This window comes from Mya arenaria, chromosome 11 (assembly GCF_026914265.1).
Source record: "Mya arenaria isolate MELC-2E11 chromosome 11, ASM2691426v1".
In the NCBI taxonomy this organism is placed as follows: Eukaryota; Metazoa; Mollusca; class Bivalvia; order Myida; family Myidae; genus Mya; species Mya arenaria.
The window spans coordinates 43,011,013-43,286,717 of record NC_069132.1 but is presented as its reverse complement, the minus strand read 5'-3'; the positions used below and the strand labels follow the sequence as shown (position 1 = coordinate 43,286,717).

Sequence of the window (275,705 nt, the reverse complement as noted above, 5' to 3'; positions counted from 1 at the left end):
ATTCGACTTAGAAATTCTGGTTAAGGTTTTGCATATAAGCACACATAGGTTTATATCAGTAGTATAATAATTGGTATTTCGCGGCCATTTTGTTTGGTGGTTTGGTGGTTTTGTCGGTGGTTCCATTGTTTACGCATGCGCAAGTTTGAAATTGACTTTCGCGGCCATTTTGTTTGGTGGTTTGGTGGTTTTGTCGGTGGTTCCATTGTTTACGCATGCGCAAGTTTGAAATTGACTTTCGCGGCCATTTTGTTTGGTGGTTTGGTGGTTTTGTCGGTGGTTCCATTGTTTACGCATGCGCACGTATATGTTTTGGCGGACAATTTTCAAAGTTTAACTCAACCAACATTGAGCGGGAAGACAATGGTATCGATTTCGCGCGTTAGCGGTCATATTTGGCGATTTCCCGCTTTTAGCGGTTATGTTTAACCATTGTTTAAAATCCAAGACAAAGGGTCATTGTTAACAGTGAAAGACATTCAAATTTAATGAACGGTGATATGAACTTTTCACCTTGCAAAACCATACTCATTTTTCCGTTAACATAACATTAGCCAAGATGAGTTCCGTTATCACCATCAATACAATATTTTTATATATCAATTCAACTCCCAAAAGGAGCGATAGGGAGAACAATCTTAACATGTTAACAATAACATTTATCATAGAAATGGTCACGATTGTTATAATGATTGTACTTGATACCTTTTAAAAGGGGCTCATGATCATTTTACATAAAATATTGATAAAGGTTATATTGAGCTGACCTAACAGTTGAGAGGTTATGATAACAACTATTGTTTTCTACAATCATCAAATTTTTCAAAAGTTTTTGTTCAATCCCTTTTACAAGTAATAAACAAAATTTGATCTCACTAGTTAGGAAAATTACAACGTTTTTTTCCCTTTAATGATTTTATAAGATTTCTTTGTTTCAAAGAATAACGATTCATACACGAATGTTTTGGAAGAAAGTTTAAGACAAAGGTTTCAAAATGTTCATTTTAAAACTTTGAAAAGACGTTTGTTGTCCTTGTTCATCAGCAGATACAGTTTTTTCATTACCACAAAGATTTATAATGTCTCTGTTCAAAAAAAATAATAATGTTTTCCATTTTTACAAAGGAAAAAACCCATAGTTATCACTAGGTTATAGGGTAAAAGAAGGTAACTCGCGGTCATCTTTGACGAATCTGGCGGGTCCCATCACAGGCAGGTCCGCGGAATGTTGACGGGTGCATTGTTTGATTGAGAGTATTCATTTCAATGTAGTTTATGGTACGACACGAAGATAGCACTATCGTCTTTATCAGATCAGGGTTATGTATGCCAAAGGACAACGCTCCAAAGTTTCTAACAATGATTAACGCATCATTTGTTTAATAGTATTGCCTTTAATTGTTGTCCCCTTATCACACGATGTACTAATTATAACCCCCTCTATCTTTTTAAGTGATCAAACTTCTGATTATTTAAGGTGAAAAAGCACATGTCAGTGACGCATTGTAATACCATTAAAGTGAAAAGTCGGTTAAATGATGTGTTGAAAGTCCAAAAGACGGGACTGTCACTATTATCGTTATCATACATTTAGTTTATCATCCAGGCTAACTAAATCTAGTACAATGAGGTGATCTATCACAGTAGGTCACTAATTAAACCGTTGTCCAACGCTCGATTTATTACACACTCCTTTGTGTGAGAAGATAATGATAACTTTCCTCTTTAAAAATCTCTTTTTGAGATCAATATTAGTCATTACTGTGTTGTTTTAATCTTTGGTTAGAATCAGAAAGCCCCATGCGATATTTTGTTTTGTATGTTATTAAACTAGTTTGTAATTAATCATTGTTATTGTACATAGTTTAATTAACTGTCACCAAGCAATCCTGTACATATTGATATTAAACAGATTTATAACATCATCTTTTTCACGGGTTTGATTTCATGAAACTTTTGCAGTATTATATACTTTATATTAAATGTTTACTTGTAATCATGATTGGTTGATCCAATAATTTACAAAGAGGTACCTTAATAACCTTCGTATTACTAGTACTTGATTTGGTACCCTGGTTTTGACAGATTTATGACGAATGATATATTGGCTAAAGAGGAGAAAGGGGGAAATGACTTTCCTTCAGCAGGTGTTCAAATTGTTCGAGGTAATATTTGTTTCTTGAGAAAAACATTTAACAACTATGTTATTGTAATGTGAGTACCTATAGTCTTGTGCATTCAACGAACATTGAAAATTGTACTTATGCCCGTTCTAGAAAAAAAAAGCAATTATTCACTTGCAAATGATTTTATCCGCGATGGCATTAATGACAAATTCTAGTCCCTGAAATAGGTATAGCAAGACATACTCTAATTTAAAACATACAGCAGATATTTGATATGAAAGCTATACTTTCAGCAATTACAAGTCAAACTCATCTAATTTAACAACATTGTTATACATTTTAGCAAGTGTGGTGATAAAATTCAGTATTGCTACTGTACATTAGGTGGATAGGACAATTGGATCCTGTCAGATGTACGCTCCAGACAGACAAGAAGGTGGAGGACGAACTGATCACACATTAATATACATCATTAAACTTATAAATTTAGCATGTGTCTTTTAATTGGATATGCGTTTAAAATTGACTCTCGCGGCCATCTGTGGCGGTTTCCCGCGTTAGCGGCCATATTTAACCATTGTTTGAAATCCAAGACAAAGGGTCATTGTTTAACTGGGTCTCCATTGATTAACAGTATTCATTTCAATAGAAGGATATAAACAATAGCATTGTCACACTAACCACATCAGTGTATTGTATGTCAAAGGACAACTCATCCAACGTTTCTAACATAGGGTCATCGACCTAGGATCTATTTAATGGTATTGTTTTCCCTCATCAGACGATGGACTTATCATAACCTCCACCATCTTTATATGTGATCAAACGGATTCTTTTATATGTAAGATCACAGGTCATTAACAAACAAAAATTCATCAGAACCCAGCCATCGCGTGATCGAAAGTGATTTCAAGAAATTGAATGACTAAAACCTGACCGTTTAGTGTCAATTCGTACAACAACACCATATCTAATAGCCACTCAATTACTCTCCGACGTACCCATTGTAATAACTTAAAAGTGAAGACAGTTAAATGAGCTGCTGATGGCTCAAAAGACGAGATTGTCGTTATCATATATCTAGTTTATCATTCAGGGTGACTAAAGCTCTTCCACTGTGGTGAGCTATCACAATAAATCACTTATTAAACCATTGTCAAATGCCAGCGCTCGATTCACTGGACTCTGTTTATCATTATGAACACCTCCGTTGAACCTTACAATGACATGAAAGTTTTTCAAACAACTTACTAAATAATCTTTTATTTTGACCACCAAAAGTAGGTTTTGAAGATATAACAGTTTTGTCCTCTCTTAGCTTCTTTTGAGTTTCACTATTTTTATTAAATCGGTAAAGGATTCACACAATTTCTTTATCAAATAACCTCATACCTTAAAGGTATGATGTATCGTTTACATTTCATTAAATCAACCCTACAGAAATGTTAAGATGTGTTCGATCTTATTGTAATGAAAACGTGAATGTTTTTTATTATTTATTTTTGTGTATAACTATTTCATTCCATTAATACAATATTTTAAAATTTAACAAGACCAAATTGAGATTTATAAGTTGAGGACATGTCTGACGAGCTATTTTATACCATTCCGGTATGTTGTATCATTAAATAAAATATCAGACAAGATTTTAATATTTATTTTCTTATAAATCACTAGGCTGTGGTAAGTTTTTCGGTTTTTACCATATATGGAATATTAAAATAGTCACGTGGTGTGGGCATGCGCGGTGCTACACTACCGTGATGCTGACTGTAACAAAAATGGCTGCCTAGAAGAAGGAAATGTGTTGCCGGTAACGAGACTTACGCATACTTGGTTGCATGTTTGTATGAAATCATGAGAAGATAAGTGGTGTTAAATGTGTGTAATTTAAATACTTTGTTCAATTGAGTTTAGCGTCGTAGCCAACGGTGAAAATGGCATCGATCCAATTCCAAAATAATAATTGATGTTTTTTATTTCAATATTTGTTAGTTCTTTTTATGTTTTTACTTTGACTACATATAGGCTAAGGATACAAATCCGTACACTTTTTAAGTGTTTTTTCACACTTATCTTTTTTGTTGTAAGTTAAAATTTCGTATGAAACATCTTTGGTTAATGTGACAACAGATTCCCGTCCTAATATTTTTTTATGTAAAAAAATCGTTCATATTATGGAAAGAAAAACACCATTAAAATTATGCTATGGAGGGCACATATACTGTTTCCTTGCATGGTAATACAATTATAAATCATACCGATGCTATTTTGAATAAACACTACTGTAATGCACCAGTCAATTGTAACCACGGCCCCCCTAGGTCCGGGGGTGTGGGTGGGGTATATACCAGGGATAGCTGGAGAAGTGGGCCGTGTTTTTACCTTTCAGGTGGCCCCACAGTGCCGGGTGAATGAGGTGGTTTTGTCTTCGCTTTAAATATACCTAGGGTCCCTGGCGGACAGGGGCATTTGGCGGGGATCTTACCATCTGTTTGTGCCCGCAGGGCGGGGATTTTAGCTGGGGTTGGCTGGGCTGAAAGTCAAAATCCCCGCTATCCCCCAGAAAGGGAGGGGGGGGGGCATGGTTACAATTGACTGGTGCATAAGCCTCACTCAAGTTATTTATTGTTTCAAATGTTTTTTGGAACAATTGCAATTCAAATGTTAAGATTATTTATATTTATAAATATCTTGAAGTTAACATAACCACAAAACCTCAAAAATGCACATGAATCTTCTGAGGTCATTCCCGCGTGTGCTACATTATGATTTTTAAGCGTATTTACATTAAATGGCATTTTTTTTTTTTTAAAAGTACTCAACAAACAAGATGAAATTAATGAACTGTATTCATCAAATAATGCACCAGTCAATTGTAACCACGGTTCCCCCAGGTCTTTGGGTATACCGGGGAAAAGGTTCCATGGTTCCAATACCCAATTATGGGAACTATTATTGCTTTGTCTTTGGGTACAATTAGGTTTGGTGTTTCTATACAGTGTCAGCAGGTGCTCTAAAATGGCAGCCAAAGGAATGCTTTTTATCTATATAATTTTGCATATATTATATATATAAATATCACAGATTTGGTTAGTATACTGAAAGGCTAGTCACGACATAGACACAGTGAAGGTCAACTCTGCTGAAAGTCACAGCAAATAGTTGTAGCCCGGAATTATAGCTATTCTGGTTTACCCAACCTAATCCTCCGGTACAAACAAAATTAAACCGTTGTAATATATACACGTTACTTTGGAAACAATAGAGTCATTGGACTGTTACATGCATTTCAATAGCTTGAAATTCACCTTTTATTTGTACCGGCATGGGAAAACTCAGTTATGTTAATTCCGGGCTATATGTATTGCTACAATGCTTTAAAGTTGAGTTTAAGATATGAAATGATCACATGACTTGCAAGGTCATATCATTCCATGCTTTTTTTTAACTGGGAACCCATTATGTGCTATTTCTAAACAGGTAAACTGTGCTTATGTCAGTGATGTGACATAATTGTTGGGTTTATCTTCATTATAAATGATCTGCCTCATGGTAGCTCACAAGGAAATTTCTATGCTGTTTTTGAGAAGTTACTGGGTTTTTTGACCATCTGATGTCTGGACAATTATCGAATAGAATGTGTAACGCTTTGATATAAAAAAAAATGTGTCGGAGACTGGGTTCAAACCCGCGTGGCCAAATTTGAAACCCAGCATCTTACTTTTCTTACGTGAGAAAGCCCCTTGAAAGCCAAAGTTTAAGCCACTTTCACTGATACTCAGTACCTTGATAGTTTGTAAATTGACTTAAAGCTGCACTCTCACAGATTGAACGTTTTGACAACTTTTTTATTTTTGTCTTGGTTACGAGCAGTTTTTGGCGTAAATATCAGAAAACCAGTAATAAAAGACTGATGACAAAAGATCAGATGGCAGATTTTCATATTTCCTCTCCAAAATTGATGTTTATGCATTTTTTTAAATCGTCTAAGCCATAAAACATTAAATTTGGAATGGAAATATGAAAATCTGCGATGTGACATTTTGCCAACGGTCTTTCATCACTGGTTTGCAGATATTGACACAAAAGTTTGCTAATTCCAAGACAAATAATAAAAAAGTTGTAAAAACGGTAAATTTGTGAGAGTGCAGCTTTAAGTTGTAATATTTTTGAATTTGTAACTCCAGTTCCACGGACATTGAATGATGATTGTTAAAAAGTTTCTGATTTTATTCCCCCGCAACAGAGTGGGGAGAGGATTATAGGAATGCATTTCGTCTGTCTGTCCATAACATTTCGTGTCCGGGCTTTAACTTACTTATGCATTAATGGATTACCATTTTCCTTTGTACAAATGTTGTCCTTATTGAGACGATGTGCAGTGAACTTGATCCGGGTCCATATTTCAAATGCATTGATGGGTACCATATAACTTTTTACAAATGTTGTCATTGAGATGATGTGGAGTGACCTTGACCCAGGTCCAAACCTCAATGTTCAAGGTCACATCTGACATTTAAAGGCCATAGTACACATGCTCGTGTCTGGAGTATAACTTGCAGGAATGGATTACCATATTACCTGGTAGAAATGTGTCCTCATTGGGATGATTTGCAGTGACCTTGACCTGTGTCCATAACTCAATGGTCAAGGTCACATCTAACATTTAAAGGTCCTACACTTAGTACACACAATATGAATAACAAATATCGTTATGTTCAGATATCCGAGAATGTTATTTGCAGGGGATATAGCTGTCCTTTGGATTGCCTTGTTGTACATTCAGGCACTGATTTAATTGTGTCTTTGAACAGATCTTGAAATGATGCCCCACCCCAATTTAATATTATAGTTGTAAAATTTTGTTTTGAATTGTTACAGGCCCATTGTCCGCATTTCCAGAATGGTGAAAGCCAAAGTATGTTCAGGATGGAAAATCACAGGAAAGATCCAGGGATATGCTCACAAAGGCAAGGTTGATTTTTACAGAAGATTACATTTGGAGCCAATTATCAATATGAGTTCTTTTCAATTGATTATTTACTTGTTTAGGTACTTACTTTTGTGTTAAGGCAATGACTTATTTGCATCTATGATAACAATAAATAGTTGACATGGAAAGCCAAAATATTGAAAGCAATTCAATGGTATAGTTTCAAAACTATTTTATCCCATCAAGCCTTAAGTGAAAATGAATGGACACTGCAATTTTGTGAAGAATATGAGTTTCAAAATGACTTTCAAAATACAAACAATTTTTCTATGGTCATATAAATATTATTTATTTTCTCTTAATTGTGCTGAAATTGGCCCGTTTCAAGCCATGTTTCATGTAGTTAGTGATAACAATGATTAATAGACATGTATCATTCCTGTATACAGTGCATCAGAAGGGACAGTACACACCATCTTTCATTCCCACCATTCTTTGTGAAGAGGAATCCAAATGTTCTTTGGCCTGATCGAGTTCTTATGGGTAAGTTAAAGTAAAACCAATTTATCTCACTGATTTCTGAGGTGTATTTTTTATGCCCCCGAGAGTGAAAAAAATTAAAATCGCACTGTCCTTTCCTGTGTCTAGCTCAACTTCTCGTTTACAGTTATGTTCAAAGCTATCTGAAAGTGAGATTTCTATATTTGATTTGACAAAATCAAAGATGGTTGCTAACTTTATTGAATCACTCCTATGCATTTATATTCCTTGATGAGCATTGTCTCTTGTGAGGATAGTAACTGGCTTACTGCTATCCTAAGAATGCTTATCATTTATGTAAAGTACTTGTATGTTTTTCTCTTAAGTTTGCTTGTAAACTTTTGAAAAAAAATCTGCATGATAAACTAGGCACACTCTTTCTCCCGAATAAGATTTATCACAATTGGTACAATTGTTTTTATATACCAAATGTATGAAAAAATGTTTAAATCTATGGTTTTCATGTATAAAGTACCAAGTTTAATTAACAGAAAGGTGCAGAAATCACAGTATTTCAATGAGACCATAGTAGATCACAGTTAATCTTTAGCACTCACCATAAATGCATTATTTAGAAAGAAGATAAAGATTTATCACTTAGACTTTATTTTTGTTTATACATGCGTTTGTATTGATTTTGAATAAGAGTGTTACTTTAAACATTAAAATATATAGTAGTAACAGAATTAATCTCCATAGAATTTGAACTTAAATGGCTTGCATTAATTCAATCTTTCTTTTTTCATTTTTTGATGAATTGATCAGATTGTTGGATCAAAGAAGACAAAAATAAAAACCTAAAATTCTGATACAAACAATAATTGCACTCAGATGTAGTGCAAATCAACTGTTATTGACTGACCAACATATTTGCAAAATAGTACTGGTATATTGCCCTCAGTATACGATCAATGTATACAAGAGGATGTTTTCCGATGGGATTTAGATGCATTTGTAAAAACGTGGGAAATACAAGGGATTATGAATGAGATTCATACCACACAAAATTGAAAATGGTTTTACAGTAGGTGAAAATTATAACCTGTCAAAGCTGATAATATATTTGATTATTACTGGTAGCAAAAATGTTACAAGTAAACCACATGTATCTATTTAACAGCTAGAGTAGATGTGTCAAGCTAATTCAAATATTTTGTAATGATGTGTAATGTGCACTTAATTTTATTTTAAACTTTGTTGCATAAAGAAGAAAAGGAAAAAAAAGTTAATGACTGTTCTCAGCTTAAAGTCAAGAAGAGGTACTAGTATATAACACTGGCTGATCTTTAGGGGATGGGGTATAACTGGAGTTGCTTGAAATATAGCATATATTTTATCATTCTCGTACACTAGTGATAATGCAATGTTTAACATTGTCTTAGATTTATAATTATCAATCCTCTGATGAAAAAGAAGGTATTTCATTAAACAACAGTTAAGTACTTTGTATTTTTTCACAAGCAACAAGAAAAATCCCACCTGTTGTCTGATTGACAGAGTATTTTTATTCCATACATTTGTTTATTTCATTAATTGACAATGAGACTCTAACCAATGTGTCCAAATATTGCCAAATTAACTTTGTCTGCTTACAAACTTGAGGATTTCTTATCAAATCCTTAAGTTTCAGGTTGCCTTGTTTATGTGCTTTATATGGATAAATATATGTTGGAAGATCTTTAAAGATAAACCTAATGTTTATCATAAAACTATGGTATTATATCTGGTCCAAATAGTGAGATAAAAAAAGAGTGTATAAACCAATGTTTTATATGAATGCATATTCTATCTGACAAGTATTGTTTCTCTGCAGGTGCCTTGAGCCATCCTAGGAGGCATCCCAAGTAACAACATTAAGAACGTATAAATGTTTGAACTGTGCAGACTTCTTGTTGTGAGAAAAAAAGGTACACATACATGTAATGACTTACAAATATTTTTCAATTAGAATTGTGATTATCATTTTTGTCCTTTGAAGAGAACCTTTCATCAAAAGTAATAGAAGAACATTGGATAGTATACTGTCATAACTGCATATAATAATAACTGAAGTTAATATTAATTCATTCCACCTTCTGCCAAGTGGCTATGATGTGCTAAGCAGACTAAAAAATTTCAGCCTGCAGCCAATGAGATAGAAATGGAGAGAAGGGCAATAGCAGCTTGCACACGTCAAGGATCTGCAGCGCATGAAACCCCTTAAACTGAAGATGATGGTGGGTCCCTGATGCAATGTAAATTATATGGAATGTTTTGTATATAACCAGTTATTCAATCATCATCAGTGCTGTACACAGAGTATTAAGTATATAACATTTCGATTTCTGTATCTTTCTTTTTCTGATTTATATGAACCCGAGCCGATTTCATTGAAGTAGAAGTTACTTATAATTGCAACCTCCTTAAATGTATCGTATATTAGTTTAAAAACAAAAGTACAGGTCACAGCCTTTTCCCACATGCCTGAAAAATGTGTTGTTTACCAAATGATATGCATTGCGTGATTCTGGGCCTTGCAAAAGAATTACCGGTACTACAAATGAAATAATCATGTTTTTTCTATGTATATAAATTTCTTCCAAACTTCTTTCTTTTAAAGGATTGTCATAGGCACACAATTTTTTGAATGATTTATGTCCCATTACTTTTCTCATGTTTTCAATGCAACTACATACTTCAACCCTACATAATTTGACTACATTCATTGTAAGAAAGAACACTGGATTAAAAATTCAAAATGTATGAACACTACTTTCTTAATTTCTTTTTCATAAAGAACATGAAGAATCTGTGGTAGGAAAACAAGTAGTATTATAAACTTGTTGTAATGTTGATATGATAATTCTGTATGTCATTTCATTGATGTGTTCAATCATTTACTTACAAAAGGAAATTTTTTTTATTCAAAATGCCTTATACATGGCGCCGCTTGTAAACATGTATCTTGAACAAAAATGTGCGATGCACCTTTTGCATTGATATTGGGTGTGCTCCAAACAAGAACTGAAACAGGAATGTAGGGCATAGTTTTATTTTATTACATGGCATATGTGTTCAGTACATAATCTAGTCAAAATCTGATTACAATTTTTGTAATACAGTTAACTTCAGAAAGAACAAATATTATGTGCCCATTTTTCATGATGAATTCTACAAATGTGCAGATTAATGAAATTTGGACAGTCTCTCATATATATGCTTATTTATAGTATTTGTTTTTGCTGTCATGCTTATACTTTAAAAGCAATGAAATTATGTTTTTTTTTAAAATCATTAATGGGAAAAAACATAAATATACAAGAAGAATTAATTTCAATTAATTTTCTGAATCAGTTCCTGAAGCCTAGAGATGTCAGCACTCGCAGTCAGCCGCTTTATCATCCATTGCTCCATTAACCTCATCCACCTGGTCAACACAATTCAAACATACCAGGTAATGGTAAATTTAGAAATGGGCTGAATTGACCATTTGAACATGTTGCGTCATTTAATTTGAATAACAAACGTTACAGCAATTAAACCCAAAGAATAATATGTTTATTAACTGGATATTTAATTCCTAACAAGTTTAACATGTTAAACAACCATGAGCTTGTGCAATACATTAAATGTTGACTGAACATTACAAATCATATAATTTAATTATTCAACTAATGGACTGGTTTATTGTTTAGTCATTTAGTCTTATGCGATGGTAGTGTGTACGTAGTATGTGCCTCCGTGCGTCTGTAAACAATTCCTCTTTAACATGATACAGCCTTCAGTTTTGATTGTATCTTGATGAAACTTGTACAGTATTTACATATCCATAAGAGCTCAGTTCCTTTTGAAAACCAGCCAGATCCGCCCATGCATGCCTAGATTATGGGCCTTGATAGTATAAAAAATCAGTGTGTCAGTAAGCAGTTGCTCGTTAACATGATACAGCCTTCAGTTTTGATTGTATCTCGATGGAACTTGAACAGTATCTACATATCCATAAGAGCTTGGTTCCTTTTGAAAACCAGCCAGATCCGCCCATGCATGCCTAGATTATGGGCCTTGATAGTAAAAAAATCAGTGTGTCAGTAAGCAGTTGCTGGTTAACAAGATACAGTCTTCAGTTTTGATTGTATCTTGATGAAACTTGTACAGTATTTTGATATCCATTAGAGCTTGGTTCCTTTCAAAAAACCTTGAAATGATAAGATTATGGGCCTTTATGAAAAAATGAGTATTCAGAATCCATAAGGGGTTGGTTCTTTTCGAAAACAGTGATGTTGACCACACAAACCCAGCCAGTAGAACATAGGCCTCTAGTTTATTATAAGTGCATGTTTGTCTTCATAGCATCATTATATATTTCTTTATTACATGAAGCTAATTTGTATGTGAAGCTTTGATTTTATGCACTCTTTTCAGATACAGACTCAGTTAAAACAGATATGGGTGCAAGTCATGACACTTTTACAGGTAATGTTTATTAGACATTCAGTATTTATATATATATATATATATTTAAAAAAGATGTCAATTGTAAAAGGATAGTATAATGTAGATGGATTAGATGCAATGAAGATGACAGAAGTCAAAATCATCTTTATAATAATTTGATATTATTTGTACTATTATTTAATTGCCATAATGATGAAATACATAAAACTGAAAATGGAAATAATTTCTATGAAGGTCTTCTTTCTATTTCCAATAGATTAAAGATGTCCGAGATTCACGATGAATGCTGTTTGAAGAAGAATGAACAGAATCACATTTTAATTTAATCTCACTGCCAATGTGGACTTAAAGAGGACGGGCTCTGTTATGACAACTGTATTTTTAAGTAACAGAGATAAGGGTGTTATTGGAATCATTTCAATAAAATATGGGAGTACCGGTACATACCAGTTTGATATCTTGATTAGACTGGGACTTAAACTTAAACAAAAACGATAGATATTGGACCTCTCTAATACACATTATAAACATCTCATGTCTTAAGTCAATAACAAAGCTGTAATAAGGCGATATTTAGTGTAATTAACACTTAGGGCTATTCTCCTAAAACATATAACCACCGGGTTTGGCAGATTTTTAATAATATATGGTTGGGCTTTTTTGCTAATTTGCACCCCAAAAGGCACATTTGCTTTTGTATGGGGTTGGCATAAAAACTTAATAAATGCCTTCCCTCCAGTGGTTATATTTTTAAATGGACAAAATATCAAACTGGTATGTACCTTATCAACATTTTTAGCTGGACTATTTGAATAATAAGGAGGGTTATACCACTCGCCTCAGCATCTGCTTTGGCTTTAGTGTCCGGTTAAAGTTTAAGACCAAGTTGGGATTTTCACTCATAGGGATTTTCACTCATAACTGCAAAACCCTTCATTAAAGTCACTTAATACTCCATACAGTTGTTCAGGGTCATTACATAATGAGGTTAATACTTCAATAGCCTTCATTCAATGGACTTAATACCTTGCACAATTAATGATGAACATCTTACAATAAGGTGACATAACTCCATTTTAACTAAATACAAATTATTGCCCTTTTTTCATTTTTATTTCTTATGTCAGGCACATTTATATATTCTTAACAGGGTTTTTGAAAGCTAATTGTTTGGGCGGGCTGGTGGAAGGGTCTTCAAAGTCACCTTATGTGTAAAATAATTTTAGCTAGGTTTGACATATAGTGACCAAACTTCGTATGTAGGAAGCCTTTATGAAGACCTTTCATGAGATTGCGTTTTAGGCTTCTGGGATCAATATAAAGGTCAAAGTTACTATTAAAAGCAAAAGAACTGGTATTGATTAACTTAAAGGTCGACATATTGTGACCAAACTTGGTTTATATGAAAGTTCATACAGACTTTTTATGCCCCCGAAGGTGGGCATATTAAAATTGCACCGTCCGTCCGTCCGGCTCTGTAACTTTCCCTTGTATGGACAGATTTTAAAATAACTTGCCAAATGTGTTCCACATACCAAGACGACGTGTGGCGTGCAAGACCCGTGTCCCTACCTCAAAGGTCAAGGTCACACTTAGTGTTTATTCACAATGGAGTGCTGCATATAAGGACATAGAGTATAGGTTGTCGTGTCCGGGCTGTAACTTTCTCTTGTATGGACAGATTTTAAAATAACTTGCCACATGTGTACCACATACCAAGACGACGTGTCGCGTGCAAAACCCGTGTCCCTACCTCAAAGGACAAGGTCACACTTAGTGTTTATTCACCATAGAGTGCTGCATATAAGCATAGAGTATAGGTTGTCGTGTCCGGGCTGTAACTTTCCCTTGTATGGACAGATTTTAAAATAACTTGCCACATGTGTACCACATACCAAGACGACGTGTCGCGTGCAAAACCCGTGTCCCTACCTCAAAGGACAAGGTCACACTTAGTGTTTATTCACCATAGAGTGCTGCATACAAGGACATAGGGTATAGGTTGTCGTGTCCGGGCTGTAACTTTCCCTTGTATGGACAGATTTTAAAATAACTTGCCACATGTGTACCACATACCAAGACGACGTGTCGCGTGCAAGACCTGTGTCCCTACCTCAAAGGTCAAGGTCACACTTAGTGTTTATTCACAATGGAGTGCTGCATATAAGGACATAGAGTATAGGTTGTTGTGTCCGGGCTGTAACTTTCCCTTGTATGGATAGATTTTAAAATAACTTGCCAAATGTGTTCCACATACCAAGACGACGTGTCGCGTGCAAAACCCGTGTCCCTACCTCAAAGGTCAAGGTCACACTTAGTGTTTATTCACAATGGAGTGCTGCATATAAGGACATAGAGTATAGGTTGTCGTGTCCGGGCTGTTACTTTCTCTTGTATGGACAGATTTTAAAATAACTTGCCACACGTGTTCCACATACCAAGACGATGTGTCACGTGCAAGACCCGTGTCCCTACCTCAAAGGTCAAGGTCACACTTAGTGTTTATTTACAATGGAGTGCTGCATACAAGGACATAGGGTATAGGTTGTCGTGTCCGGGCTGTAACTTTCCCTTGTAAAGACAGATTTTAAAATAACTTGCTACATGTGTTCCACATACGAAGACGACGTGTCCTGTGCAAGACCCATGACCCTACCTCTAAGGTGAAAGATACACTAAGTGTTTATTCACAAGGGAATTCTGAATATAAGGACATAACAGTGTAGGTTGTCAAGTATGGGTGGTATTTTTTTATGTTCAGAGGAAATTTAAAATAACTTGCCATATGTATTTGACACATAAAGGCAAGATCAACTTTTCATGTACTGGCCTTGTTCGTAGGTCAATGTCACATTCGGGGGCATTCGTCACATACTGTGACAGCTCTTGTTTATTGTGTTTTGGGTTATGATCTAGGTCAAAGTCAGTATTGCTGAAAAGTACAATTATAGTTTGTACTGAATAAGTAAGGGGTGACAATGTGTGACCAAACTTGGTATATATGACAAGTTAATGAAGAGCTTTCATTCGAATGCCTTGGGCCCCATTCGGAACTCCTCGGCCATTTTTTCAAAAACAATCTCGGATGTATGCCGGTACATCTGTTGAAGTAGTCCGTATTTTTTTTAATAAAATCATTAATTAAATGTAGTGTTTAAGAGTTTTATTCATTGCTCTCATCTTTAAAAAATGTGTTTAATGTGGATATATTATGATCTATGTGTCTTTGCACGTATGCACTTGCTAGTATTGCCTAAGAATTTGACCTCTGATATTTTATGTAGTAGTTAGATGATATGAAGTAAATTCTGTCAGAGTTAGTGGAACTAATGATCCATTCTTAATCATTGAAATGTACTAACAAGGCATCTCACAGTCTTATGTCTTTGTATGCCTTTGAGGTTATGTCTCCACAAATCTTTATCATGGCCTGACAGTCTGCTTTCTTTAATTTGTGTCTTTGTATTAAAAATATGTATTATTTTTAATACATATTTTATTTATAGTACTGCATTTATCTCCTATCGATTTTCATGTTTTATGTAACTTGAAACTTTCATTAAGTTGTAAAAACATTAAATCTGTGAGAGTGTAGCTTTAAGAGAAACATTAGTGATTTTAGCATCAAACTTGTTTTATATGTTCTTTTTAAGTTCTAGGTTATTCTGTAATCATTAACCATCATTGTGCCATAGATAGACCTGTGAAAAATTATTATAATGTACTATGTTATATTATTGAATAAAATACTGAACATGTTACGGTATGTTTGAATTTGGCTGATCATTGAGTAGTTGAGGGATTTTTATAGTCATATTTAGATTCCCACTGAACCTGAAAAGGTATACCATGAGGTTTTTTCATATCTACATTGTATATAACAGCGAGTGCTTTCCAATGCTTTAAAAAGATATTTCCATGAAATAAAACAGATATCTGATCATCTCAAACAGTGCACATATAAAAGATAATTTTTCGAAAATTTCCTGTTCTCGCATTATATTGAACTTTAGTATGTACAGGGCTGGGACACAATATCATCGGTGCAATATCCTTAATAAAATCACTTTCATATAGAATGTACATTAAGTCATTTTATAGCCATCTTTTTGTGGATATAGTAAAAGAAAAATGTTTATTTCAATATCATGTTGCATGATGTTTCACCTTGTGAAAGAAGTGAATTTTGAGAATATCATTTGAATATGATATTTCATTGTTTGAGAAAGTGACAATATCAAAAAAATATTTCCATTTTTATGAAATTCAATCCCCTCAGTGACAATTAAACAGTGCAGTGATACCTATTAATTGGTGACACACTTTATTGAAAGAAGAAGAGAGGTAAGCACAGAGCTTAAACACAATGTCGATGACATAATTTCTGAAATGACACTACAGTTTCTGCATACGAATTGCTGCCTTTATATATAAAAGTGATTAAATGGCATTCAACTTAAACCCCCGTTTCAATGTAAGAAAACAATATTGTACCTATGGCTACATGAATTTGGCAGTCGAACGTTTTTACTTATAGGTACAAATTTGACTGACAAATAACAATTTGCAAATCATAGACTAATAGAATATTTTATTTAAAAAATAAGGTAATGTAATGTAACTTTGTGAAAAGTTGTGTATACAGAACCTCATTTTATAATTCTGTCGGCCAATTCATCATGCGAGTACGCTGAGGGTCGATCTAACGTGGAATTATACTTTGTATAATCTTTGCTTGACCGACCACAGCCTTTTTCATTGAAATTTCCAGCAGAACAGAATAAAACAGATTTTCATGATCTTTTTTGACACCGAAAAATACAGAGAATTTCCGGTAAATGTGTATAACCCGGTTCCCGGTAGCAGTTGTTACTCCAAGAGAAAGTGGCATTCATGGTAAAACTCATTGCACTTTTTTTCTGCAAAATCCATAACGGCGGATTTTCTAGCGTCCAAATGACCTTTCTGTCGGCATTGGATTATCATATCTATTAAGACCTGGCAGTTTGTCCAAATCCAGGTGTAAAATAGTGAACAATATTACAAAAAAGGGTTTTCACCAGCCGCAGTCAGCGTTGAAAGCCTATTTTACTCGTACAGACGGACGACCGCACTTCAATTAAGCAGACATGAACGTTTTTGTAACATGATGTTGTTTTTTCTCAGAGAAAATGCCAAATATTATAGCATTTAAGGCTATTTGGGCTTTCATCTTTTGTCCAATGTGTTCTTAACCGCTCTTGAATACGCACCGAGATGGTACATCGGTTTAAACCGTTTCTACTCTTTAGCTGGTGCCTAGGAAAAGCGGATAGCCCTCACTCAGTTGTTATTGCTGTAACCATTCCGATAGCATATGACTGATTAGCCTTAAACTTCTTTATGAGTTAAACGATACATTTCCAAAATGCCCATTCCCCCGTTTATTGGCCAGGTTTTAGAACCCGCTCTTGAACCTTTTCTGCACGATCCGGGTGTTCACGACTTTTAGCAATCTACCATTCGAAGCATCTTGTAAGACCATACTTTAGCCCATTTAATTCGTGTGCTTATCCCTCAAATTGGCCATAAAAGTTAAAAACCGTTATCGGGACTTTGCCGTGTATGTCAATTATACCGACACAAGACGTAAAAAACACCTTTTTCTCAATATTTTAAAGCGGCGGCACCTGAGATGACACGGATCAAGAGTGTGCGTCCGTCCACAAGTCTTGAGATCAAAATGGCCATATTTGAACAGTGCAAACCTTATAGGTGAACACATTTCCAACCAGCAGAATTTAGTTAGTACAAAATATACACTTGGATCGAAGTCTGATTTTTTTTTAACGTGGGATATTTAACATAAATATGGAAGTTGGTCAAGGTCACGAATGTTGTCATGGTCAAGTTATATTGACCTTCAAGCATGACCACAGCCATTACTTTATCTGATCGAGGGTCTAGTTTAATAAAAAAGGAGTTAGTCAAATATGACAAATCTACCACAAAGCGGGAAGTTTACTCGGATCGAAGTGATTTGCGTGACTTTAAGGGTCGAGAAACCCTAGATCTACCTCCCTATGGTAAGTTTCAAAACAATCTCTCGAGGGACCAGACTGATCAAAACGGACATTGGGATATCAATTTTCAGAATTTGTACCTTGCTAAAATCATATGTAGCTTGTGTCAATAACTTGTTGAATTAAGTTGATCCAGAATTAGGTATATTGTAAAATCACACTTTGCTTTCCTAGTTATTTCGTTTTTCGTACTAGCTTTGCATTCATGTGTGTAATTATACCTAGGATTAGAGGGCTGCTCTAAATCTAAATATTTCTTACCAATGCTTAATTTTGTTATCTTTCGAGAGTACTTGATATTTTATTCTGTTTGTCTACTTGTGTACATAATATGCATGTTTGGTTTACTCGTATTGTTTGAATATTATTGTGTTAAATGTAATTCATAATATGTGTCATTATTAGTATATATATCAATGTTTTGCTCTTCATTTCATGGAGGAATAAAAAGTATCTATCAGGCTTACCTTTTACCTTTTTGTGTATTAGCTTTTGACTTTGGCCAATGAGGCATTTATTACATTTTGTTCCATAAACGACTGAAAGTTTGTAATAATTAGCATTTCATTTACTTGCTCCAGTTTCTTTGCAGACTCCATATTCTACTATTGTGCTTTGCTGGCAATGTTAACAGACATTGCGATAATAAACAATGGTACATTCTAATTCTAAGGAAAGAATTCCGTCTGAAAGTCTCCAAACAGCAAATCTCATACATCACAAACATTACAGAAGGTTCCATACACATGTTCGTGTGAAATTCATTAATTATGAGGCAAAATCAGAGACGTTCACTCAACAATGCTACAACGAACAACTAGACCCGTAATAAAATTTTATTATAAGATCATAAAACATGACTTCAAGCATTTGATTTATAACAAATAATAACAAAACAGGAATTAAATGGGTTTTTTTTATAAAATGAGTCCAAATAAAACAGTGTAATATATGTACTGTAAACATGTGTTCTCAGTAGTTACATGAGATGTTGTGAAACAGCACGTGAATGTGTACTTATAAGTGTGTGTACAGCTTCCATTCAGTTTACTGCCGTCTTTTACTGCAATTATTTTAAAATCGTATATTATTCATACCTAGCTTTCATTATGTGCAAGGGGTACCCAGCATGTACACATACAAGTGGTATTTAACAATATCTTCAATTACTTATGCAATATAGATTGTTATATCATACTTAAGAAACAATTTAAGTTAACATTCCACATTGATAAAATGTGTATAAGCGAATGTATGACCTTAATTATTTGTACAGAATTGGGCAATTTCAGTTTCTTCTTCTAACATTTTTAGCTAAATCTTTCAAGTGACTCTTATTCAAAATCAAAATATACACATGTATGAAACATACATTTCGACTGATAAACCTTTAACTACTTACTAAATAATGCATTTATGGAAAATATTGATTCCTGATAACAATATTGTAACTGTGTATTTAATTCCTAAAATTAAAAATATTAAATGATTGGTGAGTGCTAAAAGATTGATTATGATCTTTATGTTTCCTGCAACCTTCTTTCAAATTCAACTCTGTATCCTTCATAAGAATCTTATTTTTTTATATAAAAAACAATCATATAAACTGTGGAATATCTAATTTGGGAGTAAAAGTGCATCTTTAAGCATAACAGAGATTGGATTCCTATTGTAATACTTTAATCAGAAATCATTCCTTACATTATCAAAATCTAGATATTGCAACAAATAATGGAATTCACCAGTTGAACATTTACAGTGTAAACATAGTCTCTGCCTTATCTTTTAAAATCCACAAATGTTTCTTTTGCTGTTCTACAATTAAATAACAAAACTTGATATAAAGGGTTATACGATAATTGTAAGACATTTATCAACACTTAATTGATTATTATACTACATATAATACAATACATACTGTTCACTACAGGCACTAAGAAGACTGATCAATCAAAATTATATTGTTTGACACCAACAGATTTATGAAAAGAATGTCTTTAGATCGATCCTTCTGGTTCCCTTTTGTTTATCCACATAAAGGATGAAGCACTGAGCTACAATTCCCTCCAAGCCTTCAGATTAAGTAGTTGCACATGCCGACACAAGTAGATTGGATGAAGACGCTGTGGAAAATCTGCCTCAAACCTGAAAGAGGGATATGAATTTCTATAACAAACATATTAATTCATAGCTTTATAAACAATCAACATTTTTCTTTATGTAATTATATATATAAGATATTTATGCTTTGAACTTTTAGTTTACAACCATGTAAATAATTATTAACATACATTAAAATCAAAGACGTGATGTATTTCTGGTGGAACTTCTGGTGGAACTTGTTGACCTTTCTCAACAGCAAAGCTGGAAGCCAAAGTTGGAGTCTGTTCGCTCAAACTGAAACATACTAACAAACACAGCAGAAACCGAAAACAATTGCAGATGCAGTGATAATTACTAGTCAAAAGTATACGCAAATGAGAAAGTCAAACAAATATATATAAGAAGTGAATGAAATATAAATTAAACATAGTTCATTTGATCATTTTATGATGCACAGCTCTCTGAAAATCAAAGTTGTTATACATTTCATAAAAGCCCAGCTAGTGCAGTGCTGATTTTCCTCTTGTAAGCAACTCTTTTTCTCCTGTTCCACTCATGAATAAAGAACTGAAGATAGAAACAGAAATGAGATTGTGTCATTTGTCTTGCTGATTTCTTCAGAATCTGGATGAAGCTGTTGAACTGTTCGCAGATTTCTGAGTTCACACTTTCAAATCCTTGAAGTCGAGAGCTTCTAAAAGAAGTAGAGCATTTGTGTGAATAACCATGAAAAATATCGTGAAAAAATCTAACATTCTTGTAGTACCCACTCTCTCTGTTGAGGCAATATTCCTGTAAGTTACAGGCAAAGTCATAAAACACTGCTTGTGGAGGTTTGGCTAGATGAGAGTATAATGAAGCTGATGGATCTTTTCTGCCTTCAGCCACTGTCATGTGGAATCCATAGCAATGACCGTGATCTGGACAAAACCAAAGAAACAAGTTAGATGTGCCGGGTGCTGATTGTTGTATTTTTGAGTAAATCTTTCTGCATCGCTCAAAGTCCATAGCTTCATCATCATGGTCATTGTTTCTGCCTGCTCGGTCCTCATCTATCTGAAATTTGCGTACATTCCTCAGTTTAACACCATGTTCATTGAAGTAATAAGCCCGGCCCAGCTTCTCAGGGTTGTATGTTCCGAATTGAAAAGTAGCATCCTCTGGGGCATAAACTGGTAAGTTTAGAGACTCATTAGTAAGATGAACTAGAAAAAGTTTAATGTCATCAGGTAGAATGTTGTTATTGTTCAACATCGATTCTGCAATCAAGTCCCGTATTTCTGGAGCAAATGATCTCATCTCATACATCTGTCTGTTAAACTCAAAATCTGAAAGATTTTCATTAGTTAGAAATTCCTGCAAGAAAAGTGCATATTCTGGTGACAAAATGCTTGTCACAGATGCTGTTGTAGCCAACATCTTAAGGACAGATGCATAAGCTACTCTTTCAAATTCTGACATCCCTCGAGTAAATCGCTGGAATGATTGATGAGCCTCCTCAGGTAGAGCCTGCATAAGTAAATTAATTCTATCATTATTTTCTGGAATATCTAACGGTTCAAATTCTGCAACTGTAGTTCGGGCTATATTATCCAATGCTTCACGATAAGCGATCATCTGTCTCTTTTCAACTCCAGGCTTATTCTTCAGGTAACATCTGTCCATCCGTCGATGCAATGTTTGCTGTGTCTGTAAAGAACTATCAGGTTTACTTATTTCTGTGAAATTTGAATGACGGAAACCTACGCCTACTCTGGTTCCATCACAGCACAGTCTATTAGGCTCATACCTACAAATGTCACATGGTTGTCTGAAATCAATGTTCATATTAGCTGCCCAACTAAACCACCATTTTAAAAAAACTGTTGCATCCATAAACTTGGCCTTTGGGTCACGAGTTCTGTAAAGTTCATCCTTCATCTGACAGTATGCTGAAAAAGTGCAACCAGTTTTCATTACTGATGATGTAAACTCCCATCCTATTTCGTCACCTGCAGCTGTTTTACTACTAAAAACATGAATTGATTCACTCTGGCCTTCATTCCATGCAAGTTCACAGCGACTGTCGTCTATCGGGTTGTAACAGACTCTTTTGTAAACATCACACTGCACAGGCGCAAACTGTGTGTAAACTGTAAGAACTCGACCTAAAGGAATCAATTTCCCGTTTTCAGAGTAATCTGGATCATCATCTCGCTTCAACCATCCAGATCCACAGCAGCATGTATTGTCTGGCATATCTGGATAGAAATTGGGACCCTTCAATGAACCATCAGCCTGCCTACTCAAGGTCAAATCATTCCATCCGTCACGTTTGATGATGTTACGCCTCAACATATCACTCTCTCTAGCTGCTGCTGGATGGCTGCTCTCACACTTATACTTCCATAGACCTGTTTCAGGATCAAAATTGTCATTAGTATCAACAGGATCACCATCACCAGCATCATCATTTGTTTCATCATCTAGTAGTTGGTCATCTAAAAAAGTTTCATTAGTGGCATTTCTTTCATGCAAATCAATCCAGGATTCTGGATTATGTTTCAGCACAAATAAATGTCTGCAAAGATTGGAAGAATTCAAGTTATTTAAATATCGTTTGTGTCCCTTCTTTGATTGACACTCGCCATTGTGACAGGTCACAGTATAATTTGCTTTGGCCTTGTTGTGACTCAGTGATAAAAAAACAGGTTTAGTCTCTCCTTCTGCCAAAACTGAAAATTTCCGTGTACCATTAAAGTCACTTAATTCAATCAAATCCTTGCCAGCACACTGCTTTCCCTCCTGAACAAATTTACGGGTTTTGGTTTCTGTAGCCCTTTCATCTATCTGTAGATTTGGAAGAACAATACACTTAAGGAATGTACAGTGCATGCAGCTATTCCTGTTTGAATAATTTAGAGTTTGGCTATGAGCTATATCAAATAAAGTTCTATATATACTGCAGGTACAATGGAAGTAGTCTCCAGATTCTTGCTTTAGCCAAGTGGTATAAACATACACTTCTTTTCTTAAAGAACCAGAATCATTATAATCATTCATACAACATATCATGGTGTCTTCCTCAGCTACCTGAATATATATCTTTCCATCCTCTATTAAATCAATAGAAAATTGTTCATACATAGATTTTTTTGATTCCTGCATAACACTCAATGGCTCCACATCTTTTGTCACCTTCACAGAGGCTGTGCTTTTCCTCTTCTTAGATGGCCTCTCTAGTGCAGGAATTTCTAAAACCTCACATTGAACCGCATTTAAATCTGGGTAATATGTTCTATACTTAGTGAAAATTGTATTAATTTCATTCTGCAGAAAGAGACTGAAAGTAAGATATCTAAGTGATGTTCTGAGTTGAGGTTTTTTCTTGTTTATGAAGTTGGATGCAAATTTTGGATCACCTTTGAATAGTTCGGTTTTTCTTTTGACATCACCTGGTAAACAATTTAATGCCTTTGACTGACTTAAAAGGGTTTCTTCTCCTTCATATTGCTGCTGAAATATTTCCCTCGAGTTTCGAGGAACCTGTTCCAATTTTGAGTGCCTAAAATCTAAAAGCAAAGCTTGAAGACGGTCTTCCTTTCCTGCAGTACAAGCATCCATAAACTTGGCAGTTGAGGTTGAAGAAAAGGGCAAAATTGATACTGCAAAGGATAAACAATTAATATTATCAGTGTCCTTCATTTGTCTTGTATCAGCAATACCTGGAATGAATTTTTGCTTAAAGAAATCATTAAGTCTGCTGCTGGGCTTATATGTATTCGGCTTTTCCTTTTTATCTTTTATATGATCAGATTCCATGTTCTGTATATCTTCCACTGTTAATGTATTATGCAAAAACATATTATTGTCAGTGTAATGAAATGTATCTTTGATTTCTTGCAAATATTTCTGTTCCATTAGGCCAGCATACACTCCAGACTCAACATAGCGGATGTACAGATATTCAGCATTGTCTACAATGATTTTAAATACATGACAAACAAAAACACCTTTGGTGCAGGTTTTGGCTGATGCTAATAGAGCAGTGTCATATTCTAACTTAAGAAAACTTAGTTTTTTGCAATCAACAATTCCTTCGTCTAAAATCAAATTCAGAAATAAGTTCTGCATAGTTATGGCATGAGAACAGAATCGTAAATTTGTCAGCAAGATACTTGACCATTCATTTGGAAATGTACAGGAAGCTTTTCTTTTTACAGGCTTTAACTTAGTTCCAGAATGAGAATTTGAACTTAATTCAGGACGTGAAGTTTGGACAAAGTGGAATTGATATTTTCCACCATGGAACTGCCTGTGCTTGCGGACTTTTGGATCTGGACTTAAAAGTGAATCAGTGTCATTTTCCTCAAATTTACCATTATAATCTGACCAGTCTTCACCTAACAAAAGTCTTTTTTCAATAAATTTTTTCTCAATATTTAAGAAATTTTTAGTATAATGATTACTTTCAAAATCCAGTGTACACAGGTGGTCGCTCATTGTGTATGATTTGTTTGTCGGCATGTCCAGGTAGTCCTCATCAAACAGTAACAACTTCAGCTTGCTTCTCTGTAAAAGACATTGAATATTTCTCATATTTGTGAGTGAAATATTGCTGAAAAAGACTCCTTTATTTCCACATTGAGTTCAAATATGGAAACTATTGAAAAGGTCTTACCAGGTGTTTTGGACAGAAGCGTAAATCAGTGGTTTCTGGGTCGATTCTTTTTTCTGGGAGATATTCCAGCCAATCATCTAGGGAAGGAAAGGTGATTCTGTCCTAAATAAAAAATCATTTGGGAAATAAAATTGACAGAAAGATGTCTAACAGTGTCATACATGAACACAAGGGAATGAAACAGCTAATTATTTATTGCTCAGTAGGTTAAGGAGATCATCATGGCTATTGATAAACCCTGTCATTACATTTTTAATTTTCTATTTAGTGTTATAAACATGCAAAAAAGTTAAACATTACAAAAAATTTTTTGCACCATACATCAAAGAAGTGGTCGTGTATAATGTGTAACTCCAGGTCTTCGTAGCTCGTTCGCTGAAATCCATTGCATTGCGCCCATTTGCATTCCTCTTCTCGTCCATGTTGTCGCAGGTGTTGTCCCATTCTGGTTGTTGTTAGCCCGATGAATCCACAATTATTCCATTCACAGTGATAGGTCTTGGGGACAAAAACAGAAGAAATTTGTTTATATGGTAAATAAATCATTTAATATTTTTCTGAATTATTACCTTCATTCAGACCATAGAAAATGCAAAATTTTTATTACAAATCTGTTATATTGCATGTTTCTTAATATTAGTCATTAAAGCAAGACCAGTTTAAACTGTTTTATTTTTTTAAATGTCATAAACAAACTTTAGGATAACATGCAGAAGATGAAGGTTGGCACTTAACTTAATAATAGTAACTTTATATTTCATAAATTTTGATCTCTTCGTTATTTTCATGTTAACATATTTTATAACTCACAGGTCCAGGATTTTGCTCAACATCATTTGATAAAAGTAATTTTAATTTGGAGAAATCGGCGTGATCTGCGATATCCAATTCATCTGTAAGAAAATCACAAATTTCTGAATTCATGTACACTTGAGCCTTAATAACTTTTATTTTTACACAGATATTAAGTTGATAAGTAAGTGTTGACAAAAAGAAGCATGAATAACATGAAAAAATTATATAAACAATGTTTGATTTAGTACCCAAGAAAGAAATTAAACCTTGATGGGGAGGTGAAGTTTTTTCTACAGGGTTCAGGCTGGATGTTGAAATGGTGCTCTTCGAGTTTGGCTGACTTCTGCTGCTCTTCGTTGATTTCTTGTTCGTTAATTGTAATAAAATAATTTCATTAAACATTAATATCCATTTTTATTATTTTAACATTAAAATTACCCTAATGGAAAGTTCATTATATATAGATGATGCTTGTTTTGTTTTTCAATGTAATATTGTAATTTATTTCACTGAACGAGCAAGATAAATGTCATTTCAGAAAGGATATCATAAATTTATAATTTGAGTTCCTGGACCCTGTTTGCACTAAAGTATGGTTTTGACATTAAAACTGACTAAAATTCAGAACAGTGTAAATAACCATTTTGTTTTACTGATAAATTTCTTTTATTAGACAGAAAGCACATAATGAATATTACATATTAATCTGTCATTTTTGGCATTAATTCAATTAAATTTGATTAACATTACAATGAATTGACAATTATTGACAAGCAAGAATCATTGATTATCTAATGAGCATTAAGATTCAGTAAATAAACAAAACTAATGCATATATACAATTATAAACATATCTTTCACTGGGGATGGGGGGAATGTCACATAGAGAAAGTAGACAATCCAATGTATCTTACGCCAATATAAATTTATTGCCACATTTTCATCAAATTCTTGTTTTAAATAGTGGTTTGGGTTGTGTGTTTTTTATAAATGACTGTATCACATTTGGATATGTGTTCATGCTCTGTCTTATTGCATAACACAATGTAACAATCCTCCCTTTTTACATGTAAATGTTTACATCAACACCAGCTGGTATCAATTTAAGCTGTTTCCAATGCCTGACAAATATGCAAGACGGTTAGACCCGTGTTGAGCATTTTTATATCAGTCAATAAATTTAAGGGGCCAGGGGGAAATTTCCGAAAAGGGGGTGGGGGATCAAAATATACCAATTTAATCATAGCCGACTTATTAAAACTTACAAAGTAGTCATGTAAGAAATGAAGATGCCAAGGACTATGAAAAATTTATTATAAAATGTATAATTATAAACTAAGAGGTAAAACTCATTCACTGATATAAAAAAAACTTGTTTACCGTACTACTCAGTAAATATCTAACATACCCGATGACAGAAAGAATTGTCAGTGTTCTTCTTGTATTTGGTCCCTCCAGGTACATGGCGTCGACAGAAATGGTCCAGTAGGAAATCTTCTCTAGAACACTTCACTGGGCAAAGGGGGGCAGTCAAACCATGTCTGCTATAGTTAACGGACACAATGCATTCAATATTTCTTGCTTCAAGTTATAAAATGAGGTTTTTACAATTCACTTCGACACTTTTCGTAATATTGCACGTTAAAACATTTCAACAGAAAGCATCAAAGCAATACACCAAAACATTCTTAGAAATAAATAGAAAAAAAAATATGATAATAATAATAATGCAAACTCAAGGGCTATAACTCTGGTTTTACTAAATGAAGCTGGGAATGAAATCCTCATAGATTAACAAAGGCATTGGTTTTGCATTTGCCTACCCTTTTTTTATTAAATTATTGGAAAACTGAATTGTATTTAATTTAAATGATGCTGCAATTTGTTACAAATTGCAATTTCATGTAGCATGTTCTTACCTTGTTTATCTTCTTAACTCCAGTCATTGTAGAGCAGACAGGTAGGCGCTTCTTTGTGGTAATGGCGTCTTCTTTCGGGCACTAAATATGCAAGATATCAAAGCATTTATTATCCATAACCACCATCAAAAGTGTTTCTTCTCTCTATTTCAAGAACACATCAGAACACTAGGACATTGTTATGGCTCAGAAAATGATTAGGATTAACTTTGATAGTTATGTTGATTTTAATCTTCTTTGAAGAAACTACATCACTACAGGAATATTGTAACTTACCATCCAGATGCTATGTACATTGTCTGCCTTCACCTTTACCGTTACATCAGATGTCAACAGAATTTCAACGTGATCTTTATACTGCTCAGATCTACAAATATACATGTGGAAACATAATTGTAACATCAATTAATTGATTTGACAAGTAAATTAAACAGAAGCTTTAACATCAGCAAATATATTTCATTTACCTTTGAACTTTCAGCTGTCTGTGTTGCGTAAATTTTCTTCGCCTTGCCCTTCGATGTTTGTTTGATCTGTGGTTACATGGTCTGGCTGATCTAGCACATTCATCAACCTAAATATTAATGACAAAAAACGTTGGCTACCTTCTGGGTATAAGTCAATCAGGATATATAAAAATATAGCAAAATATGGAAATGTTTCAGGTTGTTTAACCCTTGTCCCTACCAAAGGTAGACAAGAAACAGACATGCTTTAAATGTTTTCATCAATGAATGTATTTAAGTTTAGTTATGTAAATGCTCATTAAATTTTATTAAAATTGTTGCATTGCCCATCTGAAACAGCTTAACAGGCTTTCAAAAAGAACACCAGCACAGGAATCTCAGATTGACATAAGTTTTTTTTGCACTATTACCTATATTTATTAAATAATTATGTTATAATATATATTTTAAGTACAAAACAAACATAACAGAGACCTTCAATACATTGCGCCTTGGTAACTTCACATTATGCTGCACTGAGGTAACATCTGGAACTTCAGCTGCTTGCTGTAAGAATAAAACAAATGTTCCTTTTGCAGTCATAATATGAAGTTCAGTTCATCTGTTTTATGAAGTCACTATAATTAAGAATAACCTTTGTTATTTCCTCTGAATAGAGGCATTTTCAAAATAAAAAGAACAGTGGTACAAAATAGGAATTAAGGCAAAAAACACACAACATATTTAATTCTTCCATGCTAAGGTTAAAACACTTGACATTGACCACTTTTGCCTTAGTAAATAAGTGTTAATTTACTTTCGACACAAAATAGATAAAATATATATTAGCACAAGCCCCATCCCTGCACTGGTAAAATGTGTTTTGGCTTCCTCAATTTCTGGGTTTTATACTGCAGGGCTTGTTAAAAAAATCAAATGCCAAGCATTTATACATGAATTCGGGCTTGTTCATCCGAAAGACTAACTTGATGACTGACCAAATGTTACGAATATCAAATTAGAAAAGGTTCATAATTGTTTGAATTACCTGTTAATGGTAACTTATGAATGAACATCCTATATCTACCAACCAACACAAGCATCTTATCAGAGAATTCAATGCTTTTGATAAATTATAACTATTCATCTAGCAAATGACATCCATTTAGAGCAAGTGTTGTATTTACCAAACGGACTATTTCCGAGTACAGAGGCTGCTTGCTGGCCTGGACATTCTGGTCACTGACTGGTTCAACAGCAGCTGCCAGGCTTTGAAAATAGTCAGAGCTAAAAATAAGGCACCAGGAAAATATTGTTTTTAATATCTCAGACGTAGGGAGTTAGGAACACCATATGAACTATAATTAAATGGACATCCTTCTTTTAACTGACTAACATATTACAAACCGAACAAGAGTCATACTTAACCTTGCATCATACAACAAGCAATTAAGTGAGACAGTATCGAACAATGCCAACATTTAATATAATTCTTATCATTGTAAAATATTTCATGTTAATTCATCAACACGACATGTTCATCTTATACCCTTAAACAACACTGAGGTAATGACAATATTCGGATATTTTACACAGGCAAAAAACTAATTAACTCAGCTGAATTGTAATATATTTGAAACAAATACCACTGGTCAAAGCTTGATGCATCAATCTCTGCTGAATGTGGTTGGCGTATGTCTTCATTCCAATGTACATCCTGCTGATAGGCTATTTCACTCCAGGAATACACATCCTCCTCAATCACCTGACTACAATGTCTACCACCAACACGACTCAGATGAAGTCCATCACGACCCAACACATCAGCACATTCCTTAATTGTATATAAAAACAGAATGCATGGTTTAACAAACTTTTCAATCATTGGAATATTAAGTCTTCATCTTTGCTATCTTCAATATACTATCTTGTTAACGGAGATACAGAAACAAAAATAATGATATTGCTCATATACTGTTTTTGAAAAAGTTGGTGAATATTATATAAATATTGCATGCCTTCCAGTGTGACAGTACATATTGTTAACATGAGGGAAATACTGTTACCGAGGAGAAGCCGAGGGTAACAGTATTTACCCGAATGTTGACAATATGTACTGTCACACTGGAAGCCATGCAATATTTATTTTATTATACCGAACACAGTTACATTTATATACATGATATATAAGATTTTTACAATAACACAACTTTCAAGTTTAATCAATTTATTCTGTAATTATTGTTTGTTTACTTTAGCTGTCATTTTGTTGCAAATGTTGTTTAGAAATAAGGCAAACACCGGTTGTAACCAGATTCACAATACATTTTAATAAGCGCTTACCACCTCAGACTTGGGAAACCAAAAAATGCCTATTTTAAGACGTGCGTGCTATGTGACAGTATCATGTCAACCGGTCAAAACGATACTGTCAGTGTGTGACAGTACGAAATTGCCCATGATGGGTATATGAGAAATTAACATGGGCAGGTCACGTGACTTATAATAATGATATATGTATACCAATGAAATAAACAATATCATTATGACAACCCATATCCACAAAGGCATAAAAATGCATTACAGTTACATATTTCTACCTGTCTATATAAATAAGGATCATCTTAAATTTGCCAAATATCTACAACTTTTATTTCTGTATTGCATAAACTTATTTTGTTGATTTATACCTGAGCTCCATATCCAAGGAATCTGATGTATGGGATGGCCTCTGAAATGTCCATTAGCATGGTGTTAGCATTCTGGATCCATCTGTTGAAGACTCTCGCTAATGTTGAAGATACTCGTCTGTCATTCTTTTTTCGTGGCAGAATAGAACATAAAACAATCTCAGTTTCCGGACTCGTCTCGTGGATACTATCACATACCTCAGTGACTCTCCTTTGAAATAAACATACATTATTAGACTATTAATAAAGCCAAGGCAAACAAGTAGTGACTTCTTCAAATAAAGCATTATAAAGTCGTAATAACACTTTGTCATAACTTTCTTGAATCAGGCATATTTCATAACATTAAAACTTGAGGAAAAGGAGATTAAATAAAATTTCATAAATTGTTTTGTTACTTAGTAGACAAAATGTGTGTCATTGAAATAGAGTACGCCAAAGGGAGTTTTTAAAAACTGGTACCTTGACGAAGCTTATTGAAAAGACTGCTTCGTACGTAATAGAATCAAACATATTTAATGTGTACCTATAAAACACATCCTCTCTGGCTTGAACATCATTGGAGCCAAGATGAATATAGACACATGGGTAAAACTCCTTCTTCAATGAAAGCTGCAGAACTGCCACAAATCCCTTCTTGTCATTCACAAACTTGGCTCCTACAATTGAGGTAAACTGAACAATGGTAGCTTTTGTTTTTATGTTTTCTTTAACCACGACCCCCCCCCCCCCGGGTCCAGAATACCGGTGACTTTGACTCTCGGTCCAGCAAATCCCGGGTTTAACCCCAGCCCTGTGGGGACAAACTGCTAACCCTAACCCCGGTAAGGACCATTTCTTGGGGGGGGGGGGGGCGTGGTTACAATTGACTGATGTATTAATAATATTATTTTGGTATTGGATGGTTCAAATCAATCAAGAAACATTTGATTCAATAATTAATATGGAATGGAATATGCAGTACCATATCTTGTGATATGATTGGCGCATGGAATTTAATTGGTATTAAATAAAAAAACATTTTTCCTTTTCTTTTCACATAATACACTGTTTAAAAAGTGGTCGTGTGGAGTTCTTGTTTGTCCATATACGTAAAAAATTTATTCAGTTTAGCTTGACTGATATGTGGGATGTTTAAACAGGAAAAGTGAAAAGAAAGAAGGTCTTTAACTAGAAACTTAAGAAAAACATTTTGTATACACCAATCACTTTAACAAGTACTTTGAGCTAACAGGGACCTTTAGATGAAATGGCTGAGAAACAAGGCAATATATGACATTTTTACTTCTAGCAATATATTGGCCTACATGTATCTGTACCTTGTGTGGGTAAGAACCACCAGCCCAGCTCAATAGGTTAGAGAACTGTGCTAATGTTCCTGCCGCCATGGGTTTGAGTCCAAAAGAAGGCTATTATTCAAACAAACAATATTTCCTCCAAATTGTTTTCCTTACTTGTGTCAATAAAAGGTAAAAATGCCAGAATCAGCTTATAGGTTAATTGGGGCCAAGGAGTGTAAAATGTGTGAGCAAGAACAAGCTACAAAATAAATGGCGGAGTGGAGTAAACAGTGTGTGGGTAATGGTAAATAGACATGTTATCACTTCTTTATGCAAACATTATGCTGTGAACAAGTTTGTCATGTCAAGATTTTTTTTATAAAATTCACTGCAATTTGTATAAATCAACATAATTTGCAAATATGAAATTGGACAAAAAAATTTGGGAAAAATAAAATTTATGGTCCAGTGAAACAGCCTTGAGAAGCCTTTGCACAAAATTAATCACTGGAATGCCATGCTAGTGCAATCAAATCATGGGTTCAAGCCACACACAGGATGCACTCTTTCTCGCAGGACTACTTATATACTGATATATCAAAAGTAAAATGCAAGAATCTCTGGATCAGCCTAAAAGGTTATTGGTGGAAGGCATGAAGCGTGTGTATATGCGTGTGTGTGTGCATGTGTAAAAACCAGCTGCCCAGCTAGCCAATTGGTTAGAGGGCTGTGCTATTGTTCTGGTATTCATGTGTCCAGCCACCACACTGGGTACTTTCACTACCTCCACGGATGTCTTTATTGGTGTCAGAAAAGAAAGAACCGAGTGCCAGAATCACCCTTAAATGTAAATATGGGGAAAATTAGAGAGTGTTTGGATACGAAATCCTTCATGTCCGGAAAGCTCAGTTGGTTCGAGCAGTTCTGGGTTGAAAGCCAACACTGCATGGACACACTTTTCCTCACAGAATACCCTTGAGATAATAGTGCTACGCTAATTCACCAGTCAATATTGTAACCTTGGCCCCCAGGGTCAGGGGAATAGCCGGGACTTTGACTTTCGGTCCAGCCAACCCCGGGTAAAATCCCTGCCCTGCGGGAACGAACTGATGGTTAAACCCCGGCCAAATGCCCTCGCACCTCAGAGACTCTACATGAAGCCCAATCTCGGCTTAATTTGGCGCTATGACAAAAACACCGCAGTCACCCGGCCCTGTGGGGCCACCTGGAAAGTAGAAACATGGCCCTTTTCACCGGCTATCCCTGGTATTCCCCCGGACCTGGGGGGGGGGGGTGGTGGTTACAATTTACTGGTGCATAACATAGTGTTTACAGTAATAACCATCAAATATATCAGGGCAAATTGGATACTATAAGGCTAAGGTCTTCGGGTTGATGAAATATGTCGTCTGCAAAACTGAAGGAGACTATAAGTTGAATATTGTGGCAGATTATTTGGGTCATAATACATTCACTAACATCTTTATGCAATATTGAAGCAAAATAGTTCGCCATAATCATTTAAATAACATCCATTTGCCTTTTAAAAATGTGTGTACCTGATACTGGGAGGCATCGAATAGTGGACCAATTTGAATCGCTGCTTGGATACGATGTACGTTGGAATCACCTGCCACAAGCGCACTACCAAGACATCCACTTGAATCTGCAATGGAAGAAAACACACGCTCCTCGACCTGGATGTGCATCTCGACAGAAAAGAAAATATAGACAAATACTGCTGGGTTTTTTTTAAAAATAAAGTCGCGAAATCAAATGACGATTCACAATACAAGCGAAAACGCGATAAATAATTCTAGGAACTTAATTCAGTCACAATTATATTCAAAAAAAAGGCGCGAGTAGTATTTTGATTTAAAGTTTGGTCAGCGATGATATCTAAGCAAGCTTAAATCTCAGTTTCAATCTCAAGAAATTCGAATCGAATCTCTCTCGTGAGCTTTCCGTGACAGAAAGCATCAGTTTCCGGGTCATTTCTCCAGAAGTGTGCGTAGATCGTAACCTTTGCAATACGTCATGTGCTATTTTAAGCATTTTCCATATAAGGTAATCCTCTACTTCCGATACCGAAAAACTTACAACAGGCCTCTCAAATACAATACAATGCAATAAAAATAAAGTTGATTATAATTGAATTCAAACAATTTGTTTAACAAAGATCATACATTTTTATTTATTTATTTATTTTATTTATTTTAGGTTACATTTCAACAGTAGAGCAGTAGATAACATCACATGAAATTACATGAAATTAGATGTAATTTGGTATAAAACATAGAAATTATATCTCTTGTATCTTATAATGTCCATAAGCATATGATTTAATTCCATCTTCTAATAAAAATCTTTTGTCATCAAAACTAGATAATCCTACTTTGCTGATTGTTTCCAGATAAATTTTATGGTTATGACTTCTTAATGAATGCATTGTTGAGTGCATTTGAGAATTATTAAATAATACATGTTTATAATCATTAAGAGTCAATGATTTTTTAACAACCGCTTTTGATATCCCTTTTGCTCTTTTCTCGTCTATATCATCACACTTAAATGCATACATTTTCGATCGCAAACCGCAATATTCACTAATACATTTCTCATTTGTTTCACTTTTCATTTTTCCCATTACTTTTTTGTTGAAGTCACCATATAAAAAATGATCTTTAGGGAAATCTGAAGTGTCAAACAAATGTGAATAGGCCAACATATCTTGGAAAATGTCCGGTGTTGTACATGATACTAAAAATGAATCTGTGTCCGTTAATTCTAGCTCAACGTTGCTACCATACACATTTTTCAAATGATTATAATAAAAATCGTACATGGTATATTTTGACAAATCAAGGATACTCATTCCAACAAAAATTGGTTTATTTAATTTAATTTTTTTTGCGACTTAATTCAACACCAACAAGGTCTTCAGAAAAAATCCGGTGCATCTTATAAGTGGGTTTGGATGACACCTTCTGTAGTCGTTTTTCTGTATGAACAAGTTCTACGGACCGATGCTTCCGAAGATTTTCCATGGTTTTTTCCTGAAAGTAAACAAAATTTTTGGTAAGTAACTTTTCATCATGTTAATCTTTACTCTGAACTGCTCAATATATGTTTTTATGATGGTATCCGTCGTTATCTTAGATACCTGTGTTTTGGATGAGGGATATGAAAATGGGACCGAAAAATACACTTTTTACTTGCCGGTAGTTAGTTTTGGTCAGTTTTACTTTAGGTTCCTAATTGTACATGAGCACTTGTAAGCGTCTGATTGAAGATGAATGAAATACCAAAAAGTGAAACTACGCCTGACAATTATTGAACAGTTGTTTTTGTAGATAAGTATTAGTGGTATGGAAGTGACAATAAATAAATTGTATAAATTACATACGGGCAGATCATACAAAAATGATATCAATGTAATAATTAACACGAACCCCCAAAAAAACAAACAAAAAAAACAAAAAAACAACAACAACCTTACCGAAGACCGAGTTGTTCATGAGTTTGAAGAAGTTCTTCTCGTAAAGCAGTCTTGGCTTGTTGTCGCATTTTGGTGTTGAACTCAACGTAGGGTTTCATGAAAGCCTCTTGTTGGAACTCTAATACTTTATGTATTTTTTTCAATTTTAGACCGAGTTGGAGATACAGTTGCAGGTTGCGATAGTGAAGTACATAATTCTGTTTGTTTTCTAAAGTGGTGAGTAATTTTTCCACCTTTGCTCTGGGTGGAAGTTCCTCACTGTTGTGTAAATGTTTCAACACATGTTGAGCATAAGGAGATAATTTTTCATTGGGTGTGAATTTACGTTCCGGAGCTAATGGGTAGTCGTTATGACTGTCATGTAAATGTTTTGGATATTCTAGATCTACTTCTAGAATATACCCCTTAGATCCATCCTCTGGTATTTTTTCAGGTTCAAAAGTATCAATTTCTTCCTTCTGTAAAAACTTAAAGAATGTTACTAACTCGGAAACTCAATAGTAAATGAACTAGTTTGTCAAATGTTTTGGTGGGAAAATATTCCACCAAAATGTGAATTTGGCGGGAAAAAAGTTCGCCAAACATTTGAATTTTAAACATTTGAATTTCAAATACTATAGGGAATCCATTTCAATTTGTTAATTATCTTTGTTTTTCCCCTTTTGTTTTGTTTTGACTTTATTTCTTTGAGATTCTCATTTTTTTTCTTATTTTTTTTAGGTTTTTCAAAAAACTTGTTTAAACGTTTCACGACTAGTCTTTTCTGTAAATTTCCGTCATTTTGAATTGATTTTTTCTGTAACTTCCCGCCATTTTGAGTCAACCTTTTCTGTGAATTCTTACCATTTTGTTGTAATACCATGTTATTGTTTTTAGAAGGTTGACTGTTTTGTAAACTTCCATCACATTTAGAGAGTAAGTATTCATACTTTGATTTAGGAATTAACACTAATTCTTGAGCCATGATTCACTGGGTTTAATTAACGCTAAAAACTGTTTGAAATATTTTAACAGAATGGCTTTCCTCCTTTTTTGAGAGAGTCTTTTGGATATTACTTTACGTATGACATGTCTATATCGTTTCAAGTTCTTTTTATCCTTTTCTGGAATGACAAGATTTCCCCTGATAGCATTGTAAATCACCTCTATAAGTGCAGCCAATTGAGATTTTGTTAAGTTTTTTATCAACATTTTTTGTTGTTTTTCATTGGTGTTGATCATAAATTTTAAAAAATGTCTCTCCTTCTGTAGTTTATCTTCCATTTTTCTCCTTTTCAGGTAGAAATACAATGGGGGTTTGATGTGGAAAGATGTCTGTACGAAGTTTATATAACGGGTTAGAATGTGGACTTACATCCACCAGAAGGTAACTATATTTCTTGTTTGTGGCTTTTCTATAGGCATCCATAAAATAATGCGTTTCACCGGGAAACATTTGTTTGGCTAATGCTTGAATTTGTAATTTATCTCTCTGATTGTTAAACAACACAAAATAATGACTGTTTAGACTAATAGTTCGAAAATATTTTCCTCCTGTAAATAAATTTTGCACTACGAAAAAGACTGAAAAATTATGGTGATGACTATAAATGGTGAATAAGTTGACAATATCTACACTTTGTGAAGCTTTTTGTGCTAAATCATCAATCACTAATATTTTGAAGTCAGTTTCCATAGTCCACATGTCCATATCGTCTTTAGTTGGTAAACCTTCAAAAAATTCAATATTTTCCACATGTTCTTTCATATCATCAAATAAGGATTGATAGGTAGAATAACAATATATAATCTTTTTCGGAATCATGGTAAACATAGAGTTTGCATTTTTAAACAACTCAAATAGAAAGGTTGACTTTCCACTTCCACTTGTTCCTGCCACAATACAAGTGGCAGGGCATTCAAATTTAATTAATGCATCCAACATGATCTACACTTGTTGATAACAGAGAACACAATAAATAGAATACAAACAAAAACCATTTAAATACACTACTTTATTAGTGATCTACATGTTTGGTTTTTGAAACAACCATTTTGCGAACAATATGGAAACATATTTCTAACGAAGTTATATACAAGTAAATCATTACAGTCATAATCATTGAAAAAACTATGTACAATGTCATAAAAAGATACACCATTTGTTCGTTGTAGTAAGAAAAACAAACAATACATCCCACAAACATCACTGTAATTACTTTGTAGCTGTCTCGAATTTGTGATAACAGTTGAAAAATAAGAAGCATATTTCAGAAAATAAGTGTTAAAATAGTCAATTGGTTTCCCATAACTGTCAAAATATTCGATAGTGGTTGAATTTGGGAAGTAAAATGTACACCAATGTCTTCCTTCCATGAAATGATTGTCTGTATTGGCAATAAAACCACATGGAAATACCAAGTCGTTTGGTAGTTGATCAGCCGCAAACACCCCCAAAATTGTTTTTTGCAACATTGGATCACAGTCTATACAACACTGAAGCTGTGATGTATTCATTCTGTTATTATGTCTCTCTGAGCGTTAATTTGAAAAAATCCAGGAGAACTATTATACACAATACAGCTTGTTGCGGTAGATAAAGCCGTTCCAAATTGAACCTCTAATCGCACATTTCCTGTTTTTATTAGAGATAGAAATGCTTCATCAGAAAACTTTGGCTCTAATTGAAATGTAAAAATACAGGATGTGCGTGCAAAGTCTTCTCTGTTTATATCAAGTCCAGCATCTTTATTCCACATTCCATTTGTTAGAAACATATTTGCGTATACTCTCATAAAACTTTCTCCATTTAAATTATTAAAATTTGTTTTTAGTGGATTACCCCACACTGGAACCCCATCAGCATAAAGGCAAATACTCCTAATGTCACAGTTTAGGAAATGAAATGGATTTGATTTATAATCTCCCGAAATTGCTGCTGATCTAACAAAGGCTACGACAATTGTATTTGGTTTTTGTCCTTGAAATAAGTTATCCCACGTAAACACCGTACTTCCTGCAGCAATGGTTTGTAACCGACATTCAAGTCTATCAAATGGATACTTTGCTGTGTTGATCTTTAACATCTCAGAGTGAGCAACAATGAGAGCTGGATTGACTCTAACTTTTTTTACTAAAAGATAACTATCTGTAATGTTTACTTTATAGCTTGGGGATGTCTCGCCAGAACTTAGACAGAATGCTGGAGAACTACGATACAACTTCACATTAACATCCACTTGGTTTAACAGGTACCGTTTAATAGTAAATAAACTGTGATATATAGGCCCTTGCAACTCTAAAGTTTTTGATTCTGTTATATATTTTGCCCGTAAAAACAATCCATTGTTTGCTCCACTAGGATCACAGTCTTCTGGGTGATCATTGTCATCTTTTATGAATAGTTGAGAAGACAATTGAGAAAATGAAGCATCTTTTCCATTACATAGTAAAGTATTAAACATGGCTATATATGGATTGTAATTAGATGATATAACCGCCTTGTTTTGTAGAGTCACTTCTATAATTGAAAATAATGCCTGCAAGAACAAATTCACAGGTCCCACCTTCTCACCCGATTTTAAGTTAGATCCATCTGGATTAGTTACTTTTAGTTTCACACATAACTGTGTATCTTTCAGATCGAGATAGTCCATCGAATTCTGACCACTGATTTGAAACTCAATGGGAGTATCATCCGACACTTGGGATATTGGACGAATCTCTTGATAATGGACATCATTCACCGCAACTTGTGTAGGAGGTAAGTCAAATAGTAGTAATTCATTCGGAACACCTTCAGAAAATCCGTCTTTTGTGAAATAAGACATTTTATGAACCAAATATATCCCACGTTGTTATAGATTTCTTCGAATTATTTCTCGCTTTCTTATCAATTTTCCATTTATTGTCCACTTTTTTGCTTGCTTTTACACCTTTTCTTGATTTTTGATTGTTTTTTACAGGTTTATTTTCAGTTTGTTTATTTTTTCTTGTAGACTTCTGTCCTTTTTTCGGTTTAGTTTGTTTACTCCTGTTTCTGAACTGTTTTTTTCTCGCGCTGTTTACACGATGTGTTACTTCTGAAGGTTTGGATAATTTATGAACAAGGGTTGACATTTCTGAAGTATTTAAACCATCTCGTTTCAGCTCACTTTTCGCCTGGTTTACTGTCTGTTCCGATGGGGAAACTGTGCTGATTGTCATACCATTACTTCCCATCTTCGACTTGTGTGGAATGGCAAATCCCCTCCCAACTTGAGGTTTGTTATTTTTGAAATAGTCTATCCACATTTGTGGGTTCGGTACATACAACTTAGATTGATTCATATTTGGGGTAAAATGGATATCGCTTAAAATGAAGTGTGAGATGCACTGGTGAACTTACGAATGAAGCATACTCGTTTTCCACAGTTTTTATACTGAAATCAATCTCTTGGAATTCTGATCGGTTTAAGGGTAAATAAAAAGGAGATTCTAACACATAATTCCAACCATTTTCTTCGTTTTTCTCTATTCTTCTCAATAAGGGACGTTCACCTCCGTCAACAACGCTTTCTTTGCAAACGTTTGAGTAAATAAATAAGGTATTATCTACAGTTTTTCTTCTTGCTTTAGGATCAGTTTTTATACTTATTTCACACAAAGCAACCTTCCAGTAACCATTAAAAGATAGAGGTAATTTTAACTGCACTTTGAAGTTATAGGGTTTGTTCTCGGTGAAGATGTGATTACTTTCACTGTCTCTCACAAACACATATCGTTCCATTATTATTGTTCTTGAACTTGATCTGCATCAATCCAGCTATCAAATGATTTTGGAAATCCTTCCCATCGAACAAAATACTCTAATTTCCCTTTGACTTTTCTCTTTTTTAAAACTTTATCAACATACCAAAGACTGTCTGCATCTTTATCAACAGGAATTATTTCATTTTGATTCACATAACCTGATATTGGTTCTTTATTCAAGTCTATGATCTTATACAATGGAAAACCTTGTTTGAAAATCTTGCTCTTTATTTTAAAAACTTCTGTAGTATATTGTTGTTGATAAGCTCTTCTAAAGGGATGTTTCGTGTAACTTAATCTAACCAAATCACCAATTTTATATTTAAAGCGAGGAGGCGTTTTGGGGAATTTTTTAGGTTTTAGATACATTTTACTCCAAAGTTGTGTCTCGTTTTTCTTTGTAACATCACTTGGTGCTAATCCATCCAAACTCCGATGAGGGGAATTATTGTAACTATTTACAATATCTTGAAGGTGATCTATATATCTATAATTTCGCTGATATCTTAACATTCTAAATATCATACCACGAAGGGTACGAATGACTCGCTCTGCATAGTTTGCTTTAGCGGTGCTTTGTGTATTAAACAAGTAAACTCTCTTCTTTTGCATAAACGCTTTTAATTCACGATTGATAAATTCAGAACCTCGGTCCGTTCTTAACTTTTTAAACTTATGAACACTAAGAATATCCTTGATTGCTAACAATACCGTGTTAGATTTTTTATTAACTAAGGGTCGAACGGATAGAAAACGTGAAAATATATCTATAACAATGAGTAGGTATTTAACTCCATCATTGTATTTAGCAATGTTATCAACTGCCATTAAATCCATATCACCCTGATCGTTCATACCCGCCACTTCAACACGTGGTCTTTTATATGTATGTCTCGCCTGACGTTGAATGGCATACGAATCTTGATTGTTGAGCCATTTCTGTATGAAATAAGTAGTAAATACTCTTGGATAGTTTTGGTTTAATATCCTGTGTAACTTTTTTGCACCCAAAAAGCTGCCTGCGTTTTTAGAATCGAAATAATATTGTGATAGGATATGTTCCTTCTGCGTTTTATCCATGATTAAACATGATCATCGTTGTTAGTAGTTTATATTATGGGACACATGGGTTGTTAATTAAACTAAAGCAAGGAAATGAAAACATGTATAGATATAAATACATTTATTTGAAACTAAACATGTATAAAATAAGTCAGCATATGATCATACAAGCATATACATACAATGACATACATGTACATAAAGTGAATTAAATATTTATTTGAAACATGCAAAAAGGAAATTCGTGAAGTAATAAATATAACAAATCATTTTACGCCACACAATGCCAGAGTTCTTAATTTCTCATGAATTCTTTTTTTGAAGAAAAATGCAGTAAAACACATACAACATTGCATAATATGTCCATTTTGTTGTGTTGTAAATATTCTTTTGCTCAACGTGATGGACGAAACAGTCGATCTTCAATGCGATTGATTGTCAACACCATTCTTTTCATTTTTTCACACCACCGCTCGGTTTTCATTATCTGCAGATAGTCATTGCTCTCTAGCAAATGTTTGTGTAAATCAATCATTTCAGAGGAAATGTTTGAAATGCGCACAATTTCTTCCCAACTTTGTAGTATATTTTTTTCATTAACTGCGTTTAGCATGTCACTAAAGTAACGTTCTATTTTATACTCATCATCATCAGGGTCTGTATCCATGATACAATCGTGATCTTTTTGAGATGGGAGATCCATCTGGCAACCATAGCAAAGTTGTCTAGTCACCATACCCATAACCTCACACAGTGCCTTCGCATATACAAAGTCAAAGTATGAATTCATTAGCGCGACACTTGTAGAAACTGGAGTATAAATCTCTGTAGTGTCCATAACATTCGTTTTGGAGTCACAATGTTCATTTTCATAAATATCTTGAGATAGTTCACTGCAATCCATGTTAAGTTTTTCTGCTGCGATATGATCACACCAAATGTCGATGAAACACTGAATGTTTGTGCTGTGTTGTATGTCTTTTATAGTTACATATGGTAACGGAAAAATTCAAATTTGAATTTTCAGATCATCCGGGGATATCGCCATATTGAAAACCCGCCAGAGGTTCGGTCCACGTCCATGGTGCTCGGGATGAGTCATTGGAGGACGAAGATCGGGTGTCCTTATGCTGCCATGAAATGTCGTTTTTATGATGTCCAATTATGTTCAAAAATAAACAACTTGGAGAATGTGTTTTATGTTCTAACAACGACTCGTCTCCTTTCTGCCACTGATGTAATCGCAAACCGCAAGAAAAACACTCTACTGTGTCATTTCTGCCAGTATAATAAAATCCTGCTGAAGATAATTGGAACTTGTTTGGTTCTATTTGAGGTGGCCACATGTCGAACGTTTTAAGTCTGTCTTGAAAGAATAGCATGCTTGGAGAACTATATTCAAACTCTAATAGTTTTGAAGTTGTCATTTCGACTGTCCGTGTAAGAATGAAGCCAATAACTGAACACTTTCCTTCATATCACAGAGAGTTTCAAAAATATCAAATGGTAATTGAAAACTTTGGTGACCCTTTTTAAATATTATTTTAATGCGTCGCTGTCTCTCTTTCACAACTATGACAAATTTGTCACCAAGTGTGCATGTAATTTCCCTTCTTATTGGTGACCAAGAGACATTTTCAAAACCAAAACCTCTCAAATATGTCTGCAACTCGTTAGAAAAACGTATCTGAGCTTGAGCCATTTTTTGTATTTTTTAAACACTTTAGACAACTGTTAAAGCACAGACTTACAATATCCAATTTGTTCGGTTTGTTATATACCACTATTGACAATCAAAAAAAAAAAATGTCTTGGACGTTGATTATTCTCGTACTATGGGCTCGTCTTTAAGTCCTGTATATGCGGTTAAAAAGGAAATAAATTTACATCTATCCGGATATTCTTCAATCTCTTGATGGCTATTGTACTGATCAACTATGGTTTGAAAATTGTTAGTTTGTCTTAAAAGAGTTACCATTTTCTGATGACTCTCCTTAACCCACAAATATATACAACGAGCTTCACTATCGTTCCAGGGTAACATATTACCATTCTCATCCCAAAAGGAATCAAACATTCTCCTGTTTGAGTCATATGGTGTCAAATTATAACTCATATTAGCCGGTAAAACAATGGCTGCCAACTTCAATCGCAAAAAGATTAATACTGATAATCAATGGAGACCCAGTTAAACAATGACCCTTTGTCTTGGATTTTAAACAATGGTTAAACATAACCGCTAAAAGCGGAAAATCGCCAAATATGACCGCTAACGCGCGAAATCGATACCATTGTCTTCCCGCTCAATGTTGGTTGAGTTAAACTTTGAAAATTGTCCGCCAAAACATATACGTGCGCATGCGTAAACAATGGAACCACCGACAAAACCACCAAACAAAATGGCCGCGAAAGTCAATTTCAAACTTGCGCATGCGTAAACAATGGAACCACCGACAAAACCACCAAACCACCAAACAAAATGGCCGCGAAATACCAATTATTATACTACTTATATCTCAGCAACTACTTGATGTATTGCATTGAGACTTTATACAATGGTACTCAACTACCCAACGTAATTGAATAACCAAGTTAGATAACTGTATTTTGCAAATAATGGCCCTTTATTATTAGACTTAAAAATTCTGGTTGAAATTGTCCATGTAACCACATTTATGTTAATATCTTAGCACATCATGTATTGCATTGAAATCTAATCTAACAGTGATCCATGCATGTTTCGCCAAAACTTTTCAATCTTTACACTGAAAAGCGGCGGAATAGTCGAGCACGCTGTCTCTGTGACAGCTCTTTTTAAAAAAGACATTCCAAAAATGAACAAAAAAATACTCCCTCCACAGCATTGTCATTTTTGGTGGCATTTCTAAATATTTCACTGCCATTTTGAATAAGGCGGCATTGAGGATATTAATTTAAACATGTTTTATTCAGTTCATATATACAAAAATAACAGTACAGCAATAGTATGAAATGCATTGGAAAACAAGCAATGTAATTGCTTATACTAATTCCTTTCCATGTAGCAGTGTACAGTTACAAATTGCATAGAAAGTCGGTGTATGATGTGTACAGTATGACGAAAAAAATATTAATATTATTTTAATAACTGTTCAAACTATGTTTTACATTTTACTTGAATGTTTTGGAATAATAAAAGTAAAAAAAAAGAAAAGACAAACAAAAAAAAAACGCAAAAATATTTTGTCACACACACTGTCCCGATGGAAAGCGATTGATACACCAATAGGGTCGACTGTTAGGCATCAAAACGCTTTGATGCTGCAATGAATCTCTGGACTTTAAAAAACAAGCTTGAATTGGCATCAAGGGTAAGGCGATCATTACCGAAAAGAAGATTTTCTACAGTAGCAGCACAAGGTAAATCATGGATAAAACGGTCACGCATTAATTGATATCTAGGACACTGAGTGAGATAATGTGACACAGTTTCAGCGGCACCACAAGCACAAAAGGGAGAACGAATAATATTTCTTCTGTGAAGGTCATAATTTAATGAGCTTCATCCTAATCGCAGACGAGGGAGATTAACTTGATGTTGTCTGTTTCCTACATTATTCAGGAGTTGTGGTTTCTTTGGTTTCGTGGTAAGTTGTGATTTAAACTCGCTGAGAGTAGGTGTATGTCTGATATCTTCAGGAAGTGAATTCCACTGGCGAAAAGTCAGGGGCATAAATGAAGTAGCATAGGCTTGAGTGTTACAAGAGATGACTGGAACATCTGAGCGATTTTGTAGGGCATATGGCTGAGCTCTCGGCTGAGGAATAAGATTTGTAAGATACTCTGGAGTAAGTCCATTTTTCATTTTAGAGAACAGAATGAGGCGATGTTTGTGTCTCCTTTCGCAAGTGTATCCCAGTTATTGTCAGCAATGAGCCGCTCAATACTACAAAGTTTGGTAGCACCGGTTACAGTTCTAGCCGCCTCGTGTTTGACAGCTTCGATATCATTTTTTAAGACATTACTACAATTGTCCCAGACAACATCGGCATACTCGAGTAAAGGTCTAATAAAAGTGACATGCATTTTATCCAAGGCTGCACGGGAAATAACAAACTTTAATGTCCTAAGAATACCAATTCTCTGCCATGCCTTGTTGACGTTTGAAGATATGTGGGATTGCCATTTGCCATCTGAAGAGAAGGTTACCCCAAGATGTTTATGAGTGCTGATTTGAGATATGGGAACATTGTCGAGATAAAGGGGTTGATTTTGTTGTTGACGTTTACGAGAAAAGAGAACAGATTCTGTCTTGGATGGATTAAAAGTTACTAGTCATTTCTTCGACCAAGATGATATTTGAGACAGGTCATGGTTAAGGTCGGCTGCAGAAGATATGGGATCTTCGACAATAATGTAAAGACTGGTGTCATCTGCAAATAAGCGGATGTTTGCCTTATAATGTCATTGACAACCTCATTAATGAATATAAGGAAGAGCAAAGGTCCAAGGATAGATCCTTGAGGAACACCAGCGTTGATAGTGAGGATTCCTGAAGCAGAGTTGGATAGGACAACCCGTTGTTTGCGGTCAGAAAGATAAGAGGAAAACCAATGAAGAAGTGAACCACTTATACCGATGGATGACAGTATATGAATAAGGCCATGATGCCAAACTCGGTCGAACGCCTTTGATACGTCACAAAAGACAGCCCTTACTTCTTTCCCTTCATCTAAGGCTTTGCTGACGTCGTTGTAAGAGAAAGCTAACTGGTTGACGTTAGAATCGCCTTTGATGAAACCAGATTTGAAGGATGTTAGTATTATGTCTCACCCATTCATGGGGAGACATATTGTTTTTGCCTTGTCCGTCAGTCCGTCCGTCCGTCTGTCCGTCACACTTCGTTTCCGCTCAATAACTATAGAACGCTTAGAACCAGGAACTTCATACTTGGTATGCTAGTTGGTCATGACTAGTAGATGACCCCTATTGATTATGAGAACACTAGGTCAAAGGTCGCCGTGACCTTGAGGTGAAGAAACAGTTTCCGCTCAATAACTAAAGATCCAGTTGTTCATGACTAGTAGATGACCCCTATTGATTTTGAGGTCAAATGTCAAGATTACCTTGAGGTAAAAAAGGATATGTTGGTGGTGACCTTGAGGTGAAGAAATGGTTTCTGCTCAATAACTAAAGAACGCTTGTACCCAGGAACTTCATGCTTGGTATGCTAGTTGGTCATGACTAGTAGATGACTCCTATTGATTTTGAGATCAGTAAGTCAAAGTTCAAGGTGACCGTGACCTTGAGGTGAAGAAATGGTTTCCGCTCATTAACTAAAGAACGCTTGCACCCAGGAATTTCATACTTTGTATGCTAGTTGGTCATGACTAGTAGATGAACCCTATTAATTTTAAGATCAGTAGGCCAAAGGTCAAGGTCACAGTGACCTTGAGGTGAAGAAACGGTTTCCGCTCAATAACTAAAGAACGCTTGCATCCAAGAATTTCATACTTGGTATGCTAGTTGGTTATGACTAGTAAATGAACCCTATTGATTTTGAGATCAAAGGTCAAGGTTGCCATGACCTTAGGTGAAGAACCGGTTACTGCTCAGTAACTAAAGAACGCTTGCACCCAGGAACTTCATACTTGGTATGCAAATTGCATGGTCATGACAAGTACGGTAGATTGATTTTGTCATCAGTCTGTTAGTCAGTCAGTCCGTCAGTCTGTCAGTCTGTACGTCACACTTCATTTCCGCTCAATAAATAAAGAACGCTTGCACCCAGGAACTTCATACTTGGTATGCTAGTTGGTAATGACTAGTAGATGACCCCTATTGATTTTGAGATCAGTAGGTCAAAGGTCGAGGTCACAGTAGATGTTCACTATTTAATATGGATGAATAAACCAAACTTCACTGTTGGTTCGTCTCCAGTCCAAAATTACAAATTTCATGTCCATCATTTATTTTTTCTCAGCTATGACCACACAATAGGGGAGACAAGCCCTTTTTCAAAAAAGCAATCTCTAGTTCTTTTCGAGATGACGTAGTTGTAGAGGTATTTGTGGATGCAGCGCTCCATGAGTTTGCTGATACAACTTAGAAGTGATATTGGTCTATAATTGCAGGGACTAAATGGATCAGATTCTTTGAAAATGGGGCAGACGTTCGCCAACTTCCAAGAAGGGAAAGTAGAGTTTGAAAACAATTTGTTAAAATAATTCGAGAGAGGTACAGCAAGTATGTCTTTGCCCTCTTTAATAAGTGTAGGCCTAATCGAGTCAGGACCACTGGCTTTACTAGGATCAATACAGGAAATTGCATCTCTAACGTCCTGACATGTCAAAATTATTTCTGAGAGGAAAGTGGATGGAACGTTCTCAACTGTAAAAAGAGGATGTTGCTGGGGTTCTATGGTTAATTGTTGGCTAAAGTACAAGTTTAGAAGGTCTGCCTTTTCTTCTTCAGACTCTGCCTTAATTGTTCCATCAGTAATAGTTGGAATTGGTGAAGATGTTTGTTTTTGAGTTAGTTGTTTAGCTAGTTTGAACCATAATTTAGTTGTTATGTTATCAGAGTTTTGTTTATTTTTACGCAAAATCATTTTAGGGATCTTAAATGCGTTTGTTTGATTCACAGACAAAACTGAAGAAAATATTTGTGTTTTTTAAATAAATCAATTCTCATTTTAACTATTCAGCTGTCGGCCCGTTCAGAGCGCGAGTTCCGAGCCCTTGAGGTGTGTGAGATGATGCGTGACCCTCACACCGTTCAGCTCGCCATCAAGTATGCGAGTCGGATGCGCTACATGCAGCTGGCCAATAGGATCAGTGAAATGGCTAGCAGGCAGGCAGAGGAGGAACAGGCTATTGTTGATAGCCAGATGTAGGTGGCTTTATTCTGGTATCACAATGGGCTGATTGCTTAGAACTTTGTTAAAGTGATTTTTTGGGGTGCAATTTACTGCCTTCTAAAGGCTGTTTCCCCTTGCAAAAAAAATGTCCATTTTTCCCAAAATTTTACATTTTTTACCAATTTCATTAATGTAGATTACATTAATGAATAAATAAGCAATGAATTTCTTGAAATATAAACAAAATCTTAACAATACTTACTCTTTCACAGCATAATGTATGCATAAAAAAGTTAGAACATGTATATTTACCATTATATTAGCTATTTTGGCCTGATTTTGTATTTTTCCCAAATTCAACTTTTTTCCCAATTTGCAAGGCACAGGCTGTAAAAAATAATTCCAAAACAAATCACTGAAGTTAACAATGTGATTAAGGATATAAAGACCAAGTTAACAACGGGATTAACAACATCATTGTTAACTTTTGAACATGAAATATTTCATGATATTTATATGTTAACAAGTACAGCTGAAACAGTTGTCTCAAATCTTATAAGACGTACAACAGATCACATGAATATCCATAACACTTACAGATCAGTAACGATTTGAAAGTGAACTACAGCAAAGTAAACAGAGTTCTCAACAATGCACCCAGTGTGATTAAATCTAACGGTACTTAATGTGAACTATAGATGTCAGTGACTTTTATCATGAAATTTATGTTGGTATTTAGAAAGAATTTATGGAGACCCTTCTTGGAAAAGGGTATTGGGCCCCTAGGGTCAAGGTCATTGTTCCTTAAAATAGAAAAACACTTGAAACTGAAAAACTTAAGTAAGGTGACATTTCTCGACAAAACTTGATATAGGGGAAAAGTTTATGGAGACCTTTGTGTTTGGGCCCTTAGGGTTAAGGTCACTATTTAGAAAAAATAGAAAAAATGGTTGAAACTGAATAACTTAGTCAGGGTTGACATATCTTGACTGAACTTGGTATTAAGGAAGGGCCTTTCATTTGATTGCGTTTTTGGCCCCTGGGGTCAAGGTCACTGTTACTAAAAGTATAAAAATGGTTGAATCTGGATCTCACTATGAAGGCTGAAGTTCTTCGGTCAATCATTGAAAACCTGGTTTTGTCGCATTGCGTCGTTTCTTGTATATATTTCAAATATAATACTGTTATATTTCCAATACACAGCTAAACATTTATAAACAATGAAGTTTTTTTAAATGGTTTTGTTTTACATCTTTGATTTGGGAATCAAATCAATTGAATACTTGAAGCGGACTTATTTTATGATAAATTATGCCATTAAACTTTGTTTTTAAGTTTTGTAAGAATTGGATAAACTACACGTGTATACAAATGTAAAGTTTTGTTTATATCATATTGATTATAAAAGTAAAAGTGAAGACACAAATTATGAAATCCGTAATGTATAAACTTGACCTCCAAGTGTGACCTTGACATTTGAGACAAATGCACAAATAATGTTGGCAACACACACTCAATGAGCTTTACAATTGAGTGAAGTTTTGTTAAAATACCATAATATTATAATTCAGAAAGTTATCCATATTGTATAACTTTGACCTCTAAGTGTGACCTTGATCAGAGCAACTAAAAAAATCCCATTGAGATGTACAATTGTGTGAAGTTTCATTGCATACCATATTAAAATAAAACAGTAATTGGAAGACAAAAGAATGTGTAATTTACGGATGGGCGAACAGTGTGGTTTAATATGAGGACATTATAAGTCAATACTTGAAAGATTAATGTAGAAACATAAAGGCAATGCTTAGAAACCACTTGATTCAATCAATCAAGGTTCAAAGTTTATTGTATAAAAGGCATCCGGCCCATACATAAACACAAGCATACAGATATAAGTAAAACATGACAATGACATGTAACGATATCAAACTTAAACTTCCATAAATTACTTCTTTCTTCAAATGCATGATATATACACATTGCTACATTACGTATGATCAAGGCATTTGTACTAGACATTAAAGTATCAAATTTGTCAATAGTAGGTGTGTGTTTTAAAGCTGCACTCTCACAGATTTAACGTTTTGACAACTTTAAAAAAAAATAATCGTGGAACGAGCCAATTTTTTGCGAAAATGCATGGAAACCAGTTATATAAGACTGCTGACAAAAAATTAGGTCGCAGAAGTTTATATTTAAGTTCAAAAATTGATGTTTTATGCATTTTTCATAAACTGTTAGTAACGGTTTAAGCCATAAAACATTAATTTCAAAAGGAAATATGAAAATCTGGGATTTGATCTTTTGTCCGCAATCTTTTGTCATTGGGTTGCAGATATTTACGCAAAATTTGCTCTTTTTAAGACAAAAAATAAAAAAGGTGTAAAAACGGTTAATCTGTGAGAGTGCAGCTTTAAACAAGCAACACGAAATGAAATCAATATTGAACTAGAAAGGTGCAATACAAAGAAAGAGATGTCTGCGCATGCATATGCAAATAAAGAAAAGTAGCTCTAGATATTTGTCAAGCAATCTCCTCACTTCAGTTACTTCCCCTCTCAGGTTTTTTCTGCACTAAAAAAATAGCAAATTTAGGTATAAGAAATCAAAAACATATCCATAATATCTTACGCTGGGTGTGTTAGAACTTATTGCTAGAAGTTTGTTTTCACCCCCTTGTCCAAGGTGTAATAATGATTACCGTCATCAAGAGTGCATGTGACAGGCGGACGGCTGTTTCTGCACAGGATGACAGTCATTGAAATTAGACTTTTGGATGAACAATATTGGGTAAACGCCAAAGACATAGAACATAAAATCACGAACAAGAAACATGGAAAAAGAGCAAAAAAACTCCACAAGCAGCACAGTGCATACATACTGTATATAAAAAGGCATGTTTATCAAAGATTGTTAGGTACCGCCTTGGAACGGTCAGTAAAATGTAAATTTACTGGGGTTTTAAACCAGTTTAAGTGCACAAACTTCACTCTTATCCCAACAATCCTAAATAAAGATAAAACGCAAAAGGTAAATATCAAAGTATGCATTAACTTGAGGAAACTTAACAATAAAACAAATAATAATACTTAAAACTTATAGGTAAACCCCAAGTACTTCTATGATTAGAGATCCCAACTCTATCTGCAGACGGAGGAATACAATTCAGAGCACCTTATGCAAAAAAATTTCAAAGATACAATGCAGTCTCCCAAATTTTTATACTATTGCTTGGCATCAAATTTTTTAACAAGCCCTTGCAATATAAAATTCAGAATTTGAGCAAGCCCGAAAGACATTTTACCAGTGCAGGGCTTGCGGGCTTGTGTTAATTTTGACTACTGGGATGATTAGGTGGAAATAGAAGAGCAGCCAGTATTATCTTCAGGTTCTGGAGGTGACAATTCCTTGTAGACATCTAATGGATATTTTCTGTTTTGTTGGTATGAGGATGTTTCAGGTTGCAGGTGCCAGGCAGGTGGCTATATCCACACAGGGAGATGAGGATGAAATAGAACAGAAGCCAATACACTCTTCAGGTGCTGGATGTGCGGATCACTTGTACACTTCTAATGATATCCCAGTATTGTAGATATGAGAATGGTTATAACAGTCCCTGTGTTTAGGCCAGGCAGGCGGCTGTCACACAGAAAGTTGAGGTGGAAAAAAAGAGCAGCCAGTATGGCCATTAGGCACTGGATGTGACGATTACTTGTAGACATCTTATGGATATTTTCTGTGTTGTAGGTATGAGGATGATTATAGCAGTCAGTTTGCAGGTGCCAGGCAGGCAGCCGTATCCACACAGGAAGATGAGGTGGAAATGGAAGAAGAGCTAGCACAGCTATCAGGTACTGGATGTGCAGATTACTACTTTGCTGGTACATGTACATGTTTCTAGCTTGTGCCTCCCCTGGCTAATGAACTAAGGCCGATATAAATCAATTGCTAGATTTTCATCCAAAATTATTTTTTAAAGGGGGAAAGGGAGTTATTTTTTATTTTTCTTAGATGACTGTTTCACCACTGAATATGTGTTTACGCTCTTTCTTATTGCATTAGGGATCATATACATGTGACTATATATTTTATGATTATAAAGAAAGTGATGATAACTTGAGTCAGTCACTTTCATTGACATGATGTTGCACGAAAGTGTGGTCTTGTGTTGTGGTTGAAACCGTAGTACCTGGCGAAAACCCACTTGTTCGGCTTGGTGACCACTAACCAAACTTACATGCGCCCAGGCTGGGATTCAAACCCGGGTCGCCTTGGTGAGAAGCGAGTGTGCTATCCAGACAACCTTAATTAAATAAATAGAATTCTTCATCTCAAAACAATATTGAATACTGTGTGGGGTGCAATTTCTCACATTTAACTTTATCTATCAAAGCAATTGGGCATTGCTTGTACGGTCTGATATTTGAATAAATAAAATAGTTGCAAAACAAATATATCTTCGAAATTGTTTATTTTGCAGGTCCATTATTAGCTACAAAGATCAGAGAAGACAAACAAGATCGGCCATCCAACCCATTTAAATCTCGTTCAAACCCATTCAAGGTACTACCATATGTAGAACTGTAATTTGAGAGTGGTCTAGAAGTATAGGTGTCTGCCTATCAGTCTCATACAAGAGGTTTTTGGTTCGAACCCCATCAGAGTGAAGGTGGTCTAGTGGATATGGTGTCCGCCTCTCACACAAGAGGTTGTGGGTTCGAACCCCATCAAAGTGGAGGTGGTCTAGTGGATATGGTGTCCGCCTCTCACACAAGAGGTTGTGGGTTCCAACCCCATCAAAGTGAATGTGGTCTAGTGGATATGGTGTCCGCCTCTCACACAAGAGGTTGTTGGTTCGAACCCCATCAAAGTGGAGGTGGTCTAGTGGATATGGTGTCCGCCTCTCACCTAAGAGGTTGTGGGTTCCAACCCCATCAAAGTAAATGTGGTCTAGTGGATATGGTGTCTGCCTCTCACACAAGAGGTTGTTTGTTCGAACCCCATCAAAGTGAATGTGGTCTAGTGGATATGGTGTCCTCCTCTCACACAAGAGGTTTTGGGTTCAAACCACATCAGAGTGAATGTGGTCTAGTGGATATGGTGTCCTCCTCTCACGCAAGAGGTTGTGGGTTCAAACCACATTCGAATGAAGATGGTCTAGTGGATATGATGTCCGCCTCTCACCCAAGAGGTTGTGGGTTCGAGCTCCATCAGGGATCCTTTCTCATGGCCTTTCTTAAAGGACACAGTACTGGTTTCTGCCCAGGAATCCGACTCGAGAGAGATTCGGATCAGCTTTTAGCTGTCTTTACAATCGAGCAAAGATGAATTTGTATAAACCAACTGTAATTTGTAACAGTTATACATATGAAATATATGTAACTTTGAAATATACAAAAAATAATTTTCTAAAGTCATTGTCTCTTGTGTAATGTGTAGAGGATAAATGATTGTTTAAGCTTAAGATCGTAATGCATTTCACTGAGTGAGCACCGAAAGTTTTTCATGAGTGGCACAGCCTCACCCTGATACTGCGAAATCATTTATATTCGTGGGCTTGAAATTTTGTGCTTTTTCAATAAAGGACAATTTTGATAGTTCTTTTATTCATATATTTTTATCTAAAAAAAAATTGAAACTGCGATGCTTACTCTTCTGCAAATTCACCATGCTCCGACCTCGTGCTATGTATCATCTACATCAAGCATCGTATGACATGTAAACCATATTAACAGTAAAATGTACAATGATTTAGGTACTAACAAGTAGTTATCCCCGACCATGTATATTCATGTAAATTTTTGTATACCTTTTCGCATAGAGAGTATGATTTCAGAATTAAAGTTCAAATTTTCAATGGGTTCTTGAATTGGTGGATAAGCCAAGACACTAAATCCACTAAAATAAATATTCGTGGAATATTTATGATTTCACAGTAGTTGTTAAATGATGATGTCACAACCCTGTGTTTCTTATACAATAGAAACATCATGTTTTCGCTATGCTATAGAAGAGAATGTAAATATTTCAATGTAATGCTTGTATGAACAAAGATATCTTTTCTGCCCAGGTTTCCACCACCCCCTCACAGAGCCCCTCCCTGACCAAGGGCACCCAGGTGTTTGACTCCCTGTCGAAAAAGAAGGAGAAAGCTAGTAGCTCCATCTTCAGCCAGGAAATCCGGTCTCCAAAAATTGTCCTGAAAAAGGTATGAGAAATTTTAGTGGTTTTTTTCTGACAAATTTTGGCCAATATTTGGCCACATTGTTATTGACAAAATACATACTTTTCCTAAACTCTAGAAGCCTTAGGTTTATTTTATTTGCACTGTTTCTAATAGAGGTTTCATCCAATCATCATCAAACTTGCACAATATGTGTGTTGGCAGAAATTCGGCCCCAATGTCAAAACTCATACTCTTACAAAATGTTAAAAAAAAAACATCCCAATTTAACTTTTCAAGAAATAGTTGAGCCTCCCAATAATGTTTGTGTGTGAAAGAGATCATGTATTCTTTGAACAACAAACCTAATCACAGTCTTACATTTTCTCTGTCTATTTCTTATAGCATATTTTTATTAATTTGAAGGAAAAATGGGATGTCCCAAATTTAGTCAATACAACCCATTTTTTCTCCATTCAGAAAGGCCCTGAACTTGTTTCAAAAATGGCTGGATAAATACCACTGCATATTTTTGTTGTAGGGCAGTGAAGCTAAATTGTTCAGCTGATTTTAAAGTTTTAAACTTCTGACTATTGTACAGTTGTAAAGATTTTTTTTGTTATCAAAAACGTGAGGAAATATCTCCAAATGCTTTTGGAAACAATTTCAAAAGAGCTCGTAGCCCATTTACCCTGCTTTAGGAATTAATCCCCTCATACTCAAACAGTCCCCCAGCTATTTGTCAGTAGTGTTGGGAATCAGTTCTAGTTTGACTATCGATAAACAGTTCCACTGAAGTAAACGATTATCGATATTACTGTTGGTTTTTGACAATACCTTAATTGTAGTTTTATTCTTGCACAATAATTCATAATCCTAAGCTATGATAATGTCATGTGTGTGTTTGGTTATTTAGTGTTGTTGTTGCTTTCAATCATATTGTTTACAATAACAACTGAACATTTCAGAATGTATAAATGAATTCAAAGGAGAAAATTTGCAATATTTAATTGAAATGCAAATGTCAGGAGGAAAGAAACAACTCACCAGTTGAATTGATAATCGATTATGAACAAATGCAATTGATTGTGACAGTTTTCAGGCCCAACCGACCAATTTTTGATAACCGGTATAATCGATCATTGTAACGTCAGAATTTTTCAGGATTGACAATTATCAGTTAGAAAACCCAATTTTTGGGATATATTTGATAGGGAATTCCCAAATTTAGTAAAAACATTGCATTCTTCCCAAAGGCGGACCTGACACTAGTACCAAAATGGTGAATTATTAAATGCTGCACATCTTTGTTGTAGGGTGGTCAGCCTAAACTGTTCCAGAAGAAAAAGGATACAAGTAAAACAACTACAGCAACGCCTGCAGAAAAATCCCCTCCAACAGACAAGTGAGTTATGGGAATTACTTTGAAAGTAAAAAGTTTTAAAAAGTGGGTATGTAAACAATAACAAATTATGTGTCATTTATTAAACAAGAATTCAACAAACCTGTATCATTCACCGATCACTCAAAAAAAATGCAACATGTTGGTAATGAGTAGATGACATTGCAATCTTCACAACTTAATATTTTACAGCACCTTTAATCGCGAATGCTGTTTTCTAAAAAAAAATTAATCCAGAATATTGTCATTTTGAAATTTTTATCTGGGTCATGGTGACTTCAGATTAACAGTGAATGTTTGTGTGTCATGAGAAGAGCCAACCTCATGACAAAATGTTCTTTTTATTTCAAAATTCCAAACAGAATTATCTTTCCTGAAAAAAACACCAAAATATATTAATGGTTTAAGTTTTTCCTCAGATATAGACTTTTTTATGGATATGAGATGAAACCTATTATGATGCCAATTTTATAGATTGTTATTGGCAATTGAATGCCAGGCTTCTTCAAACTAAAAATGAATGTACTCTTATAAAGGATATCACCAGTTTGTCCGAAAGTATCCTCACATAAGTACAATAAATGCATATAGAAATAGAAGCAGATATTGAGTTCTTACACTAAGGTGACAGTATGTGTAACTAGTTTGATCAACTTCATGCAATATTTCTTTCTCCCTGTGCCTTGAGGATGCCTGTTCAGATTTAAAGACAACCAATCCAGATATGGAGGATGATGACTTTAACTAGATAGCTGCTCACACATTCCATACCAAGCCTTTAACTATAACATTAAACAGCAACATTTCAGGCCGCTGACTCCATTCTTCCTGTTTTGACTAGAGGATGCAGGGTTCGGATTTAAAAACAAACAATCCAGATATGGACAGTGACAACTTTAAAAAGCTAGCTGCTGGCACATTCAATATCCTGCATTTCACTATTACATGTTACAGCAACATTGCAGGCCGCTGACCCTATTCTTCCTCTGGCTCTATTCTGGCTACAGGATGCTGGGTCAGTCAGATCTAAGGACAAATAATCCAGATATGGACCATGATGACTTTACCAAGCTTTCTGGCAATATTTTTAGGGTACAGACTAAGACTATTAACGAATTCTGCAATGTTTCAGGCCGGTGACTCCATTCTCCTTATAGCTAGAGGAAGCAGGCTCAGAACTAAGGGCAGAGAACCCTGACAAAGATGATGATGATTTTAACAAGCAAGCTCCCTACAAGTTCAGGTCTCTGCTTACAACTATAACATTTGTCTGTGATGTTTCAGGCTGGTGAACCCATTTTCCCTATGGCTAGAGGAAGCAGGATCAGAACTTTGGGCAGAGAACCCTGACAAGGATGATGATGATTTTAACAAGTTTGCTGAAGAATGTGGTACAATATTCTGGAGAGAAGTAATATTGTGTGTCTTTAGTTGAGCATTATTATTCTGTGCCCGAGTTAGCACAGATATTTTGTCAAGTTTATATACACAGTGTGTGTATACCACATGATAAATTGCGTCATAAATGCTACGTCAGAAGGCAATATTTTGCTTCGATTGAAGACTTAAAACAATGTAACTTTTCATTTTCTTTACCATTTTAAATGAAACATAGCGCAGTCTATGCAGCTTACAGAGCCCCGCCTTCGGTCTTTTACAAAATTTGATTAAGAGTTTAGTTTCTGATAACACTTCGCCAAACCTTTTCACGATACGGCCGTCTTATGGAGCACTGTCAAAACATTGTTTGGGAAACGGGTTTGTCGAAGTGTTTGATGAAACTAATCACCTTATCAAACTCCGGTTATAAAACAAATGTGGGGCTCTTTAAATTGCATAGACTGGCCTTTGTTATCCCCCGCCTATGAAATAGGGAGGGGGATATTGAAATGGCGTTGTCCGTCCGTCCGTCTTTCCGTCCGTCCGTCCGTCACCTGCGTTTTCTCAGTAACTAGCCGGTATAATTTCATGAAACTTAAAGTAAATATGAACCACTATACTGGAATGATGCCCGTCCAAAAAAAAAATTGATTGGTCAATTGTCCTTGGAGTTATTGCCCTTGATTTTTTTGAAAAATGCACATTCACAGCCATTTCTCAGTCACTAGCTGGCAGAATTTAATGAAACTTAAAATAAATATGAATTACTATACTGGGATGATGCCTGTTCATTTTTTGTTTGGATTGGTCAATTGAACTTGGAGTTATTGCCCTTGATTTTTTGAAAAACTCATTTACAGCCATTTCTCAGTAACTAGTAGGTAGAAATTCTTGAAACTTGAAATAAATATGAACCAACATACTGCGATGATGCCTGTTTATTTATATTTTGGATTGTGTAATTTCTATATGAGTTATTTGCCCTTGATTTATTAAAAGATCCATGTTTGCAGCCTTTTCTATGCAACTAGCAGGTAGAATTTCATGACACTTGGAATAAATAAGAACCAACATACTGTGATGATGCCTGTCTATTTTTCTTTTGGATTGGTCAATTTTCCTGAGAGTTATTGCCCTTGATTTATTAAAAAATCATTGTTTGCAGCCGTTTCTCAGTAACTAGCTGCTAGAATTTAAAGAAACTTGAATGTTATATGGACCAACATCCTGCAATGAACTTCTTCGGTGAATTTCTACGGCTACATTTTTTAACCTTCAAGCACAAACAAGCCATCAAGCACAAACAAGCCATCGTTGGCGGGGGATATCTTTTCACTGAAAATGCTTGTTTCATTTAAAATGGTGAAATAAGTGAAAAGTTATCTTTGATTTAAGTCTTTATTTCAAGCAAAATATTGCCTTCCGACGTAGCATATATGACGTAATTTATCACGTGGTATACACACACTGAATACAGTCAAACCCCGCTGGCTCGAACTCTTAGGGACTGGCAAAAATAACTCAAGCCTTGGAAAATTCGAGCCAAGCGGGAATGCTTACCTCCATTATATGGAAATCGGTCCCATCCAGTTCGAGCCAGTGAGGAATTCTAGCCATGAGAGTTTGAGCCAAAGGAGTTTGACTGTATATATTATATGTTTGATGGATGTACCACATTTCTTCATCAAATTTCTTTGCTGATAATCAATAATTTGATAATACATGTTTCTTTCCCAGAGAGTATTATATTTGTCAGTTAAAGGTTAGAGTAATGTTAGTCAGTTTTTAAAGGTTTAAAAATTAATTTTCTTTTTTTAATGAGATTTCCTATGTCTTTAGCTTTGGCAATAAAATTTTGATATTGGGTACAGTTAAGCAAATGAGAATCAGAATTGTCCCAATGACTGGAAAAAAACCCATGTAATTTGCAATAATGTTTTTAATGTTTGATAAAATAGATTGCGATACGGACTAGAAGAAAGGCGATATTATCATGAGGCATTGACAGAGATATTATTATTTAAAATGGTCATGTTATTTAGTTTATACATATTTATTTTATTGCGAAAAAAGTTATTACAACATTATATTAATCACTCTCATTGGCACGATTTTACGCGAGGGTATGGTCTTGTGTTGTGGGGGAAACCAGAGCTCCTGGAGAAACCACAAACGAAACTCACATGCCCCGAGCTGGGAATCGAACCCGGGTCACCTATGTGAGAAGTGAGTGCACTAACCAAACAATCCTAAATAGACCTTTTATTTACTGGTACTTTTCTGTAAATGACTTTAAGCTCTTTTTCTTTCCTCTTTACAGGGTTACGTCCAAAAAAGCAAGGAGCTGAATGATTGAAGCAAGGAAAACACAGGAGGAGGTGAAGAGGGGACAGAAAACAGGAAATGGAAACGAGAGATTGACGAAGCTGCGGGATGAAGATACGGATACGGTGAAGAAACCGCTGGGACAGACAGCTAACTCCAAGTTGGCAAACTTTGCTTTCAAAGGAGATAGCTGAATACTTTATAACTTTATACTGGAAAACAGTTATATTATATTTCAACCCCATCTTAATCAACAAATGTTAAAACACAATCAGTATGTTGAATCGTTGACCTCTTTATAGTAATGATACTGATTTTGAAACTAATTATAAGAATTGAGGAATAGCCGAATGCTTGAAGAAATGATATTTTAAAATTGTTATTTTTTCATACTATGTTTCAAAATAAATTTCCTGATCTTATGATTGATGGTAAAAATGAGGTATTGACCCCAATGTGGGGTTGTTGAGAAAAGTTATGGAGATATCATATGCTATTAAAGTGCTCTTTTCTGCAATTGTATTTATTTGTATATACTGAATCTGAAATATTCATTTAAAATAATTACTGGGAAAGCCTGTTTATAATGAATTAGACATGTATGGAAAAAACTTTGTTGTTTTTTGTTACTTTTTTTGGTCACTTCTGCTGGAAACCAGTTTATGATGATATTTTTTGTTCATTTGTTGGCATCGGCACAGCACTTCTTGGTGTATTTTCAACATGCTTTTAACATTTATAGCAGTAGGCATTAATTTAAAAAAAAATATATTGAATGATTATTGTTTACTCCCAACTTTCACTTAAAACTCGATCAATTCAAAAAGTAAACTGTCTCAAATTAAAAGCCTTTGATATTTATTTTCCCACTTGGGGACATTCTTTTCCGAACTACCTTACTTTTCTCAATTTTTCCATAATTGTAATATTGATTTGGAAGTTGTGATCATTAATTTCACTAAACAAGAAAGACAACTCCTGAGGGCTTACCCAAGGGAAGTTACTCTTGTGAACAAAATGAACAAAAAATCATGCATATTGTTTTTCAATGTTAAGTTGCAATTTGATTGTGTATTGCTTATTAAAGAGTATGTGCCTATTTACATAAATACACGAATAGAAAAATGATTTTTTTCTAATTCTTTTTAGCTCCCCTGTTTTAATTAAGAAAAAAAGAACTTGATACAGTGATATGACAAGATGTTGTCGGCTGCTTCATTCAAAAACTTAATCTGGGTGTGTATTCATGAAACTCATTTCATAACTGAAGTTGATGTCCTTAAATTTTCGAAGTCGTATTAAACGAAAAGTATAAGTGTTTTTATCATAAAAGTACTGTGTATCCAACCAAATCGAAGGAAATAAAGTATTTCAATTATTGTTACTTATTAAGTAATTGTATCATATGACGAGTGCTATACTTAACTTAAGAAATTTGGGCCGTATTCATAAAGCATATTAAGTCATTTCCTAACTTATGTCGATTTCTTAAAACTTTCATAGTCAAATTAAAAGAAATGTATAAGTGTTTTTAACATTTAAGAATTTTTTTTCTCAATAAGGTCAATGAAAATATTCTTAAGTTTTTATTTCATATGACTGAAGAGATATTAAAATTAGGAGTGACTTAAGTTATGAAATGATTTAAGATGTTTTATGAATGCTGACTTCGGGCTTTAACTCAAACACCGTTTAAGATGTAAACATAACTCATTACTCTTTGTACACATGTTGCTTGAAAAAATACATGCTAATGTTTACATGTCCCCTTACTCTGGTTTTACTCAATGGCGAGTTATGCCCCTTTACAACTGATAAAAACAACATACAAGCGGTTTATGTTTACTCTGGCACTTTTGTTTTCCTTTATACAAGTAAGATAGGGTCTTTGCCAGGTTTTTAAGAGAACAGGTTCCTACAGGAGAGTGACAGACTGCTAATGATGAAACTGGGCACATTTTAATTATCAGGCTGTGAAGAACTTGAACATAATGAATTCGACAAAGTATAAGAATTGTCTTTAATTGAAAAAAAAAATAGGTTTCAATTGCCAAATATGTAAAGTTTGTTTAAATTTACAATCAAATAGGTTTTGAAGAAAATATTTGACAATGTAAAGCATTTTATTATACGAAGGCAGAACGGTGCTTGTGCTGTTCTCCATGAGGGTGACCGTGCTGTTCTCCATGAGGGCAGGAGGGTACTCGTGCTGTTCTCCATGAGGGCAGGAAGGTACTCGTGCTGTTCTCCATGGGGACAGAAGGGTGCTCATGCTGTTCTCCATGAGGACAGAAGGTTACTCGTGCTGTTCTCCATGAGGGCAGAAGGTTGCTTGTGCTGTTCTCCATGAGGCAGAAGGGTGCTCGTGCTGTTCTCCATGAGGGCAGGAGGGTACTCGTGCTGTTCTCCATGGGGACAGAAGGGTGCTCGTGCTGTTCTCCATGAGTGCAGAAGGGTGCTCGTGCTGTTCTCCATGAGGGCAGAAGGGTGTTTGTGCTGTTCTCCACGGGGACAGAAGGGTGCTCGTGCTGTTCTCCATGAGGGCAGAAGGGTGCTCGTGCTGTTCTCCATGAGGGCAGAAGGGTGTTTGTGCTGTTCTCCATGAGGGCAGAAGGGTGCTCGTGCTGTTCTCCATGAAGGCAGAAGGGTGCTCGTGCTGTTTGTTCTCCATGAGGGCAGAAGGGTGCTCGTGCTGTTCTTCATGAGAGCAGATGGGTGCTCGTGCTGTTCTCCATGAGAGCAGATGGGTGCTCGTGCTGTTCTCCATGAGGGCAGAAGGGTGCTCGTGCTGTTCTTTATGGGGACAGAAGGGTGCTCGTGCTGTTCTCTATGAAGGCAGAAGGTGCTCATGCTTTTCTCCATGAGGGCAGAAGGGTGCTCGTGCTGTTCTCCATGAGGGCAGAAGGGTGCTCGTGCTGTTCTCCATGAGGGCAGAAGGGTGTTTGTGCTTTTCTCCATGGGGACAGAAGGGTGCTCGTGCTGTTCTCCATGAGAGCAGAAGGGTGCTCGTGCTGTTCTTCATGAGAGCAGATGGGTGCTCGTGCTGTTCTCCATGAGAGCAGATGGGTGCTCGTGCTGTTCTCCATGAGGGCAGAAGGGTGCTCGTGCTGTTCTTTATGGGGACAGAAGGGCGCTCGTGCTGTTCTCTATGAAGGCAGAAGGTGCTCATGCTGTTCTCCATGAGGGCAGAAGGGTGCTCGTGCTGTTTTTCATGAGGGCAGAAGGGTGCTCGTGCTTTTCTCCATGGGGACAGAAGGGTGCTCGTGCTGTTCTCTTTGAAGGCAGAAGGGTGCTAGTGCTGTTCTCCATGAGGGCAGAAGGGTGCTCGTGCTGTTTTGCATGAGGGAAGAAAAGCTCGTGCTGTTCTCCATGGGGGCAGAAGGGTGCTCGTGCTGTTCTCTTCGAAGGCAGAAGGGTGCTGGTGCTGTTCTCTATGAAGGAAGAAGTTTGCTGTGCTGTTTTGCATGAGAGCAGAAAAGCTCGTGCTGTTCTCCATGGGAGCAGAAGAGTGCTCGTGCTGTTCTACATGGGAGCAGAAGGGTGCTCGTGCTGTTCTCCATTTGAGCAGAAAGGTGCTCGTGCTCTTCTCCATGAGGGCAGAAGGGTGCTCGTGCTGTTCTCCATGAAGGGGGGGGGGCAGAACAGTGCTACCAAAATAGGACAGGGTGCTGCACCCTATCATAACTCTAGCTAAATCCTTAATTAAATGTTGCTTGCTCAGGTAATAAGATACAATATTGCACCCCAGAACAAATTTGCATATGCATTATGTCCCGGGAGATTTTCTGAAACTGTTATCTTGTGAACTAATCACGACGATAAACCCTTCGTTCTGTCCTCTGCTTCGTAGAAGTGGCTTTATCAGGTATTCGTATTACATGCATTAAATTAAAACTATGGAGTAAACAGATGATATAGGTCTAAAAACGCGCTTGTATTACTATAAAAAAGTAAAAGCTTAAAACTATGAGGAAGTATTGGAAATGCGTTCTAATACCGCTATGTTTATCTTTAAAACCATTTTCAGTATTTCTTAGAAGTCAGCGGTTTTTCCAATACCCTATAATCTACTGTATACCCGGTAGTACAAAATTTGTATAGAGTTTGCAAATTGTACCACTATTTAGATTGAAGTGGTGGACAATATTTAAAATCGCTACCGAGCTATTTCAGAATCAAAATTCATCGTCCTCCCAGTTTTAAAAAAGTTCCTTTCTCGGAGTCGGTACTCCTTCAAAACTTCTTAAGAACGTCACCTGTGAAAGGAATTCACACCATCACGGTTTTAATTGTTACGATACCCTTAAGCTATTTGCTTCCTCATTGATCTTTTAAATTAATTATAAATGTAGCATGCTCTTTTAAAATAGGATAATTGATCATTAAAAATAGCATGTGTGCAATGTCTTATCAATACTGTTTGCAATAATGCTGAGAGTGGTTTAGTGGTATAGGTATCCGCCTCTCACCCCAGAGGTCGTGGGATTTTAGTTTTTAACAATAATTGTGCATCAAATTATTGCAACATTATATTAAACACTCTCGTTTGCACGATGTTACGCGAGAGTGTTGTCTTGTTGTTGTTGATTATTTTTTATTATTATTTTTTTTTTTTTTTTTTTTTTTTTTGGGGGGGGGGGGGTCGTCCCTGAGAAACCCACTTCTCACATGCGTCTAGGCCGGGAATCGAACCCATGATGTCGCCTAGGTGAATAGCGAATGACTAACCACTGCGCTAACCGGATAACCAGGGGAACGTAGTCTTTGCCTTACATTATGAACACAGAATCCCCAGTCGGAGTGATTCATATCTGCTTTCGACCGTCTTAACCAATACAATTTACACAATCATGCGCATCTGCATTTTATAACATGCAGCATTGTTAACATTACAAAACATGAAACAAGAAACGGCCCAGGTAGTGTGTTTACATTTTTGAGTTTTAATTAATTGGTTAATATTTGTTGAAAAGGGGCTTGACGTCAATTTCAGGAAACTATCTTTAAAACATTTGATAAGGGTTTATGATGAAATAGGGTCTTATCTCAGTTTTAGGAAACGAGCTATTTTTAAACATTTTACATGTAATAGATAAATTTAAATAAAATCCTAACGCGTTATATCTAGGTGTGACAGTTATAGGTGAAGTACCTTTCTTCACCAATAGGAGGGGTTTAGATAGTCTTTTTTAGATAGGCCTGTAGCGGATCCGTGGTCTAGTGGCTTGGTAACACACTTTATTGTCAATCCAGGGGTCGCAGGTTCAGCTCTCCGCCGCAACATAAAAAAAAATACTAAGAGGGACGTTAAATGGTGGGGGGGGGGTCACGTGTGATATTGCTATACACTGGTGCACGTTAAAGAACCAGGCTAGCTCGAACCAGGGTAACACTCTTTCTGTGCACTATGCTCCCCACCACCCTCCGCCCCCACCTCTCAACCACCCCCCAAAAAATACACACACACAATTTTATCTGAGCGTCGAATGGGCAAGGCCCGAATGCAAGTTTAGATTAGCTTACATACTACCGTTTTTCGAAAAACGAAAGGCCGAGATATTTTGAAAGCTTTGGTGGCGTTATCGGCCTCTCTGTGCACAAATATTCAACCTTGGCCATCCCCGGGATGATAAAGTTCAGAAATAAATGATGCAATCGGGATGGAAAGCTTGCAATTACAGACTATTATGTTTTTATAAGTTGGGGTTTTGCTGGATAGGTGCGGTAAAAATAAATTGCGAAGTACCTTTTGAAATAAATGGTTTTCGGTCTGCATCCTTTACATCAAACTTAGTCTTCAGGTATTTCATAATTATTAACATCCCTGAAAATATCGTTTCAATCTTAATGATAAATTTGATGGAAGAAACGCAAATGTTTAACAAAACCCACAACTCTGTCTTTAATAATTATCGAGTTATGCCCCTTGTTCGACTGAGAGGGAAAAAAAACAACAGACGGGCGTTGGCTTTCTCTGCGCGGCGTTCTAGTTTTACTGATGTAGTAACATTGTAATAATCAGGCGTATAGGTTTAATCCAATCAAATGCATTTCTATTGCGGTTGAAGTTTTTTATTGTGAAATTCAGTGTCACGATCGGTTTACCTGTATATCTTTTAGGCTATTTTTAGAATAATCTGACATTATTATTTTTGTAGGAGTCATTTTTAGGAGTCATTTTTATTAAAAGAAAATGAAATCAATTAAATCTGGTCTGGTGGTATAGGAGTCCTTCGCTCACCCAAGAGGTTGTGGGTTCGAACCTTATCAGAGTGGAGGTAGTCTGAAGGATATGGTGTCCGCCGCTCACCCAGGAGGTTGTGGGTTCGAACCCCATCAGAGTGGAGGTAGTCTGAAGGATATGGTGTCCGCCGCTCACTTAGGAGGTTGTGGGTTCGAACTCCGCTAAGGGTACTTTCTTTTGACCTCACAAAAAGGTTTCTACCCAGGAGACAAACTAGTGATTATATCATTTCTTGTCCTGGAACGAGCCAATTTATGCAAAAGCCCATGGAAACCAGTTATATAATAGTGATGGCAAAAAAAATGATCACAGATTTTCATATTTAAGTTCAAAAACTGATGTTTAATGCATTTTTCTAATACAGTAAGTAACGGTTTAAGCCATAAAACAATAATTTTCGAACGGAAATATGAAAACATGCGATCTGATCTTTTGTCAGCAGTCTTATATTACCAATGAGCAGATATTTACACAGAAATTGGCTCATTCTAAAGCAGAAAATAAATGTTGTCGAAACGGTAAATATGTGAGAGTGCAGCTTTAAAGGAAATTATTATGAACTTAAATAATTAAGTGCACGTCTGAACATAATGATCTATTTTCGTTTATGCAATATTTCATTTCATTGCAAACGCATGCTCGGTTTTTAACCTCTAGACAAACAACCACAATATCAAAACATGTGGTTAGATCCAGTACTCTTTATGTGACACGGTAGCTGGGCAATTTTAAATTTTATGATGGGGGATTTCATTGGAGCCTGAAGCGACCCACCCCCTCAACAGTATTTACGATTTTCGTCATGTAACATATCCTGTTTTTTGTGGTAAGTATAAGTATCGCATATATCGCTTAGTAACTTATAAACCGCATAATAAAACTTGCTCAGTGTGGTTTTGACATACAATTCTATTTTTAGGTTTGTCATCAATCAAAATATAAAATCGGGGCGTTTTTTTTTCTTCTGAATTACGGAATCCCAATGATTGATAATCGAACGAAGTCATTTATAACCTTAAGTAAATATTTTGACATACTTAAAGATTTTAAGTATCAAAATGAAGCCTTCGATATTTATATAATTTTAATGATATTTTCTTAATCCGATTTAAAGAAATCTTAAACATTCGCGGTGAACTTGCTACAATCGGCGAGATTAAAGAAAGCATTTCTGAATTGAATAAACATTAAGGGATTTGGAAAAGTGTATAAAACACAAAAGTGTGAACTTGTGTCTGATCCCAGCGATCAAAGCCACTTGGTACAAAAATACAGAGATAAAAAATAAAAGCCATTTCTTTGTATCCGTATTTTATTTATTATCCATATTTTTCTCAAATCCGGAAATACTTCGTAACGAGTAATTTCCGTACAATGATGTAATTAGATATTCAAAGAAATTAATAATATGCATATTAAATATGAATTGTTAATATCTATATTAACATATGAATGCTTTTAAGTGTCGGTTTCCTAAGCAATTTCAAAGTAATATATAACTTCAACAATGTCTGATCTTACATAACATTTAAATGATTATGAAACCGTGAAAAACATTTCTTGAAGTTCCTCAATTGTAAATTTATTTCCATAAACGTTTAAAAATAACTGCGCTTTATTGTTAAGAAATTAATTAGTAGAAAAGTGACGCGTGATGTTGTAATTATGATTCGGTTTCTTTTAAACTATTAGCAAGTCATTGATTCTGGTGCGCAGCAGTTTTAATAATTATATATCAATCTGTTATGACAGCGTGTCACGAAATCACTGATTGGCGCAAACCGTCAAAATCAAAACTATCAAATTTCACCAAACATGAAGAAGTTGTTTATCTCTTGGCTTGTGACATCTTCTGAATAGCTATGATTGTCTTGATTGTTGACAAATCGTTAAGAAATTAAAATGACACGTTATGTAAGTTGTATATAGTTCGTTTTATTGTATAAAAAATCAACGTAATAAAATGTGCATTTCTTCAAACAACAATGCAATTACAATGGTGATTTAACGATACTATACATGTAACTGCAAAAATACATTAACGATAATGTAGCGAATGATCTTTGTCAACCTTCGATCTGTATAACGCTCTTTGACAAGCGTAAACGGACGTATAGTCTATAGCATAGATGAAGTTCACGGCTGTCAAAGCAATTAACTCATCAACGGTCAATCGTTAATGTACATTGATCTCCACAATTGATCGTTAAAATCCCGTAACTGTTATATGTCCCATAATGGTTATACACCGCAAATGCCCCGTGATTTATGTTTTCGTGTATGTCCATTTTCGTGCAAAAATGCAACAATTCTTCTGACGATTCCTATTGTGCAAATGTCCCTTTCTTACACAACGAATCAAGTCTTAGAAGTCCAAGCAACTTTTTTACTTCTAAGTACACGTTTGTTGAATTCATAGCGAGGTCGCTGAATGCAGCACGTCTATGCGTCCGTCCAGTGGACTCTAATGAGATTCTCGCGGTTCGGCGGCGCCTATGAGATCCGTGGTCCGTCGGCAGGACCCGCTCCGACCGCCTCCGAGGATTTGGTCTGCAAGAGCCGCCTTTTTTTCTGTTGGGTTTACAGAATGATAGATGCTCTAATGGTCTGTCCCATCACCCTTCACCTGCCGAGTAACTTATTCACAATGTTTGATTTTCGCTTCCGGTACTTCAGAGCGACCTGCACAACCTCTGAGAATACATGGCGGACCGTTGTCTGCGAGTTGACGTCACACTCCACGTACGCCACCGCCCCGATATCGCCCGCCATGCCCTTGCCCTCTTGCGACGTCACAGGGACGTCGGAGTCGTAGTCCGCCGTGTTCCGCAAATCCGTCTGCGTGGCGACCAGGATCACGGGCTTCTTCCTGGCCATGTTTTTCTTCATTTCCGGCACCCAGAAATCCTTGACGCTCTCGAAGGAGTCCCGGTCCACAGCGGAGAAGCAGACGACGAATACCTCGCTGTCTTCGTACGTGAAGCGTCGCAGACTTTCATAGTCGTGCTGTAAGTAGATAAAGGAAAGAAAATAAAAACATATGCAAATATTTGCAAATAAAAATAACACCATTGAAATAAAAGAGTTACATTGAACATATACAGAAATAATTGTGTAAAAACACTAGCAAATATTATTATGATGTCAAAATATCAATATGGAAATCGCAAGATTTCTTAGAATGCATGTATTATACTTAAATCAGCAGTTTCAAATATAGGAAAATATAAAATCAATATTTGATGACCATGAAATCAACGTACCTGTCCAGCGGAGTCAAAGATGCTGACGGTATATTCGTCGCCGTTAACGTGGGTCTTTCCAGCGTAATTCTCAAACACCGTCGCCACATACGAATCCGTCGGCGTCGCGGTGCCGGCAAAGGCGAGCGACAGGCACGTTTTTCCGACCATTCCGTCCCCAACAAGTGTACACTGAATCATCTTGCCTTTTTGAGCTGTACCCACAACCATTATGTTCCGATTGTAACAAAAAAAGATTTACTTTCCCACACTTTCAACGTTTCTATTTTTGCTATTTGAAATCCACAAATGTCCAAAGTGTATTTAAAAGACCGCACACTTTTCTTTCGCTGTAATTATCAAAGAAATTAATTATTCAAATATTAATAATTATCTTCGCAAGGTTTTTGTTAAGCGATCTTACACATACGGTAGCTTTAAACAGTTTGTCCTATAATTAGCTCTACCGAGTGTATTTATACGCGTCTAGTCACGTGATCCATGATACGGCAAATATCGCGATAGCGTACTATATTTGAATACATTAGAGTGAAACAGAATACCGCTACTACATCGAAGTTTAAGTATCATTAGCGTGATATAGTTTGTCTCCCGCCGAGGCATTCTTAGGGTAATTTATCGTAAAGAATTTTCCTTAATCATAACACAAAAAGAAACTCGATCTCTTTTATTTATAAGGTCACATTAGTGTATCTGAAACAATATAAGGATAGTGGGTACACTCGCATATTTTGTTTATGATTTTCGGGGTCCGGGGAATAGCGGGACTTTGACATTCGGTCTCGCCAATCCCGGTTAAAAACCCCGGCCTGCGGGACAAACGGCTGGGAAAATCCACGTAAACTGCCCCTGCACTCGGGATACTTAGGTAAGGCCCATTCCGCGCTATTTTCGGAGCGAAAACAAAACCACCGCATTCACTCGGCACTGAGGGACCTGAAAGGTTAAAACACGGCCCATTTCCCCCGTTATCCCCGGTATACCCCCGGACCTGGGAGGCGGGGGCGTGGTTACTATTGACTACATCATAATTTGTTGAGTAAAATGAAATAGTTTTCCGAAGCTTTTGTCGTCTTCAAAAAGTCTACGTTTTTGGGTTTAAACAGCATTTACTCACACAACTTCAGCAACCTCAGCATCAAAGCTTACAAGACTTTGACGCTTATGGTGAATTAGGGAGGACGCAACAGACTTACTAAAATGGAACATTTCTACTCTTGGTGTGCGCGTTTTCGTCGCCTATGCACTATGGAAGCGTATAGCGTACAATGTATGATCGTATGATGTGATTATGGAGTTTTGTCGACTTGTGTTATGGCGACTGGACGAGTTGTAAAACGAAATATTGCTGATGTTATGTCGACAAAATTTGAACATGCAATGTCGACTCCATTTTTACATGACTTTGGCTAGAGGTGCATAGTGCACTGAACACCACATTTTTTAATGGGCTACAATTTTTATTAACGAAATTGGTGACACATCAAAATGAAGAACTAAACTTAGTTTGTCAACGAAGTGAAGCATTTGCTAATCAAAGAAATTGAAGGTCACTCTAAAAGAAATTTAAGACATCATTCTAACAAGAAAGGCAGATATTCAAAAAGAAAGGCAATAAACACAAATCTTTACCGTTCGAAGAAAATATATTAGAAAACATACGCATTGAATGTTTTCAAGTGAAATGCCTTCCAAGGTGAATTAATTTGTATTCATGTGATCTTGTTTTTTAGAGAACTAAAGTGAGCAAACAAGGCAATCCAAATATTTTATTATGAAATTAAATGCAATGGCGTTTTGTGTTTGAATGTTCTATATTTCTGTTCTTATTCAACGACACTCTTTATTTGGCAACACAAACGTTTATTATAACATTGAAACTAAACTTTTATCTAGGACGAAAATTCGTCCCAGCTTTTAAGTGAGTTTTAATTATAGACAGATGATGAACAGTTATTTCATTGTTTCTATTTGAAATAAAGACTATTTATACAAACACATTGATCAATTCTTTCATCAAACGACATTCTTGAATTCAAAACTTACATTTAGTCAGTTATTGATACATTTCGTTTTGACATTTACAGTTTTTTTTCAAAGCAACGATGCTTATTGAGTTTAACAGAGTACTAGCAACATAATACATTTATGATAATTCGTTTAGGCTCGCACTATTAAAGCTGCACTCTCACAGATTGAACGTTTTGACAACTTTTTAGAACGCCCCAATTTGTTCGAAAATGCATGTAAACCAGTCCTCAATAGTCTTTTATCACTGGTTTGCAGATATTTACGCCAAGAAAATGCTCAATCCCAGACAAAAAAAAAAAGTTGTTACAGTAGATATGGTATATCTGTGAGAGTGCAGTTTTAATGAGGCAATTTTTGTGTAAATATCACCTAACCAGTGATATAAGACTGCTGACATAAGATCGGATCGCAGATTTTCATATTTCCATTCGAAAATTAATGTTTTATTGCTAACAGCGTTACTAACGGTTTAAGAAAAAATGCATAAAACGTCATTTTTTTTAACTTTAATAAGAAAATCTGCGATCTGATTGCTTTGTGTGCAATCTTAAATCACCGGTTTCAATGCATTTTCTCATAAATTGGCTCGTTCCAAGATACACACAAAAAATGTCAAAATATTCAATCAATGAGAGTGCAGCTTTAACTGAATTATTAAGATTTATTTTTCATTAATTTGACATCGATTCCGATGACAAACGATAATGACTAAATTGAATAAGATGAACGAAACATTTACTTCTTTGTTTACAATTTTGATAAATTCCAGAATATATTAACTGCTAAAAAAATACAAGGTCGCCCTTGGCCATCAACTTTTCTATTCGATAGGTAAATGTTGTGAATATTAATTCAGATCGCGCGTACAAAAACAATCAACATGGACTGTCAATATCCTTCGAAGCATACCAATTGTGCCTCGAGCCGCAACAATCCGACGTAAACATTTATAAAGCCCTCTTGAGTCGTAGGAATGTCCTGGAATCCTCAACGACTCGGCATTCCTGGAGGGATAACCATTAGAATATATGTGTCCCTCTATCAGGACAAACATCCCGTTTTCAATTCAACGAAAATAACTATTAAAACGATGGAGGTGATTTCGCTGCTATCAGTTGATGCTGTTGGTGGTGGTGGAGATGATCGTGTTGTTCATGATGATGTGGTGGTGGTTGTGGCGGTGGTGGTGGTGGTGATGATGATGATGATGATGATGATGATGATGATGATGATTATGGTGATGGTGATGATATTATTGTAGTTGTTGTTGTTGATGATGATGATGAGGAGGAGGATGTCAATGTGGTTATTTAACATTTGTTAATAAAGGGAAGAAAAACCGGAAAGTTAACATGGAAACGAACATTTTTTGCTATTACATAATTCATTATATGAGCAATATTTACACCTAAAAACAATTATTCTCTGTCAGAATTGCATCTTCTTGTCAAACTGAAATGCATTATGGTGATGGAGCCTTTGTTTTTCTCTGCAAACTGCTACTATTAATATCGTATAGCAGTCTAAAAGGTGCCAAAGTGACAGTTTAATTAAAATACGGAAAAAAATCACATTGCTAAATGCTGGCTGATGAAGACAAATCATCAAAAAAGAAAACAATAATAAAAAATAAATCATATTTCATTCTAGACTGTTAAATAAATGGATTTTAAAGGCTGTTTTTTTTGTTCGTGTATGTTATTTTCGGCAGTTAACTGAGGGGCTTATCAATGATTTGACGTTAGAGGAGGCGTTACTAGGGGCATAAACTTTTGACTTGCGCCCCTCCCACAGAACCGAAATTAATTTGGTTTAAAGTGTTGGCAGGGGATTTGGGGGTAAACCCTATGAACATTTTCACAATTTCTAGTTTGATATGGCGCATTTTGGGCGTATTTTATTACTTTTTTTCCTATATTGAAATAAAAAGTAAACTTGGACGATCTGCTAGACTAGTGCATTCTTTGGCATTTTAAGATACGCTACTTTAATACTTATATGTTTTCTGGTCGTAGTGAAAAACAATAAATCAACAATAACTACAACGACTTCAACAACAAAAGCATCAAATTTGGCCAGCGTTAATCAGTCGAACCCCGTTGGCTCGATTTCGTTTGGCTCGAATTCCTCGTTGGCTCGAACTGGATGTAAAGGACCGATTTCTTTATACTGTATGTAAGCCTTCCCGCTTGGCTCCAATTTTTCGAGGCTCGAGGTATTTTCGCCTGTCCCTGGGAGTTCGAGCCAACGACGTTCGACTGTATATTAAAATTTTACATCTTATTAGCTTTTAACTGTCTTAATATTGAACAAGGAAATCAGGCAAGTGCGCACCAAACCAATGCATTAATTATGCATCATTGCCATGTTTTATGTTAAGAGGACATTCGTGCTCAACTATGACTAATGTATGATAATAAGTAATTGATACATAAGGACAATATTTTACTTACACTTAACCTTTGAGTGTAATATTTTATGTGTTTGATTAAAAAAGCCCCATAAAATTGCCACGCCTATGGAATACCAAGAAAATCGGTTCCTTATTCGACGACGTTTTATATTTAATGCAGGAACCTTAAAGCTGCACTCTCACAGATTGAGAGTTTTGACATTTTTGTTTTGTCTCAGAATAAGCTGATTTTGGCATGAATGTCTACAATTCAGTTTTATAAGATAACTCACAATAGAACAGATCTCAATTGTAAGAAAACTGCCGATTTTTTTTTCTGAAATCGTTCGTAACGCTTTAAAGCTGCACTCTCACAGATTTACCGTTTTTTCAACTTTTTTATTTTTTGTCTTGGAATGAACCATTTTTTTTACGTATTTATCTACAATCCAGTAGTAAAAGACTGCTGACAAAAGATCAGATCGCACATTTTCATATTTCCCTTCCAAAATTAACGTTTTATGGCTTAAACCGTTAGTGCTTAAACCGTTACTAACGGTTTAAGAAAAACGCATTAAACATCAATTATGGAACGGAAATATGAAAATCTCCATATAATGTTTTGTCTTCGGTCTTTTATCATTGGTTCGCAGATATGTACGCAAAAAATTGCTCGTTTCAAGACAAAAATAAAAAAGTTGTCAAAACCTTCAATCTGTGAGAGTGCAGCTGTAAGCCATAAAACAACAATTTTCGAACATAATTATGAAACACTGCGATCTAGGCTTTTTTCAACAGTCTAATTCCACTGGTTTCCAGACTTTAACGCAAAATTTGGCTCATTTCATTTTTTTTTATCAAAATGGTCAATCTGTGAGAGTGCAGCTTTAAAGGGGCTCAATTGTTGATACCAATTCCCTTTCTTCCGGTTATGCATCTGTAAATACTTCATATATATTATAATTATTTTACTCTTTGATTCCGGAATTGCAACGAAAAGAAACACATAAAGTATAAGAACAATCTTGTTTCAGTAGTGTGCGAACCCTTCAGTACAGTCAAAGAGATGTTAGAAAACGGACAACAAAACCTCTCGCCTACAGGGACTTATATAGAAGCAGTAGGATGTTTTAACATTTAAGCATTTTGTTACTAACGCTTTTCAAAATCGCGGACTTTAAAGACAATATTTGAGCATAAAACAACATTTGTTGAAGGGTTCCAGCTGTCAGTACCTTAGTTTCGATACTCTTAATAATTTGCAACACTTTATTTCGTCATACAAAAAGTGCATGTCACAAAAAACATGAGTGAGTCCCTTTATGTTAATTAAAAGCAAATAGCATAAAAGTGCTGCGTAAATGGAAAATCTCAAGAAATAGGTTCCTTGTTCGAACAAATATAAGATTACGGAAAAAAATAAAAACAATAGAAATTTTATACTAAAAAAAACATTATTATAAAAAACGTTCAACAATGATCAATGAAATAATGATATAGATATTGCAAACGACTTTGTAGGGAAGGTCTCGCAATAACAAAGTTGGCGTACAGAATATTTGAGTTCCTGAGTCTATTTAGTGCCATTATGCTAATGACAGATGCCTTAGATGGTATATATTACCTATGTCTGCAAACCATGAATGAACAGAGGAGCGGTTATCAAAGGAATATGGGTAAAATATCATCACATTAAAGTTTTGTCTAATTGTCACGTCATTAACAAATGATTTCTGTTTATAAAGCGGTATTTAAGCATTCGTGAATGAGATTCTTTAGTCTATAGACACTTGACGCAGATAAATCCGAGGTCTTGGACTCAATTTCGTCTCACGAGTTTTGGGCTGGAATGTTAGATTGAAATTGACATACAATTCCGTCTTGTATGGATGTTAATGTTAACAGCAGTATTTGTGTTTATTAACAGAAAACTCCAAAACAATAAACGCGTCTCCTTGGCCTTATTTTTGAAAAATTACAGTACAATTTAATGTAATTTCTATCATAACATAGCCTGTTGACGTAAATATCATAAAAATGACGTATTTAATAATGGAGATATGATATGGCTTCATTTTTATGTCTTATAACTTTCCATTTTTTTAGTACTTTTTTACCCCCCTCGGTCTAAAAATTATTTCTTAACAATCGGAACACTTCGGCCATTTTCATTGAATCATTGAAAACAACCTCGGATGTATGCCGGTTCATCAGTAGAAGTAGTTCGCAAAAAAAATTATAAAAAAATAATAGTATTAATTAAGTGTAGTGTTTAATTAATTGTAGTGTTTTTACGCGTATTTTGTATAACCCAGTTCAAATTCATTGCTCCTTTTATTTAACTGTTGTATTAAAATCACTACGCGATCTACTTGCAGCGTAGTTAAATGTAAAGATTTCTGACATTGTAAACCGTCCATATACATCCGAGATTGTTTTCGATAGAACATGTTTTTCTTTAAGAATACGATGCACTTTAATGCACTTCCTATCATAACATAGTGTGTTTACGTAACTATCATAATATAACAATAAGATATTTTATAACGTATAAATAATATGGCTTCATTTTTTATGTCTTATTGTGAGGGTCTTTTTTATTTAAAGAAAACAGTACCATTTAATGTAATTTCTATCATAACACAGTGTGTTTACTATGATCATAACATTTATATATTTATAACATAGAAGTGATATGGCTTTATCTGTTTTGTCTTACATCTTTCAATTATTAACTCAAACAGTTCAATTGAATGCAAATTCTATCATAACATATTGTTTACGTAACTATAATCATAATATTTATTTACTTAGAATTAGCATGGCTTTATTATCCTTTTTTGTCTTACATCTATCCAGTTTTTTGTAGATTCTGTTCTTCATTCGGTTTTCTCTTTGAAGAATGCAGTTCAATTTTATGCAATTTCTATCATAACATAAGATGTGTACGTAACTTCCATTAAAACGATATTTAACAACGTAGACATAATATGGCTTTTGTTTTGTCTTACATCTTTCCAGTTTTTGTACTTAAAAAAATGACACAGTGAGAAGGCGTGTTGTTTTGTCACGGTAGGGCATAACGACCGATATTAAAAGTATAACGATCTATATGATAATAAGCCGAATTGCAAAAAAAGCTTTTTGAATCATAAACTTTACAATTGACGTAATATGGTGTCATATTCTTGGTTTATTTCTTTAAAATAAGCCAATTCAATGAGTAGCCGCCCTCACTTACCGCAGCAAATAAAGTGAAAACTCCCTCAGTAATATGATATCTGGTCTGAATGCTACGGTTTTAACAAAAAATAAAAATAAAGAAAAGACTCACGAGTTTATACACAAGCGGATCCAGGGGATGGGGGCTGCGCACCCGGCACATGCCTCCCCCCTCCCCCCTTAGCACCGTCCAAGTTTACTTTTTATTTCAATATAGGAGAAAAAAGGTAATAAACTACGCCCCTACCAACACTTTTAACGCCCCCTCTAACGTCGAATCTTGGATCTGCTCCTGTTATATTTATGTAAATTTTAATAAAACATTAAGATTACACATACTTATAAGTGATGATTTATTATCACTTTCAGGATGTTTTGTATTAAATCGCCCGGTGAAGGAAGTAATATTTCATTACAATTCAAGAAAACATGTCAACTTTCAAGGGAATATATAACGTATTTAAAAGTGCTTACACCTTAAGACAAAAACATAAAGCAACGAGTCCTTTAGTGCAAAACTTCAAAATTATAATTTACAATGGAAATTAATCACACTGGACATCCCACAACCGTCATCTAGCACGCTTAAAGATGCACCCTTACTCCAAAAAAGATTTTACCACAATGAATACAAATGTTTTAATATACCATGAAGGCTGAATAATTGTCTAAAACAATGGTTCTTATGAAGGATATCGAGTTTAATTTGAAAGAAGGATACAGAAAACACGGTACATATACCTAATGAGACGATAATAGATCACTGTAAATCTTTTAGCACTCACCAATCAATTAATATGTTTGCGTTTTCAGCTATTAAATACACGGTTACTATCTTGTTATCAGTAATTAATATTTTCCATAAATGCATTACTCAGTAAGTAGTTAAAGGTTTATCACTGAAATTGTATGTTTATTATACATGTGTATGTTTTGATTTTGAATAAGAGTGTCACTTTACGGCAAAAAAGCAACGACGAGTCTTTAAGCGCACTTAACTATCAAAATTTTGATTTACAATGGAAATTATTCGCATTAGACATCCCACTGCCGTAATATAGCACGCTTAAGTCTTTTAAGTACAAAACTTAACTAAATTTAATATAAACATAACATCATAAAAGAACTCTACTATCAAGCCTACTCTGTGACCCCGTTAATTCAAAACTTTTCAAGCAAAACTGGAGTGTTGTGTATAGGCAGAGATTTGCAAACTCATGGCATGTCATCTTTGTTTTCTTCAGTTATACTGTCATTCTTTGTATTTCTTCTTTGTGTTTATCTAAACCGCCCTTCAAAGAGCCAAGCAAAATCATGTTATCTATACCATTCATCGGACATGGGCTTTGAATAAGCATCTAAGTATTAAGCCGCTTCTTTATACTGAAACATACACTATTTTCATCAAATAACTTTAGGTACATTAAATTTTACACTAGGCGACCGTAGGTTCATTTGAAACAGGTTGTATGCATGTGGTTTCAGGATCATGATCACTAAGAACACTGAGACTTTTTGTTTAAACTGTCTGTCCAAGCTTATAAGGTTTGTTTAATATTTGTATTTTGTCGCCATGGTCAGTGCTGTGCGTGGTGGCTAGCAAGGCAAACACTATACAGTATGTATACTCATCTCTTTTTTCACGCTGTCATACCAAAAGTAAAATACTATATCAGTACAGTAATATGAAGCGTCAGTTGGTACATAAGAATTATTCATCAAGTTTTTGCACCCTAAAGTACCAAAAGTATATAAAACCCGAGATCTTTGAATATGTAGTGTGGTAATGGGGAAGTTTATGCTCCCTTAAGGACCAAATGTAAACCCTTCAATCTGTAATAAGCACCCGAGCATACCGCAGGGAAAATCTGAAATCAGAAATAAGCTAGATTCATACTTCATCCAAAACTCTGAAATCATCCAACAGTTAATTGCCTATCCAAACTGATGGGAGCTGTATTTTATAGCTACGGCAATCTCCAACTGTATACTAATAGCTGTAGCTGTATTTTACAGCTGTAGCTATAAATGAAATACCACAGCAGTCATATTTAAAGCTGTAGTTATAAATGAAATACAACAACAGTCATATTTACAGCTGTAGATGAAATACAGCAACAGTCATGTTAACAGCTGTAGCTATAAATGAAATACAGCAACAGTCATATTTACAGCGGTAGCTATAAAATAGCAATATGACTATTAGGTGGCCCATAGTGTACAGTCATCGCCGTTGTCTGATACAATAACCGACACAGAAGTATCGAACTTTTGAACCACTTGGTACGCCATAGTGAGTGGAAGCATCACTCTGGCCATTTCTGCAGGTAGTGCGCAAAGACTCATCGTCGCAATCGGAACACTACGGCCAGTATCCAACAGAAATTATCTCGAAGCTTGCCGGAGATGGTCGAGTTGTTACGATTGTCATCATCGTTGTCTGATACATAATTCAATACATAGTGAGTGCCTCCATCACCCTGGTCATTTCAATGGTTGAGCGCCGTTTCCCAGAATGAGGAATACTAATACGGCGACCAGTACTAAAGTACTACAACTTTCGCGCCACTTTGGTACGCCATAGCTTCGAGTGCAACCATCACCCTTGTCAGTTCTGCGAGTGGTGTGCCAACGACCGTCGCCTTTGTCCTGAATAGACACACCAATACGCCAACCAGTACAAGCAGAACAGTTTGTAAAAAAGATCCGTTTTTATACATTAAGCCACTATAATGTTATTGTATTATACCACTCAAATTATGACATGGGTGCTATGGTATTGTTTAACTTAACTGACACATCGAATTACTGACTGTTTAGTGTCGCCATATATCCTCCGCTCGTCGAAGGAGAAGACAGCATTCAAAGAGTTGTTTTATTGTTCTTTTTTACCGAAATGATCTCCGCTTCTGTGTCGCCAAAATGTTATTTGGCATTTTACATACATTTGTGTTTTAAATCACTGAATAATTAACTTAACTAAGTTCGACTACCGCCTGTGTCCTACTGAATGCACTAAAGGAGATATTTAATTCATAAAAGCGGAAAACGTTATCAATGTCCGTATACGCGATTTACTGATAAGCCCAGAGTGGATGGTGGGATTAACTTAGCTGCTCGGACCCCCCTTGGGCTACCACGGGGTCACGCGGGGGTCTTTATCCGATACTCGAGCCAAATCTGATACTGGGCTCTAATTGACCGTGGCTCGAATTCGAGCCCACTACAATACTGGGTTTTAAACTCTAAATCGACCGTGGCGGAAATCGCTCGATCTTTAGGTGTACTCACATGGTTTCTTATTTAATTAGTAGGGTTTGTATTTTGTATTTAGGAACAGCCCAATGATTTTAATAACTCAGAAGGCGTAGATAAATTACGTTTAAATGCTTTTGAAAGCGTTCATCTGATAAACTAAAGATATATGGCTTAACACAGAAATTATATTATGATTTTCTCACAAACGTGCGCATTGTATAATGTCAAAATCTGTGAGCATATCATCAAAGGCAACCCTAGTTTATGCACACTTTCATATAATATTACGCAGGTGTAAGATTCAATCCTTTTCATAAAGTCTCGTTACAAGTATGACCCTGTAATTATATTGGAACGCAAATAGATCAAACAAGTTGTATAATGCAATATTCTTCACTGAATTGCATGTCCTTCACTTGAATGTAAATTAAATTGCACTAAACAAACAGAGCGTCTCTCTGCATTTGCACGTGCTTGGTCTTATTAAAAAAATCTGCAAGCTTTCTTTGTCAGATTGACCTTGTTCCATGTTTGGACCACTTTATATGTTTACAGTTCATTTTTGGAATCGTTTGAACATTGAAACATATATTTTGTTAACAAGCTAAAGACGTCATGATTTTGTTCCAAATATCAGAGAATAAAGAAATACTTATAAATCATCTTTTACTTTGTAAATAAACAGCTGGTTCTTATGCTGTTTTATTGTACATATATAATTGTTCACGCAAATGATACGTGTCACTTCCACAGAGCACTAGCGGATCCAGGGGGACGGGGCTCACCCGGCGCCCCCCCCAAAAAAAACCCCCTAAAAAACGCCCAAGCTAACTTGCAATTAAGGAAAAAAACATTAAATACGCCCAAAATGCACCATTTCGGACTAGAAATTGTTAAAATATTCTTGTGATTGAACTCCCAAACCAACACTGCCAACATTTTAAACAAAATAAATGTTGGTTCTGAGGAAGGGTCGCAAGTCAAAAGGTTCGCCCTTTAATTTACGCCCCCTCTGACCACCAATCCTTGATCTGCCCCTGCATATCACCCTTGAATCGTGGCAACACAGTAAGATCGCTATCATACCGGTACTTCTCCTAGTCCTTGAGACGACATTGACAGTCTATTAAGAACAAAATAACAAAATACAGCGCTTTCTTGTCAACATCGGGTTGGTAAATAGTTTGTTGCATGCCAATTTAACACACTATTTATTGACCTCGGCACAAACAGAAAGGTCCGGCACATGCTTCTTGAAACAATAAGAACGAGATACAGTACTTTCTATAAACCCAGGGTTGGTAAATAGTTTGTTGTATTGAATGTCCCCGCATTTGTTCCTTGTCAATAACACTCAGCATCCATTGATCATGACAAAACAGAAAAGTCCGGTTCATTGTTTTTGAAGTCCTCTAGACAACCTTGGCATTCTGATAAGTACGAGTTACAATCATTTCTTGTAACCACCAGGTTGGTAAACAGTTTGTTTTCCTGTTTGTCCGTGCATTTGGTCAATGTCAGTTTCACACATCACTCATAAGTCATGTCAAAACAGAAGGAACGGGTTACGGGATACGTCTTGAAGTTCTAGACCTTGGCATTCTTATAAGAATAAGTGACAGTGCTAGTTGTCAGCATCGGATTTTCGCATAGTTTCTTTTCTTGTTTGTCCGTATCGACCTCAGCATAAACAGAAATGTCAAGTTCATACTCCGTGAAGTCCTCAAGACAACCCTAGCATTTTGATAAGAAAGGGATAAAGTGCAAGTTGTCTACATCGGATTTGTACAAACATATGCATGCAGTTTCTCCTCCTAGTTGTCCCAGCATATTGTCCTTGTCAATTCTACACTTCACTTTTTGACACGACAAAAACATACTTCAGTCCTCGAGACAACCTTGGCATTCTGGCAAGAACGAGATTCAGTGATTTCTTGTTACCACCGCGTTGATCAATAGTTTGTTTTCTTGTTCGTCCGTACATTTGGTTTAGGTTCATTCCACACATCACTCATGGACAAGAGCAAATCAGAAAGGTCGGATTCAGTGATCATAACTTTTTGAAGTTCTCTACATTCTGAAAAGAAAAGGATACAGTACAAGCTGTCAACACCGGGTTTGTACAAACATGTGCAATGTAGTTTATTTTCTTAATTGTCGCCGCATTTGGCCTATGTCAATTCCACACAACACTTTTTGATCACGACAAAAACAGAAAGGTCGGGCTCATACTTCTTAAAGTCCTCGAGACAACCTTTGTACTTTGAACAAGACATTGCTTTCGTGAATACCAGGTTGGTAAATAGTTCGGTTTCTTGTTTGTACGTTCATTTGGTCCATGTTCATTTCCAATAAAATACAATAAAATAAATGGGAAAAAGTCCAGTAGTCAACAAGTCGACAATAAACCGTGCGAAGAAGCACGAGGCAAGGACCCTAACGACAATGAACTAGACACACACACGTACAAACACAACATACACGTACCACACACAGACCAGGCCCTAATATCACGAAAAAATGAAGTCAAATCTCGGTCTCACCTCATTTTACCACATAGCATCAAAAGTTATTAAAAATAACGTATTAGTTTACACCTATGGAAAAGCATTCTATTATATATAATATATTGATTTATGCCTTTGGTCAATATTCCAAGGGAATAATATTCTACAGCCAAACATGTATTTGAGTTCAATTTCATGTTTTTTAACGTTTACTCAAGTATACTTTTTGCTCTGGAACGAAGTTTCTTTGAAATATTGACGAAATCAACAAATTCTATGAGAAATTACGTTATCAAAAAGTATAAAAAAAACATACAAGATTTTAAATAATACGAAGCTTGTGTGTGGTAAAATGAGTTGAGATTGAGATTTGACTTAAGTATGTTTGTGATATTGGAGCCAGGCCTTGGAACGGTCAGTGAAACACTAGCTCACTCGAATCATAACTGGGGGCTTAAACTAGTTTGTATAGCCATAACCTCGCACTTGTACAAACATTTATAATTTAGCATCTTTAATTTAAGCCTCATTAGCATCAACTGGCAAACTATGAAAAACATAGTAAAAAAACAACATGTAAAAGTATTTCCATGTACCTGCAAAGGAATGAACCCAGCCAGAGCAACAATAGGGACAAAAAACAACAACTATAAACCATGATTTATCGACGATAAACATATCATAAAAGCTTACAATCCAAAAGGGATTATTAATTGTAATATGTCACATGACGTGACAAGCATCCCCTAAAAAGTTCTTTGTTTTTTTCAGGGCCAATATACTGATTTTACCCAGCTGAGGCCACAGGGTATTTAAAGTAACCCAGGGACAGCTGTTTGGATCTGCATCACAGTTTCAAGTCTCTGTGGTAAACATCGGCTCAGTACGAATTTTTCTCTAATTTGTCTGGCACATTTGTTCCATTTCCATTCCACACACGACTCATTTACCAGGGCAAAACAAAAAGGTCGGGTTCTGACTTTTTGAAGTCCTTGACTTGGCCTTCTGATAAGAACAAGATCAGTGCTTGACGTCAACACCGAGTTTGTACATACATTTAGTTTCTTGACTTGTTTGTCCGCGCATTTGGTCAACATCCATTCCACCAGTCACTCATGGACCACAGCAAAACAGAAAGGTCGGGTTCAGACTTTTGAAGTTTCGGTCTTGGCATTCTGATAAGAACGCGATACAGTGCTTTCTTGTAAACACTGGGTTTGTAATCAGTATGTCTTCTTATTTGTCCTCGCATTTTTCCATGTTAATTTCACACATCACGAATTGACCACGGCAAAACAGAATGATCGGCTTCATAATTCTTGAGGTCCTCGACCTTGACATTCTGATAAGAACAGCATAACAAAGTACAGCCTTTCTCCTTATATAAACACCGGTTGGTAGAGTTAAAGTGCATACAGTATTCAGTACACGGTTCTTCAAGTTTTATGGGTTAATATTTATGATTATTGAAACGAGGGACTCATATATCAGACAGTTTATTACCATGTTTGTTATCCTTCACGCTAGATGCAAACTTTCAAAACAAAATGACATACGCAAAATTTGGGCATTTTTTGCATATAAAGTAGCTCCTGTTTAGTTTGAATATATATATTATTTATTACTTACTTTTATTACTTTATTGTTTGCATGTAAGGAAGTTCATATCGTTTTAACTGATGATGCGACCATTTAGTCCTGTGGACTTGTTTTGTCTTAAAAGTAGATCTTTTTTTAATACGACATATTGTTTGCATGTAAGGAAGTTCATACCGTTTTAACTGATGATGCGACCATTTAGTCCTGTGGACTTGTTTTGTCTTAAAAGTAGATCTTTTTTTAATACGACATATTGTTTGCATGTAAGGAAGTTCATACCGTTTTAACTGATGATGCGACCATTTAGTCCTGTGGACTTGTTTTGTCTTAAAAGTAGATCTTTTTTTAATACGACATATTGTTTGCATGTAAGGAAGTTCATACCGTTTTAACTGATGATGCGACCATTTAGTCCTGTGGACTTGTTTTGTCTTAAAAGTAGATCTTTTTTTAATACGACATATTGTTTGCATGTAAGGAAGTTCATACCGTTTTAACTGATGATGCGACCATTTAGTCCTGTGGACTTGTTTTGTCTTAAAAGTAGATCTATATATATTACGACAAATTATTTTAATGTATGGAAACGTATATCTTATATACCAATAATGTGATCATGGAGTCTTGTGAACATGCATTGCTTTAAAAGTAGATCTATATATTACGACAAATTATTTAAATGTATGGAAGCGCATATCGTATATACTGATAATGTGATCATGTAGTCTTGTGGATTTGCATTATGTATATGTTTCTTATGACGAGTTGATACCCGACATGTTGCAGAATCGTCTTATTAAATATATCGACACACCCTTGTAATTGCTTTTTGCATTCAGCGATGAACAGTGCAGAATATCCATGTGAAATCATCACCGATGAAAACAAGTATTACAAGTAAGTTCTGCACATAAAGCCAATCTTTATGGTGATACAACTATTGTTATTCATTTAAATGTAATCAAATTTGGCAACAGGCCTGGTTCTGCAACATGCACAACACACAAGTACACGTTTAAAGTGGGCCAAGTTTCAATGCATTATTACTTTTATAAGTTGGACTTATTATACAAAATCTCTACCATAAATATGCGTAATAGACAAATTTAAATTCGCCCACGATTAACTATTCAACTATTCTTTAGTCAGGATGACCTCACTTGACACTTATTCAAATATGTAAAGCCGTTATTACCATTGACTGACCAGTGGCCTTGTCCACAACGGGTCCAGCGACCAATGGTCAGTAACGAGGCTGTGTCCAGCAACTGGACATTGGCGATAACATTGACTACAGGGGTGTCAGACTTATCTTTTATCTGTGCTGATTGAATGTTGTCGGCGTGAGGCTTACTCATGTGAATTTATAAAATTGACCTTTGATAATGAAAAAAGAGAACCTTTTATATCATGGACCATGGTTGTCTTTGTAATGATTATTTTACATTTCATGATAGGGAATATTCAACTAGGGGTCAGACTTATCTAATAATTGTATGATTGAATGTTGTCGGCGTGAGGCTAACTCATGTGAATTTATAAGATTGACCTTTGATAATGAAAAAAGAGAACCTTTTATATCATGGGTCATGGGTGTCAATGAAATGACTATTTTGCCTTACATGATAGGGAATATTCATGTTATAATAGACGTGAGTCTTTACCATGTGAATTTACAAAACTGACCACTGATAATGAAAAATGATAACGTTTTATGTCATGGGTCATGGGTGTCAATGCAATGACTATTTTGCCTTACATGATAGGGAATATTCATGTTATAATAGACGTGAGGCTTTACCATGTGAATTTACAAAACTGACCACTGATAATGAAAAATGATAACGTTTCATGTCATGGGTCATGGGTGTCAATGCAATGACTATTTTGCCTTACATGATAGGGAATATTCATGTTATAATAGACGTGAGGCTTTATCATGTGAATTTATAAAATTGACAATTGATAATGTAAGAAGAGAACTCCCTTTCATGTCATGGGTCCTTGGTGACGATCATGGAATTGATTATTGTGCCTTCTGTGATAGGGAATATTCATGTAATAGTTTGAGGACACCGACGTATTTCATGTGGAGCCTATGAATATAACGGTCTGAGCACATGGTGTTTATATTGATGTATGTGATCATATTAAACTAGGGTGGTTGCGAAACATTTCTTTTACGTGTACGTTTTTGGCTTTCTTTGAGCGCTATGTCATCGTCAAAAATCAGATCGAAAGTTTTATATTTATGTTCAAAAATTGGTGTATTATGCATTTTTCTTATTAAGCGTTACGTTTAGCCATAAATCATTAATTTTTAAACGTAAATATGAAAAACTGCGATCTGATCTTTTGTCGGTGTCACCGGTTTTCAGATATGTACGCAAAATTTTTATTCCAAGGCAAAAAAAAAGTTGTCAAAACGGTAAATCTGTGAGAGAGTAGTTTTTAAATCAACTGTAACTTTTACATGTACATGTACTTTTACATGTAGCTACGGGTACAAGTTCACGTCGTGTTTTTCAACGTTTATAGTGTCTTGATAAAAAATACGAAAAGCATTTATTGCAATGATTCGTCAGCAATCGTGGGATTATACCCAGAGAGGAACACTATAAGCTCTACTTTCGTTTGTATCCGTTTCAATATATCATATATATAATAGTATGACATCCAATGTTGCAATGTATGATATTAATGTTGAATAACATATGTTTAAAGTAATCATGGGTTAACAATGACAGTATAGATCGGTACATGAATATAGATTGGAAAATAAAATTGGTGTACTCATATTCTGAACTGAGGACAGCAGTCGTTGTAGATCATAATTGTCAGGGGCGAATCCAGGATTTTATGTTAGAGTGGGCGTAACTTTAGGGCGTAACATATCGGCCTGCGCCCCTCCATCAGAACCAAAAGTTAAATGGTTTAAAGTGTTGGCAAGGGTTTTTTTTTTGGTTTTTTTTTTTTGGGGGGGGGGGGTAATCCCCTTTGAAAACTTTGATAATTTCTAGTCTGAAATGGTGCACTTTGTTTGAATTGTATTTCTTTTTTTCCTCCTATATTTAAGTTAAACGTAAACATTGACGATATTGGGGGGGGGGGGGGGCGCTTGGTGCGCCCCCGGACCTGGATCCGCTAGTCATTGTATTGATGAGCGCGTGGATACTGATAAAACTTAACATAACCTTCTGGACACATGATGTTGCATGATGATGATTATTATAATGACGCATGTGACGTTGCGAGATAGATGTTAGCCTTCCTTGTGACATAAATAAAACTTCAGAGGCTAGGATGCGCAAATATAAAATTAAAATTGATATGTGTAGCATATAAAGTAATTTATATTTGCACTGAACTTTTGTCGGAGGTTAGATGGCAGGCGATGTGTTTGTCATTATCTTATGGTTTATGTAACCTCAGATCAACCTCGTTTTCGTTTACGGAAAGTTTTCTTGTTCCGCTTTACGTAATAATAACATGCGTTTTAATAAATCGTCTGGCACTGAATATATATGCCAGATCTTTTCAATCCAGCCTGTCTCACGTCGTCCTCGTGACTTAAATGAAACTTCAGAGGCTAGGATGCGCAAATATTAACATGTCACGTTCATTGTTCAACCATAATTATTATTCCAATCTGCTTATTTATGCACAGTTGTTTTCTACGCTATACCATTTTATACCCACATTGACCAAAACTATATGACAACATGTAGATTTCTATGTATAGAAGGTGATGTACTTTGTACAAATCTCAATAAAATCTGTCTGTTATTTTCTTCTTGACATTATGGATTGAATTCGGACCATTTCATTCAACAGAAACTGTCAGTTGGCACAGCCATTAAAGTACTGTGGACATTGGAGTAGTGCTGATCTACAAGTGGTTCTTCCATGAACAGACAAACATTTACTCTACGAATAATGGTAACTTTTGGGAAGGGAATGAACCGTTAATGTGAAAAACAAATATATAGTTAGTGGTGTATATTGTTCGACTGATTTAAAAATCATTGGAAAGTGTTTACTAAAGGAATTTAAGCGAAATAATGAAAAGTTTTAAATTAAATATTTCTAAAGATTAGTTTGGGATAGGACTCAGCTACGTCACTGGATAATCTGAAGTAGGTTTCATGTATACACTTAAAAAGTCATTGTCGAAAGAAAGTTTGTATTTGCTTGACAAATATCATGAAAAATGATCTTATTGGTGTTTGCAATATGAAAAATAAATAAAAATCTTTAATAAAAAACAAACGGTAAATGCACAACTCACGGTCCCTCGGACACTGGTCCCCGTTTTCAATTAGATAATAAGTCGTTAACCTCACTCTGTTTGAAAGTGCGTGAGGACACCGGCAGAATCTATGCGGTATTTATGCACCAGTCAATTGTAACCAAGCCCCCCCCCCCCAGGTCCGGAGAATAGCGGGGACTTAGAGTTTCGGTCCAGCCAAGCTCGGGCAAAGTCCCCGCCCTGCGGGGACGAACTGCTCGTAAAAACCCCGCCAAATGCCCCAGCACCAAAGGGACCCTAGGTAAGGCACATACCCCGCTATATTTGGCGGGAAGACAAAACCACCGCATTTACCCGGCACTTCGGGGCCACCTGGAAGGTAAAAACACGACCCATTTCCCCGGCTATCCCCCCGGACCTGGGGGTCGTGGTTACAATTGACTGGTGCATTACAGTATTAATTATTATTATTACAGTATTAATTATTATTATTTAAACGGAGTTTACGCCAAAGATGGGGTTTCACCTGGAATTTTACGGATCCAGTGCCTGTGCTCTTTATTGAAAGAGGGCCATGTAACCAAGGTTAAGGCGATATAACTGACCCTCTCTCTTCGTAGCAAAATGGCATTGCAATCGTGCTTCGTGTTTTACTGATGGACGAGCACATATTGCTAAGTTTATTTGCAAACATATGAATGAAAAACAACTCATGATAAAGTCATGACTGTATGTTGTGTAACAGATTTATGAATCATTAGAAAGTGTTTGGAGAAATTATGGACAGTTTCCACTTATCGTACCCGGCTACGTCACTGAAAATTTTAAAATATAAGAAAATATTTGATGGTTTGTATTTACCTGACAAATCTGTAATAGTATGAAATATGATCGATGTTTTTGGTTTCCAATATAAAAAATCATGATAAAAGAAAGACAAATAAATATATATATAAATAAAAACAACAACAACGAAAAACACCTTACTCGGACCCTCGGACCCTTAAACTACTGTTGGGGCGGTACAAATGACTGCCTCCTTGGTGGTAAATGGCAAATGCGGTCGTGCTTTGTTTAACTGATGTACCAGCATATTTTGCTAAGTTTATATGCAAATACAAGAACGAAAAACAAATATAAAGTCAATGCCGTATGTTGTTCAACAGATTTAAAAATCATGCAAAAGTGTTTGCCAAAGAAATTTAAGCGAGGAAATGAAAGGTTTGTCATTAAGTATTTCTAAAGATTTATTCGGGATCGGACTTGGCTACGTCACTGAAAATTTTGAAGTATGTTTTATATACACACTTACACGAAGAAGTCACTGTCGAAAGAAAGTTTGCATTTGCTTGACAAATAGTGTAAACAATAATCGGGTCTTTTGGGGTTTTTGTTGTTGTATTTTGGTTAACAATATGAAAAATAATAATTATAAAGCACAACTATATACATTATACACGAACCATAGACACTAAAACCAAGGTTAAAGATGCACTCTTACTCCCAAATCAGATTTTCCACAATTAATACAAATGTTTTAATATACCAAAAAAGATTAATACATGTCAAAAACAACGGTTTTTATGAAGGATACTGTGTCTATTTTGAAAAAGAAAGGTGCAGAAGACGCGGTATTTCTACCTTATGAGACTAGAATAGATCACAGTAAATATTTTAGCACCCACCAAGCATTTAATATTTTTGCGTTTTAGCTGTTAAATACATGGTTACAATCTTGTTATCAGTAATTAATATTTTTCATAAATGCATTATTTAGTAAGTAAGTTAAAGGTTTATCACTCAAATTTTATGTTTGTTATACATGTGTATGTAATGATTTTGAATAAGAGTGTCACTTTAAGATGGTATAAATAGCCGTCTCTTCGGTGCAAAATGAGATTGCGATAGTGCTTAGTCTTTGTTATAATGATGGACAAGTGCGTAACATGAAAAACAAATATATAATCAGTGCTGTATGTTGTTCAACAGATTTAAGAACCACGTGAAAAACGTTTGCAAAAGAAATTTAAGTGAAATAATAGACAATTTGCAATGATTAATTCGGGATCGGACCCAAGTCACTGAAAAATCTGAGGTATGTTTCAAATACTCATTTAAACAAAAAACAGTCACCGTCGAAAGAAAGTTTGTATTTACTTGACAAATTTATGACCTTGTCTCACGAAAACAAAATTGTGATCTGACTCAAAATTGTGACGAAGCGAAAAGTGCCGACACTTCGACCATAACAACGAGGTATTGTTCTGAGCGGAATAAAAAAGTCAGTAAAATAGCTCTTATGATTGACATATCGTAACATTTTGGATGAACTATGCGGAATTTCACTTAATTTGACCAATTACGTCAAAATAAGGCTTTCAGCACAAACTTCCTTATTTAATCATGACCAAATGTATGTTAAGATTAGGGAATTACAATGATAAAATCAGTAATTTACTCTAAATTTATACAATTCATCGCGTGTCAATATGTGTTTTTTTTTTCAGCCCCCTGCTGCTTGTTGAAGTTTTAATTTGGTGGAAAATTATCCTTTTTGATTATAGGCGTTCGACTAGCATAATTTTCACACCTGATCGTAATTTCCAAACCAGTGCTTGTATTCCTTTTATGCCCTGAGTAGGTCATCCATTTTCTATAGATAATTTGAATTCTATTATGATATTAGATCTACTTTTCCCATACTGATGTACCGAAATTGTTACACCATTTACTATGTATAATTCCTGTCCCAATTTGGTCAAGGCTAAACACTAAGGAGATTGTGTCAGTGGTTTGTAGTAAAAGAATATTGAGTACGCATGGGTTTGCTTGCTAATATTTGGGACAAAACATCCGGTTTCGCAATTATGTTTATCTTTTTTTTCCCATGGAATTTTTTGTTTATTCAAACAGTAAGTAATAAAAACATATACAAAGCAAGGAAGTCATCATGTGTACGTAATCATTTGATATAAATGGTATTGATTTCTATTTCCTAAATAAGAAATAATTAGGTCGATTTTATAATTATTATAATTAAAAATGTATGGTCTTATTGGTCTTATATTTGTTGGGGACGCAAAGCGCATAATCTTGTTTTAATAAACTGTATACAGGATGAGGAGTCACGTGACTTAAAGGGGTTCTTACATGGGTCACCAGGGGTCTCAACCCATGTAAGCAATCATTAAGTGACGTTAATTTCTAAATAACCTTTTTGACAGAAAAGATATGAAAATATTTCTTAGCCTATTAACTACACGTGTGAAATATTTTAGATTATCTTTTTTTAATGATGTTATCCTTGGTCAAAATTTCAGCGTTGAACCGTTCTAAGAAATTCCGTCAAGTTGAAATTTTGGCCAAGGATTGCATCATTAAAATACAAAGAAATCTTAAATCGTTCACACGTGTAGAAGCAGAAAATAGTATAGTCTTTTATAGTTAAATATCATTTTAGACGCGTCGTTCACCTAATCGGAACATGTTCATGTTTATTATCCGATGGCTTCTAAGATTTGCCGAAGTTGGCCGATTTGTTACGAATATTCCAAAGCAACTGTCCAGAAACGGTTCAGGTTACAGACCTTGGTAATGATGGATATAAAAGTTCAACACCAAAATTATTATTCAAAACTTATATAAAATGTAAATGATATTTGTTAATGGGTTTTTCATTATTTTCAGATTGAATTATGAGCAGTCGTAAAAAGTATAGTAAAACCCTGACCGGGGAATCCCACAATGAACTTTGCTTGAACAAAACTTTTAACTAATAATTCGACACCTTTCTAGTAAACAACTTACTTAATGATACAAAACGGGGTTAAACCCAGGTGAAGACTCTTAACCGCCTATTACATGGTTAAAAGTTCTTTTGAAAGGTACTTAATAAAAAAACATTAATTGATAATAATATATTTTATCTTTAGTTGGGGAGAGCTTGCGTAACCCCAGGGGTGAAAAAGAAGCGAGCTATTAGAAAATATAAATAGTGTGACCTTGAGATCGTACCCAGATATAGACCAACTTATCTCAAATTAAGAACACACAGTCTTTACAAAAAATACAGCTTTGCTTATACATTTTCCCAACCATTTTTGACATGCAGTAGGAAAATAATAATAATGATCTATACTTATGTTATATTGAAACTTTAATTAACATTATGAACATTAGTTTTGGAACTTAAAATTTAAAAATGTTAATATAAACAAAATATTAATATTTATATATTTTTCAAAACAATTATCACATGCATTAGGAAAATAATAAAAATGAACAAAATTGAATTATTTATGTGAATATTGAAACTTCAATTAACATTATTTATTGTAGTTTTGGAACTTTAATAAACATATACATACATAGTTATGCTTATATTGAGAAATAGGTGTAGATTTGGATGCCTTCGACGGAAATCAAATGTAACAGTAACAAATGCTTGCACAAAATATAGATAGCGAATGAGTCAGTAGAAAAGGAATACGTATCAAATATCATTCTGAGTATAAGTTCAACATCTGAACTAGACTATCACTTAATAAGGCCTAAAAAAAAAATGTTTGGTTAGGGTTACATCCTTTTCAAAAATAGGTAGGGTAGGTAGGCTTTTTTTTTTTTTTTTTTTTTTATAAGGCTTTATATAAGAATGTCATTTTCATCATTGGAGAATGGTGTTCAAGTTATCTTCTATATAAGCAATTCAGGTTTTAAACTACATATTAAAAAGCCAAAAAAAAAAAAAAGATATTTTTTTTTTTTTTTTTTTTTTTTTTTTAGTTTTACATTTTTTTTTCAAACTGACTATAAAAACGTTAGGGTCGGCGCCTATTCCGTAGGTAGGGTCGGGTAACCCGAACCAAATGTATTTTTTTAGGCCTAATTGATTTATTATAGGTAAACATTAAAGGATCTCGCTTATGTTTTGTAAAATACACCCTTTTATGACGAAATAGAATGTGGCAATTCAATAGGAGTGTTTAAACTAAGATACCACAAGCTGGAACCCTTCAGCAAATGTTAATATTTGATCAAATATCGTCTTTGAAGAACACAATTTTCATCAGCTTTAATAACGCTAATGGTCACTTAAATATGACTTTATATTTGCGTGATTGGTTGATTGACAGCATCACGTGATGTTATCAATGTATTGTTAAAATGTCAACATGTCCATTATTTGTTATTATTAGTCCAGGTTGCCTTAGTGGTCAAGGCGTCGGTTTCTATTTTTTTCTTGACTTCTGCGGCGTCGGTTCGCATCCCACTAAAACCAAAATACCTTTCTTTTATACTGTAATTGTATTTTCTGCAATTTCGATAGCATTGCGTAAAATAATGATAAAATAAGTGTTTTCATATGCATTAGTGAGAAATCTTATTTTTGATCCAAAAATCATGAGCGAGTCCTTTTAAGGGAAAGTCTCGAATAACACCTTCGAAAGTAACATTAAAAGAAAATAAACGAACACATAAAATCATGAATCTAATAAATTACTATTTAAATGACTCTTGTTTTTGGAAAATCATGGTGACGCTTGCAATATTGACGCAGGCACGCAAAAACATGGCCAATTTCTAAAATCTGATAACTTGTTTGTTATTGCAAACACACCATGCAATTCTCCATACAGTTCAAATTTTCAAACCATTTTCGCAAAACCATTTGTGCATATTATATTCTTCGTACAAGTAAACAAACTAGATTTAAAAATAAAGAAACGAGGTCTACCGAGTTTTCGCAGAACACCCTGTGCGATGGTTGGGATGAACTTACATTACACCAGCAGCCATGACAGTTGGTTTCTCTGACCCAGCAGTTGAAAAATTATAGTAACAATGTATTTTAATTTTATTTTTTATGCATACGGGTACTTTATTATCTTTGCCAGTTGGCAAGATAAGGATTTTCAGCATGGCCAAATATTTGAATTCACTTATCTGGGGTGGGAGAAAATTGTTTCAGTTAAAGATCGAACTATATTTCGACGAGTGAGCACAAAAACCTATACTTCACAAGTGAATTATGTTGAATCTTTACACCGATTCCAACATTGTTTTTCTTCTTTTTTATTATAAGCCTAAGAGGGCCTAATTAAAGTATATTTCTTCTCAGAAAAACGCACCAAATTGTAAACAAACGTAAAGCCATTTCGAAATTGACGGCGTTGAAACTGTATTCCAACCCTGTGCGCACAGACGTTTTGGTTGTGGGCTGATAGCGGGTTAAAATTTGAAAAAAACCGTAAAAAAAATCAAATAGTTATTTCACTTTGAAGCAGTGAACAACCGTTTTTAGCTCATAGATGAATCTCCCTTCAATCACATTAAAGCATATACCACATAGTACTATAAGTTCCATGTAATTAAGTACAACTACGAAAATACTTTTTTTTCTGACGTAAATACGAATTTCATACAGTATGGTTTACCTCATTAAATACAGTGGTCACAACAAGTTATTTTTGGGGTAAAACTGGACAGTTTAGTAAACAGTCACAGCGGGCATCTTTGTCATGATAGAAATCTCATTTTCCGTTGACCATATGTGCGGAATGGTATTCACGAACAAAACAACTAGATATAAATATACATTTGTACTGATGTTATGGTCATAGCATCTAAATTCACACAGACCTCCTACCAAGTTCTGGTCGGATGGACAAACACCCCAAACAGTTCATTTCCAGATGAAAAAAAATGTTTTCCTGTCAAGTGAAAATAGGTGTCAACGTTTTTGCAAATAATGAGTTTGCGAACTCCATTCAAAGTTTAATTTGGTGGTCAACATAATATTTTGTCAAATAAGAAGGAAGTATTTCTCAAGATTTCCGAAACATTTATTATAGTAAATCAGCAGTCATCCGTTATTGACTTTAATCAGGTGAAGCGGTAAATATAAACGATTGCTGGGTCATTGTGTTGGTAGTTTACACACTATAATGTAGACCACTTACAACTTTAAAATTGTTAGTATGTACTTACACTTAGTAAATGGTTTAACTACTGTGTCGCATCAAACCATTTATTGTTTTAAGTACATTTTAACAATCTTTAATCATTACTTGGAGTCCAAAAGACGCACTCCCTTGTCCACCGATGCAAAACGGACTGTCGGTCACAATAGCGCCGGTTCACCGACACGACATAGCGCCAGTTTCCAAGCCAGTGTCCTGTAACATGTAAAAGATGAAAACAGTTGGAAAACAAGCTTACTCACCATTCTCGTTTTCTCTACTTTAGTTACATAGACAGGTTTGTCAACCTTTGAAGTAACATGTGAAGTACCGACAGGGATGGCGACATTGGTACTTACTATTAAATGTATATAAGTAATTTGACGCCGACGTTTCGCCCCATTAAAGATCTTATTTACTACAAATAACCGGTGAACACTGGTAAGCATAAGCGCATTGTCAAGAAATTGTCAAGATATTGTCACCTGTAGTAAAATATGGTATAAATCGGACTTAAAGGCGCATATTTATAGGTTGATGGAAAATATAATTTAAATGCATTTCCGTTTTTAACTTATTTTACTTTTATGATTGAAAAGAAACGCATATGATTTTGGTACAGATAAAACAATATTAGCGATATTTTTGCGTTTTTTTTCAGTGGAAAAATTGTGGCCACGTTGCTATTAATTCAAATACCCCATTTATAAGGCTTATATTTAAATTATCTGTACCTAGATTATGTTTTTTTTGTTATTATCATCAGAGTTAAATGAGTTGAACATGATAATGCATTAAAAATTGATGCAGCGTATCCATTACAAACCGAGTACAAATCCCGAAAACCCGTTGGCTCGATTTTCTAGGGACCGGGCAAAATACCTCGAGCCTCACAAATATCGAGTCAAGCGGGAATGCTTACATAGATTAAAGAAGGCAACAATCGGTCCATTATCAAGTTCGAGCCAACGAGGATATTGAGCCAAGCGATATCGAGTCAACGGGTTTCGACAGTACGTATAAAAATGCACGTCAAGGGAAAACAAAAGGTACTGTTTAATAACCCGTGTGGGACATGACGTCATCATTGTGTCCGTATCCATTTATCGAACGGTTGACCAAGCCCTGATGATATTACGATGACAACCAACCATATGCAGATTATCCCGGATCTGCAGTTTGCATATCACATCAACATATTCAGCCCTACTAGTATTACAAAGGGAAAAATATAGTTTGAGCACAAATATGTATTGTGTAATAGGATATCATAAACATAAAAATTAACTGAATTGTATGCGTAACAAACGATGATTAACCAGATACCATTCGATAATACATACTCAATGATTGAATTACAGGGGTACCCAGGGAAGAACGACAGCCCTCTCTCCCCACCCCCGGGTCGATATTCTAGACGGAATAAATCTTAAATTTGATCGGAAAGAGGGAGAGGCTGTAATGTTGCAGTTCCGTGCATTCCCATTCGGAACTCCTCGGCCATTTTCCACCGTATTTTTTATGGAAAATGTCAGAGGACTTTCGAATGGTGTATTCTAGACGTATTTTCACCGCTTCTGAACTCGAGAAAAACATGATTCGTGACAATTAATAAGTCCCCCTCCCTCTTTACCTTCACGACAAATCTGCAAATGAAAGAGCAGACGAAATTTTTTCGTCTTTTGCGACCTTAATTGGGTGGAGTACACACTTTTCCAGAACTCATACCTGTCAAGGAAATTTAATTCGGAAATGGTTTAATCCAGTGACCTTTTTAAATACAGACACGATATCATGTAACTTGTCAAACACGATTTCATCAAGGAAATCAAAATAGCCCGAACATTTTATTTAATGTTGTCTTTATTATCCGCAGTCCTGTCTTTTAGTTTTGGCGTGGTGGGATGAAATGTCAATTTTCAAAGTTCATATCGCTTAAAAATCCTCGCATTAGCAATGATTTATGTCCTTAGAATTTTTCACTACGTCATGACAACTTAGAAGCAGTTAATCAAATAAATCACGCATCTTAAAGTAAAACCGACTCATGAACATTTACAGCGACGTAACATGTTCCATCGACCAACCATTGCTTGTAGACGACACCTCGAGACAAGATGTAAATTAGGTTTATATTGCAGATGAAAGAAAATTAACTTCATAAAAGTATGTCATACTTGAACGAACCTTGTTCAAAGCCATGCTTTCTCTGCCTTAACTAAGTCAAGTCTTTTCTTGTGTAAAAATCTACATTTCCTTGTATTTAAGTGACATATCCTTCCGAGTGGCGACGTCTAATTAAACGTTTAGTTTTCAGCGTTAGACGTTATTTTCCGTTATATTAACGTTTTATTGACGTTGATTTAACGTTGCTTTACTTTTAAACAAATATAAACTTGCCGGTAAGCTGCAGTAACAGACATCGAGGGATGAATGCGGAAAGGTTCCAAATGACGTTAAATAAAGAAGATGGAACCCTTTCACTTTCAACCCTCGAGTTTGTAATACAATAAAAGAACATATCAAACCTAAGATTGATCACTGTCCCAATTGCGTTTGGTTTAAGGTGCACTCCAACTTCCAAATAAGCAGTACCACAATTAATACAATTGTTTTAATTTACCGAAAAGGATGAATACATGTCGAAAAACCATATTTCATATGAAAGATACCGTGTTTAATTTGAAAGAAAGGTGCAGAAAACACAGTATTTCTACCTTATGAGACGATAGTTGATCACTGTAAATCTTTTACGACCCACCAGTCATTTAATATTTCTGCGTTTTCAGCTATTAAATACATTGTTACAATCTTGTTATCAGTAAATAATATTTTTCATAAAAGCATTATTTAGTAAGTAATTAAAAGTTTTTTACTCAAAATTTATGTTTGTTATACATGTGTATGTATTGATTTTAATTATGAGTATCACTTTAACAATAGCGGGCTAATTTTTTAACATAAAATAAAATGACAATCAATTATATTCAAGTCATCATTGTTTTGGTCACATTTGATTAACCATGAGGTTACACGATGTAAAACCAAAAAAAGTAAGGCTAGACTATTCTTGTCAAACCAAATTGATTAATTTATCAAGCTAAACTGGGTTTCTGTTGTATATCAATGCTAGTTTATGCTAATCATTCATAAAAAAAATGCCGCACGCTGCGGCGAGTCATCATTAGCTAATATGGAAAAGAATATATTATGAAGAAAAGCATGATTAAGGCCTGCTTCTTAAATCAAAAGAAATATATGACGAAAAAAAGCACAATTAATTAGATCTATACTTCTTGAATCATAAGAAATGCATGCATTCAGGTTAATAATACACTCGCTAATGTTCAATCGTAACATCTCCGGCAAGCTTCGGTCAGTTCCGTTGGATAATGGCCGAGGTGTTCCGATTGGCTCATGGTAAAATAGTCCCGGAAATGTACAAAATGTATGAGGACAAAAATGGACACCATGAATGAGTACAAAATAAATATCTCAATGTTGAAAGAGTTTAGATTGTGTTGTTTAGACAATTCCATATACATTGTACGCGGCACAAATAATAGATATGAAAACTTATATATACTGTATATATAATTTAAAGTAATCTTTTTTCTAATTAGCGTTGACAATGTATAGATATGCATCAAAACAAGAGCGCTTCGGAGAAAACACCAACGCTCATCTTTTTTTTTCTTCAGTTAAACAAGGTGAATATTTCGGCAATAACTCAATAATTCGAGTTATGGGCCTTGCTGTAAATGTGCATATTGTATCTGGCAACGTGGATATCAAGTTTCATTTGAATATTTGGAAAGTTTTTTTAGTTATAGCCTAGGTTAATCATTCTTGCAAGGGCTTCACAATAGACGAGCTAAAAAAACTTAGTGTGTAGTTAAAGGGAGACAACGACAAAATTCAGTGTTCACGAACGTTATAAAGGATTATTTTTTTACAGGGGCACAGTAAAGGTTGATACCAAAATAGAAAAAAAAATGTTTAGTGAAAAGATTATAAGTATCTTTCATGGCCGAGAGTGTAAGATAGGTTCACTCCGACCCGAGCGTAGGGTGTTTTGAAAACACCCTGCGCGAGGGTCGGGATGAACCTATCTTACACGAGCGGCTATGGTAGATGCTTTTTCTCCCACCTCAGTTAAACAAAATTAAGTGAAAATGTATTTTTTTTTGCTGGAACTCTTTTTATGCTTAGTGAAAATAATTGCGTATGGATATGCGATAATTCGTGGTTGTCATGGATATGCGTGCAGTGATTCAGATTATATTAATAGTCAAATCGGTCTTTAAATAGTTCTGAGAAGACTGAAGCATTATTTCTTGAAAGGTGCGTGAAAACGGTTTTATGGTGACATTTGAAGCAAGAAATAATTAATTAGCGTTTTAAATATTGCCACAAGACAAGGTTTCCATGATGCTACAGACGACAGTCTTCAACAAGGGAGGTAATTACAATGTGGCGACCATTAAAAAGGAGTTCCATACGGGCATTTTATCTTCGCCCGTGGGCAAGATAAGAATTTCTAGCATGGTTAAATTATTGGATCTACTTATCTGAGGTGGGAGAAAAAAGATATAAGTGCTTTTTTAACTGGGGAATTTGTAGCCATGAAGCTATTTATTAATTTTGTTTTTATAAAAGATTTGTTTTTATCGGTACACAAATCATAGTCTTTTTTGTTTTTATCATAAAGTCAAATAAATGATAATGCACTCAAATCAAAAGATGTTTTTATGCATCAGGTGATATTGTGTCCCTTTACAATTACGAACTCGCCTTTAAAGTCACTTAACCCTTAAGATATTTTTTTCAAACAAAATATTAGCAGAAATCCAAAGAATTTCTTTATTTTGCCTTTCTGGGATGGGTAACATTAATTGTTGTTTAAATGAGAATAACCCTTACTTGAAGAAAAGAAACTTCAGTTGCATATTTACATCAGATATTCAGTTCACAAATTTATAAGAAAACAAGAAACGCCGCAATGCGACGAAACCAGGTTTTTAATGATTGACAGAAGAACTTCAGCCTGTGTCTGTTTTTCTATTTTTAGTAACAGTGACCTTGAACCTAGGGACCCCAAATGCAATCCATTGAAAGGTATCAATAAACTCTTCCTTTATACCAAGTTGTGTCAGAATATGTCAACCCTAACTTAAGTTATTCAGTTTCAACCATTTTTCTATTTTTAGCAACAGTGACCTTGACCTTGAATCTAGGGACCCAAACGAAACCCATGAAAGGTATCCATTAACTCTTCCTTTATACCTGGTTCGGTCAAGATATGTAGACCCTGACTAAAATTATTCAGTTTCAACTGTTTTTCTATTTTTAGTAACAGTGACCTTGACCTTGAATCTAGGGACCCCAAAACGCAACCCCATAAAAGTATCCATAAACTCTTCCTATAGACCAAGTTTGGTCAAGAAATGTCAACCCTAACTAAATATATTCAGTTTGAACCATTTTCTATTTTTAGTAACAGTGACCTTGACCCTAGGGACCCCAAACCAAATCCCATGAAAGGTATCCATGAACTCTTCCTATAGACCAAGTTTGGTCAAGATATGTCAACCCTAACTAAAGTTATTCAGTTTCAACCATTTTTCTAATATTAGTAACAGTGACCTTGACCCTAGGGACCCCAAACACAATCCCATAAAAGGTATCTATAAACTCTTCCTGTACACCAAGTTTAGTCAAGATATGTCATCCCGAACTAAAGTTATTTAGTTTCAACTGTTTTTCTATTTTAAGTAACAGTGACCTTGACCTTGAACCTAGGGACCCCAATCGCAATCCCATGAAAGGTACCAATAAACTCTTTCTATAGACCAAGCTTAGTCAAGATATGTCAACCCTTACTAAAGTTATTCAGTTTCAACCGTTTTTCTAATTTTAGTAAAAGTGACCTTGAACTTGACCCTAGGGACCCCAAACGCAATCCCATGAAAGGTACCCATAAACTCTTCCTATTGACAAAGATTGGTCAAGATATGTCAACCCTAACTAAAGTTATTCATTTTCAACCGTTTTTTCTATTTTTAGTAACAGTGACCTTGACCTTGACCCTAGGGACCCTAAACGCAATCACATGAAAGGTCTCCATAAACTCTTCATATTGACTAAGTTTAGTCAAGATATGTCATCCCTAACTTAAATTATTCAGTTTCAATCGTTTTTCTATTTTTAGTAACAGTGACCTTGACCTTGACCCTAGGGACCCCAAACGCAATCCCATGAAAGGTCTCCATAAACTCTTCCTATAGACCAAGTTTAGTCAAGTTATGTCATCCCTAACTAAAGTTATTCAGTTTCAACTGTTTTTCTATTTTTAGTAACAGTGACCTTGACCTTGACCCTAGGGATCCCAAACGCAATCTGATGAAAGGTACCGATAAACTCTTTCTATAGACCAACTTTGGTCAAGATATGTCAACCCTTACTAAAGTTATTCAGTTTCATAGGTGAGTTTGACGCCGCCCGGCCGCCCGCCCGCCCAAACAACGACGTTCGCCATTCTAATAACCAGGTTTCACTTTGTGAAAACCTGGTTAAAAACAGACTTGTGTTTTGTTAGCTTAAGAAAATTTTCAGTTTCTTGTCTTGCACACTATCTTCCATGGAAACAATAAAGAATACAACTATGAAAGTCAGTTCAATGTTTATTTAGCATAAAGGTCTTATACAACTACATGTAAATAAATAATTCAGTATTTACAACAAAATGATACCTAAAGACTTGCAAAACAATGCCAATAAAATATCACAGATTCTAAAACCAAAAATGATTTTCTTTCAAAATCATGGTCCTAAACAGACACATTCCTGAAAGATTTGGAGTCAAAAAAGATCATTAAAAAAAAAACAGATACCAAATATGCTACCAGAAATATCATATAAACCAGTGCCTGATATCAAATTTGTAAAAATATTTTATTTAGATCATATTACCGGTACATTCGTTGTCATTCCAATTGATAATTTATTGAAAACAGTTTTCAAAAATTGATAAACTAAGGCTTGGCAAGTTTAAGTAAACAAGTTTAAAAAAAATCATAAAAAATGATGAATGACATATTCTATTTATATCATTAACACTTAAATAATGATTTAGGTGCTAATTACTTAAAACGTCGCAATAAAGCACACATATTTTCAAGACAGACAGACAGACAGAGTAGTTTATTGTCGTAAACATGTAAATAACAGTTTCTTGAGGCTATTCATCTATTATGTCACGTCAAAATTTATTAAACTAGTTATATATCAAAATTATATAATGATGTTATTTCATGGCTGCGACATCACTGATGATATAAATAAAGTTAGTAAAAATCTGGTCTGAATTGTTTTGAAAAGGGTCCATCCTTAAGTGATTTTCACAAAACATCTCTATTTTTAAAGAGAGTTTCCTACCTTATATCTACTAAATAGAACTTTCAGAATCGAATATGTCGCCTGCTTGAAGTGGCCTCTTCTTTTCTTGTTTCAATTTTGATCAAATTTGATGATTTGAGGGATATAAAGCCCGTAAACATTATGACAAAGTTTGGTAAAGTTTCAACAAAGAAAATGCATCAATTAGAGAGTGGACGTCACATGAATTGTGACGCCCTGGACTATGACGACAGACAACATGATTCCAATATGTCTGCCAAGCTACGTAGACATTGTAACAAAGTCTTTCGAGGTCCATCAATATATATTACTATCCTCAGTTACATTTTTCTGGCTGGTCACATAATGGTCCGTTTTCTCCGAAGCCTCTGTCCTGACAGTACCAAGCACTTCATCAACCAATCGCCTGTTCGACGAGATAAACTGGTCAACTTCAGCCTCGTGATTCTTTGAGATATTACGTCGGAGAAACTCAAGCTCGCTCGCGAGTACCTGCCTGTCTCTCATGAAGCCAGACTGTCGTGTAAGCAGCTCCAACACCTGTGAATGGAATGGAGTGATTTGTTTGGTAATACTCATACAGCCAGGGTGTGAAAAATGAGCAAGTGGTATAACTCAATTATTATTTAAGTTATTAATTATAAGAGTTATGGACCTTGCTATACACATACTGACTACATTTAATTAAAGACAAAAGCAAATCAGTTGTAATGAAATTGTTTTAAAACTGTGGCACTACCCTCTATCAAAATCGAATGCATTGAGCACAGGTGTATAGAGAATGGCTGTCGATTGGCTAACTTTCAATTGGAAAGGAAAACAACACTGTCAGAGACAGACAAAAAATTGGCGGACGAAATGCACAACTTTTCTTGCTGTTTTCAAAGGTTATTTACAATATATGTTGTGTTCAATTATATTTCACTTTAATATATTTACCAACATCATTTCTACACACAAACGACATAAATGATGGGTTTCATTTTGTCTGCATGCAAATATTGGTTGTGCGGGGTCGGGGGGAAGGAGGTGGGGAGGTGGGTTTGCAGAGCGGATTTAGTCTTACATCCATGAATATGGTCTACATCATGTTCAGTGGTAGGAGCATTTGAACCAGAGTGAAGGTTATAAATACTATCTTTCACTACATTCAGATGGAATATTTCTTAGCAGCCATACGTACCTTCAAAATAAAGGAAATGAATAGCCGTTTGATTATATATTCTGAATGTGTTGGGACAAATACGGTAACTGGTAAAAAGACAGCCATACCTGCCCACCCTGATGCTGTGCGTGTTCGTCCATCATCTTGAGTCTCTCTGTAAGTTTCTCCTCAACACGTGAATGCTGCTCAACCTGATCTTCCAGATCCTTCAGCCTTGCTATAGTGCGATGTAGCCTGTTCTTTAACTCCTCATTGTGGCGACGTAGCTTTCCCGTCTCGTGCCTATCACATAGAAAGATGGATCTCTACACTTCTAGTCAACTATGGGAAAAGACAATTGTTATGTGATCCCCTAGAAACATTAGAGGAACTAGACATAGGGGAACTAGACATAGGGGAACTAGACATGTCCTGTCATGTCTGTTTTTTTAAACTAAATTTCATTAAAATTGATAACTTAAAAACAGGGCTTCCATTAAAGGAAGTTTGGAAGTATATTACTCCCTAGAAATGGGTTTAAACTTCCAAAATAGATTCCTTGGAAGTACAAAAACTTCCATAATTTTAAAGAAAACTTCCAAAGTAGAAAGCTTGGAAGTATAAAAATATAAAAATCTTGTGTCAATATTAATTTTATTGTCACAATTTCAATCAGTCTTTAAGTAAAATGAATTATTATAATATAAGTCTTTAAATTTGACAAGTTAAAGTTGCAAATTACTTGATTTTTAACATATAGTGGAAAAAGATATTGTATTCAGGACAATCAAACTTCCACATTTCAGTGAAAAACTTCCAAAATTGATGGACAGGAAATTCATACTTCCAGTTTCAAATTGTTAATGGAAGCCCTACTTAAAAGTATCAAGAATTGAAAAAATTGAAATGTAAAGAAAATGTTTTTAGAGCACAGTAGACCTCTATTGTTTATCATTTTAAACTGTGATAGAAATTGCTCTATTTTGCCAAAAAGCGTTAGAAACACTATTGAAAATGAATTATTTTAGCTTCGAAATTTACAAAATTAAAATTCTGCTCAACCTAGCACCCGGGAGTTGCTTTTTGGTGTTTGTCCATAAACATGTTACAGTAAAATAACTCAATTTTTAAAACATTTTAAAAATCGTTGCTAGCATAAAATCTATGACCAAAACCCATCAACATATTTTTTCCAAAAACACATACCTTCTTTCTTTAAGAATGAGCTCTATCTGGGCAGCCTGCTTGCGACACTCGCCTTTCAGTTTACCAATCAGCTTATTCTGTTTTGACAAAACTGTGTCCATTTCTGAAGTTGTGTGTTCTAAAAATAGAACCAATGGTTGGTAATAAGTAGATTTTTTTTTCATTCTGAAATAATATTTTTATACAAAATTTAAAAAAAGGTTTTATGTTAATATTTGAAATTATTTGAATCATGTTCATAACATCACAGACCTATAAACCATAGGTTTAAGGTTCATAACTGGTTTATATAGGTCTGTGATAACATTTAAAAAGCTGCGTTTCGTGGAATGATATTTAAACCCATAGGCAAACTGTATAAAACTTTGGTTAACTTTTCATTATATGGCACATGGAAGCAATTTAATTGGTCAACAGTCATTATTGGATAAATATTGACCAATCAGTAAACATTTTGACTGGCTTTAACCAAATTCAAGAATTTACCAGAGTAACCAGTATTCAATAAACTTCTTAGATTAAACTTAAATTTAAGATTAGAAACTAAGTGTTTTGATTGGCCTGTATATTTAGCAGACCAATAGGCTGAATGGAATCACTGAGGCATGTCTAAGGATAAGGATAAGATCAATATTGAATACTGGCCCGGGGATGCATGTGAAAAGTGATATCACAGCAAACAGACACCATCACTTGCCAAAATTTCTCAACTCTTGATGAATCAAAACTCAACAAATATCTAAGCTAAAGTTATGGGACTTGATAAGAATGAGTACATTGTCAAAATGAACATTTGTATTAAGTTTCATGTAACTTTTATAATTAATAGATTTTAGGTTTAAGCTTACGACTAACATTCAGGTTTGTTTACACTACCGGCAACATGGATGATGCCAAAACAACAACAAAAATGCTATTATAACACCATGATCATTTCCCTTGAAAAAAAAAGAAGCTATAAATGTCCAAAGTGTATACCATGTTGCTCCTCCATATCACCAATAGTGGCTGTGAGTTCCTCCTCGCGGGACTGTGCCCTTCTTGTAATAACCTTGAGATCGTCCGTCCGTCCCCTCTCGACACTGTCACGAGCTAACTTGGCAAGGTGCAGCTGTAATAGACATATGAAGAAGGTTAAGTATCAATAGCAGGCCGTGAGTTTCTCTTCTTTTGTGTGATGACCTTGTGATCGTCCGTCTGCTCCCTCTCAAAACTGTCACAGCCTAGCCCAGCTTACCGGTATAGTTTTTTTTTTACTGATTTCTGAAAATTGACTCTGTTAAACAAAAGGGCACAGCAGGCAGTAGTAAAAAGGCAGCAGTGTGCCCCACCTTGCTATTAAGACCTAGGTGGAGCAATGACTAATAAGAAACAAAAAGGGGATAAACCGAGGAATGTGACAATGTATGATCCAAATGATGGGGGTATAATAATGAATCTCAGACCCATCAAAATACATACCTCTCTCTCTAGTGCCTGTGTGTTAGCCGTTAAGTGGATACACTCCTCCTTGCTGTTCACCAGTTCTCGTTCTGCCTTGTTTAGCCGTCGCCGGAAATCATCCAGCTCTGATAACATTCTGTCACGATCCTGATAGAAGGAGTCAACATTTAATTCCATAGTATGAAGTTTAATCATGAGGTATTGAAAAATTACAAAATTTCTGGAGCAGAAATAGTAAGTGTCTAAAACAGACATACCTGATCCTTTTCCCTCCTGACTGAGTCTAACTCTGTGCGTAGTCTGCTGGCCTCGTTAACGGCGTGGCTTTTCTGTATCTTAGAGTTGGTACTTTCAGCACTAAAATTCTCTGTGGCCTGTGTTCAAAGAGCAGCATAATTTTAAATGATTTAAAGAGTTAAAATTCATCATTGGTAATTTCCATTTATTTAGAAATCTACCATAAAAATGACAATGCTGTGAATAGAGATACGGTTCTTGTACACTACACTACCTCTCATTGTGTTTTACCATCCTATGAAGTTTAATTAAATTCCATCCAGTAGTTTTTAAGTAATGTTCCAAACAAGAAAAAGATAACAAAGGGCAATTACTCTGTAATTGGCTAAAATAGGGCGATTGTTCTTGTTCACTGCACTTCTTCTCTTGGTGCTTTACCATTGTAGGATTTAAATTGAAGTTGTATTAGTTCCATTTGGTAGTTTTCAAGTTCTGCTTCAGACAAGAAATGGTCACAAAAAACTTTTTTCTAAAATTGAGTTAAGGTTCCAATTTATTGCACTTCATGTCATTATGATCTTTTACTGCTACTGCTACTACTACTACTACAACTTGGTGAAGTCCAAACTACATACAACCAAGCCAAAATTGAACCCATGATCCCCTTGTGTGAAGCCAGTGTGCTCACTACTGAGCTACTAGACAAAATACATACTATGTTTGCTACAAGCAAAACTAATATTCCGCTACAGGCTACAATATTCAACTGCATGAAAAATAAGACAAAAACGCACCAAAGAGAGCTCCTTGTCATATCTTCGTATCTCAAGTTTTGCCGTCTCAAGCTGGTTAATGATTTCCACCTTGTCTCTCAAGGCCTTCTCCATCTCCAACTGGGCTGAGGCAAACTGCTCGGTCAACTCTCTGATCTGGAGGAGAAGATAAGATACATTGTAATGACCTTTACTGAGTTGGCTCTTTTAATAACATTCAGTTATAAGCTGGATGATGATCTCAACCTTGTCTCCTAAGAGTTTCTCCATCTGTAACTGGTCTGATGCAATCTACTCAGTCAGCTCTCTAATGAGAAGAAAAAGAAAAGAGAAATTGTGATAATCTATACTTTAAATTGGCCTCAATATTCAGTCATTAGCTGGTTAATGATCTCAACCGTTCTCACAAGGGTTCTCAATCTCCGACTGGGCTGAGGAAAACTGCTTGGTCTATTCTTTAATCTGGAAGAAAAGATAAGATACATTGTGATAATACATGTATTTATTTTGAGTTGGAGTATCACAACATTCAGTGTCGAACTGGTTGATGATCTTAACCTTGTCTCTTAAGGCATTCTACATATCTGACTGGGTTGAGGAAAACTTCCCTTTCAATTCTCTGATCTTGATAAAAAAATATGACAATTTGTGATAATTTTTATTTTGAGTTTGCAAATCACAACATTCAGTATCAAGCGCAATCATGCCTGTCAAAGCTTTCTCCATGTCCGACTGAACCGGGAACTGTTCTGTCATCTCTCTGATCTGGAGTAAAACAACAATAATTGTGATAATCTCTTATTCAAGTTGGCATATCACAACATTTATAGTTCAGCTGTTTGATGATCTCAACCATATCTTGTAATAGTTTCTCCAGCTCTGACTTGGGCTCAGGCAAACTGGTCTGTTAGTTGACTGATCTTGAGTCAAAGATAAGATCTATTCTGACAATGTTAATTACGTTGCCATATCACAACATTCAGTGTGAAGCTGCTAAATAATCACAACCATAACTTGTAATGGTTTCTCCAACTCCAACTACGCTGAGGCAAACTGCTCAGTTAACTCTCTGATCTGAAGTAAAAGGAAAGAGAAATTGTGATTATACTTTCAATTGGCCTCATTATTCAGTCATAAGCTGGTTAATAATCTCAACCATATCTAGCCAGGCTTTCTCCATCTTGGAATAGGCAAACTGTTTTATTTGCTCTTTGATTGAAAAACAAAGATAAGAAATTCTTTAATTTGTTAATCATATACATGTAGGTAAAACAAATGTTTTCTGTATGCTCTTGTTTTAAAACTTAAGAGAAAAATGTATGTTTATTTGCCAGTTCGGCAAATATTTGGAGAACAAAACATTAAATTGTTGTGACCATATATACATGTATGTTAAATTGCATTTGAGTGTAACGGTTGTTTGCAATATTTCTTTTGACATTAGCACCGTTAATCCCTGTGTCTAGGATGCTATCATAGATAGGACGCAGGCAAAAAAACAACAAGAAAATTCGGGAAAATACCACTTATACCAAAGATAGGATGAAAAAAAAATCAGAATTGGAAACAACCATATTCTTTTGAACAAATTTGAGGATTAAATAGTACAGCACATGTATTTAAATGATAAATTATATTGAAATAACAATAGCACAAGTGTTATAAAGCATTTAATAAGTTAATTGCAATTCACTGATACTTGCATAAATCACAAAACACAAAAAGCAGCTCACTTGTACCCAAACAACTGGTGTTTCATAACCATTTTAATACTTTAATTACAGTTACCTTGGTGTTGAGTTCGTCTACGAGGACCTTGCCTTCCTTGCGCGTGGCCTCGCGTTCCTCCGCTATCCTCTGTTGTGTGGTCATCACATGGTTGTCATAACGACCCTTCATGTTGTTCAACTCCTCAGCTAGCTGTTCCCGCTGTACAAGGGCCTGGAAAGAAAGAAGAAGTGTCACGAATTTTGCACGATGTTACATGACAATGGGCCTATTGTTCAGAGCTTTGTTAAAAATAACAGCGTTGTTAAAGGGACTGTGTCACAGATTGGCACCAAAAAAAGTTTTTTTCTGTAACGAATCTCAGGACAATTATCTAATAGAATGTGTTACGCTGTGATATCATAATTGTAAAAAAAGTACCAAAATGTAAAAAAAAATTGTGTCGGAGACCAGGTTCGAACCCGCGTCGCCAAAATTGAAGTCCAGCGACTTCCTCACTGAGCTACAAAGGCTTATTCTAATCGGGTGACATAATTAAGCTATACACCTACCTCGGTAATATCACGTGATAACTGACTAGCCAATCATGCATAAGGAATGAATTCTACCTGGTAGACATACCCAGTAATCTTTTTTAATGGAAAAATACGAAATAACTGCTAAACTTAAATAAATTGTAAACTATGTGGTAATTCAGTTAGTAAGTTTCAATGCATTGTACACATCGATGCCAAATTTATGTCAGTTTTTCGACAATTTTCTTTTTTTCTCGCTATTTTATCATCTGTGAGACAGCCCCTTTAACATCATTGTTCAATGTTAACATTCAAAGCTTTACAACTCTGGAGGCTCCAAAAAACACTCTTGTAGTACACAGTACTTCTTACAAAATATTTAGACAAGTGTTTCAGCTCAGCCTGTACTTGTTTTTATTGAAATTTATCAGCACAACAAATGCCACCTTAAAGAGTTAACATAATGCTGTTTAAGACAATGTCAACTTAAACAAAGGTCTGGACAATTAGTCTTTTGTCATGCAAGTTCTATTGATATTCTTCACGACTGATCCCCTGCATTACATAAACTGCCTCCCTAAGTTTTGTATATCCATTGCAATAACGAATTAAATCCTGACTCAACCCCTTTAATATGCTTATTAACAGTAACCCCCCATCACTGAGATGAGTATGTTGCAAGTCTGGAAATCAAATGAAGGACATCCTGCTTGCAGGTTAAAATCTCTACCAAATAAGCATAGGCGCCTATATAAATGGTTTGGTGAAACAAAAGCCCCACGAACCAAAAGCCAACGCTTGTCTTGTGTTATTCAGTTAAACAGGGGACATTACTCAACAATTATTAAAACCAGAGTTATCAGCCTTGGTGGGCATGTGCCTATCTTTGGTAACACGTGTTCCAAGTTGTATTTGAATATATAGAAATTTTATGGATTTATGCCCAAGGTTAAAGTTTATTACATGCCAATATGGTGCTGCTGATGATGCCAAGGCTACGACAATATCTCTTCAACATTTCTTCAACTAACAGAGGAGCTAGTACTTTGATACAACATAATCATACAACAAATAGATACCAATACCATACAATATGATACAAGACAAAACAATGCAAGGCCTTATGTACCTGAGTTTGTTCTAGCTGGGCCTGCTCCACAAGTTCAATGCCCTTCTTCATCTGCTGATAAGCCTCGTCTTCTCGCTGGGCCATATCTGTAACCTTGTGTTTTAACCCAGCTATTACTTCGAGGAGGTCGTTACGCTCTCTGTAGAATACATATCACAAGTTACTTCTTGTCTTCAAATTCTGGGTTAGATATTTTTAAGGCTAAATTCTAGGTAAATTTGTAAGATACTTTCGAAGTTAAATTCAACAAACAATAGAAGCATGAATAAACCATAAGATAGCATCTATAATAACAACAGGCCTATGCAAGCTCTTTAATTTTTATCTCATCTTACTATCAATCATCCTAACAAAGGATGCTATGTTAGTTAAAACTAATTTCTTTTAGCTTGATAGTGACGAAAAATGACCACTTATAGAATTACGCTCCATTCCGTTTGTTGGGTAGAAACCAGAACTGATGTCCATTTTGGGAGGTCATGAGATTGTTCCCCAGGCGGGGACCAAACTTACAATCTCTTGTGTGAGAGGCGGACATCTGTCCCACATTATTAAATTACCTGGTAAGCCGGTCTATGACGACTGTGTGATGACCTCGCTGAGATTCTGAGAGGTAGATATCACCGAGCCCGTCCTCATGTGTAGGCACAGCGTCTCGAAGACGGAGCTGGGCACGTAGATCTTCGACCAACTGCTCATACTTCACAACTTCCTCTCTGTGAATGGGGACAGATAAATAAATAAAAGTAAATACATACATGATAAATTACTCATAGCACAGATATGGATCAAAATTTAAATTAAGGTCAAACCTATTGACATATTCATGAATGGCTCTATTTTATTTTAAAGGAAACTTTCATCTTGGCAGGGGGGGGGGGGGAATGGGGCTGAATTTTGGCCCCAAAAAGGGCTGAAAAAACCCACTAACCTTGTATGATTAAGCTGGATTTCTAACCGATCTGTTTTGGCATTATGAAGTGCAGTCAGCTTTTCCTGAAAAATTTGATCAACATTTAGTCATGAGCATTCAGTTCAAATGAATCATAAATATGTTTATAAGTTAAAAGGGGTTTTAGTTGAAAAGTTATTAAATGGGTGTACTTTTTCAGTAGCCCATTTTTGCTCTCTTGTAGACCATCATATGCACTCTTCTGCCTTCATAGACTTAAAAGCTTCAGATTATCTTTATATATTTCTTTTTATTTATTAAAACTTATTTAAGTTTTATATTATTAAAAATACATTCATGCTAAACACGTTTGTCATAGGAGCCTGTGTTCTCTCTTAAACACAATTTCTATCATTTTCTGTCAAATTCACGACGTTCAAATTCTTCTCAGCAAGTTCCTAGTGAGAAGATGTATACTTGTTGCTATCAACTTTTTAATGTTTCGTGACATTCTAAAAAGCTTTGACTTTTTGTGGATACATCAAACTTTCAGAATGTGGTAAAAAAAATTGAGAATTATAGAGGAAATGTGGTTTTGACGGAAAATTTATGAGCAATAGAACAGTGTTTATTATTTTTTTTATGCTCGAGCAAATACTATTATATTAATATACTTATATATAACTATAACACATAATTGTGCTCTGAATAAAACTGAGAACATTTCTCCCCACTGAGTGCAATTTCAAACTTAAGTCATGCTGAGGTAGTATCGTCATGAATTACCTTTCAAAAAATAGATTTGCATGATCAAATGCAACATTGCTTTGAAATAAAAGGGTTTTATACATGGGTGAAAGTTGCAAATTTTCAAAATACTGAAAAATTAAGCTGGGGGCCAGGGGGCCGCAGGGCCCATGGTGGAAGGGGTCCATCGATTTTCTTCGATTTTGAGTAGATCGCGATGTTGATGATGGGGTTTAGGTTACCCCCTCCACCCCCCGAAAAAACTCCCCGGATTTACACGATTTAGAAAAATGACTCCTGAGAAGACTGAAAATACGGAATTCCATATTAATACGGAAAACTTTCACCCATGTTTATAATCTGAGTAATTAAGTGTCTAAAAAATGCTTGTCAGAATGATGGTTGAATTATTCCAAGCTTTACAACGAAAAAAAGTATCTGTCAATTAAAACAGAATTATTATTTTTGCAATTTTCAAAAACATAGGTATGGTAATCCCCAAAACATCAATTTGGTGTGGCCTTAAGACTTGAGTGTAATAAGTCACCAGTTCATGTTGCCACTGGCGACCACCTCCCTGGCTGATGCTGATGTTAAGTTCTCCAAACTTCTCAGGCACACTGCCAACCTGTAATGGAACAAAGTGGAACCTTGAAAAAATATTGATGTGTAGGGTAAGAGAGATTGGTAAATGGTATTTTGAAAGTAAAAATTGAAAGGTTACCTGATACATAGTGTGTTGAACGTACACTATAACTAAGATGAGACTGAAATTACAGAAACTATCGCAGTGATTCAATTGTTCAGAGCTTAGTTTAAGATAACAACGTGATTAATGAGATCATCGTTAACTTGCATCGTGAATTATTTGATGATGCACTCATATATTTAAATGAAACAGGTACAGCTGAAACAGTTGTCTCAAATCTTGGAAGAAACACTGTACATCACAAGTGTATCCATTCAACTTCCAGAGCAGTTAAGATTTTAAGTTAACAACGATGACATTTATAACGTTGTTAAATATGACAAAGATCTGAACAATCAGCCAAGTGTTGACTTAAATAATTATAATAATAATAACAATTATAATAATTTTGAATCATAACATATGCTTGTACTCCAGGATATCAGTTTTGAGAGTGATGAGCAATTGTGTTGCTTCATTTCGAACTATCTAAGTTAACACTAGAGCGAAAGGTTTGTTTTGATTTCATCACATGATAAAAATATTCATACTTTATAGATACTTTCAGATTTAAGTTGACAAAACACTTTTCAAAAGTTTTGAAAACTAAAAACTAAACAAGAGCATTAATCATTATGAAATAAAATCTCCTGAACCCGTCAACTCTGGGTCCGCATTTACCAATGATGTGAGTCTGAGTTTCATACTCAGACTCAGAAAACTGATTTCTAAAAATGATTCAAAATATCTGTAATGTAAATTTTGACAAAAGATGTGTGTCTGATTGTAGAACAATTATTTGAGTCAAAACAGCCATTCTTACCATCTTTGATACTGTTAAAACATTTTTACGACAAAATTAAGATCTTGCTTTTCTGAGCCTGAGTCTCAAACTAACGTTAGCAAATATGGACTCAGAACCTATCAACTCAGTACACACCTTGTTCAGTTCCATATCATCACCAATCTCCTCCATCACGCTGTGTTTGAGGGCTTCATGGAGCCTGTGGTTCTCTTCTATCACATCTCGAATCTTGATTCGTACACTGGCAAACTCATCCTTGAGGGATATACAATACATTGTATTTCCATTTACATACGTACCAATGTAAATATTCACACTCAATGAAATAAAAACTAAAACAAATGTTTGTAAATGTATCAAAGATTTTATAATATTTCCACCTCTAAAACCTAATATACTTTTAAGTATATTTAGTTTTAGAGGCAGAAATGTTGTACTTCCAGCTTATAAAATAAACATTTTACCAGAATTTATAGTGTGTAACCAGTTTGAGTGGGCCATAATGTTACCTTAGGTTCATTTCGACTTGTGTCCCATTAAGAACAGTGTAGTTTCTTGATACAATTCTAAATATATCTTCTGAGAGTTAACTATTACCTTCATATACTGGTTCTCAGATTCTATCTGCTGTATGTATGCTGCCTGTTGTTGAAGCAGGGATGCAGTCTCTTCTGGGCCTGGCAGGGGTCCTCGGGGGAGGCTGGGCGGCTTAACTGGGCTTGGGGTTGACGCCTATATTATATATAATATAGAATTTTATTAAGATACTCTTGTGAGATGATGTTCAACTACAGATGGCTATAAAAACTCAACCAATTTTATAACTCTCATCTTCATAATTATTTTATGCTAGTACATGTTAAAGTAAAAAAGACAATGGTATGGCGATTTTTAATACATCTGATTATTGAAAAGTTGATCAAAATACTTTCATGCTTATCTAAATACATAAGAAGGAATTTACAACAATTCATTGCCAAAATAATGAAGTGAATGATGCAAATTTGATTATTTTTAGATTTGTTAATTTTTCTGCCACTTTTGTGGTGAAAAACGCAGTCTTTTTGGAGTTGTGAATTGGGCCCAATATCAGTTCCATTTATAGTAGTGAAAAAACACTTGTTTTTCATACCTGAGTTTCTGTGTCTTTGAGTATATGCTGTAGACTGGTGACTGCATCTCTGTACTTCTGTGGCCTAGCCTCTGCCTCATACCAACGAAGATGTCTCGGGTGTACGGCTGTGGCTAGTTGTTCTTTAGCTCTGGTGCTCGTGTTTAGGGTAGCATTTGGACTTCCAGTTAAAACATCTTCCAGATCATGCAGACTGGCATTTGCTCTCTCTGTAAATAAAAAATTATATGTGCTTATACTATCACTATCAGTGCACTATGGAGTATAATCTGAGCTAGTTTTCACCAATGTAAAACACTTTGAATATATATTAAAACTTGCCTATCTATCTTCCATTGGTTTTATTTTTAAAAGAAATTTACTCATATAGATAACAATGGTCAAAGTGGCTGATATGCATTTGCACGAAGAAAGGACAACTTGCATTTTGACACGAGATAATAATATCAGAGGTTGTGCACTGCTTTCATTGCCTCACCATAAAAAATATAAAATTTTGCGGATAACAACATGTTTGACTTGCAGAATTGGGTAAAACTTACTCATGTAGCGTGCCTTATTGTAGCCGTGGCATATTTCAATATTTTATTTATAGTCAGTTACTATAAACAACCATTCAGCCTTAGATAAGGGAGCAGTGTTTTACTTTTCACTTTCCTTACCAAGCCTGAACGCAACTATCATGTTTATAACGCTGGAAGAGGAGTTGACATTATTCAGAGACAGATAGAGAAAAATAACAAAATCTGTGTATGCCCAGGACTTTTGCATGAGCTGTTCATTTTTGAGCAATGAACTCCTTTGCAAAGGTGTTTAGTGTTACAGGCAAAAAATATCACAAAGTCCTGTTCCCTGCGACTAAATTCTACAACCTCATTGAGGTAAGGGGGCTCTTATGTAGTGCTTTCAAATAATGCAAGGCCTAAACAACTTGCCTCTGTAGGCTAGTCTAGGGGACATCCACCATCGAACATGGTTACTCGCTAGTCTAAAATAATAGACGTGTTATACGGGATTCTTCCAATCCCTAACGTCTAAACGGGAATGTGCAAAAAACGGGGGTGTTTTAAATATATTGAAATTGTTTTAAGTGAAGTATTTTATGGTTGAAATTGATCATAGAGAGTTATATTCATATTTTACCATGTAAGTGAAATGTTATTTTGCACTAAACAAGCATTTAATGCATTAAAACAAGTTGTTTACCTTTCCAATAAAACGAAAGTTGACTGACACAGAAAACAATTATGCGAAGGGGAACAACTCAATACAATCGTAATAACTCAGCCTCCTCCGACAAAGCTTCGAGATAGACCTCGTTGCACATTCCTAACAACTCGACCATGGCCGAAATGTTCCGAGCGATTTAAAACTGTGCCCTGAAGCCTTGCAGGTGCCCTTCATGTATATATCGTTATGTTTGACAGAATGAAATGAAGAAAAGCCGTCAAACTCATAATTATAAGTTGGATATTTATTTTTTGTCTACGGAACTAATGTAAAATAACATTATCTGGTAATATTTCTTGTTTTTATGATATTTTATAGACGCTATATGCTTTTACCCAGAATCCTGATCGGAACAACTACCCACTTTTGATACTAAACAATTTGTACGTGAAGGATTTGCCATATCAAAAATCTAAAAAAATCCGTCAACGTACAATTATTTGGACTAGGTTACTCGCATGTGGCTTTGTCCATTTCGATTTTTATATCTTTGTCTTAAAACTTTGACTCAGTGACTTGATTTGCACTACCTTATACACCTAACACTGACGTAAGTACAAAGTACTTTTAAAATAACAATATCATAAATTTTACCGAAATGAAACAGGTTTTTGCATGTTGATACCAGAAAAATACAATTTCACTCGGAAAATTGAAAAGCTATTGTAATGTCATCAATGAAAAATTACCACGAACTGTTCGTTGATACGATTCTGCACCATCTCTGGTTTCCTCGTAAGCATACATCCTTAAATTCTGCGCGATTCTGTAAATAAATTGAAATCCATATTAACCGGATGTTTACAGCTATATGGTACAATGCGCATGCGCAAATTGTGAAGGCTAAAAACAACTAATTATTTTCTAACAGCACGTGCAACAGACGAGTTACGCCCCTTTTCGCGCCAAACTGTCATGCGTCATGGTTCTTTCAGTGTAAGTAATCATATTGACAAAAACAGTGACAGACAATCGTTAGCATTTGCCAACGTTGACTTATAGGTGAGATATAGACAATTCAATACTTAATCCCATTAAAATTGAGTTCGAAAGTGCTCACTGTTCTGTGCCAAGATGAAACTAATGTTAACGACGTGTACTAGAGTTGATGAGTCAAATGAAAGCATACTAATTTATGAAATATTTCACTCGCATCATATGTAATTTGTGTGTTTTGATATGACTATAGACAATAATCATGTATCTAAAGTATAGGAAAAGTGTGCTGTGCAGGACTCAAACCCACGACCGGTGGACTAGCTGACTAGCATGCCACTCTAACCAAACTGAGCTTAGCAGGTGGCTGGTTCTGACCCTCACACACTACACTCCTCACCCCATTCACCTTTCAGGCTGATCCAGGCACTCTTGCTTTCCATTTCTAACAGTAGTAAAGTAAACAAGGAGGAAAAGTGGGCCCAGTACGGGTCTCGAACCAACGACCACCGGAACACTAGCAAGGTGCTCTAACCAACTGAGCTTACCAGGTGGCTGGTTCTCACCCTCACACACTACATATTGCAGGAGCAAAGGAGCTGGGGCTGCATAGGTCAAGGCTGCAATGACCTTGCCAGCAACGGCTACGGGACTGTGAACATTTTTTTTACAATTAGAAAATCTCAAAATCATGAATAATTGATGAGGCAGTTTCATTGGTTCCACAAAGTACCAGATGCTTTACAGTTGAAAAATATTCTGGCGATTGCTGGAATTGAACTCAGTACAATAATATTTGGGAGTAGTCAAGACTACACAGCCACGGAGGCTAATGACTGAGTACCATGGCTGCCGATGAAGGTCACATTCTAGCAAAAAAAAATATGAAATACTGCAGTTTACCAATATCATTAAAGCTCAAAAGGCCTGAATGAATCTATGCTAGATCCTTGTTAGGATTGAACTCTTTGATCAATCTAAAAATCTTTTTATTTTATCCAGGTTAAATGTCACTTATTTTTTTTACAGGTCATATGACATCAAAGCAGTTGGTAAGATAATTCCCTTAAAATGACTGTGCGTGGAACAGTAACCACAACATCATTTTGTTTGGCCTTGTTAAATAATTAAAAATAATGGATTTCTTATTATGTCATCATAAACCTTTATTGAGGTAAATAAAGTGAGAGTTTTCTCCTGCTATGAATATATAACGATCATACTAGAAACTGTCTTGAAATAAATTTCGGATGACAGTGCATTTTTTAAAGAGGTTGATGTAAAACAATTTGTTTTCTGTGATGATCAAAGCCAAAAAAAAGCAAATGATACAGATTAAAATGTATTCCCCTATTTACAATTTTTTTTTTAAATTAATAGCTACATAGCAACAAATATTCCTCAGTTAAACAGGTCTAAAATATTGCTAGTATCTTTTTATCTATACTCAAATCATATACTTCTTTTGGTTTCGATCATGAAAGTCAAATGAGTTAAACATAATAATGCATTAGAATTAAACGATTGTTTTTTTGCATCAATCTATATTGTTCGCTTTTAAGTAAATTACCATAAGAAAGGCATAATCGTGTAAAAAATGAAATAATTGAATTTCTTTTTAACCATTGCAGGTCAAAATAAGAGAGAAGATTCAAAGATGATATGACAATGCGGTGTAATTTGTAAATGGTAATTATGTTGAAAGTATGGTTTGAACAAAGGTTACATTTAATTTAATTTTAAGATTTATTAGTGGTCGACATAATATTTTGCCAATGATTAGGCAGTATGCTTTAAATTTGTTGATATATTTAATTTAGTAAATCAGCAGTAAGCTGTTATTGATTTTAATCAGGTGAAACGGTAGATATCAACAGTGTTTGTGGGTAGTTTACAAAATATTATGTAGAACACTAAAATGTTTTAAGACTGTTAGCATGTACTTCCACAAAATAAATGGTTATGTGACTCAAACCATTTATTTTCGTTAAGTACATAGTAACAACCTTTAACCATTACATAAAGCACTCATTTACATCATCTTTTTATCACTTTGAACAGAGTGTTTCTTAAATGATATATGTTAAACTTAATTACTTTTGCATCGATAGTTTAACAAGCTATTATGGCTATATCATTACAATGCACTCGTATCTCATAGTATCTTTATATGGAGTTACGACTGTCTTGTACTGAGCCCTCGATATCATGCTTGTTGGTGTAATGGTACAAAAGTTATGAGTTTGCAGTCTGAAAAACACCTAGGGGAAAGAAACTCACTTCCCTGACTTGGTGACGATGTGCAGACTCAAGATGAGGCGGGGCTAGGAATCAAACCCACAGGTTTATGAAAATTGATTGCATTAACCACTCCACTAAGGCCCCCCCCCAAAAAACCCCAAAAAAACCTGTGTTTCTGGTAACCCAACCAACCCTATTGCTTTCTTGCCAACCCTAATTTTAATTTAGGCATAAAGGTAAAAAATATATATATTTAAAATACAATGTCGTTATTTTCATTTTTTCTGTGACTGGTCCTGGGTACTTTTTACTTTTTTATAGTTGAGTATGGCAAACATTCCGCCCTGTCCCTACCCCTGCCTTTGCTGAAAGACAAAGGGAGTTCTTCATGTTTGCCCCCCCCCCCCAAAAAAAAAAATCTGACCTACCGTCCCTATGTTTTTATGCCCCCGAAGGTGGGCATATTAAAATGCACCGTCCGTCCGTCCGTCCGTCCGTCCGTCCGTCTGTCCGGCTCTGTAACTTTCCCTTGTATGGACAGATTTTACAATAACTTGCCACATGTGTTCCACATACCAAGGCGACGTGTGGCGTGCAAGACTCTTGTCCCTACCTCAAAGGTCAAGGTCACACTTAGTGTTTATTCACAATGGAGTGCTGCATATAAGGATATAGAGTATAGGTTGTCGTGTCCGGGCTGTAACTTTCTCTTGTATGGACAGATTTTAAAATAACTTGCCACATGTGTTCCACATACCAAGACGACGTGTCGCGTGCAAGACCCGTGTCCCTACCTCAAAGGTCAAGGTCACACTTAGTGTTTATTTACAATGGAGTGCTGCATATAAGGACATAGAGTATAGGTTGTCGTGTCCGGGCTGTAACTTTCCTTTGTATGGACAGATTTTAAAATCACTTGCTACATGTGTTCCACATACCAAGACGACGTGTCGCGTGCAAAACCCGTGTCCCTACCTCAAAGGTCAAGGTCACACTTAGAGTTTATTTACAATGGAGTGCTGCATATAACGACATAGAGTATAGGTTGTCGTGTCCGGGCTGTAACTTTCCCTTGTATGGACAGATTTTAAAATAACTTGCCACATGTGTTCCACATACCAAGACGACGTGTCGCCTGCAAGACCCATGTCCCTACCTCAAAGGTCAAGGTCACACTTAGTGTTTATTCACAATGGAGTGCTGCATATAAGGACATAGAGTATAGGTTGTCGTGTCCGGGCTGTAACTTTCTATTGTATGGACAGATTTTAAAATAACTTGCCACATGTGTTCCACATACCAAGACGAAGTGTCGCATGCAAGACCCGTGTCCCAGCCTCAAAGGTCAAGGTCACACATAGTGTTTATTCACAATGGAGTGCTGCATATAAGGACATAGAGTATAGGTTGTCGTGTCCGGGCTGTAACTTTCCCTTGTATGGACAGATTAAAAAAAAACTTGACACATGTGTTCCACATACCAAGACGACGTGTCGCGTGCAAGACCCGTGTCCCTACCTCAAAGGTCAAGGTCACACTTAGTGTTTATTCACAATGGAGTGCTGCATATAAGGACATAGAGTATAGGTTGTCGTGTCAGGGCTGTTACTTTCCCTTGTATGGACAGATTTTAAAATCACTTGCTACATGTGTTCCACATACGAAGACAACGTGTTGTGTGAAAGACCCATGTCCCTACCTCTAAGGTGAAAGATACACTAAGTGTTTATTCACAAGGGTATTCTGAATATAAAGACATAACAGTATAGGTTGTCAAGTATGGGTGGTATTTTTTTATGTTCAGAGGCAATTTAAAATAACTTGCCATATGTATTTGACACGTAAAGGCAAGATAAACTTTTCATGTACTGACCTTGTTGGTAGGTCAATGTCACATTCGGGGGCATTCGTCACATACTGTGACAGCTCTTGTTTCTGCTTGTAATCGGAAATATTGGCTTGTTTTTTTTTGCCTTATGCACAACCTTTGACCAATTGTTTATATGATCATGTGATTTTAAATGCATTAAATGGAGCATTGGACTTGATAACCTCTGTTGATTTAGGGATCAGTAGGTCAGAGGTCAAGGTCACATTGACCCTTTTTTATAAAATGGGCAGCCGGTCAGCAGCAGCTCTCGGGTGAACAACTGATGAACTTAAAATTATACAGCACTATAATTTTTGATATAATCAGGACAGTCATTTTAATTCAGGCTTATTTTAAGTACTATCAAGTTAACCCTCATGCACCATATTGTTTCTTGTATGATTAATGTAAATTGTTAGGTTAGAAGGACTGAAAAATATTTGAATTTTCACAGATCTGGTTGGGTTTAATGATGATTGAAGGTCTGGTTTACAGTTACGGCACTGCATCCCTTGGCTTACTTACCATGACTGAAAACATCTCTGTGCAGATTTGATGAAGAGTTTGGCATTGTCAGGCGGGATACTGCAACAGGTGAGTGTCTATTCGAAGGTGAAATATCTTGTACTAATTTAAAGTTGTACTGATATATTGTTGCATATTGGGAAGACACATTTAAAGCTGCACTCTCAAAAAGTGACTGTTTTGACCTTTTTCTTGTCTCAGAATCAGCTCATTTTGGCATCAGTATCTTCAATTCAGTCATATAAGATATCTCGCAATAGAACAGATCTCAATTGTTTGGTAAACTGCTGTCAAAACAATAAAGCAATGAGAGTGCAGCTTTATAAACTGTGAGAATCCTGCTCAAGTGTGATTCTTGGGAAGAAAACAGTTCTGGGTCCGTATGCACTAAAGTCTTGAGTCTGAGTTACAGACTCAGGCTCAGAGAACTGGATTGTTAAATGTTCAAAATATCTATTATATAACTAATTTTATAAAAAAAAATGCAGCCTGATTGTAGAAAAGATTATTTGTAGCTGATACAGCATGGTTTATTACTTTTTCTCTATTTGAAGCATTTTTACAACATTTTTTTTGTTTTGCTTTTCTGAGTCTGAGTCTAAACCCAGACTCATGACTTATGTGAATATGGTTTTGGTATCCCATTTTGAGAGGCTTTGAAAATGTACTTCTGGTTGGGTTTGAGCCAAAAACCCATTGGGTGAGTGGTGAAAAACTAGACCAATGAAAACATCTGCTATACCGATTCAGGGGCAGACCCAAAAATTGATGTTAGAGAAGGCAATACTTAGCGGTGTAAACTTTTGACATTCGTCCTCCCTCAGAACCAAAAATATACTGCATAGACTATTTGTTTGAAGGTTTGGGGTTACTCCCTCAAGAAAATTTTAACAACTTGTAGTTTGAAATGATGCATTTTGAGTGTATATTATTTTCTTTTTTTCTCCCATATTGAAATATAAAGTAAACTTGGACGCTTAAGTGCACCAGGTGCGTCCCCCTATTTATCCACTGTAATTGACTTATGGGTAATTTAATTATGAAAGGAAAGGTAATTGTGTTTTTAGCAACAGCCTCTCCACTGTCATAATTATCGTAACCTGATAAGCCTTCTTTGTTTGCAGTTGACAAAGTGGTTGACAAAGTTCTAATGCCTAAACAAATACATACCCTATCTGTTTTTTAAAAGGATGTTACCCTAACCAAACCATTGTTTTGTTGGCCTAAGGCAAAAAAAAAATGTTTCTTTCCAATTTTACAACCAAAAAAATAGAGTAGAAAGGTCAGGATATTTTTGATGGACAGTTCTTAGTAAATATGTGTCTGAATGTGTTTTTTTTACACTCGCTGTCACTATTTTGTCCGGGTCAATACTTAGAAGACGCTTTAATTTTTTTGTACATTTACGCTTTCCCCAAGTTCAAAAAACTATGTCAAAAAGGATAAAAATACAAATAAGATAAATATGGCGATGAATAATTCAGAGTCAAAAAGTTAAAGGAAACTATTAAAAGAAACTTCCTTTATGTCGAAAAGGATAAAAATAAAATAAATATGGCAATGAATAATTAGTAATTGGTGCAAAGCAATTAGGGTCAAGAAACTGGGGGAAAATAAACATAACTTTGTAACACCTCAGTGACTAAGTGGTAGTGGTGACTAAAATAAATGTGAACATTACTTTAGCTGTTTCGGTCAAATGAACAAAATTGGTTTGAGTCAAATCTATATTGAACATCAAACCCTACTGTTCCTGTTGAAGTGATTTAAATATATGAAAATTGAAAATTGCCTTTGGTAAGGTCAGATGGACAAAATCGGTTGGAGTGAAAAAAAAACTTACTGTATATATGTTAGAATGGTCAAATTTAGAACTGCTCTGCAGAAATGTTTTTGAGGCTTGCTTCTGGTTTTTATGTTATTTTGTTTATTCATTAACAATCTTAAGTCATTATGGTCCCCAAATCCAAACCTAGTATCCGAGTGATAGTGGACCGTACCTGGGTACAAAACCTGGTAGATTTTCACACTTTTTTATATTTTCTGAAAAGTTTGAAATGCTTATTTTATAAAACTTGATTAGGCCACAACAAATTGTTCATTTGTTAGTCGGACTTGCTGCACCCGTAAATAAAAAAACGATTTAAAAAAAATAAATTGCGCCCACACATATTATTTTGCCTTGCGGATTATGTTTTTGTATTTTTATGTATTATTTAAAAAAACATTTTTTTTTTCGCTTTACGCCTGCTTCTGATTTGCCTTAAATTTAATTAAAAGTGTTGTTTTCTATGTGCTCGTTCCTACTTCTTCTGACAAAATCTGTAGGAGTTATGATCAATTTATTGTGGGCCTATCAATATAAATGTTGTTTTTTTACATTTTCAGAAAAGTTTCAAATTTAAATATAAATAATTATCGTTGTTTTTGATAAAACTTGATTATCACTTTAAATATATATATGTATATATATATATATATATATATATATATATATATATATAAAAAATATATATATATTTTTTTTTTTAAGTTTCAAATTTAAATACATCATTGTACCTAAAAAGCTACATGGGCCTTTAAACTTGTGCAAGTAGACATCAATATGTAATAAAATCTCCAAAATATTTACTTAGTTATAATTTCAATATATATTATTATCATTATAATTTATAAAATTAGATTAAACGATAAAAGAAAATATTTTTTTTTTTAAAGTTTCAAATTAAATTACAACATTGTACCTAAAAAGCTACATGGGCCTTTAGACTTGTGCATGTAGACATCAATAGGAAATAAACTCTCCAAAATAATTTCTTAGCTATAATTTAAATATATATTGTAATCATTATATTTTATAAAATTAGATTATCACGATAAATATTTTTTTTGTATTTGTTTTTTTTAAAGTTTCACATCAAATTACAACATTGTACCTAAAAAGCTACATGGGCCTTTAAACTTGTGCATGTAGACATCAATAGGTAATAAACGCTCTAGAATAATTACTTGGCTACTCATTTATTCATTGACGGCAGGGATCTATCTGATATAACGTTTGATATAGGACAAGTCATTATAGACCTGAAATGACGACTTTTATTGCCTAAACAGGGATTTGATATTGGCGGAATAGATTTGAATTTCAAATTGATAGCTGTAATCTTTTTACAAATCATTTCACTTTCACTTTTATAAAAATCTTAATCTCATTAAAAGTGTAAGAGAAGTGTCAATGTAAGATTTATGAAAGCTCGTCTGAGTTTAAATAAGTTGTCTTCGTCGGGTCATAAGTTTTTATAGAAACGAAGTTTAGACGAAAACGGCCCCAATTTGAGCAAATAAAAGCCGATTTTACAGCTGTTTTAGTGTTTAGCCCTCTAAATATGGAAGGGTTGAAAACTTCAATGTGACAATAATTATTTAGTGACTCCAGCCAAAAATCCACCATGTATGCATTTGCCTTGTGGATAAGGTTTCAAATAATATGCATATGAAGAATTCTTTGCTATAATAGACACCTGTTATTTTTTTCTATATCGGTGTGGTCAAATCTGGAATACGTTATTTTAGTAATTGTTTCGAATAGCTCTTAACGTTCAGGGTCATTTATCTAAAGTTAAGTAGTTGTAAATTGGACGGGAAATTGTGCAGAGGTATGAAATAACAATGAGTTTATCTTATCATTTGTGTTAATGTCAGTCCTAGTGGTAAACGAACGGAATTTAATACCTTCGGAACAATGTCACTTCTTTAAAACCGGGATATCCGTTACAAAAGACAGTCAAACTGTCAAAACTTCAATTATTATAGAAGTGGTATGTAAGACTAGTGTTTTAAACACTCTGATAGCTTTATTTCGTTCTTTTTCGAACAGCTAATGATAATCATTATTACGCAGGTTTTTTTCGTTCACGTGCATAGAAAATAATAATTACTGGAGTGACAATGAATAATTATGTTATGAAATTGAGTGCTGGGACCCCACTTAAGAAAGTTCTTTTTTTAAATTTTAAAGGCATGTAGTTAATTAGAAAGACTTGGATTAAGTGTATATAACAAACAATGGCGACATGATTGATTTTCTGGTTTTGTGTTACCACTTCAGTTGTAAAAAGTTGTGAACAGTTTCGATGTGTCAAAGGGTGCAGTGATCAGCTGATTGGCTTCGAAAGATACGAGATTAGAAAACAGTGAAATCGTTCATTTGTTGGAGATAAAAAAGAAAATGGAGTTTATGAAATATTCACTGCAGATTTATAATGATTGGGTTCACGTCGGGTTTTTTGATGGATGACTTCCGAAAAGGTTTTTCATTTTTAAGGTCGTTAAATGCTTTGGTGAAGAATAAAATTAGATGATTGCTTTTGAGATTAACTTATTTGTCATTATTATTGAAAATAATTGAAAATTTTATTTAGAGGACAAATATAAATTTTTGTTATTATTTAAGTTTTATTTTTGATAAAGGTATTTGTCCGCATTAAAATTACTGAATTGAAAAATTCATTTTTCGTATAGAAATATATTAATCTGCATTTTATAGTAATGGTAAAGATATTTGTTCGCATGAGTGTTTGCACACAGGTAAAATAAACAGGAACTGTATTTGAGAGACGAAATATTGTGGTTGTCACGTAACATAATGTATATAGTACAATGCACTCAGATAATAAAGTTAAACGTTGTCGGAGAAAAGTAAGCATTTCATCAAAGTATTACGTTGTAGGGTTAAGCTTGTTTTGTTTCAGAATTGTAAATGTGCAGTTTAAAGTAACTCAAATTTTTATATCAATTGTGTTATAGTTTATCTGGCTGTTGGACAATATCAATAAACAAAGTCATAAGACACAAGTTTAAAACTTTTTGAAGTGAAGATAACTTTATCTTATTTTATTTCCTGATAATATTCAATTGTGAAAGAAAATATTACCACTGATGCAGAAAGGTGATGATAAATTCAGATGTGAGGAGTGTTATTAGATCGAAAAGTCAACATAAATGTTCGATGTTTCAAGACTTGAAGTTTTCCAAGTAAAAAATACTTGACACACAATGTGAGTTGTTTAAATCGAAATTATCTGACTAGATAAAGTGTTAGAAATCAAAAGATATTTTTGCGCTGTGTTATTTTTCGATATAGAGGACTTCAAATGTGTTTATTTTGATTTGGGACACGTTGGACTATGTGTGAGTGTTGGAAATTATAAGTTATCAAAATTGTTGATATTTTTGTATAGTGGACACGATATTTTCTTGTCTCTGCCTGCAGGACCCCTTTTATTTGCCCCGAAATTGGGATCAATGGGTTCACGTTTTTATTTTTTGGATTTATATCGGACATATTGAGCCCGCGTCAGTGTTTTTCGGAAGTATGTGTGATGTTCAATGTTAAGCATTAGTGAGAGTGTGGGCTCATTAGGCTGGGGAATGAGGGACCGTTGGACACGCCCTCCTACTAGACGTAGGGCCCTAAACCGGATCTACCGCACGCGGTCCTTACCATCGGAGAAACTCTACGAATATATGCAGGTATGTGAACTATTATTAGTTGACAGTCTTTTTTTGGTTATTTAGTTAATTTGGTTTATACTTATACCGGCCATTTTGTTAACGAGATTTTCAGTTAAATATTGTGTCTGTATTATCAATCTAATCAAACTTTCTAATAGCAAAATCAAATAAACATTGTGATAAAGCTTCTACTTTCAAATTTGATAGTTTATCCACTCAGAAATTTTATTTGGATAGAAAACAATCGTACAATACATGTACTGATAAGATGAGCTCATCAATTTAAGCTTGATGATGAATCCTATTTGATGGGGTGAGAGTGGTCTAGTGGTCTAGGTGTCCCCATCTCACTAAAGAGGTTGTGGGTTTGATCCCTACCAGGGGTATTTTTTCATTGGATACTTTATCATGACCTCCCAAATGGACACCAGTACTGCTTTCTTACTAGGAAATGAACTCGAGAGAGTGAATCTATAAACTATCTGCTTTTGTCACAATCGAGTTAAAAAGAAATTAGTATAAACTATTTATAGCTTGACTGTAATTTTAAAAACAGCCATATTCTAATATGACCCACTCTTGAATCTGAGTCCTGGGTAGAAACTAGTACTGGTTGGGCCGGTTGGGGCTTGAACCAACAGCCGTATTGGCGAGAGGTGGATTCCTATACCACATGAACCCTCTCACTAGACTGTATGTTTTTAGTTTTGTGAATGCGATGCAGTGGTTAAAATAAGCAAGCCCTAGGCCCTGAATTGGTAAAATGCTCTTATGACTTGCTCAAATGTATTTTTTGCAAAGGTCGATGCCAAGTATTAGTGTAAGAATTCAGACTGGTTGAACCATTGTCTAGTTTTGATGGTTGGAAATGGTTCCATTTCTTTGTCTTGTTTGATTAAAACTATAATAATTTAAGTTATCATCAAACACCATCTTACTGGTGTCTCAATTCACAATTGTACAAGGGTTTCTGTCCTGCCAGTGTGTTGAAGTAATCTGACACAATCCCCATAATGCCCAGTGACCATATATTAAGTATCATATCATTTGAAAGGGTTTTTATGAGTAGCAAAAGAATATGTTGAAATTTACCGAAAAAAAATCTTAAAAAGAAGCACTTTTGGCCTTGAAAGAATGCAAATTATGCCTATTTGTGTCGGATTTCAATTGAAACTATTTACAAAAGTACAAACTTAAAGAAGCTTTTATCAATAATATTATTTTCATTAATTTATTTAACACATTAGTAATCATCTAATTTGGGAATAAGAGTGCATAACTGTCAATTTATTCTTTTAACAACTAAAATTTCACAGTATCTTTTCATCTATTATTGCGATGTAATAGAATTCCTTAGGAAAAAAGTCTATAGCTATTTGATATCTGGTTATTTCTACAAGTGTGGTTATTGAAACATTTTTCTGTTATGTACATCACAGTACCACTGATGGTCAGTTTTGATACCATTAATTGCTTCATTTGTGTTTCTCCCTTGTTATAAGGTTCTGTCGCCTTCTTAGGTTTGATAAAAAAAGTCATTGACATTTTGAATTCTCTTTTTTTCGTAACGACCTAACCTATATCTCTCAATGGGATAACACATGATACGATCGTTCTTCACGAGGTTGTAGAAAGATGTAGAAACTGATTTACCCTTTAAGTCGCGATCATCATCATTTCGAGTCTGACTCTTTGGTGATGTAAATCTGAAGGAACCCACTGTGATCATGCAAATATCACATATTTTAGGTTTTGAATGTCGGAGATTGTGTCATTTTAAAAAACGAGGGTTTAAATTTTTGAGGTATTTTGTATAGATATGCAAATGAATTAAAATATACCCATATTTGATCACTAGGTTTGATGCAAAATGTCTAATGGTAGTAAAAATACAACCATTTTTTGAAGTTCTGTTTAAACATATAATTGTTGTACTTGAACTCTGTTTAGCCAAATTTACATTAAAATTAGGAATACAGCATTAGGCCAAAGTTAATGAATCATTTGTTCGGTGTTTCCAAACAGTCTCCAAATTTGTTACCTGCAACTCAAAACAATTTTTTTAAGCCATTTTTAAGGTCATTTATTTATATATATATATATATATTTTTTTTATATTTTTTTTATTTTTTTTTTATTTGAAATTAAGGGGTAAGAAAGTAAAAAACATGCACCAAATATCCTCCCTACCCTGTTTGTAGCGAAACACGAAACAATCTATTAATTCATTATGCCCTTAGAGTTACCCTTTGGGATTAAAGTTTTACATCATTTTTCGTTAATTGCTTATAACAGGATTTAATCTTTTTCTGCACGAGGGTGCAACTTCAATACTTCATTACGTGTGAATTAATGTGATTATTTCACCTGATATGGAAGGGCAGCGCATTAATCCAAGCATGTACTTGGTTAATCGCACATGGTCGTGGCTAATCAGTTTTTTTTGTCGCAGAATTATGAGTACTGGAGATTTCGGGTCGTTTCTTCAAGTATTTGTTCAGCTTTTCAAAATGCAAGCACTATATATTGTAGTATTGTTAAATATTATTGAAAGCTTTTCCTTAATGAACAATATTTAACAACATAGAAACGTCAATTTCATTTTTTGAATGGAAACTTTTCAACTTAATTCTATATTTTTAAAGAATACATTAACATGTATTCAGTTAAACATTTTTTTTTGTTATTTTATTTAATGAATAAAAAAGTTGTTCAAAGTTTACTGGGTGCATTTAGTTAAGTGAAAAGTACCAAAGCTCCTTATGATAATAATACAAGCAGATGTCTAAATATTAATTAAACAAAGAAGTACTCAGGTGGCACCCTCTTGCTAAGTGAGGCCCCTTAAATTGTTAATGAGGCACCCTTTCTAATGGAAAAGTTAATTTCGTTATTTTGTTGGAATTTGAAAGTTCTACAAATAATGATTGTATTGCACATTGTTCTAATTGCAATATTAAATTCTTTAATAATCTGCAAGTAGCCTATATATTAAAACCCAATTGAAACAAGTAATAGTAATTGTTTATATTTGCATTACTAGTCTATTTATTTGGTACAAGTCATGAGCTCTAATGCCGAATTAAGTGTTTAGAAAATTTAAAGCAAAAAAGAAAGAAAAAAATTACGAAGTGTCTGCGCGATTGTCTTTATACTAGACATCATGCATACAGGTCGTTAAATAACCGACTTTATAAAGCTGAATGGAATTTGGCCATTGTTTTGGTAATGCTTCCTTAATGATGAAATCTGTCTGGCAATCTCATTGACGGGAGACGTGATCATGGACAATTAGGAGTTAATATTTTTTTGTATATTCTTGGAGCAGACGATGCAAAATGAATTTCAATTTTAAAAGTTGAATTATCAGTACAAAAAATTATTGCGATATGTTGATTTTTAGGAAAAGATTGCACTTAGGGAAGTATAAGATATTACTCATTTTAGTAGGGGATGTTTTTCAACCAAACGACATCTCCGCCCTTTGTCAAACTAATTCAGGTTTTGATAAAGCAATGTCCTGAAGCTATTTTATCGCCAGTGATTTTAAAATACAATATTTGGTTAAGTAGGAGTGTTTTTAAGATCGACGCAGGTTTTAAAATGTGCGTCTTAGCTATAATAACATGCATGCAAATTTGCATGCTGTCAAATTTAAAATGTTTTGATGTTTGCTCGTATGAATAGGCGAGTTGTTTAATTTGCTTATCTCTCCATTGAATAAGAGATCCATAAACATTGTGTAATAAAACCATTAAAACGAACCTTGTTTTTCATGTTTGGGTGTCTGTCAGTAAAATGATTGCTTCAATGCATTAAAGGCACAGAATTTAAATAATATGAAGCAAAAAAATAATTTTATTTTAATGCTTTATGTATAATTTTTTTGACTTTAATGATAAATAATATAAGTTGAAGCCAAAAAAAAATATTTTCATTTGAATGCTTTATATTTAATATCATTTGACTATCGAATGATAAAAAAAATAATTATGTGCAGTAAAAGAATAATAATAGCTTTTATAAAAAAAAAATCAATTTAAATTGCTATGTGGCCTCAAATTGCCTAGTTACAAAAGCCACAAATCATCAGTAATATTATGTTATCTGTTTATAAATCATGTTTTTGTTTTTTTATCATTTAAAGTTAAATGAGTAAAAACTTTTAATGCGTTTAAATAAACAATTAATAGCTACGCGGCCTCAAATTGCCTAGTTACAAAAGTGCAAATTTATCAATAATATTATGTTATCTGTACGGTACATAAATCATGTTTTTTTTATCATTTAAAGATAAATGAGTAAAATAAATAATAATAATGTGTTTAAATAAAAATAACTATTTTTTGCATAAACCTATAATGCTCCTTTAATGCTGTGCACATTTAGTGCATTCAAGTTTTGGAACATGTTTCAAATACTTTGCCATCCAAATACTTAATCTTTGTTGACTGAATTACAAGATATAATTATTTTTTTAACGCCTAAGCTGTTTTTAAAGCATAAACTTACAAAAAACCATTTCCAAACTCTTATTTGGTAGACGAATGCATTCTGGCTCGACAAATGATTGATGTCTTTCATGACTTTACTGGGGTGAAATTTTCATAAGGAGAAGAAACTAAACAGTTATGAGTCATATTATGATGACTCAATTTGTTTATAATTTAAGTTAAAGAATTAAAAGTCCATATATATTATGATGCACATTATTCAAGGTTGCTAAGCAAAGACTGTGAAATCTTAGCATGTTTTAAGCCTTTCTGCAGAATTTAAATGAAAACCTAAATCATCAGATTATTTGATTCTGGCCGTGAACAGATAAAATAACTTTGTCAACAGTGATGGTAAGTCCTGGTGCAAGGCAAGGGGTAGATTTTATGCCTTGTGTTCAGAATTTGATCAACTCCCAGCATGGTTCTGCAATCATCTCCGAGATTAGAGGATTTGAGGGGCAGCCCGCAGGGATTACGGCAAACAATAGCTTTCCCCAGCAACTACATTCTGCTGTAGTTAAGGACATATATTTGTACCACTGCGAAGAGAAATTTGAAGTGGGGTATTTTGACACTTATTCAGTCAGTTGGTGGGTGATTTTTGGTTGGTTAGTTTGGGGGCTATTTCAATAAAAATCTTACTTGATTTGAGTCGCAAATTGAAATTATCTTAGTGTCATATTTTCGCTATTATCTTACGTATTTGTGTGCATTGAACTTTAGTCAGTATTAAAAATGATCACCAAAGTTGAGAAAAAAATTCACTATGTTGCCTATGTGATGAAGCACGGATTATTGAAGTCATGACTAAAATCCCTCATTGAAACTGCCCCAGGTTGGTTGGTTGGTTGGTTGGTTGGTAACAATGGTTGGTTGGTTGGTTGGCTTCCCAAGGGTCAGTCTTGTGCATAATGTTTTTGATTGAATGACTTGCATGATTTGCTTCATTATAAAGTGGTGTTTTGCCTGTCATATTTTCCAGATTCACAACCAAATCGTGGTCCTATTATCAAACAGGCCCAAATTCACTATGAGACTCACCCCTGAGTCTCTGGTTGGAGACTCAGAAAAGCGAACTCTTGACATTCTGAATTATCTGTATTATAGTTGTTTTTGACATAAAGTTAATAAATACTTGTTATAAACATTGTATTTGCAACATGTATGGCCAGTTTTTCCATGATCGCTCTTTAAATAATTAATGTACATAAAAATGAAGGTTTGGTATTTCAAATCTTGAATTTCATAATAAACTCAAGACATGTAAATACGGCAGAGCCTGTTCCAGTTTTAGTCCACAAATTAAAACATTAAAATACTGCTGATTTTGTCCGTAACTTTACAGGTGTCCTCGAATGCTTGTAAGCAAGGTAAGAAGATCACAACGATATTTTGTTGAAACTTGGCCCCCGAGTCTCAATATCAGAAAAGCAAATTCTTAAATTTCATAAATAATCTCAATTCTAGTTGTTTAGGACTTAAAATGAATAAATAATTGTTGAACATTTTATTTTCAATATGAATGGCCAGTTTTACAATTATTGCGCTTTAAATAATAATTGTACAACAAAATAATGAATCGCAGTATTAAATCCTAAGTGTCGAGTTTCATAATAAACTCAAGACGTAAGTGTATACGACGGAACCTGTTCCAGTTTTAGTTCATACGTTAAAACCTTAAAATACTGCTGATTTGAGTAATTACAATATGGTGAAACATTACGATGTTTATTTTGATCGCAACATGCATCATGACATATTGAGGTTTTGTTCACGCGAGTCTGTCATGTTGTCTTGATTGCTTGTAATGTTTCTTCAATTACTTTAAACAAGAGAAACATTAAAATATGACCCTGCACATCAAATAAGCGATCAATTTAAATGACAGGAGAACATGGCTTTTATAAGGAAGTTATTTGTATTTTCAATGTCAACTGACAACCCATTTTACAATTTATTTTTTTATTAAAGATAAAGGTGCGCTATGTTTTGACAATGTTGTAGGCGTTGCAAGTGGCTTCCTTAAGCATCAGTCTTGGCTGTAATTTTTTTTTGAGTAAATAACTTCCACGGTTTGATAGAATGCATGTCCTCCTTATAAGGCGTGGTCTTGTCTGACATATTTTCCATATCCAGAGCCATATTGTGGTACTGGGCCTAAATTTACCTAACACCCTGTACTCCGTTTCAATAAAGATCACAAGGCTTCAGATAATAAATTTCCAAGGGTAACTCCATTTTGGGTGTAAACTGCATTTCAATAAAGATATCATAAGAATTTGAATTGGATGGATTCTGTTCGTAACATTACAATGTGTCCCCGAGCACTCTTATTTTAAGCAGTGTAAGAAAATGACTAAGATATTTTGTTGAAACGCGGCACTGTGTCTCCATTTGAGACTCAGAAAAGCAAATTCTTAAATGCATAAATGATCTTAAATCATTAAGATGTAGTTGTTTTTTACATAAAATTAATAAATAATTGTTAAACATTGTATTTTCACCATGTATGGCCAGTTATAACATAATTGCTCTTTTAATAATAATTTTACAATGAAGTATGTTTCACAGTTTTGAGTCTCGAGTTTCATAATAAACTCAAGACTAAAGTGAATTCAGCGAAGCCAGTTCCACTGTTCCAGTTTTAGTCCACAAATTAAAACATTAAAATACTGCTGATTCGATTAGTTACGTTAAACGGTAAAACATTAAGATGTTGATTTTGATCGCATTATGAATCATGACACATTGAGGTTTTCTTCACGCGAGTCTGTCATGTTGTCTTGATTGCTTGTAATGTTTCTACGATAAGTTTTAATGACAGAAACATTGAAATATGTCCCTGTACATCAAATAAGCAATCAATATGAAAGACAGGAGAACATGGCTTTAATAAGGAAGTTGTTTGCATTTTCAATGTCAACTGACAACCCATTTGATTTTATTTTATTTAAAAAATAACCTTATATAAGCTGTGAAATGTTTCAACACTGTTGCAGAGGCGTAGCTGATGATTCAGACACACTAACGTAGGTAAAATCAATTGCAAACATTAATTATAACATACTTATTGCCATAAAAAGCAAATTTGGTGAAAAAGACAAAGGCAATGGTCTTCTGCATCACTTTACCGAACTTGTAACTAAAAAAAATTGGCTAAAAATTATATCGAGGGAGGTTGCGAATGTGTCCTTTGCCAATGCCTACTTGAATGTGTAGCTGCAATTACATGAAGAAGTTGAGTTTACAAGTTGTAAATAGACAAGTTTCCATTTAGAACTGTTTATTTGTAGGCTTCATGATACTCAAATAAATCCATTTCATCAAATAAATTCATTTCATCATGCTTGTATGTAACATGTCATTTTAATTTGTGCTTTGTACACATACCTTGATGACGTAGTGCATGAAAAGTAGTCCATGCTTACACACATCAGTACAAGTAGTGTTTCACAAGCTCTCTAATAACTACCCTTTGTTTGTTACCAACAATAACAGCAACAACAACAAAAACAACAATTATCTCTGTTTGCATTTTTACATAGATCTGGTTTATATGGTGCACGAAAAGTAGTCCACACTTTCACATACATGTACAGGTAGTGTTTGATGAGCTCTCTAATGACTAAGATTTCTTTGTTACCAACAGTAACAACACACAACAACTATTACCTTTATTTGCATTATACACAAAAAGTAGTCCATGCTTTCACATCTTTGTTTCACATGCTCTCTTATGACTATGCTTTGTTTATTACCGACAACAACAAAAACAGACACCAGCAAAAACACCAATATTATAAGCATTTTACACATACTTGGTTTATATAGTGTGCAAAAAGTAGTCCACACTTTCACATATATGTACCTGTACAAGTAGTGTTTTACAAGCTCTCTAATGTCTATGCTTTGTTTGTAACCAATAGCACCAATGCCACCACCACCATCACCACCAACAACAACAGCAACTACAACAATAACAACAACAACAGCAACTACAACAATAACAACAATAACCTTTATTTGTTATAACAGAGAGTTTTGTAAAGATATAATATTAGGTCTTTAAGTGACAGTATGATTTACATATGATTGATATTACTTCATATAAAAAAGAAAAGTGCATAATTAATAGTTTTGATCATACGTCAAATTAATAAAAAAATTAATAGGCAATAAAAGGTAAACAAACGGCTTAGGGTGTCAGTATTTCACACACAGGCGAGGAAGTTAGCTCCTGATTAACATTTTGTGGGTCGTTTGATAAAATTGATATGGATTCATAATGAACAGCAAACAAAGGATCATAAATTACACCGGCTTCTGATTTATGGATCGTGCATGGATGAAAGTAAATATTTGATTATAATGCAGACATTATCACATTTTTTTTTATTTGCGTAGGCCCCAACAAAATCTTTGTGTTCAGGTTACGCGACCCTACATACAAATAAGGCCTTACGTTTTTATATGTTTTATTTTTAACCTTTCAAGCTTTATACAGAAGCTATTTCTGAATGACGACAATAAGTTTCTTATTTATAGCCCAATAAATAATAAATAGCTTCCCTTCCCTTTTTTAACCAGGATATAATCCTAATCGAACCATTAATTCTTTTTTGGTCCTACTTAAAAGCTTTATGTATACAGCAATTTATTGTTTGTTCATCTATGATTAGAAGATATAATAACTAATATTGTATTAAACTGTAACCCCTCCCCCTCCCCCCTCCCACTTTCTTTCCTTATTCCTTGTATCTACACGGATATTTTCCTTAAATGGGAAATTTTAATAGTCAAAAGTAACAGGCTGTTTCACGATGTGTTATTCATTGTTAAGGATGTTGAAAGTCATTGATTGGTCATAAACTGTGTAGTCATACTTAAAAAAAATATACATATATGAATATTTCTACAATAATGGACTCAAGATATTTGTTATGAGTGATAAGTGAAATACAGCTTATCCATAATTCTGTCCTTATTCCTTGTCACAACAAGGATATTTCCTACAGAAGTAACAGGATGTTTTACGATGTATTATACATAGTTGAGGATGTTTGTCCATTCTGTGAGAGACCTCATTCCTTCACTGTATCAGATTTCCCTAATGGGGCTCGTTATCACTGAGGTTGGACATGAAAATTGGAAAAGCAAATATTGACACATCACAAAATATGAATGTTCGGTCATTGACACTGACTGAGGACAGTTTATTGTCTGACCTTTCTGCCTGTCTGAAAGCTCTTTTTAATGTCTTGAAACTGTGTATGTCTGCACATTAATACAGCAGTGTTTGTTGCAGACATAATACACAAGCAGATCCCGGGTGGTGCATCTGGCGTGCCATCCCTAAAATCGTTCCAAGTTTTTATATAAATATAGGAGAAAAGAAGTACTAAAATATGCCCAAAATACACAATATCAGGCTAAAATTGTTAAAAAATTTCTAGGTTGATTAACCCCAGCTACCCCCCCCCCCCCACCCCAGGCAACAATTTAAACCACATAAATTTCAGCTCTGAGGGTAGTGCGCTGGTCATAAGGTTATGCCTCTATGTTACGCCCCTTCTAATGTCAAATTCTGGATCTGCCCTTGGAACAGTAATTTTTATTTTAAAAATCACAGGTTTCGTGAGGGGGTTCTTATTGGGCGTCAACTATATTTGATATTACTCAAGAAATACTCCAACTAGGGACCAGTTCATAAATTGCAGAACAATGCTTTCAATATTGTCCACGTTGCACTATAAAATGTGAAGTTCAGTGTGTTTTAAAAAAATTAACGCTTCAATTAATAATGAAATAATAAATTATAATAGCTCTGATTATCATTTTGAAAATTTTGATTTTAAATACCAACTTTCCCCCAAATAGATGAAGGTTACACAGTACTATTACAATATCCTTTATATTTCTAAACCTCCTACACAGTAATCTCTCTTGGCGAGCAGCAAAAAAGCGAGTTTTGAAAAATTAACATTGAGCTTAATTGTTTGTTTTGAAAATGTCATTCAAAAGAATGAACTCCAGATAATTCCCTCTCAATGTGTAGTATTTTTTATCCCTGTTCTAAATCTCATAAGGGTAAAATGTGTTCACAAAAACAAAAATACAATATATAAACCCAGAATTCACATAACTGGGTTTTCCCATGCCGGTACAAATAAAAGGTGAATTTCATGCTATTGAAATTCATGTATTAGACCAATGACCCTTATTGTTTCGGAAGTAACGTGTGTAAATCTTTGGTATAATTTGGTGTACCGGAGGATTAGCATGGGAAAACCAGAATATCTACAATTCTGGGCTTAAACTATTGTAACAATATTATCAACCATAATGTCCTTCGAACATATGTATACCAACAATGTTATCATTGAAATAATAACCTTTTTTTGGTTATCTACATGCACATTTCTCTTCTTATTTTATTGCGCCGACTTGATGCTATGCAACAATGTTTTTCTTGTCTCCTATTGTTCATGAAATCCTATTATGAGAATGGGGCAAAAATGCATGATTTGATCCCAACTTCCTGAAGCAAAGATGCCTAGGCTGGATAGAGTTAAAAATAGGACAATACAATACATCCTGTGCTTATTATATGGTAATAACTCAAACATGAAAATAACAGGAAAAGACTAACATTTTATGTCTATAGTAAAAAAAATACCCCACATGCAAATTTTGCACCCATGTCAAAATATCTATTTTTGTATTTAATAATAACAACATCATCTGAATAAATTGACAAAGTAAGTAATATAATATTTTATAATAAGAATAATATATTCTAAATAACTTGGAACAGTTTGTTTTGTAATTGTGTTTGTATTACAGTGTACATTGTTCAACTGATGTTACCATTGTTGCTTTTGCATATTTGTAATATACATATTTGTTGTCTCGGGCCGGTGGTATTTAGCATATAAAATATTGAACTTGTTAACTTGGTACAGTCCATGGTCGTCATCTCCTGATGTTAGGTTTTAAATTGTTAGATTTTGAATTGTAAAGAGCATGAAGGGAGATAATTTATATTTTTAGAATAATAATTCATGTCCATTTGTCTCCCTTGGCTTATGCTGTGAATTTACAAGTTATTATTATAAGAAAATGAATATATGAAAAGAATAATAGATTCTGAAATAAGACAGACAAACTCATTTCTTTTGTTTTATAGCTGTCAATATCAAGTTTTGCATTTACAAATGCGGTTAAGGGATTAACTCTATGTCTACAGTGCAGAGTGCTGAATCATTCAATTTCTACCAAGGTCACACGTGCTCAGAGTCTGGTCAGCCTCCATTTATCTGGGTTTGGGCCCTCTTTCTTTTTTGGTCTTGTTTGTTTAATATTTAAGATGTCATTCATTGTTGTCACACAACCACTTTTTCAGGTCTCAATTATTATCTTGTCCTGTGCAACTCATCCACTGATAAATGTAAATTTCCCCATTGAAGTTTCTTAATTCTTTCACTGTACTGGGGAAGAAGTCGGGTCAAGCCATTATGTATCCAATAGGGACTGGCAGATCTTTGTACTGGGGATGGGGTGGGGTCAAGTCATTATGCAGCCAATAGGTGCAGGCAGACCTTTGTACTGGGGATGCAGTGGGGTCAAGCCAAAATACAGCCAATAAGTGCAGGCAGACCTTTGTACTGGGGATGCAGTGGGGTCAATCCATAATGCAGCCAATAAGTGCAGGCAGACCTTTATACTGGGGATGCAGTGGGGTCAAGCCATAATGCAGCCAATAAGTGCAGGCAGACCTTTGTACTGGGGATGCAGTGGGGTCAAGCCATAATGCAGCCAATAAGTGCAGGCAGACCTTTAACACTGGGGCTGCAGTTGGGTCAAGCCATAGTACAGCCAATAAGTGCAGGCATACCTTTATACTGGGGATGCAGTTGGGTCAATTCATAATGCAGCCAATAAGTGCAGGCATACCTTTATACTGGGGATGCAGTGGGGTCAAGCCATAATGCAGCCAATAAGTGCAGGCAGACCTTTAACACTGGGGATGCAGTGGGGTCAATTCATAATGCAGCCAATAAGTGCTGGCATACCTTTAACACTGGGGATGCAGTGGGGTCAATTCATAATGCAGCCAATAAGTGCAGGCAGACCTTTAACACTGGGGATGCAGTGGGGTCAATTCATAATGCAGCCAATAAGTGCAGGCAGACCTTTGTACTGGGGATGCAGTGGGGTCAATTCATAATGCAGCCACTAAGTGCAGGCAGACCTTTATACTGGGGATGCAGTGGGGTCAAGCCATAATGCAGCCAATAAGTGCAGGCAGACCTTTAACACTGGGGATGCAGTTGGGTCAATTCATAATGCAGCCAATAAGTGCAGGCAGACCTTTAACACTGGGGATGCAGTAGGGTCAAGCCATAATGCAGCCAATAAGTGCAGGCAGACCTTAAACACTGGGGATGCAGTGGGGTCAATTCATAATGCAGCCAATAAGTGCAGGCAGACCTTTAACACTGGGGATGCAGTGGGGTCAATTCATAATGCAGCCAATAAGTGCAGGCAGACCTTTAACACTGGGGAGCAGTGGGGTCAATTCATAATGCAGCCAATAAGTACTGGCAGACCTTTAACACTGGGGATGCAGTTGGGTCAATTCATAATGCAGCCAATAAGTGCAGGCAGACCTTTAACACTGGGGATGCAGTTGGGTCAATTCATAATGCAGCCAATAAGTGCAGGCAGACCTTTAACACTGGGGATGCAGTGGGGTCAATTCATAATGCAGCCAATAAGTGCAGGCAGACCTTTAACACTGGGGATGCAGTGGGGTCAATTCATAATGCAGCCAATAAGTGCAGGCAGACCTTCAACACTGGGGATGCAGTGGGGTCAATTCATAATGCAGCCAATAAGTGCAGGCAGACCTTTAACACTGGGGATGCAGTGGGGTCAATTCATAATGCAGCCAATAAGTGCAGGCAGACCTTTAACACTGGGGATGCAGTGGGGTCAATTCATAATGCAGCCAATAAGTGCAGGCAGACCTTTGTACTGGGGATGCAGTGGGGTCAAGCCATAATGCAGCCAATAAGTGCAGGCAGACCTTTAACACTGGGGATGCAGTGGGGTCAATTCATAATGCAGCCAATAAGTGCAGGCAGACCTTTAACACTGGGGATGCAGTGGGGTCAATTCATAATGCAGCCAATAAGTGCAGGCAGACCTTTAACACTGGGGATGCAGTGGGGTCAATTCATAATGCAGCCAATAAGTGCAGGCAGACCTTTAACACTGGGGATGCAGTGGGGTCAAGCCATAATGCAGCCAATAAGTGCAGGCAGACCTTTAACACTGGGGATGCAGTGGGGTCAATTCATAATGCAGCCAATAAGTGCAGGCAGACCTTTAACACTGGGGATGCAGTTGGGTCAAGCCATAATGCAGCCAATAAGTGCAGGCAGACCTTTATACTGGGGATGCAGTGGGGTCAATTCATAATGCAGCCAATAAGTGCAGGCAGACCTTTAACACTGGGGATGCAGTGGGGTCAATTCATAATGCAGCCAATAAGTGCAGGCAGACCTTTAACACTTGGGATGCATAGGGGTCAATTCATAATGCAGCCAATAAGTGCAGGCAGACCTTTAACACTGGGGATGCAGTGGGGTCAATTCATAATGCAGCCAATAAGTGCAGGCAGACCTTTAACACTGGGGATGCAGTGGGGTTAATTCACAATGCAGCCAATAAGTGCAGGCAGACCTTTAACACTGGGGATGCAGTGGGGTCAATTCATAATGCAGCCAATAAGTGCAGGCAGACCTTTGTACTGGGGATGCAGTGGGGTCAAACCATAATGCAGCCAATAAGTGCAGGCAGACCTTTATACTGGGGATGCAGTGGGGTCAAGCCATAATGCAGCCAATAAGTGCAGGCAGACCTTTAACACTGGGGATGCAGTGGGGTCAAGCCATAATGCAGCCAATAAGTGCAGGCAGACTTAACACTGGGGATGCAGTTGGGTCAATTCATAATGCAGCCAATAAGTGCAGGCAGACTTTTAACACTGGGGATGCAGTTAGGTCAATTCATAATGCAGCCAATAAGTGCAGGCAGACCTTAACACTGGGGATGCAGTGGGGTCAATTCATAATGCCGCCAATAAGTGCAGGCAGACCTTTATACTGGGGATGCAGTTGGGTCAAGCCATAATGCAGCCAATAAGTGCAGGCAGACCTTCAACACTGGGGATGCAGTGGGGTCAATTCATAATGCCGCCAATAAGTGCAGGCAGACCTTTATACTGGGGATGCAGTGGGGTCAAGCCATAATGCAGCCAATAAGTGCAGGCAGACCTTTAACACTGGGGATGCAGTGGGGTCAATTCATAATGCAGCCAATAAGTGCAGGCAGACCTTTAACACTGGGGATGCAGTGGGGTCAAGCCATAATGCAGCCAATAAGTGCAGGCAGACCTTTAACACTGGGGATGCAGTGGGGTCAATTCATAATGCAGCCAATAAGTGCAGGCAGACCTTTAACACTGGGGATGCAGTTGGGTCAAGCCATAATGCAGCCAATAAGTGCAGGCAGACCTTTATACTGGGGATGCAGTGGGGTCAATTCATAATGCAGCCAATAAGTGCAGGCAGACCTTTAACACTGGGGATGCAGTGGGGTCAATTCATAATGCAGCCAATAAGTGCAGGCAGACCTTTAACACTTGGGATGCATAGGGGTCAATTCATAATGCAGCCAATAAGTGCAGGCAGACCTTTAACACTGGGGATGCAGTGGGGTCAATTCATAATGCAGCCAATAAGTGCAGGCAGACCTTTAACACTGGGGATGCAGTGGGGTCAATTCACAATGCAGCCAATAAGTGCAGGCAGACCTTTAACACTGGGGATGCAGTGGGGTCAATTCATAATGCAGCCAATAAGTGCAGGCAGACCTTTGTACTGGGGATGCAGTGGGGTCAAACCATAATGCAGCCAATAAGTGCAGGCAGACCTTTATACTGGGGATGCAGTGGGGTCAAGCCATAATGCAGCCAATAAGTGCAGGCAGACCTTTGTACTGGGGATGCAGTGGGGTCAAGCCATAATGCAGCCAATAAGTGCAGGCAGACCTTTATACTGGGGATGCAGTGGGGTCAAGCCATAATGCAGCCAATAAGTGCAGGCAGACCTTTAACACTGGGGATGCAGTGGGGTCAATTCATAATGCAGCCAATAAGTGCAGGCAGACCTTTAACACTGGGGATGCAGTTGGGTCAATTCATAATGCAGCCAATACGTGCAGGCAGACCTTTAACACTGGGGATGCAGTGGGGTCAATTCATAATGCAGCCAATAAGTGCAGACAGACCTTTAACACTGGTGATGCAGTGGGGTCAATTCATAATGCAGCCAATAAGTGCAGGCAGACCTTTATACTGGGGATGCAGTGGGGTCAATTCATAATGCAGCCAATAAGTGCAGGCAGACCTTTAACACTCGGGATGCAGTTGGGTCAATTCATAATGCAGCCAATAAGTGCAGGCAGACTTTTAACACTGGGGATGCAGTGGGGTCAAGCCATAATGCAGCCAATAAGTGCAGGCAGACCTTTATACTGGGGATGCAGTGGGGTCAATTCATAATGCAGCCAATAAGTGCAGGCAGACCTTTAACACTGGGGATGCAGTGGGGTCAATTCATAATGCAGCCAATAAGTGCAGGCAGACTTTTAACACTGGGGATGCAGTGGGGTCAATTCATAATGCAGCCAATAAGTGCAGGCAGACTTTTAACACTGGGGATGCAGTGGGGTCAAGCCATAATGCAGCCAATAAGTGCAGGCAGACTTTTTACACTGGGGATGCAGTTGGGTCAATTCATAATGCAGCCAATAAGTGCAGGCAGACCTTTAACACTGGGGATGCAGTGGGGTCAAGCCATAATGCAGCCAATAAGTGCAGGCAGACTTTTAACACTGGGGATGCAGTGGGGTCAATTCATAATGCAGCCAATAAGTGCAGGCAGACCTTTAACACTGGGGATGCAGTGGGGTCAATTCATAATGCAGCCAATAAGTGCAGGCAGACCTTTAACACTGGGGATGCAGTGGGGTCAAGCCATAATGCAGCCAATAAGTGCAGGCAGACCTTTAACACTGGGGATGCAGTGGGGTCAATTCATAATGCAGCCAATAAGTGCAGGCAGACCTTTAACACTTGGGATGCAGTGGGGTCAATTCACAATGCAGCCAATACGTTCAGGCAGACCTTTAACACTGGGGATGCAGTGGGGTCAAGCCATAATGCAGCCAATATGTTCAGGCAGGCCTTTGTCCTGGGGATGCAGTGGGGTCAAGCCATAATGCAGCCTGCAATAAGTTCAGGCAGGCCTTTGTACTGGGGATGTGGTTGGGTCAAGCCATAATGCAGCCAAAACGGACAGATAGATCATGGAACTTGGGATGCGGTAGGGTCAAGCCATAATGCAGCCAAAGGGACAGGCAGACCTTTAAACTAGGGATGCGGTGGGGTCTAGCCATAATGTAGCCAATAAGTCCAGGAATACCTGTGTACTGGGGATGTGGTGGGGTCTAGCCATAATGCAGCAAATAGGTACAGGCAGACCTTTAACACTGGGGATGTGGTGGGGTCTAGCCATAATGCAGCAAATAGGTACAGGCAGACCTTTAACACTGGGGATGTGGTGGGGTCTAGCCATAATGCAGCAAATAAGTACAGGCAGACCTTTAACACTGGGGATGTGGTGAGGTCAAGCCATAATGCAGCCAATAGGTGCAGGCAGACCTTTAACACTGGGGATGTGGTGAGGTCAAGCCATAATGCAACCTATGCGTGCGGGCATACCTGTATACTGGGGATGTGGTGAGGTCAAGCCATAATGCAACCAATAGGTGCAGGCAGACCTTTGTACTGAGGATGCAGTGGGGTGAAGTCATAATGCAGCCAATGGGTGCAAAAAGACCTTTGTGCCAAAGATGTGGTGGGGTCAAGGCATAATGCAACTGGTCAAGCCAAAATGCAGTAGGTGCGGGCAAACCTTACAATCTAAAAACATCCAGATTCACTTTAATCTTGTGCTTAATTTTCAACCTTTTTTTCAATCTTTAACAACAATAAACTACAGTGTCCAACAACAAAAAACAACATTTTTGAAGTTTAAGCTTTCTTATTTGCATTTGGAACATAGACAAATATCGGCTCTTTAAATTTCCGGAAATAATTATACCTTGTTTCCTCAATCATAGATAGAGTGACAGTGCCTTACATAGGCTACAAAAGTGTTATGGTAAAAAAATTATGCCTCTAATGGCTATGCAACTTAAATCCTTTTCTCTTTGCTGTTGTTTTGTTCAAAAAAAAGAATATATTTAACAAGTGCTTGTATTTCTGGAGGGTTATCAAGTGACAACTACATCTCTCCAGCTGAGGGTGGTTAGGTGTACCATACTGTCGCCTTTTTCCTGTGCACTTTAAATATTGAGTTCTTACATGAGGGTGATGCTGCATGTTCTTAATACAGGCATGTATGCCATCTAGGAGATGCATTGAGGATACTGTTGATGTATCATCAACGTCATCATTATCAACAACAGCGTCATCACCACCATGATCATCACCACCACCACAACCACTTGATCCACCACAAAAACCATCATTTTCAGCATTATCATCAACATCATCATCAGCTGCAGCAGCAGCACTGCCAACATCATCATAATCAACAGCATCATCACCACAATCACCATCGTTTTCAGCATCATCATCATCATCAGAAGCTGCAGTATCAGTGGTAGCAGAAATAACATTACTACTTAATTACATAAGAGCCATTAAAAGACACCAATGCAAATAGTCAAATAGCTTTTGATTGTGCTTAAGAAATTTTCGCCTACATCTTTATTGTCATGAATGAATTTTAGGGAAGAAGGTTTACATTTTGGATGATTTTATTCAAAACCAGCGGGTTCATCATTAGATAACAAAATAAAAGCTAGGTAACATCTAAGTGAAAAAGATCGGAGCTAGATAGTTCACACTTGAGTTCGTATAGTTCTTGCTGTAATGTCCAGATACTGTTTTAAACGTGAATGGTTTTAAACGGTGATAGTGTTAAAAAAATTGTGAAACAAGAATAGTATATTGTTATTTTATTTTTGGGAAAGTGCTCTGAGTGACATTTAGTAGATTAGATATCTGTCAATGGTTGTGTAATGTGAACTGTAGAGATATTTTGATTCATGGGACTTATTTAGAAGAAAACAAAATATTGTTTGAAAATGAATTTTGGATAAAATATTCTGGAAGCATTCAAAATTGTTTCTCAGTCATTGTGAAAAAGTACAGATTGTGGCTTGATGTATAGTTATTGATATGATTCTAGAATTTAAGTGGTCGAAATTTGCACAAGCCCGCAAGCCCTGCAATGGTTTTATTTTCGGGCTTGTTCAAACAATGGATTATATATAGCAGGGCTTATTCATAATGTTTGATGCCAGGCACTAGTGCAAGAACTTTGGGCTTATTTGTGTGATAGTCTTATTCTGGTGATACAAAATACAGCGAGGATGCAAGATATAATAAATGTTGATGTTACCTCACTATGTGTATGCTACATGGCAGAATAATGCATGAACGAGAAGAATACAGAATGAGTTTTTTAGTTTCTCATGAGTTAATTACCTAATTGCTCATAACAGCTCTCTCAGAGCATGGGAAAGTTTTTAGGGTGAGGCAAGAAGACATTGTATCTTAAAGGGACTAGACACCAGATGGTTCCAGAATCGGAAAATACAGTATTTTAATAGGATTGTCAATACAAGCTTATATGAGGCTGATAATATAATATTTTTACATGGTTGAAATAATATTTTGTTGCTGTTTCAATTGAGTTTACCCGTTTAAAATGGCGCATGATGGTTTCCCGGTTTTTAGTGTGTATTTAGCTTGTGATTGTCATGTGATTAGTACAGATACATATACTGACGCTATTTTTAAATTTACTGGTATTCAAGTGATAGACAAACCCAGTAAATTTTTCGTATTGGAAAAATCGCAAAAACTTCTCAAGATACATGTGTTGTAAGCGATGTGATAGATCCGTAATTAAGATTCAATGTGTTGTACACAATGATATCAATTTTATATAAGTTTTTGACAATTTTCTTTTTTTCTTGCAAGTGTATCATCTGGTGTCTAGTCCCTTTAAATAATTCTCTCATTAGCAGCCAGGTGTGGTTCTAGATCTGTGGATGTTCAATGTGGTGTTAATTAGGGGCCAATTTGAGAGAAAAAATGTATAATTTAGGGTTGAAAACAAAGGAATTCTTTCCGCTTGTATTTTTTATGTCACATAGATTTTTTATGCTTCTATACCATGCTTTTGAGAATGATGTCTAAGAGGAAGCAAAGTGAAGATGTTTTGTCATAAATGGGTGTTAATGTTGAGCTTCAAGTGTTTTAGATGTTGACTTTATTAAGAGCTGCCAATCTGTGCTGTGTAAAATATTTGTGTACCATTTCGGAAATTGTTATGAGCCAGGCAAGAGGAAACGCCTTAGTGTCAGTGTAGCATTTGAGCCAGGCAGGAGAAACGCTCTAATGTCAGTGTATCATTTGAGCCAGGCAAGAGGAAACGCCTTAGTGTCAGTGTAGCATTTGAGCCAGGCAAGAGAGATGTCCTAGTGTCAGTGTATCATTTGAGCCAGGCAGGAGAAACGCCCTAACGTCAGTGTATCATTTGAACCAGGCAAGAGGAAATGCCTTAGTGTCAGCGTTGCATTTGAGCCAGGCAAGAGGAAATGCCTTAGTGTCAGCGTTGCATTTGAGCCAGGCAAGAGGAAATGCCTTAGTATCAGCGTTGCATTTGAGCCAGGCAAGAGGAAATGCCTTAGTGTCAGTGTTGCATTTGAGCCAGGCAAGAGGAAATGCCTTAGTGTCAGTGTTGCATTTGAGCCAGGCAAGAGGAAATGCCTTAGTATCAGTGTTGCATTTGAGCCAGGCAAGAGGAAATGCCTTAGTATCAGTGTTGCATTTGAGCCAGGCAAGAGGAAATGCCTTAGTATCAGTGTTGCATTTGAGCCAGGCAAGAGGAAATGCCTTAGTATCAGTGTTGCATTTGAGCCAGGCAAGAGGAAATGCCTTAGTATCAGTGTTGCATTTGAGCCAGGCAAGAGGAAATGCCTTAGTGTCAGTGTTGCATTTGAGCCAGGCAAGAGGAAATGCCTTAGTGTCAGTGTTGCATTTGAGCCAGGCAAGAGGAAATGCCTTAGTGTCAGTGTTGCATTTGAGCCAGGCAAGAGGAAATGCCTTAGTGTCAGTGTTGCATTTGATCCAGGCAAGAGGAAATGCCTTAGTGTCAGTGTTGCATTTGAGCAAGGCAAGAGGAAATGCCTTAGTGTCAGTGTTGCATTTGAGCCAGGCAAGAGGAAATGCCTTAGTGTCAGTGTTGCATTTGATCCAGGCAAGAGGAAATGCCTTAGTGTCAGTGTTGCATTTGATCCAGGCAAGAGGAAATGCCTTAGTGTCAGTGTTGCATTTGATCCAGGCAAGAGGAAATGCCTTAGTGTCAGTGTTGCATTTGATCCAGGCAAGAGGAAATGCCTTAGTATCAGTGTTGCATTTGATCCAGGCAAGAGGAAATGCCTTAGTGTCAGTGTTGCATTTGAGCCAGGCAAGAGGAAATGCCTTAGTGTCAGTGTTGCATTTGAGCCAGGCAAGAGGAAATGCCTTAGTGTCAATGTTGCATTTGAGCCAGGCAAGAGGAAATGCCTTAGTGTCAATGTTGCATTTGAGCCAGGCAAGAGGAAATGCCTTAGTGTCAGTGTTGCATTTGAGCCAGGCAAGAGGAAATGCCTTAGTGTCAGTGTTGCATTTGAGCCAGGCAAGAGGAAATGCCTTAGTGTCAGTGTTGCATTTGATCCAGGCAAGAGGAAATGCCTTTGTGTCAGTGTTGCATTTGATCCAGGCAAGAGGAAATGCCTTAGTATCAGTGTTGCATTTGAGCCAGGCAAGAGGAAATGCCTTAGTGTCAGTGTTGCATTTGAGCCAGGCAAGAGGAAATGCCTTAGTGTCAGTGTTGCATTTGAGCCAGGCAAGAGGAAATGCCTTAGTGTCAGTGTTGCATTTGAGCCAGGCAAGAGGAAATGCCTTAGTGTCAGTGTTGCATTTGAGCCAGGCAAGAGGAAATGCCTTAGTGTCAGTGTTGCATTTGATCCAGGCAAGAGAAATGTCCTAACATCAGTGTATCATTTGAGCCAGGCAAGAGGAAACGCCCTAACGTCAGTCTATCATTTGAGCCAGGCAGGAGAAACACCCTACAACAGTGTATCATTTGAGCCAGGCAAGAGAAACGCCCTAATGTCAGACACTGTATCATTTGAGCCAGGCAGGAGAAACGTCCTAGCATCGTTGTATCATTTAAGCCAGGCATCAGTGTGAGCCCAGCAAGAGGACACCCCATCATTGATGTAGCATTCCAGCCAGGCAGGAGGAACATCTTAGCACCAGTGTGATCAAGTCAAAAGGAAAACCCAATCCAGGGTGTAGCATTCAAGTCAGGCAAGAGAAACACTTTACCTTCAATGTCATCTTTGAGCCAGGCAAGAGAAACACCCTAGCATCAGTGTATCATTCCAGCCAGGCAGGAGGAACACCTTAGTGCCAAGGTGAGCGAGGCAAGAAGATAACCCTATCGTTGGTAAAGCATTCCAGCCAGGCAAAAGGAAGACCTTAACATCAATGTATCATTTAAACCAGGCAAGAGGAGCGTCTGAGCAGAGAAAGCCTCAAAATTTAATGGATTTTAAATTTTAGCCAGGCAGATTGTCTTTAAGCGTCAGTTTTAATGTCCAGCCACCAATCTTAGGCTAGCATTAGTCTTTCGCCCAAGCCAAGCAAGAGGAAAGCCTTAAGTATCATCATACCAGTCAACTAAGGCAAGCGTAAGTGTGCAGCTTGAGCCAAATATGATAAACTCCTATGCATATGTGTGACATTCAAGCCACAAAAAAGGAACGCCTTAACGGCAGTGTACTGTTCAAGCCAGGCAAGATCCTTGTTACTGAGCCAGCAAAGAGTTGATATATCATGACTTTGCTGTGTAGTTTTTCCTTGAATTAATTTTGGATCATTTATTGGGTTTCGTTATTGCTAAAATGTAATCATAACCCTTAAAAGAATCTTTGTAAATTCCTCAGACTTTTAATCATGTCGAAGAAGAGTAACTGCAGTTTCTTGAATTAATGTTTATTATAAGAAGGATCAGTTTAGCAATTTTTAAAGAGTTGTTCAAGTGCATTTAAAATATGATTGAATTAAAATACATTAGCCAGTAGTAGTAAGTAATAAACACAGGTTTTTAACCTGTGTCGAGACAGGCCGGCTGCTTGAAATCTTTGGATTATAAGTAAATACTGAAGATAGTTAGATCAGGGTAATATTACAGTGCCAAGTTCATAAGGTAAACATAATATTTTCATAACTCTGACCGCAGGCAAATTAGGCGTATTTAATCTAATATGAGCTTCTGAAATGGTGATACAAATATGGAAGATTAAAGTATTAATGATAAAGTTACTTCTATATTTATCAATCTTAACGATGCAGCTTGCAACATTTAGCATCCAAACTATGTACGCTTAATTAAAGCTCCTTTGAGTTTTCCAATTTAGTGATAAAAGGCCGTGAAGTTTCTGTCAATACCCTTCTATTCCTGAAACATGAAAGAAGACTTTTAAAGTTTTCATTGTACAAACATGTCAGTTTGACTTTCTATGGTATCTCGATGGTCGAGAACCAATTTTGCGATTGTCCAAATTGTTTCCTCTGAGGACAATATCTCTTACTTCTATGAGGTTCACAAACAATCACTAAACAATATACACATAGATGTCAAATCCACCCATTGGTCTTTTAAAGGCGCATAATGCAGGTTGATGCAAAATTATTTTTATATAATTTTAATGCATTTTCATGTTTAACTAGTTTGACGAAATAATTCATACCATTTAAGTACTGATAAAAAAATGTTAGCGAACGTTTGGCGTCTTTTAAAAGTAAAACTCATATTTAAAATCATAACATACACATGTATAAACATAAATTTTGAGTGAAAAAACCTTCAACTACTTACCAAATAATGCATTTATGGAAAATATAAATTACTGAATACAAGATTGTAACTGTGTATTTAATAGCTGAAAACAAGTTTATTAATTGTGTTTCATCTTATATGGGAGTGAGAGTGCATCTTGAACTTTATGGACTTTGTGGCCACGTATAGCTATTTATATAAAAAATAAATATTTGTACCTAAATCTCGTGCTATTTTACTATTATTATCATTAAAATGAAATGAGTAAGACATGATAATGCATTAAAATTAAAAAAAACAATTTTGGCATCAACCTATGTTGTGCGCCTTTAAATAACATCTAATGAAATATACCAACAATTTTTCGGTTCTGTCCACTAGTGAAATTATTTGCGCAAATAGCTATATGGTCTCCCATAAAACTTCCTTTCAAGTTTCAGTTCCATTTTTTCTTTGAAATTTACTTATGGTAGTTCATAAATTTATTAATTACATAGTCACTGTTTGACTTTTGAAAAGCGGGCTATAAGCAGTTGTGTAAATTTTTATCAGTTAAGGATACTAGTTTTAATAGTCGTGCTAATTTCGATACTATTTGACCTGTGAGAGCATTATAAGTAACGTGATTCAGGCACTAATGATTATGTATTAATTTAAGTATTAGTGGAGTGAACAGCTGAAAGATAATAAAGATATGGTGCTTAATAAAAAGACTACCTGCTAAAATGCTAGAATATTTTTGTGAGGAAAATCACATCAAATTTAATTATTGTTATTTTATTTTTTGGAATATGTGAAATTATTTTATGTTAACCTTATCTGATTTTTCAAGGTATTTTATTAGCCTTGGTGGTGTTTTTTGGAATATGTGAAAAAAAAATATTTTAACCTCGTCTGATTTTTCAAGGTATTGTATTAGCCTCGGTGTTGTTGCATTCGGCAGCGGCGATTTTTTTTTTTATAACTTTGGTTATGATAACTCAAAAACCATAATAATTCAAGATATTCAAATGAAATTTGGTACATATATTGCCAAAGACAATGCGCACATATAGCAAGGTTGATAACTCAGGTTAAAGTAACTGTTGAGGTACGCCCGCTGCTTGGACAAGCATATTGGGATCTCGCTCTTCAGCACTCTGGTTATAAGTACAACTTTTGTAAGCATGTTATGTTTGTTTTAATGTGAGGTGTTCATTTTCATTGGTGGGTTGTCATCGGTGGCAGCGATGTTTTTTTTTAATCTTTGCTATAATAACTCAAAAACTATAATGATTCAAATTATTCAAATGAAATTTGGTACACATGTAGCCAGAGACAATGTGAACATGTATAGCAAGGTTGGTAACTCTGGTTATCATAATTATTGAGTAATGCCCCTTGCTTGACAGAGTATAAAACAACAGACTAGCAATAGGAATCTCTCCGCGGCAATCTTGTTAAAGGAATTACAATTGTAAGCAAGTAATGTTTATTTTCATTTGAGGTGTTTATTTCCATTACAAAAAAGAAATCCAATCAATGTTCGTATTATTTACATATCAAATGTAATGAAGTCAATTTGCGTTTAATAGTATTTTTGACAGCTAATTCGTCTGTTCATTTAACAAACAGCAGTGGGAGTTTGAGAATGAATATTTCAGTTTAATGAAGTGAAAATAGGTGAAACACAGTGATGATTTCTTTTAAATCCCTCAAAAATCACTGTAGGAGTTCTCATTGATAAAATCTTAACTTTCGGCAAGATTCTTTTCTCATCGGATTTTAATTACATCACCTGTTCATAGGAGAATTCAATGTTGTTAAACACCACAAATCCGATTTCAGATTTCATTCCGACTTTGGACTGATTTTGAAATTTGCGAAGATAAAAAAACAAACCCAGTGGTTTTAAATTTGATACTTGTAAATTTAGTACCAGTCAATGAAATTGAATGGTTTGATTATTTAAAAATTGCACGCATACTTGCATGATATGCAATTTCAAAAGAAAAGAGCGTCGGATATATGTTGCATGATTTATTTTTCTAATTATCAAGTCTTATAAAATGATCAATAAACGTCCGTAAGACATTAGCTCTCTAAACGGATTTAACATATGTTTAATTGAGACCAGGGTGCGAATGAAAGAAATTAGATAACTTCTATTAATTTCTTACATCTGAAGTAGGCAACTATCATAAAAGAGGACTTATGGATAAAATTTCATAAACATTCACACACTAAAGTCTTTTGCATAACATGGGAATTGAAGAATAATTTTCAGGCACGTTTTAATTGATTCAAAACTTGTCTGTAAAGTGATCATCTGAATTTATATCTTTAAGAATAAATCTTCGTAATTATAAAGCAGTATTCGAAAAAAACATCTTACGGGTGAACTTCATTACAGACATGTTTATAAGAATTTTATTACTGGGGTTAGGAAATCTTGTAATAAAATGTGAAATGTATATATTTCATTCGTAAACTTTTATTGACTTTCGGACTTACTAATGTTAAAAGGTTACTTAAAATTATGGAAAGAAAAAGTGATAAAAATGCTATAAAATGGACCTACTGTAATATATTTATTACTAAACTCCATTTGCCTAGATGGTAAATGAAATCGAGAACATTTATTAAATAAAATGATTACGTGCTTGAAATACGTATTTGTAAATTTGACAGTAATTTTGTCAGTGTTTTGTCGTACATTGTTAGCTAATAAATTGGGCATTCATCATTATTGCAAGCTTATAAATTGGGCATTTATCATTTACTAACATGCAGTTATGAATTCATATCATAACAATTTCATTATCATTTCTCATCCGACAAATTAATGATATCGCTTTGGAAATCAAGGCAGTAGACTATTATTTGAGTCTCATAAAAAATTATGATCTAAATAATAATCTTAATATAACTTCGTACCTTTACAAACAAACTGGGTGGTTGCTGATAAAGTGTGCCGAATTTTCATCTCGAGTTAAAAAAAAAAAGAATTCTGAAATATTGAGATTACTTTCAGTGGCAGGAAATATCAGAAAACGTAAGAAATATTAGACATTTTTACAACAAAAGACTGTTGTTCGAAACGTCTTGTTCATTATAGTGAATGGATTAAAGGTCCATGTGAAATGACACATTCAATCAGAGGAGATGGTTGGAGAATAGTGTTGGATTGTGCAGACTGTGGACTTCTTTCTTTTGTGATTTGAGGATGTACGGTGAACTCAAATACATAATTTTTTGTTATTTTGAAAAGAAAATGGTGTTATATGATATATAAGCTCAGATTTAATAAGAATTAAAATGTGTATGAAGTATAATGGATTTTAAATTCTGAACACCGTTCTGTTGATTATGCAAAGAGCATGGAACAAAACTGAATAGTTTTTGTTATCTTGAAAAGAAAATGGTGTTATATGATATAAAAGCTTTGACTTATTTATAACAATGAGATTTTAAAAAATAATAAAATTTTAAATGTGTATGAAGTTTAATAGATATTAAACTTAGCATGACATTCAGTTGATTATATAATGAACATGGATGTTTTTAAAACTGATTGTTTTTCATAATATTTGAATGCATTGTGTGATTTGTTATTCTGGTGAAAAAAAATGTTATTGGAGAAAGTTTGTGATTTAAATATTTTCAAGGAAAATGATTGGTTAGTGTGTGTAATATTCATATCTACAAGCAAAATGATTGGTTAGAGTATGATCTGTAAGGATCATGTGGTCTCTAAGGCCATCTCTCTGATTGGCCGATTGCAAGGAAAGTATGGCTTCAAACCAAAATTCTTGAAAGTTGCACCACCACCAAAACCACCGTCCCCTGTTCCCGTGCTAACATCCAATGAACTTCCAACTATATATGAAGAGGATCCTTGTTCAAGTGAATTATGGGTAGGTCGTGAGTGTTAAAAGCGTTCTTTTCACTTTCCTTGTCAAATTCTGTATGATATTTATGTATCTTGTTGTTATAAATTGCCAGATTTAATCATAAAGCAGATGGCAAACTTGATCAAGAGTTTAGTTCTGTACTGTTGAATTTGTACTTTCTGAAGGACCTGTTCCAAAAGCTTATGCCAGACTGTGTTTTTTTCCTGACCATTTTTGGGTCCAAATTCGGCACTCTTCCAAATTCTAAAACATTTACTGAAATTCACAATTTTATACCTTGAAAAAGAGATGGACCCCCTAAATCATTTTTAAACAGAAGACTTGGTGATTCCTTAAAGAAACAATGTTTTTCACATGGTCCGGGGTGATGATACCGGGGATAGCAGGGGAAATGGGCTGTGTTTTTACCTTCCAGGTGGCCCCACAGTCCGGAGTAAATGCGTTTTGTTTTTTCCCCGAAAATAGCCGGGAATGGGCCTGACCTAGGATGTCCCCAGGAGGCAGGGGCATTTGGCAGGGATTTTACCAGCAGTTTGTTGCCACGGACGGGGGGATTGATTTTACCTGGGATTGGCTGGACTGAAAGTCAAAGTCCGCGCTGGGGGGCCTTGGTTACAGTTGACTTGTGCATTATCTTTTCTGTTTTTGTTTTTTTAAAGCAGTGCTTGTTCATTTCTTGTAATTTAGTAAAAATGACACATTTATCCCAATCTGAAAGCCCCTGCTGGCCCCATTCCTATAATAGTTGGGGTAAAACACTGCCAGATTTCACATTAATTGAGCAGATTAATGCACATTGTGAATTCAATAATCAACTGGCGCTCTGTTATGTTAAACATGCACATAAAAATAGTGATTTCTAAACAGAAATCAAAATGAAGGCACTCACATGCATGCAGTGTTCGATATTAGCACAGGCTCGCAAGCCCTACTCTGCTTAAATGATTTCTGGGCATGTTCAAATTCTTGATTTTATACAGCAGGACTTGTTCAAGATTTGATGCCAAGAGGAAGAATTCGGTCAGTCTTGTTTTGTTGACTGTGTATACAATTTCTTTTACACAACTTGTATCAGGCCCCGATTTTGCGAAATTTCATAAGTCCCTTATTACAGGATTAAGCTAAGCTCACTATTTGTGGTTTTCAATAAATTGCGTAATATTAACTTCTCTGAGAGTTTTTATACTTTAGATTGGAATCATCATTATTATTATCACAATAAAGCATTTTTTCATTTACCAAAATTCAATAAAAGAATGAATTTTTTGCTAATTGAAATAAGCTTTACATAAGCCTGTTAAGCTTAAGAAGTTTCGAGAAATTGGGGCCTAATAAAAATCAGAGCAGTGATGGTGATGTCGTCTAAACTTGCTTAGCTGTTTTCCAGCTGACACATCTGAACTTTTAAAAATATAATTCCAGTTGAAATGGTTAAGATGAAATTTAAGTCATAATTATATTTTTTTAACGTGAGAATTCCAATACAAGGGGGGTAATTATAGCTGATAGTTCCAGGAAATATAGTCCAAGAGTGGTCTCCCCTGCTCTGCTAGTCTTCCAATGGTTCTTTCTTGGGATGTACTAGCTAGCATCATTGATTGGAACAGAATGAGTCATGCCAGCACATTGATTGTTTACTGCCGATACAGTAAATTACATTCGGACTTTCTTTTCCTGTAAAATATGCTGAAGATCTGTTCCCAGTTCCGGACTGTTTTCAGTACCAATGGTTGTGGAATTGTGACTTTATGAGGTTCAAAATGGCTTGACAGTTTGTAAGAATTGTGTTCAGACTATCTGAAGTAGAGGTTATGATGGATTAGCTCAGATTAGTGACCTGGATTTTGAGGCATATAGCTAAAAAATGGTGGGTACCGAATCTTTCCAAAAAAACATCAGAATTTCAACTTTGATGAACCAAAAATCATTTAATGGATGAATTTTTAATCATTTTGCTTTAATCATAGATTGAGGCTTGTGTTTATTAGTCATACAACTGTAATTGTTTATAAACTTTTATACCATTTTATACTGTACCATAAGCAATAAGAGAGCAGAGAAATATTTACAAAAGTAACCAAATATGGTAATATTATGTGGCACTAAAGTTCAAAATTGGTCAATTATTGCATATCATGGGGTGACCTATAGAGTGGCCATGACAGCTGAGGATGTTGCAGCCTCGCTTGACCCGTCAAATTGACGGGTTAAAGAGCTAAAAGGTTCTATCTGTGTCAAGTTTTATTGTCTCTTAGAATGTATTGGCTTTTATTGGCTCTAACCTGTCCATTCGAGGGCTGAATGCAAAAACGTTCCATATGTGTTCTTTTCTTATGTCACTTGGAACTTTTTGGCGTTCATCGCCTCAAAATGTTCATCATGTAAATGATGCATGTGAATTGCATTATGTTGTTAAATGATTATGCTGAGTTTAGAGAAATTAGATGGGGCTGATTATGTATGTTTGTTTTTTGATGTTGTCAACTTGACATTTGATGCTTGGGTCGATCAAAGGATGATAGCTGATATAACCACACTGGATAGGCCTGTTTCCCAGTGGAATAGATCAGTGACTGTATTGATATTCATTTTGTGAGTCCACAAGAAGTCCCTGGTTGTTTTCAAACTTTTGATTTCCTTAGAAGAGAGCTTGACACATTACTGCCAAGTGGTTAGGAAATCAATTCTTGGTTCTCTGATATTAAGAAATAAATCATAACGTTATTGGAATCTTACTTCAAAAACAACTTTTATTAATATTAAACAAGGACAATATTGAAAATGTCAATTTAAAGCTGTACTCTCACTAATTGACAGTTTTGACCTTTTTTTCTTTTCTTTTTTTGTCTCAGAATCAGCTTATTTTGGCATCAATGCCTTCAATTCAGTCATATAAGTTAACGCACAATAGAACAGATCCCAATAATTAGGTAAACTGCTGAAAATTTCATTTTTCTTTAAGTGTTTAAGTAACGCTTATTGCCATAAAACATCAATTTTCAAAAATAGATATTAAAACTGCATTCTGCTCTTTTGTCAGCAGTTTTATATCACAGGTTTTCAGACATTTACGCAAAAATTGGCTCATTCCAAGACAAAAAATAAAAAAGTTTTCAAAACAATCAATCTGTGAGAGTGCAGCTTTAAAACATCTTATCATTAAATTCTCTTCCTTCAGTAATGATGATGACAGCGTAATGGTTTTTAAATGCCTGGAAATGGAATTTATCCGGAATCAATACATTCCGATCATTGTTAGTTGATGAGTTTTCACCTTTATATATACCAGGAATGGATGTATCACCATGGCGACAGCTGGCTTTAATAAATTAGTAAATGACACACACATTCCAGCTTAAGGCAGATTCAAATCTGTCGCAGGCTTTCAGGCAGCTTCATAACTTTTGAAGCTTTGGAGTATGCACATTATGACGAAATTATGAAATAATATTTAAGTATTTTTATGGTTACAAACAAATATAAAACAATTCTTTATAATCACTCGGACTTTAAAGTGATAACTAAACATACAAAGATAATTTTTATGACTTCAATGATAACTTAATATGATGTGATATTATTAACATTGAGGCATTTTATTCTCACATCGGCATTGGAAGACGTTGTTGTTAGTATTATGCCAGTGTGGAATAGCACAGCGCCACTTCTGATGTTGGATTTTGAGAGACGGGTGGAGACAAGGGTCAGGGCTCGTATTTTCATGGCCTCACCCTGGGGAAAGGTGTGATTTTTAAAAATTTTACTTAACTATAGAATTCTTAGATTTTGTGAGGATTTTATAATTTACTACAAATATTTGCGATTTATTCCCATTCTGAGTTCAAAACGTGCTATATGATTCATGAAAATTCTGCTGATAATGCAATTTTTTTTTAATTACTTTAGTTAATTACTTTAGTTCTTGGATCGAATTCCTAACTTCCGCTTCCACTTGTATTATTAAGAAATCAAAAGCGTCATTGAATTATGTATGAAAATCCTGCTATAATTGTTATGTACTTGGAACTGAATTAGTTTTGGTAGGGGTTATTCATGCTTCCATTGCATACTGTACTTGGTTTAGTGGTCAACATTATATTTTGTCCAATGAGAAGAGGGCAGTATTTCTCAAGTTTTCATTTATTTAAGTAAATCAGCAGTTGTTGATTTTAATCAGGTGAAGTGGTATTAACAGGGGTAGGCCCAGTTAGTGGGTAGTTTACATAATATAATGTAGACCACTAAAAACTTAAAGACTTAATATGTACTGTAAAATAGAGAGTTGTCCACTTAGTCGATTCAATCCATTTATATTTGTAAATACTTACTACCTTGAACCATTATATAATGTTAAGGTGAAAAACTTGCGTGTATATGGAGGGGATTTGAAATCATCATGACGTCTCTAAGGCCATGCCAAATTTATTCTATGTTTAGCATCACAGGGTTGATGGTTTCTCAGCCTCCAGAATAAAAGAAAATAAACGTATACTGATATCAAAAGCAAAGAGCTCAGTTATAATGATATGATATAATGATATCAGTCCAGAGGTATATCATATACAGGCATAAGTTCAATATATAGTTGTGTTAACCTGTACATTCATTGCATGTTAGATCTTCATCTTCATTCTTATCGTCAAATCTGCTAGCATGGGAGAATGAGATTTGTGTTTTTCTATGGCATTTTGTTTGTGTTTTTCCTTCCAGGTAGGTAGGTTTTGTATTAACAGGAACCCACCGTTAAACATACAAACAATGTGATACAGACTGATCTCAACATGGCGGACATGGTCAAAACAAAAACTGCAGTATATAAGCGCAAGGAGCACACCACTTCTCCCTCCTATTTCTCTCTCTCTCCCTCTCCCTCTTCCTCCCCCCTCAAAGCATTTTTAAAACACATTTTTATCGCTTTTATAATTTATGTTTGATGGTCATTTTGGTCAAGTGGATTTCTTGCTAAAAATATTCAAATATATAAAGAAAATGTGGTGTGCTCAGCTACTGGTACAATATTCCTGATTTTCGTCAATTTTTTCAAGATGTGTATTTTTTGGTGATTTGCTTATATTGTGTGTGAACTTTGTACGTCATGTAAGTCAATGTTACCATTACATTTATACCTTTCTAAATATTTCATGCTGTACATTGTTTTTGTATCTGGTTGGAAGCAAGCCCATTTTCATCAATGATTCTTCAGTCACGTATATTCTTATGATACATAAACAGATCAATAGCTTGAAAAGAGAACTTCATTCATCCAGTTCATTGATGTATCGAATATTTTCATATTAAACATTGATATTCAGGGATGGTGCTTTTTCTTTACAAATCGCATGTTGTGTTTAGAAGCTATGACGTCCTCACAGATTTGCTGCATTTTTCGATTCACTGACTTTCACTATTCATTTGAGGCCCTGGTAGTTGTGTTTTGTCTTGGTCTCTTTAACTTGTCGATGGACAATATGATATTTATAATTTGATTTTGTTATAAGTTTATCAACAAAGACTTGTCATTAAATGATATAATGATATATAACATTAAAAACTTTTGGCCGAGTATTCAGAACTGTGTTACAGTTAACAACATTGTTAACATCATCGTTGTTAACTTTCAATTCTTTACTGCTCTAAAAAAATTATGGATTAACTTATGATCTGCAGTGTTCCAAAACAAGTTTTGAGAGAATTCTTAAAGCTTTACTTGTTTTATTTAAATTGATATGTGCATCTTCAACTATTTCACATTTTAAAGTTAACAACGAGGTTGGTATGACATTGTTAACTTACACAAAGTTCTGATCAATTGACCATATGTATACACTATTTTTATAAGGTATAGAAGAAAAACTAATCCCAGAGATGTTTTCCATTAAAACTGCCAGATAGGCCGAGAATATGTCATTGTGAAGTGTCTCATGGCGTGGTGCATCATGACATTATTTATTTTCTACTTGATCTGAGTATATGAATTTTTGGTGGTGCCACATTCCATCGATTTGTCTCGTTCCATCCAGAATACCTCGGAAATGAAACAGATTCAACTACTTGTTAGGGATGGTTCAAACATGCAATTTTATATTAAGACTTTGTATATATGTTGAAATAAACATGAGCCTATATATGGTATGATAAGATTATATGGCATGATAAGATTGGTATTCTACACCCATATATGGCATGATAAGATTGGTATTCTACACCCACAGTTAACATCACTATCCGTTGTTGGGGGGACTGCTTTTGTAACTGTTGATGAAAATACAGTAAAATCCATGAGTTTGGAGGGGGTTGGGGGCTAGGGGGTTTAGGGGCTAGTTTGAGTTATACTGATTATTTTAGTATTTTAAGCTTGTCCATTTTTCAATGAAAAAACTTGTGATAGTGTCAAAACCATGGTGGTATCGTTGTGCAAAATTTTAACCTGGTCATACGCACATATTGATGTACCAATAACTCTGGCTTCATTAATTTCTGAGTTGATCCCCTTGTTCATGATCTTATCACCACACTTTGGTTCAAAGTAAATCTTATCCACTTCTATTGGCATAAATACATAAATTGCCTTCTTTCTTGCGATTTCAGAAGGTGGATGTAATGAAAGAAGTAATTCGCCACACAATTCATTTAAATTTCATCACATATTTCTATGTTAATTTGTGTTTTATTTGTTTTTAGGATGATGGTGCGGAGGAGGGGGAGTGGTGCCTGGTCAGTTGCCATGGAGACAGACACCGCCTGCCCAAGACCATGATCTTTCTGGGAAAGGAGGAGTGTGACATTGATATACAGGTGAGGATTATGGATGTGATGAGAGCGATCCAGTGGTATAGGTGTTTGCCTCTCACCTCTGTCTCTGTGGGTTAGATCCAATATAATTCAATTTCTTAGATATCAGTGTGTGTATACCACGTGACAAATTACGTCATATATGCTACGTCGGAAGGCAATATTTTGCTTAAAATAAGGACTTAAAACAAAGATAACTTTTCTTTTACTTCATCATTTTAAATGAAATAAAAGGCAGTCTATGCCGCTTAAAGAGCCCCGTCTACGTTTTATTACCGAAGTTTAATAAGGTGATTAGTTTCAACAAACACTTCGACAAACCTATTTCCAAAATAATGTTTTGACAGTGCTCCGTCAGACGGCCGTTTTGTGAAAAGGTTTGTCGAAGTGTTTTAAGAAACTAAACTCTCAATCAAACTCTGGTAAAAGACCGAAGGCGGGGTTCCGTAATCGGTGTAGACTGCGCTATGTTTCATTTAAAATGGTGAAGAAAAAGTGAAGTTATCTTTGTTCAAAAACTTCATTCGAAGCAAAATGTTGCCTTCCGATGTAGCATTTATGACGCAATTTATCATGTGGTATACACACACTGGATATGCCTCCAGGGCGTGGTATTAAATATTCAACTTAAGTCAATCTTATGGTCATACATCAATGACTTCATTCACTGTATAGGTCAATCCGATTAGCTACATCATTATCAGATCCAATTAAGACCAATAATGAATATCACCCAACAACTCCATTCAGTTCATTGACTATGTATTTTTACACCCAAATCAAAACACTTCAAATTCTAATCTTAAAATAATTTTGATTTAAGGTGGTTATTATTATACAGCCGCTGGATTGGTTTTATGCTCAAGAAGCAAACCATATTTCGTTAACAATATTCTTATAGGTTTCTTGAACAAACAAAACATAGGGCTCCTTGTTAACTTTGTTAAAGTTCAACGTGATTAACAACACATCGTGGTTAACTTTTAAATGCAATTATTTGATGATTAGGTAATAAATTTAAATATAACAGGTACAGCTGAAACAGTTGTCTATAATCTTGTTTAGAAATACTTCAGATCATACTTCAGATCACAAGTGCATCCATTGAACTTCCAAAGCAATATATATTTGCAAGTTAACAACAATGACATTAACAATGTTGTTAACTTTAACAAAGTCCTGAACAATCAGACCAATGTGTCATTTATAATATAGCACCTATAACTTAAACCAAATACATTATATAATACATTTTCCAACATTTCTTAAATATCTTTTATACAGGGAATAAGTACTTAATACATCATCCAGTCATGATACTGTATTATTATATAAGCTACAAGCTTTTGTCACTATCAAGCTAGAAGAATTTTTCAGAGCTGCAGATAGCTTTTTTTCTTAGTGTTTGGTATGCCCATATGTAAATTTTTAAAGTGTACAGTCAATAAAGTGTAATGGAGATTGTTTAAGTCTACTAGCACATTGAAGTGCAAACATGCATGCATTTTACTAACACGCTAGGGTTGATCCTAAAAGCAGAAATCAATTTGAAACAACGGACAGTGCTTACTTCCCTTTGCAAAACAAAATCCACTACAATTGTTAAAGGGAAATCACTGTGTAGGACTTGAAATGATTCTTCACTGATTTAGTGGTCATCTTTGATTTTGTCAAAGCAGTTGTGACCAAAACAGATGTAAAATTGTCATAGTAACGGTATGTACTTGTTCATAGTAATGGTATGCGCTTGTTCATAGTAACGGTTTGCGCATGTTCATAGCGATGCAAACAGATATTAGATTTTATATCGTAATTGGTGCATTTAAAGCGTATTTACACCTATAACAACATTTAATTCTAGCTCTGAGATATACTAAACTAAATTAATCATAGATATTGGAAGTAACGTCTAGTCTGGAGCATTAAGGATTTGAAAGTCACAATTTTGAGCTCTGAATCACGCTCTTTTCCATACCATCATAAACATTAATTTCCATATTTTTCCAAACCAGTTTGCTTCATAAAATGATGTCTAGTATTGGTTAGGGGCTTTGGGAAGCAAATATCAGTTCCAACGATAGCGTTGTCTGTTAGAACTACAAAGCATAGAAATCATTTCCGTTGTTTCATTAGTAATTTTATTGGCATCTTTGCTATTTTAGTTCTTAAAAAAATGCTGTTATAATCATTATCATAAATAAGATAAATAGTTACGCTTTTCAACTGAAAGCTTAAAGGTTAAACTATCCCTCAGCTTATGTATGAATCCTTGTGGGCAAGTGGTTTTGATGTCAATTTTTTCTCTCTTTATGATATTGAAGGAAAGACAAATCTTACATGAAATTTTATCTCTTGAAATTAAGCATGCCCTAGTAGTGTCCCTTGGGAATGGTTTGGTCACATGACCTGAATATTTGACTAGTGTTGACAGTGAACAGTGATATTGACAGCTCTTAGTGAAATATTGATAATATACCAAGTTTGGATCTACTCTTGTTCATTGCTATATTGGTGTTAAAAAGGTATTTTATGATTGTTTAATTTATCTTTTTCATATATGTGTGGATTTTACTTGAATAGGAATTTTGCTATTCAGTGCCGTAATTGGTAATTTCGTGTAGATTTTGAATGGCAGTGTTTTAATGAATGGAGTTTGGTTTACTATGGATAGCAGGAATTTGTCTCAGAGAATCGGAGCTGTCAGCATCAGTCAATGTAATGTACAGACCAGATACAATTTAGGAGACAGATTTCATTTCTGGAGATGAGGTTTATTCTTAGAATAGATCTTTAATGTTATTAAAATACACAGTTTTGCTTGGGTGATGGAACTATATCGCCCACGTTTGACATTTTTATGTTTTGTCTCAAAATCAACTGATTTTGGCTTTACTGCATTCAGTTAATTTATGTAAGATAATTCACAACAAAACAGGTCTCAATTATTTGATAAACTGCTGAAAATTTCATTTTTCTTCAAGTGTTAGTAACGCTTTTAGCCATAAAACATCAATGTTCTGTTCTTTTGTTTTCAGACATTTATGCAAAATTTGACTCATTTCAAGACAAAATAATAAGAAGTCGAAACGGTCAATCTGTGATAGTGCAGCTTTAAAATTAATACCAGCTCATATTAATTTAAGTTCAGTTTTTGCAGATAGATATCTAAATAGGAACTTAATATATTGACCTTAACAAAAAAATTATATGATTGTTAATATTGATAGTATTTTTATTTGATCTGTTGCTTTTCTATGCTCTGTTATTTTCGTTATATGCTATTAACAATGCTTAAGCTATTGTACATTAAATCTAGCTTCTTGTTAAGTGGGGCAATATTTTAAGTAAGGATTTGAAGTAGGAGTGTGTTTTAATTGAAAAGTTCAAATACGATTTTTATACGAATCCATACTGTTTGCATACTGAAGTATGTAAAGATATGTAAACAGAAAAATGACACTCTTAGACCCATTGATAAGAATAGCAGACAGGGGCGTACCTGAAGAACTTTGAATTGGACTTTAAGAAAAAAACTCTTGTTAAGGGCAAGCAACCCGACCCTACCTGCCAAAGCCCTGGACCCTTCAGACTTTTTTTGAACCCTAGATAAAGAAGATCTGTTTTTTCCGGTTTTAAGATTATACAGTTTGGAAAGAATTTCTTGTGATCTGAATGCCAGCATTCACTGAAATTTGACAAATTTTATCCAGTATATGAAAGTTACATGTATGTATACCCACTTAGCCTTTGTTTTTATTCGTGATTTCCAGATTTAAGCACTTGCCAATTTGTATACTGGGCATACTGGAGTATTCCTAGGTACACCCCTGGCAGGGTATAGAATGTTGAATGAACATGATTTTTGTGAATACGCCCAGTTTAGTATTAGTTACTATGTGTGAAAATTGTTGAAAATGGTATCAAAGCTAATATTTACATTTGATTTTATGTTGAGTTTGATAAATAAATAGTTGAGTTGCTACAGGGAATTTAAGCATCCTACTTAGCTACTAATGTCATTAGTCTATAAATGAGAGTGACCGTCATCAGAGATTCATCCATGTGTATATATCTTGATAGATGATGATATATTCGTAATATAATTATTTATATACATGTTTAATTAGAAATTGGATCTTTCAATGGTATAGTACTGTCTTGAAAAAGACATTTTGTTACAAGATATTTTTCCTCATAATTTCTGCTTTTATTTGAGGGGTCATTTAAAAAGATGTTGGTGTACCATTCGATATAACATACAATCTCTTATCAACAATTAGTGTATGACAAAATGGGGCAAGATCTGAATTTTCCATTTATTATTTAAGGAATGAATTGCGGGGTTGATGTCATTATCGGGGTATGAACGCAATTGGGCTGGTCAAAGTGTGTGGAGTCCGAAGGACTCCACGCGTACTTTGACCAGCCCAATTGCTTTCATATCCCCGATAATGACGTCAATCCCGCAATTCATTACTTATATTTACACCAATAGTACATTATTTCATTCAAGAATTGTTAAAAAATACTTCATTTCATTAAAGAAAACCTTTCAGTTATCCTTTCTTACCCATTCTGTGAATAGAACGACCCGAGTGTAACCGGAAACGTTTTTTTTTTTCAAATGACGTCACAATAATGTGGGAAAAGATCAACCACTTGAAATCAGTTTTAAATGTGAAATTGAAAAACTTATGGCAACAATACATTTAAAATATAATAAATTAACACTTTCTAAAATGTTGATTGATATTTTATGGGACCTGCTGACACAATACAAACAATAACAAGATCAATAGTTTTCATGTATATTGTTATGCGATGAATTGCGATCCGAACATATCCGAAGATGTTGCGTTCATCGATTGAAAAACGCAATTGCCGAAAGGCAGTTCATTTAAGGAATGGAAGTTGAGGTGTAAATATTATGTCAACATCACAAATTAATTAGAGTGCTTACTATTTAAATCAAAGAAACATGTCTTAACAGGCCAATTAACCCATTTTTTTATTGAAACAAATATTATTACCAGTTATATTGTATCAAAAAATTGATGGTATGATATCTCTATTTATAAGAATAGTGCCAGATAAATATATTTATAGATTTTTAAACATTCATTGAAGCATTTTGTAATGTTAATAATTGTGATTGCCTGTGGTGGGTAGATGGTTTTTCAGTTTTAATAATTGCAAATTTTGAACTTGTTAGAAACATGATTATAAAGATTTATAGCGAAAATGTCCAGTCGATATTACAGTAAATACATGATATTTATGTGTTTCTATATATTTACGGTATACCTGATGGACCATATGTGATTTCTAGTCATGCGAGTTTGGTATATGTTTTGTTTATATCTGTTATAAATAATTTTTCTCCCCATCACCCTTTTGAACTTTGTATATTTATATCAGTATTAAACATCAGTCAGTTGGCCATGTATGAAGATTTATACGGATAAAAACAGAAAATGTGATTAAATTTTATGGTCAACCCTAAAACTCTTGTCGTTAAGTATTCAATGACCTCCGCTTTGCTGAAAAGCTTATTAAAGGCACTGGAGTGCAAATGTTTCTATAAACCTATCAAGCGCAAATTATTGATGCTCTCTGTTCTGTATAATTATCCCATAACAGAATCAGTGGTGATTTGAAAGAAAATTGCAAAATAAAGCAACAAAAAAGTTTTTGAAAAGTTGAACTTCACAAGGAATGTCTAGTTCTATTTTTATGCCCCCCTTCGAAGAAGAGAGGTATATTGCTTTGCACATGTCGGTCAGTCGGTCCGTCGATCAGTCCGTTGGTAGACCAAAGCTTGTCCGAGTGATAACTCAACAATTCCTAAACGTATGGACATCAATCTTGACATGAAGGTTGGGGCTGACCCGTAGATCAAGGTCACAGTGACTGAATGATAAAAGGTTGTCCGAGTGATACTTCAACAATGCCTGCACCCATGGCCCGCAAACTTGACCCGGAGGTTGGGCATGACCAGTAGATGACCCCTTTTGATTGTATAGGTCAAAGGTCAAGGTCACAGTGACCTTGAAAGCAAACTCAAAAATTCCTGGACCTAAGGTCATCAAACTTGACATGAAGGTTGGGCCTGACCAGAAGATGACCCCTATTGACTTTGGTGGTCATCGGGCCATGGTCAAGGTCACAGTGACCTTTAATGCAAAACAGTTAACAAATCTTCTCCCTGTGATATCTCAACAATGCCTGAACCAATGATCATCAAACTTGACATGGAAGTATGGCCTGACCAGTAGATGACCTACATTGATTGTAGGAGTCATCGAGTCAAGTTCACAGTGACCTTGAATGGGAAAATGTTTCGAGTGGTAACAAATGCCTGTTCCCATGGCCCTCAAACTTGACTTGGAGTTGCGTCTGACCTGAAGATAACCCCTTATGACTTTAGGGGTCATCAGATGAAAGGTCAAGGTCACAGTGACCTTGAATGAAAAAAGCTTGTCTGTGGGATAACTTAACAATGCCTGCACCCATGGCCCTCAAGCTTGACATTTAGGTTTTTGGTGACCAGCTGATGACTCCTATGGATTTTGAGGTCATAGAGTCAAAGGTCATTGTCATAACACACTCTATCCTCACACTTTCAATGGTCATAATCTTAAAACTGTCTCAACGGCATCCAATGTCAGTGACAAATCAGCTGTCATTTCGGCATCCAATGTCAGTGACAAATCAGCTGTCATTTCGGCATCCAATGTCAGTGACAAATCAGCTGTCATTTCGGTCCATGCATATCTCATTCAATTGTCCATATAATCCTGACAACATGGCGCTCAGGGGGGCATAGTGTTTGACAAACATCGCTTGTTAGAATGGAAACACTACATAAACGGTATTCACTAGAGCAAAATAAATCTAAAAATAGATCATTTTGATCTTAGCCAGAAATTGAAACCCCATTTCTTGTTGTTTTGGTAGAATTTTGACCAATTGCGAATTTTTGTATTTTTGTGATATTTCACTGATTTCTATGTCATAGATTTCTTTTTATTGATATTTTTTAAAACAAACTTGTATGCCTTTAAAAGTTAGTTTCACTTACCGGTACTTAAACATAAAGTCACAGCTTAAGCACTCGATCATTGTACAACTATGACTCATTGAAACTCAAGTATCGTACAAAAGCTCATTTGTCAATTTCTATTGTACTAAGACTAACTTAAAACAATGCTTAAAATCAAGTTTTAGAATGTCTATTGTTATCAAATCAATTATTATGTTATTGATCCACAAAATTACATTTTAAGATAATATTTACACCAAAAATATATCAGTTTTATTTTGTAGATCAATATTCAACTGTTAATCATTATAAACTGATAAATCTTTCTTCATTATAATACCAGTAAATAAATATAATCAGTTTGTTGTCTGCAACAAAACTCAGAGTTTATTCAGCTGTTTGATTGTAATGGTAAGGCGCTTCGATATCTACTTTATGTTTTAATTTTCTGTAGTTTAAGATAGTATTGTAATAGTTCCTGTACTAATTAAGTTTGTGATGAATGTTGCTTTAAGTAGCTGTTCTTTGGCCTAAGAGATAGTAGTTGTTGAAATGTTGAAAAATGTATGATATTTGTTTATCTTTAGGTGTTATTTACAGAGCTACATGATTATTTATTCTATGCACTTGATTGTTCCAAAAACATAACATTATAAAACAACAGATCATTCAAGATTTTATCCAAAAAAAAGATATGGTTTTCGATGTTATTTGTATAAAAAGATTTATCAGTCAATATCAATACAAATTTGTCTTGATTTGAGTATATTTTTTCCATTCTTTTATATTTATGTTGTAAATGTAATCTGTTACAATACTTTTCTTTTATTTGCTTAAATAACGACTCAATCACTCAATTTTAATTCCTATACACAGATGTTTGGTCAGATGTGGCAAATATTGGTTGACAAGCTGGATATGTCTTCAGCTGTATTAATATAATGTTTACTTACAGCGTAAAAATCAATACAAAACCATGCTTGTTCCTGCGTGAGCTTTAACCTTAAGGTGTTAGTATTAAAACCCGCCTCTGTTCATTATTACAATTTCAAATATCAGTTTGATATATATCTGAACTCAGGTTATGGTCTGGGACTTACAAATTGTTGGCTCAAAACGGTTTACGGAGTTGTGAAGCCGTTATGTGTGTTATTTCTGTGTTTTTAAGCTGATGGAGAGATAAATTTACCAAAAAAATATTTAGAGCATAGTTGACAGGTGGATTAAATTATTTAAAGCACAGAAGGTATGCAATATTATAAAGGTTTTTAGAGCAATTGGTAGCGACTATTGTTAGTATCTGTATGTGTTTGACATGTTTCATTGTAATATTGTCTATTATTGTTTTATTCCTGATTGTGTCTACAGATGTTGTGAATTTTAAGCATGATTTAGGTTACAATAAATGATACTCTTCACAATTATTTTTCATTTCTCCGACTTAATTAACAGAATGCTTAAAAATTGTTTGAAGGTCCTTGCCTACATGTAGAACCTACTTAAATTTACGTTTGTGGAAGAGTATCTAGAATGAGTATTCTTATTTTCGTATTCAGTATATTTTTTGTCACAATTGAACTCCCATACAAACTTTGAAAATGTTCTTGTTTTTCAGGCTGAGGGAGTGGACAAGCGACACGCTGTGGTTACATTCGACCATTACTTGCGACGTTTCAAGATCAAAGACCTCAGCACGGAATCAGGGGTAGGTTACTCTGGGAATAAGTTAAAAACCAGCGCTTCATTTAAGTAAAAATAAGTCATGAAGATCATGGGTGTGTTGTCTGCTTCGTTTGTGGTTACATTTGACCATTACTTGTGACACTTTTAGGTCAAGGAGTAAGGCATCAGGTGAAGGTAATTCAGTGATTCAGTTGCAAGTCTTCTCCATTTGATTAAAAATAACCTGGAATGTATTGTCTTCTCCATTTGGGGTTACACTAAACCATTTCAGATCTCAATACTGTGTGAGGGGTACTATGTACATGCTAATATGTTGCAGGTTGATAAGCATTTCAGGAATGCAAAAAAACTTTTTTCGAAAATGCTGTGCGTATAAATTTCCTTCATGGGTGCTATATAAAAGTCACTTGCAGTATTCTATTTTTAAAGAATATTAATCTAAAATCTTGATCTAAAAATCAGTTAAAAGTATAGAATATTAATGTCTGTTAGGGCGTGTACATTGTGTAATTATGTCAGATGGAGGACCATGCATGCGTGTTAAATTTGTTTGAGATCTGTCCTTCAAGTGAGCTATTAAGTGTGTGTCATTTAGTTTTTTTAGCAATTAAATGCAAAAAAAATATCCCAAAAGATTTAAAAAAATATCCCAAAAGATTTTTGAAATCATTTTGCAAGTATTTTAGGGTGTATCTCTGTTTAAATCGTGTTAAAACTTTTCACTTTTGCTGGTTAAGCAAATTTTACTTTGGTTATGAATGAAATATTTATTTGAATACCTGTTAGAGTGATGGCTTATATGATAAATACAGGTATCAGACTGATTTGTTGGCCTTAGTAGTTTATCTAGGATACCATATATAATTTCCTTTTACCAAGGGTTCATGTTAGACCGAGAGTTGACGTTTAATGGCTCCACTATCTTAAATCATAGAAAAAATTACTTCTAATTTACCTGAACAAATTAGTTCAATTTTCCGTTTTTCAAATTGTCTTCAATTTGTCTGTTTATGCTCGATTGTTTAAAAAAAAAAGATCCATTTCATTGATTAAAATTTGAAGTAAAAAGGTATTTCAATGATGTCACATTTTAAATATTTTACAGGTTTTACTTTGTAACAAAAATTGCTGACAATTTTGTTTTTTACCTGATTAAATTTGCTAAGTTTATAGTAAAGATAACAAGTGATTTTAAAGCAAGATTAAAATTTACTTAAAATTATAAGGCATCGATTGTTTCAAAGAAATTTAAATAAGGGCGGAAATGCGGTAATGTTGTTTGGCCAGTCTCAATTTAACAAGTTATAAAACTCATAACTTATCGCAACACCTTGCGACCGTCCGAAATAAAAACTAGCAATAATTTATTAAACAAATTAGCTCACACGTTTATGAATGAGTAACGTTTTGTGAGTCACAGTATTAAACGCGTAATTTGTCAGTTAAATTATCAATCTGTTGGTTACTGTAGGCATGAGTGTTAAGAAAGTTTTTATAACTTTCTGACAGCAGTTGTTCAGTGACTGTAAATACAGTTTTAAAGGCACACGTTATAGGTTGATGCCAAAAAAAAATCTTTAAATTTTTACGCATTATTATGTTTAACTCATTTCACTTGATAATCAAAACAAAAAACAGCATAATTGATTGGTGTATAGATTAAGAAATATAAGCTATATTTTAGCGCATTTTTAATGGGAATTTGTGGCCATTGCACATAGCTATTTATCAAAATTGAACATTTTTAGTCACATTTTTAAATAATTCTTAACAAAAGATCTCTATTTCAAATTTTTCTTGAAATTTAATCATTGAAACAAGCATTTTTTTCACATTTCACACAAAGTTTCTTTTCCTGAAAAAAATCCATGAACGAGTCCCTTTAAATTGTAGGAAGTTCACCCATCAAAGTTTACAAAGTTGACTGTTTAATATTCCCTTCATATAGCATTTGTATGAAAAGCCTTTTCTTTGCAAAAGTGCTTATAAATTTTGATGTTTGTAAGGTGTAAGTGAAACTATTATATTTCCATATTAAGGTCACCACACCTTGATGAAATATGTAATTCAAATAATATACATAGTGCGTGAATATTCAAACAGGTCATGAGAATTTCCGTGTTGATGAAATTGAAGATTGAAAGGAATAATCCATTAAAAGTAATACGTAAGTTCATTTTAGACTTAGTGACTTCATGGTGTGCTTGTGTAACTGATAATTAAAACATGCTGAGTCTTAAGATAATGTACGGTATATCTCCTTTTTTTCGCTTTGAAAACAGCTATGTGAATTATGTACGGTAAATATGAGAACACGGGCGATGATTAAGAACAGTCTCTATTCTGAGTTCAGACGCAAGAGGTCAAACTGCGATCTTGATTTCATTTAAACTTATTTTCTATTTGAGTTCTGCATGATGATGAAATGCTTGCTGTTTTATATTACTATTTGAAATTGTACAATTTTTATTCCTTTCTTTTTGTTTAAAAAACATATGGATTAAAAATGATTCTTTGTAGTTTAATAAAAGTGTTTTTCTGGGTCTGAGTCTAGACTCTGACTGGAGACTGTTAGTACTCATGGACTCCGGTGTCCAGTCTAGACTCGTACTTGGGACTGTTAGTTATCATGGACTCCGGTGTCCAGTCTAGACTCGTACTTGGGACTGTTAGTTATCATGGACTCTGGTGTCCAGTCTAGACTCGTACTTGGGTCTGTTAGTTATCATGTACTCCGGTGTCCGGTCTAGACTCGTACTTGGGACTGTTAGTTATCATGGACTCTGGTGTAAAGTCTAGACTTGAGTTGAGACTGTTATAATATAGTTATCATGGACTCTGGTGTCCAGTCTTGACTCAGATTTGGGACTGTTGGTTATCATGGACTCTGGTGTCCATTTTGAGAGGCCATAAAAAAGTACACATTGTAGGGCTCGAACCAGTGACCAGTTTACCTACCTATACTGAAAATGGTGCATTTGTCTGTATCAGCCTCTTACCATGAAGGGTTCCTGGTTTAATCCCTGCCAGGGTTCATTCCATATGAACACCATTACTATGAGCTGTAGAGCAGCTCTTTCTAGCAGCTTTCCCAAATGGGCACCACTACTGACAGCCATGGAGCAATATCTTACTTAGCGAGTTTTTCAACAGAGGCAAAGCATGATTCCCGTTTTTGGCATAAACTATGTTTCAATAAAAATATCGTAAGAAGTTTATTTATAATATAGATTCTGCCCGTAACTTAATGGGTGTCCTCTTCCATCTTTAAGCAACTAAGATATATTATTGAGGATGATCCTATGATAATTTTTATTAGGATTTCATCATGAATCAGTGTTAACTAAAAGGAATGGCAGACGGCAAAATATTGTTGTGCTAATTACAATGTTTGATTATTGGAATGCTGCATATGAATTATTAATTCATTGAACACCAGGACTTGCCTCGAGCAATGGACAAAAACCTACAGTTCTGTGAGTTTGTGACCCCCTGGGCTTACATTGTTTTCAAAATTGATGATGGCATGAAAATACTGATATCTTGATTTTGATTACTTTCACTGGGATGGAAATGAAACAGAAAGAGTTCCCTAGCATACATGTACTGCCTCGGAATTTTCCATCATCACCGGAAACACATGAAAAATGTTCTACGTTTTCATTTTTAGCTCTACTGGCCAAAGGCCAGAAGAGCTTATGCGATGGTAATGTGTACGTAGTATGTGCGTCCGTGTGTCTGTGCGTTCGTGCGTCTGTAAACAATTGCTTGTGAACACGATACAGTCTTCAGTTTTGATTGTATCTTGATGAAAGTTGTACAGTATCTAGATATCCATTAGAGCTAGGTTCCTTTCGAAAACCAGCCAGATCCGCCCATGCATGCCTAGATTATGGCCCTTGATAGTATAAAAAAATGCTATTGTGTAAACAATTGGTTGTGAACACGATACAGTCTTCAGTTTTGATTGTATCTCGATAAAACTTGTACAGTATCTAGATATCAATTAGAGCTCGGTTCCTTTCGAAAACCAGCCAGATCCGCCCATGAATGCCTAGATTATGGGCCATGAAAGTTTCAAAGAAATGCTTTCTATTTTTAGCCAGGTCTGCATGAGCGAATTCTATTTTTAGCCAAGTTTACATGTACATGTAAATTCAAGTCTAGAGTTAAGGGAGACAATTTGCAAGTCTAGGATTTTGAGAGACAATTTGCTTTTTGCTTCTGCAGCTGATTTTGTGAATTACTCTGCCTTGTTCTTGTTGAAAGCCCAAAGGCCATTTTTTAGCTTTAAGTTCTGTAGTTTGCACATTCATCTTAACAAAATTGGTTGTGAATGTTTAAGTTATGCACCTGGTGTCATTACTGGCCACACCCAGGGTTCACAGGTTTGGTAAACATAAATCTGGAAAGGTTTGAAAATCTTTTTGTGTGTTCGTGCATCCATCTCGGCACAATTGATTGTGAATGTTTGTTCAAATTGATCAATGTTGTCCTAGGATGCCCTTGACTTTGACCAACTTTTTTAACTTTTAAAACTACAGAAATTTTTACTATGAGTACAGTTTTGAAAGCATTTTTTTTTTGGTCAGATGACTTACTTGGCACATATTAAAATAGTTCATGCCACTTATCTGCTTACAATACTTTCTGGGCTCAGATGTTGAACGTGCTACGTTTTCAGGTAACCCAAACACAAAACATAAAGTATATGTCTGTTGCCTTTTACCCATACATACATGCTCTGGATTGATATGACCACAAAAGCCATGCCAGTAGAGCATAGGCCCTTTTGGGCCTCTTGTGTTAAGTAATCACATCATGTCTGGTAATATTTATATTATTACATACTATCTGTATAAGTAATGCTGCAAAAAATAGATTCAAGCACATTTACACAGTTGATTCAAGTCCCATCTGAGGGATGTTCTCTTTGCTTCTCAGAAAGGATGGATGGTAGGGCTATTTAATCAAAGAATCTTGGGAGCTATTTCATATCTAGTAGGAATTTCATACCTTAGAGCAATTTCATTCCTAGGTGGGACTTTTTTTATCTCTTACATAGGAGCGATTTTATATCATGGTGGGTTTTTCAACAGTAGTTCTGCACTGTTGAAATCCCTCCTAGGTATGAAATCTCTCTCCTGTTTATACCAAAGCTGACTTTCACAATCGAGCAGCGCATCAGCTTAAAAGCATAATTTTATCCGTTCTTTAAATTTGATATACTGTTTAACATTGTTCATTTCTATTTCAGACATTTGTGAATAACTCCGGGATCCCGGAGCAAGAGTATGTGGTCCTTGAGCAGCACGACACCCTCCGACTTGGAAATGATCATATCCTTTATGGTGCAGGTGTTTGTGGGGGTTTGGGTGAAGGGGGTGGGGATAAATTTGTGGCACTTGTGAAAGACATTGTATTCTTGTATATCAGACTTGAATTTCTGGTCATGTGACCAATGCTGGAAAAAAAAGATTTTCAAGGTTTTCTGCAAGCCTCGCTATCAGTTTCTGCACATTCCTTCTGGTCGGTCCATTTTCCACGTTGGCAACATTCCCTTGAGTCAGATTTCCCATCTGCAACAATCCCTTGAGTTAGATTTCCCATCTGCACCAATCCCTTGAGTCAGATTTCCCATCTGCAACAATCCCTTGAGTTAAATTTCCCATCTGCACCAATCCCTTTAGTCAGATTTTCCCATCGGCAACATTCTCTTGGATCAGATTTTCCCATCTGCATGGGAAACATGAAAGATACTGGTTTGTTGTTATTATCTGTCTCAAGAGTTTCATTTGGAAAATAACACAGGTTTTCATTCTTCATTATCTTCTGTGTATAACACGTATAGATTTTCCTTTTGATACATTTATAAACAAAATCCTTAGACTAAACTTAATCTGTATTTGAAGTGGTGTCTTTGGCAAATTAAATGGACTGAATGGTTAAAGAAAACAGTTCTACTATATATCAGTTTATCTTGCAGGAATTATACTGATTAATTTACTATTGGTTCGTTTGAAGCTTTTAGAAGCAATACGAAGTTGCCATCCTTGTTAAATGTTGAAAGTTGTTTGCATTGGAAGATGTTATACTGATATATATATACTACACTTTAACAGTCATGTATTTTATTTATGTAATAGATACTGTACGAGTTTTTTATCGAAAGTGTCCTCTTACAGACGTAAGAAGCCATTTCTCTAGGACAAGCACCAATTTTGTCCGAGGCGAAGATGACACTTTTGAAGATAAAAAACAAATACTGTATCTCACTTATATTACAATAAGTGTATTGCATATATTATTGAGCAAATAAATGCATTAATAAATAAATAAATACAGATTTATAAATAGATAAATAGAAATATAAACATATAGAAATATAAACATTAGATTATTATCCTGGCATTTCTTAATACAATGTATCGGCTAGTGAAATTACTCAAAATTCCCGTGCATGGTCCACTTACAGCATGGTCCACTAACAACGGTAAGAAGACACTTTCAATAGCTCTGTATAGTCATGTAAATGAAATTATGAGATGAACATGAATAATTAATACCAGAGGGATATGCACTAAGTCATTAGAAGTTTGATTTCCAATATAAATGACCGAAGGGCAAGAAGAGTTGTATAATGTTACTGCACAAGTTAATCACGTACAAGAAGTCGTGTTAGTCTTAGGTTAAATATGGACAAGTTCAATAAACGTTACCCTAGAAGTTAATCACGCACAAGAAGTCATGCTAGTCTTTAGGTTAATATGGACGATTTGTATCCTGAGTATTTGTAATATTTCTGCTTGATTTGATTCTTGGATTATCAGCCACTTATGGCTGTCAGCTTAAGTGTTTGATTTGATTTCAATCATGGCTCGGTCAATATTTTCCTCTTGGTAACATAATAATTCCACTGGTCACTGGTCAGTTATGAAACAATTCATGGTATTATGAGATTATGGTTTATTACTGTTGATGGCATTATTTGATAAATCTTGCTGATAACTTGTTTGAAATACAGACCCTTGCGGTTGCGCCGCCACCTCAGTTTGTTCTGAACTTTATTTCAGTCCATAACACCATTATTAAACTTAAGGTCAAGATGGGTATGTAATATGGCATTTGAATTTTTTTTTTATTGAATTAACTTAATGTCTGCCAGGCCAGCTTAGCCAGCCTTACTCTTGTCAACGAAATCGACTTAATAGAAACACAGGCTGCCGTATGATGGACTCAGTGGCCTTGGTTTTGAATTTTCTTACTGCAAACAAATCGAAGAGCATTTGCATGTCATAAGTATAAAAATATTGTAAATGAAAATTGGCACTGAAGTCCCAATAAAGTTTTGATGCCGATGAAGGCGCAATGCTGGAACATTAAGATATAAAAGTTTTAAAAAACATAATGAGTTGGTGTGAATTTAGTTATTACAGTTTTACCCTATTGGCTCAAACTTGCTTGGCTCGAATTCCTCTTTGGCTTGAATTGGATGTTGATTTCTTTATACTGAAGATAAGTATTCAACTTGGAGCAACTTTTCTGTGGCTCAAGATAAATTCACAGGTACCTGGGTCTCCGGGAGTTAGAGCCAATGGGATTGGACTGTATTTAAGTCTATTCTCAGAAATAATTTTAAGTTACTACCAGTTTTTCTTAACTCCACTGCACATTCGTTAGTATACAGAATGGAGCGCTACGAGGAAGAACCGCCAGGGCGGAAGGAGACCGATAACCTCTATCCCCATGAGACATCTAGCTCCGTTGCCGACCTCTCTCACCATACCAACACAAATGGTCACCATGACGACGACCTCCCAAACTGGGCTAGCTCCCAGCAACATAATGAGGACCTGCAAAGTCCTATGGCAGAGTGTCGGGTGGGTATTTTTTAAGAAATGATTCTTGATATGCCTTTTCGTGTAAATGTTTGCCATTTTGACGCCACTCTTTATTCTCTACTCACTGGTTCAAATTTAAATTTCTATGTGTTTCTAAGTTGCGGTTTCTAAATTGTGAACCCGTATGTGATTCTATCAAGCCTTTATATTTCATATATGTGAACATACATTCGATTAGGTTTTCAATTATTTTAGCTTGTCTCTTTTTGGAGAAATAAGTCACGGTTTTGTCAAAGCTATTGGGCTGATTGTTCAGAAAATTGTTGAAGTTAACAACATCTCTAACGGTATCTGTTATTCAAATAAAACATTGGCATAATGCATGCGTGCCTGCATGATCACTCTTGCTGAGATTAGTTTAGAGTAATGCCCCTTCGCCAAATGAGAAAAACCGATGAGGATTTGCAAACGTTGCAGTGCCTTTTTTTTCCGTCTGCCTTCAGGGTTTGAATATAGCACTCAGACACGTGCAAAATGGGAATGATAATTGGAAAATGCGGTACTTGCAAAATTTTGCAAAAGCTATTGAAAAATAGCAACATCCAATTTGTCTTCTTTTTCTTTCTTTTCGTAAACTCACATAAAATGATGACGTAAACTCAAGCATGTTACACTTAGTGCACATTGTAGACTTTTTGTGTTCAGATTTTAGCAGGCAGAATTTGGCTAAAATCATTTTAATTTTGAGACTCAATCCATCATCATGAAAAGGTGAATTTTTACAACACAATTTTTTTAGAATGGATATTTGATATTGACGACAGCTGGTGGCGATGATCAAACTTATCAAACATAGAAGCCAAAATTAAAAAAAAAACTGTCCATACAAACTGTTACTAAATTGGAGACGAAACTCCACATAAAATTAACCTTCAAGCAAGATATTTTGTGCAGACTGCATATCAGACTTCCTCAATTAGTTTTCTATGTAAATATGAATCTAATGGCTTAGAAGGTGAATTGTTATGACACAGAAAACATTGTTTTTGTTAATTACATACTATTTCCCTATCAAAAACAAAGAAGTTAACAAAATATGGCAGTGACCTTCAGATTATATGAGTTGTCATTTTCAGCAAAAATTTGCAAGTACAATTTTTTCCTAATTTCAAGCCCTGGTCTATAAAGTTGGTGTCTGACTGACAGTGTTGTCATAGAAACGAAACTTGGTGACCATGTTGCCAGACTTAAAAAAATGTCAAATTATGTCCCTTGTTTAACTGGGGATAAAAAGGTGAGGACTGCGTAACTTGATTCCTGGCACTCTTGCTTGTTTTGAAAGTCTAAAAATTAACTCTTCTTTGAGGATGCCCTTATATTTTAGTCTTCTTAGAAAGCAACACTGGCTGAAGACTTATTAATTTTATTCCAATTTCATATATTTGAAATAAAGCCAGTTAAATTAAGGAAGGCCTCAGACATAATGAGGTTGCTTTTCTTTTTTTGGTACAATGACAATTGACAAATTATGTAAATGCGTTCATGACGAAATTTCAGCCCGCCACATCATAAATAATGTTTTGAATTAACTTTCTGTTTGTTCAGACTTAGTTAAGCTAATGTATTGTGATTTAGTTTATTATTATTACTTGTTGTTGTAACTTAAGTTATGCTTCCTCTTGACTGTAATATATGTCACTATGACTTTTAACTGAAAAGTTTAGCGGGACTTCGCCAGGAAGATTTGTCAATGGATAAGCTTTCTGCTTTAGTCATGGACAAAAGATTTTCAATAACAATTATAAGTAAATCTGAGTGCACATGCAAGCTTGGAGCTTGTTCAAAATACTTACACTATTGTTAAGCCCCGAAGGAATTGTTGTCATTTGTTTCTATAAATAATGGATTAGTTTTACTCTTAAGGTGAGATCTCATTAAGATAAATATAATAATTTTCAGATTTCATGATTGTTTATCGAAATTTTCTAGTGGTCTTATGTGAGACTTATCTTAACAATCATCTGAGAATATGAACAAAACAATTTAAACTTTAATGAAATTTTTTTTTTCCTGGGTAAAAGTGAGCAGTCGTAACTTGCATGAAAAAACTGAATAAGTTGCCCACAGAATAAATTTTGGCTAGTTACTGCCCCTTTAAATGATTTGATTGGTTGATTGTAGTTACTGGATAATTATTGACCACTCGATTATCATTTGGCTAACTGTAGCCCAACCAGAAAAATAGCCAGTCTTACACAATTGGCAGCTGAATGTGAAAGTGGCTGCTTAAGACAGGTGGCCACTTACTCAAGGTGGGAAAATGCTGCCACTTAAGCTTTGTTTATACAGGGGTCTATTCCATCTCTTTTAAATGACAAATGATTGGCTCCTCAATCTACCTGAAAATTTATACAGTCAAACTAGTATTAAGTGGCCAAATTTCGAAAAAATTCAAAGTGGCTGCTTAAGACAGGTGGCCACTTAATCCAGGTGGAAAAATTTGATTGGATGATGAAAATTTCCGAGGCAGTCACATAGCAAATAACATGCAATATGTCATTGAATTATCATAGCGTGAAATGTCAGTGACAGGGGATAAGTGGCCTTTAATTAGTGCCAGTATGGCTGCATGAGTTCAATTATTAGTGACTGCATCCAGGTAAGACAGTTGACTATTAAATGCAAGTTCTTTTTATAAATAAACGTAAGGGAGGAATTTGGAGTGGCCAGTTAATTCAGGTCACTGCTTAATACAGGTGATCATCCAACTGGGTTTTTACTGTATATAGATGGATGTATAATAGGTGGCGCTCTTAGCCAATGTACCAATAATTGGCATTGGAGGAGGGTTGTATATGCGACATGGCACTTAATGTTTAAAGAGCTAAGAAATGGCCCATGCAGTCTGATGTATTCTTAAGAGAAGCAATGAGAAAGTACTCATGGGGGCATATTCAATATTGTTCTTTTCACGCCTGAGTGATTCGATTCAGTCCATTGGCCAGTTATTTTTACAGTCCAATCATAACTTTTGGATTCTTATTCTTAAAATTAAGTGAGGTCTAAGGCTGTTATAACATACAGGCCCTGATAGCACTGTCACAATTTAAATAGGACGTTTAACTGCATATATAAAATAAACTTTGGATGAACTGACCATTCAGCTATTATTCCTGAAATAATCTATAAATTGTTGCTTCAGAAATATCATTTTTGAAAAGTTATTGTATGATACGTTTTTTGATGATATGGCTCCATTACATATAATACTTTATTATAAAAGAATTTAGATAGGATTTTTATCATTACTTCATCATCATTGTGTAATGAGAATTACTTCTAATGAATTTTGAATGATATTTCACTTGACTGATAACGATTACTTTGCTTAAACGTGCACTATAAAATCTGCACAGTTCACAGTGCATCTGTCGATTATGTTATAATGAAATATTCTCGGAACCAATTGTTTTTATTTTAGAGAGTTTTTGCTTAAGCTCAGAGATAATTAATTTTTGTTTTTGTTTTAATCGAAATTAGGCTTTAGAGTAAATGAGCACAAGTTCTAATACTTAAGTGCTTTGCATCATTATTTTTAACAAGACCTAGCTGCTAGTTTATGAAATCTCGATTTTGAGGATGACCGTAAAGCACTTTACAAATGCAGGGCTTGCAGGCTAGTTCTTATTTCAACCACCGGATAACTTTGCAAACCACACAATCTCATAAAGATAATTATGTATTTATATTATGCATTATTGTGTCTACTTCTTTAAAAGCTGCACTTTCACTACAATTGATTGTGGATTTTGTTTTAGTTTTTTTCTCTCGGATCAGCTTATTTTGGTATCAATGCCTTTAATTCAGGCATATAAGATGATTCATAATATAACAGATCTCAATTGGTTGGAAAACTGCCGAAAAAAACTAATTTTTCTTAAAGCATTTTTAACGCTTTTAGCAGTATTAAAATATCAATTTTCGATCATAAATATGAAAAAACCTGCGATCTGATCTTTTGTAAGCAGTTATGCATCCCTGGTTTCCAGACATTCCAAGACAAAAAATTAAAAAAAGTTGTTGATACAGTCAATCTGTGAGAGTGCAGCTTTAATAATGCTGTTATCATCATCATTATTATTATTATTATTATTGTTCCTATTTGCTCCTACCAGCAGCGTGAATCCGTCGGGTATTTCTACGCATGTTTTCCCACTAGTGTCCTGGTAGGTGTCCTCGTGCATGGTTTAAAAAGTTCTGTCCAGTTTCTTTTGTTATAGCATTTTATGATTTATGGTGCCTTTTTTTGGTTTATTTACAAAATTATTATTTATATCTGTGTAGCTTGTCTGTGTTCCAACAAAATAAGTCAAAGGCCGTGTGTAAGCTTATTTATACTTGACTCGGGCAAGGCTATTTGGCAAGTGCTCCTGTAAGATTGTTAGTCATTTAAGGTTTTTTGAGTGCACAGATAGAATGTAACCCTGGTTAAAGCTACCCTGTTCTTTAGCGTACACCAGTGGGTAGCACTGTCACATGGGACCCCAAATTAACATCCCTCCCGAAAAAAAAGGTAATTTTTTAGTGGTGCAGTAGGGAACCAATCCTGCAACCCCTGAATTGACAGTCAAGATTTTTACCCCTAGACCACGGATCTACCACAAGATCTAGGCCCATATTCAATATGATTCTTATCCTTATTCTTAGACATCAATCATTGATTACATTCAGTCTGTTGGTCAACTATTCTTACTGTCCAATCAAAGCTCTTGGATAGTGATCTTAAATTTAAGTTAAATCTTAGTTTGATATTAAATATGCCATGCCCGCTGGTTACAGCCCCACTACCCATTGATAAATTGCCTTGGTGTTTTAAAATTGCACCTGTATGTCGTGCAGGGGTTCATAATTTCTGGACAAATCCTGAAGTAAAATGCAATTTCAGACTTTTTTCAAACAATTGCAATGGCTTTTATTGTAAGTTATCTTTTATGACTGAAATAAAGGCATTGATGCCAAAACCAGCTGATTCTGGGATGAAAATTTTAAAAAATGTCAAAACTGTTAATCTGTGAGAGTGCAGCTTTTAGAAAATAATATCAGGTGGACTATATTGGCATTAAGCAATCTATGTTAAATCATATTTTTAAGATTTTTGTTTAAATCATCCTTTAAAAAAGGAAGTACTAAAAATTGGCCACTATAATTTAATTACTTTGTATAACAGTTACGCTGATATTAAATTCAACACTATTTGCATATAAACATTTCTGTTATTTTTATTTCTTTTTTTATATTGTTACGGTACACGCTTGCTTTCCCATATATATTATGATTTTTTCATTCATTGTGGTTTTATGTGCCCTGGTATAGTTTCATATCTGTTACGTAAAAAAACTGAAGCATATGATATATATGTGGCTTCGTAAAATATTAAATTACCTTGCATCCATGATCATGTTACAAACCTTTACGCTTTAACGTTTTAAAATCTGATGGGATTGGTAAACATTATAAAACATTTTGATGTGAATATTATAAATTTTTTGGATTTACTCGTGTGCATGTTGAGTTTAAATGAAAAAAAGTTCAAGACTGTAAATCATTGTAAATAATATTTTTTTCGATGTAAGTGTTATCACATACATAATTATAATGCCAAATTCTTATAATAGTTATAATTATATAATAACAAATACTTTATAATATATTGGAATATTTCTTAACTATATATTGGTCTATCTTCATTATTTCATCATTATTTGTCTTCACATAATTATATTATGCTTAGAAGCCCAAATGCTTATCATAGTTATGATTGTATTATTATAATTTATCGGAATATCTCTCCACTAAAAACTGGTGGAACTAATGATTATTTGTCTACAAATAATTATATAATGCCAACAGCCTTAATGCTTATCAGAACATATTTATAATTACTATTTATTGGAATATCTCTCAACTAAAAATAGATGGAATTTGATTGCTTTTCTGCACATTATTATAATATGCTAACAGCCTAAATGCTTATCATGGTTATAATTACATAATTAAAATTGATTGGAATATCTTTCAGCTTGAAATTAACAGAACATGATTGTAAATTTTGAGTAATGATGAGCTGAAATTTTATTTCAAAACTAGAATTATCTCTTGGCAAAAACAGCAGGAGTTTTGAGATGATAAAATAGCTCAGTTTTCTCAAAGTAGAGGCATGTGAAACATGTAAGATAAAGAATAAAGTGGTCTCTCCCGTGGAATCAGTGATTTTAGATAACTTTCCATGCAACATTTTCCCTTTCGTTTGGAGAAAATGTATGAGAAATCATGCCTTTATGCTTTCATTTTTGGATTACTAGAGGGGAAACAAGACTGAGGCTGTTTAGTGGCATAAATAAATATTTCAGAAATCATGGCACAATTTCTTCTTTTCGGATTAATCGATGAATGTCTAATCGATTTTACTTTCATTGCACAGCTCTCAAAAATGGATTGTTTTGACAACTTTTATATTTTTGTCTTGGAATAAGCCAACTTTTGCGTGAATGTCTGGAAAGCAGTGTTATAAGACTGCCGACATAAGAATCAGATCCCAGTTTTTATATTAAAATTGAGGATTTATGGTTAAAAGCATTACTAACGATTTAAGAAAAAAGAAAATTTCGGAAGTTTTTCAAACAAATGAGGTCTGTTTTATTGTGAAATATATTATGACTGAAGTGAAGGCATTTATGCCAAAATCAGCTGATTCTGAGACAAAAAAAGATGAAGAGGTCAAAATTGTCAATCTGTGATTAACTATTCAAAAAACATGTTACAAAACTTGCCGATATGAGCAGTCCGGATAACAAGAGGAAAAACAACCAAATATTAATGGAGTTAATGTAATAACTGTCAGAAATTTTACTTTCATTTTGAAAAATGTACCAGAATTTTTTTTTTACTGGTTTACGTCTACTGTGGATTAAAAGAAGCAGAGTGGTCTAGCGGTAAAGAGGTTCGGGGTTGACCTTTCATGGGTTGGCTTTGATCCCTGGGGTTGTGGGTTCGATCCCCACCTGAGGGTAACATTCTCATGGCCTCTATTAAAGGACACAGTACTTGTTCCTTTTTGTTAAATTCGAGGAAACAAACTCTAGAGTGATTCATATATGTTTTAAGCAGCCTCCAAATTCAAGCTGAAATAAATTGAAATACACATATTGATATTCGACACCTGAGGCATCAGTAATTCACAGTGCTTAGAGATTTTACTTTATACCAAGGTAATGTGCAAGAAAACATGCAATATGATCGTTATTTTGGATTTAAAGAGGCAAAAAAAACACGTTACTATCAGCGGCATCTGTAATTGTATTCTGTTCGATGAGTTTTATTGTGATGTGTTCTTATTGACCTGGAGTTAAGTAGCTTCAGCCGCCTTTTCTGCACGTTAAGCATTCTTTGCTGGGTTCTGATAATTACTGTAGTGATGAACTTATGTATTTTTTGTGTTGAAGTGTTTGGGAATATGTACAGCTTTGTTATTATTTGATCATGGATATGATATATAAGATGAGGTTGGATATATTGTGTATTAGAATTATTGGCATTAAATGTGTTAATGATATTTTGTACAAATTGCAATGTTCAATATGGTTTTAAATCTATGAAGTTTTATACATCAGTACCCGTTAAAGGGACTTGCTCTTGTTAGGTAAAATGCATTTTTTTAGCTGGACTATTCGAAGAATAGGTGGGCTATACTACTCGCCCCAGCGTCAGCATCGGCGTCCGGTTAAAGTTTTAGGGCAAGTTGGGATTTTCACTTATAAGTCCAATACCCTACATTCAATTGACTTAATACTTCACACAGTTGTTCAGGGCCATCACATGATGAGGTTAGATAACTCCATATTATTCTTTACACAGATTATGGCCCCTGATTGACTATGAAACTTAGGTTAAAGTTTTAGGGCAAGTTGGAATATTTATTAATAACTTCTATATCCTTTGTTCAATTGACTTAATACTTCACACAGTTGTTCAGGACCATCACACAATGAGGTTACATAACTCCATATTATCCTAAATACAAGTTATGGCCCCTGATTGACTTAGGTTAAAGTCTTAGGGCAGGTTAAAGTTTTAGGAAAATTTGGGATTTTCACTTAAAACTCCAATACCATTCATTCAATTGACTAAATACTTCACACAGATGTTCAGAGCCATCACATAATGAGGTTAGATAACTCCATATTATATTTTATACAAATTATGGCCCCTGATTGACTATGGAACTTAGGTTTAAGTTTTAGGGCAGGTTGGGATATTGTTTAAAATAACTTCTATACCCTTCATTCAATTGAATTAATACTTCACACAATTGTTCAGGACCATCACCCAATGAAGTTACATAACTCCATATCCCTAATACAAGTTATGGCCCTGATTGACTTAGGTTAAAGTTTTAGGCAAGTAAAGTTAAAGGCAAGTTGGGATTTTAATAAAAAAACTTCTATATCGTTCATTTAATGCACTTGATAAAATTCAAAATTATTTACGACCATCTTACAACAAGAAACATAACTCCGTTTTAAGCCTAAATACAAATTATGGCCCTTGAATTTATTTTTATTTTTTTATTTTATTTTTATTTCCTTTGAAAGGCATATTTGTTTAATCTTAACCACATTTTCATAATGGGAAATCAAGTTATTTGAATGACTTGTGTCATTGTTTGGGCAGGCTGGTGGGAGGGCAGCATCAAATTCACCTTATATATCAAATAATTTTAGTTAGGTTTGACATAAAGAGACCAATCTTGGTATTATTACATCGTTATTGTATTCTAAGTCAAAGCGGCGTAGTCGAGCGCGCTGTCTTATGACGGCTCTTGTTTTATACCAAATAAAGTGTGGCAAATCATTAAGAGAGTTAAAACTAAGATATATACTTGACAGACAGCTGGAACCTTTCAGCAAATGATGATGTTTGCTCAAATATCGCTTGAAGACCACAATTTTGAAAAACATTAGAATTATGCGATTCAGCAATTCGTAATAGCGTGATAGGTTGATTTACAGTGTGTGATGTTATCAATGTATTCTTAAAATGTCAAAATATCCATTAAGTGTTGTATAAGTCCTTGTGGTCTAGTAGCTTATACATCCTTTTTTCACTATTTCTTTACCGGCGTGGGTTGGCAACACACCAAAATATTTTTTTTTACTTTAATTTTTATTTTTTCTAAAATTTTGGTGTCAAAGAGTAAAATAATTATAATATTAGTGTTTCAGATGCATTACTGTGAAATAAAAAATATGAGCAAGACTCTTTAATATATAACTGGTATAGGTGTCTGCCACTTATACCCAAGAGGTAGTGGGTTCAATCCAAACCAGGTGTACTTTCTCATGGCCTTTCAAAATAGACACCAGTACAGGTTTTCTAACCCAGGTAATTGATTCTTATATAATTCTATAAGCTATACTCAGCTCTCGTCAGAATCGAAGCTAAAAGAAATTAGTATAAAAAAAATAACATATCTGAGTTGTACTTGAATGAAAATTGTTTGATGATCTATATAACGTGCCATTCGTTGGTAAAGCTGGTATCGTGCTCATTTGCGATACAATGGCGCAATAAAACACAATGTTTACTGCAATGTGAAAGTGAAAAGATAGATGATTACCTCTGGTTCAATGTATTCTCAAGATGAATGCATAAAAACATTTCGTTTTACAAACTGTTTGAAACCAGTTACTGCAGATGCAATTCATTTCGGTGAATTCATTTGTGATGCATCTGTGTTTTTGTTATCTGTTCAGTGAGTTTTGGATATTGCATGAAATTAAGTGGTTTTCAAGGTATTTCTGGGCATTTATAATGAAGAATGCAATAACAGTGACTTATTTATGTATGAAATTGTCATTCATGAAATAAATATTGTACTTCTTTTAAATAAACACATTGTGATATAAGTTTATTTGCAATTTAAGATGAAAGAATGATAAAAAAACGATGAATTATTGTAGCTAAATTGTATGAGATGAATGGATATAGTTTTCAGTTGTATGAATATAACAATATGGAGGATGGAGAAACATGTTCTAATAATTCATTCATTTCTTAATGGGCTGATTTCATATGAAATAAGTATGCTGCATGATAAGCCCTTTGGCTGTCAATATAGTCATCATGCAGTTATTGGCCAAATGCAAATTATGTCGATTGCCAATAAACTTTTAAACTTTTGAAACTTTGAATTATTATGTAGGCAATATTGTTTTAGAATTCCAACCTGATAATGTTTTTTGGAAATTAATCATGTGCAATAGAAATTCTTTGATCTTTTTCAGGGTTGCATAGCGGAGCAGCGTATTGAGCACACATGTGCGGAGGGTTGTCACGAGTCGGAAACTGCCCACCGAGACCTTGATCGGAGCTATAGTGAAACTAGCATCGCCTCATTCAGGTAAAATATCTATGCTACATATATGGTGTTTATTAGCTACAAATGACAATGAAATTGTAATGTATATTTTTATCACAATAATGTAGTTTAAGTGAGCAAATTATTTTGTGACTGATGGTTCTCACTAGGACATTAGGCCTATAATAGATCAAGCAATAGCTGTGCTAGGCTATTTCAGGTTTCATTGATCGTTTTGAGTTTGTTTGTTTTCAAGGAAACAAGTTTTTGGTATTGTTTGAGCCTCAGTGCTGTTATTTGCATGCAAAAAACTTCGACCTTGGTCATAGCTAAAAAAACTGTTCAAGATTTCCAAATGAAACTTGGTATGAAGGTTTCCGCAGAGTCAATTTACACATGTATGGTAGGGCCTGTAACTCTTGCTTTAATATTTGTTATGGCCCTTTTTGACTGCAGAATAAAACGTGGCATTCACTTCATGGCACTATTGGTTTGAGCAATAATTATTTCAACATAGCATTTTCATTTTTAAGATACCGTAATTCACCTTAGAGTTCGGACACTCTAAGAATTTGGACACCCTGAATTATTTGCAAAAATTATTTACTTTGCGTACCTATTTTTTTTGACACACAAAGGTCATTAATCTTAACTTTCACAGTTGCCATATACAAAGTTTTAGCACAATAAATAGATTTACTGGTAATAATATGTGAAAAGTAGACAAGTGCTACATGTATATGTATATGCAAAAGGCAAAATAGTCGTGACAGAAAAGAGAAGGAAGCTTTGAAGCTTATACTGGGTCTGGCTTAGTATGATTTAATTGAGCACATAATATTATGTCAGTTAAAGCTGCTTGCCATCAGGTACAATGATGACCATTGGGTTTTCCTTCTCTGTTTACTGTTGTAAATTTAAACCGATTGATAGAAACTAATAACTAATCCTCATTTCTAAATTAAAATCTTTCTTCTCTGTATGTGAGTCGCCATTGAAATGACTTAATACATTCATTACATATAAATTCATTCGGTGCATTAATTAATTAATATTTATGGGTAATATCTGGCTAATAGAACTGTTCATGGTATATTATGAGCAGTAATGAACAAATGGTTAGCCTATAAGACTCTGGATCAGAGGGACTGAGGTTCGAACCCTACTCAAAGCTTCGTCAATGATAGTACTAATTATCACCCAGAAATGATAAATGGTTCTTTATCACATGTACATGCAGATTTCTAAACACTGTACATATGTTCGTAGCTAAAAAGCACATACATATTATGTTCATCATTTTGGACCTAAAATAAATCTTACCTACATGGTTTACTTTATTTCAACCTATGGTTAACAATAAATTTACCAAAAAAAACCATTATTCTATGCATGGGTTGACAGTTTACATATAAATATTCACCAACACCAGTAGTTATCTATTTTATTGTCCAAATTACATCATTTACTTGAAATCATCTATTCTATTTAACAGGTCGCTTGATTTGAAATCTAGCATTTTCAAGTGTTTAATGTGGTTTATGTTTGGGAAATTGAGCAAGAAAATTGCCCACTTGTTCCATCTCAGCATTTGCATACTTGGTAGTCAGGCCACAATTAAAAAAACAGTTGGTTGTTTTGCCTTACATGACTGACTCTTAAATTTACCTGCAACCCAATTCTTTTTTAGCCTCTTAGGTTATTGTTGTTGTTTTTTCTGTTCAAATAATCTTTTTTCATAAAAAAAGATAGCGAAAAATATAACAACCTACATACCAGTCCCTCAAAATGGGGGTCTGATCAGGACCAAAAATGTATTTTGAAATTGTGGCCTTACTAACATTTTTTTCTGCACATAATCTTGTGAAAATGATCAAGTCCCATTAGGTAAGACTATGGTTGTTGTTATTCTGTATAATTCTATGGACATGTCATTGATGCTACATCCAGTTGTTTAAACCTGGTTAATTCTTTGGATTGGTCAAAGTTTGCCACAATGGTTATTGATTGATCCATTTTTATACAGTAATGATGATTAACCAATCAAATTATTAATGTGTGCATACTGGCTAAAAGATAACCTTTGGATTACTTATCCAAGTTTAATACAATCAGCTGCTGTTCGTTTTTCCGAAGTTATCCAAGTTTAATACAATCAGCTGCTGTTTGTTTTTCCGAAGTAGAAGTTGCACTGCTTGGTGTTGTCTTTGGCAGGGGCAGCATTATGAAAACCTGATCATGTTATCCATTATGCACCAGTTAATCTCGTAAATAATGCAATGGTAATACCCATATGTTATAGTTTTAAGTAGAAAATGAAGGAAAATAATTATGGGGACTCTCTGAGTTGACTGAAATAAAACCAAGATCTTTTTGATAGGTACAGACTCAAGATTCAAGGCCAAACAAACACCAAACCAGAGACAAAGCTAGTCCTATATAGCTCAAGCTAATATGTTTTATGGAGTAGATTATAGGTTATGGGTTACTCATCAATGGGGAAAAATATTGAGTGTTAGGTTCGGGTTTGATTCAATCATTTTATGTTGTTATGCTCTGTTGTAGTAAGGGATGGCATTCCTAACACATGTTTATGGCGTTGTTGATCTTGGATGTTCTATGTGTTTCCAGTCTGGGATGTAACACATGGCCGAAGAAGCGTTACAAGGGGTCGATCAAGAAAACTGCGCAGGAGATATTCGCTGCGATGGATGAGGAATGCTCCAACGTCGACGGGCTAATCGACACAGTCCCCAGTCGCGTTTTACGGGGAACCGGAGCCCCCATGAATATTCTCCCTAATGGTAGGTGTTTTCGTAGAGAGGATGGTTTGGAAGTTTTGTTGGATCTTTAAACTAGATGTGTGTCAAATTTGAATCCTTAATTGCCTTAAAAATACAAAGCAAATTGTATTAAATGCGTCCACTGTTCATAACTTTGTGAAAGTTAACGACATTGTTAAAATAATTTTTGTTAACTTTTAAATCGCTACTGATCTGGGAGTTTAATGGATACATTTGTGATCTGCTGTTTTTCTAACAAGATTTGAGACATGTGTTTAAGCTGTACTTGTGTATATTTAAATATGTGAGAACATAATCAAATAGTTCATGTTTAAGAGTTAACAACGAGGCGGTTAACAACGAGGCGAAAATCATGTTGTTAACATTAACAAAGGTCTGAACAATCAGCCCAATTATTACAATATAATGTGAGTAAACATGTTTATGTCAAGACAATGGAATGTTGACATGGTTGCTTCATGTAACGTTCCACCAAATATAAATTGAAACAAGGTTCCATTGGTGAAGGTCAATTGTTCTTACAACTGGGAATATAAGATACACACACAATATTTCTTTGAGACAGGTTATGAGAGACATAATATGTTATTACCAGCTAAATATACCGGGGGAAACATTATTGTTCTCTGAAGTTCTTTAATGATCCTGGATTTGGCAACACATAAAAGAAACTCACGTAAGACACATAGAAACTACAAGGCTAGCAACTATTAATTATTTAAGATTGTAAGGAATAGTAGTTGTCTCCCTTGAGTTGTTGTAGCACATTGGCATTTGCCACAAGGGCAATTCAATAAATAAATATTGGAAACATACATGTTCATGGGTGGATCTTTAGGATTTGATGATAGAGAGGGCAGACCATGGGGCATGATCCCCCTTTCCCATGACCCCCCCCCCCCCCAATCACCCCACCCCTTGCACATAAGAGTGTATACTGGTAATATATAAAAAAAAAATCACACAAACACCTATGTTTTTTTAAAACTATTATATCTAAACCTTCCTCAGTAGATGATAATCATGGAAAGGCACTCACATCAATGTCGTACTCTGATTAATAATAATAAGGATTGACTGTCAAGTGTGTTACCACTAGACCGTATGGATCCGCAATAAGGTTACAATATGGGCTGTATGACCTTTTCTATGGCAGTTGGAAGTGACAGGTCACACGGTTGCAGATCTCCAGTAATTATTTATAATGAAGATAAATGAGGAATCTGATTAGAATAATTACATGTGGCAGTGGTTTTCTGCTTCAGAAGATATACTTGGAACTTGCTGTGGATTCGAGAATATTTTGTGGGAGTGTTATGCTAATTCTTGGAAATATATACTGCAGGTTGACAATTTACATTTGGCAGTGTATGTCTGCTGGGAAGTTCTGGAATTCCTGAATAGTTTAATTTTGTATATCTGACTTTGGATGTTATATCTGTTCAATGCTTTAAATGATTCGTGGAAACTAAATGCCCCATAAGCTGATTCTAAAGTGCCTTTGACGGTGTTCGATTAAATGTTAATTTTGTCATTATACGGTGCGTTAGTCAAACCAATACCTTAGATGTAGTGTGTGTTTTCAAAGGATATCTTGCCCAGAATGTGTTTCTATGATGTTTAGTTTACGAAAGGACATTCCAAGCTATAAAATGTAAGTAATGGGGCATGCAACAGAAATCAATACATAGCATGCACACAAAAAACAGTAACCTATAAATGAACATCTAGTCAATATTTATGTTAGGCCAATATAAAATAACTGTATATTTTTTTTTTAAATGACTGTTGCACTGTTGAATATGTGTTTATGCTCTTTCTTCATGCATAAGGGACAATGTAATGTGTGTTTCTAGAAGAGCGACGAACATGTTCGTAACAATTCTCCTCTTTTACATGTGAATGTTATACATAGACACTGTGGGTATAAATAAACCCCATTACCGGACAGTACCGGACCGATAAGTAAATACAGACCCTAGTTCAACATTTTTATTTGAGTAGAAAAATTAAGGGACTGCGGAAAACGTGGGGCAGGGTGGGGATGAAAATCTAGTTATTAATTCATAGTCACCTAAAAGAGCATCAAAAGAAATCTCTAGAGCATGCACAGAAAAAACAGCAACCCACATATAAACATCTAGTCAATATTTATGTTATAATCAAGATCTAGTGCAGGTGGTGTATTTCTCTGACAGGGGTATTGCTGCCATATCTCTCCCAGAATGTGTTTACTTAATGGAAAGTAAACAGAGGGACATTCCTTTAGTACTTGTGTGTAAATTAAGAAACACTAAATTATGTATATGAAAAAACAGCAACCTATAAATAAACATCCAGTCCATATTTATTTTACAATCAAGATTTAGTAATGGTTAAAGTTGCATAACTAATTTTGTGTAAGTGCATACAGGTATAATAGTGGTCTACATAATATGATATAAACTATCCACTAACTAGGCCAGCCACTGGTCATACTATCACTTCATCTGATTAAATTCAATTATGGGTGACTGCTGAGTTACTGTAATAAAAATACTGGAAAAATACTGCCTTGTCATTGGACAAAATATTCTGTAGACCACTAAGTACTGATGGTGTATTTCTCTTGGTATTAATAGACCTGGATATTGCTGAAGATATTTTTATTATTATCATTATTATTATTATTATTATTATTATTATTATTATTATCATAATTATTATTATTATTATTATTATTATTATTATTATTATTATTATTATTATTATTAACCACAGGACATTTCAAGTTAACTTGTTGTATGTAATAAGGTGTATAAATTAAAAAACATTTTATTTATATAATGAACACTAAAAAGAGCAACTTAATGAACAAGCATCCAGTCAATCTTTCATGTTACAATCAAGATTAAATGCAGATGGTGTATTTCTGGTGCCATTAACAGAAGGCAATAATGCTGACAATATCTCTCCCATAATGTGTTTTTGCATAATGGAAAGTAATTTAAAAGGACTTTCAAAGTTAATGTCTTGTATGTAATGGCTCATTTAAAATAAGAAACACTGAATTATGCAGTTGTTGAAAATGAGACTTTTGGATTCTTGCACTAATGCATGGAATCAATTGAGGAATTTTTGCTTGCATTTATGCTGTATGAACTCAGTAGGGCACGCGCGCAAATTCCATGAAGTGCGCTAGTTGTTCTTGGTAGTTTGCTTGCTTGAGCTTATGCGTTCATACAGCATAAATGCAAGTAAAAATGCGATCAATACTTATATTTACATCTTAAATAACTATTCATCACGATTTAAAAACATCAGTATCTTCTGCGATTGAGTTTTTGTTTTTTTAACGAAATGTAATTGATAACAAACTTTAAAATTTATAAAAGCAGTTACAAAATGCCTTGTGTTAAATGATGTTGCACTTATTCAATCAGAGCGCAATATAGAAATATACAATGACGTTATAATACCTATAGTTTTATCTATTCAAAGGACTAGGTGAATGTAAATATATTTTTTTGACAAGCCATGGTATATAAAGAATCCCAAATTTGAACTTACCTGGAAAGCATTTTACCAGTGAAGTCAGCTTGTTGGCTTGTGCTAATTTCGTCCAATGATTATGCAGACAACCTTTATAAATAGCGCGCCATTCAATATGTATGTTGTAATTATGTGCAGCTGGTGTAAAAATCAGACCGAAGTATTGCTGACAAATAATTGTAGGACATCTTTCGTTGAATGATTGTGTTTCTACAACAAAAAGCATAAACCAGAGGGACATTTCTATGTAATTCTTTTAATTGGGCTTGCAGAAAAGCGATACATGCATGCACCCCTAAAAAAGCAACCTATTATATATCTCCACCATGTCAGTCAATATTTATGTTACAATCAAGTGCAGCCCATTTATTTCTCTTGGCACAAACCAGACACTGGATCACTGCTGACAAACAATTGTATGGGAAAATTCTCAGAAAATATTTGCCAGAAATGCAACCACCATTGTTGTTTTAAGATTTTGGAGATAGCTGGTGTCGGAAATTATGTCTGATATTATTTTGTGATTGTGAAATTGATGGTTACTATGATGTAAGTTTAGTTTATATCGAGGTTTTTTTATGAATGAAATTTTGGAAAGATATTATAACTGAAATGGCTGACGTCTATGACGTCTGCAATAGACGTCTTCATCATCCTTGGATATGGTTTCTGTTGGCATTTGGAAGCATTGAAATATTTTTTTAGCTTGGAAATACTGATAAGTAAAACCATTATTCCCTGAAGGAATAAATGTGCATGGTACAGTAAAGGTTGTAAAAATCAAAGATTAATTTGGAATATATTTAGTAATTTTCAATATTGAGCCTTTTTGTGTATATTCTAGCTGAGCTTGCTCTAGATTTAATGCAAATTCGATTAAGATAATTATACGCATACATTTTATCTAATGAAATCGCTTAACTACTGCTCTCAATCATTAAAAATTGCATCTTTACAATGAACAGCTTTCCCGGCCTATAATCTAAATCAATTGAAACATATTTGTAAAATTTGAATGACTAAGAAGGGCTGGGCTGGCTGACTTTGCTCACTGCTGGGGCTTTCTTAATCATTAAGATTTTACAAAATATGTTCCAACTATAACATAAAAAATCCATTTTTACTTTAAAGCTGCACTCTCACAGATTGACAGTTTTGACAAAAATTGTCTCAGAATCAGCTTATTTTGGCATCAACGCTTTGAATTGGAACAGCTCTCAATTGTTTGAAATACTGTAAAAAAATGTCAATTTTCTTTAAGCGTTTGCAACACTTTTAGTCATAAATCATCAATTTTTCAGACATAAGTGTTGAAAACTGCAATCTGATCTTTTGTCAGCAGTGTTATATCACTGGTTTCCAAATATTTATACTAAAAATTGCTCATTCCCAGACAAAAAAGAAATTGTCAAAAATGTCCATGGAGAGTGCAGCTTTAAGACTGTCAGACCCACCATAAAAGCCACTGCCATTGGCTCGAATTTTCACACATGCAATATAACATGTAGCCCAGGGCTTGCATACAAATTTCAGAAGAAATGAATCATTTGGTCTGGGCTGGAAATCACTCCTACACACATTCTGGAAAATCAAATACTGGGGATTCTTGTTCTGAAACAAATTGGTCCTATGTTTTTGGTGTTATTCTGAATTATTCAGCCATAAAGACATGTGTTTTGTTTAGGTAATACATGAAAATAATAATATGATAGTAAATATATATATTAAGATATGTGATGAGCAAATATATTTGTTATATGTTTTTTATTTGTGCAGTTGGCAACAAGGACTTATTTTGCCAATTCTTTCAAGACCAAAATATTCGTTATTTTATGTTTGTTCCATAATATTAACAAATTGGCATATTTTTTGTCGACACATAAAGCCCTTGCAATTGATACCAGAATAATATGGGGTATCAAGGCAATAATATGTCCAATATTTAGTGGTCAACATTTTCTTTTGTCTGTTGTGACGGCAGTATTTCTTAATCAGCAGTCAGCTGTTCTTTGTTTAAAAGCATGTGAAGCCAACCGTAATTTATTTAAGCATGTAAAGCAATTGATATAAACAGTGACTGGCTCTTTTAGTAGGTTTGATTCTTAACCAACCTTCAACCATAACTGAATTGAACATACTTAAAAATTGCATTAATTACCAATATGTTGTAAGCAAGACTGATCATAATTTGACATTTTTATTCCTGACTCAGTCTAGTATAGTTTGTTACATTAATAAGTAAGGCCAATACAAATTAATTGCTCGATTTTTATCCATTTTTTTTTAAAAATGGGGGTGGGAGGTAACATTTTATTTTCTATCTTTTATTTTTCTTAAAAATGACAGTTTCACAGTTAAAAATGTGGTCATGCTCCTTCTTATTGCATAAGGGACTATATACATGTGTTTCTAGATGGACCATGAACATCATGTGAACATTATGGTAACGATTCTCCCTTTTTACTTCTGAATGTTTACATCAACAGCTGCTGCCATGAATAAACGCCGTACATTACCATCTACAGATATGCAAATACGGACCTCAGTTCAACCTTTTTATTTGATTCAATAGCATTTAAGGAGCGCCGGAAAAAAAATGGGAGGGCAGGGATGAAAATTTAGCAATTAATTTATAGTCGCCTAATGTCCTTGAAAGTTTAATAGCTCCTGAGTGCATTTATTTCATTACCTGTAATCCATGTTCAGCTTTCAATAATTTAAACAGAGATGTCCAATATTAAACTGAGATGAAGCGATTTTAAAGACATTTCTGTGATGCTGTGTTAAGTTTGGACCTTTGATCTTTATCGTTTATAAAGCAATAAGAATGGATGATAAATTATGTGGTATTCGATTATGAGCATAAGGGTCAGTATATTACGGTTTAAAATGAAATTTCATAAAATGGTTTTAACTTTAACACTTTAATGTTCATAATGTTAGGGTTATTTCTGATGGTTATGTTTTACGTTTTATGAGAGAGATTTCATATAATATTCAATAGGTCCATGTATGGGTTTATAAAATATTGCTGGCTGTTATTTTATTAAGTGGGCATGACATAAAAGTGAAGAGGATCACTATCTGACTTACCTCCCTTCTTCAATAAGATTATTGAAATGGAAAATTATCTCCCTTATTTGAGATTATTCTCCCACGGACAAGAAGACAAAACTTAAGATTATCCACTACAAATTAATTTTCCTATAAATTTCAATGTAAAATGGCAACACTTCAAATAGTAAAAAAAAGCTATTCTAAAGGTTTTACGTATATGACAACCATACATTTCTTTAAAATTCAGTTCCAAGGTCAATTAATTTAAACAATAAAAGAGGTATGTAGTGTTTATTTTAAGAAAATTCAATTTTGAAGTTATCCACACTCTAGTTCTAGTGCAGAAGGAAATATTTTATCTCTGAGATATTCATGATTTTTTTCTCTTTGATGCAGGTTTTGGACATAATTCAACAGCTATAAATTATGTGCATTACTGACAGACTTAAACCTCAATTTGGAATTTAGAGAGTGTATCATGGACCACATCCCCGGCTTTTGATCTTCAATGATATAACTGACTTAGTTATCGCCCTAATTTCCGAGTTATCAAAGACAACACTCTACAGCCTGTGGAAATGTTGAAAAAAGTAGGATTCTGAGCTCAGTTGTTATGAGTTATCTCCCTTTATGTTTGATTTATTTAAATTACCAAATTACCTCCCCTATTTCAGAATTATCCACAGTGAAAAAGGGGACACCACTCTATGGTCAGCCAAAATGGTGGGGAGAGGAGGAGGAATCTGATCTCAATACACGTGAGTTATCTTTCTTTGCTATGTAACTATTTGGTAAACTCATAGTTTTGATGCACGTTTTGAATGGCAAGTTGTTGCTTTTAGAACACCCTTTCAGTGGTGATTGTTCATAAGCTTATCTGTTGTTGTTGTTGTTGTTTTCAAGTAAAAAGTCATTGTATTGTCAAAGCTTTGCTGTCATTATCATGCAAGATAACTGACCTTCGTTATACCTTAAAAGGGTTGAAAATTTTCACATTTAACTTAGCTACTGCTGACAGTGTGCTTAGCATGGCATATAACTCTGGTTTAAAGTTTAAAGGAATATAACTCTGGTTTAAAGTTTAAAGGAATTTGACTCTGGTTTAAAGTTTAAAGGAATATAACTCTGGTTTAAAGTTTAAAGGAATTTGACTCTGGTTTAAAGTTTAAAGGAATTTGACTCTGGTTAAAAGTTCAAAAGGAATTTAACTCTGGTTTAAAGTTTAAAGGAATTTGACTCTGGTTAAAAGTTCAAAAGGAATTTAACTCTGGTTTAAAGTTTAAAGGAATTTGACTCTGGTTAAAAGTTCAAAAGGAATTTAACTCTGGTTTAAAGTTTAAAGGAATTTGACTCTGGTTAAAAGTTCAAAAGGAATTTAACTCTGGTTTAAAGTTTAAAGGAATTTGACTCTGGTTAAAAGTTCAAAAGGAATTTAACCCTGGTTTAAAGTTTAAAGGAATATAACTCTGGTTTAAAGTTTAAAGGACTTTAACTCTGGTTTAAAGTTTAAAGGAATTTGACTCTGGTTAAAAGTTCAAAAGAAATTTAACTCTGGTTTAAAGTTTAAAGGAATTTGACTCTGGTTAAAAGTTCAAAAGGAATTTAACTCTGGTTTAAAGTTTAAAGGAATTTGACTCTGGTTAAAAGTTCAAAAGAAATTTAACTCTGGTTTAAAGTTTAAAGGAATTTGACTCTGGTTAAAAGTTCAAAAGGAATTTAACTCTGGTTTAAAGTTTAAAGGAATTTAACTCTGGTTAAAAGTTCAAAAGAAATTTAACTCTGGTTTAAAGTTTAAAGGAATTTGACTCTGGTTAAAAGTTCAAAAGGAATTTAACTCTGGTTTAAAGTTTAAAGGAATTTGACTCTGGTTAAAAGTTCAAAAGGAATTTAACTCTGGTTTAAAGTTTAAAGGAATTTGACTCTGGTTAAAAGTTCAAAAGGAATTTAACCCTGGTTTAAAGTTTAAAGGAATTTGACTCTGGTTAAAAGTTCAAAAGGAATTTAACTCTGGTTTAAAGTTTAAAGGAATTTGACTCTGGTTAAAAGTTCAAAAGGAATTTAACTCTGGTTTAAAGTTTAAAGGACTTTAACTCTGGTTAAAAGTTTAAAGGACTTTAACTCTGGTTTAAAGTTTAAAGAAATACATCTCTGGTTTGAAATTTAAAGAAATCTCTGGTTTCAAGTTTGAAAGAACTTAACTCTGGTCATTTTCATTCTGCTCAATACTGCTTTATTCAAATGAAATATGTTGAGAGGTCATTAAGTAAAGTGTCCTGGATGCTGGTCATCATTTTCGACTGCATTTGGCGTTCAATCTCATGGTCAGATAATAAGGAGTATGAGGTCAGAAACTGCGGAGGAAGAATCTTTTGTGTGGTAATGCCTGCAGTGTTAAGGATCCAGTACATTGGTACATACCCTTGAACAACATTTGATTTGATTATTAGGCAAACATCCTCAATTTCGTTAGTGAAAGCGAAAAAGTTGTAAGTGATGTTCAATAAAGAAGTTGTTAAAACTGTTTTGCGTCCAATCCCGATAGAAAGGAGGTATTGCATACAAAGCGGGGTATCATACAAATAGGGTAACGGCATTGAATGGAATTATGACAAAGAGATGGCTTAAGTAGAGAATAATGATGATAAAGATGTATACTATCTTCTGCATTGTTGACCACAGTTTTGAATAACCATAATAACCTGCATACCAAACTCCAGCGGCTTCGTCTGAATATGTCTGAATAGCTTGCGACTGTCCACTAGACATAAATTAATACCTTAATTTTCAAGATAACTAGTTGATAGGAGATAGAGTCTATTTAATCTGACCATGTTAGTAGATTTCTGCCCCGTAGGCTTATCAAAATGACCTGTTAGGGGAGTTTATTTTTATTAAAGCAGTTTCGGCTCTCATGAAAAGTGACGCTGATATTTAGTTGCGAAAGTGTTTGTTTAAAAATTGATAAGGTGGAACTAAATATACATAACTTCAACCATGATTGGAAAAGTTAGAGCCGCTTTCAGGAAAAGTATGTATTTAATTGCGATTAAGTTAAGTTGTTTGAAATCCTTTTCCACCAGGTACGAGTCTTCTAAAATCGTCTGGTTGGTGTGGTGGAATTAATTTTGGGGATTTTTAGTTCAGGCGGATAATTTTTGCATTATTTTGTTGAATGTATTTGTCAAGTTTTGCATCTTACATTTTTTGTCAATTTTGTGTCGTCATGGTTAAGTTCAACTAATAGTTGAACCAGATGTGTTCAAGCTGTGGGTTAATCATAATTTGCATCTTTATGATTGTCATTGAGAAAAACAAATGTTACCATTAAAGAATAAATTTCGATAATTATGGCGACATCATTCCATCTTATGTCTCTGATCGTTTGTGTTTTAGAAACCGTTTGTTTTCAATTTTTTTTTTTTTAAATATTCATTCAGTGTATAGATTAAAATATTAAATATTTCATCTGAAGAAATTGCAGTTATGTCAGAAAAAAAATGGAATGTTGATTAAACAGGTGTTTTATGTCAACTTTTCCGAAATTAATTTGATCATTATTATAGGAACTATAAAAAGAAAAAGTGACAGATATTAAGCAGCTGTACAAAAATATAATTTTTATTAAGATCAGAAATGACGTTTGCGTTATTATGAAACATACTTGAATGAGTACTTAATTTACAATAATTGTCAAGTTGCATGACAAAGTTTTGCATATATGAACATGTGTTCATGAAAGAGTGGAATTAATATATACATACATAAATATGATATAAAAGTGTTATATTAACTTAACATTAAGTTGTTGTATATTCTAACAGTGGTTATAGAAACAAGAAGAAATAGAAGGAAGTGCTTTAATTAGAGGTTTTTTAAACGTTAACTGTAAAAAAAGCAACAACTTAGTATATGTACCAACTAGCCCAAATTATAACGTTTACCAGGGCAACTGGTCAGGATTTAGAAGTGCTGTGTAAAATTCAGGTCATGATTCAAGTCTGATGCACATTTTGTTTAACTAAAGCACATGATTTAAATATCATCTTCTAACGGATTTGTGGTTGTTCTTCACAGAGCGGCAGCGGGCAAGCAGTATGGAGGGCGCCCCAGCTGCCACAAGTCCACGGACAAATGTCTCACAACCTCCTGTCCCTAAACCAGGGGAGGCGGGCACGGACACCAGCAGCGATGTGCCAAACGCCAACAACGTGCCAACTAGCAACAACACCAGCACCACTAATCCCACAACCAGCACTACTCCCGAGGGCATAGCCAACATGGCCTTCACCATCGATTTTGGCGACGAACCAAAGTCGGCAAACGTGGAGGGCCGAAGTCTGGGAGACTTTATGCCACCGAAGTTGCGGAAGAGTTTCCGAGAAAGACAAGAATCTAAATCATCGTCAAAGGCGTCTAAATCATCGTCAGAGAAAGTCACTCCGGAGAAAAGTAAATCCACTGTTCATGCTGTAGATAGACACAAAGTTACTACTACTTCTAAGACCACTCCGGAGAAACCAGCGGTAAGTTAAATTTGTCCTTAAAGTGGTTAAGTCGTTTAGGGATCAGCCTCTCACCCAAGAGGTCATAGATTCAAGTCCAACCTGGACTAGGGACATTTTTACTTGATCTCTCAAAACGAACAACACTGCTAATTTCCATGCAGGAAATTAATTTCAGCATGATTCATATTATATTATAGAATTGCTTTTTTAAGAAACAGAATATCATTTAGTCAGTTTTTGCAAGACACAGCCCTGCTTCCAACTTCATTGTTTGGTGAAGGAAAAATAAAAAATAAATTTCTTAGTGTTGGCACAAATGTCTCTTTTTAAATCAGCATTCGTTATCGTTGGAAGAGATATGAGCACACACACTAAAATAGATTTGTATGACCTAAAAAAGAAATCTCACAGCAAAATTCGTATACTTATGGTAGAATAAAGATAAAAATTCAATGAAAATAATCTTAAATCTACAGCTGCTTTTAATGCATACATTTTCATTGAAAAGAAATGGATGCCATTTATTATACAAGTTAATGAGCCATTTTAATGCTGGACTAAAACATGCAGGTTTAACTTGTTATAAAAGATTTAAAACTGATGGGTTCATTTTTATCTCAAAGTTATCTCATTTTTAAATTATGATAAATTGTTATGGATGGATAAGAAAGACATATATGTAGTATATATATAAGTAAAATTTTGTTAATTATGTTCACCATTAGTTACAGGAAATAGACTGGGGAGTGATTCTATAAGCTATCATGCTTTTGTCACAATCAAGCTTAAAAAAATAATTATTTACTGAAAGCTACCATGGAACTTAGAGTTGATGTTCAAAAGTACGAAGGAATATAAATTAGTGTTTATGCTCATGTGTCTGCGAAAAAGCTTATTGGGATTCTGACTAAATGATTTCGAAAGCATTTCATTTAAACGGCCACCACTGTTGGACTATAAAGCAATTTGCACATTGGCGCTGGCTTTAAGTATGGAGATGTTCAAGTCAACACTAAGGAAGGTATTATTAATGTTTTCTTAAATGAACAAATTAAATAGCAGCTGGGGCTGAACAATTTCAACTAAGTGTAAAATGTATTTTTATGAAGTTGAATTTAAGGTAAACTTACAATGTTTTAACACAAAACATATGATAAAGGTGAAAATAAATAAATATGAATAAATTTGATTAAAAGCAGGCAAAATACATTGTTAAAAAGTCTAAATTTCTCATCAAGTCAAAATTTCACAAAGATACTTTATAAATAGGGCCTCTGGGCTATGCTTGACTTGTATAAAATATATAACTGATTAGTAACTTAAAAACAAATTTAAACAACAATTCGTGCATGTTAAGTTATCTGGCAGATTGTATTGACAATATTATGAAAACACTCATAAGCCAGAAAATAGACATAATGTAAATGGTTTAATATGTAAAACATGTACATTTATTAGCATAGCGTAATGAGATCATGTGGTGTATAGTACACAGATTGTGAGGCTGCCAAGATACATATGAAAGTCATCATGTCACACATTTCTTTACTGATAACCAGAGCATGTGTGATAAGGCCGTCCTGAAAAGATATTTGGTTTAAAGTTGCTCTCCCCGGCATTTTGAAGGGGGCGGGGGGGAGTAAGATGTTTTTCCTCAACTTTTTGTTTCGAAGAATAAAGGTCAGTGTCTTTTTCATATTTGGTTTAAAGTTGCTCTCCCAGACATTTTCATGGGTTTGAAGGGGGGTGGGGGGTAAGATTTTTTTAAGATCATCTGGTGGTGTTGTTTTTTCGAAGAATGAAAGTGGATGATTTTTTCATAGCCTTGGTGTTGTTGTTGCCAAATATGTTGGCGTGCAGAAATTTTAATCTTGGCCATAACTCTAAAACTTTTCAAGATTTTCAAGAGAAACTTGGTATATTGCCAAAGACAATACATACATGTACAGCTACATGTGCCAGTCTCTATATAACTCTATTATTGAGTTATGCCTCTGTTTTTTTTTACTGAAAAACAATAGACCAGCGTTGGCATTCCCGCAGCAGTGCTCTTGTTATCTCATCTGATTTATGACAAAAATAAAAGTCTAGGTAAATGTAATTTCATTGGTGTTGTTGCTGTGGTCGCTGTAGCCTTTGGCATGCAAATTTTGGCATGCAGTCCTTGGGCATGACTAAAAAACTTGTTCAGGATGTTTAAGCACACATGTTTATAACAAGGCAATCTTTGAAATTAGACTTTTGGACAGATAAGCCCGAATTCTTACTCTAGTACTTGGCATAAACAAAATTCAGCAAGCCCTGCTGTATAAGATCAAGAACTTGAGCAAGCCCAAATAGTATTTAAACAGTGGAGGTCTTGTGGGCTTGTGCTAAGAAGGCCCATAATTCTGACTTTAATAATTTTCGAAATTATGCCCCTTGTCCAAGTGTTAAAGAACCCCAACAACAGCTGGCAAGCCTTGGTGTTTTTGTTAGAAGAAAGAGTGATGACATGACATTTAACAAAAGAACTGCATATAATTAAAAAAAAAAAAAGTATTATAGCGGAGCATACAAACGTTTTCCAAAGGTCATTATTCAATTCAGTTTGGTTGTTTTAGTGACTTTGTAAGTCCATTAAAAACAAATTTCACACCTTCAGTGAGGGTAGAAAATTCCTGTATTGATATCAGTCCTCATATGTAGTATTGCTGATAAGCCCATTGATATAATGTTTGTACCTTATTGGCCTTATAGATAACATAATGAACTAAATGTTTTGAAACATATATATAGCTATATTATCAAAAAAGGCTAAACAAATAAATTTTGTATCTATTTGGGATGTCAAAATCTAAAGTGGAGGATAATTGTTGTTTTCAGTGTAAGATCACTTTATATTTCACCGATGTAGCAATAAAAGGGATATTTTATGAGTGGCTTTTCCATTAGTGAAATATTCACTTTTGATGTTCATGAGGTGAAATATTTTGCTTACACTGAAACAAACAATTATTAATTTGATTTCATTCTTTTAATTCATCGACAATGATACTTACTTGATATGTTATTTGAAAATTGTGTCAGCTTTTAGAACAATGATGTTATACCCGAAATGACATAATTGATTTTACTTTCCAGCACTGCTTAATCAATCATTTTTGACATTGAAACAGGCCAGTAACAGAGACATCATTTCTCAATAAACTCGCTATTTTAAAGCTGCCATCAGATTGAACGTTTTGACAATTTTTTGTCATGGAACGAGCCAATTTTTGCGAAAATGCATGGAAACCAGTTATATAAGACTGCTGACAAAAAATTAAATTGCAGATTTTTATATTTAAATTCAAAAAGTGATGTTTTACGCACTTTTCCAAAACTGTTAGTAACAGTTTAAACCATAAAACATTAATTTTCGAACCGAAATATGAAAATATGCAATCTGATCTTTTGTCAGCAGTCTTATATCACTGGTTTGCAGATAGTTAAGCAAAAATGTGCTCATTCCAAGACAAAAAATAAAAAAAAAGTAGTCAAAACGGTGACTCTGTGTGAGTGCAGCTTAAAGTAATGAGTTAATATGATTATAATTACATGTATATGATTCACATTTTTTTTCTATGAACCATCAAAAAGCATGAAATTAATTTAAATAAATGAAAGAGGAATCTGATCTACAAAATAATGTGAAAGCTTACACACATTATTAAATCACATTCTTTCTGCTATTTACAGAGCACTGTCCAGGTTCGTGCAGTATCAGAAGGCCGTGAGGTCTCCCCGATCTGCCAACATAAGATTGACGAGGTTTGGGCCACGGAATCCGCTACTGCCAAGCGTCTCCGAATGATGAGCAAATCATCGTCATCGAAAAGCACAGAGGATGATAGTGTTGAAAGCTCTTATACTAAAGGTAGGCAACTCAAAAAATTATAATTGACAGTACAAGGTTTTACATAAAGAGTTATCTTTCTTATTAGATTATTATCTCTCTCATTAAATATGATTGCACATAAATATTGTATCTCTTGTGTCAGGGTCATTACGTGAAATTTAAATATTTACATAGTTGAAATGGCTTTTGGCCAAGGCAACGAGGTTAAATATGTATGTTATTAATGATGTTCACTTATGATTATAAGTCAAGTGCAATACAATTAGAATAAGGATATTATTATTGCTTGTCAGGTAAATGTATCAAATTTATTTGGGACCAAAATACAATTGTGATAAGTATATTTATTAGTGATTGTCAGGTAAATACATTAAATTCATTTGGGAACAACAAAAAAAAAACTTTCAGATTTGCACTTTTGAGTAGTTCTGTCTATGAAAACAAAGCAATTAATTTTAATTAACAAAAAATTAATTATAAAATACAAGAGCAAAAACAGATAAAAATATCGTGTTTTTTTTTGCTTTTTCAGGTACCAAATCATCTACCCTAAAGCGTCATGGTATGATGCCTGTATCGGCCCAATCCAAGCCCAAGTCTGTGATACGTGCCCGAAAAGCCACCAGTCAGGAGGTGCTAGCTCCCTCTACGCAATATAACAAAAACTCGGCATACTTGATAGACAAAATGTTCCGGAAAAATTCTACCGGCAGTGTGGATAGTCTTAAGCCCAAGGGCTCAGATGGTATAATAACGGAGCATGACTTGTATCATGAGTCGATAAAATATGATACGGACCAAGCAAAACTGTCTCAGTCGTTGGATTTTATGAACAAAAGATCGGTTGGTGAAAAAAACATTGAAGATAAGCGTGAAATTCAGAAAGTTCGATCAAAAGAGGTGATTCCGTCTTCATTACTAAATAAATCAAATAAATCCAGTTTGGAGGAGTTACAAGTTCCGAAAGAGGAGGATAAAATAAGTGAAGCAGGAACGTACACGATAGAAGATGAAAAAGATAGGTTAGAAGAAGACGAAGCCCGTAAAAACATTGACAAAATATTTGGAGTGGATCAGGTCTCGCTTGTTCAATCGACAGGGGATAATCTCTCCGACGACCTCAAAGAGCAGTTGCGGAAGAGTGATAAGCAAGGGGAGTTAACTCTGAACCTGCAGAACATCAACCTGGAGCTGGCGGAGATTGAGATGCTGGAACGTCGACGCGCGAGGCCATGCATGGTGGACAGTCTGGAGGCGGAGCTTGGCAGCACGGCAACGGAAGTTTGTGACGATAGCACTCCAGATGATGATGTAAGTGTGAACAAATGTTTGATTGATATTTTCCCCCCATCTCATACCATTGGGAGGAGGGCATTTGTAATATTGAGGTCCCATTTCAGTGCTTTTTTTCCACTTTTAAGGTAATGGTGGCGAAAATGGAAAAAGAATAAACATGATGCATATCATGGTAAACTTAATTTCAAATAATTTATTCAACAAACTTTTTTTTAAAGGGGATTTTTTTACCTGGGTAGGGGAAGTAAACTTTTTATGAGGGGAATGGGGCCAAATTTTTGTCCCAAGAAGGGCTGAAATAAACCAACTCATTGTAAATGTTGAGCTTTGTCAATGCATCATTGTTAAAGGTATGGTTTGAGAGAGTTATAATATTGTATGTAAAGATTTAAAGTGAAGTTCTAAAATTGTTTATTTAGTATTATGATACTAATCTGAAGGGTTTGTTTTGAATATTACTTGAATGTTTTGGCTTTTATTGCGATTTGTTTTCTTTTTTGGATATTTTTCACTTTCATCATGTACATGTTAGGATTTTCATGTATATATAGATTTTCATGCATATATATAAGGATATATAATATGTTATATACATGTATCACTTTAATTCATGTAATGTTCTGCACTTACAAAGAATGGAAATGTATGTGTCGACTATGGCCTGGGGCTGGTAGTTAACTGATACTAATTGAAATGATTAGACACTAAGGCATGTATGTAGTTGTAAGTAATTACATGTCCATCTGCCTTACCTACAATTGAAATTGACAGCTGACCTTCTATTTTACTATTTTTCAAGGAAATGTAGCACAAGAAGGTACAATAAAAACATCACTAAAAGCATCACCAACCTAGTAATTTTTTTGACCATTTTTTCAAAGGAAAAACGCAAGGTCTAAAAAAAATAATTGTTTAGGGTAACATTCCCAAAATTACTGGGTAGGGTAGATCGGGAATTTTTTTTCCAAATACACTTTGTCAAGATTATTTTTGTTGCAAATACGGTAGCTCTATTTCTTGCAAATGTCACTCATATATTGCTGTTGTTATGGAGCTTTATTCTATGTCAAAAATTAATGACAGCTTATGTTTAAACAAAATTGGATTTATGACAGGAGGATCGTTTTCTTTAAAAAAAATTGAAAAGTGTTGGCGGCATTTAATTAGGTTTGGTCAGGTTACCTGAAACAAAACATATTTTTTTTGCTGACAATTGTTTTTATGTCCAATATGTCAACTGTACATTCTGTTTAATTAGCTAATAAGGCTTGTTTTTATCTACAGAGAACCATTGATTTTTTTCGGAGCAGGCAATTCCTTTGAGGAAAATGTGTCTATACTTGCATTATTTATATAAATACAGCCCAGTGGCGTTTAATTGTTGTTTTACTGTTATTTCAATCCTGAGTTCAAATATTTTTCTTTACGAAAGTTATATTGTATTACTGTTTCGCTGAATGAAATGACACAGAAAAATTCACATCAAAGTTCAGTCGCCATGGTTTCTTATTGTTTTATTATGTAAATATTATTTACTGTAGCCATTGACACCAGAAGATGCCTTAATATGTTACGAAAGATTTGATGTGAAAACGGTGAATCATCATTCTACATACAGCTACATACAGCCATATAGCATGTCTCGGCCACATATTTTTCTCTGTTTCAAACTTGTATTAAATGGAAACGTGATGCTTTCTTGTGTGAAGTTTTATTATGGTGTCTCAGCTAAAACATCCTTCATTCTGTGTTGGACTGTTTTTGCTGTCTGTATTTTCGACATAAAGGTAATCTATTTCGACATTAAACAAATTTATCAAAATTTTCATCCTACTTTTACTGCTTGATAGATGAATTGTCAAATTGTAAGTTTTTATTGGCTAAATAATTGCTGAATAAGTTTAACATGAGCGAAACTTGATGCTTCGTTTTTATTGAATTTTAATTTGAACTCAATAGCCTTCGCTAAACTTCTGTGTATGGGACAATTTTCATATTAAATTTTAGTGAAAAGTTTTGTTTTAAAATATGCATTCGCTGCATACGAAAGCAAACGTTAAACGGTGGATATAAATTTATAAGATGTTCGTATTTCACTTGTGATAAATGATGTTATAGGGACTTGACTGGAGTTAAATATGTAATTTGAAATTAGGCATAATTCAAAATTAACATGAAAATAAGGAATATAAAAGATTAGAAACATGAGATTCAATTGTGTTGAATTAAATATGAATGTATTATGTGATTTTTGACACTAGATATAAGATCGAACCCCTTGTGGTTTATATACAATGAATATTGTCAATTAAGTTGTCAAATTTGAATAGAATAAGATGTGATTTATAAGAAAATGTTATGTTCTGGAATTGTTAAATATGGAAATATATTCATTTAGATTTTTTTAAAAATTCAATGATTTCCTTAACTGTTCTTATCCATGCGTAGATGGAAAGTGTTTCTTTTAATGTAAATTTTGCATTTCAAAATAATGGATGCTTAAGTTTTTAAAAATGAAATTACATTATTAAGCATTATTTTTTTATGATAAATGTAATATAACAATTAAAAAAACACACACTTGATTTTAAATAATGTTTTTAATGTTTTTTTGATGTGGCTGATTAATTGTGTTTCTTGATGTATAGAAAAATGATTATGAAATTTGATGAGTTCTGAATTGATTTGTGTGTGCAATAATGAAAAACCATGTCATTAATGCTCTATTTCAATTACCCGCATGTTTCTAAATATTGATAAATGAGGCCTTGCAAAAAAATCTTCTGGTACCTTTCCTTCCTATTTCTGGACAAGATGATCCTTTAACCCTCACAATTTAAATTTTTTGGCCTTACTTTGTGAAATTTTGTAAAAAACCTACTGCAGTCTAGCAGATTTCATGAGGCATGTCGTTCGGGTATGGTTGTGCGGGTATGGTTGTGCGAACATTGCTTTAGTGGTGATAATTGATTATCAGTGATATATCTGTGTTAGTGGACATTAATTAAGTGCCCAGTATTGGATAGCCACAGGACGGGACGATAGGTCATCTATCACTAATGGTGTGTGACATTGATGTCTCCAGTTAATTACGCGTAGCTAGGTTTTCACGATTTTGAGATTTCGCTTATGGGAGTGTATTTTACAGTAGCCAATGTGTTTGTCATCTGCATTGTGGAGTATGTTTTAGCGAATGTAAATGTGTTTTTTTTCGTGTCTCGTACCAACAAAGCTGAGCTTTCTCAGTTAAAGTTCGCCACTTTGTTAACCATGTGTGAAATTATATGGATGAGCTTTAGTAGCAAGACTTATTTTATGTGGAGTTAATAGCTTTTATGTTTAAAATATTGTCATCGCTTTTAAGGTTTTTTGGACTAATTTCGTAAATATTGAATATTTTAATTTTGTCTCTGTATTGTCGATGTACAGATAGGATTGAAACTAGCTGGTGTTCATTTTGTATTATGAATATTTAATCTCGTCATAATCATCGTCATTTTAGAAATGGTGTCAAACGAATGGATATAAAACATGTGCGTTTGAGGTTCTTTTAATGATTTTTGCTAATAAATGTTTAATGAATTACCATCAAGAACATTAAAGTGATTAATAATTCACGCGTGATTGTAAAACTTGAGAACGGCCACCTTCGATGGGAATTTATGGTTCTGTTGCAATGAAAATATACATTAAATGTATCGATAAAATTGTTTCATGAGGACTTCTTCAGAATATTCAGTTATCTAATGCGACATCGATAATATTGAAGTATTATTAGTTTCTGTAGGTTTTTGGTTGTAAAAAGTTATGTTTGAAGATTTTATCTACTTAAAAATGATTGAAATTTAATTGGTTTGCATCAAGGTTGAGGCTATAATTCAAATTGTGTTAATTCATCCGATTGTTCGATGTTGAATTACGGTACATGGATTTAGTTGTGTTTGTTATTGCTCAAGAGTGCCTGTCAATATTTGTGCAATTAAAAGGTTTTGTATTGAGCTCAGTCAGGGAATCCATAGTGAACGAGAAATTGTTTGCATATTCGAGGTATATGGAAATTAGCAAAATCAGTGAAGGAATTTCTGTGTTGACGACATAATAAGTTGGATTTTATTTCGGAAGTCGTACAGTAGATGAATTTGACTACTTAGTGCTATAATTCTGTGGTGTTTTAGATATATATAAATATATATAAATATACTATATCTGACATTCATTTTACCTCATGTACCTGATTTAAAGAGCTTTTTCGCGGATTCCGTCTGTTGCCGCATTTTACACTTTGTCAAGTAGTGCCGAGACAGTTAAGCTCCCGTTTAATAGCAATAAAATCGTGATTCTAACTGTACGGAAAAGGATTAGTGCAAAATCCAGTTAAAACGGTATGAGCGAAAAGAGCTGTTCTCAACTTCTTAATGTCTCGTACAATGTGAAGTAAGGTTTTATGATTTTTCTTAAGTACTCATATATTAAAGACATATGGTTTTAATTTGTGTCCTTTTTAGATACTTCAACAAGTTTATCTGAATTTTGTTTTTGCTATGCCAGGAGTTACATTAATTCACTTCTGTAAATTTTGTTTCTGCTATCGGAAAGAAAAGTTTACATTGGATTTTGGCTATACTGCTATCGAAAGGAATTACATTAATTTTTGCTAATTTTGTTTCTTAACTTTCGGAAGGACTTATTTATTTATTTATTTTTCTCATGCAGCTATCGGAAGGAATTACATTCATTTTTGTGAATTATGTTTCTGCCATCAGAAGGAATTACGTATATTTATGTAAACTTTATCTTTGCTTTCATAAGGAATTCGATCGTCTATGTAAATTTGATTCCTTAAATTTTGAACCTTTACATAAGAGGATGTTGTAAATTGATAGTTATGATATTTTTAGCGAGATCAGTCATTGTTCGTGACTGTTGACTGTCGTTCTGTGGCTGTGCCCGCCTTTGGGAGTATTTGCCTTGCTAACGCAACGATTCGTTTTATCAGTGATGTATCACATCCTTATTTTCACGATGATTGTAATGTTTAATGAAGTATAGAGGGGTAATTACTATGGTTGTATATGCATTTAGTATTAGTTAGTAATTCGTTGAGGATCACGTTTTCATTTACGTCAGTAATCTAAAAGGATGTTGGCCATTTTTAGTTGTAAAGGAATATCTTTATTTTCAATTCAACTCAACTCAATTGTGTCTTAAAGATGCTATCTTACTCCCAAATAAGATTTTCCTGGATGAATACATGTCGAAAACAATGGTTCTTGAAAATGAATGATACTGAGTTAATTTGAATGAAAGATGCAGAAAGGTGCAGAAAACACAGTATATCTTCCTTATGTAGCACTCAATAATCATTTAATATTTTAACAAACTATGGAATATGTGGTTACAATCTTATTATCAGTAATTAATATTTTCCATAAATGCATTATTTAGTAAGCAGTTAAAGGTTTATCACTCAAAATTTATGTTTGTTAAACATGTGTATGTATTGATTTTAAATAAGAGTGTCACATTAAGTTTTATTTGAATTTTTTGTGGAAAATGAGCTCATTTTTACTCCAAACTTTGTTATATAAGAAAACATATTTACATAAGAATTTCCCTGAGCAAATTTAGCATGGTTGATCACAGTTACCATAGTGTTCGAACCGTGTTAACAGTTTTGTGTCACCAGATAGGAAGATTTATCTTCAAAATCAGTAGACATTGTGTGTGCTAATTTGTATGGGGAGAGATTGCGACTTCAAACGCTAGCATTATTGTTTACATTGTCAGGATTCCTTTCACTACATTTTTGGGGCATATTTGGTTTGTTAAAGTAAGTGCTCAGGTTGTGACGTACAGGTCGGAACCTACGTTCTTTTCAAATCGTGATGTAGCGGGGTTGCGGTTAGGATTACAGTTAGGGTTTTGAGCATGGAAAACTTAAAAACAAAAATTGATGTTTGCTTACGGTGGTGATGAGGGCTTTAAATTGATGTCTAAGCCTTCAAACATTGACGCTGTTTCATTATGGAGTTTATTGATTGTGAAAATATTGTTGTTGTTTTTTTATCCTGATTTATTGATATATACAGTGTTCTCCAAGAGGATTTTTAGAAGTGGTTATTGAAACTGTATCAAGTGGAATAAACAATGTGATTTGTCTGATTATGAACTGAAAGACCAAAGTTCTGAGATGTGAAACACATTGACTATTATGAAATATGGAGAAAATGGCACTTGTGAATGGAATTAAGGAAGAAATTAACAATAATATCGACAAAAGGGGAAATATATTTTTAATGGTAAGTACGCAATTATTTTATGTTTTCATTACATTGTGATGCAAAAACGTTGGTCAATTAATTATTGACTCAAAATCTAGGAAATAAATAATTTACCTGACTATGTTAAGGATAGGTTCAATGTTACCAGACAGTGACAATAGGTAACTTTTTAACAATGCCTCTAGCTGCGAATTAAACAGGGGTTTCATTTTGATATTTGCTGAAGTAAGTAGGGATTTAGGGGACCTCTAACATAAAGTTTCAAAGGGGCAGTAAAAACAGTCATAAGCCAGGTACATAGTTACTTTCACTAGCAGATCCAGGGGTGTCCTAAAACCATCCCAAGCTTATGTTTAATTTAGGTGATAAAAAGTAATAAATTTAGGAGATAAAAAGTAATAAAATACGCCCAAAATGCACCTTTTCAGACTAAAAAATTGTTAAAATTTCATGGGGGAATACTCAAAAGCCCACATGCCAACAATTTAAACCAAATACATTTCAGTTTTATGGGAGGGGGGCAATTGTCAAAAGGTTACCCTGGATCTGTCTATGACTTTGATACCCCTAATTTAAATCAATTTTATTTATGCGCCTCAACAGAAAATAGCAACAGATGAGCTTGGGAGTTCCCTCTGAAGCTCTCTTGTTCTCATTATATATTTGCATGACATATTTTATAAAATGCTTAGTCAGAATGTATACTATTTAAACATGCGTACACTTACATTGTAATAATAAAAAATAGTTTAAAGATTATGTTACAATTTACTATTGTTACTATTGTTAAATTTTGACAAAGTATAATTATTATGTATTTGATATTCAGCCTTAAAATTTCCAATTGCTGAGAGATTCAATTCATTCGAGATATTTTAAAAATTCTCTTACTTTCATTTATAATACTATTTAAAGGGGGAGAAAAATAATGAGATTTTGCAGTGTATTGTAGAGTTTTAAAGGATAATAATCACCAGTTAAAGAATAGCTATGGACAGATTTGTACAGAGGGTTTGTCAAACAGTAATTAAGAACGCGAACAAACATGTTTCTAGCACTTAAGAACTTTTATAGCCATAAATATGAAGAGACTTGAATGTCAATGTATTGCTGGTGTAAGATATTGGATTCGGATTATTTCGATAAGATCTTCTTGCATTTGTTAATCTACTATGCACTATGGATCTTGTTTGCATAGAGTATTACTCTATTTCGATTTTATCAACAGTTATTTCGGTTTGATCGTACACTCGAGTGAATGTTTAGACATATATACGAGCACTTGACGATTTTAAACCTCTTGTTTGGAAAAATAGTGACAGTTGGTAGTGGGAAAGGAATATGTTTTCAAATTAAATTTCCATTTATTCACTGGATACTGAAGATATACGGAGTTTGCATGTGTTAGTTTAGTGTATTTCGGACGTTATCTGATACAGATATTTGAAAATGGATGTTAAAGTGGCTTGGCCCTACACTTCGATATCGGTAGGTGGTTACTAAGACGATAAATTTAAAATAGGCGTTGTTGGTGATGAAATTTTCATGATAAATGTTTTAAAAATCTATTAAAAGTTTTAAAACACAGTAAAGTGTATATGATTAGGCTACAATTAGAAAATGATTTGTTTGGCGTTTTCCGAACCACGCTTTTAGGAAGGTTTTGTACTTGCCCTGAGTATGAAAAACAAAAGAAATCAAATATATGACCATCGAGAAGGTGGAGAAAAAATCGGGTCAACTGTATTTTTACGAGTCTGTCAGGAAATGACAAACAAGTAAATTCATTGATTGTGGCCAAAGCTTGAAATTTTACTTTTCTTTTTATAAGTTATACATTAAAACATGATTAATAAAACTTAAAGGCAATGTACATTACTATTGCAAACTAATGTTCTATCTGAGGCATAATTGGATGTTTTTATGTCGAGGGAAGACTTGGCTATAAACAATAAGAATTTGCAGATATATATTAAGTTCTACTTTAATGAAAACTTAAATAAGAAACAATTTCTATCTTAATACTTCGCAAGAGAATTAAAGCTTTGTATGAAATTGCTTCTTAAATTGTAAATTTGCAGTTGGGCAGTAAAAATTGCTTTAAGTTGAGAAAAAGATTTAAGGATTATCTGATTTTAGTTTTCCATAAAACCTTTGAAATTGTTAAGTCTTTTAATCTATACATATTTAAGAAAGACATTTTATTCTCAATTTTTGTATTATCATTTGATTTAAATGCTATAAAATTAGTCATCTACATGAATAACAAAACTAACTAATTTGCTTAATTAATTTTACTTAACTTAATATTAATTTTGCTGTTAACTTGTTTTTCTCATTAAATATATATAAGCCTGCAGGCATCTTTCATTTGATAAGAAAAGTATTTACATACCATTTAATTCACAAGGATAAACAAACATCACAAGATATAATTAAGTAAGAGATGTTTATGCAACAAGGACAGGAAAATTAATTGTAATCCATAACCTGAAAGTACAATTAATCACAAATGGCAGCAGAAATATTTTCAAAATGACAACTATAGTAGAAATAATATTAATAAGTGGCAATGTTATTATTTGGGTGTAAACAGTTTGGCATTGTTTGGGTTTAAACAGTTTGCCATTATTTGGGTTTTAACAGTTTGCCATTATTTGGGTGTAAACAGTTTGGCATTATTTGGGTGTAAACAGTTTGCCATTATTTGGGTTTTAACAGTTTGCCATTATTTGGGTGTAAACAGTTTGGCATTATTTGGGTGAAAACAGTTTGGCATTATTTGGGTGTAAACAGTTTGGCATTATTTGGGTGTAAACAGTTTGGCATTATTTGGGTGTAAACAGTGTGGCATTATTTGGGTGTAAACAGTTTGGCATTATTTGGGTGTAAACAGTTTGGCATTATTTGGGTGTAAACAGTTTGGCATTATTTGGGTGTAAACAGTTTGCCATTATTTGGGTGTAAACAGTTTGGCATTATTTGGGTGAAAACAGTTTGGCATTATTTGGGTGAAAACAGTTTGGCATTATTTGGGTGAAAACAGTTTGGCATTATTTGGGTGAAAACAGTTTGGCATTAGCTGCAACGATAAATGATTGTCATTGGTTCAAACCATTACTAAGAGCAATTTTAATTTTATCATGGTCTCTCAAAATGGACACCAGCACTTATGAAAAAGCAAAAAAAGCACTAGGTTCCTTTACAGAAAAGGAGTTTTGCGTGTGATTCAACACATTTAGCTAAAAAAAAAAATTAACTTAACAGAATACCATTGTTCAAATGGACTAGACTCACTGGCCTATAAATTGATGTGGTCATTGGTGTAGTTTGTGGGAACTTTGCCTTTGGGGGAATAAAGATTTTTTTTAAGTATCCTAATATGGTGCCTGGGCAATATATATTCGAATGCAGTCATTGAAATTAGACTTTTGGATGAACAAGACCGAATTCATATACTACTGCTTGGCATCAACTTTTTGAACAAGCTCTGCTATGTAAAATTCAGAATTTGAGCAAGCCCGGAAGACATTTTACCAGTGCAGGGCTTGTGGGCTTGTGTTAATATAGACCACTGCGAATGATAATCTGGATAATATCCAGTATTTGTTTGTTCATGTTATTTGCCTAATGCCAAGTTTAAATGTACGTTGTAAGAGATTTTCTACAGATTACTATTTATCTAGATATAGTAGTATTTCATTTGGTATCACGCACAGATTGAACTGTACATGCGTTGTAGCATTGTTGTGTATCTTGACAATGGATTGAACTGGTGATAACTATATTTGTACAGTTTTTGGTTGACATAGTCTGTACCTTGTTTCCGAAAGTGGTGAATGACTTCATGGATCAGGTTAAGGAGATGAGAGTGGTCAAGTTGAACAGGTGTCTGGATTTCACCCAAGAGGTCATGGGCTCGTTCACCACCAGGGTGAGAGTGGTCTAGTGGTACAGGTGTCTGCCTCTCACCTTAGAGGTCTTAGGCTGGTTCACCACCAGGGTGAGAGTGATGCAGTGGTATAGGTGTCCGCCCCTCACCCTAGAGGTCATGGGCTCGTTCACCATCAGGGTGAGAGGTCTAGTGGTACAGGTGTCTGCCTCTCACCCTAGAGGTCTTTGGCTGGTTCACCACCAGGGTGAGAGTGATTCAGTGGTATAGGTGTCCACCTCTCACCCATGAGGTCATGGGCTTGTTCCCCACCAGGGTGAGAGTGGTCTAGTGGTACAGGTGTCTGCTTCTCAACCAAGAGGTCTAGGGCCTGATCCCCACCAGGGGAACATTCTGTTGGCTTCTCGAAAATCATACAGAACTGGTTTCTGCCCAGAAAGTGATTCTTCTTCACAACCAAGCTAAACATAAAATGCCAAAAACATATTTTAGCCCACATTATATGTAAACCCACAACCTGTGTAGGCAGTGTAGACTTAATATGTGAAGAAAAACAGACCAACAGACGCATCCAAATGCAGTGCTCTTGTTATCATGAATAATAGATTACAACATTTTATATTTTGTATTTTCCAGGAAAAGCCAAGTGTTCCACAGGACGCGCCTGAGTGGGTAAGCCAGTGGGCTGCATTGACCAATCAGAAGGTCCAAAATGGAACAGGTGACATGGAGTTGTCTAGTCCCGGATCCTCCATCTCAGATGGTAAGAAAAGTGAATTTTGTTGCTAATAGACTTTCTTCGTAACTCGCATATTCTAGATTTTCATGCCCCCACTTTTTTGACGTATAGATTTGCCCTTGTCTGACATTGCATCTTTCCGTGATTCTGTCTGTAACTATTATTCGAACATGTGTCATTCAAAACTCCAAAATTATTTGACCTAGTTTTACATCGAAAATTGCAATATGGTTTTACAGTTCATTTAAGATGCATATTTTCTGTGCAACAACCTAATTGAAAATTGCGCTCTCTGCAAGACAGCCAAATTCTAGCCCCAGGGTCCTAGGTGGTGCTTTTTTTACGTAGCATTGAATAGGATTTGGTTGTATCGTGCTCGATAGTATATAAGAGCTTAAGCAAGGTACCCCGGGTCACTTCACTCAAATAATCCGGATAAGTTTGATTAATCTTCGATAACTTTTCATTAGCAATGATTGGCAATAGTTCAATAATCTATATGAGTAACAGTATACAAAATGTGCATTGAACAATTTGCTTTAAGTTTGTGCACATTTGGAAATGGTGCGTGTCATTTGAATGAATACTTCAGTGAACAATGTTGCATGCAATTTGGAATGAAATTGGATTTCAATAAAGCTATTGTTTTAAAATGTTGCATGATTACGTGCAATATTTTTTTTTTTGGATTTGAGACGTAACTAAAAGATATTGTTTACAGTTTCCTAACTGATTCAAGATTTTTTTTATTGTCTCCCTAGACAAATTTTGTCTGACGCTAGTTTTTTTCTCTTTATGGTATGTTATATCCTTTAGTTTTGGGCAAGAAGCGTAAATGTAGTTTTATAACTCTAGTTAACATTGACAGGACAAAATGGTGATGGTTTAATTTTAAGTGTCGTTCAGTTAATGCAGTGGTTAGCACACACCCCAGGTCGATTCCCAGCCGGGGCGCATGTCAGTTTGGTTTGTGGTCACCAAGTTGGACAAGTGGGTTTCCTCGGGGTGCTCCAGTTTCCCCCACAAAACAAGACCACACTCTTGTTAACATAAAGGCATCAAGAGTGATATATTCAATGTTGAAACAACTTGTTTCACAATCATTGTAAAATAACTACGTTTAAGTGTAAAATCCAGGTACAAAATTACAAATAATCCCAACTTAACAAGCCTATAAAAAATATTTTTGGCAGTGAAATTGGAAACAAACAAAAAAACTTTGTTTTGTTTTTTGGCATGAGAAATGACTGTGCATTGAAACTTAAAAGAGAGACTATAATTAGGTACAAAATTACAATCAATCCCATCCTAACAACCCTATTGTAATTAATTTTGGCAGCAACATCAAAAACAAACAAAACAAACAAACGCATTTCTTTGGCCTACGACATGTCTGCAATTAAATGAAAATAAGAGACTAAAGTATCTCTGACGCTTTAACCTAATAAACTCTTCAAACAATGCCTTATTTATAAAGACCAACTGCATATCAGATCAAAAGAATATTGTTTAACAGTTATGAACGGAAACAAAATCGTTGCCGGTATTAAAATAACACAGACTTGGGGAGATAAGAATCAGTCATGTATATACTTAAAGAAAAACAAGTTTATAAAAGACTTGTCGTCAAAGTCTAGGCTGACAAGATTTGTCTTGGGTCTTCAAAAATATTCTGGTTAAGCATTACCAGACACTACCCTAAAAATAGGGGCTGTCCCTACTGATTTTATATTCCATTAAATAACACTTTTTAGTAGTAATAAAAGAAAAAAAGATGTTTTAATATGTAGTTTAAAAAGCTTTATTCTGTCAAGAATACTTTTAAGCCATTCTCCAATGATGACAATAACGTTTAAATATTAAGCCTTATAAGCAAATAATAATTCCCACCTTCCCTACCTGTTTATGGATAAAATGTTACCCTAACCTCACAATTCCTTTTTTGGCCTTAATTGTAGCACCAATGGTTTAGGATATTTAGTATGCAAAATACATGGCATTTTCTTATAGACATATTTCTACTCCTTTAGTTGACCTGACCTTTAATGTTTGATCAGCGGAAGGTTTAAGTTTAACGTACATTTGTATACGGGATTGAAATGATTTATACTTATTGATTTGCCTTGGCAAAATGTCTTAAACAGATACATTAGTATGCAATAAACATAACATTGAATACTACGGATTTAGTTTTGAAATAGTGAAATACCTGAACACCTTGGTTAAGAATCGCTATAAGAAGCACATGGATGGTTCTATATAATCAGAATGTTTTAGCAGTATTCAAAGAATTGAATTTGGACGAGGATTTGTTTCACAGTAAGCTGTTGTTAACCATATATTTCATTATGCTTTAAGTAAAACCTTGTCAGGTCATGATCAGGATTTACGTTAAAGAAGTAAAATGAAGAATATATTTACCAGTATTTGACAACAAAAGTGATGTTTGTGGAAATTACAATATATATATATGGTTTTCTGGTAAGCATAGGGCATTATACAGTAACCAGGTTCAATTCCTGGCCCAGGTGTATTTGAGTTTTGTTTGATGGTTACATAGTCGAATAAGTGGCTTTCTTCTGGGTACTCAAATTTCTCTCAGATCAAAAATACACATATTTGCATAATATTATACCAACATGCATGTTAAGGATACTGTTGAAATATTTTTTTTGCAATTGTTATTTTAAGGCGAATATGTTTAAATCAATGGACTAAATTTGCATTAACTTTGCAGAGGGGAAACCAGGGCGACGTGTTAATGGTCTGAGCAGAAAGAGGCCTGGCACAGGGCGCCGCCTTCCCACAATACCCCCGGGGACATCAAGCCCAGCCATGAGTGACCGTAGCAGCACAAAAGGGAGTCCTCGTTTATCCAAATGTGATCTCACGGTAAACGGCACCGCTGCCATTCAGACCACGCCTCGGCAGCGAGCTGTTAAGATTTCTAGTCATGTAACCGCTAAGTATGAGGACACGGATAGCGAGTCTATTTCACTGACAAAATATGGAAGTGAGGTCGAAAGTCCTGGGGATATTAGTAGTCGAGGAAAAGACAGTAGTAATGCTAGCATTGTTAGCATTGATACTGACGTTCTCTTAAGAGACACTGAAACTGTAATGCAGGCAATGGAAAAACGACATAAACAGCCCACTCACGAGTCTACAAAAGGTGTTGATGGTTGTGATAGTAATTATCTTCAGGAAAATGGATATTCAGACGGAATTTCATATTCTCAAACAGTAGTTTCACAAGGAGATACTAGTATCATAGATAATGATAGTGCTTTGTTGGACGAAAGTGCTGATTTTGAATCAGACACTTCTAGTGTTGTAGCTCTTGTTAATGGGGATGAGGACTTTGTTAAACCAACATATTACAAAAGTCCGAGAGACGTGTTGGGGAAAGGTAAATTCAAACTTGCAGAATCTTTGCCATCTAAACCTTCCGTAAACATGAGCGGTGCTAGCAGTAAAGCAAAATCATCGGATAGTGACCGCCAGCGTAAACGATCGACCGACGAATCAAAAACAGTTGTTTCAGATGTATTTAGTGATGTAAATTTTGATACCACAGCAAGAACTAATGACACAATAGACACTGATGCTTCACAGTTTTCTAGACAGGGTTCCAAGGGGAAAGGAGGTCAGATGTCAATGACACGGCCCAACAGAGCATTCGCGCTACGTCGTGCAAGGGCAGATGGTGAGGAGCCTCCAGATTCAGCACGATCGACAGCCAGCACAGCCTCTGTGTCAACTGCCTCTACAGGCTTTAAAACTCCACGAGGTGGCGGTAGCCTCTCAAATCTTACCAGGTCTGGTTCATCAACTCCGCAAAAGCCGCGTAGGCCAATGTCTGGGGTCTATGACAGGAGTGCTCCAGATTCTTCACGTACCCAGGATTCTTCGCGGAGTCAGGCAAGTCTAGGTACTAAAATTGTACAGAAAAGTCGTGAAAATCTTAACACTGGTTTTGGTCGCGCTGACGGAGGTCGACATAGTTTACGGGTAGTGAAATCGCTGTCAATACCTGCTCGTCACTCAGAAAGCCCAGGCAGTTCAGCATCCACAAGGCAGAGGAAACCTGAAGGTACTAGTTCAACCAACTTACAGCACTCAAAAAGTTTACGGGTGACGGGTGTTAGTGCGAAAGAACGCTCAAATTCAGTGTCAAGATCAAATAGAACTAATTCACCTAAGTCTGCGGAAAGAAATGCTTGGAAGAGAAGGAAAGATTACGACCCAAGACGAGCTGTTGCGGAGGCAAAGCAAAAAACACGTACTGACCCAAAACGTAGATCTGAGGGCGTGGAAAGTTTCAATAGAGCTCGAGGTGTTACACGCTCTGCTTCTTTCACTAATACCAAAGACCTTAAATTAAGTTCATACAAATGTGATTCCGCGTCCAGTACGGACGAACACAGTCGCCGAAGCAGTGGTGCAAGTGACGTCTTTGAAGACAACCTGCGCAGAGGGTTTGTGCCATACAGTGGGCGTTCACTCGTGTCAAACAGCAGCGTGGATGATGAAGAGATGGAAAGATCCGCACGGTCCTCGTCTGCTCAGTCTTCCACAGTAAGTCGCACAATTTTTTTGTCATTGTGGATTGTTTTGCTTCCACGAGGGTTTAGTTTCGATTTTATCACGTTTGAATTCAAAGGTTTGCTTGATGAGATATCCTTTCCGCTACCATAGCCGCCTAATGCAGACCCAAAATTCGGGTGTCCCCATTACCTCTATCATACACCGGCGAACTACCACAGCAGTGTAAACCGTACTCAAATTTTCGGCTTCTGATTACCGCTATCGTACAGCGTGGGAATACCGCTTATTTTTATAATCTTGTACATGTTTTGCTAAAAGCAGAGAGTTAAATCTCCCGATTAAAATGCGTTAGCAATTAGGTAAAATGTTTATCAATTTCGAAACAGTATAAATTTATAACACAATTAAAGAAATTAATTACAAACATTATATAGTACATAAAATTATATAACATAACACCCTTATAAATCAAGTTTGCATTTCACGAATTAGTGACATATACATTATCCCTAATTAGGTAATGTTCTAATGAAAATGTACATTTTCCCTTTTACTTAAACCCTTTGATAGACATATTAATACAATAAAATGCATTTTATTGGTTTTATTATGTAACGGCAATTAAAATATTCACTTATTAATATATATGACATTTCGGCATAACTACGCTCTGGTTGACTTCGGAAAAATACAAAACTCTCATTAATACACTACGGATATGATGAATTTTGAACAAATGTAGGAATAACCGTAGACGTGTGTTGTAGTAATTTGATTGAAGACAATCATCAGTAGGTAAACGCACATGCAAAACAGCGCAATGGTAATCATGTGATATGTAGGTTGTGGTACTTTTCATCTTCGGTATTGGCTACTTTTTAATGTTTATAAAACTACTATAGGCGAGTTTTGTAGATAGGAATTACTTCTTTGAACGATTTGTTAAGTACATAAAGGATAATATTATGCATTAATACACTCTGGTAGTTCTAGTACAAACATTTCAGGTATATGTATTTCAAAATTGCCGGAGACGTTTAATGTTATGATCAATCTTGGAATTATACCACATGTGCATGCATAGATACACTATGGCAGTTTTAACTTTTGTAGTAACTCGATATTTATGTCTGTTGTTTTCCTCATAAATACACTACGGCTATTATTTGATATTTCTCAAACAGCAATTTTGTACTACAGTAGTAGGAAAAGGTTTTCCAAAATATTTCAAAAGTATAATGCTTAAAGAGATGTTTGTAAGGCAACGTTGCGAAATGTTTTTATTATTTCAATCATATTATGCATGTGTGTGCTTGAATCGGAGTAAATTGAAAAAATCCACATAAACACTCTCTGGAATGCCATGTGTGACTAAACCATGTATGTATAAATACGCTATTTTAGCCGTGCTTAATTTTAATGCACACATCACATTATCACAGTTTTCCAGGCACGTGTCATTCTATGTAAAATTCAGTAATAAAACAAAAAGTGAAAATGCTGATTTAAGAAGTGGTGTAACAATGTTTGTGTCTCTAGTTCATTGTTGTTTGGGTCCTTGACGTGTACCCCTTAACAGAGCCTATTTTTTACTGTTCAACTAATGGGCTTGTCCCTGTAGTATTCATTATATTATACATATTTTTGTTTATTTTAGTATTTATACATGCATAGAGCGATTACAAAACAATATGTTTTTCATCAAATAAATCAGAAAGGAATTAAAATAACAATTCTCTATCATGATATTTTACACACATGTTCATTCATTTCCTATATAAATGTATACTTATAGGACTAAAATCCAAATACGGATTCACAATTCATTCATACATCAAGGTTATAAAATGTATAGATCAATTATATACATCATAGGAACTTGAGGAATACATAGGGATAAAATTAAACACAACGAAAATCAATAATGATAATACTTTTTCTCCAATAAACAAAGAACACATGTACATAATTATATAATAGAAAAACATAGACCAAGACATAAATCAAAGAATTTGGCTGTAACTATTATATTGCTAAAAATATCGCAAGATTTGTCACGGGAAACAACACCAGTATAATCACAGCATGCGATTAACGAAACGGCAACAGAGTCTAGTGGAGTTTCTGGTGCAATGCAATATCATCGGTCTGTAAAAAGAAATCACATATTGATGAATATTTGTTATAAAGACACGTTGTTTGCGACAATTGCATTGTATATGTGTAATTTCGAAAAATATGTCCTCATTTTAAGCATGAAATGTTTAATTCTATAAAAAACATTAAAACAAACATTATTCGTCCCTTCAGGAACAAAATGTTGACACCTGAACAACATTTTGTTATGATTATTTCATCAATACTATATTGAAAATTTATTTTAATACATGATTGATCTAAACGGCGCTTTCTTGTACTAGACTCTGAAATTCAAGATGTGCCATTAAACAGTAGAAATAATTTAATGTATGCATTTTCATGAACTTCAGAGGCCATTCATTGTTTCGATTTAAGGGTCATTTCAAACTGCAATTATATAAAAAAACCATATATTATTGAAAATGTTTAGGATACATGAGTTGTTGTTTTCCGTTCCTCTGTGTTTTTGGAGCCATAGTCTTGTTGGACTTGACCTCCATTCGGCCTTTCCTAGAGGTAATGCCACGATACGAAATAAAACATTCCCTTAAATAAAATAACATTTCATTTGTGGACCTAATGTGTGTGGTTTGCCGTGGACATCTCGCTTGTGATTCATCATGTATATTTTTATAAACATTAGAATTATACTCATGCAAGCTGACTCTGCACTGCACATTGCCAAAGAGGTCAAGTTAAAATATGTCGCTTGTTTGTTTGGATTTCCTTATACGTGTGCTATTCCCGCCGATAGGTTGTTCTGCAACCTAAAAACAGAAACATAAAACACTAAACAGCTGATTGATTTTAAAAGATGTTGTTCGTGTTTCATTTTGGTGGTACATGCAACGATCAATATGTTATTAAACCTGATTATGGTTACTATTTAACATTCTACAGCATGTTTGTAATATACTGTAAAAAAAGTATTACCATTCTCTCAAACAGCTTATAGGTAGCCGGAGGGTTGAAGCTTTATACATGATGAATCACAAGCGAGATGTCCACGGCAAACCACACACATTAGGTCCACAAATAAGCACTTTGTGTTGGTACACTTTAAATGTTCACTGTCTACAACACCCATGTTCTTTTTTAATTATAAAATAACTTTGATGCATGTTTTTCCCACTTTCCTTTTGTATTTACTTCTTCCGCCAAAACCTTGTTCTGTCGGCTATTTATTATAGGATTGAAACATGTCATCGGGTTGCACACATGTTTTGATTATTCCCATGCAGTGGACATAAGCTTCCGGTCCGCAATATTTCATGCCATGTGTTCCCCTCTGCTGAGCATCCTTACTTTGCCATCTCTTTTCGTGGACTGATTTTGCGATTGACCAATATGTCCTTCCGGTGTTTAATGCGTGACACGAAAGTATAGATTTTTTCCAAACGCCAGAGGAACTGATGTTTTAAACTTGTCGGCAAATACAACATGATCATCTTGTGATGTTTTCTCTTCAGTTCTCTACAACTGTTTGAGTCAACCCTACTTCTATCTTTCGACTTAAGTACGCCTGGTAATTCCTGAGATACCCCATGACACACGGAGCAGCAACGATTCTTGAATGGTGACCGTGACCTTTGATCATTGTTTCATCGACAGATATGTATTGGTGCATGTTGTATTAAGTAATGCTCCTTTCCCATACAACATTCATAACAGGGGTCACTGTGGTTCCAACCTTGATGCGACCTTGTGATATTTGTCCGGTTGGTTTATTGTCTATTGCAGTGGTTTTCATGGCAACTGTGACAGCTATTTTGTAATGGATGTTCTGTTGATATATTTGCAGTCACTATGGTTTCCATGATAACTTTAAAACGATCACGTAATAGATGTCCGGTTGGATTTATAAGAAAGTTATAGCATATTTGTCAACAATTTTAAAAGGAAGCGTAACTAGCGTTAAATGACCTTCAAAGGCAACGTCGCCTTTGAAATGGGTTGTGTTATGTTGATTACGTATTATGTTTATACAGGAAATACCGCTGCGTAGTTTTGCATACTTCTAGATTCAAGAACGCTACCAAAGTGCACTTAAGTGACTGATTTAGTTTAATTCAAACATGAAATGTCTACATTATCGAAGTTAACACACAGTCCGTAAAACAAATATCACAGTAATACCACTGCGCAGTTTTGCTCCTTCCTTAAATTTAACAGTGACACCACAGCGTACTTCTGATACAAGAGGAAAAGCATAAGAATGCGGTTTTATTAAAGCAAATTTACAAATGCCAGAGGCGAATAATGTTGAATGACGATTTTTAAAGAAATACCGTTGCTTATTTTTGCATGGTTATTATATTTGAAAGAAATTCCGTAGTGTAGTAACTGTTTCTAAGAAAAAGTACCATAGCGTATTAATGCTGTTTTTAAAATTCACAATCCTTCTTATTTTAATGAAAAACGTACCACAAATTTGTGGAAAATGTGCATTTTGCGGCTGTGGAACTGGACGTACCTACTTTTTCGGTACGTTTCAGTCGTCTACAGTATTCCTACAGTAAAACAGTAGCGGTAACCAGCACCCTTGAAAAATTGGTCTGCATTAGGCGGCTACGGTAGCGCGTCGATGTACGGTAGCGGTATTCGAAAGGATATAAAACACCTACTTAATGTGTATACAAACAGGACTTATCATATCATCATGTTCTGAATATTTAACCTAGCAAAAATGGTTGAAAATGACAAGTGTGAAAAAAGGACCTCATGAATTAAAAGCAATTTAATGTACTGTTGTATGCATGGTAATGCCATAGTTACTGTCTCCCTTTTAGCATGGTTTAAAAGTTTGAGCAAATAATTGTAGGCATGGCTTTATATTAGCATCCTTTCCTTTAAGTATTCCTTTGTATGCCAAAAATCACTATTTGATACAATAAATTGTGGAAAAAATACACACACTGTCTGACAATATCTCATACTTCATTTATGATAAATAATTCTAATTATGTTAATGTTTTTAGATTTTATCAAACAGTGATTTTTATTCATGGCATGTTTTCTTTATTGTATTTTTACGTATTATTGTTTTACTTAATGTATGCATGTTTTTTATTATTTCCTGAGCGTACAGCCCATACAGACTTTTAATGTATCATCTCCAACATATCACTGTATCGCTCTATAATTTCTAGGTGACTGAATCGAAATCGAAGCGTGTATCTCGCATATCGGCCCGCTCCCAGGCGGTGTCAGCCTTTACCCCACCCCCTCGCCAGCCCATTCCACTGTCTGTTTACAAACCTACACCCCGGGCTCGGAGCTCAACCCGCTCCTCCCGGGCTAAATTTACCCTAAAAACCCCATCCCCGACCCCTGTCACCAGCGTAGCATATTCTCGGGAGAGACGCTCGGTGGATAGTCTGAAGCTTCATCATTACACACTGCCCTCAGCTCGCTCTGAACACTCTGACACCAGTCAGAAAGTGCCTGAGGTTGGTTTGTGCATGGCTCACACAGGCAGCTTCTCATGTCGAGACCCAAATTGTTCTTATTAAAAATCAGAATGGCCGGTCTCTTATAATATCTTGTTTTATGGACTGTCCTTATTTTGTCATCAGAAACTTCAATGACCTTAGTAATAATTTGATGAACACTGACCAGAGACTTTTTCTTTCTTGGTTTACTTTCCTTTAGTAGAAATCATTAATGACATGTGACAAATTTTCTTCCCCAAAATCGGGTATAACTAAATAAATGTCAAATTGTGTATATACAAAATTTGCTTTTGTCATTTGATCTGAGGTCGGGCTATTAAAATTTTCAGTACTCTCAGTTAATTTAATAAATGAAATATAGGCAACAGTGTTATATTAGGCCATCCATGTCATATCGATAGGGATATGCCATCCTGTCATAAAGGGCTATCCCGGTATCGGGCCATCTGGATGTCATATAGAGCCATTCCGGCCCTATATGACGGAATGGCCCTAGATGACGTCTGGATGGCCCCGAATGACATACCAATAGCCCTTTATGACAGGATGACTCTATTATCATGACTGGATGGCCCTACACGAACTGGATGACCCTATATGATATCCCGATAGCCCTTTATGACAGTATGACTCTATATGACATGGATGGCCCTACATGACAGGATGGTCCTACAGATAGGATGGCCCTATACATAAGTTTTGCATTTTTGAGAACTGTTGATGAACAATTTGGGTTGTGACGTGCTTGCAAGCCGTGTGGCTAGGGACACATATTATATCAGAAGTGTGCACCATGTATACAGGACTTCTCTGTCTTATCACTATGTAGTGGCAGATTACTTATCTACTTATTATACTGGCTTTTTTTCCTTTGTAGGTCAAGTGTGTGCTTTGCTTTTGTACTTGTGTAACCATTTGTTCCAGTGTAGGAAATCGCAGTCATTACATCCAATAAGGCCAAAGAAAATGGATTTTCATTCGGATTTTTTCAATAAAAAGGCTGGCTATTTATGCTCTCAAAAATACTGATCATGAAGCTCTAACATTCAGCATTGTTTCATAAGACACCGACCAAAATACTGAATGTGCAGCTGGTTGAATTGCCTCATTTTCAACCTGTCCACATGACAACGATTTTTGCAATAAGTGTTTTATGCTCATGTCTCTACCAAAAAGCATCTTGACAAAAAAAAAATGGCTGCCAAAGTTCTGTTTCGTCATTAATTGGGTTTTTATTTAAAAACAGAACAAGCACGCTGGCTAGTAAAGAGACATAAGCACCAACACTTAAAAATATTTGTTTTTGCTTTAATAAACAATTAAACAGCCAGGCTTTAACTGTTACCTGTTATTTTAGGTGGGGGGAATGGCGGGTGTCATGATAAAACTGGGTAGGAGAATCTTAAGAAAATCTTTTTCGGCCCAAAACTAAACTGTCAGCTGGAGTTACAATTAAGTATGCTCTGACAGTACCATGGCAAAGCTGACTTGCTGGACATCGGCGACTTCGCCATTTTATTATCTATTATTACTTCATGTTGCTTTTATACAGTGTGCAAATGTCATAGTGGAACACAATTTTCTTGTAGCTATTTATATTATATCCTAGAATCTACATTACAATCATGTACACAATATTAACGTATTCAGTCGATTAGTAATAATAATCATCTAGCATGCTCATGTGTATTCATGCTTTTTCTTTTTATCCATTTTTTTAACTCGTTCTACTGACAATAAATCATTATTTTGTTAAAACCACATTTAATATAGCACATGTTGAACTGTTTTATTAAAACAAAAACAATTCTCTTAATATCTGACCTAGTTACCCAGTTTTTGAGCTCATGACCTATATTCCCACTTGACCAAGTTTCATGAAGATAGAATGAAGAAAGTGTTATATTTATGAGATGAAGAACCCCACTTTAATTCAAAATTGTTAAAAATAAATGTCCACTTGCCTGGTTTTTGCAAATCTATTACTCAGAACTTTATAAGAAGAAATACGGCTTAAGAGCGAATAAAAAAGTATAAATTCTTACTACGTTTCATTATGTTTAATACGCTCAAGCACAATTACTAAAATTAGTTAAACATAACATGGGTAGATCACAAGACTAAATTAGTATTAATAGCTTTGACTTCATTAATTGCATAACACATTAGCAAGATTTAGATCAGACTCTATGCATTTAAGAAAATACTTAAATTGATGTTAAAATTACAATTTCTTTGAAAATAGTAATTGCCTTTCAATTGATCAAAAGACGCTCTTAGTTTCAATCAAGATTCAAAACAGTAGGATTTTATTTTTGTATTAAGTGCTCATTAAAATTTTAAGCAGCCTCCTTAAATGTTTTGAAATCTTCACATCAATAAGTGATTAAAATGATCAGAAGCCTTCAAGCCCAAGCCCGAATCAACCCCGGGCATGTAAAATTCCAAAAAAATATGTGACCCAGAAGTTTTTTTAGTCTCGGTGATTGTCATATTTTTTTATCCCGTTTGTTCATTAAAAGATAAAAGGATTAGGAATAAATGAATAAAAACAAATATCTACCAACCTACCCACAAAATATTATTTAAATATGAATAGGGAAATACCGCCAAACAAACTTCTTATTTGGTCTAAAAGAAAATGGTTATGTTTCCGATTACTCGACCAACTATCGACCAACTATCTTTTTTTTATATGAGGAAAAATATTGTTGATGAGTTTTATACTATTGCTTAGCGACGATGACCTCTGTTTCTGGTTTAAATGACGTTGCAATGCAATTAATTTTGTTCTTTGTGATAATTTGTATTTTTAGCGTGCTAAGATTAGCTTATTATTAAACTAAAGCTTATTCCAAACAGCAAGGCCATCTGCAGCTTTTTTCTGATGTGCAAAATCAGGATTCATCAGAATAAAAAACAATGCCCGCTGGTTCCACCCTCCCCCCTCCATAAAAATTAAGAAAATTAATAAATCCCTGTGTATTGACCCTTTATTTTTTAAGTCTGTAAGAGGAAACATCACTACTTTCTTTTTATGCCTTAATTGTGGAGTAAATTTTTAAGCTGTTTATTAATGCAGTTGCCATGTCAAGATAAGTTTACATGCTCATTTGAATGTTAAATGATTAAAGTATTTAAGTGTCTTCATTTGATCCCACCTAATCACACATTGTCTTTGTATATTTCAGTCCTACGACTCACTGATAGTTTCTTCCGTATACCAACTGTCCCTGAAGTTGAAAACACAGACGGACCGTACCATGGAAAAACTCAGGTTAGAAGCCAATACTATTTAATGATGTAGAAATATAATGATCAATTTCTGATTCAATATTACACCTTGTTTTATGTTTTATGAAAAAATGTCTAAGAACTTATATATGGAATTGAATTTACTTCTCTATAGATGAAAGAGTTCAATTTTGCAGATCTACAGAAAAAAGTGCGGGTTTCCTAAACATTCGGGACGCCCACTTTATTTTCTGTAGATTGTCAAAATTGGACCCACTTTTTTGGTGTTTTTCTATCATTCATCAGTATCATTCTATGTAAAATTTATGAAAAGAAAATAGAAAATTTGAAAAATCCTTTACATGGGTGTTATATGCCCACACAAAAATGCAAGCAAAATTAGGCTTGTCTGTTAAAAGTCAATGTAATGTGATATCCTTTGTGGAATTATTGTCATGCAAAAACTTGGCCACTTAAGGAAAACAATTTCAACATATTCAAACAAAACTTGGTACAAACATTCCATACATGTATAGCAAGGGTCATAGTTCTCTTTCAAAGAAAAAAACAAAGATGAGCATTGATCAAAGGAGTTCACACTGCAGCACATTTTTCAAGGGTTTTTCCTCATTTTAAGGCATTTGGCTGTCGTTAACAATTCATTGGAAATTTGATTTCGTGATTTTCCTTGAAAGATAGAATAACATTTGTAGATAATAATCATCTCCACCCACCCCTGTCTAGCACTCGCCATTCAACATATTGTATTTGCAAAAATATATTCTTTGTATCTAGTCATTATAAAGCGTTACATTTACAGGGACAGCGACGTGATAGAGAATGGACTCGAGTCTCCTCTCGATGAGCTGGAGGGCCAGTGTGCCATCAGTGAGATTCCTGCATACAAGTCCGCGAACCAGGAACTGGCAAGCGTGCTAAAAAACCTCCGCAAGATTGAACAACACATTAAAAGTAAGATTTGTATTCATAATTATTTTTCAAATTATTTGGGGTGACAGAATTTGGGGGGGGGGGGTAATTTAAATAGACCGTCTTGTTTGCTAAATGATTTTTTTTTTCAAAATTGATCTACCGGGTATGTGAATTTTGAAATGAGAGAGTAGGCTAATAAGTTCTCATATTAAATTTAATAATGTTTTGAAAATTACTTTTAATTATAAATAATTATAGTGCTGGCGTCAATATTCCCTAAAAATTATTGTTAAATAATTCACCTGTGGAACACAAGTATCTAACATTTGCTGAGGGTGAGTGTGGTCATGTGTTATAAGTGTCTGTAAGCCAATCAGCTTTTGTCACATTCAAACTAAAAGAAATTAGTATAAAATCACATTACTCATTCTTTTGTAAAAATATTTTCTTAAGAGCAAAATTTATCTAAAACTCTGAATCATTTTGTGATTAAAATAACAAAACTGAATGGAAAAATCTTGATAAGATGAAAATCATAATAAGCTGTAGAATTTGGTTCTTGATATGAATTGCCCTAATTATTGTTGTTGTTATTTCAGTAATGACGGGAGTGCTATTCCCGGACGATGCATCCAGCCCAGACACAAGCAGGGAGAAACAGGAGTACATGATGGAGATTGAGCGAATCAAAAACGAGCTAGCTGGCTTTCAGCCAATAGAAACGCCTCGTGATGATGTGTGGACACACGCAGAGACTGCCTCCATAGAATCGGACTGTGAAGAACTTGGCACAAATACGGAATACTACTGAGCTTAATCATATGAGTGTTTACCAGTATTCCCAAACTCCTTAAGAGGCAGCGAACTTTCCAGATGCCAGAAACTACAGTCCCTGACGCAATTTTCTGATAAGGGACCCCCTACATTCAGCATACTGAGCATCACTGGGACCCCCCACCCCGAAATCGGAATACACTTTAATTTTATGTTGATCATAACATTGGACCCCATAAAATTTAACTAGACAAACCCCAATTTGTCACCCATGAGGGTTCTAGGATCCCTAGTTGAAACTTATGGGGAAAATCCGGAGGAAGTGCAGAATTATTAGTTAAAACCCCATTTTGTTCTCAGCATTTTCAAAAATGGAGTTTTAAGTGAATTTTATTGGGTCAAGGTATATTTACCAGTGATATTGGCCAGTCATCAGTTGTCAATCAGGCCAATAATTGTTATAGAATTATATATTGTAAATCTTATTAAAGGGTGGCATTATCCAATGGATTCACTGAAAGTTAGAACTCCACTACATGATATTGTCTTAACCTGCAATGATAACTTTGGTGACTCCATCAATTTTGTCATTGGCTTAAAACGCTGAACATACAAAATACAATATTTTACAATGGAAATGATTTTGGAATGGATTTATCTTCATATGATAATATGAACAAAGACTTTTTTGCCAATACTGTTTTGTTATATTCAAAGCATAACATTCAATACATTGCTTGTGACACAACTTTTCTATTATATACAAAATCCAGAACAAAACCTGTTGTTCTAATGGTGGGCTGTTTGTAATTCTCAATTGAATCAATGCAATTCTTTATATTGTATTTAGATGTGCAATGTTTAAATCATGCTGATAAAAAATTAAAAATGATTAAGTACAAAATTTATTTTGCTTAAGTTAAAGAATATTTAAATGATCTATTTTTACACAGGTTTCTTTTTTTATTATAATTATTTATTTTTTTAATATATAATGACAAAATAACAACTCTGTGGCCAAAGTTCTAAAAAAAAATCAGCAGGCACATCCATCCCCTTTCTCGTTTTTGGGACATTCCTGTTGTGCTCCTAACCCTGCCCTGGTTGTTAAGCTCCATCTCTGCCAGCTTCTCAACAATCTCCGGGATTATTTTCTGCTTCCGCCCTACCAGCTCCTTTCTTATTCTTTCTCTTTCCTTTATGATTGACCATTGTTGCAAATTCAGCTATCGACTTCTCGAAACGACCTTTTTTTTCCACAAACTTCTTCTTCATTGCCACATCTTTCTTTGTAATGTTCGTTACGGAGAACTGAGAGCCTGTGGTCCATTCTTTTAAGATGGTCACAAAATTAACAAGTATTGAAAACTGTATGAAGGTTGATCCCATCCAGAAAGTTTACCTAGAACAAAGGCAAAACATTCCAGCTGGGGTTAACAAAAAAATCCAGTTCTCATAATGTGCTGTCTAAATATCGACACTTGTTTCTCATACAGCGTCAAACTTGCCGTAATTTTGCAGAGAAAAGGCATTTGAATGTATACATGAAGCTGGATACTGTGAACAAATGTGTTTCTTAAGCCCATCGTCAACTACAGCAAATCTATGTATAGTGTTGACATTCGAGAACCATTGTCATAGACATGAATAAATGGAAATAGTTGTTTAAACATACCCGTGCTTTATTTATTGGGGAAAGATTGTTTAAACTATGTCACCGTAATGTTCAAATATACATTTCATCTGATTTAGGGCATATGGCATTCTTTAAATTGTTGTCATATTTGTACCATCCACATTTCGTACCCACTGAGTATAGATTACAAAATTACATTACTTATGTCTTCCTGTAAAAAATTGCTTGTTTTCTGTGTTTCAACGGCTTTTACACTAGAAATAAATCAACCCTTGGAGCTAGCGAAAACACATTTACATTTTTTTTCTACATGTACTGTTCTTTTGATAAGTTAAAGGCATCACTTTCTCTTAAAAGATTACTGTGTATCTATTACAAAACCACATTAAGATTTTTTTTAACTTCAAGTGTAAAACAAAATTTGTTAAATTTCTTGAAAAAAACTAATTCTTTAAAATTGTGTTTTCATTTGTTTATTTTTAAACTGAAGTTACAATATTTTAATTGCAGAATATCACTTTTTTCCAGTGAAATAAAACAGTTATGGAAATTGTTAAATTTTAGGAAAAGGTACAATTTTACCAATGCTTATGTAATTTGGCCCCTGATTTACCCCCTCAAAATCTGGTTTCTGTCACCTCATTTTTTTAGGATTGCCTTATTGGCTGCATTACTGAAAACTTATTGTCATTACGTCACTTTATAAGATAATTGTATGAAAATCCCATTGTCATTTAGTTGGTATGAAGATATATACCCTACCCACATGTAATTCAACATTCCGTAGATACAATTTTCTCCTTGATATTCTATTGTTGATCTGAATGTATTGTTAAGTAAGACTGTCGCTAACTGGTTTAAGAAAGAGAATACAACAGCTTTGGGCATTCTCATTTGTTTGTTCATCTGCCAAATGTATATCAAGGTCAAAAAGCTTGCCACATTGTGAAATAATGCCTGTTTATGCCAGAGGTATCAACTCTGACAAGGGCCCTGTTTCAAAAGAAATCGAAGTTGTATGCTGCTTAAGAGTGCTTTGGGACACCCATCAAGCTATGGGTAGAATATAGACAATAAAATTTATTACAATATTTTTCATTGAAACAAAGTTTATGCCATAAACAGGGCAATGCCTGGAATTTTAAGATCTTAAGCATTACGAGTTTTATTGAAATAGGTCTTCAGATGGTGACATTTATTTTATATATTTATATTGTATGGATAATAATATAAATATATATTGAAAAAATACCATCTATGGTCGATACAGTCTTCTATAGTTTTCAACTGTATTAAAATTTCTGATTTCACAGACAGAAGTTTATTCATCAAATATTGATATTATTCGTTTTATTTGAATTAAACCACAATCCAATTTGACAAAATATCATTTCAAACACTAAAACAGAAATAGTGATATACAAGTATTTTGATAGAATAAAAATATTTCTGAGGTAGAATTTGTTAAAATTACTAGTAGAAACAATTAAGGTTTCATCTTAATTATGATATGGATAAAAAGATATATTGAAACACATCTTGCGCAATTGGTACAGTAGTTAGTCTTTGTGTGTAATACATGTATTTCAGCTCGTTCGACCATCTTGCAGTCAGCTTAAAAAATGTTAACTGTTTTCGTGTACCTGTTCTTTTGTTAATCTGTTTTTAAAGGTAATGATCTGTTTTTGTGACATATTCATGCAAAGTTTAGTTTCACTGTTATACAGTATGTGCTGTTATTATGAGTCTAGAAAGTCTTTATTATATGTGAAGTTAATTGTGACTGTGAAGTTTACTAGTTTTAAGAAATTACAATTTTATGTTGCTAAACTGTGATAATATTAGCTTATTAATTCATGTGTTTTCGTTTTTTTGGCTTCAAAAATTATTTGATATGTTTTTGAAATATAGAGGTAACATAAGCTTCTATGTGGCGAAATAAACTATGAAAATATATACTTGTTGTTTAATATTTGTTGTATAATCCATCGCAATAGTTTATACAGAGGATAATTGTTTATTTCAGTGTTTAAGATCGTAATATATTTAACCCAAGTGAGCACCAAAAGTTATATTTCAGGAGTGAGGTAGCCATGAGTGAAATATTTACTTTTCATGTTCACGAGGTGAAATAAATTTGTAAACTTACACTCAAACCAACAATTTTTCTTTTTATTATACATTGTTTTCCTAAAATGGATATAAGATGACATTTAATAGTAGTTTATTCAGAAAAGACGTGTGCCAATTTAATACAAACGAAACATCATTTCATAATGATGTCATTGAAAGTGTGTGCCAGTCATATGCTCGCTGTCGTTCGAATTGGAATAGAGAGCAGGCTAAAAGAAAATGACAGTGAAACAAGAGGCCCAAAAGGGCCTATGCTCTACTGGCATGGCTTTTGTGGTCATATCAATCCACAGCATGTATGTATGGGTAAAAGGCAACAGACATATAGTTTATGTTTTGTGTTTGGGTTACCTGAAAACGTAGCACATTCAACATCTGAGCCCAGAAAGTATTGTAAGCAGATTAGTTGCATGAACTATTTTAATATGTGCCAAGTAAGTCATCTGACAAAAAAAATGCTTTCAAAACGGTACTCATAGTAAAAATTTCTGTAGTTTTAAAAGTTAAAAAAAGTTGGTCAAAAGGTCAAAGTCAAGGGCATCCTAGGACAAAATTGATCAATTTGAACAAACATTCACAATCAATTGTGCTGAGATGGATGCACGAACACACAAAAAGATTTTGAAACCTTTCCAGATTTATGTTTACCAAACCTGTGAACCCTGGGTGTGGCCAGTAATGACACCAGGTGCATAACTTAAACATTCACAACCAATTTTGTTAAGATGAATGCACAAACTACAGAACTTAAAGCTAAAAAATGGCCTTTGGGCTTTCAACAAGAACAAGGCAGAGTAATTCACAAAATCAACTGCAGAAGCAAAAGGCAAATTGTCTCTCAAAATCCTAGACTTGCAAATTGTCTCCCTTAACTCTAGACTTGAATTTACATTCCGGGGCATGACAAGCGATTTATTGCTTGAAACAGCTTGAGCAGTTCACTGGTATAGTACGTACAACATGGTTACAATAATATACATCTGATCAAATCGTTTTCTACGAAATATTAGTTTTCAATTGTAGCATTCTGTTAAACAACAAACTATATGAAAAGATATCATGGGTCAGATTAAAAACCAGAGATAAACTTCGCCCCAACAATAGAGTGTAAAATGCTCTGGAAAACTGTTCCCACTATATCTTAAGACTTGCCATATAATATACTTAAAATACCACATACAATATGCCATATATCTGTACATTTCTCTTACAAATTCATATCTAATATTGTAAAACAACATAAACTTGAACCTGATTGCCTGAAAAGTTGACCGTTCAGATCGCTGTCGAGCGTAGAACTAATCGCCACGAACATTATCCCGCCTAAACCGCAAACCAATAGCCATTGGTCACCTGACTTTTACACCCGATTAAACCGTGCACTAATATTTGCGCGCCAAAATGTTAAGACAAAAGTTCTGCGCTATACTACGTAACGCACAGAACTAGTAAGTCTGAACACTTCTTTTACAAATAACAAACACCTTTGCAATTTACAATTCGCTCATGCAGACCTGGCTAGAAATAGAAAGCATTTCTTTAAAACTTTCATGGCCCATAATTTAGGCATTCATGGGCGGATCTGGCTGGTTTTCGAAAGGAACCGAGCTCTAATGGATATCTAGATACTGTACAAGTTTCAGTGAGATACAATCAAAACTGAAGACTGTATCGTGTTCACAACCAATTGTTTACACAAATGCATCTTTTTATACTATCAAGGGCCATAATTTAGGCATGCATGGGCGGATCTGGCTGGTTTTCGAGGAACCCAGCTCTAATGGATATCTAGATACTGTACAAGTTTCATCGAGATACAATCAAGACTGTATCGTGTTCACAAGCAAATGTTTACAGACACACAAACGCACGGATGCACATACTACGTACACATTACCATCGCATAAGCTCTTCTGGCGTTTGGCCAGTAGAGCTTAAAATCAAAATGTTATTTCACTGTTTGAAACAGAGAAATATTATGTTTATTTTTATTATAAATCATCGGGGAAAAAAAATTAAAAAATACTTATTCTAGCTTGATTGCAAAGACATTATAATACCTAAAACTACTGAAGACATGTGACCCTAAATTATTGTATTCAAGACTGTACATGAGGGTCAATTTAGGTCCATTCCTTAACTCTTCATGCATGGAATGATTTTAAAATACAAAGTCAGATTTTCATTGTCCGCTTCCATAGTTCTTTAACCAACTAAAGCATTTTCAAATAAAATGGTTGTTGTTGTTGTTTCCCTAGCTGATCCAAATTCTGTTCCACAACATTTGACCTTAGTATATATGAAGTGTATCATGGGTGTTGTGTCGATGAGGTGAATTAATTTCACTCAAATTCAGGAAGGAGATAACGAAGATGACATGAAATCTATGGCCCCAGCCTTTGACCTTGAGCATGGGGGCCTCCAGTGCGGGTTCCGACTGTCGAGTAAATATGGTGGACATTTTACCTCAAGTTAAGGAGTTATGGAGTGGACATGAAATCTATGGCTCGAGCCTTTGACCTTGAGCATGGGGGCCTCCAGTGCGGGTTCCGACTGTCGAGTAAATATGGTGGACATTTTACCTGAAGTTAAGGAGTTATGGAGTGGACATGAAATCTACAGCTCGAGCCTTTGACCTTTAGCCAGCGACCTCGAGTGTGGTTTCTGACTGTCGTGTAAATATGGTTGACATTTTACAAAAAGCTAAGAAGTTATGGAGTGAACATGAAATATATGGCTCGAGCCTTTGACCTTTAGCACAGGTGCCTTGAGCTTGTGGGTTCTGCATGTCATGTAAATGTGTTCGACAATTTACCAAAAGATTAAGAGTTATGGAGCAGACATGAAATCTTTGAATCAAAACTTTCTTTTACTGACCGTAACGTTGAAGGGTTTAAGGAGGTGAGGAGCTGACACCATTGCAGTGACAGGCTGATGGACATCCACGCTTAAAAGAAACAAGAGCTGTCTAAATCACTTGACAAATGCCCCTGATTGGGCCATGTCTGACAGATAACCATTATTAGAGCACAAGCTATGTTTGTAAAACCAATTATCCAATTAGTCAATTCACATTAAATGACTGAGGGGTGATTTAAGGTTATGACTAACATCCCTACAAGTTGTGTAGTAGGTAGGATAGAAGGAGTTGATAAGTTATAGTATCCAGTGAAACATGTATGCATTATCCTGACAACGATGAATTAGGTAAATAGATAATTTTAAGTAAAGACAAAAATCATTAGAGATCTACAGGTTATGGCAAATCTCTCCTGAAGTTTATGGACCTTTGGTCCTAGTCTCTTCATTTGGATTGGTCAAGCTTTTTGTGTACAAGGTCACTTGGACCATGACCTTTAACCTACTGATATCAAGAATAGGGATCTTTTGCTGGTCATGACCAACTTCCCTGCAGTTTGAGAAAAATAGGATCAAGCATACTGTGGTTATCAATTTGACATTTTTTGTGTGTAAAGTCACCACGACTATGACTAGAAAATGAAATGGGTCATTTGCTGATCATGACCAACCTCCCTACCAATAATTTGAGGATGATAGGACCTAGGGTACCAAACAGACAAGCTTTTCTTGTTAAAGGTCACCACGTCTGTGAAATACAAAGGGGTCCAACCTATCTGCCAAGGATCTAGCATACTGTGGCTATTTAATTTGACAACCTTTCTGTGTTCAAGGTTACCACTGCTGTGACCTTTGACATAAAAATCAAAAGAGGTCATCTGCTTGTCATGACCAACATCTTTACCAGGTTAAGGATGATAGGACCAACGATACCAAATGGACATTTTTTTTGTGTCCAAGGGCATCGCATCCATGACCTCAAAATAAACAAGCTGTGTGTAGGACCAGTAATATACTGCTTGAAGCCATTATCTTGTAGGAAGAGGTTGACCTAGTGACCTATTTTTTTATCACATGTGACCCAGTTTTCTATTTTTTTATCACATGTGACCCAGTTTAATCATGTCAAAGAGTTCATAAAGGAAAACATTCTGATCAAGTTTCATGAATATTAGACCATACATAGTGCCTCTAATGTGTTCCTAAGATTTTTCTAAGATGTGAGCTAGGATTTTTACCCCACGTGACCCACATTTACAAGCGGTCCATATTTCATCAAGGGGTACATCCTGACCAAGTTTAAATATAATCAGACCAATCATTACCATGATATGGTTCCTGACAAGATTTTTCTAAGATTTGACCTAGTGACCTAATTTTCGATCATATGTGACCTTCGATTCGGTGGGGGATAATAAGGGTCCAACCTCACTGCCAAGGACCACTCAAACTGGTAGTAATCAATCAAACAAACTGTATGTGTTCAGGGTCACCATGATCCTGACCTTTGACATCAAAATCAATAGGGGTCATCTGCTGGACTTGACTAACCGCCTTACCTAGACCTTAGGCCAAAGCCAACTCTAGTTTATCAATTGGACAAGGTTTAGTCTACCAACTGACTGACAAGTGCATAGGAATATACCCCCAATTCTTTGAAGGGGAGAAAATAATAGTTTGCCATTAGTGTTCTCTGCATTCAGTCTATGTGTAGAATGCATGTCCTGACCACTGCATGTTTAAAGGTCGAGGCCGCACTTTAATTTTTAAGGTCAAAGATCAGATAGCTATTTTTGTGTAGGCTCCCTTACTCCAGAGCGCTAGTTGGCTGGATATCACACTTGGTTGAGACATGGCTTTTAGGAAGTTTGGTAAAAATTGGTCAAGAAACACTCAAATAACAGAGCAAATAAGAAAGTTTTACAATATGAATGATGAGGGAATCAAAATGATCCCTGTCTGCCATGTTATACTTACAATTATGTGGAATTCATTGCTAACTGATGTGCTTCAGCTACCAGACAAGGATCATTAATTTTCTCAACTACGGCAAGTGCTACAGTCAACAGAAAACTACACAGTTATTTGAATTTTTATTCAAGTTGCAGTAATTTGAAATGAATTCTTCCAATTTTCAATAACAACAATAATTCTATGATGACAATTGCATAAAGAAACAAAGCCATTTTTTTATATAATATACATGAACATTCGAGAACAAATATTCATACTGTATTAGATGAAATAAGTTGTATACATGTAAGCTTGAGACCATATTCACAAATCAAAGATGTCCCAGGGGCCATGTTTTATTCAACGTCTTAGTTGTATGTGCTGTGTTTTCGCTATTTTGCTCTATACATTTATGTGAATTGAACATCAAGATAGTATTAATGTATAAAACAAAAGTGGGAAAAATAAAGACAAGCAACTAGTTGTCATCTGTGATGATCCTACAGATTTCCAAAATAGGAAGTTACAACTAAGTTCAGAGATGAGCATCTACCCCACCAGTAAAATAAAATTTGAGTGGGGCAGGTAAATATATTTGCCAAATGTACTAACAATGATTCAGCTGCAAGACTTTTGCAATGTCTGTTGAACTTAAACTAGACTTTATTGAAACTGACCCCTGTTTATCTATTTTACGTCAAGGATACCAGCTCTATGACACTATGAAAACTATTATTTTGAAAACGTAAACAAGCTACATGTAAAATGGTTTTGGTACAATGATATAATTATGATATTAGTTTACATAGGTTATACATTCAAAATCTAAACAAGATTTCTGATCAAGACAGTCACATGTAATACTGAAATATGGTTTAAAGTGAAAAGGCTCAATATACTTCTATATACAGGGATGTAATTGCCGGACAGCTGAAGGGCTGAATCCATTTTGGCCAGCAGTTTGGAAGCCACTTTAAACCCCTATGGGGATGAAGCACTCTGCCATGGAAACAAAATGAGCTTTTTAGAAGCCTTCTTACGGCTCTCCTGTTTTCCTGGCTTTAAATTTGAAGCTAAATTGAGTGTCAATCATAATGACAAATAAGGAAAAAACCAAAAAGAACAAGTGTACTTTTTTGTTTTGTTCCAGAAGCAATCAGATCAGAAGTCCGCAGACAAATCGCATTCCTGTACATTGTCATCTTGAACTATTTCACTTTCAGCTTGAACTATAATTATCAATGATTTACATGTAAAATAAAGACATGATTTCAAATCAAAAACTCACAATTCATAATGATATACATGTACAAGACACTGCCACTGTGTGCATACATTTGATGTAATTCATTGTTGCATCAATTTGCTGAGTAATACATAGGATACTTTGAAAAAATATACAATTAATGGTACAAAAAATATTTACAAATGAAAACAAATATATGTGAGATAATCTGCCGAAACCCAGCCAGGTGAAAATGACAAAAAAACGAAAATTTTGTATTTACAGTTTTTCAAACATGCTGGGTTTTTTAATCATGACAGTGTTTTATTTTAACTGTTTCTATGTAAATTGACGTACTATAACAGCTGTCATGCTTAAAATTCAGCCGCATGAAAAAATTATTGATATCTTATTCTTTCATTACATCAATTTCACCTGGCCTGGGTTTTTTTGCAGGTTGCATCACATATGTAGATAATATAGTACAACAAAATACATTTCACCTTCATACGAAGTATCAACGTGGACAAAATTGCACACACTACATATACATGTAAAAATAACATAAATAAATGGACCAATTGCTCTAAACTATCATTAAGTTCACAACGTTAACAATGCCATCGTTGTTAACTGTTTTATCCATATAAGTATATAAGCATGTTATCTTTTTAAAATTAATAACAGTGGCATGTTAACAACGGGATTAATGACATCGTTCTCACCTTTTAAGGGTGAATATTTAATGATGGGCTTATATATTCAAATAAAACAAGTGCAGCTGAAACTGTTGTCTCAACTCTGGTTAAGAATACTGCAGATCATAAGTGTATCTGTGAAACTTACAGAGAAATATTGATTTGAAATTTAACAATTATGACGTTTACAACGTTGTTAACTTTAACGAAGTTCTGAACAATCGGCCAATTGTTGTTAACTATGTTGTTAACTTTAACGAAGTTCTGAACCATCGGCCAATTGTTGTTAACTATGTTGTTAACTTAAACAAAGTTCTGAACAATCGGCCAATTGTTGTTAACTATGTTGTTAACTTTAACGAAGTTCTGAACCATCGGCCAATTGTTGTTAACTATGTCGTTAACTTTAACAAAGTTCTGAACAATCAGCCAAGTGTTGTTACATGTAACTATGTTGTTAACTTTAACGAAGTTCTGAACAATCTGCCCAATCAGTGATTTTATTTAAATGTTAGCGAGTATGGCCACTTTTAAGATTAGTGTATATTAAATAATGTATAAAACAAATGTTAAGTTAAGGTAATAGAGGTTGCGAAATAACACAAGTCGTGTTTGTTTCTGTATGAATAGCTACAAAGTTTCATTTGAATATCTTATATTATTTGACTTCACTTGTGGCCAAGGTCAAAGGTTTTTGAAGCCAACAATAAGAACAGCGCTAAGTCTATGACAATATGTAGACTTTTCAAAATACATGTTTTCTTTGAAAAACAAACAAGTTAAAAATGGAACAAATTCATTTGGAATAGTGGAGTTGTTTGGTCAACAAGAGATGTCCGTCACATCAATGGACACAGCAGTGCAGACAGAACGACCTCTCTGTTATTTCCTCATAGCTGCAAAATATCCAGGAATTCGTATAGAAAAAATATCAATCAGCAATGTTTTTTAGAACATTTCGATTTTCATTCTGTATAAAAACACCAATTCAACATCTATAATTCAAACATAACAAGCACCAATTGGTCATTCAAATATGATGTCAGTAAGTTAACAAATATGATGTCATAAAAGGTATCATTTGTATGACAGGTAAGAGTGGTCGAGTTGTATAGGTGTCCGACCCTCACTCAAGAGGTTATGGGTTTGATCCCAAGCAAGAATACTTTATAAAGGCCTATCGAAAAGAACATACATGTAGTACTGGTTACTGCCTAGGAAACGGACTTAAGAATGATTCTCAATGGGGCTAAAACCAGTCAGTATTAACCAAATGTATCCTAAAGCAGGCCAAAATCTGCCCATTTCAAAATTTAACAATTTTTATATTATTTCAAAAACCGAAAATCAGGTATACCCCCCCCCCCCCCAAAAAAAAAACGCATACACATTAACAAAAAAATCAACACAAAAATTACCTTAGAAATTGTGTAAATCAATTTGTAAGTTTTTAGCCTGGTTTTCAAAAGGACAGAGTGCTGCAGAAAAAGGACAAGGTGCTAAGGAAGAAAGGGCACATTGTGCCTGGCAATGAAGATTTAGAACATTATGAATTTCACAAAAATAGTAGGAGTTATACTTAATTGAAGTAAGTAAGTAGGTTTCAACTGCCAAATATGTCAAGTTTGAATGAATTTATAATAATATTTTAAGCTTTAATCAGAACATTTTTATTATTATTATTATTATTATTATTATTATTATCTTAAGCCTTAATTTCTATGAAGCCAGGAGGGTACACATGCTGGTCTCCATGAGGGCAGAAGGGTGCTACCAAAAAATGACAGAGTGCAGAACCCTTCCATAACTCTTTAGCTAAAACCCTACATTTGTGAAACAAACTTAAACAATGATGTACACTGCATTGTCCATGGGTGTTGATAAGCTTTTACAATAGTGAACATTTACAAATGTAACAATAAATTAACAAACAATTGCACAGCGTACGCCAATGCTTATCTTAAAAATCCTCAGTTTAAAAAAATGGGCATACTTAATTATCAAATCCAGAGTTATGGACCTTGATACAAACATGCAGTGCTCTAGCCAGGCTTTGAAAAGGGCAAGGTGTTAGGTCAGATAGGGCACTTTTTATGCGCATTAAATGAGCTTTAATGGGGCACAGTTTGCAACGTGAGTATTCAATTCATTGTATGCAGGTGTTGTAACTACTTTCAATAATAATAGTTTGTTATCAATACCGAAACTGTTATCTTTACTTAAGTGTCAAAATTATGCCTATTTTCTATTTTCATACTTATTTCTGAAATGTCCAATAAATATAGTTAATAATCATCCAAGGCAGCTCTGTCAAGCAATAGGGCACAGGGGGAGGGTGGTGGGGGCATAGTTATAGGCAGCAGGGTATCGGAAAAGGGTAGCAGGGCACTCCACCCTACTATTTAAGCCTAGTTGGATCACTGCATGTTTGTATTATCACTGTGAATTTGTGCAATAAGTTTTATGTGAATATCTTGGGCACTTTTTGAGGTATTGCCATTGTAAACAATTTTACACGATGCCAACACCAAGGTTATGACAATACTATCTCCAAAAAAAACAAACACATTAAGATGATAATTAACATTTAGTAAATCATAAAAGCCATAACAAAATAAGATAAATGATAAAATATCTAAGCATTAAAATATTACATCAAACTATAATGCATATAAATCACGAAAATTATTAAGTATTGCATTCCTTGACCACATTTTAGTGGTGCTTTTTTTCTTTCTAACCCTTTATAGCATAAATAAAAATAAAAATCAAATAACGACCACCGATGTGGCTTAACAAAATTTGATTGTGGGTATTTTTTGAGTCTGTTGAAAAATGCTTAACAAACAAAATATTAATCACGGGACTTATGATCATATGTAAGATATTTGGATTGTTAAAAACTGAATGAAGTTAGGTTTTACCCTGGATAAATACAAAAATGTTGTGATTTGATTTAAAGAATATTTTTAACAGTATCAAGTTCAACTATATATTAAAAGTATAATCTTCCATTCTTAAAATCTTTAAGTCAAAATATTAACTATTACAAGAGAAATTAAATTAGAACTTTGTTAAAAAGTGCAATCATGTTAATAGTATTATTAAAAGCAAAATAGTTTTTAAAAAATGCATAAGATGTCTTCAGTACAAAATTTCATAAAAAAACATTTTTTAAAGTGTGAATTTAGTATGCAACTTGATGAAACATATTATCAAACAAAACAGTGATGAGTTAATATCGAAGATGATTAGTCTGTGATGAGATGAAATGATCGATGACAGGGTGGGGTGAGAAATGACACGTGGGCGAGGTCACCACCCCACAGGCTGGGTGTAGGGGTTCAGACTGCAGGCACATCTCTGACAACACCAGCTCGCCCTTGATGACATGTCCGGGCTGTAAATAACAACAATGGTGTGTGTGCATACTAGACTCAACATCACCCAGGGCATTAAAACTTTAAATACTTACAACATTGCTTCCAATAAGAATTTAAAATTGAAAATATGAACTGCCTAGGTATCAGTTTTGGAATTTTTTTCTCTGAGAGTGTAAGTCTCCCAAACTGCAATTTATCATAACTGTTTTGTTAAAAATTGAGTTATTAGCAACTCCATGAATTTATACTAAAGAAGAAACACCGCAATGCGACGAAACCAGGTTTTTAATGATTGACAGAAGAACTTCAGCCTGTGTCTGTTTTTCTATTTTTAGTAACAGTGACCTTGACTCTAGGGACCCCAAATGCAATCCATTGAACGGTATCCATAAACTCTTCCTTTATACCAAGTTGGGTCAGGATATGTCAACCCTAATTTAAGTTATTCAGTTTCAACCATTTTCCTATTTTTAGTAACAGTGACCGTGAATCTAGGGACCCCAAACACAATCCCATGAATAGTATCAATAAACTCTTCCTTTATAGAAGGTTTGGTCAAGATATGTGGACCCTGACTATAGTTATTCAGTTTCAACAATTTTTCTATTTATAGTAACAGTGACCTTGACCTTGACCCTAGGGACCCCAAACACAATCCCATGAAAGTATCCATAAACTCTTCCTATAGACAAAGTTTGTCAAGATATGTCAACCCTAACTAAAGATATTCAGTTTCAACCGTTTTTCTATTTTTAGTAACAGTAATCTTGACCTTGAACGTAGGGACCCCAAACGCAATCCCATGAAAGGTCTCCATAAACTCTTCCTATAGACCAAGTTTAGTCAAGATATGTCATCCCTAACTAAAGTAATTCAGTTTCAACCGTTTTTCTATTTTTAGTAACAGTGACCTTGACCTTAAACCTAGGGACCCCAAACGCAATCCTATGAAAGGTAGCCATAAACTTTTCCTATAGACCAAGTTTGGTCAAGATATGTCAACCCTTACTCAAGTTATTCAGTTTCATAGGTGAGTTTGACGCTGCCTGGTCGCCCGCCCGCCCGAACAACAACGTTCGTCATTCTAATAACCAGGTTTCATTATGTGAAAACCTGGTTAACTAGTTCAATCTATTTGAAGGCTGGTTGAAAATGTGACCATAAAAGTAACATTGACACTAAGTTTTGTATATATAGGTATATTTAACAGGAAGTATCGCATTTCAATATAGGTTTTATGATAAGTTTTTCTTCTAAGTCTCACCACTTCTCCCTAATTTGACTGGGGGAGAAGTTACTTTGAACTCTTAAAAAATCGGCTTAATGAGAGCTCTGATGTATATCTTTGTAGTCAACACTTTCACTTAAGAAGCATTTGTAATCATCAGTTATAACAATTAAACTGCATGTTTTCGTACAGAAGTTATTAAGCTTGATTAAGCCAGTATGTGAAGAGCTAACAGCATAACTTTAGGTCTATGATCCTTAGGTAGGAAAAAAGACCATAAAAATATCATGTAAATTTTATTAGTTGATATTTACTTGACGCTTTTAATAAGCATTTTAGATGGACTATCCTAGATAAGGCTGCACTTAATGTTGCTCTGTGATTTTACTTTTAATAGATTTCCTTGTGTGAGATAGTAGAAGAAAGAAAGGCCATTCTTGAAAAATTTATGTTTGCTGAGAGAATTGAAAATGTTTCCCGATTTTAGGTTAACAACCACCAATTTATGAGATGAATTTGTTCATTCCCTGACCACAACAAAGATGGGTACCTGCTCGCACAGACCTAGTAAAATTCACGTGCTCATCATGTTTTCGGCGTGAAAAAAAAAACGCAGGATTCTGCGTGACTGGGACTCCCACTAGCTAAAAAACTCCAAACTCAAATTTATACATGTATGTCCCAAAGCGATTTGACTTGCAGACTTGTGCTAAAATTGTTTCCTGTTTCATCAAGCAAAATTGTTTAAGTACTTTTGTTCTTATTTTGGTGATGGAATCTTTTGTTTGAGCTGATTCTTTAAATTATGTTTGTGTTTAATTGTATTTCAATCTTTCATCATTGAATAAATGAGCTGGAAGGGTATGCATTACATGTTCCCACTAAGAAAAAACCTGTAATTGTAAGATATAGTTTGTTTGATATAAAATCCATTGCTAGGCTATACAGGACCAAGTTTTAAAAAAAACTAACTGTTGGCCTCAATAATGAATGTTTTTCAGATGAGCTATAAATACGAAATATGTAATTGACTGGTGATTACTCCCTCGAGTATAGAGGAAGTGTTTTATTAATGAATATTGTCGACAAACACAACTGTAACATGTACTTTGTAATGATGATTGGATGCATCGGGCTCATTAGCTCCACTGGCCGAAGGCCATGGAGCTTATGTCGTCACAGATTGTCCGTCGTGAGTGCGTGCGTGCGTGCGTGCGTAAACTTTTACTTTAAACGACATCTCCTCTGAAACTGATAAGCGGATTTTGACAAAACTTCACAGGAATGTTCCTTTGGTGGTCCTTTACCAAAATTGCTCAAATGGTTCCGGTCCATTGCACAATATGGCCGCCAGAGCTAAAAATAGCAAAATCTTTAAACGACATCTCCTCTGAAACGGATAGGCAGATTTTGATGAAACTTGACAGAATTGTTCCTTGGGTGGTCCTTAACCAAAATTGCTCAAATGGTTCTGGTCCGCTGCACAACATGGCTGCCAGGGCAAAAAAATAGAAAAACCTTTAAAGAACATCTTCTCAGAAACCGATGATCAGATTTTGATGAAACTTAACAGAAATGTTCCTTGGATGGTCCTTTATCAAATTTGCTTCAATGGTTTCGGTCCACTGCACAAGATGGCCCCCAGAGGTAAAAATAGAAAAAACTTTAAACGACTTCTCCTCAGAAACCGATGATCGTATTGCAATGAAACTTGACAGAAATGTTACTTGGGTAGTCCTTAACCAAAATAGCCCAAACAGTTCTGGTCTGCTGCACAACATGGGCACCAGAGCTAAGAATAGAAAAAAACGTTAAACTACATCTTCTCAGAAACCGATTATCAGATTTTGATGAAACTTTACATAAATGTTCATCGGGATGCCCTTTAACCAAAATTGCCCAAATGGTTCCGGTCCGCTGCACAACATGGCTGCGAGAGTTAAAAATAGAAAAACCTTTAAGGACTTCTCGTCCGCAGTCTTCATGAAAAACATTTTAACCTACTAGCCAGTTGGACTAGCATAATGGCATATTTTACTAGTCCGAATGACAATCTAGTAGTCCGACTATTTTGCCACATTATAAAACTGTATGCTTGAGGTAAATACCTATTTCAATTGAGCAGCTTGCAGTTTGAGTAAACATTTCTTTATTATGATGCTCATGCAGTGATAGGGAGTGACATCCTTCTGTTGGGAATAGTGCTCCTTGTTTTTCAGAACCTATGGGTACTATGTTAAAACAAAAGGCATCTTGCTTGAATAGACTGTAATAATATCAACATGGTTAGAAAAGAAATGCCATGCTTTAATAGCTTTGATTACATTTTACTACTGAATTACCTCCCTTTAATAGAAAAAAAATAATGTCTTAATTTTTCACGTATAGCATCTTTAAATAATTTTTAAACAATAATAATTTATGAGTAAACATATAAGCATAAAGTTCTCACAAAAAGATCAATTTAAAAACCTTACATTTATACATAGGAAAGTATATATAGACTGAACATTAATTTTCGTTTAAGTGACATTCTGAAAGTTTATGAAACAGCTATTTTTAGTAACTTAAATGGCCGAAAAGTGTAAGTGAAACACCAAGTCGATTCTATCTCGTCAGTTCTTGTTCAGGTTAGATATTTGCTTCATAATCTATTCAGATTAAATGTTAACCGATGATCAGATTTTGATGAAACTTGACAGAAATGTTCCTTGGGTGGTCATTAACCAAAATTTGTTAAATGGTTCCAGTCCACTGCACACCATGGCTGCCAGAGCTAAAAAATAAAAAAAACTTTATATGACTTGTCTTCGAAACCGATGACCTTTTTTCGATAAAACTTGACAGAAATGTTTGTTTGGTGCTCCTTTACTCAAATTGCCCAAATCATTTCGGTCCACTGCACAACATGGCAGCCAGAGCTATTAAAGTAAAAAAATTTTTTAAATAACTTCTCCTCAAAAATTGATGATTGTATTTCTATGAAACTTGACGAAAATGTTCAGTAGGTGGTCTTTGCTTGAACCTTTTGGCCAGTGGAGCACAGGCACTGATGTTCCTCTTGTTTTTATATTGACATCATGATCATGGAAAATATATTTGTGTTTACTTTTGTTGCATGTTGATGCATTGAATTAAACCAATATAAATTATGTGCTAGACTTGCATCCGATTTTTTTTAAAATAGGCCAGGGAGGGGGAAGGGTTACATTTTTTTTCTTTAGTGGCTGTTTTACTGTTGAAGATGTGTTCTTACTCTCTCTTGTTACATAAGGGACCGTAGTCATATGTTTTTAGACAAACCACAAACACCATCATAACAATTCTCATTTTTTGCCACACTTCATTTTGTAAATAAAAAAAAAGTACATTTTACAAACCATGAGTGAGTCCCTAAATTAAGTATAATGATTTTATCAAGAAATTAAATACAAAATATGATTTTGTGTTGAATAATTGATGTTTTCTTTAAGCCCAAAACCTAACACTATTTAACCCTCCCAGTCTATTCGACAGCTTTCTTTTTTGTTTCTTGGACAATTAAATTTTCCAAAAAATGAAATTTGAAAATGTTTTTAACACATGGACTTACCAGTTCAGTGACCTTGTTTTGATGCATTGACAATTATGATTGTATCAGTTTCTTAATGTGGACGAAAGTAGGTTGACAACTACATAATGTGTTATTGTGTGATAAGACAATAGTTTTTATCTGAAACAGGTGGACAAACAAGCTATGATAAAGTTTGTTTGTAAACAAGTTTTAGCCCTAATATGTTGCAATGAATAAAACAATTGTTACTAGAACATTGTTCACATGATTCAGGTATATATATATATATATATAGGGTTTAAGCCGGGTTCTAAAAAGGACAGGGTGCTAAGGGTGCACATTTAAACAGGATGTTAAGAACTTTTAACATTGTGTTTGACAGAATATGTGAGGTTTTGTGTTTAATTAAAGAAAAAATAGGTTTTAACTACCAAATATGTTATGTTTATTTGTATTCATAATCATATAAATTTTAATCAAAACAAAATAAACATTGATTAACTTAAGCATTTATTGTAAGCAGAAGGGTGTCGATGAGGGCAGAAGGCGGCTATCAACGAAGGACATGGTGTACTGCAGCACCCTTCTATATGTCTAAGGCCTAGTCATATTCATAGTGTACTGAATTGGGATTTCATGGAAAAAGCCTGAATTTTACAGGCCCGAATACAAAGTAACAAACCTGGAGATTTGTTTATATTCACAAGCTATTTTAAACCACAAATTATGTCCGAATACTAATATCTCCCTAGTCAAGTACAAATAGAACTGGTAAATGGTGAATTTACATCATATGATTTATGAGTGAACATACAATGCAGGTTTTGACACATCTTTCACTCATTTAGCACCAGGAAGATAACTCAATAATAGATCTCAGATACTGTTCATTCAATAGATTTCATACTTCACATAGTTGTTAATGGCCATCACATAATAAGGTTACTTATTACCCTAAATACTAATTTTGGCCCTTCATCAACGGAAAGTTTGGTTAAAGTTTAAGGGCAACTTTAGGTTTGAATTTATATCTCAAATTATGTTCTTTCCAAGGACTTCATACTTCACACAGTCATTCAAGGCCATCACACAATTAGGTAAAATAACTCCATATTAATATTTCTTACAAATTATGGCCCTTGATGTATTTTTTTTTTAAATTTTAATTTTGCTGTTTTGACAGGCACATTTCTAAGACAATGCAGCGTCTAGTCGAGCGCGCTGTCCTACAGCAGCTCTTTGTTAAAATAGGAACTAATTAAATATTATGCAATAATGTTACATGTAACAAATTTCAAATAATTTCTGTAACAAGAAGCACATGGACTATTTTTAGGGCAATGAAGAGACACAACCTCAAAATTTGGGAAAGCTGCATGATTTCAAAGGAATGTTGAGAGTGAAAGATGCCAATAGATTGATTATGGGGATTTTTTTTATATCATAGCTGTTTCCTTGGCTTTTGATAACTAAATAATTACATCATGATGCTGTGTATGTAACTGTTACTAATATTAATTATATACATGTAAAATAAATAAATGAATAATGATAAACACAAGTGTTTATAAAGTAGGCAGACATTGTCATATATAAGGTAGTACTGTATATATATATGTATCTAAACTTCCCAGCCTTCACCTTTCAGAAGTTTTCTTGAATATTATGGAAGTTTTTCTACTTCCAACGACTCAATTTTGGAACTTTTAGCTCATTTTAGGGAGTTACCGTATATACTTCCCTTAATGGAAGCCCTGCTTAAAAGTTTGTATTTAAAATCAAATTACTCTTAAAACTTGAAGAGCTTTATTTACTACTTATTATTTTGTCTTCACTTTGTTCATGAACATGTTAAAACTCCAAATTGTATTGTGTATGAACTTCTTTGCCTGGTAAAAAGTGTACATGTGTTACTTTAGTAATTGAAGGACTTTTAGACCAAAACACATCAAATTTATAAAGAAGACTAGTTCATTCCCTCATCCAATTCTTAATGAATCCATTATTGAATTTGTGACTATTTGAGTAAGAACATTTCTTAACCACTCAAGTATCAAAGCAAAATTGCCCTGGTAACATTATAAGACAATATGATCTGAGAACTATACAATCGTAGAAAATGATGTGAAAATACTTAGATGATTCAGCCTTTGCCATGAAATAAAGATTTGAAATCTCTCTTTTCAACAAGTTCTGCTTATATTAAATGTTCTCAGATGACATGAATGTATTAATGAAATAATAGAAAGTGAACAAAAGAGTGAGAGGGTGAAAATGAAAGTTAAAATAGCAACTTAACAAGAAAGCAAACTATTAACTCTGAAAGAAAAGCATGCATTGCCCAATATATATGCAAAAAGCTACAGAAACATGGTCAGTAGCAAAATATTTAAACATAAGCCACAATGTTCCATAGAAATTCACAATTCACTAGTAAAAATATAATTAATATGAAAAAATATCTTAAGTATTATCCAAACAGTCTCAAATATCTCAATGGTAGGCAAAGTTTGATTCCCAGCGGCCAGCCTGCAGGTCATATATTATGTGAGTTTTATTTCTGGTCACGAAAATAAATAACTGTATTGTCCCTGAAACTCTAATTTCCCAAAAATTTAAGACCACAAACTTACACAACATCATACTAATTGCATGTAAAAGTAAGAAATAACTAGAAGAAATTACTTACTTCATTACGGAACAAAGCTGACAGAAGTTTCCCTGACAGGACATACATGGCCGTACACAGTCATAGCAGATGGACTTGTCACAGAAGCCACAACGACTCTGGGACGCAGCCTGGCCCTTGCAACATTGACAGCTTGATACCCCAGTCGCTGAAAAAGTTTTACATGTGTGATGTTATTTGCAAAAACCCTGCGACAAGGAGATATTGTTTCTGTTTAACTTTATGTGGTATAAACATGACATGTATTTCAGTAAATATCATAATCCATGCCATGCTTCCAGATGGTCAATACCTCTTCTGGCATTCATGAGAGCATCAAAGGCATTGGTGGGTTTGTTCTCTGAGGCCATGTTAGCGAGCTGGCCCGAGGGAGTGATGTGCAATTGTCGTGGACACTCTTCCATCTGGTCATCCATTGCGATGTCATCTCGTACATAAATGTCATTGCAGTTGGCATCTTTTGGTACCTCAAAACTTCTCTTTGATCCACTAAACAGCAAATCTCTGGTGCGCTCTGAATGAGAAAAACAAGTTCTGCGTAGGATTTAACTTTTTTTTATTGCAACAAAAAAACCCAACTTATTTTGGATCACACCAAGCACATATCTTGTCAAGACAGTTTTAATGTGACTCATTCACAGAATACAAGTTCTGATTATTTATTCCGAGCACATTACTATTGGACTTAAGTTGCGATTTTCAACTCTAAAATCTACAGAAGTCTTAGACAGGCTGTGCACCTATTGAACATGATATGAAATAAGCTGTTATTACTCGTGCCATAAAAGATATTTTGGGCATGCACTGTTGTGTGGGAAAACTTTTTAGCTACACTGTTCAAAGTTCACTACTAATAATTTCTGAGTTACAAAAAATGTTTTTTTACGACTATGACAATAATTCACCTTCTTAAACTCTGCTGAGATATGGCCCTGAATTTAAACAGACCAAACTGAAATGGAGACATAAACCGGTATGGACCTACGCCAAGATAGGACCCTATTACGAGTATAGGGAACTTTTTTTTTAAAATTTGGATTTGTTCCTTTGGCGGAGTCGCCAAAACAAAAATCGTCAAAGACTCTGAAATGGATGTTTATATGGACTAGGCCCCTATCATCTGAATTGAATAAGCATGATCATTATCCATCTGTGCAGAATTGTACGCTTAATGAAAACAACAGTGTAGAATAAGTTATTCTACACGGTTGTTTGGTAAAGCACAGAAATGTCAAAAACATCGGAAATGTCAACAACATCGGATATGTCAAATAATGTTTGGCAATTAAGTGAAAGCTCTGGTGTAACATTGCAAGTGTCAATGTATCACCCTTATCACTTGAAAATGAATAACAATGACTTAAATTACAATTGAAACAATGGGTCAGCAGGGACAATGACAATGAATGTTTACCATAAACACTTTTCATGTTTTGGTCTTTTGCCACACCTAGATCAACTTCTTTTTGTGCTACATGCTGCTTCAATTGAAGGGGAGAGCATTCACCGAACGGGTTTCTTCTTTTTGGCATGGTCTATTGTCATTTAAACATTAATAAACAAAACGCGCTATTTTTTCGGGTCGAAATGTAAACTTCCGGTGGTGAAACGCATGCGCAGTGAATTGACCTAAACGGAAATATACAGGAAAGAAAATATGCGACACACAACAATTTCGCTTGTAGTCCGTGAGTCGATCTGAATATCAAGGTACAAGATACATTAATCTTTATTTAAAGTCGGGTATATGCTAACAAAAAACATTAGCTCAATGAGCTATTTTCCGACATGAATAAAAAACATGCACAACATAACAAAACATAACACTGAACTGGTGACCTGGATATAAAAAGTTTTAAATCGGTTACACATTGGAAAGAAGAAAAATACTATTAAAGTAGTTTTGAATTATAGTCATTCAGACAATTACAAAAAGTAAGATGGATTACAGCATTGTATACAGTATTAAAATGAAATAGTTGTCCCGGCTGTATGGCCAGTCTACACGTGCACTGTTCCGCTAATTACATACCACTGTAAAACGGTTAGTTCTTTCCAGAGTATAAATTAAGGCTGGGAGTTGGAATTTTGTTTGTCCCATATTAAGAACACTTTAAGTAAACATTCTAAACAGCAAAGATTGTCAGTAACGTTATGTGCATGGGCATTACAGCATGTTATAGCAGTGTAGTTGGTAAAAAATGTTATAAATGTTTGGGTTTTTTAATTTAGCTCGTCACTGTCTTTTTTATTAAAAGAGAATCCATTTACGGACCAACAGGCAATACAATTTAAGCTTCTTAGACATCCCTTCGCCTATAATGATCAAAGGGCGTCTAAGACAGCGTAAACCATATCTTAATCCAACGTTCAGTTTAAAAGCTGAATTTATGCACGTTTGTACTTGGAAATATATATGAGACTATACCTTTTACAACTTCTAATTTGTTAGATAAATACTTCATCTTAAAATCAAAATTCAGCGCCAGTGCTTGGATAGCAGGAGCGGCGATGCGCCCCAAAAATTCGGCTGATATTGGAGAAAAACAGCGAGTTCATAGTAATGCCTTTCGTAATGTTCTATTACATATCATGCTCTGATAAATATGACATTGAGTCGGTGTCCATAATTATATTTGACTGTTGTTTAAGCATTTGTTGATCAGTATCGGAAATTCAGTATGATTCAGTTTAATATCTTTTGAAAGCTATCTTTACCTCAGTGTTTTTAAAAGTTTTAACTGACTTTTTAAACTCTTCATTGGGTATTATATACTATAATGGCTGTAGCTGTTCAAAGGGGAGTTACCCATGACTCTATACTTGTCAACATCAACAACATAACAGGGCAATAACCGTAACATGGAATCAACGAATATGACCAATATCATCATTTTGTATTTTAAGGGGGAAATGGATAATATCGCCTGTTTTGGAGATTGGACTAAATAATTGTCTTTTATTTTAGTGTTTTTTTTTTAAAGTGACAATACAATCCGTCATTTACGCTAGTGGCAGATTCGTACATTGCACGCGACACGTCGTCGTGTTTTTTCGAACACATGTGGCAAGTTATTTTGAAATATGTCCATACAAGAGAAAGTTACAGCCCGGACATGACCACATATAGTCTATGTCCGTATATGCAGAATTTCATAGTTAACAATCACGAAGTGTGACCTTGACCTTAGAGGTAGTGGCAGCTATCTTGGACGCGGAACGTCGTCTTGGTATGTCGAACACATGTGGGGGGTTTTAAATCTGTCCATACAAAATAAAGTTACAGTCCGGACACGACCATCTATACTCAATATCCTTATATGCAGCATTACAAAGTAAACACAGTGTGACCTTGACCTTATGGACACAGGTCGTGCACGAGATGTCGTCTTGGCATGTCGAACACATGTGGCAAGTTATTTTAAAATATGTCGATACAAGAGAAAAAATCAGCCCGGACACGACCACTTATACGCTATGTCCTTATATGCGGCAGTACGCGGTAAACAAACACAAAGTGTGACTTTGATCTTAGAGGTAGGGACACGGGTCTTGCATGCGACACGTCGTCTTGGTATTTCGAATACAAATGGCAAGTTGAATTAAAATATGTTCATACAATAGAAAGTAACAGTCCGGAAAGGACCACCTATATACTTTGTCCATATATATCCAGCAATACTTAGTAAATTAACACTAAGTGTGACCTTGAACTTAGAGGTAGGGAAGCAGGTCTTGCTCGCGACACGTCAGGGGTATCGTGTTATATTTTACAATACTAGCAATATATGAAACACTTATTCGCTTATCGTTTGCACTGTATACACTGACTAAGGAAATGTTTGCAATGTTCTTTATACATTTGAAATTTGCCTGGTCTGCAATTTTGTTTGCCCTATGCTTACAAACGAGCGAGCACGTGACTGTTGATGCATTTGTAGATACTTGGACATGCAAAAGGAATTAAATATCTGAACATTTATTCGTGGGCAGATATGCATGATTCGCTTAGAACACTCAAGCACCTATCTCAACATACAGCTGAAAATTCACTTTCATTTTCTGACGGTTCAATATCTGGTATAAAACAATAGAAACTCAGTATTCAATAAGAAAAATTAAAAAGGCGAATTACATCTGGGATCAAGCTCAACTTCCTCATGCAACGATGCCGCATATTAATATCTCACAGGTTTATGTGGGAAAATCGTGCAATATTCCTGCCTCATAAGGCAGCCAACTACATTCACTTCTTACTGTCTTCAGTCTTTAGTATGCTACTAGAACATATTATCAAAAGTTCCTTCATGTAACATCTAGACTATATCAACAGTATTCCACATATTCGAAATTATACCCAGAATAAAACCACGACTTACCGGATGAAACTTTTTTGAAACCAGTAAAATGATGATGATCACTGTTTTAAGATGCATTATAGGAAAAACTATTTTTTGTTCAATACCACGAGCGAGTCCCTTTAACACCGTAGGGAAGCGTAATCGAGTATTTAGGGGATTCGATTTTGAAATAATATAAAGGGTTATAGGGTAAGGGTCAGTCAGGGTAATAGTAAGTTTAGAATCCGCTCAATCATTTTAATAATGCGAACACATTTCCCATATAACCTCCACCTTCTAAAACAACATTTGAAAATAATTTGTATAACATTCCGTAAACCTTTTCTCACCAATGAGGACGTATAAGCTATAAAACTAGATGACCCTTAAAACGTGTTTGAATGGTGTAATAAAGTTTAAGTCAAGGCAAAATGCGTATTAAGTGAGGTGATAAACATAAAAAAGAAGTGATGCCACATATATTGGCCGGCAGCCTGTAAACAAAGATATATCCCGGATTCCGCAGAACACTACAAGTTGAACCGACTAGTGTGAAGAGAAGTTTGGTTTCTTACGAAGGGGGATGCTCGTTGCCGTACAGTAAATTGTTAGTAGTTGTTGCACTGGGCAGGACAGAAAACAACGGGTGTTCCTGTTGTACAGTTTATATTTTGTACATTAAGTCATTATACATGTATATGAAAAAAAGTTGTTAAAGGACTGGCTTAAGGGATGTCTGGTTGTTAATCAATATCCATAAACCCACTATTCATTGCTCATGGTGTCATAGTAGGATGAGTGACCCTAATTTCAGTACCAGGATTGTCAACAACTTATTGACAATAATCTAAAGTTTATGGAAATTTACGTTCTGGATTTGGACCAGGACCTGAAGCGCACTCAATCCGAGATGATCAAAGTCAACATAAGTTGATCATGAGTAGTTGGGAAACCAAGAATATTTTGCCACCTTTCTTTTCTTTTGAAATGAACTTTTAGCTAGGATGCCCGGCTGGTTCATAAATTTAGGCGAAGTTTAGTAGGACCAATATATAGCTTTGCAGCATTCTGTTTGTGAATATAACACAACTAAATATGTTTGAAAGGATGTAAATAAGATCGTGTAATTTTTCGTGTCACGGTCAATATATTTAATTAAACCCGGTTTTGCATTATGGCGATTCCTTGATAAAAATTTAAAACTTGGTGCAATATTTTTTGAAAAAGCATATCTCTATACTTGCTAGTTTTCATAATTGGAAACATCCATATGCAAAAGAATTGTACGGTTTAGACACGTTATTTGTTAAGAAATTAGCTTTCAACCTCATTTGTTAACGTTCAAAATAAATGTCAAGTACTGTACGTCTGTATCATGTTGCTTGTCTGACTGTTTAATGACTCGTTTTGTCTTATTTAATCTTCTTTCATTCAGTCCCGATGTTTTGTCCTATTCCGCAAAGCTTTTACCTGAAAACATGTCGGGTAATATAGCTTTGAGCACTTTTTTACCTCTGCTGCCATTCTCAGTATCTAAAATGTAATTTTATTCAAAACCGCATCTCGTAATGAGTAATAATTTAGTAACCTTTAGCACATCCCTCATTTTAACTGAACCGTAACCAACAAATAGTTCAATATTCGATCTGTAGGATTGGAAAACTGTTTGAATTTGCCGTTTGGATATGTGTCATTAATAATAAGGACAAAAATGTCGACAGGTAGCTCTTCCAGTGGTTATATAAGTGTAGGCGGAGCGTCGCGTTACCAAGGTGCAGTCATTGAATACGAATGTTCCGTTTGCCCTAATAACAAGAAAGTAAAGGCTTCGTACTATTGTAAAAAGTGTGGATAGAATTATTGTGACAAGTGTCTTTCTCTTCATAAAAGACTTCACAAGGACCACAACGTTCAAAACGATAGCCATCAACATATTGGGGGGGGGGGGGGGGGGCAGAAATTTTCGACACCGATCAAACTTCCTATGGTAGTAACAAGACTACGTCAACAGATGCCAAATATAATAAAAGGGGAGAAGAAGTAAAACGATACCAATACCAAAACAAATATCGGCGTAGACCTAGACCGAGATCAAACGACACCAAGAATACGGCTTTTGAAAGTAATATACCAAAAATAGGCACTATGGAACCAATGGACAAGACGGGTCAATGGTTACAGGAGACTTCGAAGCCAATCCGCCCCCTGACAAACAAAGAGGCAACCGCGTTATCAACTGTGAAAAAAACACCGAACTCCATATTCAAATGGGCAGGTACTGGTTAATGTCAGGTTTTTATTTCAATTTGTTTACATGGCTGTAAGTGGTCACAAGCCGGTAGATTTAAATAAGAATAATGAAAAGTAAATGATAGCTCCTTTGACTTCATATAAGAACAGTTTTTATGAATACAATAAAAACCAGAGGACAAGCCAAGTAGTCAAATTCAGGTATAATATTTGTTTTGAGGAACATTTATATGGCCAAAACGGCACTGAAGGAGAGGCTCAAACGAACAAAAAACACAGTACACGCGAGCATAGATAACTTTATCAATAAATACATTCATCAGAATATCGATAGGTTCTTTCAAGCCTTTGACTTATCTCCATGCGAAAAGGACATCGGACACCCTCTATTATGAATCATTTCAATGACCTTTTTAAGCAATCAATAGAATACACATGCTTTATTTTGGTTAAAGTTACCTTAATTCATGCCAATGCTACGACTTGGTCGTTTTTATAATTTACTGAATCCATAAGCAACCTTTGATTTTAACCCATTAAATCACGCTTTTGCATATTATTTTCATAAATCTGTAGGATGATATAGTTTTAAAGAAATTACACTATTAATTGATAAACTTTTCATAAATGTATATGTCTATTAATCCACATGAATTAAATCGTCAATATCATAAATGTGACTAAAAGGTAAAGAAATACCACTAAAAATACTACATGTATAGCATGTACTATTACTTTATAAGCTAACTCACACGTATTGAAAACACAGTTATAACTTTTAAATATATTTCCTTTTTGAAAAAAAAAATCAAACTGTATAGATTTGATAGTTTGTTACGCCGGTCTTTTGTACGACCTTTTTGCTTATCGTTTATATTTTCAAAATATTTCAGCCAATACCAAAAACAGGAGAAAAGAGACACATCTTCCTACATTGTTCGAACGGAGGGAGGATACTGATTTTGTACAGGAACAATATCAAGCATGTCTTCGCGATTTTAATACACTGAGCAACGTTTCTTCATTTACACAGACAACCCAAAGTGACAACTACGACAAGATCGCCGAAGTCACAGACGATAGTGATAGTATTACATCTCAGAAACCATTACACAAAATATGGCAAAAAAATGTGGTATTTGTACCCGAGGTAATCCCTTGCCATATAACTGGTATATGCATGTTGCCTGAAGGCAGCCTTACCATTGTTGACCAGGAAAACTTCAGAGTTAAGCAGTTTGATCCACATTTGAATTATGTCTCTTACCATAAAGTTTTCGAGCATCCCTGGGACGTTTGCCCGGTGGAACATTCTGACATGGCTATAGGGGTGTTCCAATCTAACGTCAGGCAGGAGATTCACGTCATGTCAGTGAGTGGTCGAGAAAAAGGTCATACGGACGAAGCACGACCATTGCAGGGGCATTGCCTACCACGATAAGAAGTTGTATGTTGGCCATATTCGCATGGTAAGCATATATTCTATAGCGTCTGGAGAGGTACTTAATGATATATTTGTCGACACTGCAATTCGAGAATTCACTGTGCGAGGTTAAGCATTAGGTCCGGATGGGGAAATGCTCTATATTACGGACTTTCAATCAAGTAGTTTAATTACGTTTGAAGCTAGCAAACGTTACATAACTTACACAAATCTCAGTACTGAATTAATTGTGTCACCAAGTGGTGTTTGTGTGTCCAGGTCAGGTGACCGCGTGTTTGTATGTGACAGCTACACCCACGCTATCCTGGAAGTTGATAGACAAGGAAAGCATGTGTTAGGAACAGTAGGCTCTGCTGTCGATCCTAGGGCAATTTGGTTTGATGAGCGAAACAATCGGCTCTTAGTGGGACAGAAGAAGGACAATGTTTTAATCATTTCTCTACAGTGATTTATTATACCAAAACAATGTTTTGTTTATAACTGTTATAACTTCTTAATTATTTTAACTCGGGAAATGGTCCGATTGTGATACATGACATCTTGTTTTACAGATGTTGATGTATTAACAACTGCGTTAAAATAACTACTAGTAACTGTAGTTTAAGGCCCCCATTTGACGACCATGTGTAAGAGACAGACCTTTTAAAGCTGCACTTTCACAGATTGAACGTTTTGCCACCTTTTTATTTTTGTCTTGGAACGAGCCAAGTTTTGCGAACATCTATGGAACCCAGTTATATAAGACTGCTGACAAAAAAATAGATCGCAGATTTTTATATTTAAGTTCAAAAATTGAGGTTTTATGCATTTTTCTTAAACAGTTATTAACGGTTTAAGCCATAAAACATTAATTTTCAAACTGAAATATGAAAATCTACGATCTGATATTTTGTCAGCTATCTAATATGATTGGTTTGCAGATATTTACGCAAAAAATTGCTCTTTTCAAGGCAAAAAATAAAAAAAAATATGTAAAAATGGTATATCTGTTAGAGTACAAAAGTGCAATGTAATCTTAATGAAGGACTCTGATCGTTAAGTTATTATTCATTAGATTGTAGGTATACTTGGAGTAGAATTGATGCCAGGTAATAATAGTATTTTTAAATAGTTAAATAAACCAAAAACTACCCTGAACTATAAAGACACCAAATAATGTCTCCCCCATGCTATGCAGCTGGAGACATTACTTTAGTGCGAATGTCCGTCCGTCCGTCCGTCCGTCGGATGTTTCGAGACAAGATCGCGTCATCTACGCCTTTAAATACATTTAACAATTTCATTTTGTCATTTTATAAATTTTCTGACCTTTTCTGAATTGCACTGAAATGTTTTCAAATCAAAATGTTGGCGTCTTAATCTCTGTGAAAGATGAACTACAAATTAAGTTGGTTGAAGATATGGAACTTAAAAATAGCATCGGCTCATTTATAACTTTCAAGATGAATGTTTATTTAATTTAAAGATATTAATAGTGAAAATCGAACATGGATCTCGACTTACTAGATTGACGATATATATAGATATGTATATAAATAAAACTTCCTGTTAGTGAGGGTTTCTCATGCGATTATTTAATATTAAGTAAAATATATTATAATAATTTCAGTTTCAAAGCGACATGCATTATGATTGTTTTTAGCTGCTTTTCAAATGTATTGATTACTAAATTACCAAAAGAAAAATAAAACTTCGTTTTTATATGTTCAGAGATATACAGAGATGTATGCCATAAAGGAATGTTTTAGGCTGATTGCATTTTAGACTGACATTCCGCAAACATAACAGTGTCGTCAGCATAGTAAAGTATTGTAGCTTTAAGAACTTGTACTCTCAATCATCAACACCATGCTGATATATCAAGTATGTTTTTCAGATAAAGCTTCTTGTCCTGTATATCTCTGAGATAACTATAGATTACTAACATAACTTATGTGAAAAACTACAGAAACAAGCTCAGTAGCAAAAAGTTAAAACATAAACCCAGTTTAATGGCACTGGGTAAACGCCAAAGACATAGAACACAAAAACAAAAAATCACAAAAAAGAAACAAGGAAGAACAGCACAAAACTCCACAAACAGCACAGTACATACATACAATATATATAAAAAAACTAGGTATGGGTTTATAAACCAAGATAATATTTGGAGAAAGATGTTTGCCTCGGCCGACGTCACTTATAATATCCAAGCCCGCGAACAATGTTACTTCAATAATGCTTGAGCCTGCTTTGAGAAACAGACCATTACTACAGTTGCTTAAATGTTTTCTCAGCAATGTTTTGTTTGTTATACTGTCCGAAGCCTTTATACAATCAACAAATGGTAATAAATAAGTGTTCATGTTTTGAATATCAGGATTTACCAAATGTGTAAGCTCGACGAATCAGAAGCTGGTTTTCTGAAAATGTTCGTCTTGATTTGGACCAGGACCTCGTCCTACTCAAGCACCCTTAGTCCGAGACCATTAAATGCAACATCTTAGTTCATCTTGAGTTATTTTTCGGCTGGGAAAAACCGCGCACGTTTTGCCATGTTGCGCTGCTCTTGCAAAGAACTTTCAGGATATCCGGCTGTCTGTTGAATCAAACCGGAATATGTTGTGCTTTCCTATTCTAAACACCGCCCTGTCCCTGGATTTGATTCTGTTATCATTAGCCATGAGCACATAGATTGCCTTCGAATCTCTGCAAACCACAGTGATTTGATGGGAATGAACTCCTGCTTTGGTGTGATTTGACCTGTACAAAATTTAGTGAAATTCGACCTAAAATATTATTTTTTTCTTCAGATTTATCAAAGGGGTCACTCCTACCAACTATCTAGCATAAAATAACTATGAATTACTGAAGTTTAACAATGTCAGATAATCGAAATGCCTAAATAGAAATTCTTTGTATACCCTTCTTTAAATACCTCTGATTATATTCTTAGTATTAATCTAAAATGTGATATCATTCATAATCACATCTCCTAAGTTCTTATATCTAAGTTACTTTTAACACACCCCTTATGCTAAATTTTAGCTGAACCTTATCTTACAGGTCAAATCGGTAAATACTAGTTATCGAAGTTTAGAAAATAGAAACCGTTTAAGTTGCCGTTTGGTTATGTCTTGTTGATAATAGTATTTAGGCTTAACATGTCGACAGGCAGTTCTGCCAGTGGTTATGTCGCTGTTAACGGAGCGTTGAGTTATCAAGGTGCCGACGTTGAGTACGAATGTTCCATTTGTCCAGAACACAAGAAAGGAAAGGCTACGCACTATTGTGGAAAATGTGGTCAAAATTATTGTGATGAATGCATTTCCCTTCATAAGAAACTCCACAAAGACCACAGGGTTCAAAACGAAAGCCAACAGCATCTTTGGGGACCAGAGATTACCGACACTGATCAAACGTCTTATGGTAGTTACATTTCAACGCCAACAGACAAAGTGCACAGTACAAGGAGAAAAGAAGTGCAACGACACCAAAACCACGCAAGCAGAACTCAGCGTAGACGTAGGCATGGATCCTACGACACCGAAGATAATACGTCTAGTGCGAGTAATTTATTCAAAATGGGCACGATGGAATCAAAGGAAAAGACGTGTCAGTGGTTAAACGAGAACTGCGACGTCAAACCGCCCTCTGACAAACGAACAATCAACCGTGTAATCCATTGTAAACATTATAAAGAAGTCAATATTTACAAGGACAGGTACATAATTTAGCTTTAACTTATTATATTAACATACTATACATAAATCATACCGATATTTACAGTATGAACTAGTATATATTGAAATGGGTGGAATCGTAAGCAAACACATACATTGTTAAACTTATGTTATTAAGAATAAATCGATGGGCGGTTTTATTATACAAACAAGTACTAATATGTATTGTTTACTTAGAAAGCGTATATATTCTATTTCCAAAACCAATGTATACAATCAGAAGAGTAAGTAGATGATTTGTCAGATTTTCATCTCAAGTATTTCTTTTCATAACTCTTAGTGCACTGATGTGTCCATATATATATATATATATATATATATATATATATATATAGTGGTCGAAATAATATTTTGGAAAGTTCTTGGTTATACAATAAAAATACAGGGACAAACCCAGTAGTCTAAATCCGAGTATAAGCCCTGTCTAGACACAGTATAAGGGTCAAGACTTCCAAAACACCCCAACTTCCATTCCTTAAATGAACTGCCTTTCGGCAATTGCGGTTATCATCCGATGAACGCAACATCTTCGGATATGCTCGGATCGGGAATCATTTCCGAAATCGCGAAACAGTTTATCAAATGACGTTAAAATAACGCAAGAAATAATAAACCAGTTTAAATCACATTTAAACGTAAAATTGAAACACAAATGGAAATAATACATTGAACATATCATAGATTAACACTTTCTAAAATATATTTTTATTTTTTACGGGACCTGCTGACTCGATACAAAAAATGACAAGATAAACAATTTCCATGTATATGCGGTGATTCACGATCCGAACATATCCGAAGATGTTGCGTTCATCGGATGTCATTATCAGGGTATGGACGCAATTGGGCTGGTCAAAGTGGGTCGAGTCCGAAGGACCAACTTTGACCAGCCCAATTGCGTTCATATCCCCGATAATGACACCAACACCGTAATTCATTACTTATATTTACACCAATTGTTCATTATTTCATTCAATAATTGTTTAAAAAATATTTCATTTAAGAAAACATTTCAGTAATCCTTTCTTACCCATTTTGTAAACAGAGCGACCTGACTGTAACCGGAAACATTTTTCAAATGACGTCATAATAACGCGGGAAAAGATCAACCACTTAATCACTTTTAAACGTAATATTGAAACACTAATGGCAACAATACGTTTAAAATATATAACTAACACTTTCTCAAATGTTGGCTTATATTTTACGGGAACTGCTGACACAATACAAACAATATCAAGATCAATATTTTTCATGTATATAGTTATGCGATAAATGCGATCTGAACTTATCCGAAGATGATGCGTTCATCGATTGATAAACGCAATTGCCGAAAGGGAAGTTATTTAAGGAATAGAAGTTGAGGTGAAAATATATAGAAATGAATTCATATATAACATGATAAAAGTGGAGATTTATTTTTAATATAGAATTCAACAAGAAACTCCATTTATCATATAGTACTTAAAATTATTAATACTGTAAAACATGAAGTAAACTTCATTGAACCTATAAAATGTGACTACTTAAGTTCATTTTTTATGATCGGCAAATTCATATAGATGTAATCCGATGTTCTTTTATCGGTTTATTGTCATCATAAATATTTGTTCAAAGTTTAATTTCATGAAAGTCTATTGAACAACCATCCCCACCTAAAATGCAGTCATGATCGAGCTGTTAAATGAAGTAATAATTAAGTCAATACATAAAAGATCGCTTCAAATCATAAGCGTGATTCGGGTTCAATAATGGTTACACCCACGATTCGCTGGTTCATTATGTGCTTGTGCAATTTACTAGTTTATTGGGTACAGTTTATTGGTACTGACGTAAATACTTCCTAATTCCTTTTAAAAATGGTTATAGTGTCTTAATCGTGGCCTCATTATTCTTGCATACCGGACGTGTGTTTCCGGTCATGTGACCAGTGCTGGAAAAACCCATCTTACATACCCCACTTCTTATTTCATTTATTGTATGGTTTATGAAAAATGAATTATGCCTTTTCAATAAAGCGCAATCAAATATGTATGTTTGAAAGACTTTTAATTAAAATTGAAAATACATAATCGTAAAAAACGCTATTTTTAGTTACTGCGCTCTATGACGTCAGTATACAACGTCGCACGCGCTTTTTGGTGTTATTGTACAACAGATCGTTTTCAGCTTCATTTTTTCCACAAATTGATAAATTTAGATATGCAAGAAAAATTATCAATCATGTTTTTCCGGTCCGAATCGAAAAATCCGACCCTCGGGCACGCTGCGTGGCCGGTAACTCGGCAAGCCTCGTTACCGGCTTACGCACGTGCCCTCAGGTCGGATTTTTCAATCCATACCGGAAACACATGATAGATACTTATATTCTTATATCAATTTGTTAAACAGCATTTGCATCCACGCAGAAGATTTCATAAAAGAAAGTGCTACGTATTAGGCCGATAACAATGTCTACAATAAGTAGACCGTATTAATTAAAAATTATATTTAAATGTGGTGTATAAATTCAAATGTAATTTCCAAAGAGTTTAAAATATTTTGAAATCAAAAACCATTGATTACAAGTACCTTTTAACTAAAGGTTAAAGGAAGATAATCTTCAAGAAACTCCAGAAAACTGTCACCAATTGTTATGGATAATATTGATACCATAATGGCTTGACCGAAGTCTAAAACACTTCACCTTAATACGTGTATCCCTTTCCAAGTGTAAATGAGAATCTGGACAGATTATGATAAAAGCATTTAAATTACGTGTTCGTAAAATGGTACACTAAGGTCAAATGACTGGAACTCAAGACTATTCCGGAGGTTTTGGTTTTGGGTAATTTTGTTACATAAAACCGCAATTGTATTTGGGGAAAAACAATTACTACTTTTAAATATTTCCTATTTGAAAATATAATACTCAACCTGTATTTGGTGGGTGGTCTGTTACGCCCATTGTTTGTACGATCAGTTTGTTCATCGTTTATATTTTTACAATATTTCAGCCAATACCCAAAACAGAAGAACATTCCTCCAGTGCGCGAAAGGAGAAGGGATGATGTTTTTGTACAGGAACAAGAGCAGGCAAGTCTTCGCGATGTTAATACACCGAGTGACGTTTCTTCATTGGGACAATCTAGTGAAATGGGCAACGACGACAAGATCTCTGAAGTTACTAATGCTTGTACTAGTATTAAAACTCCGACACCATTACCTAAGAAAGGAAACGAACACTTGATAATAAACCCTGAGGTCAACCCATGCCATATAACAGGTGTATGCGTGTTACCTGAAGGCAGCCTTATCCTTGTTGACCAGGAAAACTTCAGAGTTAAGCAGTTTGACCAACATTTAAATTATGTCTCTTACTACCTGTTTTACGAGCATCCATGGGACGTTTGCGCGGTGGAACATTCTGAAATGGCTATAACGGTGTATCAACCTAGGGTCAGGCAGGAGATTTACGTGATGTCAGTGAGTGGTCGACGAATTCGTGAGAAAAAGGTCATTAGAGCGAAGCACAACCATTGCAGGGGCATTGCCTACCACGATAAGAAGTTGTATGTTGGCCATGTTCGCATAGTAAGCATATATTCTATGGCGTCAGGAGAGGTACTTAATGATATATTTGTCGACACTGCACCTCGAGGCTTTACTGTGCGAGGTCTTGCGTTAAGTCTAGATGGAGAAATGCTTTATGTTACGGACTTTCAATCAAGTAGTTTAATTACGTTTGAGAAGAGCAAACGTTACGTGACCTACAACAATCTCAGTACCAGATTGATTGTGTCACCAAGCGGTGTTTGTGTGTCCAGGTCTGGTGGCCGTGTGTTTGTATGTGACAGCTTCACCCACGCAATCCTGGAAGTTGATAGACAAGGAAAGCGTGTGAAAGGAACAGTAGGCTCTGCTGTCGATCCTAGGGCAATTTGGTTTGATGAGCGAAACAATCGGCTCTTAGTGGGACAGAAAAATAACAATGTTTTAATCATTTATCTATAGTGATTTAGTATACCAAAACAATGTTTTGTTTATAACTGTTATTACTACTTAATTATCTTAACTCAGGAAACGGTACGATTGTGATACATGGCATCTTATTTTATAGATGTTGACGTATTAACAACTGAGTTAAAATAACTAACTGTAGTTTAAGGGTACAATGTGAAGCCCATTTGTAAGAGCCAGACCTTTTAACAACTAGATCATTATTACATCACTCAACCTTATAATACATGTTTGTATGGACCCATCATCCCAAGTACAAAAGTGCAATGTACTCTCAATGAAGGACTCGGATCGTTTAGATATACTTATAAACTAAAAAATCAATCTGAACTATGAAGACACCAAATAAGGTCTCCCTCATGTTATTCAAGTGGAGACAAATTGTTTTCACGCGAATGTCTTTCCGTCCGTCCGTCCGTCCGTCGGATGTTTCGAGACGACCTCAAGACCCACATCCTATACGAACTGGCTCAAGGTCAGAGTTCAAGGTCAAATATTCGGGCCATAGATTTCTGTCCGCTTCATATGTCCGCTTGAAATATCGTTATGAAACTCGGGTTAAAAGTTCACCTAGTAGAAACAAAGTGAATAACCCACATTACAGGTGTGCAGGTTTAAGGCCAAGGTCACTGTTTAAGGTTAAATATGCGAGCAATATATTTGATGTCGGCTCAATATCTTCTAAACCCCTCAAAGGATTTTCATGAAACTTGAGTATAATGTTCATCGCATTGAGACAACGTGCATTACCCACATTGTGTATACTTTCGTGTACTCTCTGTATGGCCGTTGAACGATTTTCATGAAACTCGGGTCAAATATTTACATATATTCAATGCCAAGGTCACTGCTCAAGGTCAAGTTTGATGCACTGAGTTTGTGTCCGCTACTTTCCATAACAAATGAAAAATTCCTTTCAACTGTATAAAAATAATACAATAAGCATGATTTACTCAAATTAATAAAAAAAAAACAACAACAACATAATCTTTGGTTTGTTTCACAATGGTTATTCAGTGCACCTTGAATTAAAACTGTCTGCCTGTGATAGTGTTGTATCCGCTTCAGTGATGTTCATTACACATGTGTCCAATGTTCACTTCATATAAAAACACCCACACTCCACTTAATATCTTCCAAGGACAATGTCGTGGAACAGAATGAGACAAGTGTGGGAGGGATTTCTTATTTAACATTCATGTACACTGCATGCGGCTGATCGATTAAAAATGGCGGCTTGAACGTATTTTTTGAGGGGAGAAGTGTTGCTGCTTCCTTGATATCACACGAATATGAATAAAATGGTATAATATATGTACATAATGAGCAACTGTAGCCAATAGACTATTTTCAGTACAAATATCTGCAAATAAATCCACAAACATTACGTTGAAAATATTCTTCTAAATTGGCGCCTTGTATGTTTTGTCAGTGACAGAAAATGGCTTCAAAAGCACCTGATACTCGAAACGAAAGACCAATTACAGAAACAATAAGTCCCTCGGATAACGTAGCTGGTGGGCATGTGAATTCGCCGAACCCAATAAGAAGGAAATCCTCATTTCCTGATTTGAGTTAGTTGTCGGAAATCAACGGTCCGGACATTGGTGTTAATGTTTCAGAAACTGTTCAGTAAGCGCTCTGCACGGAAACAGTACTACAAACTATAGTTGCAGCATTAGGCCCGACCTTGAAAGAGTTCTTGTCCTCAACACTTAAACCATTAACAGACCAAATTGTAGCTCAAACATCCAAAATAAAAGACATGGGCTCCAAAATTGACTATCAAAATTTAAAAGAAAATGATATGGAGAAGGAAAAGGCAGCAACTCAATTCAACCAATGACAAAATTGATGAAACAGAGAACAAACTTGATAAATTAGAACAATATACTAGAAGATTTTCACTAAAATTTCACAGAGTTCCCATGGTTTTGAAGAAGAACAATTTTTTAATATTTGCAACAACAAACTGAAAATCACCCCTCCACTTAAATCAAATGATATTGAAAGAGTCCATCAATCTGGCAAAAGAAAGAAAGATTTTGTTACTCTCTACACACAAAACTCTAATCTTAAGCACCATAAAGCTGAAAATTACAATGTGTTCATCACTGAGGACCTCACTCAATATAGACAGTCCATCATATCAGTTTTGAATATTGCCAGAAAAGCAACAAAGTCAACTCCTTCTGGACCAATGATGGTAAAATATTTTTCAAGAGAACCGTAGATGGTCCCAAGATCCTTGTCCAAAACAAATACAGTGTCGAACATTTTTGCCGAGTGAAACCCTGACGGCTGATGTAGACAATTTATGGCAGACAACCTATGGTGATGCCGCTCGTGGATCAGGATCTGTAGCTAGTGTGGAGTGATTCTTGTGTAGACACACCAATGACTGTGTTGTGTTAGTCAAGTTTATACACTCGTTAATATAAGTATTAAATAAGTAATTAGATGATACGATGAAACCATATTATCATGCCATAGTTATCTGCGTATTAAAGCATATATTGTGTTAACTTGATGATAGTATACTCGAATATTAACCAAAAACAATAATAATGTAAAGTTACCTTATGATATATAGTCCAGTTTGTTATATATATATCCGTCATTAAATGTTATCCAAGAAAGAGTTTATTAGCAATTTAGCACAAAACTTTAAACTCTTCTTTGGTTAAATAATAACATACCACACTGTAAATACTATTTTATACCAGTACTAGTATCATTCTTGTTGTATACAATTATGTAAATAATCCGACACTGTTTCACTATCAATGTACATACACATAGTACAATTGTTTATTATTATTCATATATAATACATATATACATGTATATCTTTGCCTGTATCAATCTGGAGTTAGGATTGATATGCACATTCCATTTTAGTCAAGCTATACGTCTGATACATTTTCTCATTATATTTGTTAAAACACGAACTACCTTACAAAACTTGTAAAAAGCGATTTGCACGATAATTTAACTTCAATTTCATAAATTAGAACAGTTGGGGTAAATTCAGGGTGTAAACAGATTATTGTTTATTAAGTAAATATCCAACATTTTTCAAAGGTCTAGACAAACCCATACATGTTAATGATCTTTAAACATTTTAAGTTGGTATTAGCATGATATTTCCTTGTCTATGAAATAGCACGTGTTATATAATTCATATTGATCACATATGTTAGCTACTTGATAAGTGTCATTATGCTAAATGTTTTGTTCGAAAATAACTTGCCATGTTATCTTAATAATTATTTAGACGAACTAATTTTGTATTCATCAAATTACCTTTGTATTTAAATCATTTTTTCTCTATGATAATGCAATACTTTCCCTTACATTCAGTAGATTTATGAGAATGACTAGTTTTCTACCTATTCATTCCTTTATTGATTTATTTTATCTTTACTCTTTCTTCTCCCATGTCTGACTCATTGTTTTCTATAGTGTGTCCAATATATATTAGTCTGGGTATTCAGTTATATGTGGTCACTTCGCTGGATGCATCGCTATTCTATACATTATTATTATAATTTTTCTGAATATTACCATGTAAATCATGGGTATTGAACAAGACCAATGGCGAGCATCCATCGGATTGTACTACGCTAAAAGAAATGGGGTAACTAGGTCAAACACTTCCACTTGGTCACCAATTGCTATTGTCTTAGTTTTATCCTCACCTTAAAGCGGAGGGTTGTGCGTATTGTTGATCAACTTGTCTTGTTTTCACAGTTGTTTTTTTTCTAAATATTTGTTTCATTCAATTGTCAAGTGACTTAAAAGAAACGTATTCTAGTATGATAAATACTTATTGGGTACACATTACCTGGTCGATATTAGGTATACATATGTATATGTACATCACTATATTATTAATCGTTCTATCTAACGACGTTGAACAGAATCCAGGTCCGATTACTGAAGAAGGTTGTAATTCGCTATCAATCATTTATCTGAATATTCGCAGTTTAAGAAATAAATTATCATACATAAACGAACACATATCAGATTTTGATATATTATGTTTTACTGAAACCCACCTTTCAAATGTTTCAAAAAGTTTCAGACTCAATTGTAAAACAAAATAACTTCAGCACTGTTTATCGTAAAGGTGTAAATAATTTCTCCGGTGGGATTCTAGTATAAGTCAATAAGATTTAGTTTCAAAACGTGTCACCGAGTTTGAGAATGCTCTTTCTGAATCAATTTGGATTGAATTAAATGACGGTGTTAACAAATATTTATTATGTACATTGTATAGGCGTCGAAATACTAGAGTTGAATTTTGGGACAGATTTGAAACTAGCCTAGAAAGAGCCCTTGAAATGTCCTCACGAGTTATAATAGTAGGTGTTTTGAATGAAAATCTCTTAAATAGAAATGATAAACTCACCCCGACAATGATGGCGTTTGATCTCAAAAATATTATAACGCAACCAACGATAGTCACTCAAATCACATTACTTGATCCTATTATCTAACAATATATATGTTCAAGATAGCGGTATAATAAAAACTCCAGAGAACATTAGTGACCATTTTAGCACTTACGTATACATTAAATTTAAATCTCTAAGAAATAATTGTTACGAGTGAAAAGTTTGGTTTCATAAATGGAAATTACGATCAGCTTAATAATGAAATGAATGAGTATAACCGGCCATTTATAGATCAAAATTATGTGGATGATGCATGTTGTGCTTTCACAAAAGCTTTTATTGAGTTAGCTGAAAAACATATTCCACGAAAAGAAGTAACTATTAGGCCAGATGATAACTATGGTACGACTCTGTAATACGGAATTTTTCTCGACATAGAGACCGACAAAAACGTAAAGCTATACGAGCAAAGTTACCTAGCGACTGGAATAATTATAAAACACTTAGAAACAAGGTTAATAAATTGATAAAACATG

At 34.9% G+C, this 275,705-nt stretch overlaps 8 protein-coding genes and 2 long non-coding RNA genes across 36 annotated transcripts; 5 read left to right on the top strand and 5 right to left on the bottom strand.

Moving 5' to 3' along the window:
• Positions 1-7,505: 7,505 nt before the first annotated feature.
• LOC128207987 (uncharacterized) lies at positions 7,506-15,797 on the top strand. The gene is made up of 6 exons (XR_008256806.1): positions 7,506-7,605; positions 9,416-9,509; positions 9,722-9,818; positions 10,936-11,035; positions 12,004-12,054; positions 12,293-15,797. It is a non-coding gene; the product is annotated as an uncharacterized LOC128207987 (long non-coding RNA).
• A 3,964-nt stretch (positions 15,798-19,761) lies between these two features.
• Positions 19,762-28,589, bottom strand: LOC128207981 (uncharacterized). Of its 2 annotated transcripts, XM_052911226.1 has the most exons (11): positions 28,517-28,589; positions 28,043-28,149; positions 27,852-27,942; positions 27,576-27,656; positions 27,065-27,197; positions 25,923-26,019; positions 25,672-25,754; positions 25,183-25,359; positions 24,862-24,963; positions 20,390-24,752; positions 19,762-20,243 (listed from the first exon to the last, which is right to left on the bottom strand). In XM_052911226.1, the coding sequence occupies exons 8-10, from the start codon at positions 25,303-25,305 to the stop codon at positions 20,688-20,690; spliced, it is 4,290 nt and encodes a 1,429-aa protein (XP_052767186.1). In that variant the 5' UTR covers positions 25,306-25,359; positions 25,672-25,754; positions 25,923-26,019; positions 27,065-27,197; positions 27,576-27,656; positions 27,852-27,942; positions 28,043-28,149; positions 28,517-28,589; the 3' UTR covers positions 19,762-20,243; positions 20,390-20,687. The 2 variants fall into 2 exon arrangements, with proteins under 2 accessions (XP_052767186.1, XP_052767187.1); XM_052911227.1 differs by lacking the exons at positions 25,672-25,754; positions 25,923-26,019.
• LOC128208559 (uncharacterized) lies at positions 25,713-33,580 on the bottom strand. Its single transcript, XM_052912117.1, has 9 exons — positions 33,551-33,580; positions 31,238-31,370; positions 30,712-30,922; positions 29,668-29,855; positions 29,209-29,290; positions 28,506-28,588; positions 27,852-27,942; positions 27,576-27,656; positions 25,713-25,754 (listed from the first exon to the last, which is right to left on the bottom strand). Exons 3-9 carry the CDS (start codon positions 30,769-30,771, stop codon positions 25,713-25,715), a joined length of 627 nt encoding a protein of 208 aa, XP_052768077.1. The 5' UTR covers positions 30,772-30,922; positions 31,238-31,370; positions 33,551-33,580.
• Positions 33,581-35,263: 1,683 nt separating this feature from the next.
• Positions 35,264-42,517, top strand: LOC128207985 (uncharacterized). Of its 13 annotated transcripts, none has more exons than XR_008256803.1 (8): positions 35,343-35,357; positions 35,640-35,706; positions 36,367-36,405; positions 36,769-36,856; positions 38,638-38,720; positions 39,111-39,232; positions 39,619-39,731; positions 42,350-42,517. It is a non-coding gene; the product is annotated as an uncharacterized LOC128207985 (long non-coding RNA). The 13 variants fall into 13 exon arrangements; XR_008256804.1 differs by lacking the exon at positions 35,343-35,357 and adding an exon at positions 35,403-35,530; XR_008256794.1 differs by lacking the exon at positions 36,367-36,405 and having other exon boundaries at positions 35,276-35,357.
• A 24,460-nt stretch (positions 42,518-66,977) lies between these two features.
• LOC128207291 (cdc42 homolog) lies at positions 66,978-69,356 on the bottom strand. Its single transcript, XM_052910132.1, has 2 exons — positions 68,941-69,356; positions 66,978-68,683 (listed from the first exon to the last, which is right to left on the bottom strand). The coding sequence occupies exons 1-2, from the start codon at positions 69,148-69,150 to the stop codon at positions 68,300-68,302; spliced, it is 594 nt and encodes a 197-aa protein (XP_052766092.1). The 5' UTR covers positions 69,151-69,356; the 3' UTR covers positions 66,978-68,299.
• Positions 69,357-101,827: 32,471 nt separating this feature from the next.
• Positions 101,828-117,057, bottom strand: LOC128207437 (serologically defined colon cancer antigen 8 homolog). The gene is made up of 16 exons (XM_052910356.1): positions 116,935-117,057; positions 115,016-115,224; positions 114,481-114,615; positions 114,019-114,138; positions 112,938-113,018; positions 111,683-111,747; positions 111,312-111,467; positions 110,752-110,890; positions 109,168-109,320; positions 107,401-107,535; positions 106,627-106,743; positions 106,388-106,516; positions 105,905-106,037; positions 104,927-105,044; positions 103,849-104,023; positions 101,828-103,116 (listed from the first exon to the last, which is right to left on the bottom strand). The coding sequence occupies exons 1-16, from the start codon at positions 116,990-116,992 to the stop codon at positions 102,874-102,876; spliced, it is 2,166 nt and encodes a 721-aa protein (XP_052766316.1). The 5' UTR covers positions 116,993-117,057; the 3' UTR covers positions 101,828-102,873.
• Positions 117,058-125,328: 8,271 nt separating this feature from the next.
• Positions 125,329-237,249, top strand: LOC128207571 (centrosomal protein of 170 kDa-like). Of its 11 annotated transcripts, XM_052910590.1 has the most exons (18): positions 125,329-126,125; positions 126,624-127,349; positions 161,499-161,612; positions 170,267-170,356; positions 175,592-175,675; positions 178,008-178,214; positions 188,519-188,634; positions 191,224-191,396; positions 198,659-198,742; positions 202,059-202,507; positions 206,210-206,387; positions 206,902-207,680; positions 218,475-218,601; positions 221,315-223,155; positions 228,414-228,713; positions 231,908-231,993; positions 232,771-232,922; positions 233,483-237,249. In XM_052910590.1, the coding sequence occupies exons 2-18, from the start codon at positions 127,206-127,208 to the stop codon at positions 233,692-233,694; spliced, it is 5,136 nt and encodes a 1,711-aa protein (XP_052766550.1). In that variant the 5' UTR covers positions 125,329-126,125; positions 126,624-127,205; the 3' UTR covers positions 233,695-237,249. The 11 variants fall into 11 exon arrangements, with proteins under 11 accessions (XP_052766550.1, XP_052766549.1, XP_052766548.1 ...); XM_052910589.1 differs by lacking the exon at positions 125,329-126,125 and having other exon boundaries at positions 126,460-127,349; XM_052910588.1 differs by lacking the exons at positions 125,329-126,125; positions 126,624-127,349 and adding an exon at positions 153,941-154,820.
• Positions 237,250-242,365: 5,116 nt separating this feature from the next.
• LOC128208839 (apoptosis regulatory protein Siva-like) lies at positions 242,366-256,618 on the bottom strand. 4 transcript variants are annotated; one of them, XM_052912465.1, is made up of 4 exons: positions 256,429-256,618; positions 255,307-255,528; positions 255,015-255,162; positions 242,366-247,561 (listed from the first exon to the last, which is right to left on the bottom strand). In XM_052912465.1, the coding sequence occupies exons 1-4, from the start codon at positions 256,544-256,546 to the stop codon at positions 247,477-247,479; spliced, it is 573 nt and encodes a 190-aa protein (XP_052768425.1). In that variant the 5' UTR covers positions 256,547-256,618; the 3' UTR covers positions 242,366-247,476. The 4 variants fall into 4 exon arrangements, with proteins under 4 accessions (XP_052768425.1, XP_052768426.1, XP_052768427.1 ...); XM_052912466.1 differs by having other exon boundaries at positions 242,366-245,057; XM_052912467.1 differs by having other exon boundaries at positions 256,465-256,618.
• Positions 256,619-261,499: 4,881 nt separating this feature from the next.
• LOC128208558 (uncharacterized) lies at positions 261,500-263,496 on the top strand. The gene is made up of 3 exons (XM_052912116.1): positions 261,500-261,629; positions 262,498-262,972; positions 263,307-263,496. The coding sequence occupies exons 1-3, from the start codon at positions 261,500-261,502 to the stop codon at positions 263,494-263,496; spliced, it is 795 nt and encodes a 264-aa protein (XP_052768076.1).
• Positions 263,497-266,141: 2,645 nt separating this feature from the next.
• On the top strand, positions 266,142-272,176 carry LOC128209395 (uncharacterized). Its single transcript, XM_052913416.1, has 2 exons — positions 266,142-266,751; positions 269,767-272,176. Exons 1-2 carry the CDS (start codon positions 266,192-266,194, stop codon positions 270,761-270,763), a joined length of 1,557 nt encoding a protein of 518 aa, XP_052769376.1. The 5' UTR covers positions 266,142-266,191; the 3' UTR covers positions 270,764-272,176.
• The last annotated feature ends 3,529 nt before the right edge of the window (positions 272,177-275,705 follow it).

What these genes read in the sequence shown, in the direction of transcription:
- LOC128207981 (XM_052911226.1), bottom strand. Translation starts at nt 25,305, where the DNA reads ATGGGACAACACCTGCGACAACATGGACGAGAAGAGGAATGCAAATGG. An exon ending in TACACGACCACTTCTTTGAT is followed by an intron (nt 24,964 to 25,182) that starts GTATGGTGCAAA and finishes TTTTTTATTTAG; the next exon opens with GACAGAATCACCTTTCCTTC. An exon ending in GCTTCTGTCCAAAACACCTG is followed by an intron (nt 24,753 to 24,861) that starts GTAAGACCTTTT and finishes TGTCTTTTACAG; the next exon opens with AGAAGCAAGCTGAAGTTGTT.
- LOC128208559 (XM_052912117.1), bottom strand. Translation starts at nt 30,771, where the DNA reads ATGCTAATGGACATTTCAGAGGCCATCCCATACATCAGATTCCTTGGA. An exon ending in TCCTTGGATATGGAGCTCAG is followed by an intron (nt 29,856 to 30,711) that starts GTATAAATCAAC and finishes TATACAATTAAG; the next exon opens with GAATGTGCTGATGTGTTGGG. An exon ending in GTATTGAAGGTCTCTGTTAT is followed by an intron (nt 27,943 to 28,505) that starts GTTTGTTTTGTA and finishes GTATATTTGTAG; the next exon opens with ATCTGAGCAGTATAAAGATC.
- LOC128207291 (XM_052910132.1), bottom strand. Translation starts at nt 69,150, where the DNA reads ATGGTTGTGGGTACAGCTCAAAAAGGCAAGATGATTCAGTGTACACTT. An exon ending in TCTTTGACTCCGCTGGACAG is followed by an intron (nt 68,684 to 68,940) that starts GTACGTTGATTT and finishes ATCTACTTACAG; the next exon opens with CACGACTATGAAAGTCTGCG.
- LOC128207437 (XM_052910356.1), bottom strand. Translation starts at nt 116,992, where the DNA reads ATGTATGCTTACGAGGAAACCAGAGATGGTGCAGAATCGTATCAACGA. An exon ending in TCAAAGACACAGAAACTCAG is followed by an intron (nt 114,616 to 115,015) that starts GTATGAAAAACA and finishes TATATAATATAG; the next exon opens with GCGTCAACCCCAAGCCCAGT. An exon ending in ATGACAAGGAGCTCTCTTTG is followed by an intron (nt 106,744 to 107,400) that starts GTGCGTTTTTGT and finishes CTTTGAACACAG; the next exon opens with GCCACAGAGAATTTTAGTGC.
- LOC128207571 (XM_052910588.1), top strand. Translation starts at nt 154,632, where the DNA reads ATGATCTGTAAGGATCATGTGGTCTCTAAGGCCATCTCTCTGATTGGC. An exon ending in CCACTCCGGAGAAACCAGCG is followed by an intron (nt 202,508 to 206,209) that starts GTAAGTTAAATT and finishes TGCTATTTACAG; the next exon opens with AGCACTGTCCAGGTTCGTGC. An exon ending in TGAAAGCTCTTATACTAAAG is followed by an intron (nt 206,388 to 206,901) that starts GTAGGCAACTCA and finishes TTGCTTTTTCAG; the next exon opens with GTACCAAATCATCTACCCTA.
- LOC128208839 (XM_052912465.1), bottom strand. Translation starts at nt 256,546, where the DNA reads ATGCCAAAAAGAAGAAACCCGTTCGGTGAATGCTCTCCCCTTCAATTG. An exon ending in AAACATGAAAAGTGTTTATG is followed by an intron (nt 255,529 to 256,428) that starts GTAAACATTCAT and finishes TTTCTCATTCAG; the next exon opens with AGCGCACCAGAGATTTGCTG. An exon ending in CAGCTTTGTTCCGTAATGAA is followed by an intron (nt 247,562 to 255,014) that starts GTAAGTAATTTC and finishes TGTTATTTACAG; the next exon opens with CCCGGACATGTCATCAAGGG.
- LOC128208558 (XM_052912116.1), top strand. Translation starts at nt 261,500, where the DNA reads ATGGAACCAATGGACAAGACGGGTCAATGGTTACAGGAGACTTCGAAG. An exon ending in CTCCATATTCAAATGGGCAG is followed by an intron (nt 261,630 to 262,497) that starts GTACTGGTTAAT and finishes AAAATATTTCAG; the next exon opens with CCAATACCAAAAACAGGAGA. An exon ending in AGGCAGGAGATTCACGTCAT is followed by an intron (nt 262,973 to 263,306) that starts GTCAGTGAGTGG and finishes TTGTGTGTCCAG; the next exon opens with GTCAGGTGACCGCGTGTTTG.
- LOC128209395 (XM_052913416.1), top strand. Translation starts at nt 266,192, where the DNA reads ATGTCGACAGGCAGTTCTGCCAGTGGTTATGTCGCTGTTAACGGAGCG. An exon ending in GTCAATATTTACAAGGACAG is followed by an intron (nt 266,752 to 269,766) that starts GTACATAATTTA and finishes ACAATATTTCAG; the next exon opens with CCAATACCCAAAACAGAAGA.